We start from the raw sequence: 248,276 nt of genomic DNA on the forward strand, positions 1-248,276 counted from the left end.
CCAACCTTTAGAGGGTTCGACTGCAGGACAAACACTGTCAGCACTAAGATTAAAAATGCCAGGCCTGCTTAATTTGCCAAATGAAAGACAAGATACTGCAGCCACTCACTGAAAACTGGCGACAGGAAGCAAGGGAAGGTAGAGAGAGAAGAGGGTTAGCCTGGGTACTTAAGGGAGGAGTGACAGTGTGATTTTACAGCATCATGATGACTCAGAACTTCCTTAACCCCATGACTGAACATAAGACAACATAAGTTTTGAACTCTCACTTTCGATTGGATTTTAATATCTTGGAACAGCAGAAAAATTACTTTAGATGACACAAGATGATCTTTTCATTTAAGACTGGTTTTTATATAAACTGATTGAAACCATTTTTTTTTAATCATTACACCAAACAATATTACTAGTCAAAATAATTGCAGTGTAATGTTTACCAGCTTGCAGTAATTAGCACTTAAACCCCACAGGCATTCACTGCTGTTAATGTGGCCCCATTGTGCTTTTCAGAAACTCACGTACACATAAATCCTTATACTCTTCCATGCAAAGCCTGTGCATGTACACATGCACGTAGGCCTGATCGAGGACAATCAGCTGCCACACGCAAATGTTTTACCCTGGAGTCCAGCGATGCTCACGTGAAGCTCGTGCAGGTGTAAATGCACGTACCCAAACCATGACCAGTGTCAAATACTACTATATCATTCAGATACTCGCATTACAGGATTCCTCTTTGTTGTGGAGTATCTGCTCAACTGACCCATTTATTGGAGAAAATAAAATATGGATTTTTTCTAAGGCCAAGTTTAACTATTTAAACAGGACTTTTTATTTGTTCAAACAAGCTGAAAGGCCAAAATTACAGATCTGGATTATTAGATGGAGGGAAAATGCTTTCCCTCCCATCTGATCACTTAATCGCTTATCATTAATTGGGGTGAATTAATAATTCATCCATTTGGATAAGGGAATTACAGGTGTGGCTGCTGTGACTGACAGGTTACCTGACACACCTGACCTGCAGTCACTAAACTGGACCTTTCATTTATGTAGTCACTGTGACACCTTTTTAAAATATTATCCCACTTGCTTTACATAAGCCATTTGCACACTTGAACTATGTCCATGTCAGGAGAATCACATGAGGACATTGTCCAAACTTGTGGTTTCTAACATGTGGAGAACTTGTCATGTGCAGGCCGGCAGACTTGCCTTTCACCACATGAAAACACAGTTTGTCCCCTCCCTCATGTGGTGCTGCTTGGGTTAAGGGAGCAGGAAGCAGAACAGGTGTGAATTCCCTATACAATTACCTGCTCAACTTTCATATGGACTCATTACACAGACTCTGTATCTCATTGTACAACTGTATAGTGACAATAAAGGCATTCTATTCTATTCTATTCTAGGGGGGAGATGACATGGTCAAGACTATTTAAAGTCCAACTTGACAGATTAAGAGATTTCTGTTCTCACATCCTGCTGCTCTGGTTAATGTCTATAAGGTTGAGAGTTGTGGTGCCAATGTAATATAGCTTAAAGCTAGAAATGAGAGCACCACACTACATTTACTATTCATTTCTCCAAAAGAGCCACCTAAACCAGCCCAGGTTGATTCAGGTGACAGATACTGGGCGTCTTCTCCAACCAAAACAATGCAGTCTGTGACCTACAACTTCTGGTATTAACACACTGGATACCTGCCAACAATCACAAAGACAAAGGTGCACTTTTTAAATTTGGCTGGCATTTCCTCAGAATTGACAAGTCATAGCAATAAAGATTACCTGCAACAAAAATTTCATAATGAAGTACTGCTGACTACGTGCTCCCCTTACAGGCAATACTTGAGTGCTAGAACATGTTTGTAACACAAAAACCACACTGGGAAGACCTGGTAATCTTCCAATAAACACAATGTGTGTTTTTCAAAAGGTACACAACAAAGCAAGAAAGTGAACTTGTTTGAATGTGTTCAGTACGAGGATATATTTGAGGCCCAGGTCCACAAAGTCAAATTTATGCTTATTTTTTTGCCCCCCACAGATAACAGAACTCACAGCTGGAGCAAAGTGTTAGTTTAATCATTAGTGCAAATGATTAACTTTGGGCTTATGAAATATTCGGTTAGAGCTGTGGGCTTGTGCACATAGTTAAAGAGGGGATCTGTGACATCGACGGTGCATTTTGGCAACAAACTTTTAACCACATTAATTTGATTTCAAAACTATTTTGTTTAAAATTTACCTACTGGGCTCATTTCCAGTTGCACAAGGAGAACAGTATGTCACTAATATTAAGTCTGATCTACAAACAAGTTCAAGCAGGACCTGTTCTGCTGGTTTCGAGCTCCATATTTTTATTCTGTGTCTCTATTAAAATAAGTGCATAAAAGTAAAGTAATCCTTATTTATCTTAGCTGTGCCTTGGTGCAGCCAATCAGTCTGAAATGAGTCATTTTAGCTTGTAGGCTTTGTATAAATGGTAATATTGTAGTATTGGTTAGTGAACTCCCATTGTGAAACCTCGAGCCGAGGCCCTTCACAATGGGACATTAACACCTTGGTGTTTTGAAACTGGAAGTAACAAAAGTGCACAACTGTAGAGTAGCAACTTTGCTAGGCCAGCCCTAAAGCGTACCCTTTCCTTCATTTCCGTTTAAATAGGGACTGTTGTTTACAAAATAAACCTGGAAGGTACATCCATTTATAGACATTCTTAAAGCCACTCTCCTTTTTAGCTGAAACAAAACATATAAACATCAGGTAGGTACCCGGTAAATTTGCTTTAAAAAAAAACAAAACAAACAAACAAAAAAAAAAAAACACTGAAAAATCTATGTTGTATCTACACTTTCTCCTCCAATGGTGGATTTATTTCTGTGAGAAATGTCAAACAAAAGGCAACTGTATCTAGTACTGCGACAACTATTCACAGTAAATAATCACTGTGATTAGTGTGGATAGTGCTCACAGGAAGTTTAAATGTGAATATGAGCAGCCCCTCAGATTTCAACTTTAAGGCATCTCCCTTTCAAAAGAAAAAAAAAAAACTGCTTCAATAACTTCTGTCAGCTACAAATTATATTTTCTTGAAACCCAGGGGGAGATGTTCAGCTGTTTAACTGTCAGTCCTCTAGGGAGGTCAGAGTTCAGAGGACAGCCCCCAGCACTCAGTAGCTACAAAGAAACATAAATCCAGTGCCGTGTTTGTCCTTGTAGGGGTCACCTTGTCACCACAAGTGGAAAATGACACAGCAATCACTCATTTTATGCACCACAGCTTGAGAACATGCCCTGGTTACACACCTATTAATAAACAGCTCTGGCTGTTTGGGGACAATAAGGGTTGCATGAGATCGCTGTGCGTGTGGCTGTCATGCGATCTTTCCATTCAGCCGTGACCCTCAGAGAGTCGGCATGTGAAACTCATTGAGTGAGATAACACGTTCGCCTGCAGTCAGATGCAACACTGCACCATACTGGAAATCACCAGCTAAGACGCAATTTCTATGTCGCCATTAGACCTTTTTAAACAACAGGGATTATTTGATTTGATTCTTTTTCTCCCCTCTGCTCATACATTTTTAAGCTGTTGCATTATTGCTTTCTGTGTAATCTGAGAACTGGACTGAGTTTTTTGAAATTTCAGAAACAAACTAACATGACACCAAAAACAAAGACTTTATCATATTTGGATGCTCAGAAACAGTGTTATCAGCCAGTAATAGCAAATCTAGTACCTAATAATCCAATTCTTATTACACTGGGCCAGATGAAGCCATTGACCACAAAAGTAGCTTTCGGTTGAAAATGTGTAGAAAATAGGGCAATTTCTCAAACTTGACTTCTGTTTAATTGCTAGCATGGAGCAACACTTGTGACTGCTAAAAGACTATCGTTATACATAAGAACTTTTATCAGCTCTTTTAATCTGACTTCTGAACTCTTTACTGGTCACTTTATGGACTCAGTCGCAAGTTTCAGGTCATACAGAATAAAACATTAAGTCATTAAGAGTTAGAAACTAGGATTATCCAGAGTATGTTCACTGGTTTAGATTGGTCAATCACTGGCTGTTAGCCAATCAAATGTACTGTTCCCAGTCAGACTCCCTTGCTCATCACATCCAGTTTCAAAACACTGAGATGTGGATGGCGAAAAAAAAAAAAAAAAAAAAGCTTGGGTCCATGCTATATAACATGACTTCAGAAACCATTTTTTTGAAGGCACGTCATCTGTATCCAGGTTTTATAACACCTAGGAGCACTACACAGAAAATTTTCCATGGGGAAACGCCCACAGTGGTCAGGATATGCAGGCTGAATCTGGGAATCATTTCTGAATTTCTTGCAGCGGCGACTTTTAATAGTCACTGACATGGGTGGGACGATGGTGCAGACATTTTCGAATAAGAGGCAGTGGAAGAAGTTTCAGACCTGGCACTGGCATGGCACCTCTGGAAATTATGGCATCCCCCCCCAGACAGACAGACAAAAGTCAAGAAATTCTGTTCACTCTCTGAGCTCTTCACTCACTTTCCAAAGTAATAAAATACATTTTGCTTATCAAATGACTGGCATGATAACAAAAAAACTCATTTCCTTAAAACAATGCAGACTAATCATGCCTAGTCAAGCTTTCAAGAGCTCCATTTTGAGCCAGGAAAAACACTTTGTGGGGACGTGCCAACCGAATTAAGTGAACTGGACCTGTGGGTGGATGGGGGCACGCTAGGGTCCCTGGGGGAGGGGGTGAAATCACGAGAAGACTGAAACGTCCGTGCAAAACCACAATAGGACACAAGGGAGAGGACTCTCAGTCAACACAATGAGATGGAAAATGACACAATTTACATCACACTGACTTTGTTTGACTGTTCTGGTAAAGTCACAGAAACCACTAAAATTCATTTTTTATGCGGCTTCGACAGATCTCTCTCCTGCAGATGAGGTGTGAGGCCCTTCACGTGTCTGTGCCACAAAACTCTTTTCATACATATTCAACTATCGGCGGACAGAGGAGCCACACTGCCTTCACATGTGGATGTAAAAATAGCGGCAGGGCAGCATCACGCCACGGTGAATGAAACCACGTCGCTTCAAAGCTGTCCTATAAAGCCACTTGGCTTCAATCATGTGCGCCTTGTCGTAGTAAACGGACTAAACAACGATAGCGGAACTGGGTGGGATGAAAGTGGCTCACACATGAGGCGGCTAACCGAGAAGCAGAGCTAGCTAATTTAATGCAGCTTTAGCCGTTGAGCCCAAATTGTAATGTAAAACTATAAGAAGAGGCTCTTTTGCCTCGACATGCCACGTTGGGACTCTCGGTCCCGCTCACTCACCGCGGCTGCGTCCGCTGGAAGCTCGGTTGAGCGCGAGTGGCCCCCGGTGTCCTTTTTGTTGTAGAGTATGGCGACACGTTGCTACGGTACCACCTCCGGGTACCACAGACCTCAGACTGAGAGGAGTTACGGGATGGTGATGGCGTTATAACCGTAGCGCATGCGCATGTGAAAGAATCTCTGAGTCGAAGTAAGGGGAAGCTGAAAACCTGCACGTGCGACTATGAGGCGGGGCCTAGCGGGAACCATATGGGACTTCAACGGAGAACGGACGTTGGTTTGTAAAGATGAAGTCTAACACGTCACACTACGTGCTTTATCCGCCTAAATTTACAAAAGAAATGAATGGAAACCAAATGGAGTCACTCTACTGAGCCTCTATTTACTTACAGTTTTATGTGGTTTAGGTTTGAAATATTGAGAGATGCTTGCGATCTTTGTCTCGAGTAGCAGCCTAAATACTTTTTATATCGATCGCCTCATATCCTAAAACCATATTGCTTCAGCTGATCCCGAGAAACACTGCAATATCCAGCAGGCTGTCTCTAACGGTACAATTTATATTACTCAAACATGCCAGTATCTACCTATGCTTCAACCCCAAGTCGAAATGAAATAAAGCTTAAATTCAATAGAGCAGGAATGTCAAACTGACTTTACGTAATGGGCCACACTTTGATCTTAACTGGACTGGACTGGTGAAAATTGTCGTTTGTGTCAGTGTAAAGAAGTGTAACTGCGCATTTAACCCTCATAATTAGAAAACGTGGTGCGATTTCAAGAGTACGTTTCAGTTTTTCTGTATGATAAAGAAATGCTGCTGCAGTTCATGAAAGAAATCTGTCAGCACAACTCTTCGGGCTTAAATCATAAAAAGTAAAATTACTGAAAAGCTTCTAGCAGCTCATTGCCCAGACTGTCCTGTAATTATACAGCAGAATTCACAGAAAATTTGTTTAATTTACTGTGGCTACATTGTAAATAAATAAATACATTTCTATTCTAGACAGTAAAAAACTGAAAAAACTGAGACTTTTCTCTAATTTAATTGTTTTTCTGTTACTTCATTGCATTATTGTAGTGTGAATGGCTGTGGTGAAGGTCTTTATCAGTAGGACAAGCTGTAAAATTTATGAAAATACAGTTAAAAGCCCTAAATTTAAGCACTCCTTCTCATTTATCGAGAAGGGCTGGATTGGAGTCTTTGCCAGGCCGGTTCTTGTCCTTATTTTTGCAATAGAGGGACTTTGGGGACTTTAATCCAGTAAAAGACAGTAAATTATCATTTTTCAGGAAACATAAACCGAAGACAAAGGAAGAGAGGAAAGGGGGAAGACATGTTAGGAGGTCTGAGAGAGAAGGGAAAAGAAGGGGTGTTGAGGTGAGAATAGGAACTTTTAATATAAGCACTATGACTGGTACCAAGTTTCCACTGGAAATCTTGATACCAGGTGTTCAAGAATAGAAATGGTTATATTCGAGAGACAGCTTGGACCATCGGTAGACAAAATAAGAGACAAGGCTGAAATGGTTTGGATATAGTGGACAAAGAATGTTAAATTTGGCGACAACCAGAAGGACCACAGAAAAGATTAGTGGATGTATTAAAGGAGGACATACAAAGTGTTGGTGTGACAGAGGAGGATGCTAGTAATAGGATGAGATGGAGGCAGATGAGCGGCTACTGTGAATCTTAAAGCAAGAAGCCAACAAAAGAAGAAGATATGTAATGAGACTCTCTGGCATGTTCTGTAGTGGTCTCAAATAACTGAGTTCAGATTTCACTCAAAGTTCTTCTAGAAGCCAATCCAATCTGATTGTAAAAATTCAAAGAGCATTTGCTGACTCTTTGCTCATACATGACTCTGTATTTACTTAATAGTTGTTATTAATCTTAGGCTCTCTTCCACAGTGTGTTTTTGTCCTGTCTTCCTCCCTTCACTCCAACTGGTCACGGCAGATGGCTGTGCCGAAGGGTTCTTCCTGTTAAAAGGGAGTTTTTCCTTCTCACGGTTGCCAAAGCGGTTGCTCATAGACGGTCATATGTGTGTTCGGGTTTTCTCTGTGTTATTTGTATTATTGTAGCGTCTTTACCTTACAATATAAAGTGGCTTGAGGCAACTGTTGTTGTGATTTGGTGCTATATAAATACAATTAAAGTGAACTGAATTGACCGATCCATAAAATAAGATTTTTAAATGCTACAAGTTACACTTATAGCACTATAATAACCTTCTTTACTCCTGTGTAGTTCTCCAGTAGATTTTAATTCAGGCTTCATCATGTGCACGTGTCTCTCTTACAGTATGTCTGTATTATCAAAACTGAGTCAACACTGTCACAGCCTGGGCACAAGGTGGCAACTAGAAAAAACAAACATATTACAATGACAATAAATGGCTATTCTATTCTATTCTATTCTAGATCATGTGTTTATCAGCAAGTCAGTAGCATGAAGCATGTATGAATGAACAGGAGGCACCAAAGAGCATGCTGTTCCCCAGGATGAGAGAACATTTATATCAGAGCACTCCAGGCTCAGGTAGCTCGCACGGCCTCTGATCAGGTCAAAACAGGCCACAATACAACAGAGGCACGTAGGACACCCTGAATTACTGATCTGAAATACATGCTCAGCACTTATTGTTAAAAGCTTGCCATATATGCTTCAGCTGCTACACACACACACAGATGCACACACAGATGCACACACAGTCATTAGCTGTTTATCATTAATATATATTTTAACATTTTTATGATTTAGAATAAAATAAATGAGAGGTAAAGCCACAGGTAAAAATGACAGAATTACATAATATTATAATGCATGTATTGCATTACCTAATTACATTACAGATGCTGTAATAAAATATCTATTTCTCTTTGCTGAAAAAAAAGAAGAGTTCACGTAAACCTGTTGGTATGAGCCGTCTCTTTAGGACCAAATAGTAGAGGTGCATTTTAGCGTTTCAGGAGGTACTAACAAATATACAGTATATACATATTTATAGTACTTTTCTGTGTTTGGATAAAATGTCAATATACAATGAATCAAAAACTGCTGACTGAGCACTCCTCTGGCACTGACCGCTTCTTGGAAAATTTCATATTTCATAAGCTTCAAAAGACGTGTGTGTGTGTGTGTGTGTGTGTGTGTGTGTGTGTGTGTGTGTGTGTGTTTCATTTGCCATTTTATTCTAATGCATTATACGATATCATATTTTTATTGCATCCACACACTTAAAATATCATGTGTTGCTATCATGCTCCCTCCCATCCTTCTCCACTCTGCTACCAGATGATTGTTGCACAAACTGAGAACCCCTGAAATGACCTGAGGACATGACTGGGTGTGTTGTTCAAAGACACAGCGCTTAGTAATCAAATCAGATTTGAAGGTATTACAGCTGCAGAAAGATAAGCAGGAGGCACCCTCCTTTGCAATGTGTACTCTGCTCCCTTTCTGTTTTATTACTGATAGATGTTAATGTAATCACAAGAAGATCAAAGGCACAAAGGATGTGATGTTTGATAGTGATACACTCAGTACTGCAATGCAGGAATTTCTAAATAGGAAGTTTCTGTTGCATTTCTTTAAGTGCTCATTTATTTATCGAACCTGTACCTTTCCTCTGCAGCTCCTGCTTTACATTCTCACAGTAAGGCCATGTGAAGCTAATGTACAGTTCATTGGATTAACATTCCTTCCTCATCCTCCACTGAAAAAAGAGATCACATGCCCACTGACCCTGCAACAGTGAATGCAACTGTATGTACCCCTACTACACTCTGTTCTCCAGCGCTCTCATGAAAGCACTGTGCTGGGGAAGAGATGAGATTGTCACTCGCCACTCGTACACAATGGGCATTTGTTTAGTTACCGCGGCCATCACCATCCTCTGTCAAATGCTTCCAGCTGACTGCATGTGAGGATGCTTTTGGCACCATAATATGACAGCCCTTAATTGGAATATTCATCATATTCATTCAGCTTCTGCTAATGAGGAAGAGAAAGAGTCTGACTGTGGCAAAGCTGAGTTTGGAAGCGCGAGAGATGGAGAAGAGGAAAGAGTTTAAAGTAAAGTATTTATCAGGTCCAGTCCAGTACAATGAATATGGCTATGACTGCTTGCCTAGCTGCCTGTGATCCAAATCCTTAATCCGAAGCTTAAGTCATAAACATGGAGGCTGTCGTATAGGTGACCAAACTAGTGAGGAGGAGCCTGGTCCAGCAAAGGATCACACAAGGTTAGAACTAGACTAAAAACAAGGAACACAAATGAACTAAGAAAAAAACACATGAACTAAGAAAATACACAATGAAAACATTAAATAAAGGAAAAAACTAGAAATGCACTGCAAGCAAATAAACATAAGAAATGTGTACTTGGAGAAAGACTTACATTAAATAACAAGCTCATCCTGCAAGTGGGAGGTGGACTAATTGGCTAATTGAACCCACTTATGATACAAGAAAAGGAAAAGAAAAAAAGGCACTGGCAATAATGAATGGCTACAAAATCTTACAAAAATAATCATCCTTCCATTTAAAAAAAAATAATCCAATTCAGGGTCACCAGCAGGGTGCTGGAACCAGCTGATACATGGTGAGAAGCAAGGTACATGTAAACTACATGTCCTGGCACAGTGGCAGGATACCAGAGTATCTCCAGGCATGGATAGAACATGCAAATGCCACACAAATGCCTTCTCACTGTGAGGCACCAGTGCTAACCACTCCACCACTGTGCCAGTACAAAGGAAATAACTTCAGCAATGAACACAACACAAATGCCCAAACACTAAAAGATCTTACTAAGGTCATGTCTATCCACTCATTCGCCGTCTAAAAAGCCCAATACTCTGATGTTTTTCAATCCCTAAAATCAAGAATCAGTTTTAGATTGAAAACTCCTGGAGCGTTTTTAGTTTGGGCAGATAGAAACTGCTGGAAATTATGACCAGGCTCAGACTGAGAACTGCAGAATGACTCCTGTCCAAACTCATAAACAAATGTTTTTGGGTTACATACCTCCAGCATCTCCCCATTAAGAGCAAGGTGTCCTTTGGTGCAAGTGTTCCGACTGATGGCCACAACAATATAGGCAGCAGAGAGGTAAGAGGCTTACAAAATCCACATTAGAAGTTTAGAGGACAGATTTCTCTAAACTTCAGTTTCAGGTTTGCCAAACTGGTTTGCATCCCAATGGGATCTTTGTGTTTCTGAACTTTGGCTGTTTTTGGTAACTCGATGTTTAGGTTTAGGTAAAGATTGTGGTAAAACGGGTTACTACACAATAGCCCTGAACTTGCAGCCTGAATCAACATGGTATCACAAAACAGTGATTTTGCAATAAACAGGATACTATATCTGTAGCTAAAGGATAAAAAACAGATTTCTAATAAGGTGAAAAAGCAGGTGATGTGCATTCATTCACTACCCTGCTAATTTCTATTTCCCACCATTAGTTTCTTTTTCAGCAGCTTAGTTAAATACCATTTACTTCTTATTCATTCCATCAGCACTCATGGAGTAGAAATGATGGTAATTCAAATTGTTGTGGAAATCTTTCTTGGTAAAGGGATATTTGAAATAAGAACCTGTAATGTACCATGTTGAATCAGGGGTTAACTAAACAGCAGGAATGAGGCAGAGCTTGTGACAAAAGTCCACAATAACAGTTTAAATTAACTGTGTGGGGTCACAGAGATAAGGAGCCCCCATAGCTAACAAGGTGACAAAGGGGGACAGGCGAGAGTCCAAACAGTCCAAACTCCACAGGGATTTGATAAAAAGCAGTAGGACACGGGCAGTAGGTCAGCCAAAAAAGATTCAAAGTATTAGCAGGAAACTGTTGGGACAAAAAGGATCACGGCTGTTTACTGGGTGAGTAATAATGTTCTGTTCCAGAAGTCAGAATTTCCCAGTCAAAATTTTCAACTTCCTTATGTTCAACTTCCGCCCTGAAAAGTGAAGTCAGCCCCACCAACCCTAGCTTTGCAATCCAAGATGGAGGTGGCAGATGTAAACAGTAGTAAAACTTTAAAACATGTAATCAGTGAACCAACTGTTGTGTATTTGTGACTGGCTAAGTAAGCCACATGCAGAGCATTGACCAGGTTCTATCCATGAACGTGCTGCAGCAATGTTTCTAAGAGCAGAAAAACAAGCATCGCGCTGTATTTCTGGCAATGCATGAATTGGTCTACCTTGCCAAGGAGAAAAACATAACCTGTTTTTCCTTTCTTTCCCAACTTTACCACTGAAATGTTCCCAACTCTGAAGTGACGTCACCTCCAGCTCTGACATCATATGAGGTAAATGTAATTGATGTGACAAAGTTGTTGGTGGGAAACAGAAACAAAGGCAGGAAGAACAACCAAAAATAAAGTGACTAATTTAAAATATGAGAGGAAATCATTATTTAGAGACAGTCTGGGTCTGTCCCACCGCTAACATAGACTCCACTGATTCATCATTCCCCGAACTCTTGACTGTTTTCTGGAAGAAAGCAAATGCCTCCATCCTTGTGCAAGCATGGATAATGAAGGACAGGTACTGCAGGACATCTTAGGCTAAAATGTGCAGGAGTTAAACAAACGATTGCACAGGAGTGGTAAGTAGTGACAAAGCCTTCTGAATGTGTGCTAAAATGCTCATCTGAATAGTTTTATAAATTAGTTTTTAATTGAGAACTCATTCGTAGAGATGCAGCCAAACACAATAGCCAGTTCAAGGAAGACACAAGCTACTGTGTAAACACTAACCGAGATAAGGGGGAAGAGACATGGGGGCAGGAAGTAAAAACAAAAACCGTAACAGTGAGGGGGATGGTATCTGTGAAAAAAAAAAAGACTGAAGGAGAAATAGCTTTTGTCCTTTGAACAGTTCAGTTTCGGATGTTAGGAATGCATGCTGCAATAACAGTTTGTGTGCGGGAGGATTTCCTTCTGTTTACATAAGTTTTTCTGCTCATGTGAGCCAACAATTTCTTCATAATTCATCATTCTCCAGCAGACAAACCTTGAATCTGTAAAAGCGGTCAAAGCACAGAGCTCACTGCTTCTGTTAAAGTAAGCCGCTGATAAAATTCTTCTGTTGTGCACGTCTTTATCTGTGCCCAGACCTTCGGCTGAGGTCTTCATACTTTTATCGTATCCATTATCTAATTTACAACCTTTACAGGTACAGTGTAATTATTTACTTAAGTGAGATCATTTTTCGTCTCATGCTTTTGCATCAAATCACAATAACAGTGGGTTCAAGGGGGTAAATCCCCTGCCATAATACAGAGGAACCCCCAACAATCAGAGAACCCCCTATGAGCAAAAATTCCCTTTTAATGGGAAAAAACCTCCAGCAGAATCAAGCTCAGCTAGTCAGCTATCCTCTGTGACTGGTTGGGGGTGAGGGGAAGGAAACAAGACAAAAGACATGCTGTGGAAGAGAGCCAGAGATCAATAATAACTAATGATTAAATGCAGAGAGGTGTAAAAAAAAACATGGTGAGTGAAAAAAGGTGAGTGAAGAAGAAACACTATGCATCATGGGAACCCTCCAACAACTTATGCCTGTTGCACCGTCACTCATGTGTGAATTATGTTTCTGCTGGAAATCTACTTCATAAGAAATGTAACTAAAAGTCAGGTTGACCCACTGCACAATGAAAAAATGAGTTTCTGGTTATGATGTAAGTTAGGATTAAGATGTCCCGCAGTAGTCTAAATCAAGCTTCAGGGAGGATTCACGGTCGCCTGATCCAGCCTTAGCTTTATCAAAAAGTGAAGTTTTGAGCATGCTCTTAAAAGCAGAGAGGGTGTTTGTCTCCTCAACCCAAACTGGGAGTTTATTCCATAACAGAGGGGTCTGAAAGGGGCCTGAAAGCTACTGGTAGTGAAGTACTCTATTCAGGTGATATGGTACTATGCTATCTTTAAGATAAGATGGGGCCTGATTATTCAGGACGTTGTAAAATTCTATTCTGGATTTAACAGGCAGCCAATGAAGAGAAACCAGTTTGCGAAAAATACACACTCTCTCTTAGTCCCTGTCAGTGATGTTGCTGCAGCATTTAGGATCAACTGAAGGCTTTTCAAGGAGTTTTTAGGACAGCTTGAATTACAGTAGTCCAGCCTAGAAGTAATAAATGCATGAACTAGTTGTTCAGCATCACTCTGAGGCAGGATGTTTCTAATTTTAGAGATATTGCACAAATGCAAGAAAGCAGTCCTACATATGTGTTTAATATGCAAAACTCCAACATTCGTGTTACTGGAGAATAAGGTGATGCCAGCCATCTGGTTAGATATCCTGTTTTATGGATCCTAACATTTGTGAGTATGGCACCTTTAAACCGAGGAGCACAACCTGTTGTCAAGGGCAACAAGACAGCATATAAAAGGTATTAAAACAAACAAATAAAAGTTACATTTCACTTCAAGCTACGGTATAAGCTAAATCTGCCACCATGTTTTCACTCACAGCTCGTCACATACTGACACGTGGTCAGGAGCCCCATTTTAAGACGAAGTGTAGCCACTTAAGCATCAGCTTTTTCCCCACTTATTCCTTAATCCACCTTTTCTGTTGCTGGTTGTTTAGGTCAGCCATTAAAATAGGTGTTAAATTTCATGGTTATGTTTAAGTATTAAAACTGCTTTTTTAGACTTTCCTCAACATTTTGGATGCTGAGGGAAGTTGATGGGATAGGAGGTGAGGAGCTGAGAGTGAGAATGGGTTGGATCTGTGTGACATTTGGACAGACATCACCTTGAAAGTTTAAACCTACCCCAAAACGTGGACATCTTAGCCTGAGCATACACAAAATGTGATTGATCGGGCGTTTATGCTTGATTTGATTTCGTCATTTCTCTTACAAACAGTACACCAAGTGCGTCATTGTCAATAAAAACTAGGTGTTCTGTTCTGTTTGTGTCTGTGTCTCAAATCAAGCATGCGTTGAACCAACAAGCAGTGACGTTTCTGTGTTTTTAGATTATTTAACCCCTGCCACGCTGGAGGCCTCTGTCCTGGGTTCAGGCTATAGCTGTTAAATGTGCCATGACGACAGACTTAAATGGATGAATCATGTTGTGTTTCACTTATGTTTCATCAAAGATTTTGCAGTTGTGGTTGAGACTTTTTACAACAGATGCAGTAACATCAACACCCATTCACTCAGAGTTGTAAAGAGGATAGATGTAAAACTGTCAATATCTGCTTTTCAGATTCTACCTTGGACTGATGAAGAGGATTTCATGTCTCTGCTCCAGAAGTTGCCGTTAAAATATGAGAAAGTTTCTTTGGTGGGAATGTCAAAACAATAGCCTTGGACTTTAAGGGTTAAATTGGAGGTTGGGTCTGTCATCTCACCCATGCTAGTGCTGGAGTCCCTCAACTTTGTCCTGTAGATAGTGTTCATTTTTAAAGACCCTCTTACCTTTGTCCCACTAACCTTTATCCCAGTTTTGCCTCCCACAGTTTTATCTTCTTTTTTTTGGCTATAGGAAAAACAAAAGCCCTGTGATGGATTGGTGACCTGTTCAGGGTGTACTTCACCTCTCACCCAGTGGGATGGGCGCCAGCTCTGTTTAACAATTATAGGTAAGGGTACAGGCAGAGCAGCTGATTTTACAAAGAAATATAAAACTATACTGAAGGAGAATATGAAGATGTTAGGTGAACAATACAGAGTAATAAGCGACACTGAAAACAACACAGCTGCAGACTACAGACAACTCAGGTGAGGTCAGTGTGAACTCTGATCTAGAACATTAGCTGGTCTGGAGCAGGTTAGCTCTGAACCATAAATTACTGACTTTCTGCATTACAACTGCATTCACAGTAGAAAACACAAACACAGAAAAGTATAAGGAACAGGTGAAACTAGTGAACATGAGAAAACCATCAGGAAATCACAGTAGTGAGAAGACAAAGGCAGAAACTCAAAAAAAGGAAGATGGACAAAGAGAAGCAAAACCCAAAATAAAACTGTCAGAATTAATACTTCATTTGGACACATTAAAAAGAAGATATACAGTAAAATAAGAGATTCTGCTGAGGCAGGTAAACCAAAGCTAAACTCTTTAATCAATTACTTGAGATTAGAGTGTCATTGTGCAAATGTTGGGTCATCTGCAGAGATTTCTGGGGAAGACTTCAAGGAGGGGATCCCTGTATCCAATAGCAACTGCAATATTTGTTTTATCTTTACCATTATTTAAATCTTAATTTCCAAGGACATTTATTAGAAAACATCATTTTAAGATTTCATTCTAGCTAGCTTGCAGGCTATGAAGTTCACAAGAGAAACAGAGTGTGGAAAAAAAACAACTAAAGAAAACAGTGGATGTGATCTTGTCTGCTTTTATCACAGAAGTTTAGTTGATTATCTGGCGAGGACTGAATGACCAGGCTATGTGCTGCAGATGGTGTACTAAATGATGACCCAGAGGTTTGCAAGCGTGCTGAAACTGGAGAGGGTCTTGTCTTCGGGGATCTACACAAAAACAAAGGCAAGTAAACACGGAGAGGGAGCTGGGTAAAAAGACTCACAAAGCACAGCCAGGCCACAGTGTAGGCATGCATGAGGCAGATAAGGAAACAATAAGAAGCGTCATTATCTCAAAAACTACCCCAGCTCTTTCTAAATACCTTAAACGCTGCTGTTATCAGTATGGATCCCCAATAAACCTTAGCCCTGTGTACTCATAATGCCTCCAATATTAAGCGTAACTCCTTGTGATAGAATTCTAAAGCGTTCCCAGAAATATGATGTTTTCTAGGAATTTCCCCATAAAGTTACGACTAGATCTTGGCAAAGATGTTATTTACGAAAGTCCTTTAGCCTTAAAAGATATCCTAAGGAAAAAAAACAATGTTGGGAGCGCAGAGGAGCACTTTTATGAGGTACTGAAGCTCACCAGTATGATGCTCTGCCACATTTTCTCTCCAAATGAGGAAATAGAAAATACATATTCTGCATAATTCAGTTAATTCTTCTTGTTTAGTGAGACAATGAAAGTGCATCACCATGAAAAAAAGTCTGTCAGTTGCCTTTATATAGTACAGTGAGTCTGTTTAACTATTTTCTTCTAAATCTGTGGCTGATAAACTCATGTAAAGTGGACTTACTGACCTATTTATGCTCTGTCTTATTTGATCGTGTGGTTTAGAGGCGGGCCGATTGATACAACTATTGAACAGCATTGGTATTCGTATCGGATCAGTACTAGTGCGATATGATAGATACTTTATTTCTATCCTCTAACTTCAGTGCATAGCCCGCTGAATTGTGTTGAATAAATTATTTTTTTAGAAATGAAAAACTAAAACGGTCAAAATTCAAAATTCTGCTTTGGTGACTATTACTACCATCTTTTTTATCCAAATTAAATGTGCACAGGAAGCCGTCTGGTAATAATGATTTAAAGACATTTAACGATATGGAGCAATTTGATGTAATTTTCTAGAAACCTCAAATTGCGGAAGCTTTTACCTAACCACAAAGAACAACTAACAAAGGCAAAACGAAAATTAGGAGGAAATGGTAAATATTTAAAAACAGAGGAGGGTTGTGAAGCTGGAGAGTCTCTGTGCGCTCTGCTGGACCTCAGCCCTGAAATCAAAGGCTGTTTAACACAAGCAAAATGACATTTCTCCGGAATGGTGGTGCATCTATACTTGGATGAGGCGCTCTGAGATTTACTACTTCCATAACGTGTTTAATCTTGATCAGGGTGACCGTTGCTTTTCTGTTCGAGGTCACTGCTAAGCTCCTTTTTACAGCGCCCCCTGCTGTGTGGATGCCAGTGTCAACAATTCATTTACATCAGCTGAATTTAGGTCACGGGTAGCACGCGCGCACGCGCGCACGCACGCACGCACACACACCGCCAAATGTCAACACAGCAGCTGCAAATGTAACTTTCTTATTCACTTCAGAAATGTTTTCACCAAAATGACTTTTTTGTGTTTGTTTTTATTACTTTGAGTGAAATCTTGCTAGAACAGGGCTTCATCCACAGATGATATTCCTTCATGTTTTGTTTTGTTTAATGTGTGTGCCTCATTATTGTTATTGTTATTATTGCCTGCATGCTATAACATTCCCCTATACGTGTAAGAATGCTACATTCGACGCTCTGACATCCGCGTCCTTCCACATTCCCAAACATTTTTTCTCTTGTCTATTTGCAGCTATATCCCAGCTGCAACTAGAACATAGCTTTGTCTGTGAGGTGAAAAGATTCGCTGCTCAGAGAACCTCAGTTATTTAAAATTAGAGACAAGATTCAAGAGATGAAGAAGAGATTTGAGAACATGAGGACTTTTGTCCTTACTGGACCGTGCAGACAGAAAGAGATGATCTGGAGCAGACTCAGGCTACTGCAACCTTCAGTATGTGGGCCGCCTGCTCAGTGAGGAGAGCTATAGCAACAACAGCAGTTCAGAGGCTACAGTGAAGGCGAGGATAAGACTCGCCATTAGTCAGCTTCAAAGACCCATCAGCAGCCAGCAATGGGACAAATATGGACGTCAACAAATGGTGAAACTGAACAGTCATCTGGAAAATCCCTGGAGATGTTCCTAGATCTAAATTCTAACTTAAATCCAGTCACAAGAAAAAAAGAAGAAGAAGTAAGAATCAGTAGTGATCCGAAACTTAGCTTTTTTTTAGTGTTTTTATTCCACCCATGATTTTTTTCTTCTTTTTTTCTTATTTTATGAGAAAAAAAAAACAAAACAAAAAATGCTTTTGTTCATAAATAGGCTGTAACACCAGTAAATGTCAAATAGTAACCATATATGAGGTCAGTAGTTCTTGGAATTGGGATAAACATCTGTTAAAGATTTCCAAATACATTTTTTGGCTTCATTGATTAAAAAAAAAAAAAACACCAGACCCTCGACACTGGCTGACACACAAATATGAACACCACATGAGTGTTACACATTCACATGCAACAGCTGGTAACTCTAAGTGCTCTGCAGCTAAGGAGGCAGCTGAAGCAACAGAGGTTTTTAAACCTTATCTTACAATATCTGATGTTTACAAGATGAGTTATGATTCATTAAATAAATAATAAAATATAAAACTAAGCTAAACAACTAAAAATGGGTTCAGAAAGGGGTCAAAACACACAAGGTGAGCCACATGTCTGCCACATACAGTGTCCAGACTAATGGGGGGGCTAAAGGTAAATGTTTAACAAGAAGAAAGTATCTAACAAGGGCAAGTTTGTGGTCTTTTCATCTCAACAAATGAGCGAAAAACAAATAAAACCTAATCCAAACCAAATGTCGAGACGCTGCCAAGGACACTTTGTGCAGCACAGCCCACAGTCAGGAATCCATCGCAGGCTGCTGTGAATCAAATCATGCAACACACTGACTTTCTGTACATGCTAGCCACAGCCTCTGCACCCTGGAACAAAGGCGAACACCAAAACTTCAAATTAAAGCCATATGTAGATTCCACCCATGATTCCCTCCAATCACAGCCAAGGTGGAGCTACAACCCGACCCCCGCCGACGAGGTCATCAGCGACAAATTACTGAGCTTTCTTTTCTTCCTCATTCACATGTTGATGGGGGCTCGATGTCTGTCCTTCATTTCTTGTGATGGAAACACTGTTCTGTACTTGAATGTTTAATAAAATGAGACGTCCTTGTTTCAGAGATGTAATTTTAAAGCAATATCAGCTAAAGATGAAGTGTGACACAGCAACGTCACCTATCCATTGTTTGCTGCTCATTTTCTGTGGACCGTATGTATTAATGACAAACCCCAGTTCTGAAAAAGTAGCGATTCTGTGCACAATGTAACTAAAAACAGCTTGAAAAAGTCTAATAAAGCCATAATTTATTCACAGTGGAACATAAAAAATATCAAATACTGAAACTAACAAAACCATTAGCACATTTTGAGTTTGGTGGAAGCAAAATGTAAACAAAGGAGGCCATGATTACCACTGTGTTGCATCCTCTCTTCTTTAAACAATATTACACTCAGAATGAGCTAATATTCTTTTGTGAAATAGTAAAATGTCATTTTATACTAAGTTTTCTATGTTCTGCTTTGAACAACATACCTTTGTGCATCATTGCATTTACAGTTTACACAGCATTTCAGTGTTTTTGGAATTGAGTTTGTAGACACTGGTGTAAGTTCAATTCAGAGCACGCTACAATGTGACACAAACAATGAGGTATTATGCATTTTTATTTTTCATAGAAATACCCAAGCAATGAAAGCTTGAGCCAGCAGCTCAGCATCTTCAAAAAGTGAAGGGGTTTGTTTCTTCGTCTTCTCTCAGCTGCTCCCTTTATAGGTCGCCACAGCTGATCATCTGCACTCAGCAGCCTCCTCTGTCACACCAAACCTCTGCCTCTCCTCCTTCACTACATCCATAAATCTTTTCTGTGGTTTTCCTCTGTTCCTCCTGCCTGGCAGCTCCATATTAAACATCCTTTGTCTAATATGTCCACTCTGAAGGGGTTTGTTTACCTGTACTCATTAACATTGTCACTGGGATGTATTTACCCAGTGTTTTTGTCACATCATAGATTCATCATCCTGCTGTCCTCATTCCTACCAGAGTGCCAGACAGGGAAAGGTGAGCCACACCATACTGACAATATATGGCATTTAAACGGGTAGGGAGGTAGGGAGGGGGATGATGAAAATAAAGGGATGATGGGATCAAAGGATCAGGCACAACAGGTGGTAGGACACCGCCTCTAGAAATGACTTCATTAGCAAAAGCACACATTCATTCAAGCCTTCAGAGAAACGGCTCCAGGAGTTGTACTCAGGCTTCAGACGTAGTTTAAGTGCCAAAGTAGCAACAGGAAGTCTTTTCTTTATCAAAGAATAGCGAGTCTACATTAACATTCCTGATCAGTTTTTCACACGAAGAAAGGCTAAGGTGTTGCTGACACCATTCAAAGTAGCCGCTTCCTCTACGAGTGGCCAAGTGAGAGCCATGAGCTGAAGTAGGGCTCTTCAGGCACAAACTCAACCTCTTTAGAGTTAGAGAGAAAGATCCTTATATCCAACTTAGTTTTTGACATAGTGTTGTTTGTTTGTTGACATCCCCTCACAGCTCACAGTTCCCAACACTGAGAACCCCACACGTCTCCTTCCAACACAAATAGAACACAAAGAGTCTCTAAAAGACCCATTTGATCTGGTTCTTAACTTATTTGCAGCTAATTGTGCAGATTGTTTTTATAGCATCGTGTGGAGATTAGTAGTAAAACTTTCTGATTAAAAATAGTTGGGTTTCCATTTATAATTGGCCAGAAACTGTTGGACGGTTTGCTTGTCTGTTCATTTGAAAGTGTTCCTGCATACCTGCTTCACTGTGAATGCTCAACGTGTGAATGTAACAGAACAAACAGACTAAATATAGCCGCGGACAGTAGAGCTTCTGGACTCACACTTATATAAGTATGTAGGTAGGTTGCCAGGTATGTGGAATGACACAGCCATGCAGGCCATTCATGGTCTGAGGTGGAAATAGCTCGAGTAGTGTAATAGTGGTTTTCGTGTGCCATCTAGTGGCGAAGTAGGAACATTGCATAAAAAATTAACATTACTGCCACCTGCTGGGCTAAACTATAACTTTCGTGGTGTGATTATTAAAAAGAGAGCTTTATTTTGAAAAGAATCACACAAACTACACTTCAGGTAGTGAACAAGGTAAACAAAAAAAGAAAAAGAAAAAAAAAGAAGGCGCCTTTGTTCAAGTATGCTACTCATTTGAGGTATTAACAAGTTATGTTAATATTGTCACTGCAAATTTCAAATAAAAGAACATAAAATCTAAAAAAAGAATGATAATAACAACACGATCATTAAAGATTAAACAAGTGAATATTAAACAAGTCAGAACACCTCTCTAAACTTTACATTTAGAGAGGTGTTCTGACTTAATTTAATCTTCCAAAAGTATTACAGCTACTGACTTTGTTCTTATTTTTCTTGCTATATTGTATATTTATTTATTTATCTTTCTGGTAATAACTTGTATATTATTATTATTATTATTATTATTATTATGAACTCAGAACAGCTTGATTCAGATATCAGTCCGCTGTCTGGCGGAAGGATACTATTCAGCCAATTAGCGCAGATGAAAACTGGGTTAATTAAAGCTTTGTTGAGCCTTTTGTGAAATTTGAGCGGTCGTTGAGGCTCATGTGAGAGTGAGTTCCTGAAAAGAGTTCCCGTTGAAGCTCAGGTGAGTGCGAGAAATTACAAAGAGAAAAAAAAATCAAACAGTGCAGACGAAGCAAATGAGTCAGCAGGAAACGTGCGTAAACAGGACTGAAACACAGCTGAGCTGCTTCATGTCCAGACAGGACTGTGAGTCAGTGTTCACCTGAGCTGTACCTGTTTCAGGGTCCTGGGAAGACAACCTGTCTTATTGCCCTAAGCTAACCAGCTGGTGTTGTGGGAAATGTTAGGTCGTGTAGACCAGGAGCTTGGCTTATGTGGTTCTAGATATTATCTCATGGATGTGAACCATATCCATAGCTCCTCATGACACCAGGACACGTGACAGTGGAATTTAAAAATATTCTAGCTTCTGTATTCTTAAAGATGATAACTATCAGTTAATGATGATAATAATCATGTCAAATTGTCTTAAATCAGCTTCACCTGTCCAGTTAAAAACTAATAAACACATTTTGAGAGTGACAGCAACACAAAACATTATTTCAGAGGTGATAAAATAAACTAAAAAAGAAACAGATTTGTATCCTTTGAAATTGATATTAACATAAGATTTTGTGACAGTTTTAAAGTCTGATTGCACTCAAACAGGGTTTTTTAAAGATGTTTCCTAATGTTTGGACTATGATGATCAATGTGATAAAGAACAGGTTTTTTAAAAAAAATAAATAATAAACTGAAACGAACGTGGAAAATATTTCAGTTAGCTCGAATCAAGATATGGCGCAATTACAAAGCTGAAAATGAAATGTGCGGGAAATCGCTGTCAGTTTGGTTTCTCGGCATAAATGACATAAAGAAAGGTTATTTTCAGTCTCTACAAAGTTCCTCCAGAGCCAGTGAAACATCAGGCTGCTGTTTATGGTGTTTCTCATGTCATGAAAAAGGTTGTTTTAGTGTGTAACATCTACTCGACTGTGGGGAGGGCTGCACCAGCAACCTTTTTTAAAGAAATAAAATCAACACTGAGCAGAATTGAGTTCAGGGTACTGGTGCAGACTTCACAGCAGTCCCAGTTTCTCATGTGACCCTGTGGGGAAAAATTGCCCGGCCCTGCTAAGTCCTATTGAGGCTGTAGATATTGTAACATGATGGGAAGGGGAGGTTTCTTCCTCCCTGAATGCAACAATCTGAATAAAGCAGCAATGACAGGAGGCTCACTGATGATCAGATCATTTGGATAAATGACAAACTGAAGCCGGATCAGACAGGATCCTCATCTGGGAGGATGTCTGTGTCTTGTGACGTGTTTAAACTGGTTTCTGATTAATAAAAGACGGCAGTCATCTTTTCTTTCCTAATGACACGCTGAGTCACAACACAGACGCTGATCTGTGCGATGGTTTCATATCTGAAGAGGAGTGTGTGTCTGCTCACACTGTGACCTTTCTTTGATTGTGTCTGTGCTCAGTGAGGTAAAGGTATCGAGCGTTACTGAGCACAGACGGAGACTTAAATCTGCTCTGTGGGTCTGCTGTTGATAATCAGCGAGGCATTTTATCAGAAATGGCAATACGGTCCATGATGTTGTCTTTAGATCTCTTGTCTTGTCTGGCAAATGATTCAGAGTTTTAAGAAGAATCTCTTTATGTAATTTTGTGTCGCATTAGTCTTACAAAATCTTTTATTGTGGAAAAACTTGTCAAAATTTCTCGTATTAGCCAGGAGAAACAGTGCAGTTTCACTATAATGATTCGTGTTTGGCATGAATTTTTCACTTTTTTCCCTCACCTGGACAAGATATTTCTTCTGACTGCTCTCATATGTACTGCATCATACCCATGTACACAAAGTTCATAATTTTCACTGTTAAATGATGAAAAAGTCTACATTTAGAAGTTGGAGAGATATGTTGTGATGCAAAAAGCAAATGAACACAAGCAAGTCAATGTTTTTTCATGACTCTTCAATGTTTTGCATTGACGCTGGGATGGAAGAAAACATCAGTTTACAATGAGGTGTGTGGTTTTTGTGGTAATATCCCAAAGACTGTCACTCTTTGTTTGCATGACCCTTCCAAGTTTACAACATCGAGTGGGAGTGACTTATAAACAAAGTCTGCAATGATTCAGGCTTAGTAACCTCACTGCAGGTGAGCCACATGTGTTCTTTCCCATATGGACACAAGCAGTTATAAAACAGTCACAGTAATAAACAAAATTAAATGATTTGCATCAACATTTTGGAAGTTTTTGAAAAGTGCTTTGATGGAATTTTATTTTTGTTTTTGATTTTTAAATTATTACCCTGATCATCACCTTTCTTCTTAGCTCAGCTTCAGCAGTTCTTTCCCACAGCTTCATGGTATGGCTCATCAGCTTTATCCCTCTGTAGTCACTACAGCTCTGCACATCACTTTGTTCTTGAAAATCAGTACCTCTTCAGGCACCCTCTCACTCTTTAAGAGTGTGTATAACAATCTGGTTAAAAGTCCTCTGCTCTCTCTCCAAGACATCTAAACACCCGCACATACACGTCATCTGGACTTCTTCATAGCTGCCCTCACTCCCTGCTTACTCATTCTCTACACTTCCTGATTCACATTCATTTTCTACATCCATCAGCTCTTCAGAGAACTCTACACCCTAATCTGCTGCACATTCTCTCTGCCCAGCCAATCAGTAGAAGTCCTTTTCTCCTTCCTTAGTGTTCAGCCTCACGTAAAGCTCACTGTAAGCCTTTTCCTTTGCTTTTGCCGTATGTTAGATCTTATCCTACTTCGGTCTAAAGCCTTCATCTCCCAGCCTTTCCCACATTTTCTTTGCTGACCTCTTTCTTTGAATAAGTACCTGCGCTTCCTCATTCTACCGCCAGGTCTTCTAGTCCTCTTTCGTCTTTCCAGCTTCTTGTCCGTATAATGTGATGTAAAGCAGTATCTAGGCAACTTGATAACCCAATACAGCGTTGCAGGGAAGCCATAAAAATGGGTTAATTTTTAATTACCAGTTTGCCAGCAGCGCAAACACTCCAAACACCAGTTGCATGGGCATGTGTTAGTAATGATAAAGACTAAATACTTTTCCTGGCTTTTCTTTTTAGCCCACATTTACCAAGAGCAGGGCTTCTCAACGTTTTAAGGACAGAGTAGCAATTTAAATACCCAACTTATGCATCATTTCTGTGTTGTGGTTGCTTTGCAGTTGTGATTTTTGTTTGTGTGTGTGTGCGTGTTTACAGTTTTATACCATTAGTGAGGTTTCATTTCTTCACAGCAGTTGTGTTTGTCAGTGTTGGGAAGGTTTAGTGTGTTATTGTAAGTAGAACAAGCTGGAGAGAAATGGATCTGTGGTTCTGCTCTGAGCGTCTTGGTGAAGAAAATTAAAAGTGGTAAATAATTGAATACACTCGAGGGCCTCCATTCGCCTGCAGGCTGGAGTTTATTTAGAGGTAAAATAGGAAAACTGACAGCGATCAATTGTTCTAAACGGATTTTATTGAAGTGAGACTTCCCTGAAATCACTTCCCTATGTTCTTGTTTCATTGTTAGTGCTGTGAATTGAAAATGAAAGTTTGCATGCATGTTAAAGTCATTATTATTCTATTGTTTTCTGTCTCAGCAGGTGAAAATCAAAATAGCTTTGTAACCTTTTGAATTTCTCTAGAATCGTACATGCAGGAGTTGTTGGGAATTTCTAAGGTGAGACAAAGTCAGACTCACATCCGTCATGTGTTTGGGATTAGCCCCACTGTTAGGAAGTGACACTGATGGAGCTGGAAGTCTTTAGGGACGCCACGAGGATGAAGTTTAATCATCCCAGAGGGCCTCTGTGTAATGTTCTACCCCCTAATAGGTCTCCTAATCAAGTTTTTCAAACAAAGCTGGAAAACATTAGTTTAAAAGATGTTATGAATTCAGTTGAAATATAAAGTAAAGTGACAATCTTTGGTTTATTGATCAGTGCTCAGACAAAAATAAGTCTCGATTAACTTTTTGTTGTAAACTTTAGAGAAGAAACGGATAATAAATTGGTTTACAACTGCAGATTAATCCATAATGAAAATGGTCGTCCAGTAATGGTTCCAACATACACCGAGTGTGTCAAAAAATTAACCCCTGCTCCAAAACAAGGCAGTCGCAATCACCAATGGCAACAGTCTCCCATAGTATGACCAAAAACCCTAAAATATTCAAAAACTATCTAGAAGAAGGTTGAGGAAGATGATGAAGAGCCCAAAGCCTTCACTCATTCAGACTCCCTCAATCTGAAGTTCATTAAACCAAGCAGCATCCTCAAACGGCCACCAGAGGCTGGCTGCAGAAGTGAGTCAGCTTCCACAGACTGCGTGTTAAAACCTCCAGCTCTACAGGAAAAAAGAAGGAAGATTAAAGGCGTCTTCTGCCTTTAATCTTCCTTCACTGCTGCTCTGTGGACAGCTCCTGTTTGTGTTCAAGCTTTAGTTATTTGTTATTGGTGTTGCTGCTTGTACTGACAGCTGGATGCAGACGCTGATCATTTTCTTCACAAACGACATTTCTCCTCATTCTACTGATGTTAGCTTGTTTTTATTTCTCCTTTTCTTTTTTGTGTTATTATTTTGATGCATCTCTTCCTTCTTTTTTTTTTTTTTTTTTTTTTTGCTCCATACTCCTTTTCCTCCTCAGTGAAGTCGGCGAGTAATGTGAATGAGTCACATCCTCTAACGTCTTGACCCTGTGAGAAAGTGGGCAGCCAGGAGTCACTCAGATTCCAGGAATCCAGTGTGGGAATCCCCCCCCTGCTCCCCCTCCTCCCTCCAGCTTGTCTGCCTTGTCGTTCGACCCACAGCCTTGTTAGTTTCACATGCCTTTAGTTTGCTTTATACTGCCATTGACACAGTGCTGCTGATCAGCAGGGGAGGGGAAGCTCATACCTGCCAGGTGGAAGTGAATCCTGCTTCTTATTGGCTGAGAGGCGTTAAATAGGAGTGGTTAGTCTCCTCCTACTTCCCTTTCTTTTCAAAAGCACGAATGAAAGCAGCTGGGAAGTGAAAAGAGAAGGAAATTTTCAAGCAGTGGACTTCTGAAACAGCTGGGTCAAAACGCAGACAGTCACAGGTTGGTGGTTTTATTTTAAAACTCTTTAAAACTTTTTTTGTTCTAAAGTTTTCTACAATTTTAGGAAAGAAAATGCCAGATTAAACTGTCAACTCTCTGTATCAAATTTAAAGGCGAGCATCACTGTGGTCTTTGTACTTGTGAAGTTTAAGGTCAGACATCCGACCCCCCTTCTTCTCAGTTTAACTCTGTTGTTCTTTTTTTCTCAACTGTTTTTATTGCTAAAGTTCAGCTTTGCATGGGCCGCCTCTGTTTTACAAGCTGCTTTGTTTGTCATCTGGCAGCAGCAGTGGTGACCTGAAATGCTCTGGAGTGGCTATCGCCCCTCATTTGTATTTTAGCAGGGAGCGTTGTGATCACATGATGTGACTGCAGCATCAGGCTAGACTAAATCCAGTGGTTTAACATTTGACTGTTATCACCTCAGTAGGGTGATGGGGTGCTGCTTTTGGACTGTTCTGTTGGGTGTCTTTGAGTTTTAAAGTCACTGCTGGGCGAAACATGACATTTAAAGACATCAGGTTGATTAACCTGGAATAGTCGTCCTCGCTTTTCTGACTTTTTAATGTAGTACTGTGGAATTTAAAATAGGTTATTGTTTCAGTGTATTCATTCAGAAGCCTAAATCTCCTCACACCAGACTGTGCCAAGGTTAGATCAGAGAATTATAATCAAAGTTACTGGAAATTCACTTAATCATCAATGTTTTTTTTTCTTTTGTCAGTTTAATAAATCTCCTTTTTTCATTACTGTGATTTTAATATTGACCAAAATCAATGTGATTGGTGTGTTTTTGCCATATTTAAGCTGCCCTACATTTTATTAATTTCATTTATGTAACATTTTTATTTTGGTTTAATTATTAATCTGATTAATCTAATTAATCTGTTAATATTAACATAACATCTGGCCTTGAATCATTAAATTTGGGAAAGTTCTTAGTTTATAATGACTGGGGAAATGAAACAAGTGATTCTAAATAGGAAGCAACAGTTGACTAATTTTTTTGGTAATGATGTCACAAGTTTGATGGTTTGAACCTAAATGGGTTTTTGGATGACTGGAAACGATGCAAGCGGTATAGGTATTATGGGGTGGGCCAGGCATGACCCAAGCAGTCACTGCTGAATTCTGACAGGTTTTTAAATCTAAGCTGCATGATTTGGGAATGAAAATGATAATTACCTGCATCCCATTGTAGCAGCTTGGAGCACCTGCACCAGTTGTAGCAGCAGGAGGACAGTGATGGAGTCGAACCAACTCCTGACTTCATTATATATGCGTCTACAACTAAAAAGGGCTTCAGTTTTCTTTCACTTGGAACTTGTAAAACAAATTTGGTATGAACTTCTCGTGCATTTATGTATTTATGCTGGTTCATAATGTGGTTTCAGAGAGGTTGTTTGTGTTTGTCTGTAAAGGTGGTACCATTTACCTCTAATTTATTTTATTGTCTTTTATAGTGAGTTGAGCCTAGTGTCCCCTAGTGTTTATATACAAATCCCAACAAATGCTTAACAATTCCAGTTTCACTCAAGAGTGTTGCAGTAATGCACAAACCTTTCCTAATATGGCAACATCCCACTATAGTCCACCTGTTGAGTGACGTAGAGACCTCCAGGGCGCCTGCGTCACCGGTCTCATTGTTTCATTCATCCAGAGCATGGATAGCTCTCGGATGACGGTTATTAGCGGTGAGGTGCTGTTACAGCTGCATGTAGTCACATGCCCGCAGCCTTTAGGCTGTGATGTTGCAGAAGAGGCAGACAGGTGGAGACGTGTGTGTCTGTGTTTCCTGTGAAAGGCAGAGTGTATACAAGAGGTTTTTTGTGTATTGCAGGCGTATCGGTTGTTTTTTGTCTGCTGGTAGTCGCCCCTGGCGTTCAGTCAGAGCAGGGAACAGATGGTCAATGGCTGTGTGACGCGGTCTATTGACTTTCTGACTCAGATGCAGAGGCTGCTCCGTGCTGCAGTGGTAAAGTGGACCAACTGTGCAGTGTGACAAAATATTGATTCTCTGTGAAGTTTTACACATGAACAAACTGCTTCCCTTGATATAAAAGCCTGTATTTAAATGCTCAGGCCCAGACTGTTTTTAGCACCATGAGATGAATGTCATAAAAATTTGAATGCACAGGAAGGGTGTTCCTCTGAGCTTGATTTAGAGTGGCAAAAGGAAGCAAAGCTGGCACCAGACGACATGCTCGTTTGCCTTAGCTCAGTGTTTAATTGGCTGAAGGTGCTCCTTCTATTTGTGTCCCCTCCTCTCAGAGGTACGACTTGTGTTCCTGGAAAGCTGACAGGCAGACCGATCACTCAGACCTACAGCAAACATGGCCTCCGTTGCACCGTTCAGCCGCAGGCAGTGGGCATCCCAGTCGCTCAGGGTCACCGCCAAAGAGCTGTCCATCGTCTCTGCCCGGGGTAAAAACACCGCCATCGCAGAGCGCTTCTCCAAGTAAGTCCAACCTTAAGTTTAATAATTTACCAGCAGCCACTCAGCAGATCTGTCATGACTTTTTACACTTCAGAGTTTTCTGCTCTCGTTCTGAGCACAAATTAGGTCATAGGTTTCCTCTCAACATTTTCTTGCCATTCAGCTTTTCTCAGTTTCCCGTTTTCTTGAAAGATGTGACTATCACATTGTCGACCTTCAACGAATTGCTCCAGTTTGACTCATCCTGTCTGGTTTTCAGACTTTACAGAGTGAAACAGGAGCAGATTCTTTATGGAGGCCCCTCACCATTCAGGGCATCCCCCTTTAACACATATCAAGTGACTAACTTGGAAACTGAGACAATGCACGGTAGTTGATCAACTTGACCACTAGGTGATAGTAGTAGTCTGTCAGTGGGTGGGGAATATGCAGGTTTTTGTGTTTTTCTTCCTGATTAACATTAATGGTGTATTTAACACTTATACTTACTATGCACAAAAACAAACTTTTAAACCACTGAAGTCTGCAGCCCTCTCACATCTAAAGACAGGAGACCTTGCAGGGTCACTCTTTACGACAACCTCCTGAGATGGTTTCCCATCATGCTACTGGTGTAAATTTACATGAAGAAAACTGCTGATCAGCTGAAATGGAAGAAGCTTTTGGTTAGAGCTGCCCTTTGTGTGTGTGCAGTGGGTCAAAAGAAAAAGAAGACACTGTAGACTGTGGACACAGATCAGATAAGGAAGTGAGTGCATTTACCAGTTGTTGACAATCTTCATGCGAATGAACTTCACTATTTGCAAGAGCCATGACGACAAAAATGAAAATAATCAGGGGTTGGCAGGTAAGGGAAACCTGAGATCTGCTCTGCAGCAGGCGGAGGAGACCCACTTGGAAAGAAGTCCACCACCTGCCTCGATTTGAAAACAAAAGTTCATATTACATGAGCTATCATATTATCTTGGCAGCTGGAAATGAAGAATGTCATCCAAATTAATTCTGTGGTGGGATTATCATTTCTTCATAAATGTTTGCAGGGTCTCATTTTTTTCCTTACCAAGTAGGAGTGGAAAAAACAAACCAACAAACCAAATGTAAAATCTAGTCTTTAGGTTCTGTTAGCAAAACTTAAACATTCAGTGCAGGGCTCAAGAGTTGGTCTTTAAAGCTACCTGTTGTCCTCATTGATTAGATACAATGTCTCTTTTTGCTGTTGGCTCTGTGCAGAAATAACATCTGGCTTATTAGTGTTAATGTTTCCTCAGCACAGCTGAGAGGCTTTGAGCCAAACTTAATTTGGACTCACTGTCCCAAACATGATTTTTGTCTCTGGGTAAAAACACCTGTGAAGGACAGCAGTGGTTCAGCTATGAACTGGCCGTGTTTGTTGTCAGTTTGGGGCTAAAATGTGTGGTACAGCCGGTCTGAGGCTGAAGACCTGAAGTACTGAACAATAAAAAGTGTCCACTGTGGAGAATTTTGTATTTTTCATACCACATTTATTCATATTTGATGTTTTTTATTTGAACTTTCCTGGCGAAATCCACTGCCACTGTCTTCCCTGTTCTAGCCCGCTTGTCAACAAATCAACTTTCACCTGACACACACGGGAAATGAGAAATTTAGCAGAACGAGTCACTTGTTAAAACTTGTAAACCTCTCAGCAGCAGACACATTAATATAAGACAGAAATTAAGGACCACAATTCCCTTTGTTTAACAGGACAAATGATGAGAAGATGGAAATGATTAGTTTCACTAATTGTGTGATGATGTTTGCCCTTTAAAAAGGATTAGTTGTGGGTTATTAATTGATGGCTTATATTAATGTATACAAGTCACATACTTTTTGCTACCATCCAAAGTTGTAAATTCCTGCTGGTTATCGGGGTCTCAGAAACAAAACAGGAAATGAATCTTCAATCAATTAAAATACTTTATCTTAAATAAAACCTGGGCAATAAAATCTGTTTCACTCTGAAACAATGAATCCACTTCCTCTGCGTACTTTTTGCAAGACGACACGTGATGATAGTTTTCCAAACAGTTTTACTTTAACACATTAACTAATTTATTGTTTTTGGAGAGAAGCGGGAACATTTATTTATTTTTCTAATGAATTTCCTGGGAAGCGGTACTGCTTCTTCCTCACTGGCCCTCATCCTCTCAGTTATTGTTTATCTGAAGCAGTTTTTGTCCTCCACAGGTACCAGATGGCAGCAGAAGAGGGCAGCATAGAGAAGAAGAAAACGGTGCGTACATTCAAATTCACTCCTGTATGTCTGTAAAGATTCGCTGCTTCCCAGCGGTGGAGGAAGTGTTTTCTATCATGGCCACAATACTTGGCCTCAAGTTAAATTTCAGAATTAAAAACAAGGTGCTTCACCCTCTCCACCCTAGTAGTCCCTGCACCATAACCACCAGTATCTATTATTAAAACACAGCCTGCTGCCATGTTTAGACCTCAGTACCTATTAATTAATGCTGCTGCTCCTCGTTAACACAGACCCACAGAAGTCGAACTCCATTCAGTGAGTCCAGTATCCCAAATGTGCCACTTTTTAAATCTGAAAAGCTTCGACACTTTCTATTTTTAATTCACAGAGGGGAAAACATCACCCATCAGCAGCATCTCATTCCCCCATATTCATACGAGTATAAACTGTAGATAAACTACTGCGTAGACCCACATGCTCTGCTGCCAAACATCTTTTCTTAACATTTTCCCAAAAACTATGTGGACATGCAGAGACCAAACCCTCGTTCTTTCTCAAAATTTGGAGTTCAGTGACCTCACTTGTCTTCCTCTCCATTTGCTCTTTGTTTACTCTGTTTCTGTGTGGAAATCTCGACTGTAGTAATGTGACTCATTCTGAAAGCTGATTAAAAGCCTTATTAAGGGAACTCCAGCTGTCAGCTAATAACAGAGCAGTTGAAAGGATAATATTTGGCCTTTGAAATGCAGTGTTAAAATATAAACCCTAAACTGCTCTCAGTCTGGCGGAGACTCAAATAACTGCTTGGAGACGTTAATCTTAGAAACATCTCCAGCATGCAGCGAGCTCCAGCAGTGAAATTATTCTGTTATCGCTTTTGGCATCAGCTGTTCTGCAGCACTGATAACAAGGAGCCTCTGTCACACCTGGTCAGCGTGGTGACTCGGCCCCTCTCCACACACGGGAAGCCTTTTCGACACTTTTGTTTCTTTGTTTCTTTTAAATCATTGAAAATGAAGTAAAAAAAAAATAAATTAAAAACCTTCTAAGTAACTCTGACATTTTTTTTTCTTGCAGCATCAAAGGTGTATGTCCCTTTAGTGTAAGGGCATTTTCTGTAGTGGTGGATGTGAACCAAATATTGTTTCTGTTAATTTTATTATCTGCAGTTTTTACATGCTTTCTCACAAACGCACACGTGTTGTAGTAGTAGTACCACACTGGCTGTTCAGACATCACTTACTTCTTCCCCTCTCAGCTGTCTTAGTTGGCCTGATAACATTTTCCCGCTCGGCTTTGATGCTGCTGTCGTCATGATTTGTCACTACATAAATAAAATGGAATTAAACTAGGCTTCTGATTGGCCAACATTTCTGTAAAGTTGGTTAAATCATCACCTGTTGCTTTGTCATTTTGTTTAGATGTGGATGGAGATATTTTTCACAATGTATCCTTGTAGGTGGGATGTTTTTTAGAAAGTAAAGTGGAAAACACAGATGTAACTGTGGATGTAGCTTCAGGTTAGGATGGTAAACGGGCGGCGTTATACGCCGGTCACTCTTTGCTTTAATTTGGTTATGAAGTAAACTCAAAGGCACATTAAATATCAAATCAGAGCCACTTTTTACAGCCGGTATCACAGCTACTGTGCATATCATGTGGATTAGTTCTGCAAGACTTTGGTTTGAGCTGCCTGGTCTTTTTTTTCTGTTTTTGTTTTAAAGTTCTTGTAAACTGTATCAGAAAAGTGGATCCAACTACATGGTCACTATTTTAGGGCCACGACTGTGAAACTGCTTTATAACTACGTGCAGCCAGAAGATATAGATAAGCAAAGTTTTCTTGTTGATCCTCATCAATACAAAGAAAACTCTGCTGCCTTTAAAACCTTAGACCTTCCTGTGCGATGAGGTCCAGAGAAGTGATCGGTCAGTAGGTGGTGGGTTTTGCTGATCTCCTCTCTCACACCTTCCTAACCCTGAAAACTTGAGCTTAAACCTGAAGTTGCCTTGTAAAACCCAAACCCCGCCCCCTCTCCCTGGTATTTTCTACCAGGTTGCACAACATCTCATCATTAAAGACAATCTTGCATTCCTTCCCCACGTCAAACTTCTCAGGGTGTCAAATCTGTTGTTGTTGTTCGTGTAAATGCTGAATGGCAGTTCTGTCGAATTTCTCTGGCAATCCCTCATTTCCTGAGAGGTAGACTGAAGCTAAAGGTGTTCCTATCAAATCCAATCTCTAAACTAAACATCAGATGTAGATCCCAGCCCGGGAGGCTTATCAGGAGATTGGTATTTATCCAGGTTTAGTCTCTGTGCAGTTCTTTGTGAAAGTTTTTTATTTTTTTTTAAGGTTTCCACCTCCCTCCCCTTTACCTTTTTCACATTTCCTGTCTTTATTTTCCCTCCTCTCCCTCACTGACTGTCTGTTTCTGATTTTCTCTCCCTCCTTCCTTACCTCCCCGCCCCCTCACCCTTCGCCCCCTTCACTCCCTCTCCTTCCTTCCCTCCTTCCTTTCCTCTGTGTCGTAGAAGGGGGGGTGGGCTAGTTGCTTCATTCTGATCACTTCTCAAGCCTCTCACATCTGGGACAGCTTGTAGCACTTCCAGCCGGTCAGCAGACACCAGCACACACACTTTCACAGCGTTTTCAACTGGACAGCGAGGTCGTCTGCCTCACGCTCAGGTTTTTGATACACACACACACACACACACGCGCACACAAAAGGAAAAAAGTTTTTCTAGCTTTCTTTTCAGCTCCAGGTTTATAGATGCGCATGCAGAGCAGCTCACGGCTCTTTTGTCTTTCATGCAGGACTTCCTGTTTCCTTTTCATGTCTTTTCCTTTTGTTACCTAGCTCAGACTGTGCACACTCTGTTTGCAGGAATGCAAACATGTAGTTTAATGTCAGTGCAGATGCTGTTTGATTTAGTTTAAATGTTTTTAGCGTCATTCAGAAATCGGAGAGTCAAAGTGGCGTGTGTCCAGCATTGATGGAATTTATTGACTAAACTAAAAACAGACTGAGAGAGCAGCTAGCATCCCTCAGTGGGAGTCTCCTCTGCCAGAGCCTCAGAAATTGTGAGTCATCATAGTTTGTTGTGTGATTGTTTGTGTGGTTGGCAGTAAAAATGAGGGTTATCTTCTCTGTGGTCTCTGCTGTGTTTGAATTCTTCACCCAGCAACCTTTTCATGTCATTGCATGCTGCACATCTGCACGCTATACAAAACTAGAGCTGGTTAACTCTCAAAGTTAACCAGCAAGGCACGGATGGAAGGTTTTGTGAAATGTATGCATGCAGACTTTAATTAGATTGCACTGTAATGTTTTGCAGTGAACCATGGAGTATTAAGATTTACTGCTGCAAAAGCCTAAAGGCAGATACTTGGTGCCCAAAGTGATGATAAAAACGTCTCAAATGACAGATAAGAGCTGGACTAACTCGTGTTTAGAACAACCTTCATAGATAAACGAGAAGGCATCTGAGTCATAAATGACCAAAACAACAGAAAGTCCAGCAGAGTGTGTGCCGGACATGTTTTACAGTTACAGTCGGGTCAGTCCCAGGTTCTTGTAGTTCTTGTATCTCTTTATCCTCGTGCGTTAAAGTCCACATCATTGGGTGATTTATTTACTGAGTGGAAACATTTTTATTGGTAATTCATTTTAAGCAGACACTCAACAGGTTTTCTGATTCGAGATTCTTATCATATAGTCTATATTTGTTTTTAAAATAAAATAAAAATATAAATATAATAATATAAATTTTTACTTTTTATGCTTAAATCAGTTTTTTAGGCTCTTGTGGCCTGGAGGGTTAAAGCCAAACTCGTCAGGTGATTTAACAGTTGATTAATTTGCACAGACATCAGACGTATTCTCCGTGTACTCCCTCTAAAAAATGTGATGCTACACTTGTTTTGAATGGTTATCTGGACAAAAATAAGACTTGAAGCTTACCATCAGATGACTTTTTTTCCAGGACTTTCTTACAATAACAGAAAGCTGCACTTGCACTGCAGCGCATTACAGAGTTGTGCATCTGACCCACATCGAGTTGTCTTTTCAGATATGAATCTTTTCTTGTTTCCTGACACAAAAACAAAATATGACAGTTGAAATGGTTTTGGATGTATATTCAGAAATGCTCTGTATTGTTTGGAAATATATTTCAGTCTTTGCATATCCAATATTTTTATGTCCTTATCATCTTTGTTTTTTGAGGATGGGAGGAAAATGAACCTAGATGATGTTAATTAAATTGACATTGAGATAAAATGGGATTAATCAGGCTTGTGACAGAGAATCTTAAGATTTATTGAAACTAACAGTTATAAAACTGTTTTACCTTTGATGCTGCAGAGGTAAAACATTTAGCTGAGTGACTGTTTCCTGTTCAGGTTGTGGAAGCTCTACCCTCGACACTGTGTGGAGGGAACCTGAGTGTTTTAAAGAAACGCTGGGAGCAGCAGCAGCAGGAGGAACCGCCATCCATCCAGAGACACCAATCTCAGGCCCCTCGGACTCCAGTCGGCACGTTACCAGGCTCCAGATCTGCACCCTCATCCCAAATCAAGCTTCAGCCAGACACCCTAAAAACTACAGTACTCTCACAGGACCAGGATACAGAGATCCAGGTTCACAGAGTAACCAGAGAGACCAGCCAGGACATGACGGACATGGAGGCGAAGCCCAGCAGAGATTCAGAGGAGCAGGAGGGAGTGGCGGCATCAGCAGGCGAAGTGCCCGAGTGCGAGAAGCCCAGCATCCCCCTCAACAGCCTCAAGATGATGTTCGAGAAAGGAGAGAGCCCAGAAAAGGCAAGTACTGCTTCTCAGTGAGTTTGCCCTCATTTCAACTTTTAGGCGTTTCTGTTTCAGTGAAATATATTTTTATATTCAGTCTTAATATAGAAACTTTTTATTCCACAGCTTACTCTACTTACAATCTTCATGAGTAGCTAGTTTAGCTTAGTGTGCCTACCTCTGATGAAGCATCATACATTAGAATGAATCAGAAATTGAGAAGATAAGTTGGTAGTCTGGACTTCCTAAAACTAAAGTGTCCACTTGTTCTCAAAGAAGTCGGATCCCCCCCAGTGCCGTCATGCTGATAGTCACATGGTGTAGCCCCACTTCACATCCTCCTCCTTTAAAAAAAAAACACACACACTCAGCTGACTCGCACATTTCTCTCTGCAAGGATCCCTAAGAGATCTCGGCTTCATGCTCCCCGAGGCAGCTAATTGTTGTTTGTGGAGCATAAAAGTCGAGGAATTTGACGTCCAGTCATGCATCAGCTCAAGGCGCGTAAAATGTAAAGTGCTCGTACTCCAAAGTGTGACACATTAACAAGAGCCACGCTGTGTTTCCTCAATAGAGAGCGACCATTTTATGGCCTGAAAAGTCATTAGGAGCCACTGTGAGGCTTTCAGAGGCGGACTGATGAGTCCGTACTCAATGTGCTTTACAGATTTAAATTTGGGGTTTAGCCTTCAACTACTGTGACCTCCCAGTTATGTAAATGTAAAAATACTGAAATAAACATGACCACTTATAAATACACCAGCAATAATAAAAGTAATAGTTAGAAATTCTAAAATACAAATGCTAAAAAAAGACAAAAACTGGCTAAAATAATAAAAATACTAATATAACAAAAACACTTCCAGTTAAAGGGCTCATTACAAACTGGAACTGTAATTAAAAATGTGGTGATTAGACACTAAATATGGAAAAAACTTCATATGTGTGAGCTAATGAGTGCTTTAATAGTGGTGAGTTAAATATTTAAGACATGACCACATAATATTTATTAATAAAGATGTGGAAATGAAAGCATGTATGACCTTCTCAAGAACACCACTAGAAAGGGAGGAAAAAATGCATTTCATTTAGACACGGTATGATTAAACAGCTTATTTGGAAATAAAAGCTGTGTCCAGCTCCCGGGGGGCAAATACACCAGGACATAGGAAATTCTGAGACATCTGGCTCTAAATATCAGAGAGATGAGATAAGATTTGATTTAGATTGCTGGGAAAATAAGTGAGTCATCAGCATAACAATAAAATGGGCGTTCTGTTTTTTTCTGACAATGGGACCCAGTGAAAGACGTGTGCTCTGCAGTTCTTCTCAGTCCTACAAAATCAACAACTCGACTTACTGTTGATTCACTTTCACTCAGTTTTGACAGAGGTTCAATGTTTTTATTATTAAATTTGATTGTTTGATGTTTGTGGCGGTCAGGCTCAGTGGGAAGAAGAACTCAGTATTTAAAAATGTTACAAATGTATAAATTGTCATCAAAGGATAAACTGTTGACAAAAAGGTGAAAATGGTGAATTTGTTGGCTTTCTTTGGTTTATTTCTGGGCAGTCATCTTGGTTACCCCAAGAGGCTTGGTTCTTCCCGAGGTTTCTTCCAGTTTTTCCTTCCCTTTATCTCCATGTGTTTGCTCATTTTTTTGAAGTTTCAGCTTTTGTGTTCATGCTGCTCCCAATATTTGGAGGAGAGGGTGGATGGCTCGGTTTTCAGCTGATGCTAACATGCTTTAAAGCAGCGCGGTCCCCAACCTTTTTTGCGCCACTGCTTATGTCCGAAAATATTTTCATGGACTGGCCTTTAAGAGTAAATACAACAAAATAAAACCAGTACCGGTACCAAAAAAACGAAGATTTATTCCAAACACACGGGAAAAGATCCAGGGAAACAGAGTTGACGATAAAAATTAAAAAAAAAATAAAAAAACCCTGAAAACCATAAATTTCACACCCGAGCCTCAACTCTCGCGGCCTGGTACCTAACGATTCATGGACCGGTACCAGTCCGTGGCCCGGGGGTTGGGGACCGCTGCTTTAAGGTACTTCCATATACTGATTCTAATTCTATTGTGAAATTGGACATTTTATAATGTAGGTCAGTGGGGATGAACTCCAGCTTCAAGTGGCCATTTGAGGAACTGCAGCTTTGGTTTTCAGTCCAGGAAGAGATGAAATTAATATCCAGGTGCCGTTAATACAAATTAATGGCACCTGGATATTAAGGTCTTAATGTGGCACAGAGGAGTAAGACGCACAGATAATGCAGAGCAGGACTGACTCTCTCAGTTTTGGTTTAAAAGAGTCTGATTCTTCATGGAAACTTTTTTTTTTTTTTTGTTAACAAAGGACAAAGAAGGGGTTGTAATGAAACATGGGATGAAGAAACGTGCAGTAAAACGTGGCGTTTAAACAAAGACCTCCGCCACTCTCCTCTCCACACCCGCCTCCTATGCGGGCTTTTAAAAAGTGAGATGAAGGAGCACTCTGGGGAGCTGGAGGGAAGGAGTCTTTTTATTGCTTGCTGCATAGTTGTCCTTCCAAAGGAGGGCTTGTTTGGGGAAATCCTCGAGCTGAAATACAGGATCTATACAGTTCTGTAGACACAGTGTCCGGGGCTTGTACAATAGGCTCCACTGTAGGGCCGAGGCCGGGCTCTCTGCTTCTTTGTTGAGCTCCCCTTCACGGGGCAGATGATGTCATGGTGCAGCAGGCTGGCAGACTCATGACTGCAGACAGCTGATCTGCGCTCTGAGCCTCGTCAGACAGTCTCCCCCCAAGGCCATCAAAGCTCTCCGCCTCCCCTCCCCACCTCATCAATCATCCTTGTGCTCCACTCTCTGCTCCTCAGCCCTCCGTCCACCTCGCCCCAGTTTTCTCTCTTAACCCTCACTGCCACCCATCAAAGACCTCCACCCTTCTTTTCTTTGAAGTCATGTTATCTCGGATGGCAATTGCTTTGAGGTGGATGGTCTGATACCTCTAATGTCCCCTGGCTTTTTCTCGCACTGTCATGAGCATTTTTATAACAACTACTACTGAATATATTTGGTATGAAATCATGGATTGATGTCAGCAATCACTAGAGCTTTCAACTTTGACCAAAAATGTGTTCTCCGGACACCAAAATGTCAGTTTTGCACTTAAGCATTCAAGTCCAGGTCAAATCATCATAATCTGTCCTTTTACAGTCTTAAAAGTGTTACTTTATTTTTTTTTAAAAGTACATATATTATAAATTTCCACTGTGTGCTGGCTGGCGCTGACATAGGGAAAGTGTAAATGCAACAAAAACTTGGCTGTTCAGCCAAGCGTGACGTGTGGTGTATTTTGCACAGAAAGTGTTTCAAACAAGCAGCAAAGATGAGTAATCCCAATGCTCCTGGACTCGGAAATTCCCCAAATGATAAGACGGCTTATATTGGCAAGTTTGGATTCATTTCGGATAAATCTCAGATCATTATGGAGATGCTAAGCGCTCTTTATCTTGGACCTAACTTTCCTTTGGCTGACCCTATTTGTTTTTAGTACTGCTATACTATTAGCTGAAATTTGATGTTGTTAGGTATGCACATGAGGTGGTCTTCAGCGAAAATGAGTATTTAGTACTTTTTCTGCATAAATTGATGCACGATAAGTTTGTTTTTGCAAATATGGTATTGTGAAGGTCGTCTACCAATCAGATGAGCCGATCAATCACCGACTCCTTCATTCTGCATGCTGAAGTTTTCTTGGGTTAAATACTGACCCCCGAGTTGCCCCTTATGAATCCGTGTGAGTGGATGTTAGAACACTTGGGCGTAGATAAAACCGTGTGCTTTAAGTGCTTAACTCTATAAGTACCACTCCATTTACCAGTAAGTGAGTCTGAATTTAATTAAAACCTGATGCATGTCCTAGCATTCTGCTAATGCAGGCTGATTTTTGTGGAAATTGTCTGCTGCTGCTTGCTTTATGCCTCATATCAAAGGGGTGGATGCCTAATAATAAAATGAAAAAAAATCTCTGCATTTGTCCAACTGTGGACACACATTAGCAAAAAATATCACCATTGTGTGAATAACTAGGAGTCCTAGATGGTGTAACAGACAGACGTAGCTTTGGGATCTGACAAATGAAGCCAGTGTGGAATTGCTTTCATTATTTTTATTTAACCCTCGTAAATATTTTCCTGATGATTTTATGGGCTTGGTCACTAGTTTTGAGTCTGAGATTTAATTAGCCAATATGTGACATCACTGTGTTTCCACCTATCTTTTATACCATCTTTAGTAACAGAATCAACATTCAGTACCTATAATTTGGGGGATATTTAGGAAGATTTACTCAAAGAAAATCTACTTTCTCCAGCCTCATTTGTCGTCTGTGTGACGCACGTTAGCATCATCACTGTGAGCATGCTCACATTGGCCTCTCTGAGCTAAAAGCTAAACGCACTAACAGAGCGGTAAAGAGTTTCAGTCTGCATTTATTCCTCCAGCTCTTATCTAAACACCCCCCTCTACATCCACTCCCCTCTCTGGGCCGACTCGATGCACTCTGAAATTAATTGACCCTCACCCCTCCTCCCTCCCACACAGCCCAGCTCAGCCCCAGCGCCTCTATCCTCCCTGAGTCACCTCCCTGAGTCACCCCCCTTACTGCACCAGCTGCTGCTTCTCCACCTCCCTCCTGCCCCACATTGCTCCTCTCTGTAGGCCCAAAGCTTTATTCTGGTGACACACTCAAAAAAAAAAAGAAAAAAAAAAGACCATCTGTAAAACCACGGCACACTCCCGTCGTCATCCCCACCTTCATCCGACCACACCCCTCTTTGAGCAGCACCCCCTAGGAACACCTGCTCCTTGTCGCCTCTACTATTCCCACCCACCCTGCCCTCCATCCTCCTCCCCCTCCCCTAAAGCCATCTCCAGAGGGTCCTACCCCACATCTCCCCTGCCATAAGCCACAGTCTGTGCCTCCCCGCTCTGGAGCTGCAGGTCCTGCCGGTGCTGGATTCAAACACACGATCAAACTCCGTGAGAACCTCCTTCCCCTCGGTCTCGCCGCCGACTCCTCATCCTCTGTGGCTTTTTTGTCCTCCCTCTTCATTTGTCTTCGCGAGAGGTAGCTATGACATATGGTGTTTGTGGCTTTCTTTGTTTGGCTCTGAGACAGTCTCCACTTTTACTTTCCCTGCTTGTTATTTTATTGACTTCTGTGTTGGACGAGGATGTTTGCGCAGCAGCTGAAAGGGGCCTTTTAAGGCTTCTCAAAGTCTACTTTATGGACTTTATCAGTAGCTCATTTCAACTGTGTCAGCTCACTTTAAAAACAGTGTTATTGTGTGGCTTGAACTGGGTATATTAACACCTTTAAAGGGTGTTAACTGATGCCGGAGGTGCCTTCCTGCTCTTTGTTTGGGTAAGTCTTAGTGTAAGAAGAAGTCATTGTCTCTGGTAGACTCTGGTGTGTGTGAGGTGGGGTCATGAGGGGAACTGAAGCTCGCTCGGTCTGTCTGTTTAGGAGCTTTAATAGTATCAGGATTAGCATCAGATTCCTTGTCTGGCCCACTGAGCCAGCCTTTCGAGACACAACCTGGCCTCGTATGCTTGTTTACATCCCACTCAACCCCTCACGTACAGACACATGCATGCAAACCAGTCTCGGACCCCCCTCCTCCTCATCCTCCCCTTCGTCCACAAAGCTGCACCTCCGGTCTGTGGAAGCTAATCCACCCAGGGGAATAGATCCATTCTTATGAAGATGACTGTTTCCTTTGTTGTGATTCGTTTCTGTTCTTAACGCCCCACTTAGGGCCTGAGTGTTGGTGTGTTTTCCTGTTCACAGCAGATGATTCAGTTTTTTCTTAACCATAATGTGCATTATTAATTATTGAACTCACTCCTGACTCAGACTCTCAGATTGCCCCTTACCCGCCCTCAGATTACATCATCTGTGATGATCTGGTTGTCACTGCTCAGTTTTTAAAGAGGTAGAGGTTAAGCCTAGAGGGTGCGAGCTTTGGAAATCCTGCTTCTTTAAGCTGTTATAATCTTTTTTTTTTTTTTTTTTTTTTTTATTAGAGAGTCATGTGAGTTATTTAATGTGAAGAGAATTATCTGATTTTGCAGTTTCTCTAATTTTGCTGGAGGATTTAACACCTTTCCTATCACCTTTATTTGAACTCTCACCACTTTTTTTTGTAATTGTGACTAGAGATGGAGCGATACCACTTTTTTATGTCCAATACCGATATCATAAATTTGGATATCTGCCGATACCGATATGAATCCGATATAGTGGGGGGTTTTTTTTGGGGGGGGGTTTTTTGTTTGTTTTTTTTTTTTAATCAATAAAACAGTTTTTTTTTTTTTTTTATATCTTGCTGCTTTTTGTATAAGTTCATACTCAAGTTAAACAAAACAAAAAACACTAAAGCTATTCTGTTATACCTGTATGCAAAAAATACACTGCACCCAAAATATTTCATAGTTCAGCAACACTGATCAATCTAATAAACTTAAACCTGCACCATCCTCCCTATTCTGGTATTTTAAAGAGTAAGCAACCTAATAGGGTTCTAAAACGCCCAGCAAAAAAATAAATAAAATAGGGAACCACCCCCACCGTCCACCTCATGATGCTTAATCGACGTAATCAACTTTAATTTGATGCAGTGTGAAAAAAAAAAAAAAAAAAAAAAAATACACAGAAATCAATTATTTTTCAAGAATAATTAAATAGATTCAACATCTTTCTTCAACAGAACTGGAGACTGCACAGATGGTACCTTCCCAAAGGAAAAAGTAGTATAGCTTACTAGGGTATATTAGACTTAATAGTTACTATATACAGTAATGGACTCCTATACATTTTACATCAGATTAAAACTTTGGGTGTAAGATTCAGATAATTATTTATTAAAAGCTAGACATTTTAAATGAGAATAAGAAAGAAAAGTATGTCTTTGTGCCCCCTTTTCCCTGTTCATGCCCTATCGGCCCCCCTGGCTAAACTTTGCTAGATCCGCCCCTGCACAGTTACCAGCCGTCAGCTACGTAGAAAAGGATCCTGGTGTAGAACGTAAATAAATAAATTCTAACAACAGCTTATCAAGCTTAAACGTGCTGCTGTTGTTCAGCCACTGGTTTCCTCTTTCTGGCGCGACGTAGGCAATAAACAAACAAGAGAGACGGACTCGCGACAGAAAAGCCGATCAGCTGATCATTAAGCAGTTTCATGATTGAAGTAGCAGCAGGAGAGGGAGGGAGAGAGAAGAGGCAGTCGCTCCATATATCGGTTGTTAAGCTTAACGTGGGAATGCTTTACAAACATTCAGAGATGAACTTACACACTTGCTTTACTTCTCTCTGGGATAACTTCCTCGGAGATGAAATGCCGATTTGGTAGCAAGGCACACAGCCGCTCTATCACGTGACGCATACTGCTGCGACGTGCTACGGTTATGAGCCGAGTTACGCCGTGTTGCAAGTTTTGTGAGGTGCTTTTTTGATATTTAATGGATCGGATTACATTTTTTATTTCTCGCCGATATCCGATCCAGTAATTTACGTCAGTATCGGACCGATACCGATACGTAATATCGGATCGGTCCATCTCTAATTGTGACATTCTCTGGCACCATTTAGTGAGCAGCAGTTGAACAATGTGAAGGTTTTCCCACAAAAATCTATAAAAGAGTGAACACGAAAGTTTAAAGGATGAGGCTGGACTTTCCCAGTTCAACACTTTTTTTCCCTCTCTCTCAAAAGTAGTGAGTTTGTAGACGCTGTCTCCACTTTTATTTACAGTATAAAGATGAATCACCTCATGTGAAACGTGATCTGATGCTATTAACTTTAGACAGGCTGGACATTTGCACTGAGTTGACCTCAAAAATGAAATTTTCTAATGTGTTTAATGTAAACATCCATCTGGCTCCACGTCACAGGCCGTAGTCTGAGCAGAGATGCTCAGCCTTCCCCCAGGTAGCGCAGTAAGGTATTCCCAAGCCAACTAAAAGACGAAGTTTCTCAAGCATGATATGTGTGTGCTCCGGGGTCTCATCCAAGGTGTGCATGCCAGAAATTCCTCACCTGGGAGTTGTCCAGGAGACATCCTAATGAGAATGAGAATCACCTGAGCCTCATTTCAGTGTGGAGGAGTAGCAGCATTACTAAGCCTTCCTGAACGACTGAGCTCTTCGCCTTATCTCTAAGACTGAACCCAGACGACCTTCTAAGAAAGATCATTTCCACCACTTGTGTCAGTGATCTTATTCTTTCCTTCTACACCCAGTTTGAGGCCATAGATGGTGGGAAAGAGATCGACTGGTAACTTGAAGCGTCATTTCCACGCTCAGCTCTCTTCACCAAAACCGATCACTGCAGACGCTGCACCGACATATTAAAAAAGTCTTTGAAAACCAAAAACTCTTCATTGTGTAGTTTAAGGAACGCATCTGTCATATCAGGAGTTGGAGCACTTTGTTCTAAAACATCTTTACACAAACACAGGTTCACGGTCAGTCTAATTGAAAACTTGTTCTTGTCTTTTCAAAATACGTACAGTTCCCACTCACTGGGGACTAGTTTTCAAACAATAGGCCTCTGTGGCAGGTAACAGATAAGATGTACAGATAACGCTCGTTGGAGGTTTGAACGCTTGTTAAATAAATTCTTCTTTCACCTTCATGCATTTATTTTTTTGAGAAGATAAAGTGGAAATGCATAATGTGTTACACAGATGAGCTTTAACTTGTCTGAAACATACTTTCATCCAGTTTTTCCATGATGTAAGGCCACTCTGCCTCAGCTTTGTTGTGAAATGTTCCTGAGCTCGACTTGCCGAAGCCTGCAGACGCTCCGAGCCTGTCAGGACTCGGGCCGAAGCCAAAATCCTCCTCGTGGCCCCTGCAGCCTAAAGGCTAAATGTGCTGTGCCGCTGTTTGACCCGTTGCGTAAGCCGTACCTTAAATGGCATGAGACGGATGATTTTGTGCCCTGAAGTTTGGGGGAGATGTCCGACTGGGGAATTCCCCACGTTCTGGGCAGATGCTCCTTTGTTATAAAGCAGCAGGTGTTCTTTTCTGCCCTGCAGCAGAGAGGTGATCGGCTTGTTTTTTGGCTGGTGGCTGAGGACAGACGGGGTGTCTTGTCTCAGACACTGAGCTCATAAGGGGATTAAAGTGGTTTGGACTGCACAAACACTACGCCGCTCTTGACCTCTGTGATTCTCTTACCTTTGCATTTCCTCGGTCTCTCTCCGCTTTGATCTTTCTGATGGTTGGGCTTTAGCTTCCAGCCTGTTGGCTCTACCGGGTGAAACATGTGAGCATCAAAAGACTGCATGTGTTTTTATCTCTTTGCCTTATGTCGGTTTGTTTTCTACATCTGTCTGTTTTTGCGTTGCAGGCATCCAGAGAGCAGACAGGCCGAGGAAACACTGGCAGCATGGACCAACTACTAGGAGGTACACGCTTCTCTTTAATGTGCTTTCAGTGTTTTTAGGGGGCAGTCTGTTTGAGAGGTGATCGACAACACAAACCAAATGACCAGATCTAGACGGCAATGGCTGATGTGAAATGAAACTTTTTAGTGTTGCACGTTTCTTATTATGTGCTTTATTCTATCTATGAGCGAGCCTCGCATTTCTTTTTCGATGTGGACAAAATTTAAATGTCATCAAATACCAAAAAGTAAGCGACAGAGTTTTATTATTGGCAGGATGGAAACCTTCTGTAACACACATCTCAGCTGAATGTAAGTCGGTGAATGGCTTCATCTTCAAAAACTGCTGTCAGTGGATAAAAAGACAGCCGTGCGCTACTTCGCACCTCTGCCGAATCTTAAAATATCCTCCACACCACATGCGAATCAGACGGAGACACAGTCATTTCATTGGCTAATGGTTTATGGTTGGTTTAATTTAAAGAGGAAGTGAAACTCTTTGAGATGTAAGAGGCAGCTCATCTTTTTTTTTTTCTTTTTTTTTTTTTTTTTTAATGACAGAGGAGAAACCTGAGAAAACGAGCCCCTGCATGTGACCTTAAAGGGCTCATTTTTAGTAAAACCAGAACCAATGACATAACCTCCTCAGCAGAGTGAAAGCTGCTGACTCTGCAGTCCACTTCAGCTTTATAGAAGCGTGTTGTTGCTGCTCTTCTCATTGCTTAGGTTCATGATTAGCTGTCTTATCAATCTTGTATCTGGCTGCGGTAGAAATAAATAAATAAATACACAGATGATTAATTTCTTAGAATTCAGGTATAAACCAAAAGTGTGGCTCTCTGCTAACAAATTGGTAAACTCTGAGATGATTGTGATAGTTCTGATATTTACTTGTAGCTGAGTAACATAAGCACCAAATAAAAGTAGATGCTTAAGTGGCCTGATGGAGCAACAGCCAATACTTGGATATCTGCTTCCGGGCTTTTTGTTTTGCACATTGTTTGCTGAGCTTAAAGCTTTATTATTGTCAGTAGCTGTTAGGTATCTGGCGCATTTTGGCAAATGCCCTCCCTCTATTTTAATCTCTTTACCTGCATATAATGCAAGCCTGCTCAAATGTACTTTCTAGGCAGAGCAGTTTTGACCAAACAGAATCAAGTAGATCCCTTTGAGTTCTGTTTACAGAGATTATTTTTATTCTTCAGCATAATGCTGTCTGGCTTAAAAAGAGGCTGACTTTAAACAGCTTGTATCAGGAAAATGATGAACTGAAGGTCTGCAGTAAGAGCAGTCAGTTGGTGAATAATACGTCGGTTTTAATGTTTGGAGTCACATTTGAGTCCCCTGATGTGATATAAATGCAGAGTTCAGCCTCTTTTAGCTCAGTTCTGGTCTCCATCAAGCTCAGAGGCAAACGAGGCTTGGTTTTGCTCAGCAGCTTTTGGACTTTGTGCCTTTTTTGGCTGTCATCACAAGAGGCCTCGTGTGTGTATGCCGTCATTTTAACCACATAAAATAAAAACATGAGCGATGGAAAAACAAACGGAAAGACATCTGCTATGTCAAAGGTAAACTGGAGCTCTTCGTTAACGGTGTCAGATTTACAAAGTCTTTGGGATTTTTCTTTACAAAGAGTCTCTTCCTCCTATCTTCCTGGATGGATTACATCCTTCCCCGAAGTGAAAAAGCTCAGAAGTGACGACACGGGCTGCTGTGTAAGCGCTGCGATCAGCCCACTGCTTAAGAGAGCACAGGAAGAGACAAACCCACAGTTTCCCTCCACGCTGCACGCAGCTTCTGACCCCGTGTTCCCGTCATCAGCCTGCATTCACAACGATTAATGAACTGTAACAAAAAAAGTGGCGTCTGCAGGTTACAGCAACCACAGAAAACACTGTTCAGACATGATGTGCGCACTAAAGATGAATTAAAATAGCTGAAGTGTTTGTTAGGCAATAACTTCTCAGTGTTGTGTGTTTTGGCAGATGGAAGTCTCGCCGAGTCCACGCCTCTCCGTGATCGGATGGCCCTCTATCAAGCGGCCATCTCCAAACAGGAAGTCCCTCCCACTTCAGTCAATGTGAGTTTTTTGTGCCTTACTGGAAATTTTTATTAGAAATTTATAAACCAGAAATGAAAGTGAGATTGGGGGAGTATTCATGGTTAGTGAAGTTGAAATAATCCTATTTAATTGTCTTGGAGCTGAATATGGAATAACACAAATCAACCAGAGAATTAAATAAATGTGCCCTTAAAAGATGTGCATACCTTCACATTATAAAATAATTGGGTTAAGTTACAGAGGATGGACATTCACTGGCCTGAGCGAGCCCTGCTGTGAAAAACATGCATCAGCTGTTATCTTTTCCTCAACATGAAACAGGAAATGAATCATGCATGACCTTTGGGTGCATGACGCTTGTAACACGAGCCTATTTATTATTTAGACAGCGCAGTTAAGATTGCAGAATCACACTGCCCGCTGACAAAAAGCCAAAGTATTTCCAAACAAACAGTGTAAATCGGTCTCCGTGGAGCCGAGCTGGGTTGTGAACTCTGTGCCATCACCACCACACCGATGTTCCTGAATTATTCCAGGCCTGAATGGACACCCGTGGGGCAGAGCACTGGGGAATTTTGTATTTTCTGGGATGATTTTTGGAGACAAACTAGCTAATGGAAGTGACTTGAAACAAAATGACTCCTTACATGTGATCCCAGCAAAGATATTTGCATGATTAAGATGCACATGTAGTAATTGTGTTTTTGTGGACCTACTTTTTCCTGGAGTTGTTGTTGCTGTTGACCAGCTGCATTATTGGTCAACAGGCAGTGACGTCTAGAAAAATCCCTGCTCTCTCTGATATAGGTTTAAACATCTGTTTTGTATACTTAAAAATTACTTGGAGCCAAATGGTACATATACCTAAGACACTGCAGTCCCACACAGTGTGCAGTATTGTGGATGCTCTGTTAACAATAACCCTACAGGTGATACCCAGTAGGTTTATCTCCTATGAAGCAGGTGATGCAGACGGCTTATATTCCGTTGTTAACTTCCCGCTCGTCCTTCTTGTTTTGTTCAGGACGATCAGCTGGATGGTTTCAGTGGGAAGCAGAAGGAGAACGTCCCCCCGTGCACTCTGGACATGGTGAGAGTTTAGCCTGAAGGTGTTTTTGTTCCAGTGCTTCAGTTTCAGCTCATCTCGACACATATTTGTCTGAACGTGTGTCAGTTTGTGATGTTTTTTTCACATCTCTTCTCCCATTTCAGAGTCCAGAGTCTGAATCGAACACCAGGAGAGTTTTCACCTCAGAGACCAACGGTAAGTTCTTCAGATAATTCGTGATGTAAAGTTGAAGTGAGGTTCTCACGTCTCTGTATGAGCTGTCTGTCCTTGGCTTTAGTTTGTAATCCTATAAGTGGAAGGGCTTTATCAAATATGCAGATGGCTCCCTCTAGTGTTGGTTCTGCATTACTGCCGTTCTTCATTTTTAAAAAAAACTTTATTTTGCTCTCTCTCAGGCTCAGGACCCGGCACTCCTGCATCCTCCAATCAGAAAGACTCATCCCAGTCAAAGACTCCCAGGGTGAGTCTTCACAACAAACATTTACACCTCTCACACACCTGTGCACCCTACACCCATCTCCACCTCCTTATTTTTATTCTTAGACTTTAACAGAGTAACTTTGGGGAGGTTTGATGGGCTCAGCAGTCATTGTTGGTGTCCATATGTGACTAAAAATGGGGGGAAATCATGTTTATGCGTGTGCAGAACTTCCGTCTGCCGGTGAGGGAGACCTGTGTATCGTGCCTGAAGACGGTCTATCCTCTGGAGAGGCTCGTGGCCAACCAGAACGTTTACCACAGCTCCTGCTTCCGCTGTTCACACTGCAATACCAAACTCAGGTGAGGCCACAGCAGATCGTGTCATACGATACGCCCAGGCAAACATTTACAAAGGATTTTACTGCATTTAAAGCACTTCTGCAGGGTTACTTGGTAGGAAAAAAAACACTCTAAATTAAACTTTATCTCGAGGTCCTGTGCAGCTCTTGTAGTTCCCAGTAATCTAAAGAATTTAAAGACATGTTCTGCTGTTTATTTTGATTCTATTTATTCCATCAAAAATATCCAATAACCTTCTCAAAACTCTGAAAACTCATTTTTCAGAGAGTACCATTTTAACCTGTTATGAACCCAGGACGTTAACAATCTCTTTCAAACCATTCCTGATCAAGACTTTGACTTCTTTTTAGAAGAGGTCTGTTTTCTCTAAACTGTCCTTTGTTTTGGTCTAGTTTGGCGAATTACGCCTCCCTGCACAACAGCGTCTACTGCAAGCCGCACTTCTCCCAGCTCTTCAAGGCCAAAGGAAACTACGACGAGGGCTTCGGGCACCGGCCGCACAAGGAACTTTGGGAGGGCAAAAACGAGAGCGCTGAGGCCTCGCCGACATCTGTAACCAAGCCAACGGCCCAGAGTCCGGCCACACCCTCAGACCAGGAAAGCCCCAGTGTGGAGGACTCACCCTTGGCTAAAGTCAACGTCCTGACGGCCACCATGGAGGCTCTGGGACAAGGTTCCTCAGAGAAGGCTGACAGACCCACAGAGACCCGCAGGCTGAAGATCTCCTGGCCACCAAAAACTGAGCCCGAGGACACGCCCAGCCGCGGTGGAGCCGCCGCCAACACAGAGGTGGTCTCCACGGGTAAACCAATCAGAGCCAAGTGGCCTCCAGAGGAAGACTCCCCATCCACACCCCCAGAGGAAGTCAGGGGCTCACCTGTTCTGCGTCGAAACACCCCCCTGAAGGAGCGCAGCATGCCCTTCACCGCGGCAGCTCAACCTGACAGCCCTTCTGCTCCTGAGCCCAAAAAGCAGAGTGCACCGGTAGAGCGGCAGCCGAGTCCTGAACCCGCCAACATGGACCTCCAGCACGGCGGCCAGTCGTCAGACAGCCAAACCCCCACCGAGGACAGCTGTGTAGATGTGCACACCAGCTCCGGAGAGGAAGAACAGGAAGAGGAGATGAAGAGCGAAGACGCTACAGACCATCATTTCACCACAGAGGAAGATCTCGATGACGCTGCAGGAGGACAAGGTGAAGAGGAGGAGCAGATGGAGGAGGAAGACGGAGGCGTGCTGGAGGAAGACATGCCAGATGCTAAACTTCAGAAGACTCCAACTGAACCGACTGCAGTCTCCTCTCCGGAGGCAGAGGTGGAGGCCAGCCGGTCGTCTCAGGACGTGGGCTTCTGGGACAGCGAGGAAGAGCAGGAGGAGCTGACGGTGGAGGAGCTGATTAAACGTAACCGACACTACGAGGATGAAGAAGAAGAGGAGGAAGAAGGGGACGTATAAAGTGAATTTTCTGCTCTCGGCCAAAACGACGACATCCATGGACGCTTAACTGATCTTCTGCCATTCCTCCTTTTTCAGACAGTTTCTTCTTCTCTTCTTGATATAAAGTTGCTGCCGTGTCCAGAGTGAATTTTATTCGTGCCTCTTTCATGACATTTAGAATAATCAAAAAATTTTTTAAAAGATATTTAAAATGATTCCCCTTTAAATAAATATTTTTAACACAAATGTTATGAGTCACAGAATAGATGTTTTATTTTTTTTTGTGTACACGACTTTTGTAATTTTGTATTTTCATCGGACGCTTCATTATCAAACTGCTGTCATGAGAAACCGACTGCACGGTCTTATTAGACTGCAGCTCAGCTGTGACTGAAGTTTCTGAATTAAGACAAAGTAGAAAATAATGATTTTGGTTTCTTTTTCTCAGAAGAATCCAGCTGTGACTTTTGAGTTCTTGATCCCACAGATGGATGACAGTTAAAGGAAAAACCTACAGCTTTAATGCACCTTGGCATTGACTCAGGTAGCCTAATGGTGAGCGAGTTGAGAGCACGTTCTAAAAAACGCTTGTTCAGAATCTCCCATAGGCGTTCATTTGGCTTGAGATGTGTTGATTGTAAAAGCTGCAGCCTATGAGTAACTTTATTTTCACCCTCAAACCACTGTGAGCCCTCGTGTCCAGGTGGAGGCACTGTCACCCAGAAGAAGACTTCCACCAGGATGGAAATGTTTGAGGTGGACCCAGACTAGCACACAGCCACCTCTCACCGCCTGGGTCAGGTTTTTTTTTTTTCCCTTTAATTTGTCACATATGTAACCATGAACGTATTGAACTGTAAGAGACTAATGATCATTTGTTTCCACTTCTGACGAGTTAAAACTGGACATGATTATTGTAACATTTTAAGCCAGGGGACCAAACAGCCTGACCTGCTACTGTATAAACTGTTAAACTTTGAGTATCTTTTGACATACTGCTTAAGATTGTTTTCGAAAACTGTGATGTACTTTTGTAATTTCGCATTAAAGTTTGGCTGATGTTTAATTTGGTTTCATATTATTCAGACATATCACAGAAATCCTAGTTAGCCTGTTATAGCAACTCAAATTCGCTTGTAATGGCATCTATAAGTGGGAAAGACGAAGCAGTGTCAGAGGCAGATGGGAATGGCTAGAGAAACTCCCCTCCTACCATCTTCTGCATCTGTACCCCAGACCAAAAGCTAAGATCCTAATCATGAAAGAATGACTTCACTAGCCTGAATTAGGAGTTCATTGTCCAGGAAAACTATCACTGAAACACAAAAAAATATATACATACACAAATAAAAAGGGACCACGTTTAGCCCAATCAGAAAGAAGCAGGGTTGTTTCCAGAAAACCACAATATTTCTGCTGCAAGAGTCCACAACACTGATTTAAAAACTGTGGTATTATTTTCATGTTTATGTGCACCTCACACACATTAAATTTGCATGGGGTCTTTTATTTTGAAATCTGACCAGACTCTCCTTGGACCCTCCTCATCTGTTCTTTGCAGCTTGACCTGGCGTCTGTTGGGGGGGGGGGGGGACAAGACCTGGCACCGTTTAAAGTGGTGCAGTGTGAATTGCCACTTCTGGGAAGTGTCTGAAACTCACTGCGGTGGGTCTGGTGGGACTACAAGCGATCTGCTTTAGAGCCATAACGCAGTGCAGCTGCTCCAGGTGCATCCCTGAGGTTACGTGAAAAAGCAGCACGCTACAAGAACTTTTGACAAGTGGTCAAACAAGGAATTTAGACTCTCAAATGAAAGTTTTAATCTAAACTAAAGCAGCAGCGTTATTGCACAAAAGTTCATTATACAGGATCATATGCAGTTATGAGGAAAGTACACCTTACTGCTTCCATTAAGAGTGTAAGTAGCAGTCAGATACTAATCAGTCACTTGATTAACTGATCACCTCTAAAATGTGGAGGTTTTGGCAGTTTGCTCGTCTGGAATATGGAGAAAATCCATCAGCATCCACCTTAAAGTAGTTGTTGCTGTCGGTCTGGGAAAGGCTATAACCAAACAATCTGAAGTTCATCATCCTCTATGCTGAGAAACAAGTGAAAAACATTCAAGACTGCTGTCAATCTTCCCAGGAGCAGAAAACTGAAAAAGCAAAAGCTACAAGTATGGCTGCCAGGAGGAAAAAAAGAACACGGCAGCACGGCTTAGTGGAGACTTCTGGAACAATGCCTCTTTAGAGACCAAAGTGGAGATGTTTGGCCATAATGCTCAGTGCCCATTTGGCAAAAACCAAACATGGCATATCAGCACAAACTCATACCAGCTGTCAGCGCAGCGGTTTGGGCTTGGTTTGCAGCCACAGGACCTGGGCACCTTGCAGTCATCGAGTCGACCATGAACTCCTCTGTGTACCAAAATATTCTAGAGTCGAATGTGAGGAGATCAGTCCAACAGCTAAAGCTGGGCCAAAACGGGGCCGGCAACAGGACAGAGATCCCGAGCACAGCAGCAAACGAACGACTGAAAAAGAAAACGTCAAAATTCCTCCACAACAAGATTCATGTGAGAGCTTCTTTAACAGGAATAAACATTATATTACTGGATTAAATATTACTGATTCATAAACGTGTATATCACTGTAATAATGAAGCTGGAGCTAAAATACTACAACATAATGTTTTAGATTTATATTTCAAATAAGTAATTAAAGCTTTGCAGGACATAATATACAACTACTTAAAAATAAATTAAAATTACTTGCAGGACAGGACATTTCCCTTCATTGTAACACTAACATTTTACATTTTTAGCCCTTAATAAATAACTTACCCTTGTTCATTAAACATGACTTACCTGAGAGTAACACCAAATCCACCACCACGGAGAAATCAAAACAATCACTTTGTTACATTACTGAAACTTTTATTGATGTTTAAACATGTTTGAACAAGGCCATTATAGTGCAATTCAACAAGGCAAAGAATTTTTTGTTTTAAACTGGTACATAAATTCTTGGTGAACACGTTTGGAGACGCTACAAAAACCTTCACTGCATTTAGCTCTAATTTGGTTGAACCGCATAACTTTTTTTGTAAACTGATGAACTGAGTAAACGTCAGTATAAGCGACTTCAAAACCCTGGACGGAGATGTGGCTAACATTGCCCACATTGGTGTCTCGTTTGTATCTTTGCGCTGTCTAGCTTTACAGTTTTTAGTTATAAGTCTCTATCCAGCCCTGCATGTGAAGGCAAAAACAAATATATGATTACATTTTTATATCATTGGCTCTAAAACAAACAAACACGTGACGACTAAATACAAACACGCATTCTCCAGCAGATGTGATTTAATAGGTAACCCTGTGTATTAGTTTTACATCACATTAGATTTCTAGCATCACCGTCTGCAGTGACCTGTGAATGATTTTGTGTACATGCTAAAGAAACCTGCTGCTTGCACCTTTTATGAAGGCGCAGAGGAATGTTTATTTTACAGGGATGCAGATGTTGTAATAGGAAGATGCAGAGGAATTCAGTTTGATTTGGCTGATACAGAATAACAATGATAACTTTTCTCCCTTTAACCATAAATTAGAAATGTGTGGAAACCAGCTCCGACAAACTCGACAGATTGCTTCAGCTCCAGAGTCTGTGTCCCAAAGTGCAACTTAACCTGGGTCTCGTTCTCTTTGGATAGCCAGCGCTTACTAATCCAGTCAAACGTAAGGTCTGGGGGCCAGATTCGGCCTGGCAAAAACTCCAATCTGGCCGTCTGTACTTCTTTGGAAGAAGTGGAGGATAAATGTTTTGGACTATATATCCTTTTTTTCTTCTTTTTTTTTTCAGACTTTTACGACTGATAAAGACCTCCCTCACAGCCACTCATACTACATCAAAGTAATTAACAGATAGATAAACAATTAAATTACATAAAAGTTGTTTTTTTATATAATTACAGGACATTCTTTTCTGTAATTTTACACATTTCTTTCTTACAATTTAACCTCAAAGGGTTGTGCTGACTGATTTCTTTCAATTCCTACTGTAGGATTTCGTTATCAAGTAGATAAACTGAGACATACTGTTGACATCACCCTTCTTTTCTTATGATGTCTGAGGGATTCAGTGTGTGGATAAACTAAGAAAAAACAAACACTTTTAAAGCTTCAAGGCAAAAACTGATTGCAAAAGTGAATTCTCCTGGATTTGCACCAAGCCGTCAAGAAAGAAATGCCAGGAGTGATCTTTCACTCAGATTTTAACTTTAGTGCTCTGTCGGGTCTGCCACCACATCTGCCTTCTATCACTTGAAAAATATTGCTAAAGTGCGACCTTTTCTCGCTCTGAGCAACTGAGAAACTGATGCAAGCTGCTGCTTCGTTTTTTTGTTTTTTTTTTACTAGCAGGATAGAAATTAAATTGCATTTAATAGCAAATTAATTAAATTACATTGCTAGACGGTGACTGGAAGGGGAAAAAAATACAATTTGGATGCGCAAAATTAGAAAAAGTGATCGAATCGAATCGAACTTTGTGACACAGACTCCCGGTGCTGCTTCTGCTCTCTGCGCAGTCACACAAACACATCGTTAAAGTGCTGGTGGCCACAAACACGAAGACAAAACATTTTTCTTCTGACACAAACGGCAAATAAACATCATCATAGTTAATATTACATCACAAAGGGAGAGAAACTAGCAGATTGTTTCGAGAGATATCACTCAAAACTTTGAGGGAAAGAAAATGAAGATGCTGAATAATTCTTCATGTAGTGGGCAAACATGCAGAGGGAGTACAAAAATATCACATTACAGTACAGTGTGATGCAATCGAATCCAACAGCCCTGCGCCTGATGCTTGTGTGTGAGGTTTACAGAGTTGGCTTTTCCTTTCAGAGGTGTTTTATTTGTGGTTATTGTTAGGTTTGCGGTTATTGTTATGGCTGTAGTGTGTTGTATTGCATCAGGCAGCATTTCACTGGTTATTTCTGTTATTTTGTCCACCCGCTGTGTGCATGTGTTCCCTTAACAGCTTCCCTTTCACATAAGTGCAACAAATCGCATTCCCTGAACTTCTGACATAGAAGATAAACTGAAAAGTATATTTCACAGATTCCTCATAGAAAATATACCTGACATGTTTTTTTATATATATTTTCATTTGTAATCTCACTACAAAACACTCACAAAGCTCTTCATCCGCTCTGAGGAAACGTCTGTGCTGCTCAGTGGCAGCGTCTTATGTTTGGTTGTGTTTACCGTACTTGCAATAATCCAGATTCAAAAAAACAAAACAAAGCAAAAAAATGAATGTTAATGCACGTCTGAGACAGATCCACTGCTGACTTGCAGCCAGCTCTGGGAGAGCAGCGAGCGAGGTGGGGCAACAGCAGGTCTCCGATCGCTCAGAGGAGGGCACCCTCACCCAGAGAGAGGATGAGGAGAGGTTGGGAAAAAGAGTAAGAGACACAAAGAAAAAGAGAGCGGCAAGGAGAGAGGAGGTGAAGAGGAGGGGGGGGTGTCTATTCCCTGAAACATAAACTGCGAAAGAGCTCTGACTCGGCACAACTGTTGGCCTTGCTCTGCTTTGCTTGGGGTTGTGACAAATGAAATAAACTAAGTGTGCCAGACCTCATGAGAGGGATTTAACAGCTCAGTATTACAGACACACACTGCATGCAGGAGGAGGTTAGAGGAGAGGACGACAGCAGTGCAGATTGCATAGAATTAACAGTTAAATGTCTCTCTGGAGTTTCTCGCTTTGAGGTGCAGCCGTGTATTCCTGCAGCAAGTACTCTGTAACCTACACAGCCCACGTAGGACCTGTCACTGCTTCTTTACAGCCACGAGGCTGGCCGTCTGCCGTGACGGCTGTGAAATGTACAAGTCTTATAAATAAAAGTCGGGGAAGGAAGACGACAGCGATGTGCATGAGTGCAGCTGAAGTGAGTGCGTTCTGGCGAGTGTTAGTAGCATGCTAGGCTACCGTTTGTGAGCTCTACAGCGCAGTCAGCTGTTTGCAAGGCGTCACGAGTCCCAGGCTCATCCGCTGAGGGGATGCAGGTCCACCTTCACCTTCTCGCCGCTGCTCAGCATCCCCACGGTGGGGTACAGGCCCCCAGGAGGGATGACCATCTCCCTCCGGCCCATGAGCTTCCCGTTTCTCGTGAAAAACACCTGCAGGGCATCAAACAGTTAAAACACACACACACACGTGAGCCTTTTGCTGATGGAGCGCTCGAATAATTGGTTGTGAAAGGAAAGTCTTCACATAATCGCCGATACTAAAATTTGAGAGCACTCAGCGTGCCAGTTGTAAACAGGAATTATGTGCAGTTAGGAAATATCGTTAAACAAATGGGTGACAGGGTAATGTCTGGATTCTCGATGGGGGGGGTGGGTCAGTGTTTACAGTACATGTCTCTACTAAATCAGCAAGTGATCAAACATTATCCAGCTGCTCTCAAAAGAACATCAACAAGCTTTTCAATCCTAATACCGAGGGCTTCTTTCCAAGTCTGAGAGCAAATACCGACACACTAAACCAACAAGCAAAGTACTGGCGAGTTTGCGTCTTCTAAAAATCAGACTGAGTCACATATCAAACATTTACTGTACCACCCACTCGAAAAAGAACGGCTTAGCCTATTTAATTAGAGATGAAGGCTGAGGGAAACATACTTCGTTAGCCTGAACAACAGCGGCAGCGGCGTGGCGGTGCAGTGTAACGTTAAGGAGCGGTGCATTGAGACTTAAACGTGTCCTGCTGAGTAAACATTGACAGATCCATGGATTACGCCGTTCTATTCTCACCCACTTGCGTTTTCCGTGCTCACACCCGCTCGGTGACCTCTCGGCCTCCGCTTGCACAACGGTGCAGGCGAGCGAGCCGAGCAGCTACGAGTCAAGACAGAGTAAAGAACTGCAGTAATTAAAACAATAAAAAAACAACAGTTGGAACATGAAGTGGTTAGATGGTTAGAGTGTACAGAGAGCTGCTGGGTGCACATTACAGTGAGGCGTGGTGAGACGGTGCACGCGTGTGGGTTGCAATATGCAGGCCGCGGCGATGGCTCCCACAGGAGCCGTGTTACACACGAATATGAAAGTAATCATTGTGAGGCAAGTCGCTGCGGTCTCTGCTGTTGTAAGTAATATAAAATAATGACCGAGATCCCGCTGCGAAGTGTGCTCCGTGAAGAGCTGCCAGAAAATAAATAGGTTAAAGGTACCTCGAGGAGTTTTTTGAACGCTGAGGAGAGATATTTTTCTCCTCAGGAATGTTTTCTAACGGTTCTCTCTTGGTTCACAATGCTCGACTGATCAACAGGTGGCGCTAATGCAGCAAGGAAAGCACCAGTGTGCCATCATTTCTCTAAATCTCATCCTGAAGGATGTCTTAATTCCTTAGATGCACTCAGAGGAGAGAGGAACCAAAACAGAACACGACCATCATCAAGATGGTGTACTGAGATGGAGTCGCAGGTTAGAGGTTGAGCGACCAGATTCATACAACACAAACGAGGGGCAAAGAGGACGTTTTGGTGGGACAATGTGAGACGTGCTGAGTGTTACGGTTCCAGGGCTTTTTGCAGGAGTTTCTTGTGTGATGGTGGAGACTAAGGAAATGAGGAACACCTGGCAAGTGCTCAGGGCTCAAATCACACCCCGTCTCCACTCCTGTGACGGTGTCTGTGCCGTCTACCGCCGCAGCACCACTGTTTTCTTGATTTTGGTTTTGCACATACATCTCCTCCATGCACCGCCTTACACCACTGACCAGATGTTTACACATCATGATTGTTGCTAGGTTTAATAAACCTTTGGTAATCCTTATTAAAAAAGAAAATGAGTCTAACAAAAAAATAAAAATTCTTTGGATACAGGGAAAACACGAAAATTTGTATCCAGAAACAAAAACTGACATATTAGATGTTGTAACTATTTAACAGACTTGTATTTACGCCATAGTGATGCTCCTCCTTGAAGTGAGCATCATTTATCTTGATGAAAAAGCCTTGTTGTTGCCAGATGTCAGAGGGGAATTAACAAACTCCTTTGAGCTCATAAGACAGCAACAGCAACTTTAAATAACCACTTGTTAGTACCATTTCTGATCGTGCAACATACTGATCCTTAAGCTGTTTTGCTACAGCAGCAGAAGACCACACAGGGTGTACTCCTGTCAACTGAGAACAGGAATCTAAGGCAACAGTTCACACAGGCTCACAAAAAGTAGACAACAGAAACATCACCTGGTCTGATGAGCCTTGATTTCTGCATTTGGATGGTTGGGTCAGAATTTAGCAAAAGCAACATGAAATCAATCCTGCCTCGTATCAGCGGTTCAGGCTGATGGTGTAATGGTGGAGACACCACAGCCGACCTGAACGTTATTGCATTCCATCATGACCACAGCGTACCCATCGTCTGTGTCTACTTCCTGCAGGATGACGTATTACAAAGCTCAGGACAATGAGTTCACTGTACTCAGATGGCCTCCACAGTCACCAGTTCTCAATCCAATAGAGCACATTTGAAATGTGGTAGAATGGGAGATTCGCATCATGGATGTGCAACCAAACAAAACTGCAGCATCTGCGTGACGTTATCATGTCTGTATGGACCAACATCTCCCAGGAATGCATGAAGAATTGGGGCAGCTTTGAAAGGACAACCTGACAAGATTTATGCAACAAAGTGGCAGATGAGTGTATTTCTGGGTCTTTTCTGTCTCTTAGTCATCTTTGCGCCACCCATTTCTAGTAAAATGTGTTCAATCTTTTAAAAATAGAGCCAATCAAAATGTGGGACATTTTTTCTGTATCAATCCCACATAAAATGGGACATTGAGTCACGAACAGGAGAGTGAAGGGCAGAGGAGACGAGGAGGAATACATTCGAGAAAAAAAATATAGGGCATATATATATATGCTTTAACTCTTATAATATGTAAACCTGCTCTGCATTTTTTAAGCTTTATGGATATACACGCTGAAGTCCTCAGGGTAGGTTTTACCGAAATATACACAGAAATTTCTTTGTTTACAAGAGTTCACCAACAATCAACAATCCAAAACACTACACATGATTTGTGCCTCGGTTACTTAAAGAAAATTATCCAAAGCTGTATTCAATTATTATACAGAGACAAGAATAGCCTGAGGGTCTGAAAAGTGAACTTAATGTATAATTAAATAAACTTGCATTCTTTCCAGTGGCCAGCAGGTGGTGACTCTTCTAGTGGGAAAAAGAAGTTTGTGTAGTCTTAATTCTCATTTGCTTTATGGGTTTGTTAAACACTTTCCTGAAATTTTTGTGGTCTCAATCACTAGTTCACTTCCCCCACCGCTCCACGTATTTATTCCCCCTTGTTTCACTTCCTTTGTTTCCATCTCATTGTCCGCTACCCAAAAACTGAGAGCCACTGATTTATGCTAAATTAGAGTGATTCCTTTAAGAGAAAAACAGATGACAAGCACGGCCGCCAGGGCTGATAGCAAAATGTAAAGAAGTCGCACACACACACAAAAAAGCAATCTATATGTTATTTTCATGGACTTGAATACTCATTTTTTGTGACTCTGAAATGGATATATTTCAGTTGGAAGCATATTTTGTGTCTGTAGCACATATGATGTTCAGACTATTCACCAGGGAAAAGTCAGCTTAGCAAGCAAGCAGCTCTTTAAAGAAGTGGTAGCTGCCATTTTTACCTTTTTTAAAAAAACCTAACTGATACAGCTCGAGCAGGGCCTGCTGTGATTTTGCCTTTGTGGGTGTGTCTTCAACTCTTCCCAGCCTTAGGTGCCACCTTTCTGTGTAGCTGATTCTCCACAGCAATTAGGCCAGAGTACTTAAGGCCAGGGAGGGGAACGCTCCGGTGCCAAGGACACAGGAAGGGAATAGCACTTATGTGGGTTCCAGCACATGTGTGGTTTCTGGGCAATGAGAGGTCGAACAAACTGGTAAAAGTCACGATCAAAAAAGCTCACACAGAATTAAATATTAAATTATCCATAAGGACAAAGATGGAGAATGTCAACTTAACTGGGACAGCAGTACAACAGGAAGGAATTTATATTCAGTGCAAAATAAAATTTTTGTAACATCAAGAAACATAGTGATCAATAGAAGAGTCAAACTCGTAATTAGCAGACTCTGGATTGGACATAAAAACCGTGAGACTACTTTATTCATGATAAGAAAACATCAATAAAGCATGTTTTTCATTATGTAGCAAATTCATTAAAGAAAAGAAAGAAATGTTATGGAAAGAGAGATTAGGTCAAGAACACGATAATGTAGAAAGTCTACTGAAGTGGACGGCAGAGTTATTATAGTTTTGTATTTTGTAGTTTTGTATATTTAAGAAAACCAGTAAAGATCTGTCTTATAGACATCCAAAGCCTCAATCACAAGATCCATCAATCCCTAATCAGACAGTTTGTAATAACAAAAATCAGAAATCCTAGAATATTTCCTCTATAATTTTAGTTTTTTTAATTTGTATTTTCAAGTTCACAAAATTGTTTCAGTTAATTTTTTCAATGGTCTAGTTTAGTAGTTTAGTTTAACCATAATAACTTTGGCAGGCCGACAGTGGTTCAGGAAGAGCTGTAATACTGAGCAACCTCAAAATAGCAGAGAAGTGGAGAATCCTTCATTTTTGGTGTCAACCACCAAAGAAGAGGAGGCAGTAATGCACCAAAAGAAGACAAAGAAGGTCGTGGCGAGGAAGGTGGCAATAAAGAAAAGGCTGGGGAAGAAGAAGGCGGCGAAGAATAAGAGAACCCCACAGGAGGCAGCTCATAGGTCACTCAGTGGTATCCTTGTTTTCTGTTCGCTTCAATCACTCGCCTCAAAGTTGAGAAAAGCTTTCATTTTACTGACCTTTCATGGTCTTTGGAGAACAAGAGCCAGTTTACTTTAAAGGAATTGCACTATTCACCTAACCCTAACCCCTCTTATTAAGGGCCCAGGTCAAAGGGGGAGCAGCCTCAGCAGAGAAGCCCAGGTCTCCAGCTAATCTTTCAAGCGTGCCCTGGGTCTAACCCAGGCCTTCTCCAGGTAGGACATGCCCAAACCACCTCAACTGAGTCCTTTTGATGTTTAGGAGTAGCGGTTCTATTTTCAGTCTCTCTCTGCTTGCATGTCTAAAATCCTTACCCCATCTCTAAGAGATAGGCCAACCAACCTAAGAAGAAAGCCTATTTCCGCAACTTGTATCCACCATCTCATTCTTTCAGTCACTACCTAGCCTTTTCCTCAGCCGGAAAAAGGATGAAGTGCCCAGCTTCCCCGACTGGAGGATTTTAAGTACCCCGGTTTCTTGTAAATAGAAAAAAGAAAATCAATATTTGCAGTGGCCACCCTCTAATTTATAATCAGTTATCTTCAATATAGACAAGCATTTTTCAGTGTATAAGAGGGTAGGTTGTTCCTCTAGCATCTTGGAGAGTTTGTCACAACTCTTCTGAAGTTTTAGCCTGTCTCAGCATTTTCTGCGTCTTCATGTAATCCATTTGGAGCCAAACTATCTGCTGCAGCTCTCTCTGCCTCTCGTCCTGTTGCCAAAAGATCGATTTTTATGACTCGGGATCTGCACTTACAAAAGGAATTTGGGACAGGAAGTCCTGCCACAAGTCTAGCTAGTGAGAGGTCATGCGTTATCTCAAAGATGGTCACCACCTCAGTGTTCACATTTACACATTCAGTTGGTTTCCCATAGTGGCTGGTTGACATGTGAAATCAGACGCAAACAAGTATATACCGCCTTCTTAATTCCCAGAATCAACATTAATTTAGATCTTACTGCAACAATGCTGACTTTGGATACTTGTTCAGACTTCTATGGTTCTTGCTGGCAAGTGGAAAACATCATAGCTGTGATAAATCATGTATAGCAGCATGAATGCTCAGGCAATCACAGGCACAATACCAAGCTTTTGCAGCAGAGCTCATGATCTAAAAACTCCTCCCAGCACCCACGGTCATCTTCCATTACTGTACTTAAGGATGTCTGCAGGTATAAACAAGTTCAATTTAACACTTTAGGGCATTTAAGATCAAACTTGAGAATAAAATACAGAAGTGGAAAAAGAAAGTGGAAAATATACTCTGTACAAGTACACGCATGGATGTGAGATAAAAGTAAAAAGGGTAAATTACAATATTTGTAAGAACGTAATATGAAATGTTTATTGATTGTTTATTAAAGTGAAACGAAAAACTATAATAGCACTAAATGAGCCCGTTGCTCCATTGAATTGCAGGCTCAAATCAAGCTAGTTAATGTCTATGTGCAAAGGTCTTGACCTGTACTTCATTTATTATTTATTATTTAACCAGGAAGTGAAACTCTTTGGATTAATAATCTCTTTTGCAAGAATTTAATTGGCTGATAGAGGCAGCTTTAACCTAGCATGTTAGTCAATAGTCGGAGAAACCAGAGCACGAGGAGAAGATCTCAAAAACTTGATTCTGTTCATCTTGACGTAGGAGAAACATTTTGTCACTCATCCAAGTGACTTCTTCAGTGTCAGCTGACTGCAGGTTTCCCCAACCTTATAAACAGTACATTCGCTCAATGACTGAAACTAGCACCACTGACGAACAATGGGCTGTGAGGTCAGTTTTAATATGCATGTCATGTCATGCTAAATGTCATGACCACTGATCAACAACCACAGATCAATGGCATATGATACTCTTGACATATGTGTCCTGAAATATGTGTCAGGAGTATCGACAGAGACACATTTTCTCTAAACATTTTCCCTGTGGCTTTTAAACCCCAAAACACACTGCACCAAAAATTGGTCCACCCCAAGGATCGGGTCCCCCGACACAAACAGTGTAGCATAGTGTAAGCTGTTAAGTGCCAGGAGGATTGCCGTGATTTATACATCGGGGAAACCAAACAAACTCTGGCTAAGCGGATGGCACAACACAGAAGAGCTACCTCGTCAGGCCAGGACTCTGCAGTCTATTTACACCTACAGGACAGTGGACACTCTGGGCAGGGAGGAACGCTGGTTTGAGCGGAGAGACAAGGAAAAGGGAAAGACCATGTCTGAATCAAGGAGGGGGCCTAAGGGTACATCTTTCACCATCTTACAATGCTGTGATTGCAGCCAATCCCCAACTCATGGCCATTGGTCAATTGTCATTGATCAGTGGCTGTTGATCAAAGGTCATGACAATTTGCATATTAATGATCAAGAAACTGACCTCACAGCTCATTCTTCGTCAGTGGTGCTAGTTTCAGTCATTGAGCAAATGTACTGTTTATAAGGTTGGGGAAACCTGCAGTCAGCTCAGACTGAATGAGTGATAAAACATTTCTCCCACTGCAAATGCTACTTCCAGATGAACAGAATCAATTTTTGGGATTCCCTTACCTGGATGACTGAGCATGCATCAAGACTCCTCAAAGAAGAGCTCTAAAAACACTTCAATCACCAAAACCTCGGTACAATCCTCTGGGATGTTACAACTTAAACTGCTCCAAAAGGTACCGAAAAAAAAAACGCGAAAGTTTTTTTTGCACCTGCTCAGCAGAGAGCTCTGCTATTCTATCTGTTCTTCACAATAAGTATCACTGGGGTTCATTAACCGAGCGCAGCACTGAATATCCCCCCCGCCCCAGGCCAAAGACCCTGAACACACATACCTCACCTTACATATGTACAGCAAAAATTAAACAAGGTTGTGTTGTGTTTGAAACTGTTCCTCACCGTGACCTTCCTGCCCTCCTGTTCCTGTTCTCCCGCCTCCTCTCCATCCTCCCCCTCCTCCTCCTCCTCCTCCTCGTCATTCAGGTACAGAACATTCTGGACGCTGGCGTGACCCGGGCGGATGTCCAGTCGATCCCAGTCATCTGTGTCACCTGACGACAAAGCACACACTGTGGGGTTAAGAAGAGGCTGCAGCTTGCTGTACTTCACAGTCATTCCCTAATAAAACCTAAGGTCAGGTAACACAGTGTGATGAGACAGATATGGTTAGATGACATAAGCTGCTGTCTGAGGCCACTTGCAAGTTTGAATATTATTTCTTTCACGTGCAACACATTCCTTAATAGCAGTAAATACAAAAATCCTGGGAAACTGAACAAAATGTAAATAAAAATTAAATGCAAAGTTTAGAAAAAATAATAATTTGATATTTTTTACATGAAAATGGTACAATAAGAAGAATTGAGAATATAACAAAATATAGAAGTTGTAAAACTAATAACAGCTGGCAGAAATCTTATAATGTTTGAAATTAAATTGCAAAAGATCAACAGTGTGATAGGGTGTAAAAACAGACACAAAGAGGGGTTCACCATTCAAACCTGTGTGGGAAAATAATCTAATGTGGGATTTCATCATCAGCAGTTCATAATATCATTAAAAGATTCAGTCAACATGAATCTCTGTCTGCCAAACAGTTACACTAACTAGCTGAGATCCTGAGCCCCTTAAAGCATCAAAAACAGACCTGATTCTGTAGTGGCAATAAGTGCATTTGTTCGTACATTCTGTTACCTAAAAAATGCACGAAATTGGAATGTTTAAGACTGGGACAGGTACACGACTGTGAACCAGTCGCCTTCTGCACGCCTGATTCTTGCCCTTAAGAAATACTGTCAAGCAATTGTTTCACTTGTTTATTTAAATAACCAGCTTAGATGACAGCTTCGATACAATCGCGGAGGTGTGTTCAGGACAGAAACAAACCTCTTTAATGAGTGACAGTGTAATTGCAGTTTTCCTCTCACCTTCCCCGTCCAGGATGTAGTCTCGTGGGAACATGATGCCGCAGCCCATGATGTCACCTTTGAAGCAGCGAGGACCGAAAGCATCTCCGACTCCGCTGCCGTGAAAGATCTTTCCATCATCTATGAGAGAGTGAGAGAAATAAACTGTAAGCTATCCATTTAACCAGTTTATTAAGAATTTGTTCCTCTGTTTATTTGTGCTCAGGATTTCTGCAGGATTAATTACACTGAACTTTTTTTTTCAAACCACAATCATTATGACAAATTATGAAAGCATGACGTGAAACCAGCACCAACAATACAGCCTATAATTATTTCTTACATAATATTCTAGCAGTTTCCTGCAGTATCCAGCACTTTCTAAACATTTAAATAAATTAACGTGACCCGAACCGTGACGGGTAACTCATTAAAAAGCAATAAATACTGCACAATCACTTAAATCTAAGCAAAAAACTGACACTAGTAGCAGCAGCAGTAATAGTAGCAAAGGAACTTTTAGCGTCTCCAGCTTTGTTACTCCAACCCTAAAACATGCAAGCTGCAGCTTGTAACATGATTTTAGCTTCCTTCACACACCAGACAATTTTAAGTAACCCAAAGAAACAACCACTAATGAGCATGCATGAGCACTTGCTCTCAAATGTATCTGCAACTTTCACTTGTGGACACCACCACAGTTTGCAATCCCTTGTAAATAACTTTTGTGTGACGCATCCTGACAGGGCTGACTGCAGCAGTTCATTGGTGAAATGCTTTTAATTTGTAGGTGTTTAGTGAAGAAGTATTTGTAACATAGGCAATAAAGTTTCAAGCTGTAAGGCTGAACTTGAGTGAACTGGACCGCAGTGTTTCTTTTAATGTGTTTACCACAGAGGCCAACGTGTGTACATCCAGCGTAGCGCTAACATACAGGACATCCTGACATTCCAGCAGGATGGTGACGTGTAAAGGCGGAAAAAAAAAACCAGCCACTACTAAAAACACTTTTCTCAAAAGAAGAAAAAAAAAAGGCATCAACAACATCTAAAGGAAATCACCAAAACAACACACACTACAGTTTCGAGCGAAAATGGAAAAACGGGGCAAAAGAAAAACATTGCAGAGGTAGCCTGCAGACAAGCTTTCCTCAAGTGAAGCGGCGTGGCTGCTGCTGGTAAATATTTATGGAGTTGTCATGGGACCCGTCCCCGGCTCAGGATACTGTTTAAACAATCTCTATCTGAGCACCGGGAGGCAGACAGAGACACTGTATCATTACGGCTCCCATGCGGGCCCTTGTCACAACACCACACACTAGGCAAACAGTGGAGCCACGCCGGCATGAGGCGCAGCACAGCTAAAAATAGACGAGCAGGGCTTTGGAGAGCGACAAGGACTGGCGCTAGAGGTGAGCTCGGGTGTGCAAGTCCAGGTTTGGGGCCCACGTTTGGAGCTAGCTGACTGGGAGAGGAAAGGTAGGAAGAGCCTGGCAGAGCATCAAGGGCTGTGGCTGGAGGGATGTTTCCTACAGCAAATTATATATTCTTGCTCACAGTTTGCTGGCAGTTAGTGGATTTGGTATTGCACATCCACAAGAAACATAAAAAAAATAATGGAACTGCAGCAGACGCCAAGATATCATAATCTGGATACTCGTGAACTTTATGTGGATGTGTTGTAAGGACAAACATGTTGAAATAAAACAATGAACTCGGCTGGGCGCCATTTGGAAAAATTCAGACTTTCAAAGTCATCGGATCCCAGCCGAGTGTAACTGCAGCCATTTAAGTTAAAAAATCTACCCAGTGAATTTAAGCATCTCCTCATAATTATCATGAAGGTTTAACAAAAGCAGCCCCAGAAATCAACACTCACACCTTTCTCATATCCTCAGTCCAGTTCTTCTCCATTGAGTCTTACACCTGTGTAACAATCGTTGACCTGTGACACACCTTAAGGTCAAGGTCACTGAGACTCATACCCATGTGGTATGAATTTGAAACTCCTATGTCACCTCATTCTCAAGTTATCACATTCATAAACTTGGATGTCCACGCTGCCTGCCCACCCGCCCAGCAGAGTGATGGCAAAACCCCATGAGGCTTTTACGGCTGTAGTGTAAAAACCATAATCAGTATGACCATCACTCTTACTATATTTTCCAAATATTTGCCCCCCAAAAAGCTCTGCTGCAAAAAATACAGGCGCTCAAAAGTACTGCAGTCAGAACTAGTTACTGTGAGCAAATTTAAAGGCTCTGGTTGTTCAGGTAACCATTAAACGCATTTACTGTCCCCTCATTTACCAACCAGCTGCACCCACTGGTAGTTCATCAAACTCTTGGCATGAAAAGTTGAACCTACTTTGCATCATCAGCAGTTATGTCACATGACCTTGGTTGAAGCCGCTCAATGTCACTGAGTTTGTTTGCACCTTACTTTCGCTGCATGGAGTTTACGTTTGTCATTGTTAAAAGATCTTTTCATCAGGTCACTCTTGAAAAAGTGACTTTTACACGGATAAACATGTATAAAAATAATAAACAAATAACTATTACCTATATATACCCATATTAGTGTTCAGTTTTTCAGGTATCTGATATCTCTTATTGACCTCTGAAGTGACTGTTGATGTTTTTTGTTTTTTTTTTCTTCAGCTATGAGGTTCAATTTCCTGCTGGATCTGCACACGTGCAAGTCTTTTGATGGCCTGATGAATGATAAAATGCTATTCTGGTTTTACTAAAACTAACGATGCTCACATCCCTTTTATTTGCCTTTAATATATTTGCTTTTAACCAGTTCAAAGCTAATTTATGGTGGGTGTAAGTGGAAGTTAATGACCCTTAAAGGGGACCTCATCTGCTCATTTCCAGTTCCATGTTTTTATTCCTGGATTCTTAAAGAGTAGCTTTGGATGATTCACGTTTCAAAATGATTATTTATTTTATAGTGGGCCTTTCACTGCATCTGCTGTGTTTTAGTGCAAAAGAGGATGAAAACTGCTATACTGGAAAGGGGAAAAAAGGGCTGGAAAATAGGCAGTTTAAAATTAGCATAGAGGTGTTGACCAAGGAAGCTAAACGAAGCAGCAGATTGGTGATGCTGTTAAACTGGAAGTCTTGATAATAGATTTAGACTGTCAGTAGCTGTCATCACCACCAGGTGTTATATCTACAGCCAGAGCAACAAGAGGGTGAAAAATGGATCTGGGCTCAGGGTTTGGCGCTGGGCCCTCAGAAGGAGAGCTCAGGCTCTGTGGCTCCTGTGCGACTAAGAGCGCCTGGCTGACGACCGAGACCAGCTGGGAAGAGAAAAACTTTCTGGTAACACAAGAGTTTGCCCGGAAAAGAGCGGGCTTCCCTGCCCAGGGAACAATGACTTCACTGACTCCAAAAACATGAAAAATTAAACCTAAATATTTATGTTCTTTCGTGATCCCACACATGCACGTGCACACGCTGCTAAAAATGTACTTCAAATTCCATTTGCAGATGCCGTGTGGGTTTATCACAAACAAAATGCGATAAGCCCACATGGCATCTGCCGTGTGTTAAAACCGCATGGCAGATGCCGTGTGATGATGATATATGATATGACATACATCCTGGGTTCATCTTCCAGTGAGGCCCCAGTTGATGCATATGTGAACAATATACTTCCTTACTTTCTTGGTTAGAGAAACTCCACAATTAAGCAATACAGGCAGGGCTGCAGAGTCTCTGCACCAGTGAAGCTATGGTATACCTTGGTGGTTGATGGCAAATGCTGGGAGATAAAACTTGAAGAGGACCAGCTCTTAGTTTAATCCCTTAACAAACAGTACACATAAAATTTCAGTCAGACTATATGTTCTCAAAGAAATAAGACTTAAAGTAAAGTTTCCATCAGGTAACTCCCCTGTTACCGTCTGGTCCAAATCTGAGGCAGAGGAAGCCTCAGATGGATGTACAGCTCAGCTGATGGTTTGGTGAGCTGTTGGATTACCTGGATCCAAACTGAGCACCCATGTCAACCTACCAAATCACACTTTTTAATCATGCTGCCAGGAATTTATAAGCTAGTGACAGGCTTTAGGATGGTCTTGCCACTTCCTGCTGTGTTTCAAACAGGTGCCTGCAAGTCAGTAGCTTTCAAAGCTTGCCATTTGGTCATTCAAGGGTGTCAATATATGGACCATGGAGTGTTATACTGCATATGCTATAACACGATAACAACAGCATATCAGCTTTTCAACTATTCATACTGTAGTGAAAGAACTGTAGCTCAAGGTTTTTATAACCAACCAAAACTAAACCAAAAATTAAAGATGAACCTGCCAGATCAGCCTCTATCAACTTATTACATTTTATAATCTTAAAAATGCCCCCTTATCATAGCACAATTATACATAAATCCACACATTTTCATTCACTTATCTAATTAATCATAAGGAGAAAGGTGGGGCACAGTTTGGACCAGTCTATTACAGGGCTAAAATATGATGGTAGCCCAAATTCTTTGACAAGAAGTGTGATTAATGAGCAAAAGAACCATTTTTTGAGTATAAAAAGTTTAACATATATGTTATAGTCCCATTTTTATGCCCTACTGTACACCTTAATGTACAGCAAAGTCCAATAACAACAGTCAACTGATGATCTTATGCCCTCGTTTTCCTTGTGAATATAACAGTGTGAGTTGTGGATGTGGATTCTTATCATGAAGGTATTTTCTAGATCTTTCCTTCAGTGCATAGCTGCTATTGCATAACTGTTATGTACTTCATGTACACTTATTATCAGATCAGTTTAGGCAGTTGTGGCTCAGGAAGTAGAGCGCGTTGTTGTCTTATCATAAGGCTGGTGGCTGAATCTCCAGTTCCACAAGCCTGAGTGCTCGTTGGGTAGGATACCCAACTCCAAATAAGTCCTCAAAGGTATAAAATAAAGAGCTGTATACAAGATACAAAGTAAATACCCACCTACTGTACACAACAATTATCTATTAAACCATTAATAACCAATGTACAGTTAACAGGAGATATTATTTGGTGGTGAGAGTCTCAACTCCACATGTTGCATCATCTCTAAAGCACCCCCAACATGGGACATGGTCTCATGGATACAACTGCGAGTGTCACCGGTGGCCGGAGGCTCTCCCAGTTGGCATTTGGTGAGAAATTAATAAAAACTAAAAATCTCACAGAAACTACAGCTAACGATTAAGTGATAAAGTCCACATAAAGACAAAGCTGTGTGTGAAGGGATCAAACATGGGACTTTTACCAATGAGTCTGGGTTTTGTGTCCCATGTGAATCTAAAAGTGAACGTGGAGTTTTTATTTTTAGACTTACTGGACTTATTATTTAAAAATAAAACTGTTGCCAAATGAGTATGGTTAGGTTTAGGTAAAAAAAAAAAAAAAAAAAAAAACCTGCTTGGTTAGGCTTAAGCACGAATACTACTTGGATTTGTTTAGGAAAAGTTCATGGTTTTGCATTAAAATAGACTCTTTCACAATCTTACCCATGTATTAAAAAAGCCTGTCTGGCTTGGCTTTCAGGCAGAAAGCCCTGAAGGCAAAATTCTCCCACGTGTGGTGTTTCTTCCCAATCGGCAAAACTATGACATTGCAAAACGTGATCAGTCAGTTCCAGTGACGATGCTGTAGCAACGCTGTTGTTGACACCGTTGTAGGGACAACATCATCAACACCAACACATCTTCAGGTGTTTCTACGGTATATAGTGGTACTAATGTGATGTTTAATACTTTGGTGGTTTTTAAGCTGAATAACAGATCAAGATTTAAATAAATATTTTCATTTTTTAAGTTACCTTTTCAAATATTATGTGGCTAAATCTTTTCCAGTTTGACTCTCTCTGGGTTTTGGTTGGAAAAAGAAAGAATTTGGAAATTTTTCAATATTTATGACATTTTACACATGAAATAAAACAACATCTGAAAAACATAAAAGTAGATCATATGTGGTGGGTTAAAATTAGTCATGGCCGCATGAACATAATGCAGATACTGTACATGCGCAAACATGCTGGAAGGTTGACTGAGGAATATAATCCCCTTACAGCCAAAAACCATGAGTCAGTCAATTAATTAGTTCAAGCACTTTGACAGAAAACTGGCAACAACTTTAATAATCCACTGTCCAAAAAACCTCCAGATCGAGCTTCTGTAATGTGAGTTGCTGTTGTTTTTTCTTAGTTTTATTATGCTGGTATGCTAAATAAAAAACAAACAAACATATATATAAATATATATATATGCTTTTATTTTGGAAAATGAAATGCAGTTTTTGCAAATATTTCGTTGAGCAAATGACTATTCTGCTTTTCCTAATTTTCTTTAAAATGCATAATGTTACAATGGTAGATGGTAATACTAAACATAACAGCTCTTTAAGGCTCAGTTTTCAGGTAGTATTCTGGTCTTGGATCTCTATGATCTCACAGATGGGATCTCCCTAACATTTAATGGGGTCATTCCATCTCAAATCATCAACACTTTTAGAGTATTATCTGTTCAACCATGATGAGCCTAAAAATGTTATTGTCCTACGTTTAGACACATACAATTTTTTTGTAAAATTGACTTTTTTGTCTTATTTTTCTTTTCTTTATTTATCTCACAAACAGCTTCTGTCCCTGGGCCATTCAGAACGCCATTAAACACTTTCCCCCAACACCCCACCCCTGCTCACCTACCTCACCAATCCGAGCCATGGTATGAGGAACCCCCATCACTTTGGCCAATCACACACAGACTCTATGTAGACCAAGTCTTTTCTTTGCACTACTTCCAAGCACTTTGCAACTATTTTGTTCTCTATTGTGTCCCGTTCTCTTATGTTTTCTGATATATTTCAGGCCTGGTAATTGAACAAAATGACTCAGTCTGGTTAGTGAGGGTTTCTCGATCTATGCAGCTACCTTTGGAAAAGCCTGGAAACTATCCTAGTTGTCGTCAAAACCATGTCTTTATCAATATATGCTGAGGATAAAACCTTGTCATTACGGGTGCAAGGGAGGTCATTAAATGTTGTCTTTATGGGGGAAAGAGTTAAAGGAACATGAGCTAAAACAGCTTCTTTCAAATATTCAGGCTTTAGTGCTCTCACTTCTCAGTCGTGTGAATGGAGTGGTGTCATACACTATGCTTGCACTGCTCACACTAAAAAGTTCAGCTAATCACATCACATTATGAAAATATCATGGGAGAGAGGTGGGCTTTTTTGTGTAGCTCAGCATCAAAATCTAAGAGGCATTGATCGTTGCTTTAGTAATAAGCCTGCTCTATATGAACAAAGTTAGTAAGAGGGAGCCAACTAGTCCAACCTAACTGCTAATCAAGGCTTGGCTAGCTTGCCTTATGAGTGAGTGTTTATTGTTCCTGATGATGACTATAACAGCAATTATACTCCCACACACTTCAGGTGCACCCGTTGCAGTTGAAGCATCGACATGCGGGTTCTGCTTGACGGGCTGCACCGAGGTCGAGGATAAGGATTATTTTGAAATGTGATTCATTACTTTACTACTCTAAGAGAGTCCAAGAATAAAATTATGAAGCTGGAATGAGCAGAATCAGAAACTGTTATTATTATTATTACGCCCCCCTTGTTTTGTTCTGTATTGGTTGGTTGTTTGTAGTCAATGCCGCTATTATTTTTCAGTTTGCTGAGGTTTTTCTGTAATAAAACTTTTCCGACTCCAATCTTCCCCAGTGAGACTCTCTTTTGTTTTTACCCCCTCTGAACCCTAGCAGAGTTGGGTCGTAACATTATAAATATGTCAGATAAATTATTGCAAATGAATTCCACTGTGTGGCACAGCATTTTCTCTGTATTATTGTATGGTGTTTACCTTACAATGTAAAGCGCCTGGAGGCAACAGTTGTTGTGATTTGGCAATTTGGCACAATATAAATTGAAATGAACTGAAATGAATTATAGCCACAAAGCCTAGATTCAGACAGTATTTACAAGCCTCTCTTTGTGCCCCTAAGTGGTACAGACAATGCCATCCAAATCTAATCTGTCCCAAGGTAAGAGGGTGATATTATCTCCCTTACGTAACAAGTTGCTATTGAATAATTGTTTTTGCAGAACTTGAGCTTGAATCAGATTAAACCCTGTCACTGAAGTTAGACTGAGCCCTATTATCTTGGTCGGCGTGGTTGAGCAGGATGGATGGTGGTTGTGGTGGTCGGGCACAACCTTCAGCTGCGGGTGTTGAGTCATAGCACGTGTGAGTCACTGATGGAGGGGTGTTTGGAAGAGGGCTGTGTGTGTGTGTGTTTGGGGGCGGGTGGTTGATAGGGTTAATGAGGCTTGCTGAGGAGCACTCACTGGTTGGATGGCTGGTTACTCCTGACAGGGCCCACAGGGACCAACAGCACAGGGACCTCATGGCCCATTAATGTGTGGAGCAAGCACGAAGGATGGAGGTCCACACTGGGCAAAATTCCAATGCAAACACTCGTTGTAACACCAGCGTCGGGCAAAGAACTCTCAGACTATACAAGCTGTACAAAGAAGCAGTGATATTGTTGGAAAATACAGTTTGTGTAAATACCTGGAACTTATCAGGACTAAAATAACAGCCTCAAAAGTCAATAATACGCATCAAATGTGATGCAGCTCAGCACTGATTGCGTGTCCGCCGCAATGTACCATAAATCAGGCCAAAAGAAACAGAGCTCTGGTGACAAATTGTTTATAAAAGTTTATACAAAAAGGACAAATGTCACCCTGTGTGATGCAATTTGCCATTTTTCCTGTAAATCACACAATCTACTGCGTTACCTTCTTCTTAATAGCTAATGATAAACACCTGTACTGCCAATGCAGAGAAAAACAGCACTGATCAAAGTATAGATATCAGCTTTAACTGTTTATTTGGAGCCAAGACCTGCCAAGAATAACTTGGCAGATATTTGCTGGTTCAGGTACTGAGGGCTAATACAAAAACACAACCATAAAATAATAGACACACCTCTGTGCAGAAACATGCCCTTCTGTGGAACTGAGCAGACCCTATTTTGTTAGACCTTCATCCTTCTTGCCCGCTACAAACTCAAATTCAATATCAAACCAAGAGATCTACAAAAAATGCTAAGAATATAAGTGGATCTCACAAAAAAAGTCTAATTTATCTCAGAACAATGCTCCAGCAGTCCAATGGTAATAAAGAAACATGAAGATGAAAACAACCCTCGATTAAAAGCAAGGACGCGTGTGACGAGTAACTAGACAATTAAAACGTTACTAGGCCTTAAATTAATTATTGTTTTTTTTGTAATGTACACCACAAGTTAACAGTTGTTTCTCTGTTGTTTTATGTTACAAGGAAACATGCAACTACAGCAACCCCTCCCTTCTTTCTGTGACAGGAAGTTTTAAACAAGCAAGGTGGAAAGAAAGCAGATGATAGCTGTGCAAACTAGTGTTGTTCTGCAGCACTTTGATGTAGAAGAGTGTGTCGGCTTTGTCAGAGTAAACTGATACAGTATATATCCACTCAGCTGTGGCCGTGTTCTGTACAGTCTGACAGACTGTTCATACTAATCCAACACTGCACGAGTGCAAAGTGCAAACATTTAAAAAGTGATTTCATTAAAGGAAAATGTAATTAAAACTTAAGTGATACTTAATTACACTTGAATGCTATATTTATATGGATAATGTTTAAATTCATGCATTAAGTAGCCCTTGTAAATAGTTCTCCAGTCTTGGAGGACATTCAAAGCTCCTTTTTGGATGCTGGCTGCCTTTTGTTCTGTCCTCTGTCCAGATGATCTCACACTGCTTCAATAATGTTGAGGTCCGGGTTCTGGAGAGGCGAATCCATGACTGATGATGTTACATTGTTTGTTTTTCTACACAGTTATGCTTTTACTGCACTGGCAGTAAACAATAATTTCTAGATGGCACTGAATGGTGGATCGAAATCTGACAGTACTTTTCTACATTCATGATTACTGTTCTGACAAGGCCCCTAACATCACTGAGAAATGCAGCCCGAAACCATGACAGAGCCTCCATCACCACTGATTTTCAGGGCAATTCTTGTGTAATTTGGCATACCTCAGCCTGTTTCCCTTCCTTGAGAAAAGCTTCTTTACAGTCACCATTTCACTGAGACCATTTCTGATGAGGCTTCAGTGAACAGTTCAGGGAACAACTGAACATCAGATGTATATCTGGTCCTATGTCAGATATTTGCTGGATTGTTTTCCTATTTCATGACTTTCAGATACTGATAATCTGCTGTAGATAGTTTTTTTTTTTTTTTTTTTTTTTTTTTTAAACCTGTCCCGTTTGATTCTTTTGCCATCAGAATTATTGTCTAAAGGCGAAGAAAGATGCCCAACGGATTTACTTTACCAAATGGACCATCCCAGCCTTGCCGTAATGGTCCATTTGATTTACCTTTTATTGTTTATTTTATTTATTTTTTTTTTTTACTTGCTAGATACGGGACAGGGGAAAAGAAAAGGGAGAAAGAAAGAGGGGGGAAAAAACAAAACAAACAAAAAAAAAAAAAACAGCAGAGAAGAGGGACGGGGATAAAGGGCAAAAAACAAAAACCAACAAAATAAGCAGACAAAAAATACATATATCGATCACCTGGATCACCTGTTGAGAAAGAAAAAAGAAAACAAGCAGAAGAAAACGAGAGTAATAGAATAAACAACATCACAATGATATATGGGAATATAACACTACATACTTAATATTAAACATTATTGTGCAGCACGTAAGATCGACAGCGCACAGTGTGCTTTGAGGTAGGAGCCAAAAAGGGTGTAGTTTGTGTGTGTGATCACCTGTGTGTACACCTGTGAGCATGAGCGCGCTTGTATTTAAAAGGTTCCTTAATGTAATGATCTGCTAGAGGGTGTGGGGGGCCACAGTCCCATCCTCCAGGGCATGAAGCAGGTATGGAGGAGATCAAAACTCCAGACATCCAGAGGCCCCCAGAACACAAGAGACCAAGGAAGACCAACAGAGGGGCAGCCGCGCCACTGTCCCAGAAAGAGCTGAGGAGAGTCCCAGATGAGGGGTCACTCAGCAGCCGCGGAGCAGAAGCCAGGGGGGGTTGCAGTGACGTGCCCGTGAGCTCCGCCGGCAGCCAGCTGCGCCTGAGTGACCGAGCCCCAGGCCGAGAGGCCGAGGGCACCCCACCCCCGAAGTGGCCCGAGCGAGCCCCAGGTTCCAGGCCCCGATAAGCAGCCACCAAGGAGTGAGCCGGTGTGTACCCGGACGCCCACCCCCGGACACAAAGAACCACCAATGCATCGATGTCTGAGGGCGTCTGCCACCGGCAGGGGAAGTGGTGGGGGGAGATAGGCCTCCAAACCTTGGAGGGCCTGAGATGTCCCCAGAGAGGTGGCGTCTGATACCCAACCTGACATATAGACACAGACATACAGGCACACTCAAATACAAACATCCATTCCCACCCTCATGCTCTCATAGGCAATTACTCCACACTCAACCAACGTGGAGACAGACATAAAGAGACGCTGTACACACAATCACACTCCCCAAGCGTACTCTAAGAACCGGGTCTAGGTACCCTTGCCCCTGGAGGGGGAAACTGCACCCAGACCCAGGTGGTGTTACCCTTTTCCCTGCAGTGGGGAGAAGCAGACTGCCCCGACTCCGCAGCAGCAGGGAGGCCCCACACACCAGACCCCAGTCGGACGGCCAACTCCTCCTCCTAGCCCCCCCGCTCCAGCAGGCCGCAGAGACCGGGGGTGTGAGAAGACTCCAAACCTCCCTCTACCCGCTCATATGTAGTGTTGATGTATATGTGTTCTAAGGTGCAATTAAAACCCAGGAGGGCATGGAGCTACCTGCCAGAGAGCAGCAGGTAAGCGCATAGCCCCTCCTGATAGCCCTCAATGTCTACGTGTATTTAAAATTGAGAGGTGGGCAACGACGCCAGGGGTGAGGTGTACACCCTGATGGTAATTTGGAGTCCGTGTTGTGAGCCCACCCCCAAGATCCTATATGTATGTGTTATGAGAGTGTGAGTAATGTGAATGTCTAAGTTGTGAGATAAAATTGAGGCAGAGGCAGCCAGAAGGGGACAGAGGGGGGGGATGCCTCCTCTGCACCCTGGTGACACACCCCTACCCCAAGGCCCTGCATGTGTGGGTGATTGTGGTGGAGCGGGAAGAGGGAGGCAGCTGGAGATGGGGAGGGAAGAAAGGGAGGGGCAAGTGACCCCTCCCTGGGGCCAGCTCCCCCGCTGACCCCAGTAGGCACCCCCATGCTCTGCAACCCGCCAGGGAAAGGGGGCCCAGGCCCATCCGGACCAGGGCCCAGTGCAGCAGCGCCGCCCGGCCCCACAGAGCCCGGGACAGCCCACCCGACCCCACTACAGAGAAAACTGCACCCACCCCATCATCCACTCATCTTCCAGACTACACAAGACAATAGACGCCCAGGCTGAGATCTTCCTCCACCTCTCCTATATCTCCCCCTCCTGCAGAGAGAATTCCTGAGGAGAGGAAAGCTCCTGCAAGATGTGACAACCTCCCCCACCAGTGGGGGAGATAGTTTTTTTTTTAGGTCTTCCACTTCTCCGGTTTCTTTAATTTGCACACATTCTGAGATATGCCAAGTTTCCAGCTAACAGCCCTTTGGAAATCACCTTGTTGTTGCAAAAATACTATTTTATGCCCATAAAACTTTGGTTATCTTTGGCATTTTTCATAGATTCAACAAAAGAAATTGGAGCAAATTCTGTTTTTTGTGACAGGCTGTTAGTAGCAAAGTGCCAAAAGATACAATTTAAAATTTGCTCTTTCCGAAGTTGTCAAGCTGTTATGTGAATACATAATACGGGTGACTCCACAAAGCTAGATGCATTTTTATGTTTAATATTTTGTTTTTTATGTATGATTCATAGTTCAGTGTTAAGTTGCTTAACAAAGGGGAAAAAAACTCCTCTGAAAATGGTCAGGGCTGAACTGAAATGAGTGGACAAGCAGCCAATGTCCAATGAAAAACTGCAACGTATGCAACTGGCCCTGCATTGGCCACCAGCACTCCGATGTCGGAAAAGGACAACAGGAAACCAAACATCTCTTTACATGATCACTTGATCTGAAACTGAGACAAAACTATGAGTTTAATAAGTTGATCGTAGTGGCATATGCTAAAGCAGTGGTGACACACTCACTGAAGTTTCATGCTAGGCCAAGTCAGGCTCTTGTAACGTGTCATCTGACAGTTAAAGGAAGAACTGTTCACGTATGAATACAGGTGTACCCTGAACTTTCAGGCGGAACTTATTATCGAGGGTAGGTTAGATAAAGCACAGGATGCTTTTAGAAGGCTCAGCTCCATTTGGAAATCTAGACAGCTTACACCAGGGGTGGGCAATCTCAGTCCACGAGGGCCGGTGTCCCTGCAGGTTTTAGATCTCACCTTGAGTCAACACACCTGAATCACATGATTAGTTCGTTACCAGGCCTCTGGAGAACTTCAGGACATGTTGAGGAGCTAATTTAGCCATTTAAATCAGCTGTGTTGGTTCGAGGACACATCTAAAACCTGCAGGGACACCGGCCCTCGTGGACTGAGATTGCCCACCCCTGGCTTACACAGAACACAAATATAAGCCTCTACAACAACGATGTGAAGTTCTACCAACCAATCAAGGTCTTCTGCAATGGGTGTCTTCACTGAATATGCAACATCTTCAGACCAAAAGTGTGCCCTGAGATGGACACAATCAGGAAGAGGAAGAAAGGCAGACCACAAACAACTAGAGCGTGAGGATGAAGGTCAAACGTTTGCAGCTTTATGTCTCACATTCAGCAAAGAATGCTAGTAAGAGTAGTTTGGTATCCCTTAGAAACAAAATGTTTGAAAACCGTCAACGTACTCTAAAAAATATTGCTTTTTTACTTTTGTCACCCTGCCAAAGTGTATCCATGTACAATTCTTGAGACTGACAAGCCTTTCAGTGAAAATCCTGGATGCGTGGAGACATGAAGAAAAGGCTCTGACTGTTGATTTTGAATTGCTGGATCAGAGTCTACACATTAACCGAAGCATGGAAAGCAAACCTCATATGCACAGCGTGGAAAACCACATACATCATTTTAGTCTGTAACAAATAAGATTAATGCGAGCTCTACTGGGGCGTGCACATTGCTGTGGTGTTCAATGCACAGCAGCCAAACCAGGCAGACCGCAGCGCAAGACCTCTGGGACTGGCACAGTGAGCCTCTGTGAAAGACAGGCCTCGTCTGTCACTCAGCAATGAGGCATCATCCACAGACCCCGGCAGGATGCATAGCATCAACTGTTATTATTATTAATAAATCCTAAGTATAAATGGAATCTGCAAAGGGATATGGGGATTTAAGATTATAAACATTAACTCAAAACATAAATGGAATGTGCGGACTGAACAAGAAAATGTGTTTTGATAGCTTATTTGGAGGTCAAATGGAATAAAGTATATAAACATTCCTCTAAAAATAAAATCCTACGCTTTTTGTGGTGGAAAAACATGAACGGAAAGTGACATTTATAGTGTGTTATGGTGAATCATTCAGAATAAGAGCAGCAGAAACCCCCTTTGAGAAAGAATAACAATGGGATGCTTCAGAACAAAATAAAGCAGATAAAAGCCAGCTAGCTCGTAACTGCTTTGGTCAGATAAGGACTAACAAGATCTGGATTGTGACACTGGATTTTCAGATAAAGAGCTGGCTACCCAGAGTAGCTTCACCAAGTAATAACAACCACCTACCTAGCTGCTTCTATTCCCATATCATGGCACAAGCGTTTGATAACTAATCTCTGTTAGTGAGGGGTGCTGAGGCCTGGAATGGGAACTGTGGGGGTTTGTGCAGATGCCTGGATAGATAATGTTCACAGGCTTGTCGTCACAAATAATCAAGACTGAACGTGTGTGTGGAAGCAAAGGGAGATAAAGATAACTTTAACTAAACTCGGGTTTTGGTTCATCACTTACAAAGTTGACCGAACTCCCACAGAAAAGCAGATAAAGAGAAACAGAGATTTGGTCCGTTTTATCTCTCTGATGCTGTCACCGTATGCTTTATCAGCCTTTGTTTCTGCAATCCTCCTTGATCTCTGTTTGTGTTAGGCCGAGTCGGCCCTCTGTGATGTTGGCATCTAAAGGCAGCAAAAGATGCTTCAGAGGAAGTAAATCCAATTTATGCATTCCACTGAAACATGACTACGGGGGTAATTCCACACCAAGAGGAAAAAACACAAGAAAAACAATCAACACATGACTTTCTTTCTGTGAAACCCAACCCTCTAAGGGGAAATAAGAAAAAAAGAGGAAACTGAGTTAAAATCTCTCACCTGCATGGTAGGCCACTGATCCTCGGCTCCACCCCGGATGTCTGTTCTTGGGGTAGTCCTGCACAAACACAGACACACCGGTCACAATAGATATCTGCACCAGGTAGCTTCACTGATTAACAGATAACAGATTAACAGACGAGCTAATGAATGGCACAAACAGCTTCCCATCGACATAAACATAATTTTTTGAAACAGTTGGAGTTTCATGCGGTCAGAAAAAGGGATAGATACACAGATTTCAAAGTAATAAAGGTAAAACAGACTCATGGGCTGAGTCTGTTAAAAGAAGTCCTGCTGGCCTCATCACCTGCAGGCTAGGATAAGAATTTGCATCTCAGAACTTAAGGGCTACGGTTCTCATTTACAGAATGAAGTGCTCAAGGTTGGGAATAAGTTGAGGCATTTGAGTATCTGGGAGGGACTGACTGATGAATTGGTGCACTGTCTGCAGTGATGACAAAGCTGTTGCAGTAAAGAGAGAGCTGGGCGTTAATTTAATGCTCCATCTACGTCCTTATCGTCACTTGCAGCCACAAGCTCTGAGTAGCGACCAAAAAAGTAAGATCACTGATACAAAAAGCGGAAATGAGCTTCCTCCAAAGGGTGTGCTCAGCCGGAGAGATTTGATGAGCAGATAGGTCATTCGGGAAGAGCTCAGAGTAGCGCGACAATCACTCAACAGTGAAAGGAGCCAGTTGATATTGTTAAGAATCTGACAAGGACGCCTCTTGGGTGCCTGCTAGGTTAGGTGTGTGGGTATTTCCAACCAGAAGGAGACCCTGGGGCAGACCTGGGACATGCTGAAAAGATCACATGTCTGGGCTGTCTTGGGAAGGCCTCGGTGCTGTGACACTCTGGTGATGTTTATTAAATGTTTACATTTAATGAACTTTTACTCTGTGTCAGCTCCAAACTAACAGACCACTTTTCATGTATTTGCACAGCTCAAATACTTGAAAGACATTTAATGTTTTTGTAAAGTTAAGCTAACTTGTATGCAACAGCTTAAACTTTTGCTTAAGCTTTGACTACGAACTCTAGACTGTATATGGTATGATTACCTCCCTTGTAAACGCGACTCTAAAGTGGATCAGTTTTAAAGTCAAACTTTAAAATGGTTTATTTTTTAATATCCTAAAATTTCCAAACGTTTACATTACCAAGCAAAAAACAGATTTAATCTATCCATCTGGTAATTATCTATGAATTCTTAACTTGAAAATGTCAAACTATCTCCGTTCTTTGAATTATTGTAGCTCACTTAACTCACTTAAACAATGAAACTTCTGGGGGGGAAAAAACACCACTCGGTTTATAAGCAGCCGCTGATCAGTCACCACCTAGATACTGCTATCACCACGGGCCAATGACAGAAATGCCTCCAGCGTCACTGAGGGGCTATTTTACGCTAAGCGGGGGGTTTTCCCCTCAGAGCTGAGAGGTTTGTTCAATGAGGATTTGAGGTAAAACAGTGTGTAGTTTATTTGCCATTTATGCTCCAGAAACTGCTCGACAAAACCCATTTTTGCTCATACTTTGTCAGACAGCAGACACAATGATAAACACTGGAAATGTTGAAGAGTCCGGTTGTTCTTGACTGCATGAATGTTCTGCTGTTTTTGTGTGTAGTTGGGGCTGTTAGTCTGCGTCTTTGTCCGGCTTTTTTCATGCCTCATTACATTTAAAAAATAAACATCATGTTGTTTTAAGTAAGACTTCAAAGTAACAAATGAGACTATAATTCAACAGGAAAGTGTGTGCAGAGGCCAAAGAGAAGCAGAACCAAGGGTTGTTTTCCCAATTATACCCAACTGGGCTTCTTTTTGAAGCTAGAAGAGTCGCCTCCTGCTGGTCATTAGAAAGAAGGCGTGCTTAAGGACTTGGCGTCGTAAATACAGAGTTTCCACTCATCTATTTTTAAATATATCATCTATGGCATGAACACATCAGAACTGGTATATGTTTCTCAAATATAAGTTTTTAAATGGCATTCAGCCACAGCTTCACCGGCTCCATCCTGTGTCGAAACAGCAGCTCCACTCAGACCGAGCTGGATGTGAAGCTTCGTCTCTCACCAAGACAGAAAAAAAAAAGTCTGATTTCACTTTATAATAACAAGGTTAAAATGATTTAATAGGCTGCAAATCCTAGTTTTTTATGTCCGTTTATAATTCATTTATGCTAAACAGGCTGGCAGGTAGCGTGCACGTCACACACAGTGGCAGATTTAGATCTAGGCAGCTCTGCAAAGTAGAAAGCCAGCCTTCAGATTTCCAGAGGAGTTTGAAATGGGTTCTTTATCCATGTTAACATGCTAATGGGTGTGAGGATCATCTGTTTTGGATACCTGTCAGCGTCTGCTGAGGGTGTGTTGTGTTCTCTCTCTCTCTCTCTCTTTCCATCTGTCTGCATGTACAGTGTGTGCGCCTTTCTCCAGGTTTCACCATGCCAACGATAATAACTATCAGGCCAACTTTTGGATAAGATCACAGAATGACTCAGAGGTAATTACTAAAGATTTTTATCTGTTTTCTAGGCTGCACATCCATTACTGTAGAAACACACTACAGAGCAAGAGAGAAAAGAGCCACAATGACATTATGGTTTTCTTTTATCTCTCAGCGGGCAACATCTTCTAAATGCTTACTTGTACATCCTCTCTTTTTCCCTAAAGTAAACTCTTCCCACTGCACTTCTTTTCATATAGTATTAGCACACAAAAGGCAACCAGAAGACCTTTCATTTTCATCTTGCCAAAGAAATCCAAATATGACCAGGATGACGTCCAGAAAAGAAAAACAAATCAGCCTTTAGCAAGACGCTGTGAAGGGAGCTGTGCTTTTATTCAAACAGGCTCTGACTGATGACTGATGCAGACTGAATAGGTAATACATTACCCAAAGCAATATAAGCAATGAAATTATTACTATTAGCACCTGTGTGGGATGAGAGGTGAACAACAGGGACAGTGCAAACAGACAGCTTGGCCAGGACAGGCATTCGGAGGCCACGACATCAGGGAAACATCAATGATCCCATCTGACAACCCCATTGGGGCTGGAGGAACAGGAAATGGAGATGGATGGAGGGGGAAAGCGAGAGAAGAACAGAGTGAGACATCAGCAGAAGAAGAGAGAGACATGGAGGAATGCAGCTACCGCTCCAAGCCTGAAACCCCTTGATCCGCCAAGTCTGCTCCTCTTCCCCCTCGTCTCAACCACAAGCCTGAGGATTCCTCCAGCTGACTGGCATGTGGGTTCCCTGAGAAGGAAAGGAACGTCTGGGTGTTTTCTCCCTGATTGATGAGCCTGATCAGTGATTTCTAAAATAAGGCACTATTAGGAACAGCTAAGCAAATAAGGGGAAGATTTAGAGTTTCTAATGTAAACCGCAGACATGTGTCTGATAAATGGATCAACCATTAAATGCTTGTTCTCATAGATGTCTTTGTGGTAATTGTTGTGTCCATCATTTCTAATTCAAAACATGTCCTCAGTGTATTCCATCCATCAAAATAAATATGGTGTCCCTTCCACAACCTACTGATTTAACTAACTCTGATTTAATAATGTCCATTGGCTAGACTACCACACATTTTATTCATCGATGAAAATTATCCGCACGGGATAAAAAAAATGATACTTTTTAGAGTAAAAAGTCTCAACAGCTGTTGGATGGATTATCAGGAAATTCAATGAAGACATTCGTCATCTTTGTGAACTCAGGTGGCTCGACTGATCATAATTTGTTAGGTCAAAAATTTAATTCGTCCAACACTTTGGTTTATAATCAAAAACCTTTGACATGTGGAAAAGTTTGCACATACACATGCACAAAAAAGCAACCTCAACTGATGTCATCCACATAGACTGCATATGAAAAATAGATGTAGCCACTGTGACATCATCCACTGGTTTCTGGACTTTGCATTGAAAGAGTGAAAGTGAAAGGTAAAGTTTACAAGATGCTAGTGAGGCTCACTGTGGTGTATGGTTTGGAGACAGTGACACTGGAGGTGCTAGGATGGACTGGATTAGAAATGAGCATATCAGTGTGGCGGGGCATGGTCTGCGGTGCCGCTGCAGGGGAGGCGGACGCACCTGAGCGGCATCTGCAATCACGCCTCGCCGGCTTAAAGTCTGAACTGGGTTCTGTCTGTCATTTAGGAGGGATTAGCTGGGGGATTCCCATGATGCATTGAGTATTTCCTTTTCAGTCACCTTTCTCACTCAACATGTGTTAATAGACCTCTCTGCATTGAATCATACTTGTTATTAATCTCTGGCTCTCTTCCACAGCATGTCTTTATCCTGTCTTGCTTCTCTCACCGCAACCGGTCGCAGCAGATGGCCCCGCCCCTCCCTGAGCCTAGCTCAGCCAGAGGTTTCTTCCTGTTAAAAGGGAGTTTTTCCTTCCCACTGTCGCCAAAGTGCTTGCTCACAGGGGGTCATATGATTGTTGGGTTTTTCTCTGTATGTATTATTGTAGGGTCTACCTTACAATATCCGGTCTTTAAGTGATGACGTGATGAATCCTGCTTCCGGGCCCAAACTACTCTGCGTTTAATAAGGCTTTTGTGTTTTTTTACATGTTTTAATGCTTTGTATCTTGTTCTATTGAATCTCAACAAGCCCCTAAAAACAGTCAGTGATCACCGTCGGCCTCTCTCAGTTTTTATTACCGCTAATCATTTTAAAGCAGTATATTCATAACTAACCTCGTATTGTGGATGGATTTTCTCAGTTGTTCTCCTGACTGAAGTTCAGTCCGTTTACATCATCCTGCAATGCGATTGCATTTTTACCAAACCTTCGGGAACCCTCACGCTAACTTTTATTGAGTGGAAAAAAGTTAGCGATCATCCTCCAGCTTCACTGTTTATATTATGCTAACATAGCTGTGATCACGTAGCACATCATTATATACCAACTAGCCAAACTTCAGTAACCCTACAAACGTCACTGCTGTTTACTTTCCTGTCTTCATTTATGTTGGAAATGATAGCAGAGCTGTATGTCTTAATTTGTTTCAGAAATCTCTCAGTCAGAACATGGTATATTATATTTAGATGCAAACTAGCGAGCTAACTTCCTGCTAACTTCTAACTGTTAAATTTCATAAATTCGGTTTTTGTGGATGCCTGGATGTTAAACTTACTTGTTACACCTGGTAAAGCAGCAACGCTGATCATTTTATTACAGATGAAAGGATTTGGACAGTTTTTAACTCTCAGTGATGCTGCAGTGATCGTTGGACTTAGGGACCTGCAGCAGAGTTTGGGCCCAGGCACGGCTAATGACGTCAGACTTAAAGACCGGATATAGCGCCTTGAGGTGACTGTTGTTGTGATTTGGCGCTATATAAATAAAACTCGAATTGAATTGAATTGAAAGTTGTTGTTGTTGGTGTGTGTTCGGCTGGTGGCTGAAAAGCTGCAGCCGTGTCTGTAAGACACAGCAACCAGGAATAAAGAAAGTATGCTGAAAAGCATTAAAATATGGTCGGGTCTACCGTGGGTTCATTATAATCAGAGGGACAGCTCAGATCAAGCGCTTTAGAGGCAAAGTTATCAAGGCTGAGGTGGTTTGGACATGTGCTGAGGAGGGAAAGTGGGTATAAAGCGGACAAAGGATGTTGCATAGGGAGCTTCCAGGCAGGTAGAAAAGAGTAAGAACATAGAGAGGCTTCAAGGATTTAGTGAAGGAGGACTTGCAGAGGGTTGGTGTGACAGACGAGGATACTAGGAATAGAGTGAGATGGAGGCAGATGATCTGCTGTGGTGACCCCTAAAGAAAATTATTATTTTAGTGCGGTTTTTTTTAGCTCGAAGTGACCATATTTGGGACTACAGTGAATGATCGAGTGCTGAGTGATCAACTAATGCTTGGAAGATTAGTTAGTAAACTGTAGCCATCAACTGTATGGATTAATTTAATAATATATGAAACTGTATTAGAGACTGATTGGGAAGTCTCTATCAAATCATATTAGTCAGATAAAAACTTATTTTGGTTGCTCCCTCTAGATAATCTATTAGAAGATACCAACAGCACAAATACATTTAAAGACTCAAACTAGACCACATTAAGGTGTATGAGTTATAAAAGAATGTTTTAATATGGGAGTCATTATGGATTGATTTGTTTTTGAAGTCAGCCTCAACAAACCAGTTTTTGGCATCTCCCCAATCATTTTTTTTTTTAGCCCTGAAGGTTGATGTTTGGTTATCCAAAAACAGTGTTAAGCTGGCCAGACACTCCATACTCTGGCAGCCTTTTACATGCAATGTTATTTATTGAAAAAATAATCACAAATTTATGATAATAGGAATATTTTTATTTCCTTTAGAAGGATGCTGAATTTTTGTTTGGTCATGCAACTTTAGCCTGGATCTCTTAGCGTGACAGTGGGCTGTATTCGCCTCATTTCCTGCTTCACATTTATTTCTTGGATTGCACCTTGGTGTCACATTTAACCTGTGCCAAGAAAACAATCTGAGTAGAGCCTGATAGTGTTTAGTTCCCCTTCATTTTGGAGATGAGTGATAAATGAATGATTTTAGTCACAGCCTTTGTATAATTCAAACTTAGCCAAGAGATAAGCATTATTCTCTTGAGGATGCACCACTTCTCCAAGTTTCATTAAAACCATCCTATAGTTTTTGTGTAATCCCGTTTACAGTCAGACAAATATGAATACATGAAAATGCTCTGAACATATAACAACAGGGAGTCCTGCAATAGCTGGTTTGGCCTCACGCTGAGCCTTGATATCAACATCAGAGCCAGTCTAGAATAAAATATACAGATATATCTAAAAGAAGTTGATTAATTTATTTTTTCTCTTTACTGCACTTTTCAGTGTAAATTAATAAACTATTTAACTTCCTGTGTTAATATTCTCCTACAGCGTTTACATGTTTTTATCCTCCCAGTTAGAAACCATCCATAGATATGTACTCTCTCTGCAGTGCTGCAGTTTTGGTATTCAATAAGTGATAGTGCCACTAATCACATGTACACTCCTCTATTGATGACTGGATTAATTAACCAGCTGGTTTACTCTCACAAACCCCAAACTTTTGAAATATGGTCACTACCCCTGTTTGCCTAGAGCAATGCAAAGAACTGTAAGCTCCTGGAAAGAATAATAAACGGTAGAGTTGAATCCACAGCATGGAAGAGCAAAAGCCTCCGATATCAGATCCACAGCTGCTATCACAGCAGCCTGCATTTCCACACTGTGGCAGAGTAAACAAGTCTGAAAAAGTATGACTGGGAAGGTGCGGGCAGAAAGGAAAACCATGTGGAAGCAGATACCCATCACCTACTGCTGCTATCGCACTGACATATCACAGCACTGTCTAAAAATATAACTTAAGCCATGAAGTGCCGCAGATGTGCATGTACGAGTGTTTGCGTGCATACGTGTGTGAAGGAGTCACAGTTTGCGGGAAGGGAAAGTACTGTTTCTGTTTGTACGTGCCTCACCTATAGGGGTTGGACACAGGCTGTGTAGGGAACTAATGCAGGTCTGTTTGTTTAACCCCATGTCATCAGGCTAAAACCGCCAGCTGCCCACATAACAGCAACTGTCTGTCATTAGCCATTGATGTGACTCGAGAGAAGAGAACAACAGCCTATCTGTGTGCATTTGTTTGGGCATGTCCATCACTTTTTATGGATGCAAGTTCAAATGCAAGATGAAATCAGATAAATTGCTAAATTAGCTCTGTTATTGAACGAGCGCCAGAGAGAGTGCATAGCTGATGTTTAGCGTGGCAGCGTATTATTCATTTAAGACAGGAATGTGTCGCAAAATTTATAGCTATTTTCCAAAGAAATACCAAATAGTTTGTCGGGTAGTACAATCATTTAAAGAGCAGGTTCCAGAGAACCGTGGTTCAAGTCCAGGCATACCTGCAGATTCTATATCACCCAATCACCGTTACTCTAGCTGAATAAAAAGTAATAAATAAAACTTAACTTTATTATATTAAACCATATAAAATGTCCTGACTGATACACTAAAGCCTCTGACTGACATAGAGGTAAAAGTCTATTTACAAATACTACTGGAAGCTACTGCAAATGGTGCCAAGGAGGCACCAGGAAACCAAAACATCTCCTCTGAGAGAAGAGAACACCAGATATAAGTCAGAGGCAGCAGACCTGTTGGTTTGTGTGAAAGCAGCTGATAAGGGGACAGAATTATATGTTAGTGGAGCTTATTGCAAAGCAAATAAATTACAGATATCGTACTCAAAAGCACCTTTATTTGTCAATACAATCAGAGTTCCCGCTATCCCACTACACAGATAACAGAGGAAATGTTCTGCAGAAATGCATTCAGGCTTGCCTTCTGGTGTACCTTGGGGACAAAGTTTGAAAACCTATGTTTTAGACTACTGCATTAAAAGTTTGGGGTCACTTAGAACAGTTATTGTCTTATTATCAGAAATGTTCATAAGTATTTGGTCAAAAATCATTAGTGATTTTTAGTGGAGTATCTACATAGGCCCACTTTCAGGAGCCATCACTTCTGTACTACCTAATGCAGTTTCATGCGTTCAAAGTCAAACTGCTCATGTTACAGCTTGCAATCACTGTGCTGTTATAAGAAGATTTTAAAAAAAGCTTTCATACAGCGGTTTTCATAAACAAGTTCCAGTTTGGGTTTTATGTGTACCATTTGTTGAGTTTACAACCTGCTTCTCAAACTTGTATTTATACTCATCTTCATGTTCAGTTCTGCTCTGACGTCTTCCACTTCTCTTTCTGCTTTAGTTATCCAACTTACACTGCTCATCAATCAGCCTAAAAGCTTCCTGCTTCTGTCCGGTGGCCAAGAAACTATTCCACATGCCAATGTACAAAAGAAAAGGACAGACTGAAAGAATATGATGTTCTTCATCTTTTCTCAGTTTAATGATTAATTTATTTGTAAATAAATGGTTAAAAAAAGTTGCGCTATAAATAATACCTTTTCATAGTTCAAGTTAACATCTTCAGATATCATTTACATCTTTTTCCATCTAGGCACCGTCCAAAACCCAAAAGCTACACAGTTTAATCCACATTTATGAAGGAGCTGCTGCCCAGTATTTCTGAGACTTGTTTACGAGAAAAGGGAAAGTAGAGCAGGAGACTGAAAGATGGATTGTCATCTGTGTTGACGTGGACGCTGTACTGATCTGCTGTTGTAAAGAGAGAGCTGAGAGTGAAAGTGAAGCTTTCAATTTACACTTCAACCCTCAACTAAAGCCAAACACTGCGGGTAGTGACCGAAAGAATGAGATCTTGGATAAAAGTAGCGGAAATGAGATTCCTCCCAAGGCTGTCTAGGCTCAGCCTTAGAGATAGGGTAGGGAACCTGTTCATTGAGGAGGGACTCAGAGTCAAGCTGCCGAGGATGCATCCTGTGCACCTCCTTGTTGAGGTGTTTTGGGCATGTTGAACTTGGAGGAGACCCCACAACAAACCCAGAAGATGCTGTGAGATGACGGAGCTTGGCTGGCTTAGCAATGCCTTGTTGTCCCATCGGAAAAGCTGGGTGACCACAGCTTAGACCCAGATAAGTAGTAGATTTATGAAAGCATAAAATAGCCAAGTTTTAGAAAGTGGAAGTAGTGATTGTTTTAGCATTGTTGCATTAAAAATGAATGATTCTTTAAAGCGGAATTTATACTAAGTAGCATCCCTGACACTGTTGTTGCACTGGTTGTGATCAGAGGCTTTGGCACAGTAACTGATCCTTTGTTTTATCCTAAGTTGACCCTGTAGAAAGAGATTCTTGGAGCAGCACAAAAAACCGGTTAGAAGGACTGCTGCATCACAAGAGGAAAAGGAAGAGCGCTGTTCCCAGGACCTGTTCCCGGGGCACACCAGGACAGAGGAAACCGTTTTATTTCTTGTTTGTGTGTACGAGCGTGTAGGGTTTGCTGTGTGTGTGGAGCTTTATGACTGGGCTGCTGTACATTACCAGAGACTCAATACAAGAGGGTCAAGGGTGAACTGAGAAAACCATCTGTCTTTTTCAAACACTGATGGCTACTCAATCAAATACTTTCCGTTCACTCCTCTGTCATATCCGTTTTTCTCTCCCAGCTGCATCTATACTCCCGCAGGGTTACCGTCATTTTTTGTAGGATTTTAAGCAGATGGCGGTTGTTTGTTTTTCAAAACATGAGGGCTTTCCTGCTTCGTTTTTTTTTTTCACCTGTGTTTTTCCCTTTCCCTTGATTTTTCTAGCTCTTGACGTTTTACCTAGCTTCCCCACCTTGCCATCTACTCTCTACACTCTTCCACCCCATAATTAATCCTAGATCTCTTTGTCCCACAGCCTAGCAACCACTGTGTGTACCGGATGAAAAACAACTGTGCTACCAAGCGTATGCATGCTGTACATTCATAAAGACCCTTATCTTCCTTCTTCAGAGGAATGAGAGAGAAAGCGAGGGGGTCATGACAGGTCTAGGAATGGCAGCGGGGTCAAAACAGATCTTAGATTATGAAACACGCAAAACAACAGCATTTACTTTACACACAAAGAACTCAGACTTATCACATAGCCCAAATTCTTCAGACTTTCCCTTTTGGGCAGGAAACTGGCAATAGTGGCTTAGGGGATTGAAAAATTTACTCCACCCCCGCCTCCTTTTTCGTCTTTTCTTTTGATCTGTTAAGTGTTTTTTAAAGCTTAAAAAAAATTCCCTAAACTTAACGCTTAATAAGGTTTAAAAAGGCAAGAAATGCCAGGCTATAAATATGCTTTCATCTTCTGTTAAATTTTGGCAATGTTAACATATGAGTCTACGGAGACTGGTTCACTTTTGGAGCCATCCTTCAGTGGCCACTGGAGGAACTGCAGTTTTTGGCACTTCCATGCTGGCTTCATTTTTCAGCCAATGTGGAAGGCTGATGCTTGTTTAGCACATCTGCATGCTAACTTTCACTAATTTGCATTTAACACAGAGTGCAACGCAGGCTAATAGGAATGTTATTAGCTTCAGGGGTATTTTGAAAATCTGATCAGATAGTGATACTCAAGTAAAAGTCATAATAATGGATAATACAGGATTCTTGGGGCTGCTGCTGATACTGTAACGTGTATTAAAAAGGGAAAAGCTGCTTTGGCATCGCTCCTGAACTTAGGCTTAAAGCTTTTATACCAAAAACCCTGATTAAACCCAACAAACAAAAGTAATGCAGCCATTTTAAAAAAGGTGAGGGAACCTGAAAGCAAGCAAACTGACTTAAGTAATCGCCGCTCAACCGCTTACTCACCCAGCACTGTCTGTATGTGTTTACTTACATGTGTGAAACCCGACATTTGTCTGGTTTTATCCTTTTCTGCATATAAAATAATTCTGAAAATATAACAATAATGTCAACTAACATTTTTGACATGTGTATTTGTTGCAATATCAGTGTTGGCTGAAACAAAAAAGAGTTCTTATCATCATTTGTGGATTCTGAAATGCAACTAAAATGAAAATTATAATTACTAATTTTGTTACTCCTTGGATCAAAACATTAGTTACTTTCACTGAGTATTGTAGAAATTGTTACAGAACTACTTATTGCACTGATTGTGAAACGAATGAATGAAAGCAATAAACTATAATACTCCACGCTCTTACCTTTCCAGTCACAAGGCAGGCCCGACCTAAAACATACCCTGCTTTATCCCTCTTTTACACTCTACTGGAGATCATAATTTACAAAATGAGCATCATGTTCAGTAACTATAAACCCATCAGAAAAGTGTTTAAAGAGGTCATGGAGAAAAGTAGCATCATTTTCCCATATCATTTTTATGATCTTCCCCCTGCTGGAGATTACAAAGAATGTAGATTTAAGGCATTTTACCCATTGTCTTACACTGCATACCTGATGCCTTTGGTTGAAATATCATCAAGCAAAGGCACTCTTTCGAGTTGTCCTATGCCTTTTTTTTGCAAGTAAACAACAGCTTAACAGTAACAGTAGGCCATAAGACAGACCAACTAAACAAATAGTTGCAGCTTGTGTCTAAAAAATATCTTTAAATTATAAAATTCCCCAATGCTTTCAACTGACAGGCTGATAGGCTTGCAGTACATGTGCAGAAACTCAATGTAGTCCATTTAAACAATTTTAATTATTTGCCAATTTTAAAGAATTCCATAGCTACGAAGGAAACGTGTAAGTGGAGCACGCATATGCTGTCCAAGTCTATTTTTTCCACTCACCTTCTCCTATACATCTGTATAGCTCTTTATCTTCCCGTCATCGAGTAAGGTGACCTATGCATCCCCTCGTTTCTCTTCTATATAAATTCCCTGTGAAACCTTGAAAGATGTTATAGAAGTTTCATCTTTTGTTTTTGTTATTAAAAGGAGCAGAGTTTTGACCCTGGGAGAGACAGTGCTGGCAGCTCTCTGTAGGCCTTGGCTTTGGCACTTACTAATATTTCACATCCATAACACTCAAGGCTACACTTACAGGGTGTGAAAAAACTCACAAATCATTAACCCACATAGGTGAAGAAATAGTTCCTGAGTCATCGGAGTTTAATCTTGTCTTTCATGAGGAGGGTTAAAACAGCTCCCTTGAACCTATTACTCCTTTTATTTTAAATCTCTGCAGGTGTGTATTGAAAGGTCTTGACATATTGATCGCAGATTTATTCACTTTCAGCATCTCTTGTCTATCAGTTTCACTATATTCTGCCTGTTTCGTTCTTTAAAGCCGGCCAGCACTCGAAGTGGCGGTGCTAATGCTGAAATTGGAACCGCATGTGCATACTTTGGAAAAAGAAATAGGGGTTCAAACGAGAGTGTTAAAATTTCGTTAATTGTATTTTCCTCTTAAAGGTGTTTCATCTCCCCAAAGTAGGCCATTAAAGAATGGGTAAACTGCTGGATAATGGGAATAAAAATCAATTATAAAGGCACAGTACCAATACATTTACTACTGAACTATGCTCCAAAATCTAAAAACAGTTTTACCAGCTTAGCAACTCATCCTATTTTCTCAATTCACTGGGATCTGCATGTATGTGAAAGAACTTATAAAAGGACAAGAGTGCCGCTGCTCTTCCATCAGGCCAAGATTACAACATTCCCAAGACAGGGCCTGAGGAACATTTTGTACATGGTAATTATCTGCCTAGTTCCCAATTCAGGCTTTTGTCAAAGTTTTCCATCATTAGCATGTTTTTACCTCGACCACTTGTCGAACTATGGGGAACGGAAAGGGCGCGTATGAGTGAGTAGAATCCAAGAATAAGTCAGTGGGAGACGTGTTCATGCAGTCCACATGCTCTGAAACCATTAAGCTATGCTTTCTAATATATTACAATGTGGAAAAATAGGCATGGTGGCTAAATGCTGAACACCCCCTCCCCCAAAGAAAAAAGAAAAAAAAGTGAATGTAGGTGTAAAAATGTCAAAAGCTGTTCTTTTCTTAGAAAGCTTACCCTTCTTGCCAAGCCCAGGGCAATGTAGCATTTCTCCCCAGCATCGACTATCTCCACTTCATAGTAATGACAGCGGGTGGTGAGTGGCTGTCGGGCCTGGGCCAAACCCACATCCATAATACTCTTTCCTTTGCCAACATACTCCAAAAGCTGAGAAAGAAAAAAAAACATGCAGAGGAGAAGAAGAAGAATGGGGGTTAATATGCTGAGAAATAAACAACAGACTCACATTACCAACCAAAAGACTGCAGGGTTTCAGACTCTGCGTGATTGGCTCCATTCTGCAACAAACTGTATTTATGACACAAGCATTAGCCCCTGAATCATTGTAGCAGTGCAACTAGGGGAAAAAATATAAAGAAATATGCAGCTGAGGTCTACCATTACTTTTGTAATGGTTGTCAAAGGTACAGCTGCAGGCAAGCAGGGAACTGTGGTAATGTTTTCAAAGCACATACACGTAATCTCCATGAAAACGGACACCCGTTGTTTGTTCAGCTCAGCCACTGCTGTCATTGTGTTTCTCTTACTTTCTCAACTCTTTAAGAGTTTGCATTAATGACCAAGTCCTTGCAGAGGACCACTTCAGCCTCTTTGAATTTATACAGACTTTTAGCTTCAATCATTTACGTTTATTAAACCACACCCCTGGGTCATTTTTTTGGACAAAACACTAACTTGTTCTTAATGAACATTGACCAAAAGGCACAAGATTTTAGACACCTATTCGGCATGAGTCACAGTCATCATATATGGTTTAGTGTAACCAATGCTCTTTTGTCGTTTTCAAATTTCTCCATATTTGGTGAAAGTGCAATATAAGGTCCACCCTGGATGTATTTCACATAATGTTTGGGTAAGCATTCATGGCCACTGTATAATGAAGTCTTTGGTCATCTTCTGGCAGTACCAAGAGGTTATCAAGGTTTTTTTGAAAAATATCGCAGCAATTATTGGTGACTGCCATGAAATTTGGTACTGAATATCAATCGTGTCAAACTGGCAACATATTTGATCCCATAACTTGCTATTGGCACTAAAATTTTCCGCCTCATCCTAAATATCATCTATATACATGCATTGAAATATGGTACAAATATTCTTGATTCCACACCAATGAATCCCTTTGATATTAAATATCCAGATTTTACAAAGAGGACACCAGTTTACTCCAGGTTTTGGGTGTTAGGTGAATTTCTGTTAAGGTCTCTCCTGTCCAGTCTTTAGTGTTGTTAGAGAATTGTTTTCATCTGTGCCACTTTTCCTGGACAGTTCATTGTTAGATGGTTTTGGTGAGTCCTTCAGATCTTACGAGAGTTTTCTTCTCCTCACTGATCTTCAAATAAACCTTTGCGTTCTTCACTGGTCTAGTGCAGCGGTCCCTAACCTTTTTTGCACCACAGACCAGTTTATCCCTGACAATAATTTCACTCACCGGCCTATACGGTGTCGCGGACAAATACAACAAAATAAAACCAGTACTGGTACCAAAAAATACGATTTATTCATTACACACGGGAAAAAAACCCCATGGAAACCGAGTTAACAATAAAAACGATTAACAAAATAACGCTAAAAACTGATAAAACCCTGAAAACTATGAATTTCACACCCAAGCCTCAATTCTCACGGCCCGGTACCAAACGACTCACGGACCGGTACCGGTCCATGGCCCAGGGGTTGGGGACCACTGGTCTAGTGAACTTCATCGTTCATTGCGAAAGAATCACCGTGAGATGCCCAAGATCGTGTAGTAACATCCCGTTTCCGCTGTGAAAGTTTCATCTGAAGTTCTGCTGAAAGATTTTGCAGGTGCGGAAAGGGCAGATGATCAAGACCCGTGGGAGTTTCATTTTGCACTTCACTGGAAATGTCTCACTTTTCCATATAATCCTCAACTGTACCAGCTCTTGTTGTTTGTGCAGCTTTCGCCTTCTAAATGAATTAACTTTAAAATGGATAAGCATGAAATCCCAACAGGTATTCATCTTTCCCTCAAGATAAATAAAAACTCTACTTATCCGCTAAACTTTCCACTGGTAGGGCTCACAAACAAAACCATGAATGCCTTAGAGGAGACACCGTTCAAAAATGTCTCACCTGTTTCTATGAAGGTAGGGTGGATAGGAAACACAGCTGATCAAGCTTGGGCAGGACCCAGTGTTGTTATAGAGGCCAGGGACTTAATTAACCACGCAACTAGCTGTTACAAGTGTATCCTAAGTGAGTGGGCATTATGATAGATTGACACTTCCAAACCCAGTCAAACCCTCACTGAATCGCCCACAGGGACTATCCTACAAGTACGAACAGCCACTCCAGACTGAAGATCCATTACTTGATGGTAATACAATTACTTTCAATTCTATTTTGGTCTTAAGCATCTAAACAGGTGAAGATGGGTGGGAACAGGTGAGTAGGTGGACAAAGCCTTTAGTCTGAGCGGAGTTTCCATGTCATGTGAGCGAATGTGCGAGCATGTGCGCAATGAAGAATACACCCCCAGGCTGAAAGGCTAGGATGACAGACGAGGTGGGGGTGGACAAAATTACTTCTGCATTAAGCCTTTGTGATTCTGAGCGTGCAACACCACCTGGGTGTGCTACGATTCAGTAGCCAGCCACTTAAAACGACACACCTGGTGGGAAAAGCTATTCAACATGTATGTCAAAAAAGTCAAGTGTCTCAATTAAGTTATTACAATTTTTTTCTCTGTGTTATTCGCTGTTGCTTAGCGATCTGTCAAACTGAAAATGATTCAGAAATGCAGCGGAGGCAATCGAAGGTGATTAAACTGGTTAAATAGGACTGTACTTGTGTAGTTCATGTAGTTACACGCATTTTATTAACAGACATAAAAACCAAGAGTTATTGCAGCATTCCAAGTATGCAGAGACTAAGGAAACCACACAACCAATATCAGATTGTTATATTAGATAACCAATATAATAGATTGCAGGATATCGATTTCAAGGTCTTTTTATAGTGCTAACGATCACCACCTAGGACTTACTTTTCTTATGGGACATACAGTCGACTCTCTGCCAGAAACACTAAGTACACCTCATGATTCGACCAGTCAGTCGACACATCGATCATTGGTTGAGGACTGTGATATCAGCATAGTGCCATGAACATTTACACTTCATTCGCTGCAGTCTTTTCCTGGCTGCTCAGAAAAAGTTATAAAAATCACAGATTCAGTGATGGAATAGGAATCGAACAAGCAGAAACAGGAAAAGAAAATCAGTAGTGAAGATTTTTCCGCAGTTTTATGCAGAACCCATGTTTTCCAACTGCTGCAGCAATTTCCCCCTGTACCATCTGGGAATCCCAGCACTCGCTCTCTTTGATGTATGATGTAAAAATGCCAGTGGAGACCAACCTGCTCACAGACCTGTGCCTGAAGCCCAGCCACAAGCTGAAATGAATTTTTGGTCCCCACTGCCATACACAAGGACAGCCACAGCAAGCATACAGTTTTGGGGGCTACCTGGAGGTAAATACCCACTGCAGAAGTCCTGCACACAAGGTTTTTCCTATATATTGGATAAATGTGCCGCCCACCAAAGACGTTTTGGCGTTCCCCCAAAGGAAAATTACCAGGACTGCGATTTTAAACAAGTTAAACAACTGGGGATGAATTTGCTCTAAGTGAGCTAATACAGACAATTTGCGGGCCAATCACCCCTACGTGCTTAGTCAATCCGCCAAAGGCCTATTTTGAGTCAGGAAAAACCCTGACATACCTTCCATGAGTTTTTCTGTATGCAGAAAATGTGAAGTGACTTAATAGCCAGCCAGCAGTTGGTAATGCAACATCCCATCATCTTCTTGTCTATTATTTCTTGCAGTCTTCTCCATATTGCTTTGCTGTGTGATCGATGCCTAGTAGTGGCTCCAAATATTTCCTCTTTTGTTCCGCAGAGTCAGCATCAAGTGATATTTGCTTGGTTTTATGCCAATTATTTAAAGTTACTATTTTACATACATGGAAATGTTAACTAATATTTAGACTTTAAGGCTATTTTTTGTTGTTTCATTGATATGTTCACCATCCCAGTCCTAGTATTTCCAACTTGTGTTTGTTGTTGTTTTTGTTGTCCAATTTCCTCTTGGGCTGAAACATAAAGCCAACACCAAAATCTGCAGTTCCTTTAAAAGCCACCTGAGGCTGGGTCCAAAAACCGACTCCAATTTGAAAATGTCCAACTTTACATCACTAAAATTTACGCTAACAGTCTGGTATGATTAATGGTTTTGGCCCTCTGTTGATTGTCTCTACCGTCACAACAAAATTAATAAAGAGATTTTTATTTCCTTTTTTTTGTCTCATTTAAATATGGTCACTTCTAGGTCCAAAAGAAAAACTAACAAGGCAGCAGCCAAGATGCTAACACTGAAGCTTCAAAATGTAGAGTCCACAAACCAAATGGGTGACAGTAACCATTTTTATATAAAGGCTATGTCCAGACACAAAAATGAGGGTAACAACTACAACAGTTATCACAACTGAAAATTTCTCATCTCTAACCTTCCAGGTACATTTACTTTGTTTCTTTCATTAATGCACTGTTGTGCACATGTACTATTAAGAAAAAATAAATAAATTATTCACTCTAACACATGTTCCACAGCAATCAAAACTCCACCAGCACTAGATCTGAATTTTACCATCTCTACTAGTGTTTTTAAATTCGATTAGATTTTTAAATGCAGAGTCTGACACTTTTTTCGACTTCACCAATTAAAGTGTACATTTTCTCTGTCTTCACAAAAAAAAAAAAATTTAAATCTGCTTTTAAGGGATCAACAAACAGGATTTCTGACATCACAAATACAGTGGATACCATTTACGGTCCAACATCATCTTTTGTGCCCAGCAATTACCTTTTTAAGTTATTCTTATATTCTGGAAATATTGTTGCACAAAAAACATATTTTTGTATGCTTTAATACTCATTATTAACTAATGTCTGCTTATAGTTCGACAATACTGTTAAGCGCTAATAATAATAATAATAATGGATTGGATTTATAAAGCGCTTTTCAAGGCACCCAAAGCGCTTTACAATGCCACTATTCATTCACTCTCACATTCACACACTGGTGGAGGCAAGCTACAGTAACTGTCTGCAGAAATGTGTGTGTAATGTGTGTTTGTCAACATTTTAACAGCACAGTATGTGCCTGAGCAGCAAAAAATATTAAGATTAAACGCAAACTTAATCTGTAGTGCTACTTTTTCTGCTTAACATCTATAAGTTTTTATACTTTTGAGTGATTTGCAATCAACAGAGAAACAGTAACTGCAGATTGTTCGCCGTATTAAAGGCTGAACAGTTTCTTCCCCCTTCCACAAAGGAAATCTCCACAGTAACCGGTGCCAAAGCCTCATTTGTTTAGTCTTTGTAATACCGTGTTGATTAATTGTTCATGGATAGCTTTCAACATTAGCCTCCACCTTAACCTGCTGCAGTTCATGCCTGGACAGCTGCTTCTCCTTTGGGAGAGGAGGAAAGAGTTTCGGTGTGATGAGCACTCAGCCACACCTCTTTTTGCTTCTTGCTGCTGAGTAATGGAAGGAGGAGAGAGACAAGCGGGCAGAAAAAGAGAGATGTAGCCTTGAGCAAAGCATGCCTCACTGAGACAGCTGACAGCCTCCCTCTCCCTTTCTTTTTTCTTGTTATCTCACTCCTATAATTCTAAGCGGTGAGAATGGTAATGTTGGTGTGCAAGGCCATGTTTTGTTGAGTTGCTGCCTGGGAAACAGATGTAACACCCAGACATTGGTCTTGCCAGCTTCCTGTCACAGCTAACAGGGAAACTTAAGTAGAAGGTGAAAATGAAATTAGGAGACTGCTTCTTTATCATGTGAATCAAATCTGAAGACCAAATTTTAACTCGATTAAACACAACACCTGCATTTTTAAAACAGCCCTGATACTGTCACACCTGTGTGACCACATTGTGTGACCTCAGTATCCGTCAAAATAGAAAGCAACGCAGATGACAGACCCACAAACCAGCACACTTCTGCCATGTTTTTACTTGAGTGGTTTTATGTGGGCTGTCAGAGCAAAACAGCAAATACACAGTCAACAAACAATACTGCAATATTCCACATATGTCAGTGACATTTAAAGTAAGATTTGATTTTTCGCTTCAAACTGCTCACTCATCCAAGTGACTTATTTTTCTCCCACTGAAAACGCTACGTCCAGATGAACAGAATCAACTCTTTGGGATTTCCTTACCTTAATGATTGACCATGCATCAAGACTCTTCAAAGAAGAGCTCTATTGGGTAAAACACTTTAATCACCAAACCAATGCTCTGCGTTGTTGTTAACTGCTCCAAAAAGTTAAAACAGCCCTGATACTGATACTGTCACACAGTTTGATCACCTGCTGAAACATCCTTACTACTTCTTTGGGTCTTCACTGCATTTATGTATTTTATTCTTTTCATTCTGAACATTTTTTTCCTGGATTTGTTTGCTTTTCTTTTTATTGTATATGCGCTAACTTATGGACATCACGATGGTGCAGTGTTTAGTACTGTCACCTATATGAATGTAGGGTGACCAGATGATCGGGTCTTCCCAGAAAGTGACATGTAACTCCCATTGCACCCTCTTGGACTGCAGGTAGCAATGGAAGTTCTGCAGCATGCTAACCGAAGCGTGCTGCAGGCAGAGAACTCATTCATGTAACAGTACACCGAGGCTGGAAAGCCCTGCTTGCATTACTTCAATAAATTTAGTTTGAAACAGTGTAATATGATAAAAGGCTAAAAGCTTAGGTTAGTTCCATTTTTATTTATAATGAAGATTTAATTACAGTGGCACATATACAAGGGGCAATTACAATAAATACATATAAATCATTTGGAATCAGCTAAATTGTTATTTTAAAACATCATTATCATCAATATCTGAGCATCTCCATTTCTCATTGTTTCACCTTCTTTTTTGTGCCCTGTCACTCTCTTCTTCTGTTCATGATCCTTCTTAAAATAAATCCTCGCCATTTGTGTGCTTAAAAACTAAAAAAATTTGGACATAGAAAGTTGACTGATCCAGGCCAAAAGTGGCACCCTGGTTTGGAAAATATATGAGCTGGCCTTGTCCTTGGAACAGAGGCTTTGATTCCCTGCTCTAATTCATCTCTCACTTGGGTTGGATGGCCTCCAGTAGCTAAATCTGACTTGTCCATCAGTCACTTTTTTAATGCATGAGGTATCCCAGATGAAAACTACTGCCATTATGCTGCAGCTGGTCACAGCCACTCTGTCATTGCTGCTTTTTAATGGGCTTCCAGCCAACAGATTATGAGTACTGAATGCAGCCACTGATACTGAACACAGTTAAAAGATACTCTGTCTTCTTCATGTCATGACTCTGTTTACATTACAAGCACAACACACCACTTTACCTAGGAATAAATTACCTGAACAAAATTACTACAACGTACTACAACCTACTCATTAGAAAGCACTGCAAACATGCCCAAACAACGCTTAGAGCAGGTTTCCTGCTCAATCTGAAAAAATATCTTGTTTGCATATTTGCAGAAAAACATCTCATGAGCGTTCCTTTAGGACAAACTTTTTTTCTTTTTTTTCAAACCGTCTTCAGAAGTTCACTTGGCACCAACTATATGCAAAATCTAAACGCAACCTATAATTACCACAAAACTGACAACAAGCGAGGTGAAGAAAGGTGAACATTTACTGTCAGAAGACAAGATGATATTTGCCTGGGTGCATGCAGAATGCCTAAAGGCAACATGCCCACCTGCAGTAACACCCAAGACAGTGAGAGAGTACGCATGAAACCTGAACACAAACCACAAGTTATTTCATGAAACAAGACAGGAAAACAATAGGCACACGCAGTGATTTGACGGTTCAATCAATCAGTCATCCCTGAGAACATTCAGCTGAAACCTTTGCGAGCAAAGACCCACATTGTTGCCCTTCACTGACACCTCATCGCTCACTGGCCACGCGGAGCTTTTCGTCACCTTTTAATACACTCCATTTATTATCACCATTACCACTGCTGAGAAGATGTTGCCCAAATTAACTCGGGGCTCCAGTGCCAGCAGGTATTGCCACCAGTGCTGATTTATTTGGACAAAGTCGTAAAAAGTTAACAATTTCACAGGATGGTTGCCACTGCCAGAAAACCCCCCCAAAAAAACCTCAACATTACTCTTGGGTAAGAAATAAATAGCGCCCGAGAGAGGATGCCATGAAAAGATGGCAACACATATAGGTTTAGAATAATAAATTCTTAGTGCTAACACTTCATGCTGCCAGACTGCTGCTGTATGTTTGAAACAAGAGCACAATTCAGAGCAATGAGGAAGGTGTTTTATAACAGGATGAGGATCCAAGTCAACACTATTGTCCAAAGACTACACCTTGAAAAAGTTTTCAAGGTCTAAGCCAAACTGTATTCCCCAAGAATATTTCAAGTGAAATAGATTTAATAACATAAATGCATATATAGGAAACATTTGCACTTGAAATCTGCAAATGGGTTAGGCTGCCCTCTAGGTACGTTTCATATTTTTCAAAAAGGTTGTCAGTAAATATAGAAGCATTACTGCAAAGCAATAAATGCAAACATTCAAACACATTTTCTCGCTTATGAGTTTAGTTCAGCTAAACTTCATTACTTTCAGATGAGTGAGAAATTTAAAGAAAAACCAACATAAATTGCCCAGGCCATGTGACAAGGCACAAGACACCTCCACAATCTTTAGTGGAATTTGGAATGTCTCTGGAGCTCTACTACCGGGATTAACACCACTGGTCCAAAAGATATCTCCTGATCTGGTGCTTTGATGATGTGATGGAAAGCACTGTTTAAAACATCAGTGCAGAACAAAGCACAGGTGTTTAAGTGGGTTTAAGATGTGATGACTACAAAAGCCACCGCAGGATGGAAATATCCCCATCTAAAGGACACAAGGGGTCATTGAATGGTTTGATTGATGTGAAAATGACGTGAATTGTACAGCATTTAGATCAAGCGAGATATGCTATGTATGTTTTGTCACATCTTTTCATTAAATAAACTATTGATTTAAAAATCCCTCTCCTCATGCGTAATGTTCTGAATTATCAGTCCTCAAGACGTTACAGTATTATATTGCCCCGATAGAGCACTTGACTCTCAGACTGCAGTTCCTAACATATCCAAAACTACAACAGGAGGCAGACCCTTCAAGCTGTCGCATCAGCTCCTACTTTGGATTCAGGAGACAGAGACTACCTCTAATTTTAAGGTAAAGCTCTAAACTTTCCATTTTGATAAAGGTCTCTCATTAGAACATGAACCATTCCTTAGTTATGCTGCTATAGGCTCAAGCTACTGGAGAATTTCCCATGATGCACCTTCTGCATATATCACGTTTCATCCCATATGTTTATATACCACATGCTACCAGATTTGATCAGAGTTTGAGTTTTGTTCTTCTCTCTCTGTTCTCTCCCTTTGTCTTCGCTTTCCCTTACCATCCAACCAGCCGCAGCATATGGCTGCGCCTTCCTGAAAATGGATCTGCTGGTGGTGTTTTCCCTGTTACAACGAAATCCTCTTTCCCATTGTTGCCAATTTTTTTGCTCACAGTGAATTGTTTGGTTGTTGGAGTTTTCTCTGTAGCACTACAGTGTTCTTACCTTAAGACCGTTGTGAATATGGTGATGACTGGCCAGCCACAACATTAAAATAACCTGCCTAATAATGCGCACATCCCTCTTTGTGCCACAAAACAGACTCTTCAGGACACTGATGTGGGATTTCTGCAGTGTTCTGTAAAGTCTGGAACCAGGACTTTAACGTGTGGTGGGGTGGGATACTGATCTGGCTTTCTGGCACTTCCTGCAGGTTCATGATCAGATAAAGATTTCAAGAGTTTTCGAGGCCAGGTCAACACATTGGGTTCATGGATGTAGCACTGCCTTGTAAAACAACAGATGAAGAACGACCTTTTGAAAGAAGGATCCCATCCCGCTAGAAGAGTTTCATAGATTCAGAAAATCAGTGCCACACTGAAGCTGTTCTGGCAACATTTGACGGACCAACGCCTTACTAAGACATCTTTTTGTTGGCTTTTCCTTCCATTTAACACCCATCTCTAACTCATAATCATCTCCAACATCCTTTGGGTCAGCTATAAATCCAGCTGGGTTATCTTGTGTGAAGAGGCTTCACTCTGCCCAGCCTGGATTAAGTTATTCATAGTTTCCTCTTTTCTCACGCTGATCAGTTCAAAGAATGGGAGGCGATCATGATGGTGCCATCATCAGGTTGCAACCACAGCAACTTGATGGGAAAGTTGTGAACTTTCATCCAGGAGCAGTGTCATGGTGGCGATTCATGACTATTGTTCCCAGAGGAAGGAAGGAAGGAAGCAGGCAACCTTTGAGGGGCGTTGGTATTACAGCTGGCTCTGGCAAGTGGAAAAGGTAAAACAAGGAATGGAGCAGCGATGGAGGACAGTGGTTCACATTCACATACACTTTGCTGCGTGGCAGACGAGGAGATGCTCCTGTGAGGATACTGCAGTGTGTCGACAAGTTTGTTTGCTTTTGAAAAACTTTTGTGCACTAATACAGCGCAAAAAAATGTCGGCCTGAATATTTTTCCAATTTCTACATGTCGGGGAGTGGTGGAGGGAGATATGGGCTGTGAGGGGGTGACGGTACACTTGGGAAAACTGATAACTGTAGACTAAGGTGCTGTCCACTTACTTGTCGGCCCGCTCATCCGCAGCTGAGGGGATTAAGCTGGTGGGCACAGTGACTGCTGTGACAACAGGAGGCAGGGGATTGGAGGCTCATGTTCGCACTGAGCCGCACGTACGCAGTGGAAAGCCAGCCAAATGCCTCCTCTCAAGAAAAAACAGCAGAGCAGAAGCATGGTGGCGAGCAAAAAAAAAAAAAAAAAAAACATCATTCATGTAGAGTATTAAACATGTTGTGTTTGCCTAAGACACCTGCTGCTGACAGTCAAGAGAAAGGTAGAAAAAAATAAATCTCCCAATGTATGTGTGAGAACTTGAGATCACTTTCAAAGGTACATTAAATTTACCAGTGTAAAACAGGAACCCTGAAGCTAAACAATCAATCAAGCCTTTTCTCAACAGCGGTAAAGGCCCGATTTACCAGAAGAGCTGGTGCTTGAAACAGCTGTTTTCATTTGTTAATGTCAGGTAATCCAATCACTTTCACACCTCCATTAACCCACAGGGAAAAGAAACTAAAAGGTTCATGTTGAATGTTTGTCTCATAATACGATTTAGTCGTGACAGAAGAAGATCATTAAACAAAGTTATGAGAATTAAGAATGAATCAAGTAAATATTATATTATTTGAGAGAAGAAGAGAAAATGTAGAAACTCACTACCTTTCACAGGAAATCAGAAATCTGACGTGTATATAAAATATTATTAATATTATTAATATTAATTATCTGGTACTGGAGGCAACACTTTTCTATTTCATTGTTCCCATATTAACTTTACTTGAACAGGTTGAACAGATATATTTGGCAACCATTTTTGGCATTTTTTTTTTTTCAATTTTATTTCTCATCTTGCTAAAAGAAAAATACCCTCTGCAATCAGTTTACTAGCAAGCAATCCCTTCGCTTTTATTTTAAAAGCTCCCTGATAACCAGTTAGTTCTGTGGGCTATAGATGACCAACATTATTCACGTCACCTGCTAGTGGTTTAAAATCTAGGTTTAAATCGGGAGTACTTTCAGTCAAGGCATTAAGGGAAAACTGTAAACTCTACAAGTTTTCAGTACATTATTTATTAAAAGGGTTGCACTGTATATGTTGCACCCTGCGTATACAGTATAAACATCAGATATATGCTTACTGATAAAGACAAATGCCATGTCTCTATGATGAAAACATCTTTAGTCAAACAGTAAAGCAGACAAATTCCCCAAACAACAGTGAATGAAATTTGTTACATTTAAAAGTACATGTAACCATGTAAAGTCAAAAACTTATCACGTGTTTGAGTCATAGTTTTACCAGTACATACTGCAGTTGTTGTTTTGTCTTTGCATTTTATTGAAAGCCTAGATATCTTTTGTATAAAAGCTAAAGCTATCCATCAGGTAAATGATCCTTAAAGATGTACAGAACCTCAACTGAAAAGGTAACATCTGCTGAACTAAGGCAAATCATTTGAACCAAAGAAGAACTGAAGGTTTTTTGACATCTGGATGGTAAGAAGGATAATGAAAGAAAAAGCCGAGGACAGGTGGTAACATTATCGGCCATTCTAGTCCTTGAGATACCAGTTAATATCGCCTCGTTTGTAAGTGCGCTGCACGCCCCATCGCAAAAATACAGAAAGAGGGTTGTCACAACATCAGCACACCTGAGTGACTGGCATTCTCACACATCTGTTCTTGTTTATTAGAACACGTTTCTAAGTTGCAGCTTTGTTAGTGAAAGCTCTGTCAGTTTAAGACAGTTGTCATCATAGTAAGGACGAGGCTCACTTGCAAAAAACCCTTTGTGGGTTGCAACGTCCATATTCAATAAAATAACTGCCAATGACACATTTCTCTTTTTTCAGATGTTAAAATGTACGTCGTGCTACTGCTCTGTTTTAATTCCCAGAAACTGATAAGATTATTGACACTATAAATGTCATGATTTGTACTCTTTCTGTAATTTGAAATAATCTAAATAATAACTGAACTTGATTGCCAATACGTAACTATTAAAGCCAACTGTTGATTTAAATTAGGGCAATCTCCTTAGATTTTGTTTTTTGTACTTTTTCAATAATTTTTCTCAGGGTACAAATAAAACAGATTCTAAGAAACCAATCATGTCAACATTTTCAAATCTGGTGTTTTTTCCGCCCTTGAGCATTGTGATTTATACTATAGCTAAATAGCTCACATACCAAGAATATGATTGTATTGTTTTTAATTGTAAGAGTGAGTGCGTCAGGAGGGTTTTTAAGCTTTGCAAGCATATTTACTATGTACTTACTCAACTTGTACCTTCTGTATTGCACATGTAATTCTATTTTATAGCTTGTTTAATCTTGCACATACCTTTCCAGAGTCTATAGATGTAAACTGGTTGCTAAATCAAGTGCATGAAATCTTTTCTATTTTGAGATCAATGTTTTTATAACCAACTAAAAAGCTGAAGTCTGTCTCCTTAAGCACCTCTGTCCCACCTCCAAAGTTGTTATTTTTAGAAAGTTCCATAATCAGTAAACTTCCCGTTCTTAACAGAAACACGTGCTCATTGGCAATATCACCATTGATTTCAAAGTTTTAGGACTGGGGATCATCACTGATAATTAGAGCTTGGTCCCTGGCTACAACTTCAATCTACAGAGGTTTACAGTTCCAAAGTTGAAGGAGGTACCATACATCTCAAAACCAATAACCCACTGGACTCTAAAGTTTCAGGTCTGGCTCAAGTTGATTCAGTGCTGTCCCAACACGGACACTGTCTGCAAGGCCTCACTTCCACTAACTGGAGTCACTGGACTGGACTATTTTTGTGATGTTGGTGCTTTCTGGAGCATTTTTAATGGCATTATCTGACTAATATTATGGTTTATCGTGTGGTACAAACCACCTGGCTACCTGCTACCAACCAAATCAATAGCAAAGTTTTATACCTCTCTGCGGTTACCAGGGGGTCCTCGAATGTTATCCAAGTATGGGTTTCACAGAGACTGGCAGCGATCTTCAGCAACTAACCACATTTTTCCCTTGCAGCCACCGGCCCCCAAAGGGTTTCCAACTGGTCTCTGGGCCTGTGTGACTGAAGCTTTAGCATCTATTAGCAGGTTTGAGTGCTACACTCATATTTTATAGTCATAGCTAGCAAACGTTAGCTAATAAATTAGCACTATGCCTTCTAGTTCAAACATGGTAACTTACAGGCACCAAAAAAAAAAAAAGTTGGCAGCAGCCAAAATGTCTATGATCTCCTGTGATACCGCAATGGATTTGTCTGTGTTTTATACATTCTGTGGTTTGATCCTAAAAGGCTTAAAAAAAGAAACGTTTTTCATTCCTTGTAAGCAGAATTTTATGATCACACTGTGCATAAAAAGGCTTGTAGCAAAGAGAGGTCTTTGTTATATTTCCTAAACTGAAACAATTGCATCTGTTGAAAACATTCCAAGTTTACATTTTGCTTAATGACAAAGCTATTTTCGCCACATGAAGCTTTCACTGAAACTCCTTAAAGCTAAATTCATGCCCACAAGGACACAGCCATTAAACTATAAGTCACTTCATTTACTTCATTTTTTCCATTTAAAGAGAAGCATGAGTTGAGAGCATTTATTACCCTCAACAAATGGCCTTCAGATGAGTGATAAAAAAGTTTGAAAGGAACAAAGATTGCATCAAAATAAAGATTATTCAAAACAGAAAGAAAGAGGCCAGAGCCAAAGCAGTAATCTCTTTTATACCAGCTACGTCAGAGCCATTTCAAGGACATGCAAGATGAATTATGCAAGTGTAATATTTGGTGAAAAGACATAAAATGGAAAGAGTTATAAAAGAGAGATAGAGAGAGACAGCGAGAAACACGTGACTGCATCAAAGAGAGCAAGAGGTATACATATTTGGCAAGGTAGGTATGAAGAGTGCTCCAGGATGAGAAACCCACCTATTTAAACAGGAGTGGCCATCCCCCTACTGTAAAATAAACAGTTCACAAAGGCAAAGACTTAGCTGCAGACAAGTCACTACCGTCGCCATTGTGTTCTGTGCATTCTGCGGCTTTGCACTTCTCATCAAAAGCATACCAGACAGAAAACTCATTTATCTTGCAGCAGTCTTTTCCATCATCCTGCCCCACCACCCATCCACCCACCAAGGATGACCATCCTCCAGAACAGTGATTATCCATACTTGCTAAATAGTTAACATGTAAAAACTATTCCACTGTTTTGACTAAATGTTGGTGAGGTGTTAATGCCTAATTCATCTATGGCAACGTAACGATAGATCCGCAAGTCTTCAGAAACCACAGACACTGGAAATGTCTGTTGCATAGCCACATGTACAAAAAAGAAAAGAAAAAATTCCATGATCTTTAAAATTTACCTCACAGCTTTGGGCTGCACTTAAAATCTACATGACTATAATAAAAATGGAAACAGGAGGAGGAGAAACAAAGCAGGCAAGAGTAGAGGAGAGATGGGAGAAGTAAAGGAGACTAGGATGAGAAACTACGAGAAGAAAGGAGGACATGGAACAAGGAAAGAGGATACACAGAGCAGGAAAGAGGAGATAAAAGTAAAGGCAAGGACAGGAGAAAAGGATAGAGGGGGTACGCGGTACAGTAGGTGAAAAATGAGTGGATAGGGAGAGGACAGGAGACATGTATGGAGGAGATAAGAAGAGGAACAACAAGGAGACAGGAAAGGAGTTGATGGTAGAGGAGAAAAAATGAGGGCAGATGACAGGAGGAGAGATAAAAAGGAGAGTGGAAAAACATGAAAAGAGGAGATGGACAAGAGTAAAAGCAGAATAACTGACTACAGCAGAATAAAGAAGAAGGGTAGAGAAGAGAAAAGCAGGTCCAAAGACAGCTGGAAAAGTTGAGGCACACTGAGACTGGTTAAAACCACACAATGAAGTGAATTAGAAGTCAAAACCAACACAGAGATTAAATGAGACCACCTTGTGGCTGACATAATTTTGAAGCATAATCCTGTTACGCAAAGAGTTCCAACGATCAAGACAAAACTCTGCACTTCTCCGACGAGCTTTTCATTTCCTCTGTCACACTTTCCCTTTCTCTCTCTTGCTTGCTTCCCCCTTAAACCAAATGTTTCACTGTCTTCACTGTGAACACAAAATCTTTGTATGTGTCAGAACCTGACAGCGTTATCAGTCCGAGTACTAGCACTCACTTAAACCCTCACAATGGTGATCACATAATGGATTTTAAAGGTACAGTTCATCCCAAAAATTAGACCATTCCAGTTAAAAATAATTCACAAATTGCTTTGACCACCTTCACGTAGAAGCTAGTTTCCTTTCTGTGCGTCATAGCAAAAAGATCCCAGGTTTGAATCCACCAGCTGGGGCCTTTATGTGTAGAGCTTCCACATTGTTTGTGTGCCTGTATGTGTCGTCTGTGGGCCCTCCGGCTTACTCCCACAGTTCAAAGACTTCCATGTTTGGGTTACTGGTGACTCTAATGGTTATCTGTCTCTCTGTGTTAGCCATGCAGCAGACTGGCCAGACCAGAGTGTATCCTACGTCTAACTCATGACAGCTGGAATAGGCTAAAACCCTCCTGCAACCTTGAATTGGATAAGAAGAAGAAGGTGGCTGGCTGGATGGAGAGATACAACCAAAAGAAGAATGCAGCTAGCTAATATTACAGGGACCTGCCACAGTAAGGCAAGTCTTCATGGATGAAAGGGCTCTTTCTTTTTGGGAAGCCATATTTAAGATCCTGTGTTTGTGTCCTTTGTATAATTCTTGTGTTAGGGAGAGAGAAAGATGAGAAGAATTATGGATATTCTAAATCTTGAGCAGGCAGGAAACCACAATGATGAAGAAGGAAAAAAGCACACAATGGAAACAATAGCTGGAGGCGACACTTTCAGTTGTTTTACCATTCCATTCCACTTTACTACAAATAAGTTCTTTATTATTACGATGACAGTCTTTTCTTTTCCTTGGCCCAAGCTAAACTGAAGGACCAACAACCCTGACAGCTCTGTCAGACCAGAGACATAATCTCCCCAGCATGTCTTGGGTGTTCCAAGAATCTGTTCCCAGGATATATCCAAAAAACCTCAACTAGTTCCTTTCGCTGTACAGAAGTGGCTACTCAACTCTGAGCTTCTCACCAGCGTATTTCTGCTTCTTGTATCTGTGATCCTTTACCTTCACACTTGGCTTTCTCTTTACCACAAAAGACGGACCAAGAGACTGCAGGGACACAAATATAGTCCTGAAAAAAAAAATCCTAAACATGGCCATACTTTTAAGTGCCTACTGTCACCAAGTAGGGGTACAGTCAGCTGCCTAGTGAAAGCTGTAGGTAATGGAGCGACAGCCACTTCACATACTGTGACACTGCCCTTTGTGGCAGTAGACTGTGAAAATATATAAACATGCAATGCTTTGCTTTGACTTTATAGATTACACAAAACTGTGTCACAGTTGGTGGATGCAGTTTAGTAGAGATAAAATAACTGCTGCTTAAAATTACTCCAGTCGTGATTTAAAGAGCTCTTTGAGCACCATCAGTCAAGTGCAATTAAGTTGCATTATAATCAAGAAAAGGTAGAAATCAATGCAGCTCATATCTCCAAAACCAGGCAAGACACGCCAAAAATAATATACAAGGGAAAAACAGCACTCCATACTCCAGGAATCTACATACATCTGACTTTTGAGTGAACTGTCCCTTTAAGGCTAATGTCTGTTTCTTCATGAAAGAGACTAAGAAAGGGAGGAAGAATAAAGAAAAAAATTATTGCCGGACTGCCGAGCAGCCCACACTGCCAGGCCAGGCCAGCCCAGCTGTGAAAACCTCCAACCACATGAGAAAAAGTAAAAGATTCCTTAGAGTCCCATTCCTCCACTTATTGAATTTTTACAACCTGGTGTGCTGCCAGGCACTTGGCTCCAAAAACACTTTTCGTGCCATTGCCACTCTGCGGTCCAGAAAAACAGAAAAGAGAGACAATGAGCAAGACGGCTGGCTGAATCATCCTCCTCACCCACACACTGGCCTTCATCTCCCCTGTGCCAATGACAGACCTACCTGTAGCCCTGTGGCTACTTGCTGAAGCAGAACAAAGGTGTTATAGACCTCCACTGTAAACAGGTGGGAATAAAGATCTGTGATACCTCTGATGACACAGTTGAGCCAACAATGAGTTCCATTCAAGCCGCCACCACGAACTGCTGAATCATAATCAGATTGTATATAAGAGGTAGCCACATTAACGTCACCCTCTTTGCAGCCAGAAGTTACCGTATTTGAGAGGGTGTGGAGTACCAAGTTATCGGATAACGTTAGCACGGTTGGTTATAAAGATGCATCACAAACTTTACGGCTGAAACACAGACATACACGTACCTGGCTAAGAAAATAAAACAATTGCACTTTACCAATCTGGGGCACTAACTACCCTACCTCACCTTATCTTAAAGCAGCCAAGAATCTAATTTAAGCTCAACAGGATCCAGACTAAAGGTTAGGAGCCAGATATCAGACTGTCAACATGCTTTGTAATGCTTTAAGCATATTCTTTTTAATAATTAAGTCTTCATCGTGTAGTACTCAGTTTTGTTTGTTTGTCTGTCTGTTTGTTAGCAGTCTAACGTTCAGAGTCGTCAAGATATCATTTTCAATCACTTCTGTGTGATGGTTGGTAGGGCTGTGCGATATGACCAAAATCTCATATTCCGATATAAGACAACGATATAAATCACAAAAGTTTAACATTTTTCTGTAAATTCTGTGAATCTCGGGCAGCTCGAGTTGCGTTTAGTGTTTCCAGCTGGGCGTCGTGCAACTATACATTTTTAGACATAAGTTGTAACGGCCGTCGTTTTCTTTGTATTTATTACACGGCATCCTGTGGGGAAAAGCCTGTTCATTTATTTTTTAGCACCTGACGGCTCTTTTTTGCTTCTCATCCGTAAACACTCTGCATACTCATTCACATGATTTCAGTTTATTTTGAAAAGCCTCAACAGGGTCTTTTCAAAATAAGATCCTGTTGAGCTTTATTGTGAAAGGTTTACGTGGAAAATAAACAAGCGGACAGCGGAGACACGCGATGGTTTTACCATCATTGTTGCTAACGACAACACGTCAAAACAGGCGCTTGTCCGACCGTAGTGTGGTTATATTAAATATAAGAGAAAGAGAGAACTTTAAGAAATTAATATAGCCACTACAGTGACCATCAAAACGATGAAAAAATATTGTTGTAAACAGTTTATTTTGCAACACCACTAAACAAACGACAGCGTGATAGGAAACGATAGACGTTTTTATATCGTCATCCGATATATATCGTTATATCGAACAGCCCTAATGGTTGGTACGAATAACAGCTCCACCTGATTTAATCTTGGTGAAAATCAGTCATGTCAAATATTATTGTTAACCAAATATCATTACCTGCAATTTTTTATGGATTACCTTCAAACTTCAAAACAATATACTAGGCCTCGGGGGACATGAGTATGTAGGTTGGCTAAGCATTTGACCTTGACCTTCATTGTTAGCGCCTGAGGTCAAAGTCGACCTTGAAAAAAATGTAAAGAAACCATATCGAGTAATCCATGGAGAAAGCTGTACAACACATTTTAATTTTTCAATACCTCGCCCTATGATGTCACAGTGTGACGCCATAACAGGCTGATGTCAGTAATAAAAAAAACATCATAAAACATCAAAGTTTTAGAAGAGCCCTCGCGTTTTTGTTTTGTTTTTTAAGCTTTAACGTCTAAAACTGATTATATCAGACAGTGAATAACTGGCCGATCTGCACCGAGGCCTAGGGTAAGATAAAGTAGGACTTTTGAATAATGAATGATGCAAAGCTAGAATAAAAACACAGAGCTAAAAATTAGCATAATAGATCAACTTCAGGCAGCAATAGATGGCTTGTTTCAGATGGAGGATGAATTGAGTAGCCGTGTGTAAGATAAATAAGGGCTACTTTTAAACGGTAAGTCATTCAAAGCTGGGGTGGTTGAATCCAAGAATTTAAAAAAACGGAGTCTGAACTTTAAGCAGCCTTATTTATTTTTTTTGTGACTGTAAACCTGAGTGAAAATGTGAACACCAAATGTTTTATGAGTGTTGTATGAGTGGTGGGGGTTTTTTTTTTGGTTTTTTTTGTTAGACCGCTAACACAGTACTATTATGTCTGCTTATTATGATGGCAGTTAAATGATTACCATGTGGAAAGCGTTTTGCCACATCCAGCAACCTAATGGAAGTTTGGTAGATCCTGTTCAGATTCATGTGCAGATAAAAAGTTGGTGTACTGCCCTGCTTGCGTGCTTAAGCTCTGAGAGTACAAATGGCAAACTGTTGCATCACCCCAGACTCTGATGCAGCAGAAAGGCAGAGAAAGCACAGCAGACACGACTCCTTTACTGTAAGTCGGCTGTTTATCTTGTTAATGAAAGTGATGTGTGCAGGACTCAAAGGAAAATTCCTGAGCGGATGTCATGAAGCAATCTGCAAAACCCCTCCAAAGGTGACTCAAATCCCGTCACGGCAAGATCATACAACGGCTGAGACAAAATAATTCAAACTGAAGTGGTTGTGTCTGGAGCTTTCCCCGAACTTTAGAGAGCATTAAGCACAGCTGTCAACAAAGAGGGATTTGGTAAAGAACAGGCAGTTGAAGGATCTTGTAAGAGTACAGAACAAACATGGTGGAATGTCAACAACCGCACAGAAGAGCAAGCTGCAGAAAAGCCACACTATAATCTGTCCCATTCAAAAGACATATGTTCAAAAAACCACATGTGACGTGTTTGTTTTCACATACTGTACATCTCCCAAAAGAAGGAACATAAACAACAGGCAAATACTTCAACCACTTATACACTAGTACACCACACCATTATACTTCTGAAAACAGTACCAATATGTAAATAAACATCATCTCCTAAATCATTTAATGAACTCAGAACATTTCTAAATAACATGGGGGAAAAAAGGCTGACATGTTTAAACGAAGAGATTCACTTTCAGAATGCAAGAAAATCTAATGTTTTGTAGCCTTGTTGCTTCTTTTCCAGCTGCTACAACAATAATTCACTTATGTGCAATATGCTATGCAATTTTTTCCATGTATTAGACACTGTTTACTTCCAGTGTTGGAATGAATACTAATGTGGCTTCCTCAGTTCTCCCAGTTGCGTCCAACCAGCAATATATTCATTTTTCTTTTTGCAGAGGACTGACAGCAGAACACAAACACAAACAGTGTTGTGGCTTCAGATAACATTTTTCCAGTGAAAAGACTCAAAAAGGAGCGACTTAATGCTAATTGCTGGATGTTTGCCTATTTGCTAATGTTAGCAGGTAAGCTAACAATAGCCAGAGTTGGACAGGCACCAAACCTGGGACTACTAACACAAACTTGGTGTCTCTATGATTTGGTTGTAAGTTGCTCTTAAACCTGAAACAGTACACAGGTAAAATTAAAAAAACATATCATCTGTAAAACATGACAGATACAGTGTGATGGCTTAGGTGCATGGCTGTCAGTAGCAGTGGGACACTAGTGTTTATTGATGATGTGACACAGGACAGAAGCAGACGAATGGTGTTCAGAGACTTACTGTCTGCTCAAATCCAGCTAAATGCAGTTAAATTTATAAGGCGTTTCATAATACAGATGGACAATGACCCAAAACATACAGCCAAAGCAATTTTATTAGAGCAAAGAAGTGCAATATTCTTGAATGAAAGGTCCCACAAGCAAACTGCAACTGAAAGCCACAGCAGTAAAGGCCTGGCAGAGCAATAAAAAGGAGGAAACCCCGCATCTGGTGAAGTGAATTGAGTCCAAGACTTCAAACTGTCATTGCCAGCAAAGGGTTTTCAACCAAGTATTATAAATGAACATTTTATTTTCAGTTATTTATTTTTTCCAAATACTTCTGAGCCCATGAAATGAAAGGATGGTGTTAAAAATGCTTTAATTCCTCACATTTTTATACAATCCTTTTGTTCAACCAACTGATTAAAGCTAAAAGTCTGTACTTGCATCTGAGATGTTTCATTTAAAATTCACTGTGGTAATGTAAAAAAACAAAATGAGGAAAAAGTTGCCAAATGTTTATGAACCTAACTCTAACTCTGCTTGAACATTGTGTTTAAAAGCACAATCTCAAACCCTAAACCTCTACCCCTGACCTGTACACAAAATATGAATGAATTTGAAGAAACATCCTAGAAAGATGTTGATACAAAGAAACATCCCTTTGTATCAACATAAAAATGGCCAGGTCTATTTTCTGTCAATAGAATCTGCATCAAGCCACATTGCAGACATCCACAGCACAGAGAATCAGGTAAATTTTCATGATTTTAAGTCACATGCTGACCTATATGCTCTACTCTTCCTGTCATTTGAGGGTCAAAACACAACCGAAAAAACGTGACACCACAGGCACACTGAAGTCTTCTGAGGTAATAGGACAAATGCATTTAACATATGCTTTAACATAAGCTATCCTAGGATTATAAACGATTATAAAGGGAATTTCATAATTATCGTCACCCCTTATAAAATGAAAGAACCACTGAACTGAACAAATATTTTACTAAATTTTTTCAACTAATTGATTTTAGGTCTGCTGGTTACCATTTCTTCTTCACTACGTCTCACAAACACAAAAAAAATGCAGGGCAGCCATCCCATAATGGACTCTTCTGACACTGTTCATCCCATAATTAATGTCTTTGCTCTTCAACTGTGATATAAAAACAGAATTACACAGAAATTAAGTTGAAGAAGAGGTTTTACAAAATCGTCACTAACATTAAACATCAGAGCTGAGAGAGTCAGAGAAGCAGCACACGAGTTCCTTCACCTTCTCGATGTGGCTTGAGTGACTGATCAGTAATGTTTAGGAGGCAGCCCAAGCAAATTAATTAACACCTACGATAACCTTTTTCCACTAATATATAACCAAAAGCACTGAACTTCCAATGTTTCCAAACATCCCTTTTAATCAAGCAAAGAAGGAAAAAAAGAACCTGCTCTTACCGTGCCGCTCACCCTGACGTCATAAAGTCGTCCCCAGTCGTCCTCGTGGCTGTCAACCATCATCATACTATCATCCTCCTCCAGGAACCACTCAGCTTGCAGGTCGACCTTCACCTCCTCCCCCATAGAGTGCATCCCCACAGCGGGGAACAGCCCCTCTGCCGACACAGGAACCTCTACTGAACCCACCTGGAGAGAAAGCGGTGTAAAAAAAAAAATCCTGAATAAGCAACCCTGCGTGCCCATTTGAAATGAGCGTGTTATTATTAAAACAAAAATACCTACCTCTTTCCCGTTTTTGGTGAAAAAGACTGTTGTGATACCTGCTTCTATATTTTCTGAGTGTATTCCACAGCCAATGCGGTCACCACGAGCACATTTCGGGCCAAACTGCTGCCCTACCGGGTTGCCATTATATAACCTAAATGGAAAGAGGAGATAAAAATCCTTTTAAGAAAAATCCAAGCTTCTTTGACCTACAACAGCATACTTTGTAATCTTGTACAGCTTTCACTACGCAAACCTTGTGTTGCCACAGCTGTCACACTCTACCACAAAACGAGTAAAAGAATGCAAAAATTATTTCAAATATTCAGTAAACGCAGCCAGACAAGACGAAACGTTCCATTATCTCACTTAACATGAAAGGAAATTAAAAATATGTAAACACAATTACTTTGAAGCGCATAATTACAGCTCACTTTGGCTTGATAATTGGCCACACATCTGTCTGGTGCTGAAATTTGGTATCATCAAGTGAAATTAGATGCTGACATATGAATCGGTTCCTGAGGCAGAATGTACTGCTTTGAAATGTAAGTCACGTGTATAAATCCAACACACAGTATTCATAGCACGAAGCAAGCAAAAATGGAAGGTAAAATATTTAACTGGTCATGCTCCCTCATCACAAGAACCTGCTGCTTATTTACTTGATCATCAAACAAAAAGAAAAAAAAATACTCTGAAAAAGTAACCTTCAACTACTTCTATTAAATTTCCTTTTTGCTACTATTAAAATAGTCACACAAAACAAAATATCAACAAACCAAGAAATGAGGAAATGAGCAAGTTAACACTACTGAACCAATATATAAATGCAGCAGCCAAACCATGCGAGAAACCACCACTGCCCTGTAGCGTATAGGCAACTCCAGTTTGACTTACTTGCCGTTGTCAGCGTGATAAGCTACAGAGTACGGCAGCCAGCCCGGCTGGTGGTCCAGCCTGTAGAATTTAGGCACCAGGCCCACAGCAATGGTCCCTCTCACTCCCGTGTCCACTATGGTCACCTACACAAAGACACACACATTATATTGAAAACACACTACAGTGGCATCAGTTAGAGTTCATTTAAGCCACAGTGCCAATAAAGCCTAAAACATCGATAAAAGTCATTGTCTAATGCCTGAAGCAAGGGTAAGGGTATAATATTCAGATATAAAATCTGCAGCCTGAACTAACTGTATCCAGGTCATTTACAATCACATTAAATTAATTCAGTGCGACCACGTCTGTTGGTGGTCTGCGGTGTCTGTTGGCAGAGGTCTTTGGCTATGCAGAGCAAAGAACTATTAGTATGAAACCAATGCAGATGGTGTTTGCACGCTGTCCTCCAAATGACAAAACACATAAACCGACAGCGATTACACTATATACAAGTAGCTTGCTGTGTTGCATCAGGATTTTATATTCCATATACTCTCAAAAAAATACAAAGGTACTTTCATATGCTCCCTATTTTCCCAAGGGGTCAGCACCGTGGATGGAACACATGTTTGATTTGGCACAGATTTTACGCCGGATGCCCTTTCTGACGCAACCCTCCCATTTAGCCAGCCTTGGGACTGGCACTAGGGACCAGCTACGTTTGTGTCTCGAACCGGGGATTTAGCAAGAATAACTAGCTTGAAGTAATTGTTTCCTGTATGACTTTATCAGTCTCTCACATCTTTGTTAAGGACTTCTTTAAAATGTTACTTCAGTTCATTGAGGTTTGTGGGCATCCATTTATGCAGAGCTATCTTAAGGTCCCACCACAGCATTTCAATCGTGTTGAGGTCTGGACTTGGAGCCATTGCAAAAGCTTGGCTCTTCATTTTTCAGTTTATCGCAGATTTGCTGATGTGCTTGGAATTATCACCCGTCACCCAATCATGACCCAACTTTGCAAACGTAAACCATGCTGCCATGATCTTTTTAGATAGAAGAGGCTTTCTCCTGGCAGTCCTTCCAAACAAACCATATTTGTTCAGTCTTTTTCAGTCACAAGCTTCAACACTTAACGTTGTTTACACCATAACAGCCGTAGCCAGCTGCTTTTCGTTTCCCCCAGAATGGCCATTGACTTTTTCTACTGCTACTGTTTGTGTATAAAACACTTCTGTACACACTATATCTCAACAGTTCTGCTGACGGTATTAGTAATTACATAAGCATATTTTTGTGCAGTTTTTTACGTTAGATCCCTGCCTTGAGCTCAGAAGATGAGGCTTGTGATAAAAGAGGAAGAGGATAGGTGAAGATGAGGGAAGAGATAACAGGAGGAGGAAAAAATGATGAAAATATAAATGTACAAATCTTAAATGATTATATATAGTTTTTTAAAAACTGATATAACTGATACATTCTGTTTTTGTTCAGGAATCTGGAACATTAGAATACATTTGTATTTGGGTATAAAGGGATAACACGCTAACTGGGGTCAGCAGAATCTGCTATAGCTTTTGGGGTTTTTGCACGTTCTCTGAGCATTGCACAGTCTGCTGTTGGGGAGAATTTGCTGGGACTTTTAATCCTGGGAAGACTGTGGTTTTGTTTAACACACACCTAAATGTTCAAACCTGCAAAGTGCAAAAAAACCCTGCTTTTTTCCAACTGGTGTTGAAACAGTAAAGGTATACTTAGTTTTTCACAGAACTCGATGCAGTCTTGTAAAAAAATAATAAATAAAAGTTTCTTTTCATATGACTACAACGATTTGCTCATATTGCCCAGCACTAGTCAAAGGTTATGCAACCCTAATCCTGTACAGGAAAATGGCCCCATCCGGTTTAAATCTGTATCGGCTCTGTTATGTTATTGGCGAACTCTCCAAGTTATTTCTCACCTCTCTAAATTTCCTTCATCCCACCTGTCTCTCTAAGTATATCAACATGTGAAACCAAACTTCTTGGGTTTCCCTTACTAAAGATTTCTGGTCTGATTCCTTTCCAATCTGGCACTTGAGAGATTATAGTGTAGATCCCTGGTTTGTTAAAAAGTACATTCTTGGCCGAGGCACAATACCACTTCTGCACTGTTGAAATATCATTTGTGTCTGTATGATATAAATAAAAGTTACAAAAACATGTGTGACGACTAAGATTAGGAAAGAGCAGGAATGCGCACATGATGTTCCGTTAAGTTATGATAGTTTTGACTTTTTCAAATAAATCTATTAAAACTAGTGGAATGCTGCAGATGTTCAGTCTGGGCTGAAAGAAGCGATGATGATGAGGAGTGGAGAGCGAGCAGCGGTACTGACAACGGCGCTGAAATGGATTCTCTGTGAAAGCTGAAACAAGGGGAAACACGAGGATAGCGGTGACGCAGACGCGCACAGAACCCCGACCTTTATCAGGATAAATTCTTCCGAATTTTGAGATATCTGGGGAACTGACAGCATGTGCGTCACAGAGTGGAGAATAATGTAGCGCAAACCTCTGGGTAATGACCAAAGTAAAATCCACTAAATGTCAAAGAAATCCATCAGCCTCGAAATGTAATTCTTGTTTCAGTATAAACGTTATTATCGTGAAGATTTTCCTTGCAGGGGAGAGGAGAGAGGTCATATGTGAGTTTGACATCAGATTTAAGAGAAATGTCAACTCTGGCACATATCAGGGACACCTCACAGCTATAAGAAATAATGTCAAAGCATGCTGCCAGCCTGCATAGAGTCTCAGTGGAGGAATATTTTAACATATATCTGAAATGATGCTTCTCATGTCAAGAAGAAAAGATGTGAAAAGAAAACTAGAAGAAGTGAATCATTTGAAGAGGAGTATGGTATTGCTGGAGGGTCCTGTCTTAGTATATTTGCAGCCCAGCAGAAAGAGACTGGTTCTGTAGATATCAAGCCCCGTTCAAAACAATTCGCTCGTAATGCATCGCTTTGTGGCTGATGTTTGGTTGCTAGTGGACATTCCAGGCTCCCTATTGCGTCAGTAACCCTGTAACATATGTACCACCCCCCTCACATGCCAATCAGCGGTATCCTACTCGTGAATCGGTCGCTGCATCAATCCCTCACCTAAAAGCTGATTTTAAGGTTCACTCGGGGCTTGTAAATCCAGTTTTTTCACCTCACTACAGGTCATTGAGATTCTTTGACATTTCATGGTCTCTGGTCACCACATGTATTCAAACAGGACCAGCAACTTCAGACCAGCAATTTCTTGGAACGGCCTCAAGGTGACTACCAGCTCAGTAGTTCCCTGAAGAACTACAGTCCCTCAAGGGTGATTTTTTTGTCTAACTTACCCATGTGGATGCTGGATTTAGGAGTATAGATACGTGTGAGTATTAATGTTAAATCTAATCTACTAATAAAATATGTTTTATTATTAAAGATTAGGATTCCCAGTATATATATATGTAGTGATGAAAATTAGCTTTTTGTGGGTTGGTAGGGGAAAACATTGGACACTGCCTAACTGGCTTCAACAGTGCTGAGTGCGGTAGCGAGAAGGATGTTCAGACTATAATCTGTGGTGACTGTGTCCACCCCAGGCTACCCCTTGGCTCCGCCCGTGTCCGTAAGGATAACAACTATCAGAAGGGACTGACGCATCAGCTTTGCTATATAAATGTATAATAACCTCTCCTGCTGCTAGTCTGAATGCCTTCCTGTCTGCTGAAAAACACTGGTGTGGTAGACTAATCTCTGCGCTTACAGATAACCACCTAACCGACACCCCATCCCTCATTCCAAAGCAGCTGGGACATTTTTGAGGTAGTGGTTTTGCACTGGTGAACTGAGACTGTAGGGGGGCACCGAGAATTTAATATGAAGTTGAGAAAATTGTCAGCAACTGGATTCCAGGGGATAAAATGGCTGGATGGAAAAGCAATCGCGGGCACAACCAAGGATGGTGGTATGCGGACTATCATATAATGAATAACGGTCCACTGATTTTATATTGGTCATCCACTTCTGCTGGACTTAAACATTACAAAGAGGAAGCAAGAGAACAAATAAATCCTGGAACTCGGAATACAATAAAACAATGCTGACATGCAGCATCATTATCAATGTGACTTACCTCAAAGTAGCAATTTCCCTTTGATAAAGGCCGGCCAGCCACATAGCATCCCACTTCTTCAGAGTTCCCTTGGTAACTAAAGAGGAGAAATTACAGGTTAACAATGGGTGATTTCTAGTAATTGCTGTATGCACAGTCAGAAAGAATACATCTCATCTCACACAAAGTCCTCTTGATTTTGATCAATAGGCACACACCAACACATGCAACAGATGTGAGAAATAAGATGAACATTAAAATGCTAATAATAACAAAAGCAGATTTATATAATTCAAATAAACCACACATGTGTAATGATTGCAATTGTTTCTGCCCTTTGTGGACTTTCTTTTGAGACTGTTGTCTGCTGCGTGTTTGATCGGGGGAGCAGATCACTGCTGCTTTATTTCCTTTGCCATTCTATTTTGAAAATTAATAAATAAATATATCCATGATGAAATGTCTCTGCAGACAGTTATACATTTGTGCAGACTCAAATCAATTCTCTTTGGAAATAAGAAGAATTTGTTGAGAACAAAAATGTTAAGCTATGCAAATAAATTAGACATGTCGCTATTCCTGGCTCAAATAGCACACATAAGCACAATGGGGCCACATATACAGTAGTTAAGGCAAGGAGTGAGCTTCCAGACATGGTGCATTATCCTGCTGGAAGCCGCCATAAGATGATAGATGGGTACACTGTGGTCAGAAAGGGATGTACATGGTGAGCAACAATACTCAGATAGGCTGTAACTTTGAAATGATGCTCAATTAGTGCTAAGGGGGAAAAAAGTGTGCCAGGAAAATATTCCTCCACACCATTACAGCACCACCACCACCACCAGCCTCAACTGTTGATACAAGGCAGGATGGATCCATGCTTTCCTTGTTGTTTACCCAAAATTCTGATCCTACTATCCAAATGCTTCAGCAGAAATAGAGACTCATCAGACCAGGCAACGGTTTTTCCAATCTTCTACTGTCCAATTTTGGTGAGCTCGTGGCAATAGTGGCCTCTGTATCTACTGAATTGTCTGGTGACTTTATTTTGTATAGAAAAACCCTGTGTTTAGAGATTTCAACCAGAAAACCTCCTGTACATCTTTAGTGTGTGAACTTCCTCTTTCCCAGAACAAGCCTGTTAAACTTTCATGTCAGGAAATTTCTACCATCACCAGTGTTGCTTTGATGATGGTTGTACTGGCCCATATTCTTCCCTACTTATCCGTCTTAGAGTCACACGGGAGATGGAACCTTTCCCAGGATTATGTTCTACATAATAATCTGACAAAAAAATAAATTGCCAAACTGACTGTTACTGGAAATGAAAATACAAAACAAAACAAACAGTCCTCTCTTCACCCTGTTCAACAAAGCCAAATGACCTCTTCAAGTGAATCCCCAAACAGTGGCATTTAAGAACAGGCTGACCTGAGTGTGTCTCCATCCTTCTGCAGCCTCATATATCGCTCCTGTGCTGGTCGACCATCACCGATGTCTCTGACGCGACGCCTCAGATTCAGGAGGCATCTGTGGTGTAGTACGTTGATGTCATCCATCTGAGTAAAGAAAATGGAACTGTTAAAACAAAATAAGCACTTTATGATCATGTACAGCAGGCTCTGTAATCTTTACTATCAAATCACACTGGCCAATCTGTTGTCTAATCTCTTCTTTTACAATGTATTTTGGAAACATGTACACTTTTTTTTTAAGGGGTGGGGGCATGTCCGGTTTCCAGTTAATGATGAATTCACTTCATTCTGAGACATGTTTCATACCCGGCTGTAATCTGTAATTCTCTATGTTCTCCACAAATTATTTCAAACTCTTCATTCTTCATAGCCTCAACCTGGAGTGAGGTTTACATGTGCCTGGTCAACAAATCTAAGAGTGAGGACAATCTATGTCTCACCCTTCTGCACTTGACCTAAGCACTGCTCATATAGTTCATATATTTAACCTCACTTGAAACAAATGCAAGTCCAAAAATCTAGAACGCTGCGCAGCTTTTCCCATTACATTAAGGTTAAAGATCCAAAGCATCTTTCAGTTGCTCCATTATTCATAAGGGGTTTCCACAGAGGGTAGCTCTGCATATTTGATTTAGCAGATTTTTACTACATCCTCCTCCTGACACAAACCAAAAGGTATTTGTGTCTCCTCCCAGGATTGAACCAGGGATCTTTCGCTGGTTAGGCAAATATGTAAACCACTACACTACAGAGTTAACAGACATCAGCTTGAAGGCTTATTTAATCAACTCTAGCCTCCCATTTTCAGTTAAGCCCCTTCTCACATTGATGAATGCAACAGTTTGACTGTTTATCTTATTTATTCCTTGGAATCACTGGAAAGAAAATAGCTGAGAAACAGTTTAAGAGAAGTCGAGGAAGTCAGACAGACCTCTCAAATTATATAAATCCTCTTCCAGAGGCTCCCAGAACTCTGGGAGAGGATTCTGAGGGGTCTGTCCAATAATTTAGTAGTTAATAGGATTTTATGAAAAAGACCTCAGATGTTGTGCCTGGAATCTTCAGGAGCCAGTCTTCCAGTTTGGAAATCAGAGTCAGTTTTGCACTTCTTTGGAGCTTCACATTTGCGCCAGTTGTTCCTTCAGACCCTGGTACTTGTCAGTCTTCTTGTGCTCCTTTCTGATGCTACTGTGAACTAGGATTGCCGCATCTATCACAAATACGTCTTTTGCTACATGTCAGTCATTACTGTCTGGTTGGATGGCCAGCAGCTGCTTCTCTGTCCGCCTGTCTGGAACTTGAAGTGCCATAGGACCTTAGCCCTGTCCTTCTCAATCACCTTCAAAGATGTCTCTCACTGGGAGATGGAGACTTCTAATCGATATGCAACACAAACACTCTTGTGCACTATCCAAGCCACTTGGTTGTACTTCTCACTGTACACTGGCCCAGCTATTATGTGCTGGATTGTCTCTGTGACACTGTTGCATAGCCTGCAACTTGGGTTGTGTCAACCAGTGTAGAGGTATGAGAACAGCAGATTGAGAGAGATACAGCTAAACTCATGCTGGCTCGGATGTAACCCAGTTTAAAAAACCTATACAAGCCTGCATTGCCCGGTGTGAAAAGGGCATTAATGCTGTTTTTGTGATCTATTCAGAGGGTGATTTGCTAGTGTGTTTCAGATAATTTTGTATACACCTGACCTTTGGGGTATGAACTAACAGCCAGACATTCACCTTCAGGAATTTCTGGTAGAGAGCAGTATTCATGTTTCCATCAGTTCCATCAGCAAGTCACGCTGAAGCAACAAAGCAACTTCAGACCAAAAGCTGTCGCTCTTCTTATGAAATGCTGTGTTAGTTTTACGCCAAATGTAACAAGACGCAAACTTTTCTCTCATCAGTTCCCAGACTTTTTTCCCCAAAAGTCTTCGGAATCATCAAGATGTTGTTGGCAAATGTAAGGCAAGCCTTTATGTTCTTTTTGGTTAAGAGTAGTTTTCACCTTGGTACACTCCCATAGATAACATTTTTGCTCAGTCTCTTTCTTATTTTTGAATCGTGAACTCTGAATCTTAACTGAGGAAAATGAGGCCTTCAGTTCTGTAGATGTTGTTCTGTGTTCTTTTGTGATCTCCTGCATGAGTCGTAGATGCGCTCTTGGAGTAATTTTGGAAGGCTGGACACTCCTGGGAAAGAGCACTACTGCTCCAAATTTTCTCCATTTGGGGATAATGGCTCTCGCCGTGGTTCACTGGAGTCCCAAACCCTCAAGAATGCCTCTCGAATACTTTCCATGACTTTGTTTCTCATCTGTTCTTTCTTTCGATTGTGTTGCTTTTATCCTGTTTCACTTCATCAGACAGAATCTATTTAACTGAATTCTTGAGACAAAAAGTCTGTCAGCAATCAGTAATATGGCAAATGAAGTGAACTTCAGTTGAAAATGAATGTGATTAATTGCAGTTCATTCATGATTTAACGAGGGGGGATTTCTTTTTCACACAGGGCCAGGTAGGTTTAAATAGCTTTTCTGCTTTTTCAGAGAACTGTATACACTTAATAACATGTATAAACCGCCAGTCAATCATACAGATGAGTTCCTAAATAAATTTCAGTCTTAATCGTCACCTACTTTCTATAACCATTTTATAAACTATTAAACATGTATCAGCACGAAGAAACAGGTGGCACACACACTGAAGCTAGTCAGAATAAATCATAGTTATGATAGATATTGACATTAATTACAGTTTTAAATTCTATTAAATTCTTGCTTCCAATGACCCCAAGGCATAAGAGAAACGGTACACTAGAAATAAAAACGTAAAGCTTTTGCCGTCACGGTCGCAAGAAGGGGGCGTGCCGATGTTTACATCTGTCATCCAGCTGCCGTGCTAACGAAGATGCTAGTTTTAAGTTCAGGTGATGGTCAAACAGGTAACTTGTGTATTTTTAGCTGAAGGTTACAGGTTAGAGATGATTAAACGAGCCTCCAAAATTACAAACATCAGCTCACCAGACGAAGAGGGGGGGAAGTGGTTGAATTTGGCCAGGAAGCTAAATGCAGGTTAGCGTCATTAGCGGCTAATGCGATAGCCTCTTTATGCTTCAGCGCAAAGCAAAGAGAACAACGAGAGACTGTTCCCTAAAGCCGGAGAGCCGAGTTTTGCGTCAGTGTAGCCGTCATTTCCGATAACTCACTCGCTAACCTGCTATCTAGGCAGTAAATGAGGCAGAAACTCACTTTCGTCCATCAGCTATCCATCCATCAGCGGCACACTTGTGTAAACTTTGGGAACGGCGCTTCCCAGTGACGTCACGCCCCATTTCGCTGAACGGGCCAATTGCAGCGAGGTTTGAGAAGTGGTGAGAAGCCACTTGGCCAATCCCGTTTCTGCGATGTATATATCAGCCATGTATTTGGCACCATTGATTATGTTCATGAATCCCTCACCACACACTTTACACTCTGTAAACTTCGCCTTCTGTTCACAGGTTCTGTTTCATTATCCCAAACTGAAACATTACTATAAATATGAATTAGGCAGTTGGCTACCTCAGTAGGGGTCCAGAGGGGATATGACCCACTCCCCACCACAGGGTTTGTGTAGAAGAAGAAGTGGCAGCAGAGAGAGAAACTTTCTGAGCCAGTTGGGACAGATCTGAACTTTTTTGGAGGAATCAAGAGAAGGAAGAAATTGTGTTTAGCCTGCCCGAAGGAGGAAAAATGAATAATCCAGGGCACTGTGGAAAACAGAGCCCCCGTCGGTCTGGCAAGTGTCTTGGAACATTCTCCTAATATGTGGAAAAGGACTAGAAGTGCTGCGGCTTGCAAGCTGATGGGAACACAAGACGGCAGGTGATTTCTGTCCTCCTTGCCAAGATTAATCAGAACAGCAGGCGGCTGATGGCAAGGCCGAAATTGGCCTCATGTAGCCCTGAATTCCAGCCAGTACAGGCCGGTGGGTATGTCTGTCTGTGTGCTCTGCAGAGTCTGAGCTGCTACTGCGGGAGCCAGGCACACGTTTTAAAAACTAAATGTCTTAAGGTCATGCTCTGTATTCAAAATTGATTCAAAGCTAGTGAGAAATGTCATTACCACTCAGCGTTGTTGGCTTAATATAAATATTTATGCCATGTTTGTTTGCTTTTACATCTGTATGCGGACCAGTGAAAGGCAAGGTAAAGTTATAACCTGGATTATTATCACGCATAAGCACTGTTTGAGAAACAGCACTCCCTGACGGCTGCAGACTCCCCCAGCAGGACAAAGCTCCTGCCAGACTACAAAACCTGAAAGGAACACAATAAAGGGCCTAAGGTGTTGAGTTTTGGCCTCCCCCAGTCTGATCAAACATCCCAATGATGTGCCAGAACAAGCCAAAACCACAGAGGTCCCACCCCTGTAACTCACAGCACCCAAAGGATCTGCTGAATGGACATCCAGAGAGTTCCCGTGTCCATGCCCTGATGGATAAGAGCTGTTTTGGCAGACTCAATCAATATTAGGCCAACCTCTACCAGTGATGTTGTAATCCTGTGATGTGTTGCAGGGATAGTTGGGCATAAGTGACAAGAGTGGCAAAAACAAAACAGAAAGAACTGCTCCCAAAACATAAATGCTTTTTCTAACTAAATGACTATACACAAAAGTGCAGCTTTGACTAAGAATGAGAGGTCTGATCTAACCACTTCACTCTCTCAACTGCAGTAGTTGCAAAGTTACTTTTTGCATATGCCTGTAAGAAAACAAGACTTGTGCCTTTTACAGTTTTGTGCGCTGTAAAAACATCATTTAGATACACTGAATAATCTGAATCACATGAGAATATTTAACGTAACTGAGTTGAGGTGTCCATTTTATTATGCCAGGATCAAGTGTTGTACATTGAGAAGAAGCACAGAGGAATCAGTAGCTGAAGAAAATCCTTACTGAGTGGAGCATAATTCAGTTTGGTCTTGTGCATTTGTCCCTCTCCTCCTCCCTCTAATTATCCAGATGATTACTCTTCCAAGTCAAACACCTGGCAAGCAAAAGCCCCAACTGCCATTTAATATCTGATAGCTACTGAAATATAATCTAGAGGTTGAACAGCTTATGAAAGACTGGATTAGATGTAATGCAATATCCGACATGGCAGTGATTAGGCTGATGCACGCAGTTGGTGCATGGAGTAAACTTACATCAGTGTATGAGCACGCTGGATTTCTTGGTGTATTTCTTCTGAATCCAGCTCATTCTGTGAACTTTGACACGTGTGACAGAAAGACAGAGTATTACAGGTGTGTAGCTCAGTTGTAGGATTACATGTTTGCTCAGGAAATATTCTGTCATAACCTCAAACCGAACTCGAGCAGGAGCGAACACACAGCTGTGCATTTGTCGTGGCAAATGACAATGCAGTGGCAGCGCCGCCGATGGAAGCTCATACTATACATTTGTGTTTGTTACCATGGCAAATGTTCTTCCAGAAAGGTCTCTGACATTGGAAAAAGTGCAAATGGCTGAACGTGACTTCTGCTGTTTATGCATGGGTAATGTTGAACATAAGTGGAAGAAGAAGGACTAGATGAATGTGTTCGTATATACCAGGAAAGGGTGGGGAGATTTTGATAATTTCTGAAAGGAACATAATCCACCCCCCACTTGCTCTGTCTCCCTCCCTGCCACCTCCCTCTCTCTCTCTCTCTTTCTCTCTCTCTCTCTCTCTGAGTCCCAGCCCCTGAAGGTGTCATAACTGTGCTCTCTCTCTCTCACTCTCTCTCTCTCTCTATCACCGCCTTTCAGATCTTTAAAAGCTGGTGCTTTGCCGTGTCTCTCACGATCTCCATTTGTCTCCTCTGGCACTGCAGGGGACTCTCGACCGGCAAAGCACCAAGGAGAGCTACTGTGTAGAAGCGGGAGGAAGACTGAGGAAAGAGGAGAGAAAGGGAAAGAGAGTAAGAGTGAGAGAGAAATATACATCCAGAAATAGCATCAGCTACATTTAACTGACAGAGAGTGACAGTGTGGAGAACCTGAGACCTGGACAGAAAATGCCTATCCTTTCTAACTTAACAACCGTTGTATTGTTGCTCATTGCTCACTGCGGATCATGGACCGGGGCGAACCGCTTGGGCCCCTTCAAGGTCTGTCCTTCCTGCAAGGATCCACTGGGGGCAGGTCGGCCCCCCAGGGACCATAATGCTGCTGGCAGCACGTCAGTGCTGGCCCAAGGAGAGCCCTGTGGTGTGTACACCCTGACCTGTGCCAAGGGGCTCCGTTGTGTTCCCCCACCAAGGGAGCACAGCCCCCTCCAGGCTCTGTTGCAGGGAAGGGGCATTTGCGCCAAGTACAGCAAGACTAGTCCCACCGAGAGGCCCCACCCCACAGGTAAGATACTGTATTTACACACACACGTGCATGAAATCACATAGGCACGCACCTACAGATGCAAACAGGGGCATGCACGGCAACTGCATATAGGCTTGATTTGAAGGGGATATATGGCGACAGCCACACATTATTGTATATACAGTGTGCCTCCCCCAGTATTGCTATAAATTGCATGTGATGCTGTGTCACTTACCAGCACAAGAAGGGACAATTAGTATGTGGCATTTAAGCCTGGTTGCATTTTGTGCACCACTAATGAATTTGCAGACCTCTGGCATCTGTTCCGCAGCACCTCTGGCTTCACTGTTGATGAAAATGTCAGTTCCTTTTATGGTGGAAAATCACCACAATCACATTAACAAAGAGAAAACTACACCTTGAGTGAGCTTTCTTCAATTTTGGGGGATCTATAAGTGAAGATATGCACCCATGAAGTGTTATAGTTACCATCCATTTCAGTGACAGGGTGCATGACAATGATCTGTCCAACAAGCCGGCTTCTGTGTAGAGAATTTAGAATGAATGTGAAAACTGTAACAGTGTCACCTACATTCTAATCAAGCTGCTTTTTATTGCAGTGATCTCCATCTACTGTTCAAACTGAGATACTGCGATTAACTATCCGAAAAGGAGCCGTACTGACAGAAATTAGGTCTCTCATTAAATGGCCAGCACACATGCATGTCCTCTTACTGAAGGTTCATTAATGTACTACGCTAAAAGAAGCAAAGCTATATCACAAAGTGTGAGTGCATTATTTTAAGTATATAGTGTATAATCTGGCCATGGGTGCTGTTTTACCAGTATTATGCTTCAATGTTCTCATGTCGGCGTGTCATTTCCTCTCAGGTCCACATCCTTCACACAGTGGTGACATTGAAAAAGTAAGTTCATCCTCTTATTGTGAGATAAGCTACTCCATCTTCACCTAAATCATTAAAAATCTGACATTTCTAACCCTGTTATGGCTGTATGTTGAGCTGCATCTACACAGTTCTTCCCATAGATCCTCTGCCGTTTGGGGTGTTGCAGTGGCATGTACACACACACACGCACACACTGCTCTGAAGCCATGCATTATGGTGCATGATGTGTGTGCTGCTATGCGGCAGAACTAATTGAGCATGATGTGAATCAGGAAAGTTTCGAGCCGGCCGCTGCCGCTACAGATTTCTCAGTTAGTGAGCCGGTTTGCTGTGCAGTGTCTGAGCCAGTATGGATGCTATAAGTAGAATGCGATAGCCGCCTAAATGGTCATATTTAGGTGACTATTGCACAGTTCAATTTCTCAAAGTGACACAAAAACGCAGAGTCACTTCAAACCATTCAGTGACCTGAAAAGCAAAAGCATTGTATAACAATATGGTTATATAATGATATACAATATGTGACATCTGATCTATATATATAGAAATGTGCATTTTCTCTGCTTCTGGCTGTAATGCTGCATCACCGTAGCTAATCCTTGGTGATTCACATCGACATGTGTTCTGCAAAGAGGATTTCTGCCAACACAATCACCTGAGGGGGGATAGCAGCTTGCCACTGCCACTCTTCATATTAAGGCAGGTTCTCTCTGTTCGCCTCTGGCGGTGTTTGAAGTCACACTCTGCGTTGCTGTTTTCAGGCACCCTGTCGCAAGCTGCTCAATAGCGTCCTGAGGGGTCTTGAGCTGACAATCTTCCAGTCTGACCGCGACATCTATATACCCAACTGTGACACTCGTGGCTTCTACAGGAAAAAGCAGGTAGAGCATTATCAGTAGAGCTATCGTGAGGCATGACAGTGGAACTTTGTTGAGCTTATGTGATGGGAAAATGTGTCATTGCTGCACTGACTTGGTGTTACTGTACATGTGTCAGAGCTGCACTCCACTGCAGCTTTCTGTTCAGTGCATCCACAGATTAGTGTGTGACCACAGGGGCTGAGAATAACTGACACCTCTCTCTGAGCCTCTCAGCTGTGGGCTCAGAGAATCACTACTGCGCTATGATGACATATCATTTTCTCTCTCTGCCTCCCTCACCACCTTTCCTACCCTCTATCTCGGCGCTCTTTCCCTATAAAAAATCTCCCTCTCTTTCCTTTAATTTCACATAGTGCCGCTCCTCCAAGGGCATGCAGCGTGGCCACTGCTGGTGCGTAGACGAGCTCGGCACGCCCGTGCCTTCACGTGCCAGCGAAGATGGTACCATACCATGCGATGGCGAGTGAGGGACAAGTCCGCCTGGTTGCTCTCAGCCTGGAGGAGGTGGAGAAGGAGGAGGGCGAGGAGGAGGTGGAGGAGCAGGAGCACAGGGAGAGGGGGTGGCTTTAGCTTGTGCTAGACACTGCCTGGACAGGAGGGAGCAGGGATAAACCACTTCCTATGGAAAATACACACCAGTTAATGTCCTCTCTATAAGCAAGACAAACACACTCTCACAGTCCAGCAGTAGCAACAGTAACATCTGCCTGAATGTTCAACAGTTGCAGCAATGTCCTCTGCGTCGTGTGGTGGCGCGCTGCATGCTCACATTATTGCTCCGTGAACTGCCTCAGTGATCCAAGCGGTATCTCTCCGAATGATCTCTATATTCCCTGGCTCTTGTCCTGGCTTTCTGGTAGATTTTTATTTTCCCTTTTCACTTTAGGATAGCTGACACTGCCTGTGTTTGTTCTGATCTCAGTGGGCTGAAATACTGTTACGCAGGTGATGTGACACAAACGTTTGAAAAAAAAAAAATGTGTCTCCCTCACCGTCCTCTCTCCCTCTCTCCAAAGATACACTGATATCAACATACTTATAATTGACAGAATATTTCTTTTCTATTAATTTATTTTTTTTTGAGTATTTCCATCAAGTACTGCTTGAATCTCACAGTATCTTATATATATATGTCAAGCCAGAGAGAAAAAAAAAAGTCATACTAATATGATCCTGGAAGCTTCTGTTCACTTTCTTTGTCAAAATAGCGTTCTGACTGCTTATTGGTTGATTGTTTGTACATATGTTGGATTTTTGTGGTTGACTGTGTGTTCTGAAGTGGCAGACAAAAAGCTTACGGCTGTTACCCTTTTCAAAAAGTTGTAAGGCATATTTTTATACACGTCAATATAATATTTTATATATGAATTGTTGGTTTATTTAATGAACTACAGTACAATGCCATGTATTTTTATATTGTCAGCAGTTTCTTATTTAAAGACAGAGATTATTTTATTTCATGTTAGGGGAAGTGTTGTGCTTTAGAGGCACTTTTATGGCAAAACTCATCACATTCATCAGAGCTCTATTCAACTGCTGTACATCTTATGGTTAGATCTCATGTTTTTAATTTTCCTTTTTGTTTATTTATGCTTTGTTCATTTGAGAATTTAAGAATGTCCATGTTACTATTATGTTTTCTTTTGGCACATCCTACTTTTAAAATTATGATTTCAGTATAGGAAAAAAAAAGATCAAATTTGTTATTGTTATAGTATGTCTTTCCCGAGTCCTTGCAAAAGTCATGAAATTGTGTGCTATTAAAGTGTGACTAGAATTTATCTATTTCTGACCAATCTTGTTGTGCCAATGTGTGTGCCGTGATGAAAGGTCCATGCACAAAGGACCTGTAAGATTTGCAAATATGAAAATAAAACATAATGATAATAAAAAATAGAGAAGAATAAAACATATATTAATATAACAACTGGTGTTGTGTGTGTTTCTTTTGTGAAATATGTCATTTGAGAGCAATTTTAATCACCCAGGGGAGTGACCAAGAGAAGAAAAAAGCTGTAAAGATCATTTCTTTAGGCCCAAATTTTCACAACAAGAACAAGCAATTGTGTAATTAAAAAGGACGTAGCTACACTGATTAAAACACTTCACGGTAGGCTGAGGTTAAGTCTCAATCTATAAGAAATAATAATACACTATATGTACTATAAACTATACATAGATGTATGACTGCATAATGCCAGTGTTTGTAGCATTTAAATGCAAAACTAAGGCTAATTAGCGCTAAAGCCAAATGTGTGTTTGGACCAACATTTGTTTATTGATAATAGCTAGAGCCAGTGCTGTGTATATCACGACTTAATTAGGTACACTTGTTCAACTACTTATCAATAGAAATATCAAATCAGCCAATCACATTGCACAAACATCTTAAGTTTATTATCCAAATTGAACATCAAAATTGAGCAGAAAGATGATTTAAGTGTCTTTGAACATGGGATGGTTGTTGGTGTTAGTGTTTCAGAAACTGCTGACCAACTGGGATTTTCCTACACAGCCATCTCTGGGGTTTACAGAAGGTGATCTGAAGAAGAGAAAATTTCTAGTGAGCAGCAGATCTCTGGGTAAAAATACGTTGTTGATGACTGAAGTCAGAAGGGAATAAATAGACTGCTTCAAGTTGGTTGGAAGGCTGCAGTAATTCAAATAACCCCTTGTTGCAACCGAGATATGCAGAAGAACATCTCTGAAAGTACAATGTCAAACCTTAATGTAGACGGACTACAGTAGCAGAGACCACACCAGGTCCCACTCTTGTCAGCTAAGAACAGACTTTGGCATATACAACATGCATGCTTCCAGCATGTCACAAAACTCTAATCATCTTAAAATGATTTCTTGAACATAAAGTAAGTAAGTAAAATTTTATTTGTATAGCACCTTTCAAGATAAAAATCACAAAGTGCTTCACAGAAACGCTAAAACATAAAAACAGAAATCAACCAAAAGCAAGTTTGAAAATATGAGTTTTTAGCTGTTTTTTGAATGAAACCACTGAGTCCACAGATCTCAGGCTCAAAGGAAGGGAGTTCCAGAGTCTGGGGGCCACAGTTACAAACGCTCTATCGCCTTTCGTTTTCAGCCTCGTATGTTGGACGACCAGCAAGCCCTGATCACACGACCTCAGGGACCTGCTGGGGATGTACAGATCTAAAAGATCTCTGATATAGGCTGGTGCTTGTCCACGTAGAGCCCTGAATGTCAAAGTCTAAATCTTGAAGTGGATTCTGAATTGTATGGGGAGCCAGTGCAACTGGATCAGCAGAGGTGTAACGTGAGAGTATTTAGAAGAGCATTCTGAACAACTTGCAGACGGTCCACAGAGCCTTCACATAAACACATGAACAAAAAATTACAATAATCCAAACGAGATGAGACAAATGCATGGATGACCATTTCTAGTTCTGAGCATGATACAATGGGACTCAGCTTAGCAATATTTTTTAAATGACAAAAACAGGAGCAAACCAATAAGTTAGTATGAGTGTCCAAAGTCAGAGCTGAGTCAAAATTTACACCAAGGTTCCTGATAAAAGGTTTGGCAAATGTAGCGAGATGGCCTAAGTTTTCCATAACCATAAGTACCAATATTTTGAGTTCGCTGTACTCAAATGGCCCCCACAGTTCACAAGAAGCAAACAAATTTGCATCAACATTGTGATGCTACCATGTCAATATGGACTAAAATCTCAGAGGAATGTTTCCAGCAGCCTGTTGAATCTATGCCATGAAGAACTAAGGCAGTTCTGAAGAAAAAGTGTTAGAAAGGTGTATGTAATAAAGTACTCAGTGAGTATACACACTGAGGACTAAAACTAACTGAAAATAAATAAGGAATGGGACATCTTATCTTAATGACCCTATAGTACCATATCACCCCATTAGAGCACTTCGCTCTCGCACTGCAGGCCTACTTGTTGCTCCTAGAGTATTTAAAAGTAGAATAGGAGGCAGAGCCTTCAGTTTTCAGACCCCTCTTCTGTGGAACCAGCTTCCAGGTTGGATTCGGGAGACAGACACTATCTCTACTTTTAAGATTAGGCTTAAAACTTTCCTCTTTGCTAAAGCATATAGGGCTGGATGAAGTGACCCTGAATCCTCCCTTAGTTATGCTGCAATAGGTGTAGGCTGCTGGGGGATTCCCATGATGCATTAAGTGTTTCTTCTTCAGTCACCTTACTCAGTATCTGTTAATAGACCTCTCTACATTAAATCATTACTTGTTATTAATCTCTGTCTCTCTTCCACAGCATGTCTTTATCCTGTCTTCCTTCTCTCACCCCAACCGGTCGCAGCAGATGGCCCCGCCCCTCCCTGAGCCTGGCTCTGCCGGAGGTTTCTTCCTGTTAAAAGGGAGTTTTTCCTTCCCCATTTCACCAAAGTGCTTGCTTATAGGGGGTCATATGATCGATGGGTTTTTCTATGTATCTATTATTGTAGGGTCTACCTTACAATATAAAGCGCCTTGAGGCGACTGTTGTTGTGATTTGGCACCATATAAATAAAATTGAATTGAATTGAATTGAATTGAACTGACACAGGTAAAAAGAATCAGGGAACGTGGAAGTAAAAATAGCAGTGGATATGAAAGACACCTAAAACATGAAGTAATGAAAGGAAAACACTATTCACAAAGACAAGATCCACGCTAAACATAAAACCAGAGACCAGGAAATATTGGAGAATAAACACAGAAAGACAAGACAAACAGGAAAAAAGACAGGCAGGAAAACACTCAAGGAAGTAAATATGAGAAATAACAAAGTCAGAATGGGAACTAGATTTAAATGAAAAATAGGAGTTCAAAACTAATCACCCTGAAATGCATCCAAAAATCCACAAATACTAATCAGAAAACAGGCTCAGTGAGAATGATGAAGCATGAAAATCTGAATCCAAAACTGAATGCATAAAAGATGACACCATACTTTGTAGACTCAAAAGAATCTACTCAATACCACTCTGAAGTAAAAAAAAAAGAAAGAAAAAAAGATGCATGGCTGAACAGAGAGAGAGAGCACAGCGTCACTACTTAAACTGTCAAAAAGTATTTGGATTTACTAATTTATAAAAAAAAAAAAAAACAACCCAGTCCATATAATATGTATTTATCTCAAAACTGCATGCCAGTACTTATCTACAAAACCTGTGTTTTAATCTTGTCATTGCCTATAACTGCTCGAGACTTAGAATTATAAACGTGATTTTAAAATGTGGATATTAAATACAATTTGATTCTCTTTAACAGCTCTTTAGTAAGAACACAGGGAACTGAGTTGTATTTGAAACTTTGATCTTACTGCTTTGCAAATTTCACTGCAGTGCTTACCACAAAGTGCACAGTCACTTGTTAGTGTGGTTTATATGATGTGCATCTAATGTGCAGAGTAAGAAACAAAACAACAGTTCACCATTGTTGTTTATTGGGGAATGAAATAAACTGCACTGTCCTGAACTGCTTGTGAAAAGTCACTGGGTAAATTCAAATTCTTCTGTCAGTGTTGAATAAGTCATTTGGCGACTTCCTGTTTCAGACTGTATATAAACGATGGATGTAGCTGACATGATGCCGGCTCTTCATTAGTGACGTCCTGCTGTGAAACCTTGATCTGACAGTGCACCCTCATTGCCAAAACCCAGACTTTCCTTCCACCGTGACTCTAATAATGAGAACAATTTACCAAAAGAACATCATGTTTCATTCAGTATGACCTGAAACTAGCAAAAGAGCCCATGAGGTCATCAGGAAGGTTTTTTACTGAGGCTTCAAAACGAAGGAGCTGAAAACTCATTAGACTTCTAAACAACCAGAAGTCTTTTAGCCACCACACGAATCACCCTCTGATGGATATTGAAAAGAATACAGTTTCAAAGCAGTTAAACTGCACTTATCATGACCCTGGGTCAATTTACCCGGTGTTTGTTTGAGTTTTTTAGACTTTCAAGTTTTGTTTATTTAAGTACTCTATGTAATTCTTGGTTTTCTCAGTGTTTATATTGTTTAACCTATTTGCCCGCATTACTGTAGTTAGTCCTGTTCTTGGTCCATTTTGGAATTTTCAGTAGTCCATCCTCTTGTGTCAAGCCAAGTATAAAGTTCACTCATGTGTCTGCTTTCCCAGTTTAGTTGTCACACTTCCTGCTTTATTTTGTTTTGCTTCTGTGATTTAGTTCAGCTGTCTCTCATTTGCAACAGTCAATAAATGGCTTGCTTGAAATTGAACTCAGTTTACCTCCACATTTCTGCATCCTCCTCTAACACCCGACACGGCCGAAAGTATCTTTTGAAGCTGACATATGGCTTCACTGTCAGACCTGGAAATGACTCCCATCTTTTATATACAGCCTATGAGTAAAACATAGTAAATCTTCAAAGCATTAAAGACTATGCTGTATAAAACCATATGTGCTTCTATCGATATGATTTGAATACACAGTAATGGCATAAAATTAATACTTTCAGATATAATGTTGAGTTACACTTCCCAGTGAATCTTTGCAGAAAGGGCCCTTGAATGGGCCCCAGCAGCTTATTTGTTGTTAAACACTCTGCATATTCTGTCCTGATATCAGGGATGAGGGCGCCACTTGAAAATTAAAACACAATTTCCACAACAGGTTTTTCTGAAAAAAACAAAACAAAACACGAGAAGCTTAAATCAAGTGTGTACTTAATGGCTATAAACACTTAGGCCTGAAAGGGAACAATAAAGCGTGACAAATCAAATCTGATGACTCTTAGATCTACTGACAAAAACACTAAAGTCTCATTTTTTGGGCACTGCTACGCAAACATTATGAACTTTCTCATTTTTCTAATCATGAACAAGTAAGACTTCTTTGAATCATTACCTGCATGCAAGCATGGTACTGTGTAGTCCTTGGATTTAAGGCTTTGTGCTTATATCCATTTTCTGAGAATCCCCTCTGCAGTCACACTAACCAGCTGCCAGCAGCGAAACAGAAATTACACATTAGAGCACATTAGAGTCATGCTGCCTTTAAGCCATTAGTAGGCACATAAAGGATAATTTTCTTCTGCTTCTCCGCTCAGGGACCAGATACATGCCTGTTTCCAAGGTAACAGCATAGAATATCTCATATCTCTTTATAAATGCATAATATGAATTGAAGGTCTTGGAGAAAATGAAGACGCAAACATGATCCTTTGTAGAAATCACATGTGTGTCCTATTTCTATATTTGAATCAAAGGTCAACTCAATTCTCTGGTTTTAAATGAGATAAAATGGTAATTTTTTGTTGAAGTTGTTGGAAACTGTTAATTATTTTCATGTGTTTTTATAACAGATACCTTGCTTGGTCTTAAGCACCTTGCAAAGCACTTCATTTGTGAATTTTAGTAATGCAAACAGGATTATGTCAGGTTTTTTTTAGCTTTTTTAAAAACATATTTGTGTCACATATTCTAGCTCAGAGTTTGAAAGACATGGATCTTTCATCTCTGCTGTTTAGTGCAAAATAGGATCCAACAGTCTGGGATCCCATCAGCACATTTCAAGAGACTGTTCTGCACAGATTTGGTCCAACAGGTCCAGAGGCTTTTTAGAAGTACAGTATCAATTGGCTGCAGTGTCCCTTTAAAGACAAGCTAAAGCAAGGCAGCTGTTTCTGTGAGATCTCTTAGTGACCTCCACACAAAGTAACCTCACAGAATTTTGAGATTTTGCTGCCCCCTAGAGGTTACGCATCTAAATATGAAAAAAGGAAACTATAAAGATTACTGTATAGTGGTATAAAGGCAACTTTTTGCATTTATTTAAGTGAGTTACATATCTTTACATAGCAGTCCTAAAGTCAAATGATATAAATACAATTTCTTGTTGGGCCCCCATGGCCCCCATTATACACAGATCAGTCACAACAGTAAAAAATGCCTGCCTAATACTTATTAGTTCCATCTTATGCTTTCAAAACATCTCTAGTCCCTCAGGGCATGGACACAGGACCTCTGAGGATGGGATGCTGGAGGTAAAACCTTTAGGTTCTGTTGGCTGTGCGGCTGGAGAATCAGTGCATCAGATCTGTTTTCCCCCCCAGAGCATTCTACAGATGCTCAGTCAGATCGGGATCCACATAGTTTGGCAAAAAGAGCACATATTTATGCTGAAAAATGCCAGTGTTAGCAAGGTATCACAACACCAGTTGAGTCCATGACATCAGTAGGTTCAAATGGCACAGACTACTGAAAGAAATTCTCTAATGATAATCAGAAACACTCCATGGAGCCTGTCCATTTCTAAATTTCCACAGAAATTAAGAGCTGAAAATTGTGTTACACTCGGATAAACCCCCTTGAAATGTCCAAACAACATTTATAAAACAAATGGTAAATTACACTAACTTCTTTTAGCCACAATATACAATGATTGGTTCTCAAACCTGTCAAACTGTGGGCCAGTTCTCCGAAGACATCAACACAAGAACTGCTTCTGCATCAGCACTGGCACCACATAAAATAAATACTGGAACAAATATAATTTCAGCTGGTTTTGAGGAATCTGCTTTATGCAGCAGAACCTGGGGAAGAAGAAAAATCATGACAGAAAAAAATCTGCATGTTATTCTGTGTGTTTTTATGGCAATCACCCACAACTCTGTCTACTACAATTTACACATTTACACCCTTATCAACCATTTAAAAGCCATCATATATTTACTGTGCTTGTTTTATTTTTTACATCTGTTAACTGTAATTACAAAGTCATTTTTATTTTATTTTATTTTTTATTAAATAGGTAAAGACATTAAAAATAGCAACACTACTTTATTGCATTAAAACATTTGGGGGGAGGGTGTATTATATTGTAATACTAATCTTTATTGTGCCATATTCACACACACACACACACACACACACACACACACACACACACACACACACACACACACACACACAAACACATTCACACACAGTATTTTTTTGTTATTTGTAATAATAATTATTTATTATGTCTTCAACTTATTCTATTGTTCTCCATTTTTATCAATTTTCCTTAAAAATTTTTAAGGAAAAACTGCACACCTTGCTGAAATATGACAAGTTTTTTGGATAATTGCTCTTCAGCACAGAAGAGGATTAGAGCCACTAGGGGAGAAAAAGTGGGGATGTCTTATTTTTTTCAGATTTCTGAGAAAATATTCTGAAAAAACAAAAAACACATCCCCACCTTTTTTTCTCCAGGAGCCCTAATCCTCTTCCTATTACTTGATTACCTTGTGAAAAAAATATATAAATATATTTTTTACGTGTCAAATTGTGTTATCTTTGGCATTTTTAAACCAAAGAATTGGAGTAAATTGGAGTAAATTATGCATTATTGTGACAGACTGCTAGAAACAAAGAGCCTAAAGAAACATTGGTCTTTTGCCAGGTCATGTTATGTGTAGACACAATGATGCTTCATACCTTTCTCATTCTTAAATAAGTCAGTTTTTGCAAACAAAATGTTCAGGAATACTGACTGGATTGAAAATGACTGAAAAACAGACTGTTTTTTCAAGTGCTCAAAACCACTTGAAAAAACTTTATTCTAAGTTTGGCTGCCTGGAAGCAAAATATAAAGAAATGAAGGCTGTTTCAAGACTTTTGCACATTACTATATATCAGTATTAAGATAATATTTACTCTCATTTTCAGATCTATGACAGAGATGAATTAACATTTGATATGATGCAGTTTTTAAGAAACTGTATCCAACTGACGGAGAAATGAATCGTACACTAACCACGTGGTCTATAATAACACAGGTGGGCTCGAGGGGGCGGTGGTGGACTGTCTGTCAGTGATTACATGGAGCTGTGAAGTCACGCTTGGGTGAAGTTAGTAATGATTCATCTCCTCGGTTTAAACGTTAAGCGGTGCTCTAGGGAAACAGCGTCAGTTTAACACCACCTGAGCGGGTCTGGTGACCTTTAGTTGTTGCGAGCCTGGACAGAACAGCGCGAGGAAGGTTAGCCGCTTTAGCTTGAGAGCTCCGGGTGACGGCAGCCGTCAGGAAGAGGCGTCACCGCCCGCACCAGCGCCAGTCGGAGCAGGGCACGAGGGGGAGACGGTCTGCGGCCATGGCTGCCCTCGGTAACACGGGGGCTACCTCCAGTCCTATGGTGATCCTGGCGCCCAAAACGAAGACGAAGAAAAAGCACTTCGTGCAGCAGAAGGTGAAGGTGTTCCGGGCTAGCGACCCCGTGCTGAGCGTCTTCATGTGGGGCGTCAATCACTCGGTGAGTCGGTGTTAGCTAACGTATCACTAAATGCTAACGTCCGTGCTAACTCAGTGTTAGCAAGAAAGCTAGCCAGAGTACAGGTAACATCCCCGGACAGGTGAGGGTGTTAGATCGAAATCTGTCTGGTTGAGTGGCAGTACACGTTCACCTGGAGAAAAACACGGATGTTTACAGAGCTGCACAAACGGTGGGAACTTGTTTTGCGGCACACAGGGCTGAAAGGTCTTTATAGTCGTACAGTTTATTTACAAAGCAGGTAAATTTGATTCTGTCCTGCTGAAGTTTCTCACGAGTGAAAATTATTCACATAAAATCCTGGCTAAAGAATTCCCGGTGTAGTTTAATATTCATGAACTTTCAGATGTATTTATTATTTGAAGGGGTCACAACACCTGTCACAATTTCTACATAACAGATGAATGAATGGCATAAACAAACATAAAAGACAAGTATACATTAATACAAGAACATTCAGACTTGGCACATACGGGCTATAAGACCACAGAAACCATCTGTGTTTTGACAGCCTAAAATTAAAACTTTCATATTTCAAGATGGGTTTGAATTCCCCCTTTAAAATGTGTCAAACAGGGGAGATCAGGGTGGTTCTAGTCTGTTGTGTTTGGGTGGGGCGCTAGAAATAAAGGATAGGGAACTGGTGAGATGAAAACTGGAAGTTTGAGCAGCTGACTACTAAAATAAAGTAATCTCTCTCTGAGATCACTGTCTGTCTCTTTCCACACTATCCCAGCATCGCTGTATGATGGCTTATATAGGGTGAAGATCCTCAGTTAAAGTCTGCATGTGGCTCAGTCTCTGTAAATCTTTTGTGCATATCTCAAAATGATTACAAATACAAAAGGTGCATCTTTGAGGGTGGGGTGCACATGACCTCACAGCGTTCCTTCAGTCTTGCCACACCAATGGGTCAGTTCCTGTAAACAAAAATAATGGAACTGTGTAAATGAACAGATTCCTGGTAGAAAGCATTTTTACGTTTTAAAAAACTTCACGTAAAGGCTAAACTTGCTGAATCATGCAGAAACTCTGACACAGCTGTCAAATAATGACCACATCTTAACAATAACAGCCTTTAAATTTCAACTAAAATATTGGAAACACGTTACAGCTCAAATGTCTTATTCTTCTTTTTATTCTTGTCCTACTGTTCAATGAATGTGATGGGCTGCTGAGCATTTTCTTGGAGCTATTGGTGGACGCGTTAATTTATAAACTGCACTCCATGTTTTATTCAGTAGGACCTGAAACTAGTGAATGAGCCCATAAAGCCATGAAGAAAGTGTTTGCTGAGGTCACAGAGCAAATTAGCAGAGATCCATGCAGACTTTTATGCGTTTTACAGCATAAAGAGGTGCCTCCCTGCAACCCAGAGTTTGCCTGTGGTTTTGAGTAACAACAGGATTGCTCCACTCTATACTTCATTTATAAAAGTAGCTCATTCTTAACTACAAATAATAATTTTTAAAAAGTGTCAGATTGACAGAAATTTTTAAAAAGTAATGAAGTAATTTTAAACTAAACATTTGATGCTGCTTTAATCCAAGATATGAGCAATCTGGTGCTTTTTCTCTTCTTACACGAAAGACATTTGATGGCCTCATTTTGGATTCTCTTAAAATGATTAATGAGCCGCTTTAGTTGTGCAACATCAGAAAACTGACAAAAGTCCCCACAGTGCTGTCTTACAGCTTGAGAGTTACAAATGTTTGTTTTCTAAATCTCTTCTAAAAATCTATTTTTATTGCCTGACTTGTTTTCTCTTCATTTGGCTTGTTTCTTGTCATTTTCAAGCATTTTTAATCATTTTCTTTTGAATGGTTAATGTATTTTTAATCTTTCTGTGAAGCCCATTGTAACATTAAGATCAGTTTTCTTTCATTGCTTGTAAAGACAAAATGATATTTGTTAGTTGTGGGTTTGTTTCAGACACTAATGAATTCTGTTTAATGATTGCCTCTTTTTTTTCTGCAGATTAATGATCTCAACCAGGTGCCTGTTCCCGTCATGCTGCTGCCCGATGACTTCAAAGCCAACACTAAGATCAAAGTCAACAACCACCTCTTCAACAAGTAAGACTCAGAAATGAGCACATTTTCACATGGAACAGATTGAAATATATAACTAGTCAAGTGAAAATGTAACTTGCTGACCCCTTGAAGCTTTTGAGAAACTACAAAAAACCCATCAGGGTATAAGTCAGTGATAAGACTGGATGTTTGTGTTGGACTGTAGAGCTGGACAAATGTTTTGGAGCTTAAATTTAGTGAGAAATAAATCATGTTTGTCTTAGAATGAGTTAAGTTTCCTAACTTCTTCCTCTCACAGGGAAAACCTCCCAGGACATTTCAAGTTCAAAGAATACTGCCCTCAGGTCTTTCGAAATCTAAGGGAACGGTTTGGTATTGAGGATCTGGACTATCAGGTGTGTAAAGTTGAGTCGTTGGCTGATAGTCACTGATGATACTGTTGATACTGATGGTGCATTCAAAACAAACATGAAGTTTTTGCCTGGCTTGAGTACATAAACAGTCTGCGCAGCGAAGAGAATTGACCTGAATTTGCTTTGGACTACACAAAGACAGCAAGTATTAGTTGTAAATCTCCTGGCACCACTGACAATCAGAAATGGAGGATGGCTGCATTGAAGCCATTTGAGAGGCGGAGCTTTCATTGGTGGTACTGCACGTTTGGGGTGAATGCACCATAAGGGATGATCGTAGCTTGTTTTCACAAAAAATGACTGAAATTACTTCTTGTCATTAGTACTTTACCTGTGTTGATCCTGTGCTAACCTGTGTGACGTTTCCAGGTGTCATTGACTCGCAGCCCACCTTTCAGCGTTGATGATCAGGGAGAAGGCCTGCTCCTTAACTCTTACGACCGGACGCTGGTGGTTAAGCAGATCTCCAGCGAGGATGTGGCAGACATGCACAACATCCTGTCAGAGTATCACCAGGTATGGTTATAGCATGGACAGAGTGTGTGTGTGTGTGTGTGTGTGTCAGGTCAGCCAAACTAGTGATGTCTGCAGGCCATTTAGACGTGTAGAAAGCTTTTCTGGCCTGCCCAAACCTTTATTTACAACTCTGATCAGCACACGAGTCATTGATTAATTTTAATCTTCTGATTAAAATTTTGATTTTTGTTGTTTGAGAAAATGAAAAATATTATGTCATTTTTAAATCCCATGGGTTTATTTTCTTAGTTCTTTCTCTTCCAAATGTAATTATTTATAGTATTTTATGACATTGAAAACTTTTTTTTTTTTTTTAAAGATTATTTACCTTGTTTTCCTGGCTTGAGATTAAATTTCATGGAAGCACTGGTCTGCATATAGTTGAGGCTTAAGAGTTTGTGTTGGCTCACCTTACAGAAGTCTTTGGCTTTTCCTGTTATTTTTTTGAAGCTTTAATTAACAAAACTGTATTTAAACCCTCCCAGCTAGTTTCTCAGACTTGGATTAAACCTAAGACTAACACTAAAAGAAAGGTTTGAACATCGCAGTTGCTTTTATTCTAGGGCTAGGCTTATGGCATGTCTGGTAAACTAAGCCTATATATTTTTATTTTGTAAACCTGAGTCTTGGTGATTTTGGATGACATTCTTTTTTGGGTGCCAAAAATTGTATATGCAGGAAAAAAAACTTTATTTATTGTTAATAAGTTTACACGCCACATTTGTTTGTGGCTTGTTTGTTTGTTGTTTGATGGTTACTTTTAAAAGGTCTCTGCCTTGTTGTGTGAAACCAGTGTCATTAACTGAAGTAGCTAAAGCCTGTCTGAAATGTAACTACACGTTACATTGCGCCAGTTTGCACGAGTTTTAGTCAAGTGTGACGCAGTTAGCCATTTCTGGTCCAAATGCCTCTTCAGATCATATTTAGATAAATACTTGCACAACACTGGCGGTTAAATGGGTGTAAATTCCTTCAACTACGATCAAGTGATTAGTTACAGGTGCTAACATACCATCTAGGTAACCATGAGAAACAGGTTTACTAGCAGTTAGTTTCTAAGTTTAACAATAAACGAAATCCCAAAAACCAAAACCCAAGTGGTTTATGGGACTATTTTTGTCTTTCTTAAGACACACACACGTACAAACAGACAAAAGCCTGTGTGGTGCTGTGAGATTAGATCCTCCTGTACCAACACACGACACATGCAGAGCCAAAGATGGCTGCAGATGTCTGTCAGAAAGTCTGTGTGGAGTTCCTTCAAAACAAAAATAAAAATGAGGTCCAGCCAGGTAAAGTTAGCACAACACAGGTCTGTGACAACTCTGCGCAGGTATTTCAGGTATTTGAGATGAGATGCGATCTTTGAAGAGTTGGTGAAGAGTTCAGTGGAAATCAAAGTGTTTTTGCCTGAAGTCCTACATTCCTATTGGCTACAGCTAATATCAACAAAACAACAATGGCAATGTCTGTTGCAAGTTTTATGGTTTTGGTTAAATGGTTTCAATAAAAATGCACTCTGAAGGTCAGTGACGTACAGCCCTATAAATGCTGATGAGCAGATTAGCCAATGTATACCTGTGGTGTATCAGAGATAACAGTATCCACACACTCAAGTCAGTGACTAATATGATGTTGTGTGGTTAGAGTAATTTGTTGCAGAAAAGTAGCGTTACTAGGAGGAGGCACTGATCAATCAGTGACTCTAGTTGTATGGTTTGAGCTGATCTGCCATGACAGGAGACGGCCGATTAGCCTCTAAATCAGATTCTCATTAGACTGAGCTACGGCCGACATGTGCCTCTCGGTACAATAATAGATACAGAGAAAAACCCAACAATCATATGACCCCTTATGAGCAAGCACTTTGGCGACAGTGGGAAGGAAAAACTCCCTTTTAACAGGAAGAAACCTCCGGCAGAACCAGGCTCAGGGAGGGGCGGGGCCATCTGCTGCGACCAGTTGGGGTGAGAGAAGGAAAACAGGATAAAGACATGCTGTGGAAGAGAGACAGAGATTAACAGATATGATTCAATGCAGAGAGGTCTATTAACACATAGTGAGTGAGAAAGGTGACTGGAAAGGAAAAACTCAATGCATCATGAAAATCCCCCAGCTATTGCAGCATAACTAAGGGAGGATTCAGGGTCACCTGATCCAGCCCTAACTATATGCTTTAGCAAAGAGGAAAGTTTTAAGCCTAATCTTAAAAGTAGAGATAGTGTCTGTCTCCCGAATCCAACCTGGAAGCTGGTTCCACAGAAGAGGGGCCTGAAAACTGAAGGCTCTGCCTCCTATTCTCTAAGAAGTATTTAAAAGTATATAAACCATTGATTTGACTCTGGAAAAAAAAAAAAGGGGGGATATGAATTCAGTTGTTCTTCTATGCGTCTTCCTCATCGTGCTAGTGCAGCAGCCAGTACTATCCCCACGCAGCCATTTGCCTGTTAATTTTGCATCTCCTTTACTTCAGAAAAGTCCAGACTCTCCTATGAGGGCTGGCTTTTGTGATCAAGCTAGTTTTGAAAACACAGCGCTGTTAAATAAGCCTCGTTCTCTTTAAAAAATAAGAACATTAAAATGGTGAGTTAAACAAGATTATGACATGATGTTGATGGTGAGAGAGCCTAATGATATCTCTGTGTGGAAGCTGAGAGTTTTTAAGCTGACAGTGTTTGTGCTTTTTTTCATTCAGGCTGTGGAGAATAGTTATTTTATGCAACTAATGCTTAAGATTTGGTTTTTAAAAAAAAAAAAAAATTTCAAACCCATCCTGTTTGTGGATCATAAAATTTAATTCATACACATTCTCTTCCGAGGAACAGAGTTTATTTGATATTGTAAATGTCAGTTAATATTTAACTCGTGACACACATTCTTAACAAAAACAAACAATTATATACATATACACACATTCAGTTAAGTCAGAGATTAACTTTGATTTTGATCTTAGAATTTGATGTGCAACAGACGGTGTAGATGTCAGGGCCTTTTATTGTGAAAGGAAGAAACAGGAAGAAGCCCTTTCTGGACATTGTTAGAACAGGTATTGGATTTTGGCAAAATGTTAATAAGAAGACAGCTGAGCAAACACTAATTTTAGTTAAGTTTATGCAAATTCATGTCCATACAAAGTTAGACCAATTTGAAGGCTGACTTGCTTCATATTATCTTTTTTTCCCCATCCGTCCATTTTCTTTCAATTATCCAGTTTAGGGTCGGGCTTCAACCTTTTTCTAGTGTCATAGGGTGAGGGGCACATCAAGAGACTTTTAACCTCACATCTTTACTGAAAGATCACGTTTCCTTCAACAGTAATCTGCTGAGAAGCTGCAGGAAGAGTGACATTAATAAAAGGGTGACATGCAAGTTGGAGACTGTCCCAGTTGTTTCTTTTTCATCCTGCAGTGCGACTATAAATAAACCTCCCCATGAGCATCTTGAGTCCTTTCTGCCTGCTGCTCATTCAGTCAGCCCTGAGTCTGTCTGTCCATCTCACCTCCTGTCTGCTTTCCTGAGCTGTGTGTCTGCTGCTGCGTGTGTCCTACTTCACGTATTTTCTCTGTCTCCTTCATTTGGACCTTTGCAGCTGAAAAAAACAAAAGCATTTGTCCTGGAGGTCTGGAAGTGAGCATTTCGTGCAGATTATGAAAAGGATTATGAAAACAACTATTTATAGATTTGGCAGCAGGCTGGTGCTGTGAGTAAGAAAATAATTTCTTATTGTCTTGAATCATCCTTGATGGAGATCCTGGATTTGGTTTAAGGTGTTTCTCAGACACTCAGTCAGGCCGCTAACCTTCCTGTGGGCGGAAAGCCCAACTGGAAGACGATATCCTTCCGCAGACCAAAGCATTTCTCATCATCAAGGTTAGCCAAGGTTGTTCTTTTTGTTTGTTTTTTTTCTGTTTCAGTCACAGGACACCTTTGCGCACAGGGCTGAACAAACACGCTCCTATATTGTTGGTTTATTAAAGATATTCAAATGTTCATATCACCACATCTGCGTTCATGTAAATATCAGAGTACATTTGAAGGGGAGATTAGAGCGGTGACATGCTTTCTTTCCTGTTTTGTTTGTTTACGTCAGGTTTTATTTACCATTTGCCGTTCGGCCTGGTGCAGCTGAGTCATGTAGATGATTCAAAACTAGATCTCACTTCAGGCTAAACAGTCCACTGAGCAAACTTTTGGCTGCTTTGGGCTCTCGGTGGAATGTGTAGCCTGTGGTTATGCAGCCTACATAAAAGTGCGAGGGAGATGAGGAAAATGGCAGCTCTGTTTCAGGGCGTTTACTTCATTCAGCACTGAATGAACTCATTGTTTGTGTGTTCTGCATTTTAGTTTGTTTTGTAGATCAGTTTGTTTATTGTGAGTTTTCTGGAGGATATTTAACTTCTGTGCTACATTTTTAGCCTGCAGAACATTTGTTCGCTTGGACCGGGCATGAGAGCTTTGACTTTACTTTAGCATTACTCAAATGAATTTTGACCATATTTTGGGAGAGGTCTTTTGGCAGGTGTAGGGATTTTGTCTTGAGGATCTGGTCTGTTGATGCTGTGATAGACTGGTGAGCTGTCTAGAGTGTACCTCGCCTCTCGCTCTACGACAAGTGCGATGGGCTTCATTGGCTAAACGGTCCAAAAATAGAAGGATTTTTATAGCAACATTTTTAAATGCATTACAATAAAATTACATTATATTTGCTCGCACACATTGTAGTCTAGTCCTGTGTCTTTGTCAACCAGTAGTAACAAAAGAAAGAGTGCTGCAAAACAAACTGTCAAAAAGAGCGTCAGCATAACAGTGATGTGCATCCAGAGAATGGGCAACTTTCTTGTTTCCAAATGTTTCCTGGCGCCTGTTTATAGTCAATGTGTTGACCACACATTGGAAATGCAGATTAACATTTTATTTGAAGTAATCCGGAAACTCATGATATTTGTTTGTTGGGTAGGTATTTGCATTTTGGTTTGGGGTTTCATGTATTGGTTTATTTACAGCGTGGGAAAAAGATAGTTTAAGCGTGTGCATCTGCCACTCACACCATCATGATCATCACGATTCATTTCACCTTACTGTTACCAGCTTTGTTGCTAGATAATCTTGTGATAATGAACAGTTGGCTGAACTTGTGTAACTGGCTTCGGTTGGTGATAGAGAAAGCAAAGGTGATGCCTGTGATCACTTTGCATGTAAATCTAACAGCACAGCTTCTGTGTGTGTAGTAATTTTGACAACACCTTCAAAACTTTAACCTCCCACACTGTAGACTCAATGAGCACTTTATTAGGAACGCATGTACACCCGCCTGTTCATGCAGTTATCTAAGAATGTTCTCTAGATACACTCCAGGGTGGGGCTGGTTGGGTGAGGCACCACCACATTGAGATGTTTTATATCCCACTGCTTATGGTGCATGTTTTCTTGGTGTGTTTCCAAACTGTTTTCATTTGTACACATTACCAGTTTTTCTTAACACAGATGGGAGCGGTTAACTGACTTAGCCATAATTTTGAAATGCTTGTGTGCCACAGTGAATCAAGTGAGTGTAAAATATGAAGGCTACATGTAGTCAAGGCTTCAATTTGAACTTGAATTTGACACAACATTTATCGAGTTATGTATAAAAGTCATGCAGATAGCTGAGCTGAACAGAAAAATGTTCCACATGTATGCAAGCTGCAGATCCTCTGACAGCCTTGTGGTCAGAAAATGGTGTTAGGACACGAAGAGAGATGTCTTTTTAACACTGTGAGCGTCTGTTGGTCTGATGGGACACTGAATGAGGCCAGTCTGAGGGAAGCATCTATTTTAACTGACTGCTATAGCGAGTGCTGAGCACAGCTAAAAGTCTGACCCTGATACACTCAATAATTGGCCTCCATCAAAAGCGACCTTTAACTTGTGAAGTTAACATTTGGGTTTGTTGATAATCTTTTGAGTTATCGATGCTAGATTTTTGGCCCATTCTCAAGTCAAAGCAATTGTTAATTCAGTAAAAATGATGGGCACTGTCATCTTACTACAGTGGGCGTGTCCTCTACCTACTGATGTGCAAACGAAACTCGATGCCTCAGTAAACACTTTGTAAACGGCATTCGGTGTATTTTTCTCAGGAAAGCTGCCGTTATGCACAGCTGCTGAAATAAGTTGTTCAACCGGTCTTAGTGCAAAGGTCTGTCTAACTTTAGTTTGTTGGTGATGGAGTACCAGATGAAAACAAGAAGTACTTTGAGTTTCAGCGTTTCCCATGCATGCTTGCGAGCCAGCCAGGCTTATTAATGACTGCCCAAGTATATTTTTGCTTGTTTTTTATGTGTTTCCATCTCATGTTTTAAAAGTTCAGTTGCTACTTACCAGCGCAATCACTTCACCTTTTGTGTTTCCTTAGCGACTGGGTCCCTAGCTGTGCCGCTGCTGTGGCAGTCCTTTATCATTCAGCTGCTTCTTCGGCTGAATCAGGATTTTGTCCAGCTGTTGGATGAACGCCTTCTCCAATCACTGCATGGCTGCTATGCAGCTGCAGTCCAGAAGAGTGGAGTAAAAAGCAGAGTTTAGACTTCATCAATTTTTTTTGTGTGTGTTTTCAACAACATGGACACCCAAGTTTGTAAATGAAATAATTCTAGAACAAAGCAACATAGGAGTTTTAGATTGATACTACTAGGAGGCTGAGAGGTACCACTGGCTGCTACCAGTATTTTGGAAGGTTGTAGTTATCGTTAGATTTGCGTGTTTCTCCTTTTTATGCAACAACATTTAATCTTGCAATGCCACGTGTTTTTTTTTTTTTTTTTTTATCAGTCTCACACCTGGTGTAGTCTTCCAGGTTTGTTCTTCAGTGGCAGTCTGCAAACACGTTGTGCTTGCATTACAGCTGGGGGGGGGGGTCAGAGAGTAGGTTTACTTTATCCTGAGACATTTTGGCAGCCAAACCAAGACGATATTCAGGAAAATAGTTGGAAGTTTACTAGAGAAGCAAATAATATTATATTTGCATTAGGGCTGCCACGATTAGTCGACTAGTCACGATTACGTCGACTATCAAAATCGTCGACGACTGATTTAATAGTCGACGCGTCGTTTGAAGCTTTGTAAGATCACAAAAGACGCAGGAATAAGTAGTAGGATTTAAGAGTGTAATAACGGACTGAAACAGGAGATGGCAGCACTGCATGTACAAGGATGCCAGCTGCCGTTAAACCCCGAAGAAGAAGAAGTAGCTCTGTCCCAGAATTCATAGCGCAGCCCTGCACAGTTTCCAAAAATGGCGGCAGCTAGTTAGTTTTAATATTACTCTTATTATTCTTTCTGGGTCACAAAATAAACGTTTAACATATTTTCAGGGGAGAATGTAACTGTGTAAACCTCAAATATCTGCTCAGTTTATCACATATTTTCAAAAGCGCTCCGACATTTTCGGAGATGTCTGTTAACCACTAGCTCGATAGCTAGCCGGGGGGAAGGCTCACTAGAGCCTGTGAGAACACCGGACTCCCGGCAAATCGTTTTCAAACCCACCGCCGTCTTTCGCTACTCAGGTTAAACATACATAAGTCACTTAGATAACTTAAAAATGTTATTGTTTGGCTTTTTTTTAGTATTTTATTTGTTCCTGAGTAAATCGGTTTGGCTGAGATTAAAGTTATAGTTTTTACACAGCTGAATAAACGTCAAGCAGACAACTGATTATCAGAAGTGTGAGATGCTCGAGAATATACTCCGATGTCCCGTTATATTTTAGATAACAAGGAGTTTATTAAACTTCACCGAAACAATCTGCAAATTTCATTAAAATTTAATAAACTATCATCTTGTCTTTATTTTTAGTTAGCACATACTTTAAACACTTAAAGCTGTAAGCTAATGATAGTTATATAAGAGCAGATGCATGCTGGTGCAATAAGCTGTACGTTTTACGTCCAATGGATGCAAGATCTGATTAGTCGACTAATCGCAAAAATAATCGGTGACTAGTCGACTATCAAAATAATCGTTTGTGGCAGCCCTAGTTTGCATGCAAATCAGCATAGGTACAACAAGGGAAAGTGAATATTTTAAGACAAGGATAGTTGGATAATCTGGTCTTCAAAGCTAAAGAAATTTACAACATCAGATTAGGTAATCGTCATAGTCATCTCAGGCAAAACAGGGGTGGTAATCTCCAGGAATAACATAATGGCACTCTGACGTTATTGCCTCCAGGTTACTAATGATGGCCTTAAATTGATTCAACGAGAGCAGTTCTCTAAGCTTTAGCAAACCTTCAGACAGGAGGAGCTGCAAATGCAAACATCTTTGTTCCATATTCAGCTCAGGCTTTAGGGACAGATGGAAGGAATGGGTCTTGACACAGAAGATAATGGCTTTCCACACTTTTCTGATGGATCAGTAAGAAACAGGAGCAGACCAAGCGTGGCCTTGTACATAAGAATATACTCGTGTTCTACCCAAGTGTTCAACACATAATGATGTGTCAGGGCTTTAAGGTTTATGATGAATCTCATTTCTCCACGAGAGACGATATGAAGCATTGCAAAGACCCAGGAGAATAAGAAACATCGCCGTACTCAATTTCAATTTTCAGTTGAATTGAAATTGAGACATTAATTTCAATTTCTCCAGCATAGGCATAAAACTAGAGTCATTAATCGCTCTTGCTTCAAAAGAGAGTTTGAATGTTTGAAGCTTTCAGTTTTTGTTCGTCGTGTTTGTGAAGTTGTTTCTGCCGTTGACATTAATCCTCTTTTTCCACCTGTCATGCAAATTCACAGTCATTTCCTCTTTGCAGCACATAGTGAAGTGTCACGGCAACACGCTGCTGCCACAGTTCCTGGGTATGTACCGCGTCACCGTGGACAGCGAGGAGACCTACCTGATGGTCATGAGGAACATGTTCAGCCACAGACTGGTGGTACACAGGAAGTACGACCTCAAGGTGAAGAGGAACTGCATGGCATTCTGACCTTTTTTTTAAATCACTACTTCTCATCAGTGATTCACAAATTAATGAGGAAGTCGTGCTAGTTTCCACAAGTTGAGATTTTGGAAATGGTCCAAATTTTACAGTATGTTTGTTCCTCAAATGTATAGAGATGCTTTGAGCATTCAGATAAAAAACCAGCATGTTTTCATTATTCATAATTTTATTGGAAAAACAAAATGATTATCCAATGAATAACTGGCCATTTAATTTAGTATTTTGCTCTTTAAAATGGTTTCTCACTCTTTCTGTTTGATGTATCAGTAGTAATATTAAAAGCAGTTTCTCTTTGTAGGGCTCTCTGGTGGATCGGGAAGCAAGCGACAAAGAAAGGGTAAAAGAAACCTCTTCCTTTGTCCTCTTTTCATATCATTATGTTGTTTTCTGTCTTATCTCAAAGCCAAGAGTCCTCCTGAGATGTATAACTTATTTATTTACCCCGAAGGTCAAAGAGCTCCCTACCTTCAAAGACATGGACTTCAGGAACAACATGCAGAAGGTTTATGTGACTGAGGAGGAGAAGGAAAAGTTCATGGAGAAGCTAAACAGAGATGTCGAGGTGGGTGAGCGGTCTTGTTGTTGTTGTTTCTCTCCTCTGCCACACAGTGGCAGTATCAGCCCGCTGAGGTTTCACTGCTCCTCTGATGCTGTTTAGGAAATATTAAATGTATTTACTTAAATTACTAGTGAAGGAGGAGAAGTTTCAGTGGAAGAGGAAATTGCAGATCTATCATGTTTAAGAGTTTGAAAATCGAAGTTGGTATTCTTTTTAAGCTTGGTTATAAAAGCCTTTTAGAAAATGCTGTCCTCTCCTCGCTCAGTTTCTAGTGAGGCTGAAGATCATGGACTACAGCCTGCTGCTCGGCATCCACGACATCGGCCGAGCTGAACGGGAGGAGGAGGAGTGTGAGGAGGAGGTCAAAGAGGAAGATCCAGAGGCAGAAAATGGCCTTGTACCGGGTCCTACGGTGGGCTCTTATGGCAACTCTCCGGAGGGAATCGCTGGTTACATGTCCTCCGTCAAGCCTCTGGGGCCCGGGGAGTTCGACCCCTATGTGGACGTGTATGCAGTTAGGAGCTGCCCAGGTGAATACTGGTGGGGAGGGGATGCTTAAACCGGAAAGTTAGCTGACTGCATTGATCAAACCAGTACCAGTGACTGTTTTCTGTCTTCATTTTATTTTTTAAACCAACACCAACCGTTTGTTTCTACATCTTTTGAGTCATTCTGTGATGAATCAATCAGTGCCTCACAATCAGCCGATTGTCTCTGGCATGCAAAATTATGCCTTAGTGCTATAAATAGTTTATGAGCTACAGGCTCCAAAGTACATGGGGGTGGGTTTAGCACTCAAGCTGGTTTATTTCTCCCTGCATTTTTGAGCCAGAGCAGGAGACGGTCGCATAATATTTAGGGATTAAAATAAACATCTGTTTAAAACTTGCACCTTAACTTGTTTTTGTATTCTGCAATTTGTTGTGTGACAAACTTTGAGCGTGAGTATTATGGGATGTGTCATGGTTCAAATAGTGCTGCACCAGTTTAAAGGCTATGACACAGAGGACGTTGACTTTTTTTTACCCGTCTTATTCCTGTCTGGAGAAAACTACCAAAGGTCATATCAAGATGTCGGAAGGTGGCATATGAAACGTCTCCTTTTTACCTGTTTTCTCCAACCAGGCAGGTTGTCTGTTGTTTAAAAATAATTTTTGAATAAAGTCATATTCTAATCCTTCTAATTGTTGTTTATTGCTGTGAAAAGGAGAAACATGTTCTGTGTAACAGCCTGGAGATATCACCCTGACAACTTTAGATCCTGAAGAATTTTTTTTGGAAGTTGAGCATGCATATGAGCCTGGTGTTTCCGATTTGGTTGATTTTCTTTCTTTCTTTCTTTTTTTTTCTTTTTTTTTTACACTGAATAAGCCTTTTACAAATGACTGTAAAGTAATAATATAGCTGTAGTGGTTCTAATTTTAATATCTGAACAGGGAGCTTTTGGTTTGATGCTTTTTAAATGAGACCTGTGACTGCTGCTGTCACCACAAGCCTGGTAAAATAATCCGGATTGTTCTCTGCCTTTTAATCTCAGGAGCCCCTCAGAGGGAGGTCTACTTCATGGGCCTGATTGATGTGCTCACGCAGTATGACACCAAGAAGAAAGCCGCTCATGCAGCAAAAACTGTCAAACACGGGGTGAGTAGCACAAGAGAGGTGGAGGGCTGCTGTCAGCCACTCGAAACACTGCCGTACCCGTACGGAGGTCAAGAAATTTACAGATGAAGCTGGTCGCTTAGATTATTGTAATTCCTTGTTTACTTGCTTATATAATGCCTCCCTGAAACGACTGCAGGGTGTTCAGAATGCTGCTGCTAGGCTTTTGACAAAGTATCCCAAATACTCTCATGCCACTCCCCTGCTGATCCAACTGCATTGGCTCCCTGTTAAGTTCAGGGTCCATTTTAAGATTATAATCATGACCTATAGGGCCCTGCACGGTGTAGCTTACATCAGTGATGATCTTCTTCCTTATCGCCCCACCAGGTCCCTGAGGTCTTGTGACCAGGGCTTGCTGGTTGTCCAGCATACAAGGTTAAAAACTAAAGGTGACAGAGCGTTTGTATCAGTGGCTCCCAGACTCTGGAACTCGCTCCCTTTGAGTTTGAGAAATGTGGACTCAGTCATTTCTTTTAAAAAGCAGTTAAAAACGTATCTGTTTAAACTTGCTTTTGGTTGATTTTGTTTGTTGGAGGTTGTGTGTCCATTTCTGCTTCGGTGAAGCACTTTGTGATTTTTATCTTGAAAGGTGCTATATAAATAAAATGTTACTTTACTTACTTTCTGACAATGTTATCTATTTATTTGTCGTCGTTCCCCCCCCCCCCCCCCCCCCCCCTCTGTTCCAGGCTGGTGCTGAAATCTCCACAGTCCACCCCGAGCAATACGCCAAAAGGTTTCGTGATTTCATCTCAAACATATTTGCGTAACACTGCCACAGGTCGATCCCATTGAGAGCTAAAAGTCTTCTACTATAGACTAAAACTAGTATGCACACACACAGGTCATTCTTTAGAGTTGGTGATCTGAGGCAAGACTTAAGTTGTAGCAATATAATATACTACTTCTGATGCATATATTTATTTTTAAGATGTATTTCTGTAGATGTTAACACTTAATGAAATAACTCTGGAGCAATAGGGTACCTGCTGTTGATCAGTGTTGAAAGTGTTAAACTGCATCTGTGTAAGTTCAGATATTATGTGTCTCTTTCCTCTGCTTTACTTTGGTTTTCCAGCTGTGAACTTAACTTAGATTGTTTAAACTTTTGCTTTTGCAGAGGATTAGATGAGAACACTAATTTCATGTGTGAAATAAATATGAGATGTTGGCTTAAAGCTTAGAATAAAGGCAGGAAGTAGAGGGGAATGGGTTTCATAGCTCTTTCCAAAAGTAAGAAAAATCTGCTTATATGCACCTCTAAAGCACCACAGAGATAACCTTGTGGTTAACATCTCTGGGTTGGACGATAACTGCTGATTGACGATACATTTGCAGATGAGAGGTTTCTGTGTGAACGATCCATCAGTATCTGAGTGTACTGACTCAGATTGAGGCAGACTTGAGGCACCGCATCAAGTCTGGTTTACAGATACCCCCTCAAAAAAAAAAAAAAAATGTCAGCGAGGTTTATTTCAAGCAAAAATTATATTCAAAATTGTCCCGAATCTCAGTTTATTTATTTATTTTTATCTCAGTTTATTGAACTGGGCTCAAATCTGGTGACTGTGAAGGCCGTAGCATAAGATTTGCATCATTCTCATGAGAGAATTCAGCGAACCCTTGTGCTCTGTGGAAGGAGAGAAATACTTCATCACATGAAAAGACAGCAATCAGTCAGAAGAATTTAGTTTGGACTTGCAGTGATGCTTTCATGTCAGTGTCAACTCACAGCCATCCCAAATTGATCTTAAATGGTTCAGTAAAATAATAACCTAGTTTAAAAAAAATCTACAAAAGATGTATCTCTTTTTTGAAATAGATTTTTAAATAAATGATAAAACCACAACTTAATTTTCTTAGACAGGTTTTGTCATTGATGAGGTTTAGAGGTGCCAGTAGGCAGATGTTCTCTCAGCAACAAAACATATTCCCTACACCCTGTGATCTTAATGAAGATTGGTATTAAAGGCAGTAGTACACTAGATTCTGCACTTGAAGAATGTTATTATTTATGTATAGATGGACGCCATTTGATTTCCAGTGCCAAATGTGTGGGATCAAAGCTTTATAAAAGCAGGATTTGCACTTTGAATTAGTGTTTTGCTGCTGAGCAGGTAAATGAAACGCAGTTTGAGCGGATGAAATGCTGATTTCCACCAAAGCCTCCATTAGACTTATCATTAAAATGTGTAGAGCAACGTTGTCACAGTTAAACGACCAGAAAGAAGAAAATAGAAAGCATATGGGACGATTTGGCCTGCACACATCTCTTAGCCTGTTAGAACATTGGGTAGTTTGAAGGTGATTTATGAAGGTGCAAATATTTAAGGATCATTCCTGCCTTTAAAAAAAAAAATCATGTGTTTTTGATGTTGTTGTTGTTGTAAAATAAATATGAAAACAGCTTCTGAGAATGAGCCCATCCGTCATGATTCTGACTCCTGGTGTAGTATTTTGTGTGTTAAAATGACCGATATGAGTCACAGTAGCATTAGGATTATGAAGTATCATGTGTGTAATGTAATGGTATTTGAGATTTAGTGATAACCAGAGTACCGTGTGAACGTTCTGGATATAAACACTACATTTCAGTCGCTCAGCCTTACAGCAGTGGGATATTAAACAGCGTTCCTGAACAGTGACAGGGCAGTGATACTCTCTGTATGATGCCTCATCTACTCCATGATTGCACATGTATTTTTACAAATCAGCTTTTGGACCAAAATATATTTTACCAAGAATTTCTGGAAAGTGTTTGACTCATCATTCTTGTGTAACTCTGTGTGCGTGCGTGTTGGTGGGTGTGTGTGGGGGTTGGTGGGTGAGGGGAGAGCTGTATGCTCACTATCTCAACTTCTAAATGTATAAAAATGTGATAAAATGAGGGGGGAAAAGATTTGAGGTTCTACTGTTTCAGCTGCTCCTTTTAGGAGTTGCCACAGCAGATCATCTGCCGCCATCTCATCCCATCTCTAGCATCCTCTTCAGTCACACCCAACACTTTGCATGCCCTCCTTCACTACATCTATGAATCTTCTCTGTGGGCTTCCTCTTTTCCTCCTGCCTGGCAGCTCCATCGTCAGCATCCTTTGACCAGTGTATCCACTATCCCTCCTACATATGTCCAAATTGTCTTCAGCTTGGCTCCTAACTTTGTCTACAAGCCGCTCAACCTGAGCTGGCCTTCTAATCTTGTCCGCCCTCGATTACTCCCAGTAAAAATCTTAACATCAGTGCTTGAGATGGAGTGAGTACAGCTGGTTTTATTCTCCTGCCTTCTATCTCTAATTCTTTAACCATTTAATAATGGATTGCATTTATATAGCGCTTTTCCACTATTCATTCACTCTCACATTCACACACTGGCGGAGGCAAGCTACAGTTGTAGCCACAGCTGCCCTGGGGCAGACTGACAGAGGCGAGGCTGCCATATCGCGCCATCGGCCCCTCTGGCCATCACCAGTAGGCGGTAGGGTGAAGGACACAACGACCAAGACAGACAGAGCTGGGAATCGAACCGGCAACCTTCCGGGTACAAGATGAGCTGTGATAGCTTGCTTGGCAGTTTCCAAGGCCTTACGTATGGGCAGCTTGCTGTACTTCTTAGGCACCCCTTTCTTCATCGCACCTTTCTGCAGCTCTGATAATTGGCTGACTTCCCTCCGTGCTACCTTGATCTTGGCTCCTTCTCCATGGAGGGAACTGCTGGCTGTTCATCTTGTAGCCAAGCATCTCCGTGACCACTGCTACCGTGGTGTAGATCAGCTGGTTAGTTCCCATGATGGTCTCTGTAGGGATTGTCCGTAACGCTGCATTCACATCATCTAGTAGACCTTCAGAGGGTAGTCTTGGTACCTGGCTACGGAGGGTCCAGGTTTCCAGCTTCTCAGTGATCCCATCTTTCAGGTCACACTCAACGCTCCTTCTGTCAAACTTTGACGTCTTGGCTCACTTTTGCTGTAGCATTTGTGTTGTATATCATCAATCTTCAGTTGTGATAGCAGTTCTTTTTTTCAGAATGTTGGAACGCTGGGCCACTAATTGTTTAGATGTTGGATATTGAAGATTCCATAGGTCCCACATCCTCTTCAAGATGTTCCAAAGGCGTATAATGTTACTACGACGTTATCCAGAGCGAGAGAGGGAGATGGATATAGATATACATAAAGCCCATTTTTCAGGCTCATAGTTGGTGTTTTGGTCTCTACCATGTAGGCAGTTGAACCCAGAAGTGTATAAAATACTAGTATTTCACTCACTAAAGCTGAAGCACAAGTATTTGGAGCTCAAAATAATGGGGAAAAACACTGAAAAAGCCCTATCAGCTGAGGTGATCATCTTACAATACTCAGTCGGTAACCATCCTAAGAAAAATGAGGTTGCATATGGGCTATACAGTCAAACGTTTGCAGACATAAAGTGATAAATCTGCAAGTGAAAATGTCTTGGATTAGAGTTGCCAGCAGTGCGAGTAAATGGTTACCCTGGAGGTAGTTTGTTAGTGGGTAAGTAGTATTTTGCAGGTCAGAATAATCAGATAAAGCATAGGTGTTGACATTAGAGCTGTTCTTAGATAATGTGATGAAGGTCAGGGGCTGCTTTTTGTCTCACTGTTTCCAAAAGATGTGTTTCTGCTGACTAGTTCCTTCCTGTTTCATCAGCAGAGATCAAATCTGCTGACTGGTTCCTCCTTGTTTCACCAGAAAACCGAAGGGGGGCCCAGTCAACAGGATGGGCACTGAGACAGAAAGAGGGAGCAGTTGAAGGGTCAGTAAGCAACAAACTGCTGACCACCCCCAGAGACAGTAGGAACGTTGAGTCCAGAGAACAGATCCCATTAATCAGTGTGAATCGTGGCCAACACAAACGTTCCTGCATTCTCTCCGTATATTGCTGACCTTGGTTTAGCCCAAACTGTGAGGCCAGGGCTTATCCGGGCTCACTCATCAGGAGCCGTGCACTGTCCTCCACCATCCCTCAAGACCAATCTTAACTTTCTTTTGTCCCAGTACTTCAGTCATTAAATCACCTGATCCATAACCACAAAGATGAAGCCAAACTCTCTTTTAAGAGTGTTGAAATGTTGTGATGATGAGGATGTGTGCTTCTCTAGATTAAAGAGCCCCCTTCCTCAGTGAGGCTGGGGTGGCCCAGGGCTCCCACCTCGCACTACACTTGGCAAATCGCAGCACAGAGTACGGCTTCCTGGCATTGTTCTCTGCTATGTGGGGCCTGTTTATACTATTTCTGCATTCTTCTTACTGGCGTTATACTTACAGGATCATGTGAGATAACTAACAAATGCATCCTCCCCCTCCATCACTCAGTCAGTGCAAACCCTTTAACCACTTAAGCCAAGGCTGTTGAAAAGGATTCTGCCTGCTCGACTTTGTTGTATTTTTTGTTTATTGCTGGAAGGCCAGTTCAGCAGTCTTCTACTACAAAAGTATGCTCTACATGTAGTCTAGCATTGTCTTGCTGAAATACACAATACACAAGGCCTTCAGTCAATCTGTGTGTCCCTGCCTCCACTCCGTGTCTTCACCACAGCCATTTCCATGGTTTTCGCGAAACCTGGTACGATCTGTCCTCCAGCATTTCTCTCCTTAACATCAGACCTAACCAACACCACCTCCGTTCCCTTCATGTACATGTACATTGAAGTGTGCGCTCTTACCTCTGGACACTCACTTCATCCAACTTACTCCAGAATTTCTCTTTCACTTCTGACATCCAACCTGTGGGACACAGGGACTGACAACATTTAACGTAACCCTTCAGTTTCTAGCTTTAAACTCATTCTTGTCTGACACCCTCTTCATCTCCACAACACTATTCTCATGCCATTCCTTCAAGGTTAGGGTTATTCCATTTCTCTGTCTACACCACTGGTGTTAAACTCCAGTCCTCAAGGGTCGATGTCCTGAAACTTTTCCATGTGTCCCTGCTACAACACACATGAATAAAATTAGCAGGTCATTAGCAAAACTCTAGAATTTGACTGAATGCTGAGGTGGCATTTCGCCCATTTGATTTATGTCACAGCAGCTCATGATTTAATGAACATGGTGCAATAAAACTACTTTTAGAAGGGTTTTCTAAATCCTTACATTTACCTCAGTAGGGTTAGGGGTTCCCACCTCAGCATGCAGTCAGGTTCTGCTATGAACTACTAATTTATTCAGGTGTGTTGCAGCAGGGACACATGGAAAAGTTTCAGGACACCGGCCCTCGAGGACTGGAGTTTAACACCCCTGGTCTACACCATGGCAGAGCAGCTTGAATCCACCTTGAGTGCTCCGGCCTTGCTTCCCTTCCAGCTGGTAAAAACCGAATCATGACCATTTTAAATAACAGGCATCCAATATTAACTTTTGGCCTTGTTTCTTGTGCATAGAGATTTCTTTTGATTATATTATGTATTCTGTATGATGACATATTCTTCACAATTTTATGTTGAAGAACATTATTCCAAATGCATAAAACGATGCAGGACTTGCAGACAGACATGTAAATAAAAATCTGAGCTTTGTTAGGAGTCTAAAGTTTGTAAGAAGTCTAAAAAATACAAAATCCAAACTGATGACATGATGCATACAAAGGAACAAACACAGGCAAGATAAATAAATGCTTAGACGAAGGATAAAAGGAAATTGAGACTATGTATACATATACACACAAATAGACTAATCAGGGGCAGTGGAAACGCATGGGAAGCAAAACACACCTGAACTTAATCAAGGTAAGAAGACAAGAAGCCGGAGTACATGAGACACATGACTGACAAAATGAAACCGAAAGGATTCAAACAGGGAAACAAACGTCTAATACAAACACAGGGACTTGACAACAAGAAAGCACGAAGACTAGACACAAAAACAATTCTAACAAAACAAGAATAATTCCAGAAACAAGTCAACAAAAACCCAACCTACAATAATAATCCAAACTTGAAGAGTTAACAAAGAAAATCAGACTTAAAAACTCAAAAATAAACGGAAAACTTGAAATGAGACCACAGAATCCCAGACCATGAAAATAAAGGAGATGTTGAAATGTTATAAACATTATCAGTTGCGACATTGCACCATCATTCGTCTACTGTAGCAAAATAACCAGACTTTACTGCAACATTGTAGTACTGTTATGTATAATACAACATATATATGATGATTTTTATTATCTTATGACAGCTTATCAAATTCGAGGTAACCCAGATGCTACCTGCCAGCTGATGTCTGACCTTTGACCTATGGCCTTGAAGCATTACATACTAAAATTGTGTATTTTATTATCTTTACCCATGTAATTGGGGCAGAATTGGCCAAAATCTTTGGCTTCTATGAGCTGTAAAAACTTGATGGCATCATTTCATTTTCATTGTGTCTCACTGAAAAAAATTAGAAAGCGTGTTGTGCAGCTCTCTACGTGCATCTTCATATGGTTCTTTTTGACATTTTTTTCCCACTGTCAACTTTGACCTTGGGTACTAACAATAAAGGTCAAGGTCAAATACTTAGCCAACCTGGGTACTCATATCCCCCGAGGCCTAGTATATTGTTGTGAAGTTTGAAAGCAATCTATAAAGATTTTGGGGTAATAAAAAGTTTTAATTGATTTTTTCACATTTGGTGCGACCTTGACCTTAATCCGATCTACTATCACACAACATAAAGACATATCTAAAAAGAAACTATGGACGCTGGACAGACGGACAAGCAAACAGAACCGATTACGTTCTCCCTTCAGGGGGAGAATTACAGTTATTCTCTCTTACAGAACAGCTTTAAACTGGCAGTGGTAAGCCCATAAAATTTGAACAATGATGCATTATTTTTTGCAATTTTGCCCCTGTACACCACCACAGTGGATCTCAAATCAGACAGACACGATGTGATTCAGGTGCAGACATCCAGCTTTAATTAAAAGGGGTTTAATAGAACCCACTTTTATTCTACTAGTAGAACCTTTGCATTATTCACAGCTTAATCTGTTTTTTTAATGTAATTTAATAACAATCAGCTATCAACAGATTAAAACTGTACATTTAATTCTCATTTATATATACTTATATGGGTTTACTTGAATGGAAGACAGCTATGATTTGTCGAGGGCGTGAACTTTACAAAGGGAACTTGGGTCACTGAGAAACTTGAGTTTCATTATTGCACATTTCTAGCAATAATTACTTTTGGAAATCCTCCTTATATAACTTCTCTATTCATGCACAATACATTATTTTTTATTTAAATTATTGTTTCACTAGAATGGCCTAAATATGTGTTTATATTAGACACATTTCTGTTCAACATAAAATAAGCCTGTTTAATATTTTAAAAAAGCAGTATTTATGACACTAACTACAGTTTACATTCGTTTTAGCTTTGTGGGTGTCCCTGTACTTCAGTTGTCCTACTGAGTATTCACTGAGGATGTCATAGCTGTGTGTGTGTGTGTGTGTGTGTGTGTGTGTTTGTTTATGGGAAATGGGAGGGTAGAAACTCCTGTTCGATTGCCCACATAGTCCTGAGCAGCAGAGCTGAAAAGGCACATCTCCCATCTGCAGACTTCACACAAAAGATTCTCCAGAAGACGATAAGGTCTCAGGAGCGACCTTCCCCATTCAGCTCCTGTGTACGCTGCCACCGCCACTGAGGTATGAGAAAACTAAGTAATTTTCAAGGTTGTTAAACCCCACTTTACCTTTAGTCTAGATCTTAAAGGGAAACACTTTGTCAATGGTTAGGTTGCATTTAGGTGTAGGTGATTTTGAAGAGATTAGAGGCTTCAAAATCTGACACTTGCAAGTCTGAAGAGGTCAGAGATCCAGCAACACTCTGTTGTATAATGCTTTACCAGCGTGTTTCAGATTGTGTTGATTTATTTCTACATCTTATGGAAGTTTCTGGAGTTTTTTTTAGATAGAAGAATGTGTGAAATGAAAAGCACATTTTTTCTTTTTCACTGTTATAGACGTGCACAGTTGAATCTGTTGAAATCATCTCCATGAAAAATAAGCTATCAATTGGGCATTTTCTGTTGGTGTAAAGGCAAGCTTGTCAGTAGTTTCAGGTTGCAATTTGGGGAAATGTGGGAGGCTGATTTGGATGAGAATAGTAAAGTAAAGGTACTGTGGACAAATTCACCTTCCTCCAAGATGCATGGAGGGGTGGATAAAATCTAAAGGTGTCAAAACTTGTGCAACACTTCTTGCAGAAAGATCTATTTCATGGTTTTTATTGTACATAGCATGAGTGTTTCTGAGTTTTTGACCTCTTTACAGCTTAGTGAGAAAGAAGAATGCTTGGAATGGAAACAGTCTGTGTTTTAGATGTGCAGAGTTATATATGTGGAGCGTTGTGAATGAAAAACATGCTATAAATCTGAATTCTAAACAAATCCATGCTTGCATTCACCTCAAAGCGAGGCACTCCTGCTCTGAACTGAACACTGTAGGTTGTGAAATAGTTTTCTAATAACCTGCTGGGCTTTTTGTATTCACCTCTCAAAAACATTTTGAGTAAACCTCCTCCTCCTCCTCCTGTGCCCCTCTTATGCAACGTCTTAAAACATAATCAGATTAACCTCAAAATAAATTTAAACTCTGTCAGGATATGAAACGCTTTCCTTTGCTTTTCACTCCAGAACATGACCATTTTCAACCACTCGCTTGACTACTTGAACGGCACGCCATGGTTCGTCTTCGAGTGCACCCTCCAGCTCAACACGAACTCCCGGCGCATCGCCCTCTTCCTGATGTACCTTTTCATCTTCATGGTGGGCCTGATGGAGAACACGCTGGTCGTCTGGGTCAACTGGCGCCGAAGGCATTCCTCCAATGCGGTCCTCTTCTGCATCATCAACGTGAGCCTGTCGGACCTGATGGTGATCGTGATCCTTCCTTTCTTCATGATGGAGGTGACCATGGACCAGGTCTGGCTGTGGGGTCGCTTCCTCTGCAAGGTCACCCACCTCATCTACGTGATCAACTTCTACAGCAGCTCCTTCTTCCTGGCCTTCATGACCCTTGAACGCTATTTCTCACTGTCAAGACCGTCATCGTCAAGCTTCTTCCCTGCGGGAGGCCGGAAGCGGTGGGTGGTCTGTGCGGGCCTCTGGGGGCTCTCCTTGTTTCTGGCTCTGTTGGAGAACGTCCATGTGGATCTTCTGGAGTGGGAAGAGCCAGGTTGTTACATGCTGCCTGAATACAGCTACACCGAATGGTTCGTTACTGTGTCTTTCTTGTGCCTGGTTTTCCAGTTCCTGGTCCCCGCTGCTGTCATCATTACCTGCAATGTGCTGATCGCTCGTGCAGCCAACAGGGCGACGGATGTGCAGAACCGACGGGATGTTTGGCTGGTGCACGTATACTCCCTTGTGTTTGTAATGTGCTGGCTTCCCTACCACTTGGTCATGTTCTTGATGATAATAGACGACCTTGATCCCCATGTATTCAGCTGCAACACGGTGGAAGTGCTCTACTTTTCTTTCAGCGTGGTGCAGACCATTTCGCTTTTGCACTGTGTTGCCAACCCCTTCCTCTACAACTTCCTCAGCAAGAGCTTTCGGAACAACATGATCAACACCATGTTGAACTACATTCCCAGAGAGGGGACTGCAGAACAGGTGGGACCCAGAGCCAACGCCAAAACTGCAAATGAGGGCGGTAGAGACCCGGAGAAGCTGAGTAATGCCAGCACCAGCCATTCTGATGTTGGATCATAAGAAGGAAGCTGAGCTAAGGATCAAGTAAGCTCCAGTCGCGGTATATTTGACCGAACTAAATTCAGCCCTGTCGCTTCGATCGGGCTCATACCTTCCTCTCATAGTCCACTTCCTGTTTTGTTAAGCATGTACCTGATCAGAGTTTCACACCCAGGAGGGCAGGAAATGTTTGATGTCTTCCTGCAAAGCTGCTCAACTCACACAGGAACTCATGGCACAGTGAATGTTCCAGGAATTCGTGTCAACAAAATGTGCTGCAGTGCCCCACAGGAGAAATCCTCATATCAGTATACACAAATGCAAATGTGAAAATGTAACTGTTTTATGGCATAAAATCAAAGCTTAATGTTACTAAATGCTTATTTATCTGGATGCTGATGTAGTCATATCTGTAAAAAAACAAAACAAAACAAAAAAACAATAAAACTCCCTTAAACGCTGCTTGTTTCGATCCAAGCTGGAAAAGCTGAGTTGGATTTTGTAAGCTGATTTGATGATAACAAAGCACAGCCACTCATTTGGAAACTTGTTTATTTTAACAAGGAAATTTGCCTTTCTTGCAGATGGCTTGTCCTTTCTGCACATCTTTATTACATTTACTTCCGTTTCTGGAATGTTTCATGTTCAACAGGTTAAATGATAAGAAGCGGGGTCTGTGTGTCCACAAATGGCACAATAGCAGGAAGAGACCAGGCTTTGAAAGGGCAAAGGTCTGAGCTGCTGGAAACAGGCAAAGCAGATTTTTGCAGATTCATCACTGAATTTCTGATGATGGAGCAGCTCATCCAACAGATAAAAAAATAACAATAATTCAGAGGTGATAACAGTCTTCCTAGAGGCATTTATTTCAAAAACAATATTAAAAAAAACATTCATATTTAGCTTTAGAAATAGACAACGAAAGGCATAAAAATAATAAATAGTTGCTGTCATAAATATGAGGTAAGACACAAAAATCGCACAGAAATGTGTAAATGGGCACTTCAATGTCACATTTCTACAGCACAACATACGTCACACGCTCTAAAAGTCAGTGTAGCTTGTGTTTAAAATGGAATTCGTCTCTTTAAGTTCAAACGCACACTGTTATGTTTCAAAGACAAAAATATTCTCTACTGTGGATTCGTGTTTTATCTGAGTGAAACATGCACCATAAGAACAGACTAAATAAAATTGTAGTGTTTTAAAACTGTGACTGCAAATAGGAAGAATTAGTATGCTACAAATGGCATGCTACTTCAATATGCAATCAGTGTAATTACTCTGTAATTACAATCACTGACATCAAAAACCTATCCTGATATTACAGTAGATAATATCTGCTGCATAATACAGCTGCCTTCTTTCACCTGCTAACATCAGGATACACTGCCACCAAGTGGCTTCTTCTTATCTTAGTTCAAACAGACCAAACCTGCAGTTTGAACGGCATCTAACAGAAAAAAATATGGCGACCGCATTATAAAAATCCAGGTAAACGCTCAGTCGATCAACAGATACAGAAATAATCAGATGTAAGTGAAAAATAATCTCTATTTTTTAACTTCTATTCTATAAAAATACTAATTTTGTGTTTTAAAACAGTGATTCCCAGCTTTTAAAATTTATTTTCTGGCCTATATCAAAAAAAAAAAAAGACAGGTTGATGCTAGAGTTCTCGGAGGCCTTTTTAAGGGGGGAAGATCTCCCAAAAAACCAGCTGTAAGCAGCAGGGTTGCATCCTCCTGCAGAAATGAGCCTGTCAGCATAGGAGCATCACTGCGATGACTCGCTTCAAGCAATGAACCTCCAGTTTGCACAGGGATGGTTTCAACCATACAGTTTTACATTCCTAACCACATCTATGGCCAGAAGCTCTGGCTAATGACTGAAATAGGCTGCTTCCAACAGGTGTCTGAGTGAGGAGCTTGGTCATTAAGGAGGGACTCCTCCTCCACGTCAGTGTCTCCCAGGATGAGCTGGAGGAGACGGCTGAGAACAGGGAAGTCTGGGTATATCTGCTTAGAGTGCTGCACCTGCAACCTGGACCTGGATAAGCCACTGAGGGATGGAATTTCTGCCTTTTACGGCTCAAAAAGGGTATATCTTGTCATACTGATATTGTGAATGATTAAAAGTGTCCCTAAATATTAAAAAAAATTATATATATATATATATATATATATATATATATATATATATATATATATATATATATATATATTAGAGCTGACTTTATCCTTGTTGCCTTGACTCCTCTCTCCTCTGCTTGGATCTCTGGTGGAAGGGACCAGACGGAAGGAGAGGATGCAAGGATGTAGAAACTAAGAAATGAGAAAGGGGGGATGGAGTTGGCCAGTGGGGGTGAGGTAGCCGGGAAGACTTTGGGAGTAAAACAGCTGGAAGAATCATCTCCCTAGACTTTTAATTAACAAAGTAGCATCCTTCTCTGTTAAAGTTGTTGGGGAGACTCATTTATGTGCTGACTGGACACCTGTACTGGGTGCTAACTTACATACACACCCATAATATTCCAAAAACTGTTCATTTGGTTTTAGTCAAGTTTAAATAGTGTTAAAAATTCATTTTATACAGTTATCAGTCAGTTAGTGAGGACGTCCTCAAATAATCTTAGTTGTATATACTAATAATTTATTAATTTAATACAACCATATTTTAGCCTTTTCATGCACTATGTTCAGCTATTTTAACTAAGATTTTAAAAGTCTTTACCTTACAATAAAAGGCACTTACTGCTACATAAATACATCTTAAGTGAACAGTTTTTAATTAACTAGTTGTTGTTGTGTTAGTGCAGACAGTTTTTCTATTATCGATTTGTAATTTCTAATTTTTTTTCTAAATTCATTAAAGTAAAATTTGGACTTACACAAAGAAGACACCGCTCAAATCGCGATGTCATTATTACATGAAACCCCAGAGCCCCTCAAAAACCTGCTAAGTGCCCCTCAGTGTGACTCGTACGGCTCTCTGTTTGGGAATCAATGCTTTAAAACACTGTGGAAAGAAAATAATACATTTATGAAAATATTTTGTGTTTGTCTAATTTGCTACAATGAGGTAATTGCAGTGTAATTACACTGTAATTACAATCACATATTAAGACAACACACTCATTTTGATGATGCTTTTTTTTTTTTTTTTTTTTTTAAACAGACTCAGTCAAGAATCTGACCAGTGCAAATGGTCTTTAGTGGGAGAATCATCCATCTTTAATCCATAGTAATGGCTAGTTTTAGAGTTTTCAGATTTTGTTCTTATGTAGTTCTGGTTCCATTTGTGCGTTTGAGAAAGTTAGCTGGACAAAATAAGCAATACTGAGATCTTTTACAATAATTTAGAGACTATGTGATTAACTAAAAACATTAGAAAATCACTGCACTGGGCTAATACCAGTGTTTATAATAATATTTCAGCCAAAGCTGGATACCGTGGTGATGTTTTGTTATTTATCTTGTGCCAGGAAACGAAAAAAATCCTAATAAAAACAAGAATGGAAACTTCTAGCACTTCGGACTTTTTTTTTAAACAGTTAGCCGGCATTAAATTGATGTAACATGACAGATGTGCATGAGTCATCAGTAAATGTCCTATCTGTTGATAGGCCAATATGTTGGTGCATCGGTTAGCTAAAGCTCTAGTCTACTATCAGCAGCTTGTGGTCCACGACAACCAGACACAGAGGAGGCGTCAGAGAGGAAACGAGGAGCTGATCAGGTGTCCACAGTGGGCAGCGGTTCTTTAGAGTGATCATTGTACATGAAGGTCTGCTCGATGTTGAAGTCCAGCGGTAAGTGGTCCTTGTGGAGCTCCATGTGTGACGACACCAGCTTCAGCGTGGAGAAGTAAAGGCCGCAGACGGTGCAGCGGTACATCAGGGCGCCGGCGTGTGTCTTCAGGTGGCAGATCATGGTGGAGCGCCCCCTGAAGAAGCGCAGACACACTTTACACTGGTAGGGTTTCTCCCCGGTGTGGATACGGAGGTGGTAGGTGAACTCCCCCGAGTGAGCGAAACGTTTACCACAGTAGCGACACCGGTACCACTTCCCACGCACCCCTGCAGGTCCGACAACGCTGTCCTGACTGGAGCTTCCGTTCGTCAGGACTCCAGAGGATAAGCCGTGCATCGGCCCTTGAAAAAACTTGTCCGACATGCTGATGCCCATTCCCAAACCCAAACCGAAGTTGCTCATTTTAACGAGCCCGCTGACGTCCCGTGACGAGGAGGAGGAGCAGGAAGACGGCGGGCACTCCAGAGACTGATCCGCTTTACGTTTCCCTAACCACCCCTGGCCGCCAGCGGTTCCTCCGCTCCCCGTGGAGTCGCTGGTGTGCAGACTGAGGTGGTACTGAAACGCCGAGGACGAGCGAAACGTCTGCGGGCACAGGAAGCAATGCAGCTCCTCCGCTCCTCCTCCACTGCCACCTCCATCTGCTTTGACTCCGTAAGCCCTCAGCGCCAACTGCTCTCTCTCCTTAGCTGCCGCCTCCTCAGCGTGCACAGCCATGTGTCTGTCCAGCAGGGCGCGCTCTACAAAGCAGCGGGCGCAGTGCGGGCAGGTGAAGACGGGCAGGGAGAGGTGGGCGAGGGCGTGCCACAGTAGGGAGCACAGGGACAGCTGGGGGAGGTGACACACGCCACAGCTCAGGCTCTGGGGGCACACATGGATCAGCAGGTGGTCTTTGAGAGTCTGAGGAGGAGAGAAACACAAAACTAAAAGTTGAGGAGCCTCACTGAGGAAGCAGGTGTGTAGCAGGGGGACTCCTCATTCTTATTTCCTGCTCATGTTTGCCACCAAACCGGTTCTCAGGCACTGTTCATACAAACATCAGACTTCCTGTGGGTTTCACTGTGAACTCAAGTCTCACTTTTGTGCTTCTTAGACACACCTGGTCCTTGCATTATTTACAGAGTAAATGCTTCAGTTAACCTTAAAGTGAACCACAGTGAGCGCATTCATGACACAGTTTAATGAACCGAGAGCTCGACGGCATGTTGTGGCTCACAGAAAGCGCTTACAAAGGCCAACGCCACATTTGGGACTTTTTATCTTAATAATTTGTGAATAAAACAAAAGAACCGCTTTTTAATGAACTGCCCGACTTCATTTCAGTTCATGGAGATAGAAATGGCTGTAATTTCTAAGTCCACATTTATCATAACTAAATAGTGTCTGGTTACATATGGAGCCATTTATGTGTCAAACAATCTTTTAAAGCATCTGACTTACGTCAAAAACACTCCATAAATATCCACTAACCTGGAAGTCCTTGCTGAGGGATTTGGTGCATACAGCACACTGCAGCTCTTGGCTGTGGCTGCTGTTGGTAAGCGCCCCCTGCGGGATGGTGTAACTGGATGCTGTCTGGCGGTGGTGCCGCAGCAGTTTCTTTTGGCTGCAGAACTGCAGGTGGCACATGTCACAGGTGAAGAGCTGCACTCCCACATGGGTGAAGGAGTGGGCGATGCCCGCAGCACGATCTGGAAAAGAGGCTCCGCACACCCTGCAGAGCCCCAGCTCCGTCAGGTGCGTCTCACCGTGTCTTCTGATGGCAGCTGGATCTGCTGGGAGTGCCACTGTGCAAGCTTTACATGTCACCGTGCTTCCTGTCACCTGGAGGAGCAAAGACCATTATTTCCTATGTGGAAATAAAATACGACCCATCCCTGTGTCCTTTGAAGGTCTGTAGCTCAGAAAACGTTCAGAGTATGATGTCAAATTTTGGTCGCTTCATTAGATATACAAACATTACAGAACTTCAGCTGATTCGATTTGACAGAATGACCTTTTACCTAAACTACTGTACTGCTCACAAACAGAAACATTACCTGGCTACTCGCATTCCCTCCATCTCCATTCTCCACACACACAAGGTCATCTTCATCCTCGTCCTCCTCCTCTCCCTCCTCCATGAAGTTCTCATCATCGCTCAGCTCGATGATCTCTCCTGCCAACTGTCTCCACTGCTCTTCCTCTGTTCCCTCCACTGCTCCATTACCTTGCAGAGCCTCCCTCTCCTCCTCAGTGTCTCCTTCCTCCACTTCCCCAAACATCAGCCTGCTGTCCCGCTGCACGTCGACCACGCCACCTTCCACCGCTGCCACCTGAAGGCTGCCTGGAGACTCTCCTGAAGATGATGTCGGGGCGCAGGCTTCAGCGCCGAGCTGAGCTGAAGAGTCAGGGAGGGAGCAAGACTCAGACGTAACAGGGTTGCTGCTCCGAGACAAAGAGTCGCCCGCACTCTCAGAAACCATTTGACCATCTGTGTCACCGTCCTCACAGCAGCCTCCCGCCTCCCCATCGTTCAGCCCGTGCTCGGTCTTCAGCTGGAGCACAGGCCCCACAGGCTGCAAGCTGTCAGCCTGAAGGGAAAGGCTGCTGCTGCTGGTTAAAGGCGGTCCTCCTGGTAACTGATGATCTGCTCCCATCTGCCCGTAGCCGATATGAGACTGGACATCTTCTGCCTTTAGGTCCAGGGACAGAGGCCCGGCCTGAACTTCGCGGCCTGACCTGCCCGTCCTGATTTGGAAAAGAGGGGAGGGAGCAGCAGCAGGAGTCGGGGCAGCAGACGGGCCAGCCGATGAAGACAGAGAGGAGCAGGAGGCGGCGGAGGAGCACACAGACGGCACAGAAGCTGCACTAACTGCAACCACTGTGGGTGGAGCGGCCACCATGCTGAAGTCCAGGGTGACATCACCGGGACTGCTGGCATTGCAGTTTGCAGACACAGAAGCCTGCAGGTCAGGGAAGGTAGCATGACAAGCCTTCACCAGTTCACTGACCCCGAGCCGCTCGGCCAGCTCGTACAGGACCCCGACATCTATGAGATCAGTCACTATCTCCCCGGTGTAGACAAATGTCAGCACTTTCTCAAAGTTAGCTGGGGAGATAAACTCCAAAGAGAAGGCGGTGCTGGACGCGGTGGGAGTTCTGGTGAACAAGTTGCGAAAGTACGTCCCGGCGCAGGCCAGCACTGCACGGTGGGCTGCGAATGTCCGGTTGCCAACTTGCAGGAACACATCACAGTACTGACGTGATTGGCGGCAACGGTTAAGCTCGGAGAGAAGGCTGGCAGCGTGGCCGGGACACTGCAGCCGGATCCTCATCCCTGCCACAGCTCCTAATGCATTACAATCCAACTGCAGGGAAGGAAAAGCAGAATCATCAGAGCAGGACAGGGGACAAATGTCTTCTTTAATATTCAGTGATTAGTGATCCATCTTTTGGTGGTAGATGGATCACTAATGAAAATGTATTCATACGCTGACGCGGTGAAAAAACACAAACAAACAACAAAAGCAGCGTGATAATCCAGTTGTTAAATATATAGATAAAATGTGTTACTGCATGATAAAATATGTAAAGGAACCAAAGTGGCTGTCAAAAAGCAGTCCAGTATGTGGCAACCAGTTTTTCACTCCAGTTTTTATAAAACAGGTTTAACAAACTCTCAGTCTAAAACTAAATTCTGAGTTTTCAGATTTAGAATCGGTTCAGTCTTCTCCGGTCCACTCTGAGGTAAGCTGTATGAGGAAGTAGTGAAAGAAATCCATTAATTGCACTCTGATACCACGATTCGCCATGGCAACAGGTAAATAAAGAACAACGCCCCCATTGTGATCCAACAGACCGAGGGTTATGAACACATGCAGTGTCTAAAGCAGCAGACACTGTTAAAAAAACACTTCACATCTGCACACAAAGGTCTGAGGGATCTTTCAGCAATGGTTTCTGGAGAACTGGTTTGTCAACAGGCTGTGATTTTATTACTGTTGATCTCTTATCTTAAACACAACCTGCTCCAGAGCAGCAAAAGTTACCATGGTGACATAAGAAGTGAACCACCATCATATCAAGTTAAACCTGAAGTTAGTTGGATGATTCATAGTACATTTCAACATGTATGCATCTCCCATTCTGACTTTTATCTTGGACTCTCTGTCTGAAAGAATGAATTTTAGCTCCTCCCTCGTTACAGAAACCTTATTCTGATTGGCCACTCACTACAAACAGAAGGTTTGAACTGAAAATGGGGGGGGGGGGGCTTCTGTGCCCACAGCTCCATATTAAGGATACCCTTTCCCTGACATGACAGAGCCAAAAATAGTTTAAAATAACTTTTTTTTTCTCTAACTGTTTATAGCAGTCTGAGCTCTTAGCTGATACGGATTACTCTCATTGCTTGAAACTTTGGCCGTGTTTAACAGGAGCATTATGTATGTTATTCATTTATGCATGGCAGAAAATAAAGAAACGCCCTATAGGTTCACTTTTATAAATAACAGCGGTATTATAAAAAGATAATTTACCCCCGTAGATTCTATTTTTTAAGCATTTATGTTTTTGTATGAAGAAGCAGGATCTAACTGATCTGCAGTAATAGATGCTGTAAATTATCGTTTCTTTTTTTTCTTTTTTTTAAAAGGATGTTAACGCGTTGTTTTTGCTGCTTTTTGTGTTTAAAGCACAATTACTCTTAAATTTCCGCAGTTTAAAAAGAAGCTAGAGGATCCCAGACCGTTTTTTTCTCTATCGCAGACAATCCAGACACATTATGGTAACTCTACTCACCCAAACCAGAGGTTTTATTAAAAAAATAATCCTCCTACTGTGAGCGCAGGCCCGCTCGTTTCTGTTACCATCACTCACCCATTGAGACGTGTCAGCTGGCGCTCAGAAATCCCCTTTTTCCTTTTGTTTTCACTCGGTCTGCACCGCTCAGGCACTCATTCTACATTTTAGAAGCCTTTGCTCTTATGGTCCATCCATCCGTCGCAGTTTGGTGACGCATGTCAACAAAGCTGAGCGGCGTTGCCCCCTGCAGGCCGGAGGCGTCACTGCAGGGAGGAGAATTCGTCACCCGTCAAGTTTGAGACCACTTGAAAAATGGCAAAAAAAATCATATTTTGCATGGTTGGATCTTAACAAGGTTCCAAGTAGAGCTTCAACATGCAACAAGAAGAAATGGGAGTGAGACAAAACATTTTTCAATTTCAATTTCATAATCATGCAATTTATTGAAAACAACGCTTAAACTGAAACAGGCTGTTTTGACAGCTGATCAAAAGTTTAAGACCATATGCCTTTAAAAGGCCAATCTGTGCAAAAATATGGATTCATTGTCATTTTCTGTCAGGTAGTCACACTGCCATGACGGTCTGATGGCGAAAGCAAAAAAAAAACCTTTCCCTTTTTGAACATGGTCAGGTTGTTAAACTGCATAAGCGCGCTATCGCTGCTGAGGTGGGACGCAGCAAGACAGTCATTTGGAATTTCTTAAATGATCCTGAGGGTTATGGAACAAAAAGTTAAGTGGAAGACCCAAAACAATTTCACCAGCACGGAGCCGGAGGATCCAATTGGCTGTCCATCATGACACTGGACGATCCCCGACCCAAATTAAGGCCGTTACTGGTGCTGACTGCAGCCCCACAACAATCAGATATAATCTGAGACTTAAGGGCTTCAAAAAAAAAAACAAAACCTCATCTCCTTGAACGCCACAGAACTGACCGTTTGGACTTTGCAAGAGAACACCAAACATGGGACATTGAAAGGTGGAAGAAAGTTTTATTCTCTGATGAGAAAAAATTGAACCTTGATGATCCTGATGGTTTCCAAAGTTACTGCCATGACAAGCAGACCCCACCTGAGATGTTTTCTGCGCGCCACAGTGGCAGAGGCGCCATAATGGTCTGGGGTGCTTTTTCCTTCCGTGGAACAACGGAGATTCAGGAGGTGCAGGGGCGTCAAATCGCCGCTGGCTGTGTGACCTCACATAAGTGTTGAAATCTCACAGCAGGACAGTTTCTGGTAGGGGCACCGATAAGCACAAGGACTCCAAGAAGGCTGGATACTCTAAAGCAGGGGTGGGGGAACTCCAGGCCTTAAGGGCCAGTGTCCTGCAGGTTTTAGATCTGTCCTAGATCCAACACAGCTCATTTAAATGGCTAAATCACCTCCTCAACATGTCTTGCAGTTCTCCAGAGCCCTGGTAATGAACTAATCATTTGATTCAGGTGTGCTGGCCCAGGGTGATATCTAAAACCTGCAGGACACCGGCTCTTGAGGCCTGAGTTCCCCACACCTGCTCTAAATGAGCGAGGACTTTCCTTAAGCCAGATTTGTCAACCAAGGCTTAGACTAACAGGGCCTATGCCCCCGACCACTGTCCAGTCCACAAAACACAGAACTCCTGCTGTTGACCGCAGGAGGGGAGTGTGGATAATTTCCCAATCTTTCTAAAAGAGTATTTGTGAGGTCAGGCACTGATATTGAACTAGAGAGCCTAAATTGCAATTTCTATTCTAGCCTATCCCAAAGGTTCGTGATGTGGGTGGTTCTTCCACACCATACTCATCCAACCATATCTTTATGGACCATGCTTTGTGCACGTGGCCTTGGTCATAGTGGAACAACCAACTGGTCCCACGAAGTTGAAAGCATAGAAATGTCCAAAATACCTTATAATTCACTTCTTTAGCAGGCATCTATTCAGTGTATAGCACTGGTACAAATAATAGATCCATCAATAGATGCATGGTGAGGCTCCCAAAATGATTTCTTCCATTTGCACCTTTGATCCAGGAGGACGAAATTTCGTCCCAATGTATACTTAATTGTATATTGTTGGGTTGACAATAAAACTCTACTTGACTTTATATACAGTCTATATGGTGAACATACCACTCTGACCCAAATGTTGCTAAAAACAGTCAAATAAACACTGTGCAGCAGATAGGCCCACACACAAAGACAATAAAAACAACATTTTTTTTACGCTTATTTAAAAAAAAGTTTATTACTTTATTCTGGTAACCATTTGTTTTAGCTCATGAGGGACTCACATGACTCACCTTCGGCCGCTTCACTGTAAACTCATGGGATCGACCTACACAACAGTAAGATGAATGTGAATTATGTCACAGTCTTCACGTATTCGCTCTTGATATCCCAAATAAAACTTTATCCACATGTTTACATACTTGTAAAACCATCCGCTTACTGCTTTATGACATGTGAGAGAATAAGAAATTATAAAAGACAATGGAAAACAAAACAAAACAAGCTTTTAGAACTACCAGTAAGAAATCACTACAAAATGCAGTCTGGTTTTTTCAGTTGTGTCTTCGTTACAGAGTTTAACATTAAGCATGTAGTCTAGATACATTTATAGTAGAATAAAACGTCATATCTCGGACCTGTGGTCCTAACACTGACATAGGTCATACTCCAAACCATTCATTTTTCTAGTCTAAGTAGAATAATCTCAGCTGATTCGTTGCTGGAAAACAGTTTATACAGTCAAACTGACAGGCTCACATAACTAACACCATGACATATTGTTGGTTTAAGCCAAGGAAGAAAAAAAAAAGTAGCAGTTTTGGTCCAGTCACAGCAGGTCTGAATAAAAGCATCACCCTCTGGATGCACTGAGTTGAGTCTTCTGCGCTAAAATTTGTTGCTTTTCATCATCGTAGCTGAATTATTGCACTTCTTGCAGAGGAAGTGAAACAGAAGCAGTCCGCTACAGGTCTACTTGAGTCATTTTGAAATGAGGTCAACGGCACAATAACTCAGCAATATGCCTGCAATCAACAAATTGAATGAATATTGCTTTTTAAGTGGTTTGATATGTTGTTCAGTCTTCAGAAACAATGTTTTTCATCCGTTATACTAATGATATCCAGTGCTGTCATTTCGTTATACTACACCCCTCTCCATGATCAGCTCTGCCTGTTTCCACACATTAAAAATGTTTTCTGCGGCAGCGTTTTCAGTCCACGCTACCGTTTCCTGGAGCTGGTCCGACCCAGGCTGGCGGTGCTGGAGCGGCGACTGAGGATGGGCGTGGCAGCGGTGGGCGACGTCTCGTTGGGGCAGCCGTGCTGGAGCAAAATATCGATGCAGCTTTTGCTCCCTTTTTTCGTGGCCAGCATCATGGCCGTCTGGCCTTGGTTATCTTTCGCTTTCACATCGATTCCATACTGCAGGGAAGAGGCAGAGGACAGAACATGATATTTAAGCCTGTTTATTGATTAGATATTGATTAGATGATTGAACAGTTTGCAGTGAAATGGAGCATGCAGCTAAAAAATTATGTGCTGCTCCTCTTCTATTACTGTTGAACAGATTTTCTTTGATTTGCACAGACAGTATATAGAGTTAAGGCGATAAATAAGTCTAACCAGCATATTCATAATTTGATTTATTACTGATTTCTCAGAATTTGCTTCCCTGACGTTCAGTGTTGTCTATGATGACAGGTCATCAGATCTCAGGACCAACATTTAGTTTTTCTTAAACTAATTTGTTATTCAAACTGCTTTGCTCGTTTTAATGTGTGCTGAGTGTCTGTTATCACAGACTCAGTCTAGTAAGGGAAAATTATTCCATTACAGAAGAACTCTGGGGGTAGAGCATATTTATTAAATACCACCTGGACACTGTGGAGATCCCAGCACAGAGTCCAGGTGCACTAAAAACAGCCTGTAATCATTTCTTTTGAAGGTTACTGAAGTCAGCACATTCAGTGAAGAGCCAGCTGGCAATACTGCGATTAGCAATGAGACAGTGTTCTTCAGCTTCAGTTCTTTTACATTAAATTTGATAGAATTGCAGTTTTAACATCACTGATGCTTGGCTGAAATTACACGCACATAGTTTTTTCTTTTTGATTGAAGGTTTTGGGTCAGCTGTTCACACAGGATGTGATTTCATTACTAAACACTATTGTAAAGTGATGAATATCTCCTGCATTTGCTTTCCTTGATTGCAATCTTATCTATGTCACATGTCTGGTCAGATATTTGATGACAGATATCTATTGGCCTAGTTACAGCTCCTACATCCTTCACTATAGACGTCGACTCTGTGGGTTTTGTGGAGAGTCTGACACACTGAGTGCTTATTATAAAGCCCTCAAACACTGAGTCTGCAGGAGTGCAGGCTTCTAACCACACTGTGCAAAGTACAGCAGTGTTTTAATGTCATTATAAATGCTAATAGTGACAAACAAGAACAAACAATTTAATACTAAGAGGGCAGCATGTTTTTGAAATGTTGTAAGCACCTGAGAAAAACTCCAAAGGCACATTTTCCAAAGTAATGAAAGCGATCCTAATGCGCTCATCTGATAAGAGTATAAACTGGTGCAGATGCTGACTGAAAGTTCCTGTTTCCCTCAGAGAAAAAAAAAGGCAGCTGCCAATATGACTCCACAGAGAGTCACACTCATCACAGAATGGCAAGGGTACGCGTCTGCAGAGGCATTCACAGTTTTGAAAGCACAGAAGTCCATCACTAAGCATTTACACGATCATGGCGTGCATGCATGCACACTTCTACCGGTCAGTTTTTGAAGTAGTTTATTCCACCCCTATTTCTTTTACTGTGATTTACAGGACTAATTAACTAGTCGTGTTGTTCTACACTCTTCATTGGGCCTGAGGAAGTATGAAACTGATATGAATGAGTGTGAACACAAAGAAGATACGCACCCAGATGAGCAGCTGTGTCATGACCACATCTCCCAGCTGGCAGGCAGCGTGCAGAGCCGTGCGCGGCAGCGAAGGCGAGCCGGCCGGCGGAGCGTTGATTTGTTCTTTAGTGCTGTGGGCCAGAAGGAGCAGCAGCCTGGGCAGATCTCTGTCGGTAACTGCAGATAGCAGCCACACCGGCACACCATCCTCTGGAAGCTGCGTCCCTGAGGCCGGCACAAGAGGCGCCACAAAGGCTCGCTGTTCATACTTGGCACGGATCCATGACTCTCGCTCCTCTCTAGAAAAACAGAAACAATACAAAGGAGACACACACATGTAAGATTAGACACTCTTAGAAACACTGCAGTGTAAGCAAATCAGATCTTTGCTTACATTTAAAACTTGACATATCTGCAGGTTTTTAGAAATTCCACTATGGGTGTTATTTGTTCACGTTTTTTCAAATTGGATATTGAGCGATCAGATTTTTACCCGCTTTTTGTTAGTTTATTACTTGGGTCTGGGATTTGAATTTTCCCACAAGCACACGAAACCACCAACAACTTCTCTGCATCACTTTTGACTCCATATTTAACTATTTAAATAAATGTACATTAGATATGAGCAGATGCAGTTTAAGCATTTCACATATGTTTATTCACTACTAGGAGTGCAAAAAAGTTCTGCAACTCCGACCATAAAAACAAACAAAAACTAAAATGCAAAAAAAGGATTAAAAAAGTGCCTGATCTCCCCTTCAAAGCTGTCTCCTGGTGCACTTCCAGTACTCCTGTTAGAAGTCCTGCTCTAACCACTCGTGTCCATTTGTAGACTTTTTGTGGCACATAAATTTGAGTAAATTAAATAATATTACTCATTAATGTATTTACTTTTAGCCCTTCTGTGACAATGAATCAAACTAATTTGTTTGCTATGTAAAGCTATGAGAGTTTGGTGATTTTGACTGATGAACCTTTTTTAAAACCTACTAATAAACCTAATAATGGACATCAGTGAGTTTTATTCATAGTTTAAATCTCATTTAGTAACTCTAAACACAAATTTAATCATTTGTGTACACATCTGCTTAAATAACATATTTAATATTATTTTAGACTTCATTATTATTATAATTTATTAAAATGATTTAACATTTTTCATTAAATGTTGTCAAATGACACTTTCTGTACATTTTATCTGCTTAAAACTTGTATAGGGTGTACAGTGTTATTTACAACAGTTTTTGACGTGTGCTGTGATCTGGCTCAACCCACCGTGTCGCACTCGGTGTGGGTTTGGTCCGTCCTTGGGTGCAGCTCTCCCAGATGCTGTTGGCCATGTGGTTTCCGATGGCAGCCAGCACCTGTGTGAGCTCTCCCGGCCAGTCGTCCAGGTCCAGCGAGCGCACACGGGACAGGTGAGTCCCCAGGTTTCGGTGGATCCCTGAGCACTCGATGCAGATCAGCGCACCCAGATTGAGACTGGCCCAGGTGGGATCTGCAGGATGGGAGAAGAGAGACTGCTTAGCAAGAATAAACCATGAGCCAATGGCTGCACCACCACAGTCTGCACATGGTGTGAATTATGCTCCAGAGTAAATGTGCAGCTGATGGGAAACGTGCCAACGTTTAGGAACTCACTCGGTGCTTCGCAGTCCACACACTGACTGTTGCCTTTGGCATTTCGGATGGCCTGCAGTGCTACGGCCTCGCTCTGACTGCTCCTCCGCGCCTGCACAAACACCCATTTGCATCATTTATTCATATCCACACAAGTGTTTCTGTTTCATAAACAAGTGGTGCTTAAAATCCAACCGCTACCTCAGTAAACACAATGAATAGTAACACGCATTGATTAGAGCATGTGATAGTGCAGATTATGACACCACGTGGCATTAAAACTGCAAAACAAAGACATTTTATATTGAACTATTTTTCAAGTTAATAACATTTACTTTCTGACATTTTATTTGAGAGCCTTAATTCGGAGTGAGTAAATGTTTTCACTTAGAAATTCTGCTCTGGCACAAACAACTCATTGCTAACCGTCCAATCATGCAAGGCTTTGTAAAGGTGCCAAAATAACTGCAGCACAACATGAGGATGTTTTAAAGATAGAGATAGCCACATGGACCAAACAGACGTTCTTGTAGTTTACAGAATAATCAGTCATGTCACTTAGATGCCAACATTAAATATACTCTGCTAATTTCCCCTAATGAAGACCATAATTTACCACAACTTGAAGCTATCAGTTGAGCCCATCAAGTCATCAGGAAAGTTTTACTGAGGTCAAAGATCAAACTATACAGCTTCTTCTTCTTTTTTTTTGCAACTGCAGGATTTTACAACTAATTGTAAAGTGAATCTTTATTGATATATACTTAGGTGTCACATGTAGTAATTAAGGGCACAGAGGAGGCTGTCAGAGTTTGTCTTTATGAGGGTAAGAGTTAATGAGATCTGTTTAAATCAGTGCTATTTTCCCCCTCCTGTTTAGTGCATCATTCTCCTGGGTTTATATAGTTCCCTGCTTCTCTTCCCTACTTGCAGTATTAAAATGTTATGATTATCTTTTAAACAAAACAGGAGAGCAGTTGTACGAGACGTATCCAGGAAAAGCACATTCTGTGATGTCACAGAACAAGTGGATGATTTTAGAAACATTGTAATATGTAATTTATTTTAAAAAATAAAACAAAAACAAATAAACCTTTTAGGCATACTTTTCCCATTAAGGTTTCACTCCAACAATTAAATTAAAATTGTGATGCATATAAACTACTGTAGGTTTTTATTGGTTATTATTTGTATGTTCTTCACTTAAGAGTGCTTCCATTTGAAGTAATTTACCTGCTAAATTCATCCACGAACCTTATCTTTCAAAACCTTTAAGTAATCTGCGCGGTAAATGCTTGTTTTCCACCCACCTGCCTTTTAAGAACCGGCCTAAATTTTAACAGATTTGAGAACCAAAAGATTTATAAGGCTATAGTTCAGGGAAGTTAATTTACAGGGAAATCACCATGCACATAACTCGTGGGCTGGATTCCTGGTGAATTTCTTTTAGGTTGCAAATATATAGCGCCTCTAAAAAAATGTGTCTTCTTTATTGGAAAAGAGGTGTGAGACTGTGTGGGTGTGATTTGATCAGATATGACTGGGATCGGTGACAGCAGAGACTCAAGCACCATCAGATTTTGACTCAAGTGTTTTTAAAATTTGACCTGTATTCTTCCTGGCATTGCTTTCTTTTCCCGCTCTGCTCTCTGCCCCCACACTGCACTTTCATTCTGTCTTGCTGTGATCAGTCAATCAAATCTTCACGTAGATATCCAAAGGAATAGTTCAAGAGCAGGGAACAGTTTGTGGATTCTATTTTTGCCGCAATATTCTTCTCTTTAAGCCTCCAAGAAATGATGTTTTTAGACAGCAAAATCATTTTAGTTTAGGTGGAAAAATGGTGAGAATAAGTAAAGAATCCATTTCTGAAATGTGTTTTCTGTGCATGTTTACCTTGTTTCTGCCACTCTCACAGGAACCAAGACTTGCCAGGATTTGGCTCTCTATAGCTGTGACCCACGAGTCCCTCTCGTCCATGCTCGGAGCCTCAAAGTGCCACGTCTGCCCAGTAAACGACACTATGATGAAGTCGGCATTCTCTTCCTCTGCGAAGAGAGGGTGAAGCCGGAGAAACATGACATGAGATTTGCATGCATTCGACAAACCGAGAGAATGAATCCATTGAACTTTCAGTCGGTGGAGGAAAAATTAATGAAAAGCAAAACAAAACAAAACAGTGGTTCAGACTGAGACATGAGGACAGAAAAATCTTTGGGTTAATCACGCTGAGGGTAATTCAAACAAACATTGGGGTGTAGATTATGGATGTCAGGCACACAGGGAAGGAAAACAGTCAGAGAGCACAAGCTGTGTCAGCACCATCACCCTCACTTGTTACCTGTCTTATTAATGTTTCTCAAGCTACCAAAGCTCTTTAATTTCCACATTTTGCGTTTGGCTGCAGAGCGAGAGATAAGCAAGAGAAGAGAAAGAGGAGCGCAAGTGTTAGGAAAAAAAGGCAGTTACGAAATATTCAGAGAAAGACAAACACGTTTATTAATCTTTATCCACACAGAAGAGAAAGAACGGGAAAACAAGAAAAGCTGCGCAGGTTTAAAAAAAGTCAGAATATAAGCAAAGTGTTTGTCTTAGTAGGAAGTAAAGATTATAAAAATCTCTCAGAACTAAAGAATAAAGATTTTATTTAGTTATTATTTTGAGTAAAATTGTTTCTGTATTTATAAAGCAAATAGAAAACCCCATTTCTTATTAAACTTAAACTTTTAGCATCAGTAGTTGTGCCTTGTGGAATGATGATGTTACCTTCAGCTTGCCCGACGGCTGCATCCCCTTTCTGATTCATGCTCTTCTTCCTCCTGTTCTTCTTCCTGTCGCTCATGGGAGATGATTGGCTGGGATCTTTTCCACCAAACGAACCGGCTGTCGCTTCCAGGGCATCTGACATTTGCCGCAAAGATAACAAATCATTCATGACAGAATTGCTTTCAGTCGCAGCGGAGCTGAGGCTACACCCAGAGTGTCTGAGCCGGCGATGGCGGCTGAAAGGTTTCATTCCCTGCGGTACGTACCGACACTTTGTGCTTTGGTGGACAATGAGGAGGGGCAGCGCTGAAGTCCTCGTTCACCTCCTTGAGGGGACAAACCGCCAGACCGGTCATCGGCAACGACAGAGAGGGTAGCTGGACACAACTGAGGAACTGATGAAGAGAGAGAAAGTGAAGTGTTTATGTACAATAGGCCATATTTTTATGATCTTTCAGGCTAAGAAATGTAAATTTATTGTTATCTAAAGCTTTATTTTCAAGTATAAAATTCCAGGAACAAACATATGGAAAGAAGATAAAACTAGAACCTGCAATCTTTTTAATAGCCAGCAGAGGGCGACTCCTCTAGGTGCAAAAAGCACCTAGTAGTATCGAAGTATCGAAGGCCATGACAAAACTAGCATTTTATAATATTATGGTAACAGTTAAGAGTTAAAACGCATGATAAAGGAGGGTGTGTTTCAGGAGAAAGTAAATACAACAATCCTCGATTTCTTGGTCAGATCTATTCTAAATAAGTGGATTTATCAAAAAGATAAGAAGACACGTCCATCTTTTATATACAGTCTTCAAAGTATGGTCTATTTATCCTCCTAAAGAAGACATACCTGTACTGGTGCTATCAGCGGCTGGCAGCTCTTTACTCAACCCGTTGACTCCTGGTACAGCTCCAGGGGGGGCGGGCGAGGGGCCTGTCGGTGCGACTGCTCTTGGAGGACGTTTCCCGGGAACTTTAACAGTCACACGCAGCAGATCGATTTCCTTTCCATGGGTATTCTGCGTGTAGTCCTGAAGAGGACAAAATGTTGCATGTTTTTAATCATCTTAGTGATCTGTAATGTTTTCCAAAACAGTCTTTAAGTCAGTCATGGGGTTTTTTTTCCTCAAAAGGCCCTGATTTAAACAACTGAATTAAAATATGATGCAAATAGCATCACATCTCATGAATTCTGCTAAAATACCTACATTTCTGTAGATGTAACAAATAAGAATGGGTCTTTCTTTCAAAAACCAATAACAAAAACAATCTAAAAGCATAACGGGTCCCTTTAAATGTGAAAAGCTGCAGATCTTCTCTCCCCCCTGCTCGTTTACTGTCGCATTGATCGGTGTTGTGGTGTTTTCTTACACTGGAGCTGGAGTGATAAGACAGCGTGCCATTGTTGGACAGGGTGACGTATTTCTTCTTCCACTCCTTATTCAGAGAGCTCCCACTCCTCTTCCACAGGATGCCCTGTCAAAAGCAACAACCGGGGTCGCATCAGTCACAGCAAACCACAGTCTGAATCTGCCTAAATTTAGAGCCGCCCCTTCAAAGTGTACCAGAAAGAGTTCGACAGCAATAGCTGAGAGCTCTTGTATTAATAGAACACCCTTGAGAAAGGTTGAAAAGGATGAAACAACAGACTTCTGTGCTGCTTATGTAAGACAAAATAAATAGACAAATGTATTTCTGTTCCCATCTTATTTCCGACAAGGGAATTGGCTTGTGTTATTGTTATAACTGCAGCATGTAAATACCCCCATCACTGGATATTCGGCTTATTTTTGCTTGTAACGGAAACCAAACCTGTTTGATCGGAACGCCCCGCAGGCTGCTCAGGTCGCCTTTAGCGTCGCCACCTTTTTTGTCTGTGTCCCGGTTCTGCAACGAATCCAACAGAATTTAAAGTGTTAAAAAAGAAGAGGAGACGATTTCAGCGGGGAGAGTCAGAGGGGGGCGAATGGAGTGAAATGAGAGTGAGATGAAGGAGACTAAAAGGTGTGAGACACCAGCAGTTGGCGGTGACTGACCTTGAAGAGCGAGGGGCGTCTGGGGATACTCTTCAGTGAGCGAGCGTTGACGCTGCCTCCCCCGTCTCCCTGTGCAACTCGCAGCTCTCTGTGGCTCACCACAGGGGTGGAGGGGAGGGAGTAGGCGTAGCCGATACTGGGGCCATTACTGGCCTGAGAGGAGGAGGAATTGGAGGAGGAGGTGGAGGAGGTCAGGAGGTCAGGATGCAGGGATGGGAATGGAGATGAGAAGAGATGGAGAGAGTGAGGATGGGGTGAAAGATGAAGAAAAAAACAAAAAAGGTGATGATGAGTGACAACGTGAAGTCTTCAGTCGATCGGTGTGATCGATGGAAACTGATGGATGAAGAACAGGGCGGGCCGTGTTTTCACTGACTAAGGTAAAGTAATCAAACACGACACAAGCGTTGGTGTACACAACCTTAGATGATCCTTTGAATGTCATTTACGTTTTAAATATCATGATTAAAGCATATGTTCTCACAAATAACTTAAACAATAAGGGATAAAAACAGGAAAATATTAACAGTTGGAAGTCGTGTCTGATGTACTGTACTCTACAGGGTAGGCTCATTTTTAACATCAGTGCCTTGGTGCCAGTAATAGATGAAGATTATATTTCTGAGATAAATATAAACGCATAATATTTGGAGTTTAGGTTTTATTTTTATAGTCACTGGGATATTTCCAGGGATAATGGTTTGGTCCACCAGCAACAATTTGTTAAATGTTAGTATTCATGTCTGTTTTATGGTTATTTTGTATTTTACTTTGAAGTTTACATGTACTTCCTGTCTCTGTCTCCCCCTGATTCCCTGATTGTTTTCAAAGTAATCCACTATTTCCCTCTGAATATCACAAAAAAACAAAGCAAATATCTAACATTTAGACTTATGTACCTGAGTAAATGTATTGCTTCACACCACTGCTTAAAGCTGCATAAGTTTTCAAAATGTATTTTTAAAATATACAATATATTTAATCCTCTTTTGATTATATTTGCGCTACAAATATACAAAGCCTTGAGGTTAATGCTCATTTCCACCTGCTCACACGATCAGTGAAAGTTCACTTACATGTCACATAACCTGAAACTGCTCAAGTGTCACTACTGCTGCAGGTCATCGTGAAACAACATATTTCTCAAAAATGAGAAAAAGGAGTTATGATTCCCAAAAACAGGAACATGATTTATTACTGTATGTTGCTCGCCAGAGGTGACTATTTTTCCGCAAACCTGCTCTAAGAGGAAAAATGACCCCAGTTTATAAAAACTGCAGTTCCTCTAATGGCCACTAGAAGGTCACTCTAGATGAGAGTCAACCTCCACTGTCTCTCATGTTAAAGTGTCCATATTTGCATCATTATGTAACGTATTTACAGTCTGACAAAGGACAGTTTGGGGTGTGATCTTGGATTCTGGAGTTAGGGGCGTGGCTGCTTTGACTAACTTCTCCACCTGTAATACTGGTGCCTTTTGGAGCAAGTATGCTTTATTTGCTTTTTAGCTCTAAGGTGTCTTTTCTGTGCATTGCACCTGTACATTTTATCTATGCAACATGCGTACGCCACCCTTTTATCTAAACATGGTCACTTCTGGCCACAGAAAACAAAATGGCACCAGTCCAAACGCCAGTATAAGCAACATTTTGTTATTACTCATGAAATACATTTTGGATTTTCTTTGAGCCAAAATGTGATGCATTCAATGGACGTCCTTTAACATAAAGAATATTTGCTGATTAAGTAATCACTAAAGTTATTTTGATCCAGTCTGAGGGTAAGTAAATAAATAAATATGTGTGCCAAATTTCCTTGCAATGCATTTGGTAGTTATTGAAATGTGCTCAGTCTGTGCCAAAATCAGCGTGTGCTGCTGACTTACATCCCCAGAGTCTTTCTGCTAGCACAGCTTAAAACATGATCAGCTGGCATTAGAAGAACAGCCGGAGCGTTGCCTTTTAAAACGGTGAAAGAGTGCTTTATTTTTGAAGACAGCATCAGCATAGCAACAGCAGAACACTTTCATCAGTGTCCTATATTTATCATGTCTTATGTAATATCTGTCTAGACCGAAAGAAGATTGTGTTTACTCAAACAGTCGACTAATAACTACCGAGAAGGCGTCACACCTGACTGTCATAGTCGCTGCTCTTTCTAACACAGTTCTTTAAATGTGCTCAACGTGCTGAACTTTTTGTTTTGGAAGTAAAGTGAATTTAAAGAAGATGTAATCAGCAACGAGGGCCAAGAAATATTCGAATCAATAATTGAATCCGGACAAATAATTATCTGAAGTAGAAAATACATGATAGAATATCCACTCAAAAATATTTTGTCCCTGATAAACATGAAGCAAAATAATTTGATTAAAATCCAACTAAATATATAAAATCAAAGGTTTATTCATTCAAATAATTAATCATTATAGAAAATAAGCTTAGATGATATGAATGTAAAACAATCACGTAAATTGCATTTGACCAGATTCTGTTAAATTTGATATTTTACTTTGAACATTTTATATGTAATCAAATTATTTAAAATCCACAATTTGGGATAAATATTTTTTGTGTGTGTGGTGGAAAGCAATCACTACCGTTATTTCAGGTATTGCAATTTAATTTACGTCTGCTTTTCAGAGGGATATATTGCACTATTAACTCACTCACTTGGATTTACTTAATATCCACACGTCTTTTCATCTGAAACATCTGTAGTTAGTGAAAAAAATTCATGCAGAAGAAGAATGTAGAATATATAAATTTATATCTCACAGCAAACTGTGTTGTGCTTTTTTCCAACAATGAAAAAAATCATACTTCCGAGAAACTAACTAGAAATTTTGATGTAATAACAGCAAATTCTGACAGAAAATATTTTTTTAAATGGCAAAGTCAAGCTTCCACAGTACGCAGAATATTTTGTATGGTATATTTTTACATATTGTTCTTAACTTGAGTTTAGGTTTTGTGTGTATTTGTTTGAAAGCAATACTTTCATTTTCACTTATTTCTTACCAGGAAATGGTTACAGCACGTTACAGCGCTCTGTTTTATCCACATAAATGTAAGGATCTCACAGTTTAGCCAGCTTGGTTTTAAACACTGTGCTGTGACACATACCTGTTACAGTGCACATTATGGCATTAATATCAATATTATTAATGATCAAATAATAATATCTAATAGATGTAAGTTTTCAGTTAAATATATATATATACACTTTTACATTATAGTATGTCAACTTTTCTTCCGTGTCTATGTGAAGTCAAAAGCACAAGATGCCTCAGTTATGAAGCGAGCTTTTTCATACTTTAGAGTAAAAACATAAATTAGATTATTGTATGTCAGTCCAAAGACATTTGACATCATGCTCTAAACCTTAAAGTATAATAAAGTAGGAATATAGTACTAGGTCCTTTTAATGTGTAATAATAAAGGTCATCGTTATAGAAACTGGTATTGTTAAGACATGGTGCCAGACCAACAGGATATCTGAAGGTGGGGAAAAAAAGGTGCCACTTCATTGGGGCTAAATAGTTGGTTTGTGGCTGTTTCACAAACCAACAAAATTAGGAAGTGTGTTTAGTTAGTTTTGGTCCCACAACAGAAAGCTTTTATTATACACGACTCCTGGCTGGTGCATTAATACCCATCTTATTATAAATAAATAGATAAATAAACCTTTGTTTGTGCAAAACTTAATTTTGCAGAAGATGCATGATATACCTTCAGGCCTAGCCACAGTGATTGACATGTTGCTACCCTGTGATGGTGATGGTGAACATTAAATTCTCCAAACCGGTGGGTAGACCATCGTTGGATATTAAGGAGAAACTAACGTTCAGTCTAAAAGGACCCCATTAAAGAATGGTTTCTTAACTCAGGAAGAAAAATCATCACAAGTGAACAATATAAACAAGTAAAAATGTTATTTCAAAAGGAAGTTACCCCCAACAACTGCTGAGCATCTTTGTGAAAAGCTCTATGTGGTGAGATAAGATCTTCTACCACTAAGTTTTGAAAATGGATCTGTTCTACTTACCGAACAAAAAACTGTTTCATTTTATTTACCACTTTTCTGCCACAGTTTCTTCAAAATGTGTAACACAAAGTCCACCGATCACATGCAAAAAGTTAGGTAGTTACTTAGAAAAAGGCTTGAAAATGTCAGGATTATCAAGATAAGGCTATCAGGGATGTGTGGTTTGTGTTTCATATACCATTAAATGTGCAAATGCAATATGGGGTATATCCTATGGGAGTGACCCAGCAGTAAAATTGAGAAAGGACGTGTTACCTGTCCAGGGAACGATGCTGATCCAGGTGTGGAGCCTCCCGAGTGACTGGGTGAGTTAGGCAGAGACTTGCAGGCCTGCAGTGCCGCCTGCTTCTTCTGAGCTACAATCTTCTGAGCAGCTGAAAAACAAACACTCAAACAGTTGAGTCTGTTTCAAATGTCAGTGTGTAAACAGTAGTGGGTGGGTATTTTTTAAATTTTATTTTCCTTGTGAATCACATCCTTAAGCCTGTTCTTTTGTTTGTGCTGATATCACTTATAAAATGTGAGTCAGCTCACCCTCTGAAAACACTCGGTCAACGTTGAACCCGTAGGTGGCGCAGGTCTCGTAAAAGAGGGAGTGACGCACGTCAATACACAGCTGTCTGGCTCTCTGATCTTCAATCACGCGAGGGTTGGTGCTGCTGATTTTATCTAAAGAAAGAAACAATATCAACATTGTAACACCTGCTTGTCCCATAAGCATCTTCTTTAGTTGTGGATGTTAGGAACCCATTCCTATGAATGCAACTCGCTGGACACTTTGCACATCTTGGCAGTAATCCTTAATTCTTCATGGCATAGATTCAACTAGGTGCTGGAAACATTCCTCAGGGATTCTTGTCCATATTGACATGATAGCATCACACAGTTATGGAAGACATGAAGCTCCTGCCACATCCCAAAGGTGCTCTGTTGGATTGAGATATGGTGACTGCGCTGGCCGTTTGAGTAGAGTGAACTCACTGTCAGGAAACCAGTTTGAGATGATCTGAGCACCACCAACAGCCTGAGCTTCTGATACAAAGTAGGATGGATCCATGCTTTCGCTAGATTCTTACTGTGCCATCTTAATGCTGAAGCAGAAATGCAGTCTCATTAGAGCATGTGACGATTGTCTGTTGTCCAGTTTTGGTGAGCTCGTGTACATTATAGCATTAATTTCCTGTTCTTAACTAACAGGACTGGCAACCAATGGGGTCTCTGCTGCTTCAAGTTTTGACGGATTGTGCATTTATCGAGCTTCTTCTGGACATTTTGATTGTATCGGGTGGTTATTTGAATTATTGCAGCGTTCCTATCAGCTTGCAGCAGTGACCATTTTCCTCTGAACTCTGGCAAAACATGGCATTTACACCCAGAGAGCTGCTAAGGGAGGAGACCCTTAGTTAGGCTCCAATAGGTGTAGGCTGCTGGGGGATTCCCATGATGCATCCCTTCAGTTACCTTTCTCACTCATTATGTGTTAATAGACCTCTCTGCATTGAATAGTACTTGTTATTAATTTCTGGCTCTCTTCAACAGCATGTCTTCCTTCTCTCACCCTAACCAGTTGCAGCAGATGGCCCCGCCCCTGCCTGAGCCTGGTTCTGCCGGAGGTTTCTTCCTGTTAAAAGGGAGTTTTTCCTTCTCACTGTCGCTTACTCATAGGGGGTCATATGATTGTTGGGTTTTTCTCTGTATTACTGTGGGGTCTACCTTAGAATATAAAGTGCCATGAGGCCACTGTTGTTGTGATTTGGCGCTGCATAAGTAAAATTGAATTAAATTGAATTGAACTGCTGCTCACTGAATATTACAGTCTCTCATTAGTTAAGCTTAAATGCACTGAGTTCCTGTCATGTGACCGACTGATTAACTTAACGGAAGATTGTGTCATATAACTAAGTTAATAGAGGTTTGGGCTCTGAAAATTTGAGGGTACATGACTGATTTGTGCGTTTACCTTGTGTGCCGACCACTATGACTGGGATGTCTGAGCGGAAGGCGCTGAGCTGGCTGTAGAGCTGGTAGAGCTCCTGGAAACTGGCCTCATTCTCCAAGCTGAAGACCAGAATGACTGCATCAGCCCAGCTGCTGAACTGCAGGAGGAAAAGGATAGATGGACAGATGTTATCTTATTGTGCACTGATGGATGATGAAATGTGCAGTGTTACAGGTCTGTCACACTCACACACACACAAACGCACACATACACATCATCACAAAGAAGCACCTGTGCATCAGGTGGTCCAGCCTCCTCTCTGATCAATAATAAATGACTCTGACCATCCACCAGCACTTCCTTTTTGTACCGTCCACCTGTCAGGAGCAATGACAGTGACAGACAGGTTATTCAGCAGAGTGACACCCCGAGGATGAAGCCATATCACGCACCAGGCTTCTGAGGTGTCTCTCTGAACAGGTTAAACATAATTAAATACAAAACTCAAGCACGCAAGAAGCCACTTTTTAGATAGGATGTGCTTGTGTCTTACCATCAGGTTTCTCGACTGCGGAGTAACTGCCTGTGATGTATTTGTTTACCAGCGCCGATTTGCCACTTTTCAGACTTCCCAGAACACCCTGAGAGAAGGAGGAAGGAAATGCAGCACACACAAGTTGATTCAGTTTCAGCCTGCATGCACATTTACAGCACCATGCATCAAATATAACTCTCAGACTAAATTAAAACGCATCAGACACAGACTTTCAGTTCCTCCATCGGATAAGCTTTGGTTCCTTTTAGGCAGTTTACACTGTCTGTTATTTAATCTGTATTTTCTGCCTGTAGACTGCTTTGTCATCCACATACAGAACTGTGCAGCAGTGAGTAGGTGAAGATAATTCTGACAGTGCTATAAAAGTGCTTCATTGTAATACAATCTGGTAAAAGTCCCGTGTTCAAAAATATACGGGGAAAGTATGATGCCCATTTTTAGCTCCATATTTTTATTTTTGGATTTCACTAGAGAGGCTTTGTACGATTCACTGCTCAGTACGAGGGCTTGGTGCAGCACCTCAGTTCATCTGGTGTCTGAAACAACCTGTATTTGGCACTATTTAAATACAATTTAATTTAATTTAAAATTTTTCTAAACTAAACCCAGTAGTTTTTATGATTAAACGTGACCAGATAATTTTGGCTAAAGTGTGAAAAATATGTGGCATATGACTCAAACTTGTGAGTCTGGTGTCAGCAGGGAAATGAATCGCTTTTTTTTTTAATTTTTATTGTAAAACAGGAATGTCGTTTACATGGACCTGAGTCAGTTCATATGAGAGCGGACAGACAAAATGTTTAGGGATATGAAAATAAAGGTGGGAATTTTTAGGTCCAGGACTATGAATCAGTGGTCATAATTATATAACAAAATATCGTTAAAACCGCTTTGTGTTGTACTGCCTACAGTAAAGACAGGTGTGCGGTGGCAACCTTAGTATCTCTCTGAGAATGTAGGTAAATGTACTCATTGTTTTCTTGGGTAAATCTAGTTTTGGGACAAATTTTCAAAGCTTTTTGGACTGTCTTTATCTGTTGTGATTTGTGATCCTGTACAGGGTTTATGGCCTTAGTGACCAATCATTTATTTGGGAGGTTCAAAATCACGGCCCAGGTGTTGCAAAGATGGTTGCTGGGTTGCAAGACATGCTTCTGTCAGTATGCGGATTTCACCGCTCAGGTTACATACAATACCATGTCATATCATTTCTACTAAGTTACACTCAAAGGGGGTGAACAAAATTAAGATTTTCCACTAAAGCCAAAGTACTACCAATATATACATGAGCAAGTATTTTCCACCAGAAAAATCAATTAGCAGCTATTCTGATATTTATTTTCTTGCTAAAATGCCCGTTTTTTAAGATTCCAGCTTTTCCGCTGTGAGGACTTGTTCTCTTCCCTTTTCATTACTTTAATAGTTTCAGTTGTTTAAACAAAAAAAGGCATTGTTCACTTTGGACTGTGGGAAACTGTGAGAAGATTTTCACACCATTGTCTGAAAATCTGCAACTCAAATGAGAAGATAATGAGCATCAGCATCCATTATGAAAACCATGATTAGTTACAGTTAAAATTAGCGTCACATCCACCGACCAAAACAGTAAAATGCTGTTTAAATGAACTCATCAGCAAAAACAGTTACAAAATAAATTAACATGATGTTAGTCAGAGGGCTTGTTTGGCTATTTGAGTGTTTCTACTTTTAATACTTTGCCATGCTCACAGAACATTTTTAATCCAGGCTTTTTAATTGTTATTTAGCATCACTGCAGTGCAATATGAGTACCTCTACTTAATTCACAGGTACATTTAGACCCTTTTTAGAGGTCCTCAAGTGCTAATTTCAGTGATGCAGATTTAAAACAGACTAAAATATAGCAAAGTACAAATTGTTCTGATAATGTGGGGACATTGCTGTGTCTGCTTAATTTTATTTGTTCTCTAAAGAGTGTCAAATACGTTCACTAATATAGCTTAAATTACCAGAGATTATTAGCTCATTTTAACCTTCTGATCCACTAGTCTGCTGGTATATTGCGAGTTGCCAGCCAAGGAGCTGATGTGCATTATTATTTTAGTTTGTTAAAAATTTCTATTCCTATTCTGATCAAATTGGGCTTCCGTGTTTGTTTACAGTACAGCTGATATGGTTTATGTTTAAGGTTACAGTTTATCTCATTTATTCACTGTAACATTTAAATTCACCAAGAATTATAACGCTATAGTTTCTGTTTTACACACATTCATCGATGATGATTTCACGTAACTAAACAGTCTGCTGTACTGTTGTTGATTGTGCATCTCCCACTTGCTCTTATATTTTTGTCATTTTCTAGTGTCTAGTTGAGTGAGGAGGATGGAGAGAGAGAGGGGGGACAGAGAGGTTGAAGAACGAGAGGCCAAAAAGTGAAGTTAGCTGGAAAAACAAAAATTATTTTACCCAAAGTAGTTTTTCATGCAAGTCATGGAGGCTTTGTGTGTTTTCCAGTAGCACACAAGTCTGCATACTAAAAGGAGGGTTTGTACAGTTTGAATGAAAACACTTTAATATAAAACAACTCTATTACCAGTTTGCTTTGTGTACAGGTCTGCAGACTGGCAGGGTGATTTCCCAGTGTCTGTACTGAATAATGATACTTTAAGTGCTTGATGATTGGATGGACTGCCTCTATGTGATTAACAGACTGAAATAATGTTGAGCATGTTTCTTATCTTATCTGCTTTTTCACAAATGGTTCTTTAACTTCCTAAATGACTGAATCTTTGCCTAAAGGCTCCACCCTTAAACGGGTCGATTAGATTGAACTCTCTGACTTTTCACTCTAAAAAGTAGTACTAGTTTCACTCTTAGACACTACAAAAGGTCATCCAGTTAACTAGGCTGCTTCTGAAGGTAACATTGTAATGTTTATCCAATTGAACTGAGGTTTGCAAATGTGGAAACAACATGTTCCATTAATATTAATTACAGGGCTCTGCATGCATGACATTATGATTGGGAACTGAGGTTTGAACCTACGCTCGCCCCTGACTTAGTTTAAGAATTTGAATACTTTCTCTACTCTGCACAAACGACCTGCCTAGTTTGGAAATTCATTCCTGCAGACAGAACTCGAGACTTAAAAAAAAAAAAACATCTTTAGCTTTTTAAGCTCGTAATATCGAACAGATCTCTGCTGACCTGCTTTTCACGGTCCTTGACTCTTGTACAGTATTTTTGGTTCCTGTTTTGATTTCTTTGATATCTATTCTCCTTTCTTATGTTTCTGAACTTCCTGTTGTCTGTTACCCTTACCTCCCCCTGACTTGTCTATTTGTTCAGAGACAAGCGAAGCGTTTTCCACTTCCTGTTTTATTTTGGTAACTGCTTTTCGTTCTGTGCCGCCTCTGCTTTTCTTTTCATTCTAACAGTGTCAAAGAAACATTTTTTATTACCTGTACATTGAGTACACTGAGTACTGATTCATTTGGTGATGCTGGTATGGTACGGCTCAATAAGCCACATATATAAATGAGATTCCTGCAGCAGAGAAACAATATCACACTTTTCTCATCTGATTTTAACCAAAAACTCTGAACCTGTTACACATCAGGTGATGTCTTCAGAGTCAGTTACCGTGGTGATCTAACATGTAAAGAGAGAGCCACTTTTATGACACTGAAAAAACTGACTTTAAGCTCTTTTAGCTAGCTAACCCATAATTCTCGCTTTATAGCACATCCCTCCAGTTTACCTGGTGCTTGTTTTGGATTCCTGCTTTGTTTCCTTTGGTCTTTGCTAATTTTTGGATTTTAATTTGCAGCTTTTTTGTTATTTTGTTTCCCTCTTTGTCCCGAGGGTCCTCTCTCATCTCAAATTAAAATCTCAGATTAAGGTTAGAGGTATGTTGTACCAAAAATTGTGTAATTTTAGTATTTGTTTAACACACCAGAAGAAGAATCTTACAGCAGAACATAAGATGTGACATATTTTGTTTCTAAAAGTCTTCTCTTCAAAGTGGTTCACTGATGACTGTTTCATTTTTCATTTTATATATATATATATATATATATATATATATATATATATATATATATATATATATATATATATATATATACATATGTATATATATATACACATATATGTTTTGCATTAGCCTCATCTCCAATACAGATAATTAACTATAAATTACTGTAATAAATTCCTCTTTTTCTAATGCTCTGGCAGTGAAGGGGGTTTTCTCACCAGTCTCAGCTCCGGGATGGATCTGCTCAGCGTCCACTCCTGGCTGTTGGCAATATTTACTAGAGAGAGACAGACAGGGACAAACAGTCAGCGAGGCGGTGACACATCATTTAGATTATATACAGTAAAAAGGGCAGCCATCTTAACAGCCTGTGGGAGGGCAATAAATCACACAGCTGCTGCGTGACTGGCCTCACGTGTGGCCTGGCAGGTCGCCTTAATGAATATAACCTTTCAGTCACGACGGGGGATCCAACAAGGTGGAGCCACACCGCTCTTTATCCACTTTGCTCTCCCCGTGCTGGAAATGACGGGCAGCTGTGCGCTGAGCGATGGAAACCTTTAGTGTTCAACTTGCTGCTGCTCAAAGATGTCAGGCACTTTTTTAGGTTTGAACTAAAAGAAATTACAGCTAAATATATTTATATTTGACTCATGATGAAGTTATAACCTGGACACATGCGGAGGTGAAACAGCTATAAATGGCATATGAGAGAAAGTAAAGTATGATCACCAAAATAGAATAACTTCAGTGACTCAACCGCTTTTCTGCCTGACAGCTGGCACAGTTTCTACCAAGCAGCAGCCTAAAGAGGTAAACAACAAACAAACAAGAAACACAGAAGTGCCAAAAAACAGTGATTCCTCTAATGAACTGCCTGCAAAACCAATTAGTTCCCAAGACCCCCCACGAGTAATAACTATACGGTCATGAAGAAAATCATGTTTACAGCCAGATATGAAAATAAACAAATAAAAAAAACATTTTGGTCTGTTTAGCTGATTTCTGTTTTAGTTTTTAGAGGTCTTTAACTTGTTTTTTCCCCGTCTTCCTTGTTTAGTGTCAGCCTTTGTGTTTCAGTGCTCTCCTATGCCCTGTTTTGGTTTTACTACCTGCTTTTTGTTCCTTTCATCTGCTTTGTGATTGTTTGTTTGTGCCTTATTCCCTCATGCCTCTCGTTTTACAATCAGCCTTCTGTCTATACATAATCTCCGCTCTCCCTCTGTCACTGTTGGATTGTCTGCTTGTCTTTTGTGGATTTCTGTGTTCCTTATCTTCAACCCTTTGTGCCTTAAAGGGCTCGTTTGGGTTTTTTTTTAACCTAATGTTATTATCTGGACTTTATATGAAATAAAACTGCCTTTTTGTTTTTACATGATATACCTAAATTCTAGTATATCACCAGTTTGGATTAAACTTAGGGGCCTGGCTATCTTAAATGACCGGTGTGCAGTTGCTACCTGTCTGCTAAGTGAAGCCACTGAACTGGACATCTACACCAAATTTCTGCCTTCTGGAGCATTTTTAAATCAAATCAAATCAAATCAAATCACTTTTATTGTCACATCACATGTGCAGGTACACTGGTACAGTACATGTGAGTAAAATTCTTGTGTGCGAGCTTCACAAGCAACAGAGTTGTGCAAAATACAATAATGTAAAACAAGCAAAATATAAAAATGGCTAATCTAAAAAGTAATAAATATATGTACAATATGTAAAGGTATATACATTACTGAATGTGTATACTAAATATGTTTTTCTACGTGTGTGTGTTTGAGTGTGTATATAATGGTATTAACCGAGAGATAATGTGACCTGCTGTGCAAAGTTTGTGTATATTTTATTAGTCTGTCCATCTTCGAGGCTTTGAGTCCAAGTTCAGTGGGACACACGGTGACTACAGTCATATATTAAATACTTTACACGCTATGCTGTGATAAGAAGTTTGTTTTAAAATTCTCAAGTTTAAAGGAAGGTTATCGTTAAAACTAAAACTCATAATCTATGCATGTATCTGTCTATGTCATAGAAAGTCAAGAGACCAAGATCATATAAATGTCTGGTTTGTTTGGTCAACAGCTCAAAATTCAAAAAATTCAGTTTTCATTTGATAATGAATTTAAACGGCAGGAATTACTGGACAAATAAAAAAAATATGAAAAGTTATTTGAGGTTCCTTTCCTCTTCAGCGACTTATCTAATCGACTAATTCTAAAATCATCAGGGGCCAATTTTAACTGCAAACTTGGCTTGAAATTGTGTCTGTGATTGTGGCACACAGTCGTCTGCAGTAGTTTGGTCGCAGACAGCTGTGCCAGCATTCCTATTGGGCAAAAGAGGTGGCATACACCCGATATGATGCGATGCCCACACCCAGAAACCCAGCTGCAGCTCCAGAGCCATTGGAGGGAAAGACAGACAGAAAAATTGATTCAGAGACATAAAAAGCATCAGTGGCCAGTTTAGGTGCTCTGTCTGGGAACCCATCAGTGCTTGCCTAATGACCTATCCTCTGGGGGCAGCGGCTGATGTTTCAGGGCTTCCGGTGTAACCAGCAGATGTTTCGAGACCTGATAGTTTGCCCCGAACTTCCCGTTTCACAGACTGCATGTGATTTTACAATTTTACTATGAATGCAGACATCAAAGGGAACCTGCTATGCTTTCCTGTAATTTTTGTCATACTGTTACGATGGTGGACACTTGTATTAAACATGGCCAAGTTTCAAATAATTACATCAGTGTGGCCCTTTTATGGTCATCTCACTTTTAGCCTATCAGAGATCACAGAGCTTATAGGGAAGGAAAGAGAGCTAAGGGTTTGTTTCAGGCTGCAGACAGGTCAAATGCTGGTTTCAACATTGTGCTTGGCTCAAAATTCTCTTTTTTTTTCTCCACTCTCCTCATGGATTGTTTACCTGCATGCAGCCAAACCCAGTCAAACATGCTTGGTTTATACGGCTCAGACAACAAACAGCAACCAAAAAGCTTCTGAGACCAAACATTGCTCACAGATATCTGCAAACTCACATGCAGATACAGAGTGTGTTTACAAAGATTAGAGGAGTGAAACACGACAGTCCTGCAGTAACATCTCATAAAAAAGGATTTACTGAACGACTGTCATGTTAGACTGGATTCATATTTTTGTTAGGTGTATGTATTAAGGTGACAATAGAGTCTGCTGACATGGTAGCTGCTCAGATTGGGTGCACTGTAATGCTAAAGCCAGGATAAACATGTGCACGGTAGCAGCATTAATTCTGATGTTTAGCAGGTGTCAAGCAGCCTTAGTTGACAGGTAGCACTCTGGACTGAAGCCGTGATGCCATTAATCCTGCACACGCTTTGTAGAAGTTTAACATCTCCATCTCATCAAGGTGGTTATGACTCTTTCTTTGTTAGCAGGGAAAAGTTATGGAGTCCTTTGGACGACAGTTTTAGAGGCGGGGACTTGCCCAACTTGGAATTGATTAACTTTTGGACTTTATGGACGCAAATATGCATCAAATTGAAAAACAACTGGGAAATATTGTCTTGATGCATAGTGTGGAGGACATTTTCATTCTTGGTGGAGGTACATAGTCTTAGGCAGATAGGGGCTTTGTCTTGTTAGCCTCAAATAGTCCGATAAGATTGAAGATGAAGATCTGGAGCCTGAAACAGTGATGACTGTGGTGCCTGATGGAGATCAGTACGCACAGCTGCAGAGCTGTAAAAAAAGTTTTACACTTCTTCTTGCTGTGGGTTGATTGTAGAATATCTTGGTTCGCAACCAAGATTGCTGCAGAGTGGCTTTACTCTCAAACAACATTGAATCTTCAGCTTCAAGCTGCAGTAGTTGCTAAGGACCACTAATGCCTCCACAAGGTTTTTCAGGTTTTATAATGGTAGGCATTACTCTTGATTCAGGAGCCACACTGCCTGTGTTCTCCTTTTTTTGTTTTTTTGTTTTCTGATAAAGAAAAAGCATTTATCAGAAAATACAAAAGCAGGAAAGGAACTAGAGGAAGACAACGGGAGACCGGGAGGTTTTGGCAGACTACCCTGATAGATACACTGCCCATTATCCTCAGTGTGAATGTGTGATGTGTCCTTCAAAAACAGATGATGATTAAACTCAGGCCTGGTTCTAAGTCTAACACCACACACAGCGATGATGTGTTTCACACGATTAAAAAAGGCACTTACACACGAGCTGTTGCTGTAGCCGGCTCCCTCAGAAAAAGGCCAACTCCTACCACACACACACACACACACACACACACACACACACACACACACACACACACACACACACACACAGACTTTGCATGTCTTTGTCTGTCTTTCTGACTCAAAGCTCTCTTTATGGCCTGCTGCTGGTGCCAAAAACGATCAGACAATGTGATCCTTCTGCTGCTTCGACACACACATGTCTACGTAAAGCCAATTATCCACAGTCCCCTCTCCAAACCAATCACGAGTGATCCCTCACATCCCTCATGTGCAGCCTGTAGCTGACATCCAAAACTTAATTCTGTTTTTAGGAAATTTTGTCTCTCAAGCATGTGTCACTGCACACACACATACATGCACACACGCGCACACACACCAGCACACCTCCTCCACCCTATGTTTCATCAGGCTCTATAGCAGCAGCAGCAGAAGCAGCAGTCCTGCCGGTTGCCATGGCAACACTTCCTCCTGCCTTGAGTATGTGTGTGAATGTGTGTGTGAGTGTGTGTGTGTGTGTGTGCACGGTCGGCGAGGCTGGTCTGACTATTTGAGTGAATCCACAGTGTGCATGTGTAACAGTGTGAATACACAATGAGTGAATGAATGCATAAACACACACACACACACACTGTCTCGCTCGCTGGCTCCCACAGGCTCGCTTCGTCTTTGAGCAAACATGTTGGTGAAAGAGATGCACTGTTGTACGCTGCAGCCACTCAACTTGCAACCCAACAATCCTGAAGCTTAGAACAGGCACACGCGAGGTTCACACGTGAATTTAAATTCAACCTGACGGAGACAAAGAGGGTGAGAAAGAAGGTGCAAAAAAAACCCCCCAAAAAAACGAGCTCCTTATAGTGGCAGATCATGCAGTGGGTGGACTATCAAAGACAAGATTAGAAATGTTCTTGATTAGCTGTGAATCCTCGCTTCCCTTTTTTGACGTGGGTGAACGAATATCATCTTATGTCTTCCTCTTTTCTAATCGTTCCAGCTTTATGGAGCGACGCAATCCAACCACCAGCTCCTCTCCCCTTTGGCTTCATTAGGAGACTTAAAGCCATGCTGGGAACACTGCTTAACTGTGTGTGTGTTGGGGGTGTTAGTGTCAGTGTTTGTGCGTGCAGATTACCCCTCTAGCGATGTGAAATTGGCCCCGCGCTCTGAGGGGAATTAGGTTAAAACTGTCCAAGATGATTCTATTGTCAATCCTCAGATCAAAGAACTTCATCTATCATTAATTTGCAGACGCACATGGCTTTGGGGAAACGTGACAGTGTTAAAGCCTGCAGATAGATTCTGTGCAGGCTTCTTTAAAAAGATCAACCCCACCCCACCCAAATCGTTTCTAATGGATGCCTGTGCACAGATGAAGGGGCTAGGCTGATAAATGTTTGGCTGCATACAGGAGTCCCTGTCTGAAGGATGGATTTGAAGTTGAAGAGGTGACAGTGATGATGTGTTTGTGACCTCCTACCTTCCTCCTCACTGGAGTCTCTCTGTATATAGACGGGAGGCGCTGTGGAGGATGACCCTGCTGCCCCCGAGCTGCTCTTTGTGAAAATGCCACTGATGAACTTGAGCATCTTTCTGTCTTTAGCAGAGCCTCTTTGGCCCTGCTGTCCTTGCTGAGCTTCTCTTGCCAGGCCCAGGTCTTCAGAGAGGCTGTTCAGGTCACTGTTATCCAGCGTGCGGCTTTTGCCTTTGCGAGCCGGTTTGGGAGCCTGGGTAGGAGGTGCAGGTAGGGAGGTTGAGCCGCTCTTTAGCCTGTCCTTTCTGGGGATGTCTCTCATCACTGCAGCCATGCCACCTCCAATCTCCAGCTGTATTCCAGTTTGAGCCTCATCCTGCAGGTCCCGCCATCCTTCGGTCCTGCTCGCCTCGGCCCAGGAGGCCCTGCAGGGGCCTGGCGAGCGCGTCGTCACGCGGCAGTCCTTGCGATCGAGGCTCTGGGCTGAGGTAGGGCTGCGTTCTCTACCCTCCCGGAAGTCGCGGCCGCGGGTGGCCACGCTGCTGTGAGACTTGAGCAGGCTCACGGGCCGCTGTCCTGCAGGGCGGATAGGGAGGCTGGTCCTGGTTGGGGTGCGGCTGGGTTCGGCCACCTCCATAGGGGGTGTTGTGGTTAGAGATGGAGACCTGCATTGCTTTGCCTCCGGGCTGGAAAACGGCTTCTCGACTTCGTCTGCTGACTTTGTCTTCTGAATTGTGACTCTCTCAGCGGGTAAGGGGATAGAGAGGTTGCATGGTGGCTTTTCAGCAACTTTACTGGGGACATTTGAGGGTAGTTTATCTGTCAGAGGGCTGAGGGATCTCCTCTCTCCTTCCTTGAGTTCATCAGTGCCCCCTTTCACAATGACAGCATCTTCAGCTCTTTGTGGTTCCCCTAAAACCACTCCAGCTCCATTTTCAGTCTGTGTGGAAGCTCCACCTTCAGCTTCCACTCTCTCATCTCCCGGCCTTTCTCCTGGTCTGGCCTCCACCTCCTTCCCCTGGTTGCTGTTCTTGGCCTCATCTCCATTCTCTTCCACAGCCTCTACCTTGACCAGGGTGAGGGAAATGAGGTAGGTGGTGCGTTGCTGCAGGGCGCCGCCTCCGCTCATGTGGTCAGGCTTCAGTAGACGCACAGTAGATGAATGAAACCAGACAGAGCAACATGAACAACTGACGCTTTGCCAGCGTGTTCGGATGTGAAACAATCTGACAACACGACAAGGACGAAAAACTTACACGGAGGAAGATTAAGTTTCTCCTCGGAAGACACAACAGCAGAGAGACTCTTGGGCTCATCCATCCCCCAAATCCCTCTTTCTTTGTTTCGGATTTTAATTTCTGTCACGGATTTCTTCTCTCACTCTAATTGTCATTTCTCTGTGATTCAAAAACAAAATCCACCCTTCCTGACAACCTTCAGGACCACTGTCAGTACAGTGAAAGCAGCTCTTTTGTTCCTAGAAAACACCCAATTAAAATGTATCCACAACACATGCATGCAGCCACTGAGACAAAAATATCTTCATTATGGTGTCTGATGCCTCATTCTTTATGGTAATCATTTACATGACCTTATTTTATGTGCAGCACTCCCTCAGCTTACATGTTGCTCAGTCCAACCGCTTCAAAAATCTTGATTCATTCGGAATAACAGCTGCCCTGCATCATACGTCATCAAGGATGTACTGGAGAGCAGCTGTAAAGTGAAAAGGTGAAGTCTTTAAAGATTCATTAGCGTCACCCTAAAGCAGCATGGCAAAGTAACCTCCAGAGCTGAATGCAGTCCAGTCCAAATCATGGGCTCTCATTGCACACCTCACATGCGTGTTGACAGCAGCATCCATTCAGAGAGCGCGGCGGCAAAAAGGCAGGCAGCCTCACGGAGACGCACAGGAAGGACACCGATGAGGGCTGGAGGGGATCGGGAGCAGAGGATGGATGGAAATCTGGGGAAATGCATGACCGAGCGAGGGCGCGTCCGGCCATCACGCCCCTCTCTCTGTCTCCTGGGCAGCCAGTGTCCTGTGAGCGCATCAGGCGCCAAGCACAAGTGGAGACGCTGAGGCGAGTCACAGCTCCTCGACTGCCTGTGAAGCCTTCTGACAGAGATACCGTCGCACAGGTTCAGCGAGTCCAAATCGCATCACGTACACACACACACACACATGCAACACACCCTCACACATGCACAGCTCTTCTCTCTCGCACTCTGCGTTTCTCTCTCCTTTCCGCTCACTGATAGGAATCTCTGATGTCCCTCCCTCTACATGCCCCTCCTTGTTCCAATAGGCGATCCATACAATGCAGAGCGATCCTGCTTCTCTTCCATCGCCTTCCCCTCCTCTATTTTCTCTCCCTCTGCTTCTCCTGCTGCTCCTCTCAGACGGTGCAGGGTCCCTGCTTTTTTTACGGCTCATCCCCATCCCCTCCCTTCCATCTTTCTCCCTGTATGCCGGAGAGGAGAGGAGGGGGTGAGAGGCAGGGACTGGTGGTAAATCATCAATGCACACACACACAAACTGGACCTGCTAAATGAGGGGAGGCTGCAGGAGAAGAGATCAGTGGTAAGGAGAGGCAAGTGTGCAGGGTTCAGCCGGGAATGACAAAGAGCGGGAAAAGGATGTATGTGTGTATGTGTGTGTGTGTGTGTGTGTGTGTGTGTGTGTGTGTGTGTGTGTGTGTGTGTGTGTGTGTGTGTGTGTGTATGTGTGTGTGTGTGTGTGTGTGTGTGTGTGTATGTGTGTATGTGTGTGTGTGTGTGTGTGTGTGTGTGTGTGTGTGTGTGTGTGTGTGTGTGTGTGTGTGTGTTTGTGTGTGTGTTTGTGTGTTTGTGTGCAGAAGGAAAAAAAGGCACTCAGGCTGGGTGTGTTTTCCAAGTGCCAGAAAATCTTCATCAAGATCATTCAGCTGTCTATTTATGTGTGTGTGTGTGTGTGTGTGTGTGTGTGTGCGTGTGTGTGCGCGTGTGTGTGTGTGTGTGTGTGTGTGTGTGTGTGTGTGTGTGTGTGTGTGTGTGTGTGGCTTCGTGTAGCTCCTCCTCAGTAGGAGGCTTGGCTTGTTTGTTGCTAAGGTGTTACAATCTTCCTGGCTCTGGTGGCATAATCATCTCCTCCATGTCCTTCCTCCTCCTCCTCCTCCTCCTCCTCCTTCTTTCCCTCTGTACATTCTTTATCACAATTGCTCCCTGGATATAAAAAACAGTCTTTGTGAACATGTGTGTGTCCATGTGTGTGTGTGTGTGAGTGAAAGAGATTTCCTGTGAGTGTATTGATCTGTAGTGTATTGCCTTTTACAGCGTGTGTTCATTAGCAGAAGTGGGTGGGCTCACAGCATGAGAGGATAAGAGGGTATTGGACATCAATTTTTGAACCGCAGAGTGGAAAATATGACCAGAATAATTAATCACACATGTTTTATTTGCATTTTTTTCATGTGATGAAAAGGTTTTCTTTGTGTTTTAAGATACAGGAAATCACCTGTGAGTGAAACTTCTGCACAAACAACACGTGGAAAAAAGACTTGTCTGCTATTTTCATAATTACACCTTTACTGTTCGGAAACTAGTGCAAAAATGCAAGAACATCTGAATGAAATGCCATATATAATAAAATAATTGGTTTAAAAACTTCCAAATATTCACTCTGATGACAGAAAATTCACACATTTGAGCAGATTGAAAGATAGATTTTTGTCATTGTTCTCCTTCAAAACTGAAATTTAATATCAAAATAGTTGCTGATTGATCTTAATCTCGCCGGCGAAGACGAAAGCGTAAGAGGAACTGCTGCAATTATGCTGTGTGCAACACCAGAAGCACTGCAGCAAACATGATTACACATCCATCTCGTGAGTTATTACCGGGTGTAATTTTGTGTTAATTACTCTCTGACTTAAAAAAAAGGGAAATCAGAGGATGTCTCCCGGCACGGTTGCACCACTCTCAGCCTCCCACCATCATCCCATAATACAGGATGTGACTGTCCACCTGCTCAGCCCGCTCCCCCTCCCTTCCACAGTCAGCGACAGGGCAATAACTACTCGTGCTGAATACAAAGGACCTCTGACAACCAGCCTTTGGCTCAAGGGGAAAACGCACGACCTGAGAGGAGCGGCGGCCGATGAATCAAACGCCGAAGAGGAGTCGCGATAAAAAACCTCAGACAGGAAGATCAAGCTGAGCTGCTTTTTAAAATGACACACACACCGAGTTGTGACATTATGTGAGTGTAAAATCCATTTTTAACAAGTGCGAGTAGGGACACGACATGCCAGTGGGAGTTAAAGTGCAGGCTGGGGTGCTGCAGTTGGTGAATCTCATTATTGGGAAACAGACACCCACATGTAAAACAAAATTAGGCAGACACACATAAATACTGTCACTGGCATGCATGCAGACAAAGCTACCCCCAGACAAACACACACACACTGACACTCATGCAGCGGGTGCTGTCAGATGGACAGTGGCCAAGGGCAGTGGTCATGCTGGGTGATTTTTTATTTCTCCTTCACTATGAGCTGCCCTCACTCTCTTCCCCCCACCTCAGCCTCTCGCTCTGCTGCCATGCTGCAGTGAACATCCGTCAGATTCACATTTAAATGTCTTCATTTAGCTCCCAGGAGCACCTTTTTCTTCCGCCTCGCCTCTGCCTTTTTTCAGCCTTTTCCTTGGCACACAGTCAGTCGACCACGTCCCACTCGCTTATTAAGTCCAAACGAGTGGTGGCTCTCTTTTTAGCAGCAGTGAACTCTCACACACACAGATCCAGGCCCCCGCCGAGGATACGCTGACTTTGATCCTCACTACAGCGCCAACACTCCAGCAGCCTAATTACACAAAAAATTCAGCTGAATGTTTTTAGTGGTAGGGGATGCCTCTGAGAGTGTGTCAAGATCTGCCAGGCCCTAAAAAGACCTCAAAGCTCAAAAGAATCCATCAGGGAGCCTACTGACCTTCAGTTCACAGACGAGCAGAGCAACAGGCTAACATGTAACCCCGTTAGGTCACAGTATCCCAGCAACCCTATACCCTTACCCTTTATGTTAGGAGAATAAAATAGATTTTTGGAAACACAAACCTATATAATTTTCAGTGTGTGTTTGTCAAAGTGCTTAGTTTTCATCACCTGAGTACAAAGATTCAGAAGGACAAACTTCAAACAATGCTGGTTAGCTCATCATCAGTGACCCAAATGACAATGGAAACCACCTAAAAACTGTGGGATTGCTGGTTTTTGCACATCTTGTTGAGCTGTTAAGTGACAAACAAAAAGTTAACAGCTGTGTTTCACTTAATTGAATGGGCGAAATGACACGCCATGTTGCTCAAATGCATTTTCCCCAAGTTTTTCCATACTTTTAAAGTGAACAAAGATCCGATTGTTTTAGATGAGTTATTTTACAGAAAATAAAAAAGTGTGCATAATTGAGATTTGCTCTGAATAAAGCAGTGGTTGTGATTTTTTCTTTTTCATTAGAGGGAAAAAATGATAATAATGTGGTCTAACCCGACTGCACCTCCTCTTGGATCTGTTTTCAGGCATCAGAAAATCTATCTGGTTGTGTTGTGTTGATACAATGGATTAAGCAAAGGGCTTTCACCTGATAGGGTGGAGTTTCAATCCTACAAGAAACAAAATTAAGAGACGAATCTTTTATTTATTGTGACACACTTGGACAGGACTCTGCTTTTCTGGGAGGAGATGCATGAAGAAAAAGGAGGAGGAGAGCTGCTTGGGTTTGTATTTTTGCCTTTTCTAGATTTCTGCTTAGTTTAGCTTTAATCATATGAGAAAGATAAGAATGGTGACCAAAGAAATGTAAGATTCTGAAACTTGAAGCAATGGCACGAAAAAGAACTGTGAGCAAGAAAAAATGGGCGAGCCCCAAGTTAAACTTCTCTCAACTCTAAGGTGATGACCAAGGTTAGCAAATGATAGCTATGATTGACTTGAGAGGGTGGTTGAATTCATTAGGTCAGTTAATCCCAAAGTGCATTCTCTGGCCCCCTTGTGGACCATGAAGGTACTGCAGATAGGCCTTGACTAGAGATTTACAATACAGGAATTAAACATTTCTATTTTCAGTTAACTGAATATCTTAATTCTTATTACAAAAAAATCAAAATAGATATGTATATATACTTTTTTTTCACTTTTCAAGCTTAATTTTACAGCAAAAAATTAGAAGATAAAATTCATTTTTGTAGGCTAAATTACACGATAATTTTGGCTTAAATCTAATGGACAAAATTCATTGGGACTGGCTCTAATACTTAATGATGATGAAAGCTAAAGAAAAATATAGATGCTTAGAATTCATATTCAGACCGAAAGCTAACTCTAACCTTAACAGCCTGGATCTGTTAATTAGTAAGTTAATGCTATTTCAAAATAACAAGGTCAGTTCATGGGGGGAGTAGGTGGCTAGACAGCCATCAGTTACCAATATATATATATATATGTATATGTATATATATATATGTATATATCAATATATATCTATATATATATATATCTATATATATATATCAATATACATCTATATATATATATATATATATATATATATATATATATATATATATATATATATATATATATATATATATATATATATATATATATATATATATATATATATATATATATATATATATATATAGATAGATAGATATTATATTTTTTATTTATTTATTTATTTTTTTGAAAACCAGCCCAGCAGTTGAGAGGATTTATGCTCGGGAACTAGATGCCTCAAATCCACACCCCTGGTCTCTATGCAAGCATAGTCTCAGCCATTCCCATTTTAATGGTGATCTGTCGTCTGTCTTTAAGTACAGGCTATGGACGGAACTGTTAACAGCTTGCAGACATCTGCAGTTTGCAGATACACGGCCTTATAAAAAGAGGTCAGTGAACTGAACTGTGTACGTTGTTTAATATCAAAATATCCTTTAAAATATTGCCTCTCACAGTCGGTCTGTGGGCCTGTGGGCAGCAAAGAGAGACTGATACTACTCGCGTACTACTGCACATTTCATTCATCCACAGCTGCACAGGATGACACCATGTGAGCGTTTCCTTTCATCTTGAAACTCCTCTAGCTGTCACAGCAGACTAAACAGTTCACCACACTGCTAGTTAACGGTAAATTTCTCATTAGTTCATTTTTCCACTTTTGTTTTCGATTCAGTCCGTTTCCGAGGAGTGTTGAGTTCCTCCTGTTTAGTCCACAGATGTTTAGTTTGATTTTATGTTTTTTCAGTGTGAGTTTGCGGTTCATCAGGGGAAGATCTAAAAAGAATTGGTATCAAAATCAAAACTATGCTCAGTGAAAATATGAGAACCAAACTATATATCAAGCCTCTTCATGTTTGTTATACTTCTAAAATTATATTGACTGGCCAAAACTAGAACTAAAGATGTTTCCTCTTTTTCTTTTAAAACCTGTTTTACTCAATTGCCAACATAAACCACCGTCATCTGAACAGAGGACTTACTGAAAGTGTTTGATGTGTGTGTTTTTCTCAGTCACACAGAAGCAATGACTAAGTGATCAAAGCTTTGAGAGTCCATCACGTCCTTCACAGGTAGTGAGAAGCAGGGTACACAGTGGACCGGTCATCGGCCAATTACACTGATTTAAAAATAACCTTTAACCTAAATGCTGCTCTTATGTGTACTAGGTACCGAGGTGGGGCTGAAAGTAACACCAAAGTGTGGGAATCGCAGAAAAGTAATTTATCATTCAAATGTTTCAGGAAATTGCATTACTACTCCTGTTGTTTGTGACGCCACTAGTGTTAAACAGAAACGGAAATCAGTGGAAAGCATCTCAGCAAGTTCTCTGAATCTTAACTAATAACAAAATGTGAAGGTATTGTGCCTTTAAAGAGTCAAATATAGTAAGAGCAGGCTGACTTAACTTCCACATTAAGTCAGACTTTTTGCTTAAGATGTCTGAGGCTCCTAATCATCAGTTTTATAAATGTGTGGTTAGTCAAATTTGACCTTTTCTTTAGGATTTACTTAATTACATGAAAGGAAATGAAAACACATGAACGTGTTTGGTTTCTGATTGCTTTTTCTTAAATATGCAGTGGTTAGGCTAGCTGAGATTAAGATGAGCTGTGTGTTTGCCATGCACTAAATTGACCTTGCCCTACTTATATAGTGAGTACAATTAATTGGCATACTTAAATGTGCTTTAAGTATTTATTGAGCACTTTGAGCCAACTGTTGTTGTGAATTGGCACTATACACATAAAAACTGAAGTGAACTGAACTGACAATGCAACATCAAATTGTGAAGCCGGGGCCTTTCAATGCAGCAGTGACAAAAGCTTTTTTGTGCTCTTGTTCCTTTAACTTAAAATACAATTTTAGTACTTCCCCTACTTTTACATCTCACTTACTGTGCACTACCTTTCCACAGAAATCTAAAAACAAAATCACAGGTAGATCAACAGTAACTCGTGTCACATTAACAAGAAAAGGTGGGAAGTAGGATGAGGAAATGATGTAAAACTGATCAGCGTTACATGTAAGGCCTGTTTATTTGAAAGGAAGTGGCTTTGAGGGCAGTTGCAGATTGGCAGAAAGGAAGTAGGCCGCACAGCAGGTTTTATGCTGCTGCCATGGCGATGGCTGCTGAGGAGGTGTCGCCATTGGTTGCCCATGTCCAGAGCCTGGCTGATAAATAAATGCCAGTACACACCAGCAGCAAGGTGGTAAATTCTTTCCCTCAGAGTAAAACGATAATGGAAATGAGCCTCTCTTCCACTGAAGAGTCACACCGACTGACACAGGAAGTGAAGGGGAAGATATAAATCACCTACATTGTCTTGTTCTCACCCACCATAGCATTAAAACGTATAAAAGGAAGAGAAACTTATCATTTGTAAGCTGTTTTGCCACGTTAACACGCCAAGAATAACACTAAAATGAATATCCTGTTATTGTGACAACAGCTTTGGCAGTTTACAGGTAAAGGTCAATCACAAAGAGCAGCCAAGCATAAGAAAGAGGAGCTTACCTTGAATACTGTGGAGGTAAACTTTAAGGCCCGAGCGCAGCTGTTGATCCCCCACCCTTTCAAACTGCTTGGCCAGTCTGTTGATTGCAGTCTGGAGGGAATCATGCCTCTTGATCTCTGCTTTTATTGCAGCGGAGTTCACCGTTTTGCTGTTGCTGGTCATCCTGACACATGGATCGGTGGTAAAGTGAAGCAAACAGCTGCTTCAGCCCATTTGAACTCCTGGCTGTTTGTTCCACAAGAAGAGCTCCAGACGCACAGATGCAGCAGAAACAAGAAGCAAAGGCGGCTCGGGGTGTCTCTCTTTCACTCGCTCTCTCTCGCTCTGTCTTTCTAGACCACAAAGTCAGATCACGACAATGCGCGTCTCAGTTTCCTCTGCAGGTTTGAACTGAACTGAATTCACTTCCTTATTTCAAATCTTCACTGTGAGGCGGCTCGGAGTGCTGTCATTTCACACGACAGAAAAGGCGTCTGAAGCGTCCATGTAACTCACATAACACCCTAACTGTTACTACCAAAGAAAGTATATTATAAAGCATCATAATCTGAGACACAGTTTATTATCACAGTTTGTGTTAGTCACATATTGAGGACTCTGTGTTTTAATAGTTAAATATGTCACTGTTTTGCAGACTGGCTGGCATCTGAGCAAATAACCACTGCTGTCAGACATGCTGGTCACGTGCACAGGATCTCACCATAACCAGATTTTTGCCCAATCTTTGCAGCAGCTTTGTAGCATTGATGTTGTTGTTTGGTGCATACAGTATTTTTCCTGTTCTCTAATTAGAGAGCAATACAGAAAAACTGTACCATGCATTTGTTACTTACAGGCTTTATTAACAGGACACCCTAAAAGCTCCCTGAAAAGCCTTCAGCGGATCCAAAATGCTGCGGAGAGAGAGCTAACAGGGACCAGAAAGAGGGATCATATTTCTCTCTTATTAGCTTCTCTTCACTGGCTCCTTGTTAAGGTCGGAATTGAATTTAAAATCCTTCTTCTCACGTACAAAGTCCTGAATCATCGTGCCCATCATGTCTCATAGCATTATATTATCACAAAAGAGCACTTTGCTCTCAGGGTGCAGGCTTACTTTCACTTTCTGAAGCTTTGAAAAGCAGAATGGGAGGCAGCGTCTTCACCTGTCAGACCCCTCTTCTGTAGAACCGGCTCCCACTTTAGGCTTACCCTCTCTACTTTTTGGCTTAAATCTTTTTATTTATCAATTTTCTTGAATTTATCAAATTCAGGGTTGTGAGGAGGCTGGAGCCTATTCCAGCTGTCATAGTGTGAAAGGCAGGGTACAACCTGGGAGGATACTGAGACAGTAAATAGACTGGAAACATTCACACCTACACTGAAAAAAAGGCCATGTTGGATTTACTTAATTCAATAGTGGACATTGGTTGCACACAACTGTTTTGCTTTGGCAGAAACTTAAACAACTGAGTTAAATCAGCACAACTTATTCATATTCAACAAACCTGTGCATTTTGTGTTGATAAAATGCGATTGAAACATGTTCAGATGAAGTAAATTGAGCTCTTGGAATATTTTAATCCTTTGCAATTTTGTCATTTTATTTCAACGCTATTCAATAACTTTTACCCCAATACTACTTGGTCACTTAAATACTACATGTTGTCTCCATATTACATAATGTTCAACAAAGTCTAGAGTCTGGTTAACATAAAAATTGAATGGATCCACAACAACTACCATCCTCCTGTCTTTATCCGGGTTTCAGAGGGGCTGGGGCATAACCCTGAAGTGATAGGGTAAGAGGCAGGGTACACAGCTCACCAGTCTATCACATAGAGACAAACAACCATTTGCACTCACATTCACAGGTAATTTAGAATCACCAATAAACCTAACTCTAATGACTGCATGACTTTTAACTGTGGGAGGAAACCAGAATACCCAGAGAAAAACCACTACCGAGATTGTGGATTTGAACCCAGGACCGTTTTGCTGTGAAGCAACAGCACGAACCACCATGCCAGGGTTAACAAAAGTAGGAAAGCTATGATTTCAAGGCTTGATGCAGAATTTTCTGTACATTTTTGTCCTTGACAGGTTACACCACAATAAATAGCAAGAGCAAACTTGTGGTGGGTGTGTAGTTGTATGCCTCTTATAACTCCAGTGATTTTCCTGGAGTTTGAAATCTCGTGCGATCTTGTGAATTTCATGAGTCCAGCAACTAACCACTCTTACTAGATTGTATCATGTCATCTCAACAAGAACCAATTAAGTTGTTGAATTTCATACAGATCCTACATGATTTCATTACGTTCAAGATAGAAACATGAAATTTTTGTGTTCAAATTACAAGGTAGACTTTTTTAATGTAACAACCACCCAATTTATATTTTTCGGTATACCGAAAAAAGTAGAGGCGGCCGCTCGACTTGACTGAGATGGATGCCTTCCTCAAACCATGATCCAAAGCGCGCGAGACTGAAATCCCGTGCGGTGTCGCGAGATTTAACATTGATATATTATTGACTTACTTCACTCGAACACGATATGAACAATTTAATCTACCCTCTCTGCAAATCATGTAGTTTCTACACTATATAGTTACACTTAACTTTAAAGCATGAGGCAATTGTGTTAAATACACGCAAGATGCTTACATAAATTGAAGAGATGGCCAATCCCTTTTTTTCAGTGTATAGAGAAATGCCAGTTAACCTAACCCATACATATCTTTGGACTGTGGAAGGAAGCCAGTGGTCCTAATGACAACACTTGCAAGCATGTGGAGAACATGCAAACTCTCCCCAAAAGTCCCCGGCCGGCCAGTGGAGTCAAACCCAGGAAATTCTTACTTTGATTCAACAGTAATAACCACTGCCAGGATCACCACAAAATAAGAACGAATGATCTGTGAAGCTCTGTAGTGGCTCCTCAGGGCCGAGAGATTCTGCTATGAGGGAGGATTACAAATAGGAAAAGAGGGAGGGAGAAATGGGTGGGGCAAGTACACATTTTGAGACCTATGAGAGGTAGGTGTGTGTATGAAATTAAGATCAGTTATTTCCAGTGGTCAGCCAACAGGTGATTCTTAACCATCCCTATCGGCTCAGACTACTTGACCATGTAATGCAATGATTTACCTTTAGGGGTTGTGCTAAAGTCGGGGCATCCTGGAACGTTTCCCCTCTTCAAAATCGTGGTATCATGGGTCAGAAATTAGCTTTAGCAGGGCGATAAAGGGAACAGTGTTGTCCTCCTTGCACATCACTGTCAGTATATCTATCCATTCATATTACTCACAGTTTATATCCAGATTATATGCATTCCTATGTATATATATATATATATAAGCTTTTGTGCTATCTATTGATGCAAAATATGTTTATGTTTTTAAAGACAGACTTGTCCTCACAGGCCTCACAGTGTTTTTTACCCCTGCCACCCCATAAACTAAACCATTATTAGAGTCAGGACCAAACTGTTAGCTTCCTCACAGTCATTGAATCTTGCGTTTCACTACGTTGGTCATATCATCATGGGGCAGTTGTACCTCCTAATTGCCCATTTATGGAGGCAGGAGGTCTGTCAACTGCTTGTCTACCGTCTCCTGTGGTTTGTGTTTAGTCCTGTTTGTCGTACGTCTGTTTTTATGCTCTTCTTTTTTGTCTTCTCTTTCTCTTAATCCCCCAGCCTGTCACGGATGGCTTCCCCTCCCAGAGCCTGGTCCTTCTGGAGATCTCTTCCAGCTAAAAGAAAATCTTTTTTTAACCCGACTGTCACCAAGTGTTTGGTCATTTGGGATGAATGGATTTTTGAGTTTCTAGCTATAATGTTCAGCATCTTCACCTTATAATATAAAGTGCCTGCATGAATAAAATTAAACTGATATTAAATATGAAAATATCTTTGGGCCTATCATTATTACAGAGTTTGCTCACATTATGTAAGTATACTGGATCCTTACAGGTGATCTTTTTAGCAACAATGGTCTCATTTATGAAAAATCTCTGGCCACAACCAGAGGACAGAATAAGTTTTCTGTACTTTTTTACCTTCAGTTCTAGGGACACTGTTACTCAGTCGATTTCAGATTAAGACTCTGTTTTATTGTCACATCAGAGATTAACAAAAGTAAAAAAAAAAGTGGGTGAAAAAACTCTGGAATAGCAGATCACAATAAAAAACAAACACGCCAAGACACCGTTAGATACAAAAATATAGGAGCACGTCTGGCAATAGAATACTAATAATAATAAGTAAATAAAAAGGTCATAATGTGTTCAGCAGCCTGATAGTGGTTGGAACATTGCTCTTTTGCATCCTCCTCATGTGACTGAAGATGTTCACTCATGATCTGGTGGCAGGTTTACAAAATTCTCAAGCTTTTTATATAAAAAGTGAATCTTGCTTCCTTAGAAAGGAAGCCAGTGCCAAAATGCTTAATCCTGAAATTTTCCTAATGGTCAACAGGGGGCAACACCCAAAAAGAAGTCAGATTATATGGAAGTCCATTGAAAAGTGGCTCTTGGCTCACTTGACTTGTAACCTGAGTAAACGCCATATTGATTGATCCATTGGTTCAGTTGCTGGTTTGAAGTCTTACTGAATAAAGTGTAGTATAAGTATTAACTGGAAATCATCTCCTCCTTATTGTTTTTGCTGGTCGTTTACAATGGATTATCTTTATACCTCCCCTATTTTCCTTTGTCTCACCAACATTCTGCACATCCTCATTCACTTCATCCATGAATCTTCTCTGAGGCTTTATTATTTTTCTCCTGCCTGGCATTTACTTCTTCAAATTTTCTTCCTTCTTCAAATTTTGTCTCCAAACTGATCAAACTGAAAGTTTGTCTGATGTACTCATTTCTAATCCTGTCCCTCTTGGTAACTCCCAATGAAAATCTTCACATACTTAAGTTTATCCCTGTTTCATTTCACTTCCTATCTACACAATGTTAATACAGTTTGGATCCACTGGCAATGCTTCTGGCCTTGTTTCCCTTCCACCTGATCTCCTGTGCACGCAGCACATACATATTTTCCCTTTTCTGTTGCAGTCCGGACATTTAAAACCCTACTCTCAGACCCACATGTCTACCTTTCCTTCTCTCTTTGCTTCTGAACACAGTTTCCCTCTCTTCTCCTCATCCTCCTCTGGCTTCAGTAGCATAGTTTCTACCTGTGTCTTGCTCCAGTCAGTACCAGCAATGGTGGTTGAAACATTGCAACAAACCCAGGCTTGACCCATCTGGTGTGGAAATCTTTTCACATATTTGATTTAGAAAATATTTTACACCAAATGCCCCTCCTCCCAACTTAACCTAGCTTGGGAGATGCACTAGGAGCACTGGCTTAATGACACCAGTGGCTGTGTCATCCATTTATCTATATATGCCTACATGTACCTGTATAATGTTGTCAAGGAGAAAAAAGAGAAATAAGATAATTATAGCTTAGTTTACAAGCTAAAAATCAGTGTCAACGTGTTAATTGATGATTCCTATTAGTCTGATCGTACTTACATCAGCTAATGTCAGTTGTCAGAGGTGTATTAATAATAAAAATAATTAATGACTTTTCTCACACTGCTGCTTTTGATCTGCTGAATACATCAACCTCCTGAGGCACCTAAAAATGAAGCTGCCTCTGAGGGAAAAGTTACCCATCTACATTAAGGTCAGTGACGTGAGGTCACAACAGCACTGTTTCTCCATTCAAAAGCATCACACGCACCAAAAGGTTGTGACCTACTGCTTTAAGCTGATGGATCAAAACTGTGGCTTTTAAACACTGTGGGGGATTTTATTTTTTATTTTTTTAGTCAGGCAGGCTTATCCAACAGAACTGAACATATCTGTGTTTCCCTTTGTCATGCACTATCACACACATGCATCCCTGATGTATTAACAAGCCTGTTGTGTAATCTCTCTGTTACAAGTGTCCCGCCATCACTACAGAGATCACACACTGGGGGCTGATAAGACCTTTTCTATCCTTTTCTATACATTTACAATCATTTTCTTTTTGTATTTGCTTTGTTTCCTTTTAAAAATAACTATATATATATATATTTACACACACACACACACATATATATGGAGTAACAAATGTTTTTCCTGACACTCCTGACAAAGTGTTTTTGAGAGATATTGATCTCTGAAAAACATTGAGTTACTGTAACTGCATTCTAGGGAAAGAAAAAAATCACCAGCAACATTTTGCAGGTGATGTATTCACATTTCTATCCAGTATGGTACATAAAAGTTGACATTTTCTTTCTTTTTTTTCTTTCTTTTTTTTTTTTTTTGTATTTTCTTGTCAGAGCTTCAGTACACTGTGAAATGTTTTCATTTATTTATTTTTAACAGAAGCATACTATTATAAAAATTCCCTGACAGGATTATAAATAAAGTCCAATCTGCTTATTCAGTTCGTGGGGTGGGGGGAATCACCGGGTCAGTGGTCACCCTGGTCAGGAAACCATTCACACACACGCTTGTGGTCAGTTTAGAGTCAGCAGTTAACCCCATGCATGTATTTGGCGTTTAGGAGGAAGCAAAAAAATGGTTATTCAACTTTACACGATGACGTGAGTCGCTGCCCTGACGTCACGCACCATCGTCATCCGCCCTCTGTGCTGTTTGTTCCCGGTAATCAGCGCAGCTGTTTCTCGGAGCTAGATAGCAGGGATATTAGTTCAGGTTGTTCGTATTTGTTCGCTTAGCTGGAGGAACTGTTTCGAAGATGGTGTGTGGCGGGTTCACCTGTTCCAAAAACGCCCTGTGCTCCCTGAATGTGGTTTACATGGTGAGTATGTAACATGGATGCTAAGTCTCAGCTGGTTACATTAGCTTGTAGCTAAAGAAGCGAAACGCTGGCGAAGAAATGTACTGACCTGTTTTAACTTTTTGTTTGGCATGCCTCTTTGTTCATTCTACAGATGGTTATTGGTATGTAAAATATTCTGATATTACCATAGCACAATGGTAATGTGTTGTAGCGTAGGTAGGTAGGTTAGCTGAGTAGAAGTAGCGGCTAGCTTGTTAGCTATCGCCATTATGCGTATGAAAGATCCCGTTACCTGCGAGGCCAGCTGACCTAAAATGTGAAACTAATACGTTTCAGCTGGTTATCGTCTTCACGAGCTCTGCTGTCAGTCACCTGGGTGTGTGCTAGGAGAATATAATCAGCTCGCGCGTCTGCCTTTGCCCTTTGTGTCAGTCATGTGAGTGGTGATGGTCAACATGTTCTCTTCAGTTCAGCTAGCATAAACTCTTATCAGAAAATCTGCAAACGCATACTTCCTGCACTGACAAAGTCCAGATCACCACTTCTGAGAAAATGCTACATTTCTTACATCCAAAGACTATAAATGTGAAGAACACCAGAGATAAGACTTGACTGGTCGTTGTCAGGCTGAAATTTACTTTGTTTGCATAACACGCTATGTTGATTTGCTTTCTGATTACTATACAGTAGTGTCTGTTTGTTTAGTATCTTAACACAAACCTATGATATATTAAAGCATAAACCTGAAAGGATCAGTCTGTCGTCTACACATAACAGACAAAAAAGTGCCTCTTTAAGCACTCATTCTGCTAGTAAATGCCAAATGTACCATGGTGTGAGAGGCACAAAGCATTTTAGTATTTTTACAAAAATAACGTGATTCCCAGCGAGCCTAAAACTTGGAATGTCTCAGTATGGTGTGCGGTGTCTCCTTAAGGAAAATTTGAGGAAAGTGGGCAAGTGGAGGACACTGCAGCATATAATAAGTATTTAAAAATCAATTTTCTTTAGAAATAAAAAAAAAAAATCTACTGTTTGCTGAATCACCATCAAAAATGGTTTCAGCAGAAGGGTGCCTCTCAAGAAGCCATTCTTAAGGACTAGGAATGGAGAGAAAAGGCTGAGATATGCCAAATTAACCAAGAAATGTATTAAAAAATCAGTGGCAACAGGTTTTATGGATTGAATTCAAATTTCAAGGTTTTAGTTCAATCAATCATCAATGTGTACGGAAAAGTTCAGGAGAGGGGTATAACAGTGAGCTCCTACACCATCTGGAAAACACGACGGAGGGTCTGTCATGGTTAAGAGCTGCATGTCAGTCAGTGGTGTGGTGTAGGAGATCTTATCAAAACTCTTGGAAATGTGAACTCAGAAAAGTACAAAGTTTGATCCGCGATGCAGTACTGTCTGGGAAGAGTCTGGCAAAAACTTTTTCATCATAACAATGGTCCCAGACATGCTGCCAATGATTGGTTTCACCAGAGCCAAGACCTAAACATTACTGAAGCAGTGTGGGATCATCTTGGCACAGAACATGACAAATGCCAGCCAACATCCAAACAAAAGTTTTCAGTGCCCTTTAAGAATCCTGGAGAATCTTTCCTGAAGATTACTTAAACAAATTACATTAAGCTTGCTTAAGATCTGTGCTGAAGAATAAAGGTGGTCATAGCAAATAATGACAGAGCACAAACTTTGTTAGTTTTATTGCTTCATGTTCTATATTTACATGTATGTTTGCACATGTTTCAATAAATCTCTGTACCTAAATCCCATTTTACTAGCAAAATTGGTTCAAGACTTTTGCACAGTACTGTAACAGTACAAAAACTCTATAGGTTTAAGCAGGATGTTGTTTCTGTTGTTCCAGTCACTCTCTGTGTAATCAATAGGGATGTACCAATCCAGCAGTTTCCAGTTTCAGTTTGATGTCTCGACTTTGGGTGTCTGCTAATATGGAGTACTGAACTGATTCCAGTGTTAAATTTAATAATCTGTATTCCTCACTGTGAGGAGGAGAATGTAAATCATCCTTTATGTACAAGAAAACATCAAGCTCAGCCTAAATGGATTTCCTAATTTGTAATTCATGTGACAAAATATGCATCCACAAATATAAATTTACTGAATTGTCATTTATTGGTAAAGTGAAATAATGAAAATGGATCAAATATTTTTTAAAAATTAAGTTGATCAGCAAATTTATTTGCAGTAGACTAATTTTGCCTCATAAGGAGAGACCTGCTGCAGGGCTGCAACAATTCAAGTAACTTGGATAAATTTTTGCTTCGATGCTTTCTTTAATGCACGACTTCTTAGAATTCACCATCTGAGCATGGGCACGTTCAGGAGAACGCATGATAATATTGTATTACAACATTAAGCCCAAGCAGCCCTTGGTTTTCTCAACAAAAAGGGCTGATAACACAACAGCAGCAATTAAGTCGATGACATAATAGTTTAATGTGACGCTAGAGTCTGTCTGCACAAAGCAAAGAGGTAGAGCCGTTACCAAGACAGAGAGCTCAGGTAGAGTGAAAGAAAATGTTTTTTCTATGGTTCAAAGCAGCTGCACTTCTTCCTTTAACTACCATTAAAACTATTGCTGGGAAAAGGCGGCCATGAGTTCTTCATCAGGCCACCTGTTTGATGTGAAGTAAAGCAAACTTTTCTTGCAGTGAAACAGTGAAAATCTACACTAAAGCTAGATAAAGTATTTGTTATCCCATTACTCGGAGGAGTAGTTGATAGAATAGTCTATTACTAAAATAATCAATACCTGCAGCCCTGCTCTGCTTCGTAATGCTGTCCTTCTTTGAAGTAGCTTCTGCCTTCTATTAAGTCTCTCTGACCAAATATGATGAGTGAAAGTAACCCAAAGTATTTTTAGGTGGTTTCAGTGGTTAGAATGGTTGCTGCAGAGTAAGAAGGTCCTAGTTTGAATCGAGCGGCTAGCTGGTATCTGTCGTTTCGGAGTTTCTTCTCGCTGTGTCAGTTTGCTCCTGGTAATCTGGCTCCTCCCATCGTCCAAAGGCATGTTTTTAAGGTTAGGATGCGTAGTAAGTGTGAATGTGTTTGTCTGCCTGTGGTGTACCCTCCCCCTTGCCCAGTGACAGCAGGCAGAGGTTACTTAAAAAAATGAAAAAACTGAGGCTACCAGGTGTGTTTAAATATATATATATATATATATATATATATATATATATATATATATATATATATATATATATATATATATATATATATATATATATATATATATATATATAAAAAATTTTTTATTTTAGAGCTGGGCGATATAAGATTTTTTTCATATCACGATATGTTTTTTCATTTCAGGCGATAACGATATATATCACGATATAACCCAAATAACTATATTTGTAAGATTTAAATGTGCCGTTGCTCACAAGTAAAATGTGAAATAATCTGCAGCTTGTTTTGATTTAAATATTTATTTCCCATAATAAGTTCAACAGGGTAGATGTACTTAAGGAACATGAGACTTCAGTTTCAGATAAATAAAGGCAAATATTGCAAACTACACAAAAGGCAGCCGCTAAAGCGTTTAAGTTTCAAAATAGAACAAACAAAACAGACTACTACATTGTCAATTCCACTTAGAAACAAAATATTAATTCTAAAAATAAATCTTAGTTTGTTTTACAGAAGAACAGACAAAATTGACTAACTTTTGTCAATATCAAATAAACTGAGAACTAAAAGGAAATTCTCAGTCTCTCCTTGTTGTATAGCTTAGCTTTTCAAACAGTTTTAACAGTTACTTTAGTCTGACAAAAGCCGAATGACGAATTAGCGCTTTCAGTCAGAGATTGAGCATGCACCGGTTTATTGTATTTCCAGACTTGCTTTCGGCACAATTTACAGTGCGCGCTACTCTGTTTTTTGTCAGACTTGAAATCGCCGAAATACCTTCACACGACGGAACTTCTATGGCCCTTCCGTTCGACAATCTCTCCGGCATTGGAACCAGCATCTGTTTTTTCTTCGGTAACCTTCGCTCACGCTCTCGGTTGATTTTTCTCTAGTCGGCAAACTCATTTCCTTCATTACCCGGGCAGCCTGGCTGCAAAAACAAATACACATGTGCGCCTTGGCACTTGTGCTGTATGTAACAAGTCACGTGACGTGACACTGCGGCTGTGATTGGTTCGGCTCTGCACTACTTAATTTGGATTGGCTGTTCTTTTTTTTTTTTTTTTTTTTTTTTAAGAGGACAAGAGAGATGAGGCCTATCGCAATAGTTAAATTTTTCTATCGAGAGAAAGTTATTTCGCAATACATATCGTTATCGTTCTATCGCCCAGCTCTTATTTTTTATTTATATATATATATATAAAGCTAACAATAAACTAGTCAAGAAAGCAAGCAAAAGAGGAAAAAGGCTAAATAAACTTTTGAACTCTTGAACGTCTGTGCTGTGTGCCATTGGTGAAAACAGGAGTAAAGCTGGTGTTTGCATAGCTGTTACTGACACACCGTGAGCCACACCAGGACAGAGAGCTCGCTGTCCCTGTCGACTCAATGCCCAGTGAAATACTTGTGACACGACCCACCCAGTCAGAAAGCTTTGGAACGTGATGCCGCCAGTCCTGTTGACGGCTGAGTCACCGCATCTGCCACGAGTTCGGTGTTTTTTTTTTTTTTTTTTTTTAATCAGGATCGAATCAGAACAGGCGTCAGCGAGCTGTGGCATGAATACACGAACACTTTGATGCTTATTTAAATGTCTGCACTGAATCTTTGTAGAACCTATAACATAACCTATGTAAGTGGCCATTGACATTGGTATCATTTATGTTTTTTATATGTGAAGGCAGCCACGATAGAAACAAAATGCTACGGTCACCCTTAGCATTTTTTTTTTCTTCATTCTTGGCACATTTCCATGTTGCGATGGATTCTGCAGTCTCCATCCAGGAATTTGCTAACATCCTTGTATCGAGGCTATGACTATTCAATACCTGTGGAAAAAAGCCAGAAATGCATAGATGATAGACTCGATGGAACTGAACAGATCAATCAAGCTGCGTCGATGTGACTTGTACTTGGGTTTCTATTGAGGTGCATGTCAGGTTATGGTGTAGAATTTCAGAAGGATCTATGATTATGATTTACTTCTGAAATGGATGTAAGTAGAGAGAGAAAGTAAACATTAACACATTAATTGAAACAAAAGTTTAAGTCAATAGGAAAAAGCATGGATTTCTTTAAACAGTGACTCATTGCTTTAACTAAAAATAATAATAATAATTTAGATTTGTATAGCGCCTTTCAAGAAACCCAAGAAGGAGAGGGAAAAAATATGCAGCTTGATCATGGTTATACTCGGTCACCTGACAACGACCCATTCCCAACTAGGGAAATGTCGGGATGAAGAATAAATGACTCCTTCAACAACTTTAAGCAACTGATTATTTATAGAGTACAGTAGAAAAAAGTATATTCAGGCATTATCTGCATTTATTTACAGTCTCCTCTCTCACACAGACACACACACACGCGTACACGTATGCGCTTCATGTCTGGAGCTGACAGGAGGCAGCAGTGAAATATCGAGTTGACGACAATGTTTTATGTTACTGTAAGTACAATAAAAGCTTTCCAGCAAGTGTTGCTAACTTGCATTCAACCAGAAAGACATTATATAACGAGCAAAAGTAAATGAGAGGGGAAGGCCAAAGCATCGACTTTTGACCACAGTTTTCAGTTATATAAAGTTTTGCAACATACGAAGAATATCTGTTTGTGTCGCAATGTGAAATGCCTGCAGACTGCTGCTGCTTTGCTGTTAGCTTCCTTCATCTTACGTTGGCTCTACTTGTATTTCCCACTGTTGTGTGGCTAAATGGATCAACCACTGATGTTCAGTCCAGCTTTTTGGGTTCGTGTTGGACTTGTATCCCATCCAAATATCAGATCTGAGCATCCCTATTTTTTTTATTTAATTTGTAGTTTAATCTTTGCCAAAATATCACTCATGCAGCATTTTAGTGGGGAGTTTTTGCTAGTTTCGTAAAGCTCATATGATTGTAAGTCAATATTTTTGTATTTTGAACTGAAAGAGGCGGTTGAAGTGTTGACTTCAGTTTTTGATGTTTTAATTTCCCTGTTTGTTCCACATAAAATAAAGAAGTCACATTTTATCATGTAGTGATTTCCTGTCTTTCAGCTCTTTGACATGCAGTTCATGCGCCGTCACAAAAATGATGTGACCAAGCAGAGATCAGTCAATAGGGTCAGAGTCGGCAAACATATCAGCTCAACCCTGAAGACATTTGTTTACCAGACCAGCTTGTGCTCAATTTAAATAGATGATTTTGGTTTTCATTTCAGCAATTTTGAAGTGAAAGAATAATAAAAAAAAATGCTCTAAAATATAACTGTGTTTGGAATTGGTTACAGATGATTTAAAAATACATTTTTAAATACATAAAACACTGTCCTGGACCAGCAGCTTCATGTCCTCAAGCTGTGTGAGGTATTTAACACTAAACTTGTTTTTTAGTCAGCCTCTTTCTCACACTTGAACTCCAAAGCAGAACTCTTCTTTACAGACTGAGCTGCGTTTGTAGTAATCAAACCACAGTGGTGTGACCTCGTGATAAGCTGTGATCCATCTGATGCACTCTGCCTCAGCTGACTGTGGTTAACCTCTTTCCCTTTGCTCTCTTCAGCTGGTCGGGCTGCTGCTGATCGGAGTCGCGGCATGGGGGAAGGGCTATGCCCTGGTGTCCAGCATCCACATCATCGGAGGGGTCATTGCGGTGGGCGTCTTCCTGCTGCTTATCGCTGTTGTAGGACTGATCGGAGCCATTCACCACCACCAAGTCATGCTTTTCTTTGTATCCTTTATAGCTTTGTTGATGCACAAGTTCGCAGTAGATCTGGGTTATTTGGGAAAAATTACTTATCTTTTGTTTTAAATGTTTGTCCTTCCCTAGTCACATTCAGTCCTCTTCCATACTTTTGAACTGTCTCAAGGTTTGCGGTGCCTGTCAGACCTAACACTGGATGTAGTTAATGTAGGTGCTGGGTGGTATCACCAAAAATGTGTATTTTTAAAGTTTCTGGCAGCGTCACAGTGTACAACAGAATTATTATTATTCCTGCATAAGTGGGCCTTCATGTAGGTTTACTGTGACCCATTCTTCTGCCTGAAGTTGAGAGAATAAAAACGTTTCGGTATTGGCATTTATAAAGCAGAAGCAGCAGAATTTTAAAAAACAAAACGACACACGGAAATTGGCAAATGATCTTCTCTTAGACTCTGTTAAACAAAACTAAATATTTGCCACTGGGTTATAAAGCCAGTCTTTTTAAGCCTAGAGTGGCTCATTAATGCCACTATTTGTTGTGTCAGATCTGGAGTGTTTGTGCAAAAAGAAACTTCATTTGGAATTACAGCCCCCAAATTCTTGGCCCAAGTTCTTCTGCCTTCAGGTAAAACAACCTGTTAGTAACAGTTTATCTTTACCTCACCTGTGTGTCGAGGAGCAAAGGCCTCAGACTTCCCAACAGTGGACACAGCTCATCTCTGGGCAGCAAGAGAACTAAGCCTGGAATGTAAAGCCAGTGCTGAAGTGCCTTAATGGGCAGCATGGTTTTATAAAAGTCGATGGGAAAACAGCCCTACACTTCCCTGATCTTTTTAATCTGATCAGCTTTTTTTTGGCTCAGCTTTGAGCTTTAGTTCCAAGTCTTATTTAATTCAACATAAAATACAATTTCTGAAGTTGGAACAGAGCTACAGTGTAATTAACAAATCACTGCCATAAGAGCATGCACTGTACCCATGTTTCTCAGTCATGTCCATCCTATGCTCCGATCTGGTTTCACATAGCTAGGATGCAGATGAGAAAAATACTCAGCTTCAAAAACAGGATCTTACAAACCGCTGGATGACGTCACAGTGGCTACATCCATCTTTTACAAACAGTTTAAGAAATCAGTGCTGAAATCCCTCCCAGTTCACAGATGATTACTCTGTGTTGTTTGAAATGTGGAATTTGTTGCTGCCGTTGTTTCTTTGACCCCTGCTTCTCAGTACATGGTCATTCTCTTCATTGTCTTCCTCTTCCAATTTGGAATTTCATGTTCCTGCTTGGCAATGAACCGTGGGCAGCAGGTGAGCCAACATAATGTCTATTTCAAAAGCTTTGCCAATATATCTGCATTTCTGAATTCATATAAAATGTATTATTTAATGCCTTTGGCTTTTATTTGTCATGTTTACATTTTCCAGGAGACATTTATGAACTCTGCGTGGGGAATCATGGAAAATAAGACCAAGGAAGACTTGGAGAGCCAGCTCAACTGCTGTGGGCTCTTCAACACCACGCAGCAGTTTAACCAGGACTTTGAGAGCTGTCCTGCTGTAAGCCTCAAATATCACATTTTTTTCGTTAACTAAAGAAAAACACAGTCATAGAAAAACCCACATAAAAGGTTTAGGTGCATACTTCAGTTGTTGCCTAAATAAACCCTAATTTATTTCTGGTTTTTACCCACTCTATAAATGATCTTTTTTGTGTTTCCAGTTACACAATGAGCCTCAAGCAAAAATCACATAAGCATTTCCTTTAGGAAAAAGTAGGGCACTTACTGTTATTCTCAGAATAGATTTTGGTAGCTAATACTGGCTTAGCTGACAACCCATTGAGTCATAGTGCAAAAAGACTGAACGCCTTTCTCTTTCTTTGTCTTTCACTCTAGAAATGCGTAAACAACGGTGGATGTGTGCCCTGTGGAACGAAGATGCTGGATCATGCCACAGAGGCTCTGAAGATCCTCGGAGGCGTTGGGCTCTTCTTCAGCTTCACAGAGGTTTGTATCAGAGCCTTTAAATGGACTTCATCAGGTTGTCTTGACAACACCTGTGTGCCTAAATGTATTGACTTACTGTCATGTGATTGGCTGATTAGATGATTGGGTTAATGAACAGGTGTATCTAAAAGTAGTGGGTGAATGTGCTTGTTTTTTTTCTGTGTAATTCACCGTTTTCACTAATGAACAGTCTAAGCACACATTCCATGTGCTGTTTCATGATGACACACACATAATATAACACATATTTTCATATCGTAAAATTCTGATATTCTGCTCTAAAGACCTACTTTCAGAACTGTTTATTTTCTCATTTCGTTGGTGTTCTAAGGAAAACTGAACATTTTTGGGCTCTGTTGGAATAAAGATGATTTATACGGTGTTGGAGTTGTTACCGATGTCCTGACCAAATATAAATATGCCGTCCTTGAAATTCATTTTATGCAGTCTCCACTCTATTGGACTGTGCTGACACTGAAATAGTCGTGTTTCATGACTGTTTTTAAGTAATGCATGGTAATAAGTGTAATTAGAGTGAGCCTCATGAATGTTCATGAGACTCTTCAGGGAGACGTGTCATTGTGGCAAACCAATAAATACAGCCTTGGACAAAGTAGCAACCACTGTATTTGAAAGTTAACGGAGTAGTTTTATTGTGTAACCTTAAGTCATTTTAATGCCTAACCCGTAATGAGTCAGACTTCTACTTTTTTCTGCCTTCGTCTGGCCCTGTTCCTCACATCTTCTTCATCGATCCTGTGCATGTCCTCCTTCACTACATCCATGAATCTTCTCTAACCTGTCTTTCTCCTGCTGTGGCTGCTCCATACTTGGCATCCTTAGACCATTATATCAGCTATCTCGCCAATGCACATGTCCGAACCATCTAAGCCTTGCCTCTCTAGCTTTGTCTGTAAAACTGCTCAACAACCTGAGCTTTCCCTCTGATATGCTTATTTCTAATCCTGGCCATCCTGGTAATTCCCAGTGCAAATCTGAACATCTTCAGCTCGACCTCCTGTCCTTCTGTCAGTGCCATCATCTCCAAACCATACATCATAGCAGGTGTCACTGCCATCTTGTATACATTTTCTTTTATTTCTTTCAGTCCTTCTGTCATTAATCGCTCCTGACACTGCTCTCCACCCTGCCAGCACTTTCCATCACCTCTCACATGCTCTGTCTGTTGCTTTAGCTGGTTGATCCCAGGTATTTAAATTCATCTACCTTTGCTACCTCCTTGCATCTAAACCTCTGTCTCCTTCTCACTTCTACTCACTTACATTCCTCTTCTCTCTGCACATACCTCCACCTCTTAAAATTGTTCCTGTAACTCCAACCTTTGTTTCAAATTAGAGTAGACACAAATTAGTACATATGAGGTACATACATATTATTAATTAGTACATATTAGTACTATGTGATCGGAGGCACGCATTAATAAAAACCCACAAAGTATCAGTAACACTAAAGGGAAGAATTTGCTGGTGCTAAGCACACATTCATACACCCTGCATGCCTAAGTACTCGGTAAATGAATGAGGGGGAATTCAGGTGTCAGTGTCCTGCCCAAGGATGGACTCGGGGGGGATCGAACCGCTGACTTCCTGATTATTTGCTCTACCACCTGAGCCACAGCCGCCCTACTAACAGATTAAAAGCTGTGACTGTTTCACTGACAGCTTCACTTTTTTTTTTAATAAAAATGACTCATGATTGCTACACATTTGGTCCCTCCTGCACAGACTGGTTGCAAATGACGCTGTCAGTTTGTTCAAGTTTGTCCAGTATTTTCACTTTACTGTTGTCCTTCCTTTCTGTGTTACATGATGAGCACATTTGTGGTGAGTTGTGGTCTAGCTTTGGTGAGAAAAATAACTTCTAAGGGCCTTTTTAATGCTGTTCTCTCACATGTAAATCCTCTGTTAACAGATCCTGGGAGTGTGGCTTGCCGTGCGCTACAGAAACCAGAAGGATCCACGAGCAAACCCAAGTGCTTTCCTATAGTCTGTCTCACATCACGGCGCAGTAGGTGCAGTTTCAGACACACTGGTACACACAGAATAACGCACATCTAGAGGCAGACACTCGGGCATATAAATACAGAGCCACAACTATCACAACACCAAATGGACGAGCGCACGCAGCACCTGAAAAAAACACTGAGAAAATCAAAACACACACACATACACCAGAGACTGAGAAACTCCAACAAACTGTCCAGAAATGCAAGCTGGAAGACCTGGATACTTATGTGTGAAAGGGTGAGAAGTGGTGCTTCCAGCCTTGATTTGAGTACCAGATTTCCCGATTGCACCAAGATTTCTCTGCATGCGTCCTCTCACGCCTGCACAGACCAACAGCCTCTTTGTTGATCTTGTTCCACAATCCAACCCAACGACTGTGCGGTGTCCAACAGATAAACTTGTATGCACCTTGACTTTTCCTCTAATGTAGTGCCACCTCTTAACGACAAATATACTCCTCCTGGTAATGTGATGTGTATCCAAACATGTCCCAGCATGATGAGAAAGTCAGCAAGGTGGGTGAGAAGGCACACACTGGACATGTGGTGTAAAGTAGTTTTTGAAAGGGTTAAAAATGTATGTAATTTTTTTTTCTTTCCACAAAAAACAGGAATTTGGATTAGGTAGTTTATTTTAGGAAATGTAGTTGCTAGTCTTTGAAGTTCAAATATTTATGAACTGTAACTGAGCCAACTAACTTTTAAATGCCGACCGGCTGCAGCCTCGATGTTGTACATAGTCTTTGCATACTGTAGTTCACAGAAAGTACTTGATGGGTTTGCTGTGTAGTTTCCCACCTCTTGCTATGAGGTTTGCCTGCAGTTTCGGAGTCTCCGAAAGCCTGAATTATCCTCACCTCTTCCTATATTTAACATTTTCTTCAGTGTTGCACAGTGACGTCGCTTAGCATAGATTCTGGTAGTAGACAAGTGGATTAAGGTACATCTTGTTACCTTCTGTATAACTGGAAGAAATCTCAAAAACATAAAACACGAATAAGTGCTTTTTTTAATTTGAAGTAATCGAGTGAATTTGGCCAAATCTGTTTATTGAAAATCCAGTTTGGTTTTTATAGTGTTAATTGTGAGAATGTGCTTTTGGTTGCCATCCTTTTCTCTTTTTCTTAAATATTTTAAAACTTGTGATTCTTTGGTGCAGTTACTTTTTTGTTTTTTGCCATCAGCTTCTTTTTTTTCATCAGTGTTAAAATGCTTTGTAAAATGTGCTTAAATATTTTCCGTATCTATTTAAGTTTAACGATGCACAGCCGTTTTGTTGTAGTTTTGATATCGCTTTGCTCGATATGGAACGTTTCCTGTTGATAAATAATTGCTCAGCCTCTTTAAACTTTTTTTTATTTTCCCCTCTCTTTTGAATTGCTTTTAACTTAAAGGACTAACGAGCTGTAATTACATGTCTTACTTGAACCTGTCGACTTTAATGATTACGGATTCCTTGCTGCTGCTTTGGAGTTCTCGTCGTAAGCAAAACATTATGACAGATGTTAAGCATTATTATGCCATATATTACACCTCAGTTTGAATTTGTGTGCAGTTGTTATTCAAATGTAAGTTGAACTTTTGAGACTTAATTTTTCCAAATAATAAAAATCTCAAATTGGAAGCTGTTTTTCTTTGAGTCATTATTTGAAGGACTGGGTCCACACTGGCCATGTTAGCTCTGATAAAGCCAGCCAACCTGATGCTTGCAATTCCACCAGACGCCCCTCGGCTGGCCGACTGTAACATGTAGCAAATGAGGGCAGCAGGAAGTCAAAGATAGAAATGGAGTGGTCAATTTTCAAAATAAGATCCCTATCTAAATTCATTCCTAAAATGGTACTAGTGTGATCTGAATAACTAATGCAATGTCATGTACCCAAAGCCAATATATTTCTGCAGTTATTAAAACAAGACAATCAAAATAAATAAAAACTAAAAACTGTTTCATCTTGCCAATAATCAACACACCTGTTTTACAGCGGTGTTGTAAAAAACACCTAAGACACTCACTGCTTTGTAAAGGTCTATTTAACATTCAATATTTTTTTATTGCATATTTGTGGTTCCGTTTGTTATAGCATTTTAAAGTAATAAGTAAGATCAAATGACCATTTTAAAGGCCAATTAACTGTTAAAATCAAAGATTGGTATGAAAGGTTTCCTGTTCTTGTGACAGCGAAGCACTCTGTCCACTGGGTCATACTGGAGGGGGAAAATAAAGGTATTTATGAGACTTAAAAGGTTTTCATAGATAATTCTGTGGGAGGATTGTTAATGGTTGCCTTCATCTGCCTGTCTGTGGATATCAGAGTCTCAGCTGATCTACTTTGGGTGGGATGTGACCAAAGTGTCAGTTGATAAGGACTGTACCTTGTGAAATGAACTTTTCAGTCAAAAACAGCGGCTATTCTGAGCCAACCTATCAGACAACTTCATACAGCTAAAAAAATCTTATTTAAAATATTTTTTCTCCAGTTATTTTTTAAGTTCAAAGGAATCCCTTGTAAAAATGCACAATTTTAAAGTTTAATAAATGCATGATGTTTGAACTAAGTTCTTGGCAGCCCTTCTACAATTAGGGTTAAATTTTGTTTTGAATGCAGCAGCCAAATGGAAAAGCATTAAACAGAAAAACTGTAACGCTAAAGAAAAAAACTTGTTTTGAATGTTTATCTCATAGTTTCTGAACATTGCAAAATAAAACTCAACCGTTATCGTGGGTTGCCAGTGACCTGGAGGGTGATAAGGGAGTCGACTGATGAATAATCATTAATAGAATTATTGACAAGGAGCATTTGTTAGGGTCCACGTGTAAATTGAAATGTTTCGGCTCCTGTTTCAAGGCCGTCAATCAAGCTGAAGCAGGTTAGCAACACTGAGCTTGTTAACTACGTGCAAAAGGTCAGATTTCCGTGAGTTGTACCTTCCCGTTGTAGCGGTGCTCAGCTGATAGTCGGGTGGATTTCACTGACTCATCAGAGCTCTGTTCAAGTAAATCAATCTGCAGCCATTTTTCACTTGTGATTAACATCCCGAGGCATATTTTCCCCAGAACATTGCTGACCAGTCAATATTGTAACAGTGAGAAACATCTCCTCAGACCCTATGTGAAAGCACCTTAAGTAGGGTCAGCATGAATCACATGCAACCCAGACTTCAAGATAATATTCAATACAGAACGGCACCAGGGGCGGATCTACAGGGGGGCAAGGGGCAACTGCTGTAGAGCCTCGCCCCCCTAGCTGCCCCCCAACTTTTATGTCCTTAAAATACTTTAATATACCAGTTGTCTAAACCTAAAAATTGTCTGTTTTCTTAGAAGAAAAGATACAATAAATAGTTTTGTGGATATTTTGTTGACTTAAGTTGCATATAGGGGATTTTCACATACTTCACTGAAGAGGTATGCGCTACCCTAACTAGACCTCTCTCCCCTCCTTTGCCCACCCATGTAAAATTTTCTAGCTCTGCCACAGGACGGCACAGTGGTTTAAGACCACTGCCTCACAGTAAGGTCTTGGGTTCAAACTCAGAGGGACTGTCTTTCTGTGTTAGCCCTGCCTATCTAGGGTGTCCTGAATTGTATAAGTGGAAGAAAGTGGAGGATGGATGTTAGTAGTAAAAAAAAGGCAGTGGATTAAATTCTGTGCTCCATATTAGACACGGCACTACAGGTATCACTCCTACAAATACCAGGGTGACTTGCTGACACCTGCATCTATCCATTTTCTTTTACTTATCCTGGTCTTGGCAGCAGTTTGAGCAAAGATGCCCAGACCTCCCTCACCCCAGCCACCTCCTCAGCTCTTCTGGGGAGACACTGAGGAGTTCCTTAGCCAGCCAAGAGATGTAATCTCTCCAGCATGTTCTGATGCTGCTCAGGAGGCAACCTGGTCAGATGGCTGAATGACCTCAAATGGCTCTTTTATGAAAGGAGGCTCCACTCTATAGTTGAGGAAAGCCCAGACCCTCGCAGCCTTCATCAGCTGATAGATTTAAAGATTGTGACAAAGTAAACATTTTTACTGGGTACAGAAAGCTTTCATTTTAGCTTCTTCTTAGTTTATTTATGCTGTCACTGTGTAAAGCAACCCGGTGGTGGAAACAACACGTTTGCACCTTCGTAATGGTGAATTTTTCCTTTAAACTGTGGAGCCAGCTTGCAGTTGAGACTTTTAATGTGCCACCTTTCGCCACATGATGGCAGTACAGAGTCTGTGCAGCTGCCATTTCTTTTTCCGCCACTCACTGCTATTTCAGCCCTGCTCTGACATGTGTAAATACCTCAAGACAAGCAAAGAATCTCTACACAGAGGTGCCTTTTCCCTGTGACTGGCATCATACAGATTGATTTCCTCCCAGCTGAAGGTGGACTGCATCGACGTGGCAGCTGTGAAATGAATTCATTCTGGTAGTAGGTTTTGTTATATCCTGTGATATTCCTTCAGAAGGCCATTAATCCCTTTAGCTGGGATGGGTCCAGAAATGTGGTGGTGGGTGGGTGGTTGGGTGGGTTGGGGGGAGGGGGGGAGGGGGGTAGTGTGGCGAGAGCAGAAGGAGAGCTCAAGAACACTCTGATAGGAGAATAGAGATAACGCACAAGGAAATTATCCTGATACCTTTCAACCAAGGTTATCCTAAATGAGGATAAACTGCTCTTCTGCCCTCATCTTAATGGCCCATGGCAGACTGTCACCAGCACCACTGCCCCCCGCTTCATGAAAGCCGTGACCTAATCTCTGGTGCTGGATGAAGCCCGCCAGCGAGCACCTGCGGGTTCATTTTCCTGAGATGCAGGAACATTTATGTAAGTGAAATATGCCTGCTAAGGGCTTTGGGTCTTGAGTGTATCCGGTGGCTGGGAACCAGCATTTTAGAAACTGTCCCCTGTCCTGTCAGCGTGCTGTCCCAAGGGCCCGGTGCCAGTCCCCCACCCTGTGATGCATGTCCATATGCCGGGTGTATTAGTTTGGAGAAGCTGCGGAGAATCACACCAACAGGGATGGCCATCTGTCCTCTTACAGATATAGCATGGGCTCTGCAAGCGCATCAAGACAGGATCTTAAAACATTTGGTCCATTATATCACAGCGCTCTGGTGAATGGATTTTACAAGGGCTTGTCCGTTAGGCAGAACTAATTATGTATAGCTTGTCAGCATGGGGCATGGTATTCAGATCAGTAGGGACCAACAAACTGCTTCCTGTTATATAGTATTTCCAGCAGAGGATATTCTACTATTACAACTAAAAGCCCTGCATTCAGAATCCACTGGAGTTCACAGTGCAAGGCTCAAAGATATATTAAAAATATGTTTTTTCAAATTCAATATAAACAAACCAGCCCCTAAGGTAAAAACAAACTGGCAAACCAATGTTAAAAATAAACCTCAAGTACCGCGAGTTCCACTCAAACGGTTACTTTTTTAATGAAAGGTTCACGAATGCTGTTCTTTTCTGCTCTGGGATGAAATAGCTGTGTCCGTCCCAAGGCTAAATTTGAGCACTAATGATGCAAATTTGATTTAGGCCACAAAATAAAAATCTTTTAATGAAGAGATCCAAAAAAATATGTTTGTCGGGTTGCACAAATAAAACATACTCTTTGGTATTAAGAGTTGTTCAATTAGCTACTGATTCTGAAACTGGGGTTTAAGCCCATTCAAAGGGACATTTATAAAAATGGAGGGTCACAATATGATAAATGCTGAAATGTAAAAAGGTAAAAATAAATGTTCATTTTGGAAACTTTCTCATTCATAAATTCCCAGTTCATGTAAATACTAAAACATATGAACTTTTAGTTCATATGTTTTATGAAACATATGATATAAAATATAACATATAATAAAATATAAACTGACCTCACTGACCCTGTATTATGACGTCTCAGACTCACAGAGCCACCAAAAGACCCCAACAAGCTGTTAGTTTAATGGAATACAGTGCTTAAGAAATTTATGTGACCGCCTGTAATAAAACAAACAAAGGCAAAAAACAAATATTTTAGAAATCTGCCAGAAACGTATTTAAAAGTAAAGATATTGCGTTTTTATTTCCAAATTTGAGCTGATGCTGGACTTCTCTGAGAAGTCAAACGTTAATCAAGTGTATTCAACTGTTAAAACTAATTTTTTTCTGTTCAGGGAGCCAAATAAATAACTGTAATTTGGCATCTTAATCAAAAAGATAATAATGAGCGTTTTTCAGCATTTTAGTAAACCAGTAAATTTTAAAATTCATGGACAAAAACAATTATATTCTATCATTAAAAACTTTATTTTGATGAAAGAGTTTGCTCCTACTGGTGGATTAATCATTACAGCAACACTAAAAATTATTTTGGTAATTACCAATACTGTTAATTTAGGACAGCTGTGTTATAAACCTTAGATTCAGTGGTAGTCTAATAAATTTGTCTTTATGTGTTTTTGTATGCATACCTGGTGCATCAATGGTGAAAGTTTGTCTACGATGCTGGGAGTTACTGAGAATAAACCTGAATGCTTTTATTGGGTCTGTATCTAGATTCTTCTCACAGCTCAGTGAGGACAAACAGGAAGGTAAATCATTCTCATCAGTTAAGAGAGACAAACAGGTCAATATTGCCTATCAATAATGAAACAGAGCAGGGATGCATGTTGTTAGATCTCAGATGGAACGGCAGTGCAGGTGATGTAAGGAGTTATTCTGAACATTCAGGCCTTGAATTGGTATTTCACTTTCATAAGATATTCCATTTTCATGCCTTCACCTCCACGTGAAGAAACAATCCCCAAATTATTTGGTTATGGGAGATTCTCTGATTTATTTTGCCTCACTAGTAGCAAAGAAATTATTGACATCATTTGCATCACTTACTAACCACTGGGAGGATTATCTATTTCTTAAACTGTTATTAATCGTTAGCTATCTTTTTATAAACATTTACAACTAGTTTTTGCTAAGGTAAAAGTAATTCAAGTTAGCTAAGAGTGAAGAATAAACCAAATTGTAACCAAAAGCTAACACAAAATTTTAAGATATAGTTTAAAATATTTAGAAATGTGTAGAAACTTTTAAATGTGTGAAGTTAATAAATCAACCATTTTTCAGCAGTTAGCAAAACGTATTAAATGTTGAATGAATAAATATTCTAATATTTACTAAAAGTAACAAGACATTTCAGTAAGTTTGCTAAAAACCCATGAATTTAGTATGTTAGCTAAAAGTAACAAATAAACAATTTTAGTGAAATAGCTACAAGTTAACAAAATTAGCTCAAAGTTTCAAGAGTTAGTAAGCTCTCTAAAAGTAACACATTTAGTGAGTTAGCTTAAAATAACAAATAAACCAATTTAGTAATATTAGCTACAAGTAACAGTAAGTTAGCTAAAAGTAACAGATTTAGTAAGTTAGATAAACTGTTGAAATAGCTAAGAATAATACATGTGTATTACTATATATTAAACTGAATGATTATAATAAAAATAATTGCTAAAAATGTTAAATATTTAAATGTAACAGCTAAACAATTAGCTAAGATTACAAGAATAAAAATTCAAATAGTTTGCCAAATATAAGGGATAAATGTTTTTGTCAGAGGGACAGATCAACAAGAATAAAGGGAACACAGGACACACACAGATGGCAACCAAGCGGAAACAAAGATTTGAAATATATTCAAATCCATGAATTTCAGCATACATGTTACTTCAAAATAAGTCTGGATCACTGCTCCAGAAAACACAAGTTTATGGTTAAAACGTTTTTTTGTCAGTCTGCTATTGGATGGCCCTGTTTTTGCACACAGCCTGCTGAAGCTACAACTTTTATTTTAGTGAAAGATGTAAGTAATAGTTGAACGTCTCAGATAATTAAAATTAATGGATAAGCCATACAAATGCTTTCATAAGAATAATGAAAACTGTTCAAGTAGTGACTTGGGTAAAAGTAATGCCTTGTGATATTTTTATATCTAAGGCTACCAGACAGATGGTTGAAATGTCTGGTTTTTCCCACTCCAAGGTAGTTATACAAACATCTAATGAGAGCAACCAAGCAATGATTAATAAATGGCGTGGTGAATATGGTGGGACAATATCAGTCTAACTGACATATTTGGAAAATAGTGGGTGGTGTTGGTGAGGAGGTAATTTAGCTCATTTGACAGTCTGTTGATACATCAGAAGAACAAAAACATTTGGGAGCAAGCGCTGCAGTTGATGGGCAATATAAAGAAAATAGTTTTAAAAATGAGTTACAGGAGGCAGAGAAAGAATGGGGAAGGGAAAGGTAGAAGATGAGTTGAGGAAATCAAGTTTACACACCATTAAACATAAATGTTAGTAGCCTACTTTACCCCCCACAGCATTATCATAACAAGCCCTCCCACACAATGTAATACTTTATTTGCAAAATCATTTATTTCTGTGCTGTGTAATGCTAATTTATGTTAGAAAAATCACGAGTGTTACACCTTTTTCCAGCGCTCTGTATGAAAACAATGTGAGCATATTGAATTTGACCAGTTTTGTGATGGTCAAAAATCTATAAACAAGCACCTGGGCCGCTCACTTGCATCCCGGCTTAATCATTACCTCGCTGCAACAGCGCACATACAAATATAGCTGTAGATACAAGGAAACGGTGGCGTGATAGCTGAAGTCTGGCACCGTATCTCAAAACAAATGTTACGCTTAAAATAAATCCATAACTGTAACAAGCAGAGTGTGAAAAATCAATCAAGATCAATGTGACATGGGATTTTGTGGGAAGTGCTGCCACGGTGGAGAATACAAAGTGTGCGAGAGCGGGAGAGGGAGACGCAGTGAGGCATCTTCTTCTCTGAAAGCTGCAGATTAAAGTGACCTCTTGACCCAAGTCTCTGATGTTTCCCTAATTACCTTGTCGCACCATCCTGATAAAAAGCAGCGCGGCGGCTTCCTCCTCTCCTCGTTACAGCATCATTTACAGCCTCACAACCTGACACAAGGACAACGCCTGTGGAGCGACTGGCCAACTCTGAGAGTTTTGTGCAGATATTAATAGAGATTTTAGGCATGCTGAGGTCCACTTTATAGAGGATAAGTCTGTATTGCAGAGTAGTGGGTGGTGTGTGTTGGCTGAAATGTAATGAATTCTAATCTCATCTCAGGGTCTGTTAGTATCAAGTATCAATAAAGCAGCAGTCTCGGTTTATTCATGTAAATTAAAAATAAAACATACTATGCAAGTCTTATTTAAGAAGCAAATTACAGGAATATTTATCAGAACTTTATATTTTATATTGTTGAAGTTTGAAAACTGATGCACTGCTCACTAAAAATATATATTTTTCCATTGTGTTTGGTTAAACTGTAGCTGTTATTATGCACAATCATGCATTACAAGTTACTGAATGTCAGTTTATTTGTATATCTCCAGTTCACAGCATCAGGCATCTTAAAGCTTTATATTGTAAAGTAAGGAAGAGAGACAATGCCAACAATCTGACAATTCACTATGAGCAAGCACTTGGGAATGGTGGGGAGGAAGAACTGCTTTTTAACAGGAAGAGACCTGCTGAAAGGACCAGGAGTAATCTGCCATGACTGGTTGGAATGTGAGGGGAATGAGAAAAGAGACAGAAGCAAAGAGAGATCACAGATACTGGCAAAAAAGCCAAAACAAACATGAATCTAATCATATAGTATTTAATTTTGAAGTAAAGTAAAACATTTGTGTATCACTCAGTTTCATTGAAAGAACAGCATTTTTGTCCAAGACAGGCAATTTGACGATAAAAGCTTGTTTAATATTTCGTTTTTTTACATTCTCACACATCAGTTCCTTAGCAAAATTAATTGAACAAACAAATAATAATAATAATATTCTGTAGAGTTACAGTCAGGACCTCCATATAAGTTTACTTACAGCAACTTACACATTCTTCTGCTTGTTGTTGGAGTTTGCAGGATTCATACATTCAGACAGGAAGTTATTCTTTTTTAAGACAAGCACTTATAAATTGGTCATTTTAAACTCAAAACATGACAAAAGTATATTTTTGTACTATAACAACTCCAAGGTTTGTGCAGCTATATACTTCTTATTAGACATTAGAATTTTCTCCGCTTTGTAGCTTGCATGTTAATTAGCTTTGCTGTGCAGAAAAGTGCCCTTCTTCTAGCTCATAATGGATGTTCTTCTCCATTTATTTTCCAACATAGAAGTGTTTTACTATTTTACTATATGTGTAACAATGCCCCTCTGTTAGGGTGCCTGGGTTTTGTGTTTTGTGTTCTTTGATTTTGTTTATTTCATTATATTCTAGCTTTGTCTTATGGGTTATAGGATTATTCTTAGTTTAGGTTCTCTGTGTGGGTTTTGTTAGAGTTTTAGTGTTCTAGTTTTCTGTCTGTGATCCATAGTTGCTGTCTCCCCTGTCTGCTGTATCCACGTGTCAAGTCCGCGTCTCTGTGTTATGTTTCTTGTTTTACTTTGAAGGTCTATGTCTTATGTTAATGTATCTGGTTTTGCTTCCCCTGTCTTGTTAGGCCTGATTTGCCCCAGCTGTGTTTCCCTCCTGTTACCCATTCCCTGATTGCTCCTTCTGTGTATTTTAGCCCCGTGTTTCTCTGTGTCAGTGTCACGATCGACTCTCATTCATGCTGTGTGTTCTGGCTGCCTGCCTGAGTTTATTTCTGTATTTTGAAGTTTGTTACTTTGAGTTCAGCCTTAAAGCTATTTTTTGAGTTCACATTTTGTCTCCGGAGTCTGCACTGGGGGTCCTCCATACCTGCACACAGCCTAAACATGACACCCTCATCATATAGCAATGAAAACACAGCTTGACGAAATATCTTTTTTATTGGCAGAGATAATGTTAATAATCATTTGCTTAATTAAATAAGGTTTACATTTGACCGCCTGCACCAGTTTCTGGTACACAATGGTATTACACAAAAGTATTGTATTTTTCAGACCATAAGGCACACCGCATTATGAGGCGCATTAAGCGAAACAAAACAGTCAGATGAGTCAAACATTACTCAACTCATCCTTCTTGCTTCCTCCACGTCCGTACCATTGATTCATTAATGTTGAATTCTCTCGCAGCTGCTCTATTCCCAAGTTGTTGCAGTATATTAATGACTAACCTGGTATTGTGGATGGATTTTCTCAGTTGTTCTCCTGACTGAAGTTTGTTCCGTCTACAGCATCCTGCCATGCGATTGCATTTGTCCCTAACCATCGGGAACACTCACGTTAACTTTTATCAAGTGGAAAAAAAAGTTAGCGTTCATCCTCCAGCTTCACTGTGTGTATGTTATGCTAACATAGCTGTGTCGCTAGCGATCACGTAGCACATCATTATATACCAGCTAGCCAAACTTCAGCAACCCTACAAACGTCACTGCTGTTTAGTTTTCTGTCTTCATTTACGTTGGAAGTGATAGCAGAGCTGTACGTTTTAAATTTTTCAGAAATCTCTCAGTCAGAACATGCTATATCATGTTTAGGTGGAAACTAGCGAGCTAACTTCCTGCTAACTACGTTAAATGTAATAAATTCTGTTTTCATGGATGCCTGGATGTTAAACTTAATTGTTACACCTACGTCTTCCAAAGTCGTACCAAAACATTTTTTGACATTTTTAGATTTTTGTGCGCCGTGTACCACATAAAATCGGTTCGAGGTCAGGAGGCACAATCACAATTCATACATAAGGCACACTGTCGATTTTTGAGAAAATTAAAGGATTTCAAGTGCGCCTTATAGTTTGAAAAATACGGTACAGCCCAGCTCTGTTTCTACTGCAGTTGCTATCTCTTCAACAAAATAGAGAGACATAGAGTCAAAGTGATTATGTCTTTACATTGTGTTCAAAGCATTTGGTGATTGGGGATGTTTTAATCCATTTTTACACACAAGACTTTAAAGTAAGCACCTTTAAAAGTGCTTCAAAATAAGTAGTATTAGTGGTGCACTAAGAAAAAGGGATGCAGTTAAAGTCTGTTTCTGTCCCTTCATGTACAGTCTAAATCAATATGCCCCATTGGTTTAATAATTTGACCTCAAGGTAAATATGTGAAGAGCAGAGTTTAGCTTTTACTGTTTATTTCTGTTGAATAGAAAACATTTGATCCACTTCAACACGTTTCACTTTGTACATGTTTTGTGTATTTGGAGAATTGTGGTTCAGAGGTTAACACCATTGCCTCAAGGCAAAAGATACAATAAGCTGCTTTATTTTCTGAGACTCAATTATTCGTTCTAGTATTGGTGGTAGTTATTTGAAGCCAACTTTTGCTGTGGCCCTCTAAAAATAACCTGCAGCAAAAACACTGAATAAGAAACTGTATTTATAGTGGTTCTGACAAATCTGGCCCATACCTGGCCTTATTTTTGCTGAGAACTTGTGCTCATCCACCTACCATGTTGGGGTGCCCTTGAGCAAGACCCAGAGCGTCAAGCCTTTGAATATACTTTGGGAAAAGGGCAGAAAATGGAGTTAGATGAGAAGGCTGATATCACTGTTTATACAGTAGATATGAAGCCACAGCCAGCAGCAGCAGCAGCAGCTATGTTCAGGACTGCTTCTTGGCGAGGGCTTGGCTGGGACTCCCGCCAAGAAAAAGTCCTGCTCAAACATAACCCCACATAAAACCGCAAATTCTCTTTTTCACACGTTTTGGTTTTTGTTGAAGTATCAGATTGGCATATTTAATGGCTCATCAGACACACAGTGACTTTGAGTATCGATCTTCATGGGACATTTTGTTTTATGACATCTTTGTGGTAATCTTTTCACATTTGTGGCCGTTTATTTCTCTCTGTTGACATATTGTGCATTTGTGGACATTTTCCATGTCTTAATTTTCATTTTTGTCTGTTTCTGTGGTGTTATTCATCCTAATGTCCGTTTGATTGCCACCTTGTTTTGTGTTTGTGTCTCTTTGTGGTCTTTTTGTAGTTTTGTTGTCATTTTCTCTTTTTATAAGTGTTTCTATAGGGTCATTTATTTAATGTGGCTGCTATAAGCACCTCTTTCATCGTTTGTTATCTAATTACAGTTGCCTTGGTCTCCTGATGATTTTCGACGTTATCTCATTTATCAGTAGCTTTTTTTTTTGCAGATCTGTGTGGTCATTTGAAGCCTTTTCATGTTGCGGCTCTTTGCGGTCCTTCGATGTTCTTTTGTTGTTGTTTTTGGTGCCCTTTGTGATGGTTTTCCTCTTTTTAATGTCATTGTGCGTCTCTTTGTAGTTGAAATGTGTGGCAACCGACCGACTTTGACTCCGAGCTCTTTACAACTCTGTAAAGTTAACAGTGGCAACTTTGTCTTCGTGTTTGTCCATTTTCGTTTTCTAACACTTTAAAGCCATTTTGAGTCTCTTTGTGAGCCTTTCATGTCTTTTCATGGTTGACTTGTTCTCTTTTGTCCTGAACGGCCTCATTTTTCCATCTCGTTGTAGTCTCCTCATAGCTCGGTTGACAATTTGTGTCTTTTTTTTGTTTTTTGTTTCTTTATGGTCATTTGTTGTGTGTAACATTTCAAGTCTTTCAGTGGTCCTTTTATGTATTTCCATAGTAGTCTTTATCTTTTTGTGTGGCAGTTGGCCTCTTTGTTGTCATATTGTTTCTTCCTGTAGATCTTGAACTCTCTACTGCTTTTTTTGTGTCTCTGTGGTCATTTTATGTCTTTTTTTGGCCATCACATGTCTCTTCACCATTGCAGTGCTCTCTTTATGTGACCACTGATCATCACAGTTGTGTTGGTCCCTTTGTGTGATGCCTGGCCACTTTTTGTTGTCATTGTTTGTCTTTTTGTTTGCGTTTCAGTCTCTGTAGCTGTGTTGCATCTCTGTGTGGTCATTCTGTGACTCTGGGGATGATTTGAGCCTCTTTTTGGCTCCTTTATCTTTCTTCACTGTTTTTGTAATGTATAACACTTTGCATGTGGTCCCAGTGACTCTTTGACTCTCTGAGCCCTGTGGGCTAATTCGGTAATCCAACCATGACCCTCAAAGAGGCCTTTACAACTCTGTGAGTTAACATAGTGGTCTTCTTTTGTGTTTCTTGTCATTTTGTGACTCTATGAGTCTCTTTTTGGTCCTTTTATGTCTTTTCATGGTTGACTTATTTTCTTGTTGCGATGACTGGCCTCATTTTTTCATCTCTTTGTGGTCTGCTTGTAACTCTGTTTGCTTTTTGCCTCTTTTTTGGTCATTTCGTTTGTGTGACTTGTGACATTTCAGAGTCTCGTTGTTGTCCTTTCATATCTCTTCATTGTTGTCTTCGTATTTTTATGTGTTGCCCTGGTTTGTTGTCATTTTGTGTCATTTTTCAGATGTTTTACTGTCTCCAGCTGTTTTGAGTCTCTGCCTGACCATCTTCTTCCTCTTTAATGTCATTTTAAATCTCTGTGTTCCTTCCATGTCTCTTTGTGGTTGTCTTTGTCTGTTTAAGTGACAGATTACCTCTTTTTGTCCTTTTGTTTCTCCTCAGAAACGACTCTGTGGCTGTTTCGCATCTCTAGGTGGTCATTTTGAGTCTTTTGTGGTTACATGGCTGTCCATCATTGTTGTGATCTACTAAATGTGATCATTAATTTGCTTTTGTTGTCATTTTCTCTATTTTGTTGGTCTTTCTTTGTGATTAGTGCTTGTTGCAATTTCTGTGGTCCTTTTGCATTTCATCATTGTTATTGTTCTGTCAGTGTAATTGTTTTGTGTTGTCGTTTTGTGTGTCTTTACAAATGTTTCTGTTGTTGCAGCAGTTTTGAGTCCATGTGGTTATTTTGTGTCTCTTTATAGTTTTCATTATCTCTTTTTCATTGTCACCATGTCTCTATTTAGATGCTTTAGGCTCACCAGCTGTTTTGCATCCCTACGATGCCAATTTTTGAGACTTTAATGTCATTTTAAGTCTTCATTTATTGTTGTCTTTTCCTCCTTTTTGTGAGGAATAATATATTTTTGTTCTCACTTTATGTTTTTTGTAGATGTTTCAGTCTCTGCACCTGTTTTTTTTTTTGTCACTGTGTGGTCATTTTAAGTCTCCTTTTGTGTATCTCCACAGTTATCTTGCTCTCTTCATTTGATGATTGGCCTTTTTTTACTGTCATTTTGTGTATCTTTGTATATGAAATACCTGACACTTTGCACACACACCCGCTGACTCTTTAGCTCTGTGGACCCTGTTGGCTCATTCAGTAATCCATGCGTTACTGTCAGACAGGATTTTATAACTCTGGAAACCCTGTGGCACCTGTTTACACTGTGAGGTAGAAGTGCAGCATGTATTTGACAGACCAACACAACATCTTGCCAGATGATACTGCAGCAACAGTTTGGTTCGACTTTTTTTGCCACCTTGCATTGTTGTTGTGCTGAATCTCACTGCAGGGCTATACTGGGTGTGAACATGGCCTAAATGTCAAACTAGTTCTTTTAAGGTTCAATACCCACTCCTGGATGTGAGAAGGAGGCTTAGAAACTGCATTAAGAGTTTAATTTTGGGAGTGAATAAGTAAAATGTGGTCTCAGTATTGCAGAAATGACCCTCAGGCGGAGTGGTGCTGTCAGGGTTGGAAAAGGTAATGAGAAAAGCCCAGATATGAGGCCAGAGGCAAGAAAAATGACTGCACTTGAGTACAATTTAGATTACTTGTACTTGATTCAGCAGTTTTGTTACTAGTTTGATTTAAGCTCTGTTATATTAAACCAGTTGATTTCAGAATTTTTAAATTACAGCGTTTTACCAAAATGCTGTGTCTATTTAACTCATAACTCACGAAGAGTTATTATCACTTTCCACCCAAGAGACGTTTAACATTTCAGATGACTTAACTATCAAATTACACAATATTTCACCACACTAAATACTGGAGTTTTTTTTAAAAGACCTGTCACAACTTTTTCCTCTTTGCTCTATTGATTATCTGTACTCTTCAAGTTATACTGATGTATGCTGTCCTCGCAGTGCATTTCAGGAAGAGCCAGACAGCCAGTTAACACGTAGATGTTCCAATAAACCGACAAGTCCTTGATTTCTTTGCAAGGTTTACTGAACAAATATCAGCGGAATAAAACTGAAAGATCACAGAAATATACAAGCATATTACTCCATGCAAATGGCAGCAGATTCAGCAAAATAAATCAAACTACTTCACAGCTTACCGAGAAGGCAGAACACACCAGTAATGAGCTAGCTTACTCAAGATGGCACCTTCCAGTTAGCTTCTTCAAATTAATAAGATTTAAAACGTCAGAGGAAATAAGAAACACTATGACAGATCAATCACTATCGAGCTATCAAAAGTAGTAAAGGAGCTGATTACAGGCAAATAAATTCAAAGGCACAGCATGTGTGCAGCTGCATTCTCCGTGGCCAGCTAACACTCCAACGAGAAGCTAAAAAGCCGGCCCAGTCATTACAAAGAAGGGCCACTAGGAGGCAGCATAAACAAATCGGGTTACATAATCATTTAAGTCAAAACATTTCTGTTAAGGACAGCACATTGTTGTACGTGGTCAACAGTTTCTGCTTGTTGAATGGTGACGTATTGACCCTTTTTCTGGCTGCGGGTGTCTCCTGTGTTAGATGAGGCTGCAGTGATTTTTCTCTTGGTTTTAACAAGACCCGAGTGGCCAAAGCTATTCAGAAGAACACGATTTAGTTCTAAATCGTGTTTCATTAGCACCGATAAGCAAGTTTGAGCTAAATGCCTTGCCATTTTAATGCCTCATGAAAGAATTACTAGAGCTTAGATTGTGATTCTTTCATGAGGCATTAAAGTGTTTGGTCTCGTCATGCAAATGTAGTTTGGTCTGTTTTCTGTGTCTTCTTCATCCCATAGGGTGGTGTTTGTATCCACACATTTTAACCCCCATCCTGCTTTTTCTTAATGTGTTTATAACCATGTAGCTCTGTAGCTCTAACCATTGTTACCAGACCTCTGCAGCTGTGCCTGTGTAGTGTTTGAGACTGTTTTCATTTGTGCAGCTAACTCATGCTTTAGTTATTAATTTACTACAAAACTTCATCCGAAAAAAGATAGGATTGGGCTAATATTTACTGTCTTTGAAAAAAAATCTTAGACATGAATACAGGACAGATGTTTATGCACCATGTTTATCGGGACTCATTAACACAGTCTTTGGTTGTGTTGTTTGCCTTGGGGCACCGGTGGTTCAGGTGGTAGAGTTGGTTGTGTACCAATCGGAAGGTCAGTGGAGTGATCCCTGACTCCTCCAGTCCATGTGTCGAAGTATCCTTGGGCAAGATACTAAACTCCAAGTTTGCATCCATCCGAATGTGTGACTGGCTGAACAAGTGCTGTGAGTGCTCAACTGAGTAGAAAGGTGCTATATAAGTACCAGACGATTTACTTTTTAGGACACTGAGATGGTCTAATCACACCTCAGTGATTATCATGAAAAACTTAGTTAGGGTTAGCCAATAGAAGTACTTGATTAGATTTAGAAATATATGCTTCAGCCTGACATTTTTTAAAGGAACTGAAGAGTCTGGCCAGAGTAAGTGCTGCAGATACCAAAATAGCCTCTGTCTCTGTTCAGATTCCGGGGTTTCAAACTTCTACTTGCTTTCAAGAAAAAAACGGCACAATGTCTATGAAGATGTATGGCTTACTTTTATGTGACTTCTTTGTATTATGTGTAATATGTACTTGTGACAAATGACCACTGAGCAGCAAAGCTGGAGTCACCGCAGGCAGAGACAGGATTTAACACAGCCCACATTTTCTTATTTTTATTTATCCAAGTTTAAATTTAAAAGCTTAAGGTGGCAGCTCTCCACCAACTTCCTCCATGGTGTTTCCAAGCACTCTCAAGTGTGTCCCAAGGGGTCCGAACACCCTGGAGAAGACAAAGGAGAAAACAGGTTGCACTAAAAATCAGCACCCACACTAAAACACAGTTACAAGTGTGGCTAATATTGTGTCTTTATCTTACAGCATCTGTCCACCAGTAGCTGCTCAAGTGCCTGACAGAAGGAATTACACAGATCAATACATAATCAATAAATATTTGAAAGCATGCTTCTTAATGTGTAAATGTTTTCTTAAAAATGCAGAGTGCA

At 40.8% G+C, this 248,276-nt stretch overlaps 9 protein-coding genes across 17 annotated transcripts in view; 5 read left to right on the top strand and 4 right to left on the bottom strand.

Moving 5' to 3' along the window:
* Nucleotides 1-5,510, bottom strand: part of LOC134618020 (monocarboxylate transporter 1-like) — a 25,209-nt gene extending 19,699 nt beyond the window's left edge. The window contains exon 1 of the mRNA XM_063463178.1: nucleotides 5,350-5,510. The gene's annotated coding sequence lies outside the window, so the exon portion shown is untranslated. The remainder of the gene's footprint in view (nucleotides 1-5,349) is intronic.
* Nucleotides 5,511-26,458: 20,948 nt separating this feature from the next.
* Nucleotides 26,459-51,951, top strand: lima1a (LIM domain and actin binding 1a). Of its 2 annotated transcripts, XM_063464016.1 has the most exons (11): nucleotides 26,459-26,628; nucleotides 28,900-29,086; nucleotides 31,274-31,319; nucleotides 35,688-36,107; nucleotides 45,502-45,559; nucleotides 47,523-47,617; nucleotides 48,624-48,689; nucleotides 48,812-48,863; nucleotides 49,064-49,128; nucleotides 49,315-49,448; nucleotides 49,841-51,951. In XM_063464016.1, exons 2-11 carry the CDS (start codon nucleotides 28,962-28,964, stop codon nucleotides 50,901-50,903), a joined length of 2,124 nt encoding a protein of 707 aa, XP_063320086.1. In that variant the 5' UTR covers nucleotides 26,459-26,628; nucleotides 28,900-28,961; the 3' UTR covers nucleotides 50,904-51,951. The 2 variants fall into 2 exon arrangements, with proteins under 2 accessions (XP_063320086.1, XP_063320087.1); XM_063464017.1 differs by lacking the exon at nucleotides 26,459-26,628 and having other exon boundaries at nucleotides 28,830-29,086.
* Nucleotides 51,952-53,819: 1,868 nt separating this feature from the next.
* spryd3 (SPRY domain containing 3) lies at nucleotides 53,820-127,351 on the bottom strand. Of its 3 annotated transcripts, none has more exons than XM_063463870.1 (11): nucleotides 127,293-127,351; nucleotides 124,000-124,127; nucleotides 122,587-122,662; nucleotides 118,448-118,572; nucleotides 117,566-117,701; nucleotides 117,281-117,469; nucleotides 94,475-94,624; nucleotides 81,011-81,068; nucleotides 65,669-65,788; nucleotides 64,641-64,792; nucleotides 53,820-57,078 (listed from the first exon to the last, which is right to left on the bottom strand). In XM_063463870.1, exons 2-11 carry the CDS (start codon nucleotides 124,125-124,127, stop codon nucleotides 56,944-56,946), a joined length of 1,269 nt encoding a protein of 422 aa, XP_063319940.1. In that variant the 5' UTR covers nucleotides 127,293-127,351; the 3' UTR covers nucleotides 53,820-56,943. The 3 variants fall into 3 exon arrangements, with proteins under 3 accessions (XP_063319940.1, XP_063319938.1, XP_065325709.1); XM_063463868.1 differs by having other exon boundaries at nucleotides 127,258-127,320; XM_065469637.1 differs by lacking the exons at nucleotides 53,820-57,078; nucleotides 64,641-64,792; nucleotides 65,669-65,788 and adding an exon at nucleotides 71,961-76,285.
* Nucleotides 127,352-129,851: 2,500 nt separating this feature from the next.
* Nucleotides 129,852-134,075, top strand: igfbp6b (insulin-like growth factor binding protein 6b). The gene is made up of 4 exons (XM_063465305.1): nucleotides 129,852-130,421; nucleotides 131,274-131,308; nucleotides 132,052-132,171; nucleotides 132,525-134,075. The coding sequence occupies exons 1-4, from the start codon at nucleotides 130,085-130,087 to the stop codon at nucleotides 132,636-132,638; spliced, it is 606 nt and encodes a 201-aa protein (XP_063321375.1). The 5' UTR covers nucleotides 129,852-130,084; the 3' UTR covers nucleotides 132,639-134,075.
* Nucleotides 134,076-141,969: 7,894 nt separating this feature from the next.
* Nucleotides 141,970-159,364, top strand: pip4k2ca (phosphatidylinositol-5-phosphate 4-kinase, type II, gamma a). Of its 2 annotated transcripts, XM_063464495.1 has the most exons (10): nucleotides 141,970-142,432; nucleotides 144,428-144,525; nucleotides 144,782-144,878; nucleotides 145,266-145,412; nucleotides 154,207-154,353; nucleotides 154,694-154,732; nucleotides 154,844-154,957; nucleotides 155,220-155,484; nucleotides 156,492-156,595; nucleotides 157,306-159,364. In XM_063464495.1, the coding sequence occupies exons 1-10, from the start codon at nucleotides 142,274-142,276 to the stop codon at nucleotides 157,384-157,386; spliced, it is 1,251 nt and encodes a 416-aa protein (XP_063320565.1). In that variant the 5' UTR covers nucleotides 141,970-142,273; the 3' UTR covers nucleotides 157,387-159,364. The 2 variants fall into 2 exon arrangements, with proteins under 2 accessions (XP_063320565.1, XP_063320564.1); XM_063464494.1 differs by having other exon boundaries at nucleotides 154,694-154,957.
* A 5,765-nt stretch (nucleotides 159,365-165,129) lies between these two features.
* Nucleotides 165,130-167,777, top strand: gpr182 (G protein-coupled receptor 182). The gene is made up of 2 exons (XM_063464372.1): nucleotides 165,130-165,275; nucleotides 166,265-167,777. Exon 2 carries the CDS (start codon nucleotides 166,268-166,270, stop codon nucleotides 167,342-167,344), a length of 1,077 nt encoding a protein of 358 aa, XP_063320442.1. The 5' UTR covers nucleotides 165,130-165,275; nucleotides 166,265-166,267; the 3' UTR covers nucleotides 167,345-167,777.
* Nucleotides 167,778-169,557: 1,780 nt separating this feature from the next.
* On the bottom strand, nucleotides 169,558-176,095 carry LOC134618609 (zinc finger and BTB domain-containing protein 39). Its single transcript, XM_063464080.1, has 4 exons — nucleotides 175,996-176,095; nucleotides 173,175-174,485; nucleotides 172,606-172,959; nucleotides 169,558-172,035 (listed from the first exon to the last, which is right to left on the bottom strand). The coding sequence occupies exons 2-4, from the start codon at nucleotides 174,450-174,452 to the stop codon at nucleotides 171,058-171,060; spliced, it is 2,610 nt and encodes an 869-aa protein (XP_063320150.1). The 5' UTR covers nucleotides 174,453-174,485; nucleotides 175,996-176,095; the 3' UTR covers nucleotides 169,558-171,057.
* A 2,036-nt stretch (nucleotides 176,096-178,131) lies between these two features.
* Nucleotides 178,132-212,828, bottom strand: agap2 (ArfGAP with GTPase domain, ankyrin repeat and PH domain 2). Of its 5 annotated transcripts, none has more exons than XM_063464651.1 (19): nucleotides 212,550-212,828; nucleotides 198,024-198,082; nucleotides 193,788-193,875; nucleotides 193,526-193,611; nucleotides 193,256-193,391; nucleotides 191,830-191,964; nucleotides 191,551-191,669; nucleotides 187,249-187,401; nucleotides 187,025-187,099; nucleotides 186,584-186,688; nucleotides 186,063-186,243; nucleotides 185,479-185,607; nucleotides 185,213-185,347; nucleotides 184,788-184,847; nucleotides 184,343-184,494; nucleotides 182,468-182,558; nucleotides 182,102-182,324; nucleotides 180,846-181,125; nucleotides 178,132-179,333 (listed from the first exon to the last, which is right to left on the bottom strand). In XM_063464651.1, the coding sequence occupies exons 1-19, from the start codon at nucleotides 212,710-212,712 to the stop codon at nucleotides 179,133-179,135; spliced, it is 2,571 nt and encodes an 856-aa protein (XP_063320721.1). In that variant the 5' UTR covers nucleotides 212,713-212,828; the 3' UTR covers nucleotides 178,132-179,132. The 5 variants fall into 5 exon arrangements, with proteins under 5 accessions (XP_063320721.1, XP_063320718.1, XP_063320722.1 ...); XM_063464648.1 differs by lacking the exon at nucleotides 212,550-212,828 and adding an exon at nucleotides 203,503-205,848; XM_063464652.1 differs by lacking the exon at nucleotides 184,788-184,847.
* Nucleotides 212,829-219,150: 6,322 nt separating this feature from the next.
* tspan31 (tetraspanin 31) lies at nucleotides 219,151-231,830 on the top strand. The gene is made up of 6 exons (XM_063465315.1): nucleotides 219,151-219,348; nucleotides 226,032-226,199; nucleotides 227,402-227,482; nucleotides 227,600-227,731; nucleotides 228,070-228,180; nucleotides 230,113-231,830. The coding sequence occupies exons 1-6, from the start codon at nucleotides 219,286-219,288 to the stop codon at nucleotides 230,185-230,187; spliced, it is 630 nt and encodes a 209-aa protein (XP_063321385.1). The 5' UTR covers nucleotides 219,151-219,285; the 3' UTR covers nucleotides 230,188-231,830.
* The last annotated feature ends 16,446 nt before the right edge of the window (nucleotides 231,831-248,276 follow it).

The sequence above is a fragment of the Pelmatolapia mariae genome, linkage group LG20 (assembly GCF_036321145.2).
Source record: "Pelmatolapia mariae isolate MD_Pm_ZW linkage group LG20, Pm_UMD_F_2, whole genome shotgun sequence".
NCBI classification, from domain to species: domain Eukaryota; kingdom Metazoa; phylum Chordata; class Actinopteri; order Cichliformes; family Cichlidae; genus Pelmatolapia; species Pelmatolapia mariae.

Coding starts and splice junctions, on each gene's coding strand:
- lima1a (XM_063464016.1), top strand. CDS start 28,962: ATGGCCTCCGTTGCACCGTTCAGCCGCAGGCAGTGGGCATCCCAGTCG. Junction 45,560..47,522: donor CATGGACCAACTACTAGGAG/GTACACGCTTCT, acceptor GTGTTTTGGCAG/ATGGAAGTCTCGCCGAGTCC. Junction 48,690..48,811: donor CCCCGTGCACTCTGGACATG/GTGAGAGTTTAG, acceptor CTCCCATTTCAG/AGTCCAGAGTCTGAATCGAA.
- spryd3 (XM_063463870.1), bottom strand. CDS start 124,127: ATGGATGACATCAACGTACTACACCACAGATGCCTCCTGAATCTGAGG. Junction 117,702..118,447: donor TATCACGCTGACAACGGCAA/GTAAGTCAAACT, acceptor CTTTCCATTTAG/GTTATATAATGGCAACCCGG. Junction 117,470..117,565: donor TCACCAAAAACGGGAAAGAG/GTAGGTATTTTT, acceptor CTTTCTCTCCAG/GTGGGTTCAGTAGAGGTTCC.
- igfbp6b (XM_063465305.1), top strand. CDS start 130,085: ATGCCTATCCTTTCTAACTTAACAACCGTTGTATTGTTGCTCATTGCT. Junction 130,422..131,273: donor CGAGAGGCCCCACCCCACAG/GTAAGATACTGT, acceptor ATTTCCTCTCAG/GTCCACATCCTTCACACAGT. Junction 132,172..132,524: donor GCTTCTACAGGAAAAAGCAG/GTAGAGCATTAT, acceptor AATTTCACATAG/TGCCGCTCCTCCAAGGGCAT.
- pip4k2ca (XM_063464494.1), top strand. CDS start 142,274: ATGGCTGCCCTCGGTAACACGGGGGCTACCTCCAGTCCTATGGTGATC. Junction 142,433..144,427: donor TGTGGGGCGTCAATCACTCG/GTGAGTCGGTGT, acceptor TTTTTTCTGCAG/ATTAATGATCTCAACCAGGT. Junction 155,485..156,491: donor TGCAGTTAGGAGCTGCCCAG/GTGAATACTGGT, acceptor TTTTAATCTCAG/GAGCCCCTCAGAGGGAGGTC.
- gpr182 (XM_063464372.1), top strand. CDS start 166,268: ATGACCATTTTCAACCACTCGCTTGACTACTTGAACGGCACGCCATGG.
- LOC134618609 (XM_063464080.1), bottom strand. CDS start 174,452: ATGAGGATCCGGCTGCAGTGTCCCGGCCACGCTGCCAGCCTTCTCTCC. Junction 172,960..173,174: donor GAGGGAATGCGAGTAGCCAG/GTAATGTTTCTG, acceptor TTGCTCCTCCAG/GTGACAGGAAGCACGGTGAC. Junction 172,036..172,605: donor CCCTCAGCAAGGACTTCCAG/GTTAGTGGATAT, acceptor TCTCCTCCTCAG/ACTCTCAAAGACCACCTGCT.
- agap2 (XM_063464648.1), bottom strand. CDS start 204,625: ATGAGCGGAGGCGGCGCCCTGCAGCAACGCACCACCTACCTCATTTCC. Junction 186,244..186,583: donor CTTATCACTCCAGCTCCAGT/GTAAGAAAACAC, acceptor TGTCCTCTTCAG/GACTACACGCAGAATACCCA. Junction 182,559..184,342: donor GTGAGAGTGGCAGAAACAAG/GTAAACATGCAC, acceptor GTGTTTGTGCAG/GCGCGGAGGAGCAGTCAGAG.
- tspan31 (XM_063465315.1), top strand. CDS start 219,286: ATGGTGTGTGGCGGGTTCACCTGTTCCAAAAACGCCCTGTGCTCCCTG. Junction 219,349..226,031: donor CCCTGAATGTGGTTTACATG/GTGAGTATGTAA, acceptor TGCTCTCTTCAG/CTGGTCGGGCTGCTGCTGAT. Junction 226,200..227,401: donor ACCAAGTCATGCTTTTCTTT/GTATCCTTTATA, acceptor CCTGCTTCTCAG/TACATGGTCATTCTCTTCAT.